The sequence below is a fragment of the Carcharhinus amblyrhynchos genome, unplaced genomic scaffold, assembly GCF_965287045.1.
Source record: "Carcharhinus amblyrhynchos unplaced genomic scaffold, sCarAmb.v2.hapA scaffold_37, whole genome shotgun sequence".
Taxonomy (NCBI): Eukaryota; Metazoa; Chordata; class Chondrichthyes; order Carcharhiniformes; family Carcharhinidae; genus Carcharhinus; species Carcharhinus amblyrhynchos.
In genome coordinates, this window is record NW_027649778.1 from 3,664,342 (window position 1) to 3,952,699 (window position 288,358).

At 45.6% G+C, this 288,358-nt stretch overlaps 6 protein-coding genes and 1 non-coding gene across 16 annotated transcripts; 4 read left to right on the top strand and 3 right to left on the bottom strand.

Annotated features, from left to right (window-relative positions):
• Positions 1-9,679: 9,679 nt before the first annotated feature.
• LOC145362257 (calpain-9-like) lies at positions 9,680-56,813 on the bottom strand. Of its 2 annotated transcripts, XM_080218336.1 has the most exons (20): positions 56,509-56,813; positions 54,652-54,721; positions 53,386-53,504; positions 50,815-50,948; positions 48,121-48,289; positions 46,617-46,688; positions 45,334-45,419; positions 43,451-43,522; positions 41,820-41,986; positions 38,106-38,278; positions 36,544-36,752; positions 33,382-33,421; positions 31,531-31,608; positions 30,815-30,875; positions 28,887-28,951; positions 25,987-26,055; positions 25,413-25,491; positions 22,873-22,989; positions 14,038-14,096; positions 9,680-13,150 (listed from the first exon to the last, which is right to left on the bottom strand). In XM_080218336.1, the coding sequence occupies exons 1-20, from the start codon at positions 56,731-56,733 to the stop codon at positions 13,124-13,126; spliced, it is 2,091 nt and encodes a 696-aa protein (XP_080074462.1). In that variant the 5' UTR covers positions 56,734-56,813; the 3' UTR covers positions 9,680-13,123. The 2 variants fall into 2 exon arrangements, with proteins under 2 accessions (XP_080074462.1, XP_080074463.1); XM_080218337.1 differs by lacking the exon at positions 14,038-14,096.
• A 3,147-nt stretch (positions 56,814-59,960) lies between these two features.
• Positions 59,961-81,027, bottom strand: eif3k (eukaryotic translation initiation factor 3, subunit K). The gene is made up of 8 exons (XM_080218236.1): positions 80,854-81,027; positions 74,876-74,974; positions 71,682-71,802; positions 69,081-69,155; positions 68,582-68,648; positions 66,452-66,529; positions 62,021-62,146; positions 59,961-60,082 (listed from the first exon to the last, which is right to left on the bottom strand). Exons 1-8 carry the CDS (start codon positions 80,910-80,912, stop codon positions 60,051-60,053), a joined length of 657 nt encoding a protein of 218 aa, XP_080074362.1. The 5' UTR covers positions 80,913-81,027; the 3' UTR covers positions 59,961-60,050.
• A 3,657-nt stretch (positions 81,028-84,684) lies between these two features.
• On the top strand, positions 84,685-84,811 carry LOC145362290 (U6atac minor spliceosomal RNA). Its single transcript, XR_013889970.1, has one exon. It is a non-coding gene; the product is annotated as a U6atac minor spliceosomal RNA (small nuclear RNA).
• Positions 84,812-89,848: 5,037 nt separating this feature from the next.
• Positions 89,849-147,434, top strand: clip3 (CAP-GLY domain containing linker protein 3). Of its 5 annotated transcripts, none has more exons than XM_080218338.1 (14): positions 89,849-89,974; positions 103,929-104,094; positions 105,451-105,590; positions 113,993-114,086; positions 115,280-115,441; positions 116,913-117,031; positions 119,151-119,387; positions 120,896-121,031; positions 122,259-122,387; positions 125,728-125,862; positions 128,152-128,275; positions 130,095-130,159; positions 133,427-133,499; positions 141,544-147,434. In XM_080218338.1, the coding sequence occupies exons 2-14, from the start codon at positions 103,941-103,943 to the stop codon at positions 141,596-141,598; spliced, it is 1,623 nt and encodes a 540-aa protein (XP_080074464.1). In that variant the 5' UTR covers positions 89,849-89,974; positions 103,929-103,940; the 3' UTR covers positions 141,599-147,434. The 5 variants fall into 5 exon arrangements, with proteins under 5 accessions (XP_080074464.1, XP_080074467.1, XP_080074465.1 ...); XM_080218341.1 differs by having other exon boundaries at positions 147,142-147,434; XM_080218339.1 differs by having other exon boundaries at positions 103,932-104,094.
• A 31,278-nt stretch (positions 147,435-178,712) lies between these two features.
• Positions 178,713-200,275, top strand: LOC145362255 (cytochrome P450 2C18-like). Its single transcript, XM_080218330.1, has 9 exons — positions 178,713-178,974; positions 182,015-182,177; positions 184,218-184,367; positions 185,784-185,944; positions 190,180-190,356; positions 191,631-191,772; positions 194,700-194,887; positions 196,597-196,738; positions 199,580-200,275. Exons 1-9 carry the CDS (start codon positions 178,792-178,794, stop codon positions 199,759-199,761), a joined length of 1,488 nt encoding a protein of 495 aa, XP_080074456.1. The 5' UTR covers positions 178,713-178,791; the 3' UTR covers positions 199,762-200,275.
• Positions 200,276-204,664: 4,389 nt separating this feature from the next.
• LOC145362254 (cytochrome P450 2C9-like) lies at positions 204,665-236,642 on the top strand. Of its 2 annotated transcripts, XM_080218329.1 has the most exons (9): positions 204,665-205,026; positions 208,638-208,800; positions 211,829-211,978; positions 219,993-220,153; positions 226,051-226,227; positions 227,470-227,611; positions 228,354-228,541; positions 229,538-229,679; positions 235,275-236,642. In XM_080218329.1, exons 1-9 carry the CDS (start codon positions 204,844-204,846, stop codon positions 235,454-235,456), a joined length of 1,488 nt encoding a protein of 495 aa, XP_080074455.1. In that variant the 5' UTR covers positions 204,665-204,843; the 3' UTR covers positions 235,457-236,642. The 2 variants fall into 2 exon arrangements, with proteins under 2 accessions (XP_080074455.1, XP_080074454.1); XM_080218328.1 differs by lacking the exon at positions 235,275-236,642 and having other exon boundaries at positions 229,538-231,436.
• Positions 236,643-237,804: 1,162 nt separating this feature from the next.
• Positions 237,805-254,490, bottom strand: alkbh6 (alkB homolog 6, nucleotide demethylase). 4 transcript variants are annotated; one of them, XM_080218334.1, is made up of 7 exons: positions 254,428-254,490; positions 247,712-247,837; positions 244,365-244,433; positions 242,742-242,802; positions 241,658-241,809; positions 241,344-241,454; positions 237,805-238,098 (listed from the first exon to the last, which is right to left on the bottom strand). In XM_080218334.1, exons 2-7 carry the CDS (start codon positions 247,763-247,765, stop codon positions 237,826-237,828), a joined length of 720 nt encoding a protein of 239 aa, XP_080074460.1. In that variant the 5' UTR covers positions 247,766-247,837; positions 254,428-254,490; the 3' UTR covers positions 237,805-237,825. The 4 variants fall into 4 exon arrangements, with proteins under 4 accessions (XP_080074460.1, XP_080074458.1, XP_080074459.1 ...); XM_080218332.1 differs by having other exon boundaries at positions 254,360-254,482; XM_080218333.1 differs by having other exon boundaries at positions 254,309-254,482.
• Between the last annotated feature and the right edge of the window lie 33,868 nt (positions 254,491-288,358).

The window sequence follows — 288,358 nt, forward strand, 5'->3', positions numbered from 1 at the left end:
CCGAACAGGTGCCGGAATGTGGCAACTAGGAGATCTTCACAATAACTTAGTTGCAGTGTTAATGTCAGTCTATTTGTGACTTGAACTTTAAAAACTTTAGTGTTCAAATTCTGCTTTTTCTCTTCCTCCCTCTAGTTCTGTTATATACAAAGCCATAGTTCCTCAGCTGCCTTCCGGAAGCTAAATTTCCATATGAATTCAGACAGATGAACAAGCTATTTTACCATGAGATGCATTGTGGCCAAGCCTATTCTATTCCACTTGATAACTTCATACATGCGCGATCATTAGAAAACGATTGCCCTTGTATTGGTCACATGGCCCCATTCTACCCAAAGGAATTGGGGGTTTTCTACTGACTTGTTTTCTATAAGTTATAAGCTCCTAAGTCACACAGTACTGGATCTCTCAGCAATTCTGCCAGCATCCTAGTAGGCAAAGGTAATGCTGAGCCAGACCAACCTGGTTGATTGTTAGTCTGTACTAAACGACCAGATCTCAAGCAGGGCAATAGTGGAGGCTTACGTTCAACTCCTGCTCCCAGACTCTAAGCAAGGGCACAATTAGCCTTGGCCATGATGTCCTCCATATCTGGCTCCTAAGTCACACAGTACTGGATCTCTCAGCAATTCTGCCAGCATCCTAGTAGGCAAAGGTAATGCTGAGCCGGACCAACCCGGTTGATTGTTAGTCTGTACTAAACGACCAGATCTCAAGCAGGGCAATAGTGGAGGCTTACGCTCAACTCCTGCTCCCAGACTCTAAGCAAGGGCACAATTAGCCTTGGCCATGATGTCCTCCATATTTTGTTGGGCCGGAAGTTCCTTCAGGTCCATGGTCAACAGCTTCAGGTTTCTAGCTGTCCAGTTCACCACAATCTGTCCTGGTTCCCCCCCCATGCCGACACTATAGTTAATGAAGCCCAGCAATGCTTTTACTTTCTCAGAAGACAAAGGAAATTTGACATGTCCGCTACAATTCTCATTAACCTTTACAGATGCACCATAGAAAGCATTCTTTCTGGTTGTATCACAGCTTGGTATGGGCTCCTGCTCTGTCCGAGACCACAAGAAATTACAAAGGGTTGTGAATGAAGCCCAGTCCACCATTCAAACCAGTCTCCCACCCATTGACTCTGTCTACACTTCTTGCTGTCTCAGCAAAGCAGCCAGCATAATCAAGGACCCCATGCGCCCTGGACATACATACTTTCTTCTACCTTCTTCTGTCAGGAAAAAGATACGAAAGTCTGAGGTCACTTACCAACTGACTCAAGAACAGCTTCTTCCCTACTGCCATCAGACTTTGAATGGACCTCGCATTAAGTTGATCTTTCTCTACACCCTAGCAATGACTGTAACACTACATTCTGCACTCTCCCGTTTCCTTCTGTATGAACGGTATGATTTGTCTATATAGTGTGCAAAAACAATACTTCTCACTGTATAGATGTCATAGATGTTTCCAGCAAGGAAACAGGCCCTTTGGCTCAACTTGCCCTAAACTAATCCTAATTGCCCGCATTTGGCCCATATCCCTCTACACCCATCTTACTCGTGTAACTGTATAAATGCTTTTTAAAAGACAAAATTGTACCCACCTCTACTACTGCCTCTGGCAGCTTGTTCCAGACACTCACCACCCTCTATGTGAAAAAATTGCCGCTCTGGAACCTTTTGTATCCCTCCCCTGTCATCTCAAACCTATGCCCTCTAGTTTTAGACTCCTCTACCTTTGGGAAAAGATGCTGATTATCTACCTTATCTATGCCCCTCATTATTTTATAGACCTCTATAAGATCACTCCTCAGACTTCTATGCTCCAGAGAAAAAAAATCCCAGTCTATCCAGCCTCTCCTTATAACTCAGACCTAATATAAAATACTATAATATATAATATTACTAATACATGTGACAATAATAAATCAAAATCAAATCAAGAGGAACAAAACTGACATTGGCGCCCTTTCCAGAAAGAATGAGAGCTATAGAATGCACACTAAGCACAGGAGGAGGCCATTTGGCCCATCATGTTTGTGCCAACTCTTTGTAAGCCAGTTCAATTTAGTCCCACATCCCAGCTTTTTCCTCATAATCCTGCAAAATAGTACTTCTTTTGAGTCCGACACCAATGCCCACTCTGAAGTCAGTTAATTCTGTCATTATCAGACCTGGTACAAATTTATTTCTTGGTTCCATTATGCACTTAATGCAAACCAACTCCATGGTTGAGACAATAAATAATGGGTTTCCTATTGTGCGGAGCTGTGGAAAAAGTAAGTACAATTTTTGGGAACAATCTAGTTTGTCGGAGTTGCATGCAAGCCGGATTCTCTCCTCGTTAGATGTCTACAAGTAGGTGTCATCAGATCCAGGATGGGCCTTCCATCAAGCTTTCTCTTCCCTACCACAGAGTGAATGTTTACCAGCCTAATTCCTGGGATGACAAGTCTGTTGTATGAGGCACTAAGGTCACAACCTGAGTCCAACTAACCTCAGCACCAATTGCAGATTAGATCTCTGCTTCATAACAGAAATTAGAGTTTTATGGCACTGTTCAAGTCAGTAGGACTTTCCAAAGTACTTTGCAACCAAAGGATTAATTAGCAAGGCTAGTCACTGCTGTTACAGGTATGGCCAGCAAATTATGCAGAGCAAGTTATCAAAACATCATATGAACTATAGAAACATAGAAGCAGGAGTAGGCCATTCGGCCCTTCGAGCCTGCTCCGCCATTCTTTATGATCATGACTGATCATCAAATTCAATATTCTGCCTTCCCCCATATCCCTTGATCCCTTTAGCCCCAAGAGCCATAACTAATTTCTCCTTGAAATCACACAACGTTTTGGCCTCAACTACTTTCTGTGGTAGTGAATTCCATACATTCACCACTCTCTTGGTAAAGAAATTTATCCTCACCTCAGTCCTAAAGGCTTACCCCTTGTCCTCAAATCATGACCCCTAGTTTTGGACCCCTTGCCATCGGGAACATTCTTTCTGAATCTACCCTGTCTAACCCTGTTAGAATTTTATATGTTTCTATGAGATCCTCTCTCACTCTTCTGAACTCCAATGAATATAATCTTAACCGACTTAATCTCTCCTCAAATGACAGACCTGCTGTCCCAGGAATTAGCCTGGTAAACCTTCACTGTACACCCTCTATAGCAAGGAGATCCTTCCTCAGATGAGAAGACAAACTGCACATAATAGTCCAGGTGTGGTCTCACCAAGGCCCTGTATCATTGCATCAAGACACCCCTTGATTTGATTTGGTTTATTATTGTGTTAATATACAATGAAAAGTATTGTTTCTTGGGTGCTATGCAGATAGAGCATACCGCTCATAGAGAAGAAAAGGAGAGAGTGCAGAATGTAGTGTTAGTTATAGCCAGGGTGTAGAGAAAGATCAACTTAATGCAATGTAGGTCCATTCAAAAGTCTGATGGCAGCAGGGAAGAAGCTGCTCTCGAGTCAGTTGGTACATGACCTCAGACTTTTGCATCTTTTTCCCAATGGAAGAAGGTGAAAGGGAGAACGTCCAGGGTGCGTGGGGTCCTTGATTATGTTGACTGCTTCTCCCGAGGCAGCAGGAAGTGTAGACAAAGTTAATGGATGGGAGGCTGGTTTGCGCGATGGACTGGGTTATGTTCACGACCCTTTGTAGTTTCTTGTGGTCTTGGGCAGAGCAGGAGCCATACCAAGCTGTGATACAATCTGAGCCATAACACAATGAATGACAGGTCATGTGTTTCTGATGGTTTAGGCTGAGTGAAGAATATTGACCACGACAACAGGAGAGATTTCGCCTGAATAACATTTATATACATCTGAGGAGAGCCCAGATTCAATGTTTTAGTCAAAATGGTCAGGTTAGATTGTATGCTTCTCATTGTAGTTTACTGTTAAGTTCAGTCACTGACTGGATAGCTTCATAACCTTATAGACAAGCTTTAAATTATAGTTATTATTGGTGACATTTCACAATCGAATTTCTACCAGAATGGAATTACTGACCTTTCTCCTGCTGGGTTAAGTGTGAAAGCTTAATGCAGCTATGCCAGTCAGCCAGAGAGAATTCCACACAAGGTTTGTTAGAGAGGTTGCTAAGGAAATTGCTACTTAAAGGAGCTTTCACCAAGAGGTCAAATAAAGAGGAAACTTGCATCCATAGTGTCTTCAGCAAATCTCAAAGCACTCCAGTTAATGAGTATTTATTGGAATGTAATCACATCCAATTTTCACAGGGTAAGCCTTCCTTCAACAGTAGTGAGTGGCCAGGTACACTGTTGTACTGATGACGGTGAGGAATAAATGTTAACCTGGGTACTGTGGGAATACCCCTGCATTTCTTCCATAAGTTTCATGGATTTTCTATTTGACTTAATTTGATTTATTATTGTCACATGTATTAGCATACAGTGAAAAGTATTGTTTCATACATGCGATACAGACAAAGCATACAGTTCATAGAGAAGGAAAGGAGAGAGTGCAGAATGTAGTGTTACAGTCATAGCTAAGATGTAGAAAAAGATCAATTTAATGCGAGGTAAGTCCATTCAAAAGTCTGATGGCAGCAGGGAAGAAGCTGTTCTTGAGTCAGTTGGTACTTGACCTCAGATTTTTGTATCTTTTTCCTGACGAAAGAAGATGAACGAGAGAATGTCCGGGGTGCGTGGGGTCCTTAATTATGCTGGCTGCTTTTCAGAGGCAGTGGGAAGTGTAGACAAAGTCAATGGATCGGAGGCTGGTTTGCGCAATGATTTGGGTTACATTCACAACCTTTTGTAGTTTCTTGCAGTCTTGGACAGAGCAGGAGCCATACAAGCTGTGATACAACTGGAAAGAATGCTTTCTGTGGTGCATCTGTTGGTGAAAGTCATAGCTTACGTGTCAACTTACCTTCGTCTTCTGAGAAAGTAGAGGCATTGGTGGGCTTTCTTACCTATAGCATCGGCATGGGGAGGCAGGGACCAGGACAGGTTTTGCTGATCTGAACGCCTGAAAACTTGAACATAAGAACATAAGAAATAGGAGCAGGAGTAGGCCATCTAGCCCCTCGAGCCTGCCCCGCCATTCAATAAGATCATGGCTGATCTGTCGTGGCTCAGTTCCACATTCCTGCCCTCTCCCCATATCCCTTAATCCCCTTGCCTATCAAAAACCCAACAACCTGCGTCTTAAATATATTTAGCGAGGTAGCCTCCACCACTTCAACGGGCAGAGAATTCCAGAGATTCACCACCACTTGAGTGAAGAAGTTCCTCCTCAACTCCGTTCCAAACCGCCCCCCCCCCCATCCTGAGGCTGTGCCCCCCAGTCCTGCTGTCCTTTGAGCGGGAAGAGCCTCTCCACCTCTATCCCATCCATCCCATTCAACATCCTATACGTCTCAACGAGATCTCCCCTCACTCTTCCAAACCCCAACGAGCACAAGCCCAGTCCACTCAGCCTCTCCCCACAGTTCAACCCCCCCAACTCCGCCATCAGCCCAGTAAACCTCCTCTGCACTCCCCCCAAGGCCAAAACATCCCTGCACAAGTGCGGCGACCAAAACTGCACATAGCACTCCAGCTGCAGCCCCACCAGTGCCCCATACAGCTGCAGCAAGACCTCCCTACCTTTATATTCAATCCCCCTCACCATGAAGGCTAGCATCCCATTCGCCTTCCTGACCACCTGCCGCACCTGCAGGCTGGGTTTTTGTGACTCATGCACAAGGACCCCGAGGTCCCCCCGCACCGTCGCATGCCGCAGTTTTTCGCCATGCAAGTAATAGTCCTTCCTACCATTATTCCGACCAAAGTGGACAACCCCACATCTGGCAACATTAAACTCCACCTGCCAGTCCCTGGCCCACTCGCCCAGCCTATCTAGATCCTTCTGCAGACTCCCCACACCCTCCGCACAATTTGCCGTTCCACCAATCCCGGTGTCATCAGCAAACTTCATCACCATACACCCGGTTCCCTCCTCCAGACCATCTATATAAATGGCAAATAGCTGAGGCCCCAGCACCGACCCCTGGGGCACCCCACCAGTCACCAACCGCCAATCCGAATAGCACCCATTGATCCCCACTCTCTGCCTCCCCATTTGACAGCCAATCCTCTATCCACGCTAACACCCCACCCCCAACTCCATGCCCCCTGACCTTCTGTAATAACCTCTTGTGAGGCACCTTGTCAAACGCCTTCTGAAAATCAAGAAACACCACATCCACCGGCTCTCCTCTATCCACCGCCCTAGACACATCCTCATAGGACTCCAATAAATTCGTCAAATACGACTTAATGAAACCGTGCTGCGTCGGCTCTATCAAACAAATTTTAAATGACCTCAAACTGGTGTCAGATTACAGTGTACACTTTTCAGCAATGACTGCTGTGAAAAAGTTAACAAGTTTACACCTCGTTAAGGTAGTTCTCGACCCTTTCCACTTTGCTCCCGTTGATGTAGACAGGGGCATGAACTCCTTTACACTTCCTGAAATTATGACAATCTCCTTCATTTTGTTGATATTGAGTCCACCTGTGAAGGTAGGTGGAACTTCAGTTTGATGTTGCATCTAACTGGTGCATCTGAGTGGTGCAGTACTCCCTCCGTCATCGGGATCTGGGATTGTCAACCTACTTTGTGATTCCAACTCACAACCTCCTGATTCAGACTGGGTGCGGGGGGTAGGGGATTCTCCAACCTCGCCAATCCCAGGGAATAGCGCGGGGCCTAAACATCAATATTGCATCCAGTGGTAATTTGCAATTCTCCTGCCCCTTTCTAATAGTGCAAACCAAATCATCCCCAGAGATGGCGTGAGGCTGATTAGCATATTTAAAGTAATATTTAAATATGCAAGGTCCATTTGACTTCTAGCATATGGAATTCTCCAGCCTTCTGGCATGGTGCTATAACAGCGCTTATCAGTACTGGTCTCCACCAGCAGAAACTGGGCACAGTGGTTACAGTGGAGGGGAAGGAGGTTTGCTGGGGGCCATTGAAGCCTCTGAGGAGGTTGGAGACATGGCCAAGCATTGTCCATCAGGCAGTGTCTATCTGGCACACTGGCTGTGCCCACCAGACACCCCAGCAAGTGCCAGTTGGAAACCACCAGTGAAACTAGGGCAGCGCCAAGGGAGAGGAGACTGAATATGGACAATGATGGGAGAGGAGCTATGCAGGGGGCTACGACTGTGGCAGGGAGGGGGTCATTGCAGGCATGGGTCATGATGGGGGGGGGGGGGGGGTCATGATAGACGGAGGTCATGTCGGGTTTCGGGCAAGGAGACACATTGGGAGGGCTCTGACACCCCAATGCCGATGAACCATGTCAGGGAAGGGGAACACACCACATATGATGGGGCAATCCTGACGTCTGTGTGGGGGGGGGGCAGTCTCCCAGTGCACTGTGAGATCAGGGCATCCTTGCAAAGCGGCATCCGAGTACTCTGAAGCCAGTCTCACCGAGGTGTTTACACCCCCCACCCCTTGCCTCATTCCCTAGTCTCCATACAGGTGATTGAGTGTGTGACAATTCCAGTGACAGGCACTCCCGAGAGACCAGCACGGATCACTCCGTTATTCTCGCCGTTATGACACTTTTGTGACGCACTGCAGCCTCACAGCACCAGGGACCCAGGTTCAGTTCCCAGCACGGATCACTATCTCTGTGTGGAGTCTGCACGTTCTCCCCATGTCTGCGTGGGTTTCTTCCGGGTGCTCCAGTTTCCTCCCACAGTCTGAAAGACGTGTTGGTCAGGCACATTGGCCATGCTAAATTCTCCCTCACTGTACCCAAACAGGCCCAGATTGTGGTGACTAGAGGATTTTCACAGTAACTTCATTGTAGTGTTAATGTAAGCTGACTTATGACTAATAAATAAACTTTACTTTTGGGAGAGGCTGTTGCACCCTAGATTTCCAACATTGATACTGTGTTGGGATTGCTGTCACTGAATTGGAGAAATATTTCAGGAGAGGCCATTCAGTACATTGTGTACGCACTGGGTATTTTATCAGGTGACTGTATTTGGAAGTCCACATCAAGACAACACCACCAGCCCCTCAGGGCGGCGACTGCTGTCAGTGCCACACACACTCAGTACCAGCGTTTCTCTGCTGCGCCTAACTGTTCTACAGGATCTCACCCTGTCACTGTGAAAAAGGAAACAGAGGTACATTTTGGCTGCAACTGGCCATCCCCTGGTCCTGTAGAGATGGGACAACCCCTCTGGATTTGCAGGGGAAAAAAGAATCAACTTCATCACAGGAGAATCAAAGTTACCCAACCAGGAGTTAGCAAGAGGACAGGGGGGAGATTTTTAAATTCATTCATGGGATGTAGGCATTGCTGACTGGCCAGCATTTATTGCCCACCTCTAGTTGTCCGAGCACAGTTGAGAGTCAACCACGTTGTTGTGGAGTCACGTGTAGGCCAGACCAGGGTAAGGACAGTAGATTTTGTTTCCTAAAGGACATTAGTGAACCAGATGGGTTTTTTGGACAATCGACAATGGTTTCATGGTCATCAGTAGACATTTAATTCCAGAGTTTTTTTTATTGAATTCAAATTTCACCAACTGCTGTGGTGGGATTCGAACCCGGGTACCCAGAGCAATACTAGGTCATAGAATTGTAGAATCCCTACAGTGCAGGAGGAGGTCATTCGGCCCGAGTCTGCACTGACCACAATATCACCCAGGCCCTATCCCTGTTACCTCACACATTTACCCTGCCAATCACTCGACACTAAAGAGCAATTTAACATGGCCAGTCCAACTAACCCGCACGTCTTTGGAGTGTGGGAGGGAACTGGAGCACCAGGAGGAAACACACGCAGACACGGGGAGAAAGTACTGACTGCACACAGACAGTGACCCAAGCTGGGAATTGGGTCCCTGACGCTGTGAGGCAGCAGTGCTAACCACTGTGCCGCCCTTCTCTAGATTGCTAGTCCAGCGACAATACCACTGTCTCCCCTGGTGGGAGGTCATGGGCCGGAGGGAACCCAGACGTGGCATTGATACATCTAGATATTTGATTCATAGATATTTTCGACAGGCTTTTGCCTGTAACTCCACTTCAGGACATTTCTCTTTCTCAAATTGAACTTGATGAGACCATGAAAATTCATATTTAACTATCAGAGAACAAATCAGTTCAGTCCCACTGACACGATGCTGAATGTATTATGTCCTACTATCTTGTACCATAATTATATCCAGTGCCTAGTGGTGGCACAGTGTTTAGCACTGCTGCCTCAGAGCACCAGGGACCTGGGTTTGATCCCTGGCTTGAGTCACGGTCTGTGTGGAATTTGCACATTCTCCCCATGTCTGCGTGGGTTTCCTCTGGGTGCTGCAGTTTCCTCCCATAGTCCTAAAGGTGTGCTGGTTAGGGTGCATTGGCCATGTTAAAATTGCCCTCCGTGTCCTGAGATGCGTAGGTTAGAGGGATTAGTGAGTAAATATGTAGGGATATGGGGGTAGAGCCTTGGTGGGATTGTTGTCAGTGCAGACTCGATAGGCTGAATGGCCTCTTTCTGTACTGTAGGGTTTCTATGATTCTTTTCTTTCTAATTGTAGTTGGATAATAAAATGCTAAGCTTGCCAGCAAGGTTCACCTTCAAAAATTAATATTTTTAAAGAGTCAAAAAAAGAGCTTTGCCAAAATAATACAACTTGATTTTGGTGATTTTTATTCAATTTTCTTTGGTATAGTTACAATCTGATATGCAAATAAAAACATCAGTGCAAACATCTGAACAATGCAAAATGAAGCATGGGTGTTATATTTGATCACTTACAGCCATGAGGTGAGAATTTGTTAATTTCCTGTGGTATTGCATAGACTTGCTGCAGTTTTTAACCCGCTGAGATTGTAAACACTTGCTGACTGTGTGGAAACTAACACACGCTGCAAAGTACAGAAGCAAAGTATTGTGGATGCTGGAAATCAGAAATCGGGCGGCATGGTGGCACAGTGGTTAGCACCGCTGCTTCACAGTGTCAGGGACCCAGGTTCGATTCTGGCCTTAGGTGACTGTGTGGTTTTTCTCTGGGTGCTCCGGATTCCCTTCTCAGTTAATATAAGCCTACTTGTGACGCTAATAAATAAACTTTAGGGTGGCACGGTGGTTAGCACTGCTGCCTCACAGCGTCAGGGATTGTGGTCAGTGCAGGCTCGATGGGCCAAATGGCCTCCTTCTGGCACTGTAGAGATTCTATGATTTATTCTCCAGTCCACGGATGTACAGGTTTGGTGGACTGGCCATGGTTAATTTGTGTGGCGATAGGGTGGGGGGGAGAAAGCCTGCGTAAGATACCTGTCAGAGAATCGGTGCAGACTCAATGGGCTGAATGGCCTCTTCTGCACTGTAGGGATTCTGATTCTATTATTCTATGATGTTGCCTGCTTGGGCTGCTAAGTATTTCCTGCACTTTCTGAAAAAAACACACTGGAATATTTTTATTTAAATGTGATGTGAATGTCACTGGCAAGGCCAGCATTTGCTGCCCATCCCTAATTATCGTGAACTGTCTTGCTCGGAAATTTTGGAAGGAAGTTAAGAGTCAACCACATTGCTGTCAGTCATGTGTGGGCCAGACTGAACAAGGAGGGAGGATTTCCTTCCCTAAAGCACATTAGTGAACCAGATGGGTTTTTACAACAATCAAAGATAGTTACCATTACTGAGCCTAACTTTCATGGAATCATGAAATCCCTACAGTGCAGGAGGTGGCTATTCAGTCCATCAAGTCTGCACCAACAACAATCCCACCCAGGTCCTATCCCCATAACCCATTTACCCTAGCTAGTCCCCCTGACACTAAGGGGCAATTTAGCATGGCCAATCCACTTAACCTGCACATCTTTGGACTGTGGGAGAAAACTGGAGCACCCAGAGGAAACCCACACAGACAGTGACTCAAGCCAGCAATTGAACCCGGGTCCCTGGTGCCGTGAGGCAGTAGTGCCTACCACTGTGCTACCGATTGATTAATTAAGTTTCACCAGCTGGCCTGGTGGGATTTGAAACAGTGGTCCCCACCCCCAAAAGCATTAGCCTGGGCATCTGGGTGACTAATCCAGTGATGCCATTTTTTTCCCATTGGTGCATTCTTTACCCAAGACGCTGTTATTATGTTACTGTTATTATGCAGGAAATGAATCAGCCAATTTACATACATGATTGTGGTAATGATCAGATAATCTGCTTTGAGTTAGTGATGTAGGTTGAGGGATGATTATTGAGAGGATATCAGGAAGCAATCTGGAATAATGGGATCTTTGATATTGTGATGTCAGTGTAAGAGTTTTTTTTAATTCACGCTCACAGCCTGAGATGATGTCATTGTCAGGAGGAGGGAAAAAATACTCCAGGCAGATCAGGTGACAGGGATTCATTTTTCAGTTTCAGGTTGGAACTGCAGGTTTTGAGTTTTTAGTTTTAGAAGGGACGGCAGCTAAAATGAAGTGTTTTCCCTCTCTCCCTCTCTTTTCCCCTTTGGAAATTCTCTTATTTCCCTGAAAGGTGTAAATCCATTGTTGTTGGGGCTGGACCAGGGTCTCTCTGGTGTTTTGTTAAGCTGCCCTGTCTTCAAACAGTTCGGAGTGAATCCAGAGAACTGCAGGATTTATCCAGAGGTCCCAAGTCCGGTACCATGTGAGCCTTAGTCTGTGCTGTTAAACTTGTGAAAAGGGTCTTTTGTCTACGGCTTTGGTTTGATTGGAACATATTAGATATATTTGTTAAGGGCTATCTCTGTGTTCATATAATTCTGGCTTCTTGAGTATCCCCAATTTTAATTGCTCCATCAGTGAGAGATGGTAGATTTAAAACTGAGATGGGGAAGAACTACTTCTTGCAGAGGGTGGTGAATTTTTGGAACTCACTGCCCCATAGCGCGGTGGAGTCTGAATCATTGAATGAGTTCAAGAAGGAGGTAGATATATTTCTAATATAAAATGAGTTAAGGGAATATGGGGAACAGGTAGAGAAGTGGATTTGAGACCAGGGAGAGATCAGCCATGATCTGATTGAATGGTGGAGCAGTCTCAAAGGGCCAAATGGTCTACTTTTGCTCCTAATTCCTATGTTCCTATGTACCGTTGGCAGCCATAGGCCCCAAAGTTCTGGACTTCCCTTCCCAAACATCTCCTCCTGTTGTCTCTCTCACCTCCTTTAAGTTGCTCCTTAAAATCTATCTCTTTGACCAAGCCTTTGGACACCTGTCCTTGGAGAGCTCAAAGTCAAATTGTCTTTGAAAATATTTTTGTGAAGTGACTTGGAATGTTTTGTTATGTTAAAGGTTTTATATTCCAGAGATGAAGTGTTTGTTGTATGAAGAGAGGTTTGGGCCTACGCTCTCTGGAATTTAGAAGAATGAGGGGAGATCAAATTGAGGTTTACAAGATAATAAAAGGTCTGGATAAAGTAGATGGGGAGCGGATGCTTCCTCTTGTGGGACATTCTAGGACGAGAGGTCATAGTCTGAGGATAAGGGGCAGCAAATTTAAAACAGAGTTGAGGAGAAACTACTTCTCCCAAAGGGTTGTGAATCTGTGCAACTTGCTACCCCAAAGTGCAGTGGATGCTGGGACAGTGAGTAAATTTAAGGAGGAGTTAGACAGATTTTTAATTGGTAACAGGTTGAAGGGTTATGGGGGGAAGACAGGAAAATGGGGATGAGGAACATATCAGCCATGATCAAATGGCGGGGCAGACTCGATGGGCTGAATGGTCAAATTCTGCTCCTATATCCTACAAACTTATGAAATGCATATGTTTGTTGAGTCATAGCCTCTTCCAATTTAGATCAACTGACACAAACCTTGAGTTATAAAAGCAGCAAGGCAATGTTTAAATGAATGTAGGAGAAAAGGTGAACAATGACTTGAAGAAGTACCTCGATTGCTGGAATATCCCTGTGGTCACAGTATCTCCAAGTGCGGTAACACCCCAGGCAATCACTAAGGATCTACTGTCTATTCAATGGGTATGCCAGGATGTGTCAGGTTAAATGGGTCATATAACCCCTGCTTGTCGTCAGGCTCCGGGGACCCAAAGCTTCTCTGAACCTATGAGAGCTCCTTTTCCAGTTGATTGAGTGGGTCATAAGATCCTAGCCGTACATCGTCACCTGGAGCCACTACAGAGAAAGGAAAAGAAAGATCATGTTTCAGGAAACCAGATTGGGAAATAGTAATTCCACATATGCAAACACAATGATACAAGGTAAAGCCACCGTCGTCCCAGATAATCATAGAATCCCTACAGTGCAGAAGACCCATCAAGCCTGCATCGACCACACACTCACCCAGGCCCTTTCCCCATAATCCCTATTTACCCTTGCTGGTCACCTTGACACTACGGGGCAATCAACCTAACTTGCACATCTTTGGAACGTGGGAGGAAACCGGAGCACCCGGAGAAAACCCATGCAGACACAGAGAGAATATGCAAACTCCACACAGACCTGAGGGCGGATCGAACGCAGATCCTCGGCGCTGAGAGGCAACAGTGCTAACCATTGTGCCACCGTGTTGCCCACGTAACCCAGACAACCGTAGGCTGCTTTCCCCTTTGAGGGGTGGGGGAGAGAAATGACTGGTGGTCACAACGCCGAGGATCCAGGTTCGATCCAGCCTCAGGTCTGTGTGGAGTTTGCACATTGTCTCTGTGTCTGCGTGGGTTTTCTCTGGGTGCTCCGGTTTCCTCCCACACCTCAGGCAAGTGGCAAGGTAGAGACGGCTACCCACTTCATGAATAACCTCAGCCAGTACGGGAATCAAACCCATGCTGCTGACATTGTTCTGCGTCATGACCCAGCCATCCATCCCATTGCACTAACCAAGTCAGACCATGGATATTTGGGCGAGCAGAGAATAGACCATCAGGACCTAGCCCACATGTTGTTTCTGATCGTGAGAAAACATATCTACATTTGTGTCAAGACTTCAATTGGGAAAATAAACCTTCTGGAAAGAATACTGATGCATGTTGAAGTTAGGAAAGTGAATGAGTCTCCTAACTTACCTCTTTATAGTTGATGTTAATCACTCCTGTTCCAAACTTGTCCATAATTTTGAATGTTCCTGGAACAGAATCAAATCCCGTTACCTTGGATCAATGTTGGTTAGATGTGTCATATTTGCAGTTACTAAAATAGTCTTGGATTCCATGAATAATGAGATGCTATCAATATAAAATAGTCACCAAGAAATCTTCTTTGACCAAAGGGTGGTGAGAATGTGGAAATCTTCGTCAGAGTGAAGTTGAAGTGAACTGTACTGACGCATTTAAAGAAGCAGTTAGAAAAGTATATGAAGGGTCTTAGAATTCATTGAATGCCTACCGTGCAGAGTCTGCACTGACTCTTTGACAGCATATCTTACCAGGCCCTTCTCCATAAACCCACACACTTACCATGGCCAATCCACCTAACCCACACATCTTTGGAGTGTGGGAGGAAACTGGAGCACCCAGAGGAAACTCACGCAGACACAGGGAGAACATGCAAACTCCACACAGAGGTGGTATCGAACCTGGGTTCCTGGAGCTGAGAGACAACACTGCTAACCATAGCACAGTAGATGAGTGTCTGTCCACCCCACCCCCTCCCACCCCAGGCCAGAACCCGAGGACTTGATGGCCACGGAAGGTGGGTTCATAATCAGCTCAAGCAAGTTGAGTGGTAAGTATGTCTTTGGGTTCAATTCCCATCTTGGGTCACTTGTCTATATGGAGTCTGCACATTTTCCTCATGTCTGCATGGGTTTCCTCCGGGTGCTCCGGTTTCCTCCCACAGTCCAAAGATGTGCAGATTAGGTGGATTGGCCATGCTAAATTAACCCTTTAGTGTCAGGGGGATTGTGGTCAGTGCAGACTCGATGAGCCGAATGGCCTTCTTCTGCACTGTAGGATTCTATGATTTAACCAAGCATCTGACTTAATATTTCCTTACGTAGCCCAGTGCTGTTTTCATAATGCTGTTGTGAAGACACTTAAGACGTTTTAAAGATGGCACACAACCATCAGTTGTTTTTTTCCACCTCCTCCCTAACAATTCTCTTCCCAAGACTGTGCAACTCTGTCATTTCAAAACCCATGCTGGCAATAACGTAATCAATATCTCTCCAATTATCTCAATTTTGCTTCCTAACCTTGGTGCTATCCTTCACTGAACATCATGACCCTTCACCTCCCTGCAAGGTAAACATGTTTTCTTGGCATTACAGCCAATATTGGTCAGGTGTAGAACTATGCGCAGCATCCAACCTAACCAGTCTTAGGCAACTCTGGGTGTGTACTTGCTATCTTTTGTCTGATTGATGGTCATTGCTATGCTTTTGTTGTTTATTCAGATTCAAAGGCGTTTAATTAATAAAGGGTGAAGGAATGTATGAAACAACATCTTTCAGGGACAAAGCGAGGAACAAAAATGAAAGAGATCGGCCCTCACAAAGGTAAAAACGGTAAGGTCGCCACTATTCCAGATGACCATAAGCTGCTCTCTCCTTTGAGCTGACTGGTGGTGATTTATCCCGAGGAACACCACACCTGACAAGGGCGGCATGGTGGCACAGTGGTTAGCACTGCTGCTTCACAGCATTAAGGACCCAGGTTCAATTCTAGCTTTGGGTGACTGTGTGGAGTTTGCACGTTCTCCCCATATCTGCGTGGATTTCCTCTGGGTACTGCGGTTATCTTCCACAGTGCCAAGACGTACAGGTTACATAAGAACATAAGAAATAGGAGCAGGAGTAGGCCATCTAGCCCTTCGAGCCTGCCCCGCCATTCAATAAGATCATGGCTGATCTGTCGCTGCTCAGTTCCACTTTCCCGCCCTCTCCCCATAACCCTTAATCCCCTTGCCTATCAAGCCGCGTCTTAACAATATTTAGCGAGGCAGCCTCCACCACTTCAACGGGCAGAGAATTCCAGAGATTCACCACCCTTTGAGTGAAGAAGTTCCTCCTCAACTCCGTTCTAAACCGCCCCCCTTTTACCTTGAGGCTGTGCCCCCTAGTCCTACTGTCTTTTTTGAGCGGGAAGAGTCTCTCCACCTCTATCCTATCCATCCCATTCATCATCTTATGAGTCTCAATGAGATCTCCCCTCATTCTTCTAAACTCTAACGAGTACAAGCCCAGGTTATTCAGCCTCTCCTCATATCTCAACCCCCTCAACTCCGGTATCAGCCTAGTAAACCTCCTCTGCACTCCCTCCAAGGCCAAAATATCTTTGCGCAGGTGCAGCGCCCAAAACTGCACACAGTACTCCAGCTGCGGCCTCACCAATGCCCTATACAGCTGCAGCAAGAACTCCCTACTTTTATATTCAATCCCCCTCGCTATGAAGGCCAGCATCCCATTCGCCTTCCTGACCACCTGCTGCACCTGCAAGCTGGGTTTTTGCGACTCATGCACAAGGACCCCGAGGTCCCTCTGCACCGTCGCCTGCTGCAGTTTTTCGCCACTTAAGTAATAGTCCTTCCTACCATTCTTCCTACCAAAGTGGACCACCTCGCACTTGCCAACATTAAATTCCATTTGCCAGTTCCTGGCCCATTCGCCCAGCCTATCTAGATCCTTCTGCAGACTCTCCACACCCTCCGCACAATTTGCCGTTCCACCAATCTTGGTGTCATCAGCAAATTTTGACACCCTACACTCGGTTCCCTCCTCCAGATCATCTATATAAATGGTAAATAGCTGAGGCCCCAGCACCGACCCCTGGGGCACTCCACTAGTCACCATCCGCCAATCTGAATAGCACCCGTTGACCCCCACTCTCTGCCTCCTATTTGACAACCAATCCTCTATCCACGCTAACACCCTACCCCCAACTCCATGTCCCTCGACCTTCTGCAATAACCTCTTGTGAGGTACTTTGTCAAACGCCTTCTGAAAATCTAGAAAGACCACATCCACCGGCTCTCCTATATCCACCGCCCTAGACACATCCTCATAGAACTCCAGTAAATTTGTCAGACACGACTTCCCTTTAATGAAGCCGTGCTGCGTCTGCTCTATCAAGCAATTCCCTTCAAGATGCCTCGCAATTTCCTCCTTAATGACAGATTCTAACATTTTACCTACCACAGACGTTAAACTAACCGGCCTATAATTCCCCGCCTTTTGCCTGGCACCCTTCTTAAACAACGGCGTAACATTAGCCGTTTTCCAATCATCCGGCATTTCCCCGGAATCCAACGACGTCTGGAAAATAACCACCAAGGCATCCACTATCACCTCCGCCATTTCTTTCAGAACCCTTGGATGCATTCCATCCGGCCCTGGGGACTTGTCCACAATCAGCCCCTCCAGTCTGTCGAGCACCACCTCTCTAGTAACAGTAATGTCATTAAGACCCTCCAGTCCTACCACCTTTCCATCGCTAACACCCGGCAAATTATTCACGTCCTCCTCCGTGAAGACAGAAACAAAAAAGTTATTCAATACCTTAGCCATATCCCCATCCCCTACCACTAGGTCCCCTTTCTCATCCTCTAAAGGACCAACATTCACCCTAGCCAGCCTCTTCCTTTTTATATATTTATAAAAACTCTTGCTATCCTTTTTTATATTAAGCGCTAGCCCAGCTTCATAGTTTCTCCTACCCTTCTTTATCAACTTCTTTGTCAATCTTTGTAGGTGGATTGGCGTGGTAAATTGCTCCTTAGAGTCCCAAAATGTGTAGGTTAGGTGGATTGGCCATGCTAAATTGCCTCTTAGTGTCCAAAGATATATGGGTTAGGGGGATTGGCCATGGTAATTTGCCCCTTAGTATCCCAAGATGTGGCAGGTTAGGTGGATTGGCCATGCTAAATTGCTCCTTAGTGTCCAAAGATATATAGGTTATGAGAATCACTGGGGAGAAATATGTGTTGTTACGGGGATAGAGCCTGGGTAAGATGCTGTTGGAGAGTCGGTGCAGGCTTGATGGACCAAATGGCCTCCTTCTGCACTGCTGGGATTCTATGATTCTAACGTTGGGAAGGCGGGGGGCCTTCATAAAGACCTCAACCATACGAGAATTGAATCCACTCTGTGGGCATCGCTTTGAATCATGAACCAGTTGTCCACCCATCTGAGCTAACTGGACCCCCAGCCTGAAGTGAGAACAACACTGTCAAGAGCTGCCATCATTCAGATGAAACATTAAACTGAGATTCGATCTGTTTTCTCAAGTGGACATAAACAATCCCACAGCACACCTTTGGAAGACGACGACATGGGAGCTTTCCCCAGTATTCTGGTCACTATTTATCCCTCAATCACAATGGCACAGTGATTGGCACTGCTACCTCACACAGCCAGGGATCTGGGTTTGGTACCCGGCTCGGGTAACTATCTGTGCGGAGTCTGCACGTTCTCCCCGTGTCTGCATGGGTTTCCTCTGGGTGCTCCAGTTTCCCCTGTCACAATCCAAAAGATGTGCTGGCTAGATGCATTGGCCATGCTAAATTCTCCCTCAGTGTACACAAACAGGCGCCAGAGTGTGGCAATTACAGGATTTTCACAGTAACTTCATTGCGGTGTTAATGTAAGCCTACTTGTGACTAATAAATGAATAAATTTAAAAATAAAAGTTATTATCTGGCCATTTATCTTGCTGTTTGTGGGATCTTGCTGTGCACAAACTGGTTCCCAGATTTCCTACATCATGACAGTGGTTCAAAAAGTACTTCATTGTAGAAAGCTTGGGACATCCCAAAAGCAGCTATAGAAATGCACCTGGATAGAATCATAGAATACATAGAGTACAGAAGGGGGCCATTTGACCCATCAAGTCTGTACCAACCACAATCTCACCCAGGTCCTATCCCCATAACGCCAAACATTAACCTGCTAATCCCCCTGACACTAAGGGACGATTTAGCACGGCCAATCCACCTAACCCACACGTCTTTGGAGTGTGGGAGGAAACCCAGAGCATCTGGAGGAAACCCACACAGACACACGGAGAACGTGCAAACTCCACACAGACGCTGGCTCGAGACCAGAATTGAACCGGGGTCCTTGACACTGTGAGGCAGCAGTGCTAATCACTGGGCCACTGTGCTGCTCTGCTAAACAGAAATCTCAAATTCTAAATGAAAGAGAGAGTGATCAATAGGGAAGGAAGGTCTTTGAACCTACAGAAACAGCGTTCCTGTGTCACTTCAGAAGCTCAGGTACCTGCCCTGGTCACGCACCTTGGAATGGAATTTAAACTTTTCTTTGAACACACCTTGTGAATTCGGAGGGCCAAAAACAAGTCGGAACATTGTCATTGGAGAGTTCTTCCCTGAGATAATACTGACATGAGTAATAAAAAGGAGGTGGATTGTCTCCCCATTGGCTGCTTCTAAAGAACGCCCTCCTGTGAACTGAGTCAAACAGGTCAGGAAGGTAACACAGGGCTAGGTCCAACACACTGAGGATAAGGCAGAGCAGCAGTCCCACGGTTATCAAACTGACTCAAAGGTCAGGATTTCAAATCCCACCAGGGCAAAGGGTTTGAAAATAAATTCTGTCAATCTGTGGCTAGAAAATCCATTTCAGAAAAGTGACCGTAGAATTGTTTAAAACGAAACCGGCTGGCTCACCCAATGGGGGAGGGGAGTCCAGAACCAGGGGACACAATCTCAGGATACAGGGTAGACTGCTTAGGATAGAGACGAGGAGAAATTTCTTCACCCAGAGAGCAGTGAGCCTGTGGAATTTGCTACCACAGAAAGTAGTTGAGGCCAAAACATTGAATGTTTTCAAGAGGCAATTAGATATAACATTTGGGGCGAAGGGGATTAAAGGATTTGGAGGGCTGGGGATCAGGCTATTGAGTTGGATGATCAGCCATGATCATAATGAATGGCGAAGCAGGCTCAAAGGGCCAAATAGCCACCTCCTGCTCTTATTTTCTATGTAATCTATAGCTGGCAACTTGTCTCTAATCCTGTCCTTTCTGAATCTTAATGCCTTCATCTCAGCTAAGGATCAACAATGAATTAAACCTTGCTACGCCCCTGGAGTAAATATATATAGAATCATAGAATCCTACAGTGCAGAAGGAGGCCATTCAGCCCATTGAGTCTGCACTGACTGCAATCCTACCCAAGCCCCATTACCCCAAGCATTTACCCTAGCTAGTCCCCCGACACTAAAGGTCAATTTAGCACAGCCAATCCACCTCACCCACACATCTTTGGACTGTGGGAGGAAACCAGAGCACCTGGAAGAAACCCATGCAGACAAAGGGAGAACGTGCAAACTCCACACAGGCAGTGACCCAAGCCAGGAATCGAACCCGGGTGTCTGGCGCTAAGAGGGAGCAGTGCTAACCATTGTGTCACCGTGCCAACCATATATATATATATATACACTTGATTTATTATTGTCCCATGTGTTGGAATACAATGAAAAGTATTGTTTCTTGCGCATTATACAGGCAAAGCATACCATTCATAGAGAAGGAAATGAGGGGCTGCAGAATGTAGTGTACAGTCATAGCTAGAGTGTAGAGAAAGATCAATTTAATGCGAGGTAGGTCCATTCAAAAGTCTGACAACAGCAGGGAAGAAGCTATTCTTGTGTCGATTGGTACATGACTTTAGACTTTTGTATCTTTTTCCCAATGGAAGAAGGTGGAAGAGAGAATGCGTGGGGTCCTTAATCATGCTGGCTGCTTTGCCGAGGCAGCGGGAAGCGTAGACAATAGATGGGAGGCTGGTTTGCGTGATGGATTGGGCAACATCTACAACCTTTTGCAGTTTCTTGTTGCCTTGGGCAGAGAAGGAGCCATACCAAGCTGTGATACAACCAGAAAGAATGCTTTCTATGGTGCGTCTGTAAATATTGATGAGAGTCATAGCTAACATGCCAAACTTCCTTTGCCTTCTGAGAAAGTAGAGGCTTTGGTGGGCTTTCTTAACTATGGTGTCAGTGTCGGGGGACCAGGACAGGTTATTGGTGATCTTGACACCTAAAACCTGAAGCTCTCAACCCTTTCTACTTCATTCCCATTGACGTAGATGGGGCATGTTCTCCTTTATGCTTCCTGAAGTTGATGACAATCTTCTTCATTTTGTTGACATTGAGGGAGAGATTATTGTCACTGCACCAGTTCACCAGATTCTCTATCTCATTCCTTACTCTGTCTTGTCATTGTTTGAGATCCGACCACTATGGTGATGTCGTTAGCAAACTTGAAAATTGAATTTGAGGGGAATTTGGCTGCACAGTCAGAGATTTATAACGAGTATAGGAAAGGGCTGAGAACACAGCTTTGTGGGGCACCGGTATTGAGGATGATGGTGGTGATGTTGCCTATCCTTACTGATTGTGGTCTGTGAGTTAGGAAGTTCAGGATCCATTTGCAGAGGGAGGTGCCAGGGTGCAGGCCACAGAGTTTGGAGATGAGTTTCATCAGAACAATGGTGTTGAAGGCTGAGCTGTAGTCAATAAATAGGAGACTGACGTTAGGTGTCTTTGCTATCTAGGCGTTCCAGGGTTGAGTGCAGGGCCAGGGAGATGGCGTCTGCTGTGGATCTGTTGCAGCAGTAGGCAAACTGTAGTGGATCCCACAGTCCAGGAGGCTGGAATTGATAACCTGTCAAAGCACTTCATAATGATGGATGTCAGAGCCACCGGACAATAGTCATTAGGGCACACTGCTTGGTTTTCCTTTGGTACCGGATGATGGTCGTCTTCTTGAAGTAGATAGGGACCTCAGACTGTTGTAAAGAGAGGTTGAAGATGTCTGTGAATACCCCCGCCAGCTGATCCACGCAGGACCTGAGTACCCCATCTGGACCAGTCACTTTCCGTGGGTTGACCTTCGAGGAAGCTCGAATGTCTTTCACTTTGTTTTATGTCAATAAAATGTGAAAGAAATCCAAATATTGTACATCTAGCTTTCCTCCTTTTATTAAATGGACTTTTTTGTTGAACCACAATATGGCTGCTACAGGTCACATGACCTACAAATTTGGCCATCTGCTCTGGAAGCCTCTGAACAGAGATCACAAATTCCACCCTCATGCTTGTGGAATCTCATACCTCATTGCAATTACCATTACAGAACGAGATTGACTAACAGACATTCCTCAAGTCAGGACAATAATAAATACATCAAAGCTCCTTCTACCTGAACAGATGTGAATGGCCAGAATTTCGCTCCTAAGGGAAAAAATGGATTTTGGCTAGAAGCACAGAACTGCTTATTGAGGCTGCAATTTCCCACCCCCCATACTGATGCTATAGTTAAGAAACCCCATCAACGTTTCTACTTCCTCAGAAGGCTAAGGAAATTTGGCATGTCAGCTATGACTCTCGCCAACTTCTACAGATGCACCATAGAAAACTTTCTTTCTGGTTGTATCACAGCTTGGTATGGCTCCTGCTCTGCCTAAGACTGCAAGAGACTAAAAAGATTGTGAATTAAGCCCATCCATCACTCAAACTAGCCTCCCATCCACTGACTCTGTCTACACTTGAAAAGCAGCCAGCCTAATCAAGGACTCCCCAGACACTCTCTCTTCCACCTTTTGCCGTCAGGAAAAAGATACAGAAAGGTCACGCACCAACTGACTCAAGAACAGCTTCTTCCATGCTGCCATCAGACTTTTGAATGGATCTACCTTTCACTAAGTTGATCTTTCTCTACACCCTAGCTATGACTGTACCACTACACTCTCTCCTTTCCTTCTCTATGAACGGTATGCTTTGTCCATACAGCGCACAAGGAACAATGCTTTTCACTGTATGTTAATTCACTTGACAATAATAAATCAAATCAAAAGCTGCCACTCCCTGTTTTGACCCATCCAGTGGCAGGATGGCCTTTGATACATACTTCCAGGGGCAGGAAAAAGTGAAAATAACTCACGGATCATGGTGTCCAACCTCGTCAGGCAGCAAATGAAGTTCACGTAGCTGAAGGTCAGATCGGGATCAGTGTACCGCAGCCCAATCAACTGCATCAAGAACTCATCCACTTGGAATCCTAGAAAAAAGCGGGAGAGAAAACATAGCATCAGCAGAGCTGAAGTTTAAAGATTTGACACAAGGAACAAGAACTCAATGCAGTTCACTCTGCAATGCCACCCTCAATGGGTGGCACAGTGGTTAGCACTACTGCCTCACAGTGCCAGGGACCCAGGTTTGATTACCAGTTCGGTCACTGTCTGTGTGGAGTTTGCACGTTCTCCCCGTGTCTGTGTGGGTTTCCTCCGGATACTCCGGTTTTCTCCCACACTCCAAAGATGTGCGGGTTAGGTGGATTGGCCATGCTAAATTGTCCCTTAGCATCAGGGAGGCATGGTGGCATAGTGGTTAGCACTGCTGCCTCATAGCACCAGGGGCCTGGGGTTTGATTCCTGATTTGGGTCACTGTCTGTGCGAAGTTTGCATGTTCTCCCCACGTCTGCATGGGATTCCTCTGGCTGCTCCAGTTTCTTCCCACAGTCCGAAAGATGTGCTGGTTAGGTGCACTGCCCATGCTAATTTCTCCCTCAGTGTACTGAACAGGTGCCTGAGTATGGCAGCTAGGGGATTTTCACAGGAACTTCATTGCAGTGTTAATGTAAGCCTACTTGTGACACTAATAAAAAAACTTCAAACCAAAATGAAGGAAATAGTCAGTCATCGACTTCAGGAAGCATAGTGGAGAACATGCACCTGTTTACATCAACGGTGTTGAAGTGGAAACGGTTGAGAGCTTCAGGTTTCTAGATGTCCAGATCACCAACAAGCTGTCCTGGTCCCTCCACACTGATGCTATAGTTAAGAAAGCCCACCAACACCTCTACTTTCTTATTAGGCGAAGGAAATTTGGCATGTCCGCTACGACTCTCACCAATTTTTACAGATGCACCACAGAGAGGATTCTTAGGGGGCATACTGGCAGAGTGGCTGCTGCCTCAGAGCACCAGAGACCCAGGTTCGATTTCCAGCTTGGATCACTGTCTGTGTATGGAGTTTGCACATTCTCCTCATGTCTGGGTGCTCTGCTCTCCTTCCACAGTTCAAAGAAATGCAGGTTAGGTGGATTGGCCAATTTAAATTGCCCCTTAGTGTCAAGGGAACTAGCTAGGGTAAATGCATGGGGATAGGACCTGGTTGAGATAGCGGTCGGTGCAGACTAGAAGGGCTGAATGGCCTCCTTCTGCATCGTCAAATTCTATGATTCTTTCTGGTTGTATCACAGCTTGGTATGGCTCCTGCTCTGCCCAAGACTGCAAGGATCTACAAAAAGTCGTGAATGAAGCCCAGTCCATCAGGCAAACCAGCCTCCCATCCACTGACTCTGTCTACATTTCTCGCTGTATCAGAAAAGCAGCCAGCATAATCAAAGATCCCACGCACCCCAGACATTCTCTCTTCCACCTTCTTCCATCAGGAAAAAGATACAAAAGTCTGAGGTCACGTACCAGCTGACTCAAGAACAGCTTCTTCCCTGCTGCCACCAGACTTCAGAATGGACCTACCTCGCGTTAAGTTGATCTTTCTCTACACCCTAGCTATGACTGTAACACTACATTCTGCACTCCTTTCCTTCTCTATGAACAATATGCTTTGTATAGCACGCAAGAAACAATAATTTTCACTGTATCCCAATACATGTGACAAAAATAAGTGAAATTAAAATCACACCAGTAAACTGGTTGATCCATTCTTGTTCGGTAACCCAAGTAAAGTACCTTGAAAGACTTCACTGGGAAAGAAATGGAAGTAAATTAGAAATTAAGCTGCAGGGCAGGTTCCCTGACACCAGTTATTATCAAAGGATGTCCCAAGGCATGGTACATTGGGGAGACCACGAAGACGCCATGACAACAGATGAATGAACATCGCTCGACAATCACCAGGCAGGAGTGTCTTCTTCCTGTTGGGGAACACTTCAGCAGTCACAAGCATTTAGCCTCTGATTTTCGGGTAAGTGTTCTCCAAGGCGGCCTTCGCGACACACAACGCAGAGTCGCTGAACAGAAACTGATAGCCAAGTTCCGCACACGTGAGGAAGGCCTCAACCGGGATCTTGGGTTCACGTCACACTATCTGTAACCGCCATGACTCGCCTGGGCTTGCAAAATCTCACTAACTGTCCTGGCTGGAAACAATACACATCTCTTTAACCTGTGCTTAACCCTCTCTCCACTCACATTGTCTGTATCTTTAAGACTTGATTACTTGAATAGACTCGCATTCCAACTATTATTTTGTAAATTGAGTTTGTGTCTTTATATGCCCTGTTTGTGAACAGAACTCCCCACTCACCTGATGAAGGAGCAGCACTCCAAAAGCTTGTGGCTTGTGCTACCAAATAAACCTGTTGGACTTTAAATTGGTGTTGTGAGACTTCTCACAATTATCTTCCACATTCCTACAGCATGCTCAACAAGACTGAAGTTAGCTCAATAGCCCCACCTGCTGCTTGCAAGGCGCTGAACATCTCTTGACTGTCCATGGTCCCTGATCCATTCCTGTCAAACTGACTGAACACTCGCTGGAGGAAATGAAAATAAAAACAAGAGGTTATTTAAACAAAGAACAATACAGCATAGGAACAGGCCTTTCGGCCCACCTAGCCTGCAGCGATACGTGGTTTCTGTTCGCCTCCCGCTCTTGTGTCTATCAAGATGCACCTTAAACGTTGCTATTGTGCCTGCTTCCACCATCTCCACTGTTTAAAGTTTATTTAATAGTGTCACAAGTAAGTCTTACATTAACACTGCAATGAAGTTACTGTGAAAATCCCAGCTACCAAACTTTCCACCATTAATTTGTATTAACTTTTCACCTTCACTAAGTCTCCCCTTACCCTGCTGTGTTCTGTCTAGAACAATACAGACTAGGAAAGTGCCAGATTCTGTTCCCTGCCCAGTGGCGCACATTAAGGGGGCTCCTGGAGACCATGTCCAGTGCCTCCAACCAGCTCCACTTGATCACTGACCCTTCCTGGTACAGCGACGTTCAACTTGTCTGTGCCCTTTATACTCACCGTCCACTGGCAGACTTTACTCCAGAGATGACTGAATTCCGTGAATCCCATCTTTCCAAATCCACGTCTCTGAGTTGTCCCATGTTAAAGAAGCTACCGAGAGTCAGATTTAAGATTTGACAACAGCAACCCTCCACAAACAGGGTAGCGGGTGTCCAAACTCGAGGTCATGGTTTAAAGATGAGAAGGGAAAGATTTAAAAGGGACTGAGGGGCAACTTTTTCACACAGAGGGTGATACATCTGTGGAATGAGCTGCCAGAGGAGGTTTTAAAGTTTTTAAAAAAGTTTTAAAATTTATTTATTAGTATCACCGGTAGGCTTTCATTAATGCTGCAACGAAGTTACTGAGGAATTCCCCTAGTCGCTACACTCCGGCACCTGTTCGGGTACACTGAGGGAGAATTTAGCACGGCCAGTGCACCCTAACCAGCACTTCTTTCAGACTGTGGGACGCAACTGGAGCACCTGGAGGAAACCCACACAGACATGGGGAGAATGTGCAGACTCCGCACAGACAATGACCCAAGACTGGGAATTGAACCCGGGTCCCTGGTGCTGTGAGGCAGCAGTGCTAACCACTGCGCCACCCCACAGGTGGTAGAGGTGGATAGAATTACAACATTTAAAAGACATTTGGACAGGTACATGGATAGGAAAGGTTTAGAGGGTTATGGGCCAAATACAGGCATATATGACTAGTTCAGTTTAAGAAACCTGGTCGGCATAGAGGAGCTGGGCGGAAGGGCCTGTTTCCATGCTGTATATCTCTACGACTCTAAACAATAACACTGCCTGTATTCAAATCGATTTCCAATAAAATGTGCTGATTTTTTTTGAAAATAAGTATTTGCTTTCTCCTGCCTCTCAGGTCACCCATTCCCCAGGGGCAGTCAGACTCCAGGCCTCCGGTCCTTGCAGCTCTACAGTTGGCCACTGGGAGGTGCACAAACTCAGTCTGCAGCAACTCTAATGTCTGATTTCACCCGTAAACTTACGTGGAATTCACCAATGGCAGCAGAGTACCACTGAGGCAAGGCAGGTAGTCAACCTTGGAAAGGTACTGAGCCGAAGGCCAGGCAAGCACTTTGGCACAATGGTTAACACTGCTGCTTCACAGCGTCAGGGACCCAGGTTCAATTCTGGCCTTGGGTGATTGTGTGGAGTCTGCATGTTCTCCCCATTTCTGTGTGGGTTTCCTCCGGGTGCTCCGGTTTCCTCCCACACTCCAAAGATGTGCAGGTTAGGTGGATTGGCCACGCTAAATTGCCCCTTAGTGCCCAAAGATGTGCAGGTTAGCTGGATCGGCCATGCTAAATTGCCCCTTAATGTCCAAAGGTGTGTAGGTTGGATGGCTTGGCCATGCTAAATTGACCCTTAGTGTCTAAAGATGTGTAGCTTAGGTGGATTGGCCTGCTAAATTGCTCCTTAGTGTCCAAAGATGTGTTGGTTGGGTAGACTGGTCATGCTAAGTTGCCCTTTAGTGTCCAAAGATGTTTGGGTCGGTGGATTGGCCATGCTAAATTACCCCTTCGTGTCCGGGGATTTGCAGGGTAATATATGGGATTACACGGATTGGGCCAGGCTGGGATTGTTGTCGGTGCTGGCTCGATGGGCCGAATGGCTTCCTTCTGCACTGTAGGGATTCTATGATTCTTTCCCCCATTTGAAATTTCCTGCTGGGATTGAAAAATTTTGAATGTCAAAAATGTCATTACAGATTATAGACAAAAAAATGTCAAAACGTCTCACACAGGATGCTGCAGCACAACAACAGGATCTTAAAATAAGCGGTCAGCCATGTCTGCTGTGGGCAAAGTGCCCATGTTTGTCTAAGTAAATAATCTGTCTCTAGTTACAGGCCCAGACAACACTTCAAATTCCAATCTGGTCACGTGGGAAGGGGAGCGTGGAGTGGGAAGCATCTCATCGCTTGTGAACTCCACATCATGAAACCATAAATGCCTCCTAATGCTGTAGAAATCCATCTGGGTTATCAGACATTTATCTTAGCCCCATCACTGTAACTCAGAGTTAGAACTCTGCATGGACACGTATCTCTCCTATTCATTCACTGAGCCTGAATGTGCTTGTCGTGCGCACCTGCTGGTTTCTTTCTTTGTACTGTTGAGTCTTAGATCAAAAAAAAATTCATTTTGAAAGGCTGTTAGTCACTACGGTTGGTTACAATGCCCCGAGGGCGAGGGAGATAAAAAACATTAAATCAGACAGCATTCCATCCCATTCCTAGCTGCTCATTAGCACCCCTTGCTGGAAGGGGTGTGTAAAGACAGGGCCAGTTTCATTTTTACTGCATTGTTAAAAGAGATCCATAGAAACCTTACAGTGCAGGAGGAGGCCATTCGGCCCATCGAGTCTGCACCAAACACAATCCCACCCCCCATATCCCTACGTATTTACCCACTAATCCTTCTAACCTACATATCTCAGGACAATTTTAGCATGGTCAATCAACCTAACCCGCACATCTTTGGGAGGAAACACACGCAGACACGAGGAGAATGTGCAAACTCCACACAGACAGCAACCCAAGCTGGGAATCGAACCCAGGTCCCTGGAGCTGTGAAGCTGTAGTGCTAACCCCACTGTGCTACCATGCCACCCCTAGTGGGATACTCCCAGTGGGATACTGGAAGTGCATGATCAACTGTGATCATGTTGAATGGTGGTACAGGCTCGAGGGGCCGAATGGCCTCCTTCTGCACCAATTTTCTATGTTTCTAATGTGCAGACTATTTAAATTTTTAGTCTCGCGTGTGGCCCCTTAACCTCCTCCTGAGGAATCAGACCCCAGCCTGAGGAAGGGAGTAAAAGGATCAGCGTGGACAGAAAAATGAACCATCAGCACAAGCAGTGCTGCTACACAGGACAGCAGGATACATCGGTCAGGGAAATGAGGCTCTTGCAAGCGTCCAGACCAAACTCATCCCACTTCTCATTAAGACCTAGAAGGAGAACACATCAACAACAATAACGCAGACTTACATAGCACCTTCAACATTTGGAAATAGCCCAAGTCACTTCCCAGCAACATCACAAAGCAACACAGGACACTGAGCCACATAAGGCGATATTAGGACAAGTAACCAAAAGCTTGGTCAAAGAGGTAGGGATCAAAGAAAGTCTTAAAGACCATATGCTATAGGAGCAGAATTAGGCCATTCAGCCCATCGAACGTGCTCCACCAATCATGGCTGCTAAGTTTCTCAAGCCTATTCTCTTGCCTTTTCCCAGTAACCTTTGATCCCCTTACCGCGGGGTGGCACAGTGTGCTGCCTCACATCACCAGGGAATCCATGTTCGATTCCCAGCTTGGATCACTGTCTGTGTGGAGTCTGTATGTTCTCCCTGTGTCTGTGTGGGTTTCCTCCGGGTACTCCAGTTTCCTCCCACAGTCCTGGTTAAAGACATGGTGGTTAAATGAATTGACCATGCTAAATTCTCCCTTAGTGCACCCGCACATGCACTGGAGTGTGGCAACTAGGGGATTTTCACAGTAACTTCATTGCAGTGTTAATGTAAGCCTACTTGTGACACTAATAAATAAACTTTAAAAACTTTTAAAACTTTAAACAATCAAGAACCTATCTATCTCTGTCTTAAATACACTCAGTGACGTGGCCTCCTCTGTGGCAATGAATTCCACAGATCTGCCACTCTCTGGCTGAAGAAATTCCTCCTCATCTTGTTTCTAAAGGGTTGTCCCTTTACTCTGAGGCTGTGCCCTCGGATCCCAGTCTCTCCGACTATTGGAAACATCTTCCCCACGTCCACAGTATTCTGTAAGTTTCAATGAGATCCCCCCTCAACCTTCTAAACTCCACTGAGTACAGCTTGACGGGGAGAGGGATGGGGGTGGTGGTGGTGGTGGGGGGAGGTGTTTCAGCAGGAGATTGCTAAACTGGGAGTTTCAAGTCTCGATTATTCTTTACATGCAGATGGACATCTCTCCCGAACTTCATGTTTAGGTACCCTTGCTCTGGACTCTGGTAGGAGAGAGAGTCGATAGATTTCTTCAATTATCCCAAATGTCCAAATTAGATCATCCCCTACTCTTCTATACTCTAGGGAATACCAGCCCACTCTATACACCCTGTCCTTGTAATGAAATCCTGTCAACGCTCAATCATTCTGGGGATTATAATCATCGAGTCCCCGCAATGCAGAAAGAGGTCATTCAGCCCATTGAACCTGCACTGACAACAATCCCACCCAGACACTATCTCCGTAACCCCACATATTTTCCCCACTAGTCCCTCTAACCTACATATCCCGGGACACTAAGGGGCAATTTAGCCAATGCACCTAACCCGCACATCTTTCAGACCGTGGGAGGAAACCAGAGCACCAGGAGGAAACCCATGCAGACACAGGGTAAACATGAACACTCCACACAGACAGTGACCCAAGCCGGGAATCGAACCCAGATCCCTGGTGTTGTAAGACAGCAGTGTTATCCAGCATGCCACCATGCTGCCTGAGGGTAACTGAGCGTCTCATTATTTTGACGTGTATTTTTTTAAAGTTTATTTATTAGTGTCAGAAATGGGCTTACATTAACACTGCAATGAAGTTACTGTCAAAATCCTTAGTCGCCACACTCCGGCACCTGTTTGGGTACACTGAGGGAGAATTTAGCACGGCCAATGCACCCTAACCAGCACGTTTTTCAGACACGGAGAGAACATGCAAACTCCACACAGATAGCGACCTGCACCGGAAATTGAACCCAGGTCCCTGGCACTGTGAGGCAGCTGTGCTAACCACTATGCCACCGTGCATCACTCCAGCAATGTCAGTTCATTTACCGGTTTTCTGCATGATTTCGGCCAGAAGTTTCTGTAGCTCCAGCGCTGAAATAGCTTCATCCTGAAAGAATGATCAGATCTCAATAAAGCGTAATGGTTATACGACCCCACCTCCCAGTCTCCTAAATATTTGGAGTTAGAAGAGGAATCATAGAATCCCCACAGTGAATGGCCATCAAGCTTGCACCAACCATAATCCCAGCCATACCTTATCCCCAGGTATTTACCCTAGCTAGTCTCCCTGACACTAAGGGGCAATTTAGCAATCAACCTAACCCGCACACCTTTGGACTGGCGGGGGAAACCAGAGCACCCAGAGGAAACCCACACAGACACAGGGAGAATGTGCGAACTCCACACAGACAGTGACCCAAGATGGGAATCGAACCCGGGTCCTTGGCACTGTGAGGCAGCAGTGCCAACCACCGTGCCATGGTGTCACCACCCCCACGTTGACACACAAGACGATGAACTTGTCTTTAATTGTATCACTCTTGCTGAATCTGGGTATACAGATTCCTGAAGGTTTCATATTGTGATTTCCCATTTTCACCTCCCCCAGTTGTCCCGGCTAGTCAAACAGCCTCGCTGAGAAATAAGCGTGGCTGATGCCCCACACGAGCGATTCACCTGCAAGTGTCGGTAGCCCAGCAAGACGTCCGCATCCTTGTAAGAGGGCAGAGGAAAGCTCTGAAGGTGAACAAGTGCAAACTCACCGGTCCGCAGAACTTGTCAAACAAATCCTTGGATTCTGCAGCAGACGGAAGTGGACAGGGTGCGAGAGCTGGGACAACCTGAAGGTAAAGTGTGCACACTCTCAATATTTACAGATCAGTTCTTAGAATATCATAGAATCCCCACAGTGCAGAAAGAGGCCATTCGGCCCACTGAGTCTGCACCAACTACAATCCCACCCAGGCCCTATTTCCATACCCATATCTCCATGCAGAGGGACCTCAGGGTCCTTGTGCATGAGTCGCAAAAACCCAGCCTGCAGGTGGTCAGGAAGGCAAATGGGATGCTGGCTTTCGTAGCGAGGGGGATTGAATATAAAAGTAGGGAGGTCTTGCTGCAACTGTACAGGGCACTGGTGAGGCCGCAGCTGGAGTACTGTGTGCAGTTTTGGTCACCGCACTTACACAAGGATATTTTGGTCTTGGAGGGAGTGCAGAGAAGGTTTACTAGGCTGATACCGGAGTTGAGGGGGTTGAACTATGAGGAAAGGCTGAATAAACTAGGCTTGTACTCATTAGAGTTTAGAAGAATGAGGGGAGATCTCATTGAGACATATAAGATGATGATTGGGATGGATAGGATAGAGGTGGAGAGACTCTTCCCGCTCAGAAAGGACAGTAGGACTAGAGGGCACAGCCTCAAGATAAGGGAGGGGGGGCAGTTTAGAACGGAGTTGAGGAGGAACTTCTTCACTCAAAGGGTGGTGAATCTCTGGAATTATCTGCCCGTTGAAGTGGTGGAGGCTGCCTCGCCAAATATTTTTAAGACGCGGGTAGATAGGTTTTTGATAGGCAAGGGGATTAAGGGTTATGGGGAGAGGGCGGGAAAGTGGAACTGAGCCACGACAGATCAGCCATGATCTTATTGAATGGTGGGGCGGGCTCGAAGGGCTAGATGGGCTACTCCTGCTCCTATTTCTTATGTTATGTTCTTATACCCCTCACATTTACCTGCTAATCCTCCTGACACTAAGGGGCAATTTATCATAGAATGATAGAAACCCCTATAGTGCAGAAGGAGGCTATTTGGCACATGGAGTCTGCACCGAGCACAATCTCACCCAGGTGCCATTCCCGTAACCCCACAAATTTACCCTGCTAATCCCCCGATACTAGAATTAATTTAGCCTGGCCAATCAACCTAATCCGCACATCTCTGGACTGTGGGAGGAAACCGGAGCACCCGGAGGAAACTTAACGCAGATATGGGAGAACATGCAGACTTCGCACAGATGGTGACCCAAGCCGGGAATCGAACCTGGATCCCTGGTGCTGTGAGGCAGCAGTGCTAACCACTGTGCCAGTTCACTGAGCCATTGTGGTGTTTCATCACCACCTTTAGGCAATACATTCTAGTGTTGTCAGCAATGCCCACATCCCAACAATGAATGCCTACACAATGCCATTGCCTCAGTAGAGGTGATAACCCAGTGGTATTATTGCTAGACTATTAATCCAGAAACTTAGCTAATGTTCTGGGGACCTGGGTTTGAATCAGTTCAATAAAAATATCTGGAATTAAGAATTCCAAGAAACCATTGTCAGAAAAGCCCATCTGGTTCACTAATGTCCTTTCAGGCAGGAAATCTACTAACCTTACCTGGTCTGGCCCACATATGACTCCAGAGCCACAGTAATAGTTGACTCTCAACTGTCCTCCAAGGGCAACTAGGAATGGGCAATAAATGCTGGCCAGCCAGCGATGCCCATGTCCCATAAGTGAATAAAAAAAATACACATGCACACAAACATGCATGTACAGATGTGTATACAATACACACACACACACACAAACAGACATGCACACAGACACACGCACGTGTCTATACTTGCCTGAGGAATCTCAGTAGATGATGTGTTCCTCTCTGCAGGCCTAGAAGAGAGAGACATTAATCAGTCGTGGTTCCCTGCCCATGAAAAACCTGGGCGTTTTCTGTGATTTATTTTACTTCATTGACCATAACACAGGCGTTTCGTAGTCAAGCTGTCCCCTGATAAATGGCAGGGAGTTTGGCAAAGGCTTTCCTATGTTTAGTGTCTGCTTTCAATTCATTTCCACCTCACGCTAGTGATCATAGAATCCTACAGTGCAGGAGGCAGCCATTCGGCCCATCGACTCTGCACTGACCACAACCCCACCCAGACCCTATCCCCATAACCCCATGCATTTACCCTAGCTAGTCCCCCTTATACCAAGGGACAATTTAGCATGGCCAATCCAACTAACCCGCACATCTTTAGACTGTGGGAGGAAACCAGAGGACCCGGAGGAAACCCACGCAGACATGGGGAAAATGTGCAAACTCTGCACAGACAGTGACCCAAGTTGGGAATCGAACCCGGGTCCCTGGCGCTGTGTGGCAGCAGTGCTAACCATTGTGTCGCTGTGCCACCCATAACTGCAACAGACAGGCCGTGACCTGCTCACGAGCATTAGCTCGAGTTGGCATCTGCTGGCCTCACCACCAATGGTTGAGGACTCCTGCGGCCTAGTTTAATAAGCAGAGAAGAGTCTGACTGACTTTCACACAGGCAAGTTCAGTTCTAGGTTGTGAGAAAGAACTTTTATTTGACCAATTGGATTCTAGCAAAGACTGCCCTCGCACCTACCCCTCCTCCAATCGTTGGGATTTCAATACAATCTTGAAAAAATGTGTTAACTCATACCACACTCCTTCCTGATTTAACTGCCTGTGAGAGGTGGATTTCCTCAACAAAAAAACATTTGAGGAACTAAGTCTCAGTTTCTTCAATGTCTCGGTGGTAAAACCACCACCTCTGACCCAAACAGGCCTCAACATCCAGGTTGAAGCCCACTGGAGTTGAAACATCTGGACAAACACATGGATGTCAGACCTTTGGATCAACACTCTATAGATGGGTTCCAACACCACAAAACTATCCAATAGTTCTCCCTCTTCCCATCTTTCGCTCTTCATAGAATCTTATAGCATAGTAGGAGACTGTTTGGCCCATCATGCTAGTGCTGGCTCTTTGAAAGAGCTAGTCATTTAGGCCACGACACTTTGAGTTCCAATGCCTTAATGATGCAGCAGATCGATGGCAGAGAAAGAAAAGGATCCCACCGCATTATGGGACATCCTGTGCCCAAAGCTCTATGGGTCGAGAATTAGCCTGTTCAGTCACATGACAATGCATGGCAAAACCCTGAGTAGACGTTATGCTCAAACTGAGAGACAGCCAACATGGTGACCACTTACTCCCACTCTCCTACTTGGCGACATGGTGGTTAACACTGCTGCCTCACAGCGCCATTCAATTTCAGCCTTGGGTCACTGTCTGTGTGGAGACTGCACGTTCTCCCTGTGTCTGCATGGGTTTTCTCTGGGTGCTGCGGTTTCCTCCCACATTCCAAAGATGTGTAGGTTAGGTTGTTTTTTTTTAATTCGTGGGACATGGACATCACCAGCTGGCCAGCATTTATTGCCCATCCAGTTGTCCTTGAACTGAGTGGCACTCAAGGCCACTTCAGAGGGCAGTTGAGAGTCAACCACATTGCTGTGGCTCTGGAGTCACATGTAGGCCAGGCCAGGCCAGGTAAGGATGCAGATTTCCTTCCCTGAAGAACATTAGTGAACTAGATGGGTTTTTCCAACAACTGACAATGGTTTCATGGTCATCAGTAGGTTCTTAAATCCAGATTTTTAAAATTGAATTCAAATTCCAATATCTGCCGTAGCAGGATTTGAACCCAAGTCCTCAGAACATTAGTGGAATTTCTGGACTAATAGTCTAGTGATAATACCATGAGGACATCACCTCCCTGACTGGCCATGGTAAATTGCCCCTTAGTGTCAGGGGATTAGCAGGGTAAATACATGGGGTTACAGAGATAGAAAGAAGTCTCACAACACCAGGTTAAATTCTAACAGGTTTATTTGGAACCATGAGCTTTCGGAGCGCTGTTCCTTCATCAGGTGAGTGGTTAGGCTAGATGAAGGAGCAGTGCTCTGAAAGTTCATGATTCCAAATAAACTTGTTGGACTTTAATCTGGTGTCGTGTGACTTCTTACTGTGCCCACCCTAGTTCAATGCTGGCATCTCCACATCATTACAGGGATAGGGATTGTTGTCAGTGCAGGCTCAATGGGTTGAATGGCCTCCTTTTGCACTGTAGGAATTTGACCATAAGAAGCAGGAGCAGAATTAGGCCACTTGGCCCATTGAGTCTGCTCCGCCATTCAATCATGGCTGATATTTTTCTCATCCCCATTCTCCTGCCTTTTCCTCATAACCCCTGATCCCCTTATTAATCAAGAACCTATCTATCTCTGTCTTAAAGCCACTCAATGACCTAGCCTCCACAGCCTTCTGTGGCAAAGAGTTCCACAGATTCGCCACTCTCTGGTGAAGAAATTCCTCCTCATCTCTGTTTTAAAGGATCGTCCCTTTAACCTGAGGTTGTGCCCTCTGGTTCTAGTTTTTCCTGCTAGCGGAGACATCCTCTCCATGTCCACTCTATCCAGGCCTCACAGTATCCTGTAAGTTTCAATAAGATTCCCCCTCATCCTTCTCGACTCCAATGAGTACAGACCCAGAGTCCTCAACCATTCCTCATACGACAAGCTCTTCATTCCAGGGATCATTCTTGTGAACCTCCTCTGGACCCTTTCCAAGACCAGCACATCCTTCCTTAGATATGGGGTCCAAAACTGCCCACAATACTCCAAATGGGGTCTGACCAGAGACTTATACAGCCTCAGAAGTAAATCCCTGCTCTTGTATTCTTGCCCTCTCGACATGAACATTAACATTGCATTTGCCTTCCTAACTGCCCACTGAACCTACACTTTAACCTTCATGGCCTTATGGTTCTTTCCCCCAGAGCACTGCCCATTTCTCCTTTTTATCCAACTCCCCTTTCGAAAGTTCTTGTTGAATCTGTTTCCAACCTCCTGTCCTTTCTCGACCAGAACTCTCTGCCTTGTTGCACCCAGGTTATTTACATTCTTGGAGAGAAAAACTCATGCTTACGCTGCAGAGTTCCCCTTCTCAGTGAAGACTCGCAGAAGGAATTCTCCCTCCTCATTGGGGTTGGCGGTTGACGGGATAATGACGTAGTGACCTGGCGGGAGACGGCCGCGCATCATGACCTCCGTGCTGTTTCTGTGCTCCTTCACCGACAGCACAGGCGATGATTTCTGCAAATCCTCGTACGTCAGGTAAGCTTTAGTCGGGTCTCCCTGTGAAAGAGGAGAGGCGCAGCAGGGGCTATAGTTATTGATCTAGAGACAGAGATTGATGGTGGAAGAGAGGCGAGACCACATGGTGAGTCGAGGATTGACCAGATAATGCACGATGAGTACTCGAATCTTTTAAGCTTTTCAAGAATCATAGAACCCCACAGTACCATTGGGCTCTTGAGTCTGCACTGACCACCATCCCAAGCCCTATCCCCATGGAATTACCTTAGCTAGTCCCCCTGACTCTAAGGGGCAATTAAGCATGGCCAATCCACCTAACCCGCCAATTTTCTGACTGCGGAGCACCTGGAGGAAACTCACACAGACACGGGGAGAACGTACAAACTCCACACAGACAGTGACCCAAGCTGGGAATGAGGCAACAGTGCTAACCAGTGTGCTATCATGCAGCCCCTGCCTAGCAAGGAGAACAAACACAGTGAATTTCACTGTGGTGTCCTAACCGAATTCCTGCAGTGTCAGCTATAGCACTTTTTATCCAATGAGTTAAAACACCAATAGCCTTACAGTTTGGGGTGTACTTTCAACCAATAGCATTTCTAATCCTTCATTTGCAGACATAGTCCACCAATCATAGCATAGATTTTTGTCCTTATCCAATAGAAAACCGTCTCCTTCATTAGCGTAATCATAGCATCCCTACAGTACAGAAGAAGCCTTTCGGGCCCATCGAGTCTGCACTGACCACAATCCTACCCAGGTCCCATCCCTGTAACCCCACACATTTACCCTGCTAATCCCCCTGAAACAAAGGGGCAATTTCTCATGGCCAAATCACCTAATCCACACATCTGGTAGCTGTGATAGTGGAGTCGGACACTTTAGAAACTTTCAAGCGGTTATTGGATAGGCACATGGAGCACACCAGACTGAGAGGGAGTGGGATAGCTTGATCTTGGGTTCGGACATAGCTCAGCATGACATCGAGGGCTGAAGGGCCTGTACTGTGCTGCACTGTTCTACGTTCTATCTTTGGAGCATGGGGGGAAACCGGAGCGCCTGGAGTAAACCCAGGCAGACACAGGGAGACTGTGCAAACTCCACACAAACAGTGACCCGAGGCCAGAATTGAACCCGGCTCCCTGGCGCTGTGAGGCAGCAGTGCTAACCACCGTGCTGCCCTAATATGTCAACATATCTTGTTTTTTGGTATTTATCGTGGTAATTTGTCTTTGTTTCATCCTGTGGCCAAGGCCATGATTGCAGTGTTTATGACACTGACACAAGGTTAGATTAGTCTCTTTCCTGAATGCACAACTACTGACCTCAAATGAAGCTTGGTGTGACTTGTTGAAGAGTTGCCTTGTTGTAAGTTAATTTCCCCAATCTCACCTTAAAGATGTCAAACCCCACGTACAGGAAGTTGACCCCCATAAGCCTCATCCTCCGCCTGTGCTTCTGCATCAACACCACGAGGAATGTGCAGGTCACCTCAGGGTCATCAGGGTCATCATCCTCTTCAAACAAGGCCAGTTTAAACTGCGGATTCATCCAGTAGTACTTATCTGAAAATATCGGATCAGAAAGGGTCACACAGATACTCTCTGCCCCACTTGGTCTGGGACATCAGAAAGAGCTCGACACACAAATATTCTCATCCTCTAGTCTCCAGGGCACAATACACAGCCACTAACGCCAGGGCAATCCATTGCACATTGGGATCGAGGGACGTTACAATGCTCCTTTACCCTCTCCACACTGCGACATGCTAACAATGCACATGCACTGTAAAATCAGCACTAATCAAATAAAATAAAAGATTGAGCCACATAAGGAGATAAACAGTTCATAGAATCATAGAATCCTACAGTGTCTGCAACAACTCTCTGACAGGGCATCCTACCTATGCCCTCTCCCCCACCATACACCTCATCAATTTCAAGAAGTGTACAACAGAACATGCCCCTGTCTACATCGATATTGATGAAGTGGAATGGTGATCTAGGTGTCCAGATCACCAAGAATCTGTCCTAATCCCTTCACACCAACAGTATAGTTAAGAAAGCCCACAAACACCTCTACTGTCTCAGAAAGCTGAGGAATGTCCCCTATGAAATCTCATCAACTTTTACAGATGGTCCATAGAAAGCATCCTTTCCGAATGGTTTGGTATGGTTCCTGCTCTGCCCAAAACCACACGAAACTACAAAGCACTGTGAACGAAGCCCAGTCCATCATGGAAACCAGCCTCCCATCCATTGACTCGGCAAAGCAGGACCTCATGCATTTCGGACATTCTTTCTTCCACCTTCTTCTATCAAGAAAAAGATACAAAAGTCTGAGATCATGTACCAACTGACTCAAGAACAGCTTCCTATCTGCTGCCATCAGACTTTTGAATGGACCTACTTTATAATAAAAAAACTTTCTCTACACCCTAGCTACGACTGTAACACTACATTCTGCACTCTCTCCTTTCCTTCTCGCTTGTGTATTCTATGAACGGTATCTTTTGTCTGTATAGCACGCAAGAAACAATACTTTTCATTGGACCCTAATACACATGACAATAAATCAACTTTTACCATAGATAATTCATTCAACGTGGACATCTTGGGACACTAAGGGGTGATTTAGCATGGCCAATTCATCTAACTTATGCATCTTTGGACACTAAGGTGCAATTTAGCATGGCCAATCCACCTGACTTGAACATCTTTGTATACTAAGGGACAATTTAGCATGGCCAATCCACCCAACCTGCACATCCTTGGACATTAAGGGGCAATTTAGCATGGCCAATTCACCTAACCTGCACATCTTTGGACTGTGGGAGCAAACAGAGCATCTGGAGGAAAAGCTGGTCAAAGAGGAAGGTTTTAATAAGGAGAGAAATGCAGAGAGATTTAGAAAGGGAATCCCAGTGCTTAGAACCTAGGCTGCTGGAGGCACGATCGTTAATATTGGGAGTGAGGAAAATGAGGTCAGAATCGGAAGCGCGCAGAGATCCCAAAGGACTGAGAGGCTGGAGGTGATTTCAGAGTAAAAGTGTGAACACAGCATGAGAGTTTTTAAACTGAGGTGCTGCCAGATGGGGAGCTAAGGCAGATCAGTGAGTGTCAGTGTGATGGGTGAACAGGACTTGATGCAAATTAGGATCAAGGCAACAAAGCTTTGGATGGGATCAAGTTTTCAGTACAAGGTGGGAGGTTATAAACCTCTATTAAGTCACCTCTCATCCTCCTCTGCTCTAAAGAAAAAAGCCCCAGCTCCCTCAATCTTTCCTCATAAGACGTACACTCCAAACCAGGCAGTATCCTGGTAAATCTCCTCTGCACTTTTACCAATGATTCCACATCCTTCTGATAGTGAGGTGACCAGAACTGAACATAATATTCCAAATGTGGTCTCACCAAGGTCCTGTATAGTTGCAGCATAATCCCACAGCTCTTAAACTCAAACCCCGTTAATAAACGCTAGCACACTATAAGTCTTCTTCACAGCTCTATCCACTTGAGTGGCAACCTTTAGAGATCTGTGGATATGAACCCCAAGATCTCTCTGCTTCTCCACATGCCTCAAAATCCTGCTGTTGACCCTGTAATCTGCATTCAAGTTTGTCCTACCAAAATGAATCATCTCGCACTTATCAGGGTTAAACTCCATCTGCCACTTTTTGGCCCAGCTCTGCATCCTATCAATGTCTCTTTGCAGCCTACAAGAGCCCTCCACCTTATCCACTATTCCACCAATCTTGGTGTCATCAGCAAATTTACTAATCCACCCTTCAGCCCCCTCTTCCAAGTCATTGATAAAAATCACAAATAGCAGAGGACCCTGTGGTACACCGCTGCTAACTGGCCTCCAGTCTGAAAATTTTCCCTCACCACCACCCTCTGTCTTCTATGAGACAGCCAGTTACTTATCCAATTGGCCAAATTTCCTTCTATCCCACACCTCCTTACTTTCTTCATGAGCTTACCATGGGGAACTTTATCAAATGCCTTACTAAAATCCACGTATACGACATCAACTGCTCTACCTTCATCTACTTAGTTACATCCTCAAAGAATTCAATCAAATTTGTGAGGCAGGACTTACGCCTCACGAAACCGTGCTGTCTATCCCAGATTAAACTGCATCTTTCCAAATGGTTATAAATCCTATCTCTCAGGACCCTTTCCATTAACTTATCGACCACCGAAGTAAGACTGGCCTATAATTACCAGGGTCATCCCTATTTCCTTTTTTGAAGAGGGGAACAATATTCGCCACTCTCCAGTGCTCTGACACAATCCCCATGGACAGTGAGGACCCAAAGATCAAAGCTAAAGGCTCTGCAATCTTATCCCTTGCCTCCCAAAGTATCCTAGGATGTATCCCATCTGGCCCAGGGGAACTTTTTGACCCTCAGGTTTTTCAAAATTGCTAATACATCTTCCCTCAGAACATCTACCTCCTCCAGTCTATCAGCCTGTATCACATGCTGTATCACAGTACTTTGGAAAAATACAGAGCGGGGCAGGTGAGGCTGCAGGGCACTAGTACCCATTTAATTGGAGCAAAGAGTGAGTTAGGGTACCCAAGGAGAAGCTGAAGATCGGCAGTGGAGTAGCACAGTGGTTAGCACCGCTGCTTCACAGCGCCAGGGACTCAGGTTCAATTCCCAGCTTGGGTGACTGTCTGTATGGAATTTGCATGTTCTCCCCATGTCTGCTTGGGTTTCCTCTGGGCACTCCGATTTTCTCCCACAATCCAAAGATGTATGCAGGATTGGCCATGCTAAATTGCCTCTTAGTGTCCAAAGATGTGCAGGTTAGGTAGACTGGCCATGCTAAATTGTCCCTTAGTGGCCAAAGATATGCAGGTTAGGGGGATTGGCCATGCTAAATTGCCCCTTAGCGTCTAAAGGTGTATAGATTAGGGGGATTGGCCATAGTAAATGTGCAGGATTATGGGCATAGGGAAGAGGAGAGGGCCTGGGTGGGATGCTCTTTCGCAGAGTTGCTGTAGACTCGATGGGCCAAATGGCCTCTTTTTGCATTGTCAGGATTCTATGGGGCGAATTGGAAAAGAAGCATTTAATACAGTTCGGTTGTGTTCTACCTTTATAACGCAAGTTGCCTCCAGCTGAGAAGCCCCGGATCCATCGCCCCTCATACATCATCTCCAGCCAGGGTTTCAGCTTCCCGTCTGGATTGGACAGCTGCTCCAGGCTCAGGTGACAAAGCTCCACACACTCAAAGTTTTCCCTGAAATCCTCAATGGACATCCTGATTAAAACAAACATGGAAAATAATCGGATTAATGAGCCACAACTCACACCCGTTCGCAACTATTATTGACACTCTCAGCTGTGGCTCAGGGACTGTCTTGCCTCTGTGTCAGGAGGTTCACTGGGTTCGGGTCCCATCCTAGTGACTTGAACCCATCGTCTGACATTGCCAGTGGAGCACTGGAGGGAAAGCTGCACTGCTCTCCTCCAATAACAGAAACTTGCATTTATATAGCACCTTTGATACAATAAAATGAGCCAAGAAGCTTCAGTGGGATGTTATGACACATTGGACTACATAAGGCAATATCAGGGCAGACTCCAAATGCTTGGTTTTAAGGAGATCTTCAAATGAGAAAGAGGGTGGAGAAGTTTAGAGAAGGAACTTAGGCCCACGCAGCTGAAGGCACAGTTGCTAATGGTGAAACATGGGATTTAATAAAGTGCCATGGTGCCATCTGCCCTATACCTAAACTTAGTGGAGGAGAAGATGGAAGGAAAGAAGGATGTGGAAGATAAAAATGATAATTATAAGTGATTTTTTAAAAACTTTCCATGGGATTGTGGGCGTTGCTAGCTCGGCCAGTATTTATTGTCCATCCCTAATTGCCCTTGAACTGAGTGTCTCACTTGGCCATTTCAGAGGGCAGTTAACTACATTGCTGTGGCTCTGGAGCCACATGTAGGCCAGACCGGGTAAGGACAGCAGATTTCCTCCCCTAAAGGACATTAGTGAACCAGATGGATTTTTCCGACAATCGACAATGGTTTCAATGTCATCAGTAGGTTCTTAATTCCAGATTTTTTTTCACTGAATTGAAATTCCATCCATCTGCCATGGTGGGATTTGAACCAGGGTCCCCAGAGCATTAACCTGGGTCTCTGGATTCCTAGCCCAGTGACAATACTACTATGCCACTGCCTCGTCCTATCCATGGAGTGTTTCAGCATGCCCACCTCATAATATCTCACAATGGGCGGCACAGTGATCAGCACTGCTGCCTCACAGCACCAGGGACCCGAGTTCAAATACCGGTCGGGTCACTGTCTGTGTGGAGTTTGCATGTTCTCCCTGTTTCTTCATGGGTTTCCTCTGGGTGCTTTGGTTTCCCCCCACATTCCAAAGATTTATGGGTTAGGTGGATTGGCCAAGCCAAATTGCCCCTTAATGTTTAAAGATGTGCGGGTTAGATCAATTGGTCATGCTAAATTGCCCCTTAGTGTCCAAAGATGTGCAGATTAGGTGGATTGGTCATGCTAAGTTGCCCTTAGTGTCCTGGGATGCGTAGGTTAGCAGGATTAGTAGGATAAATATGTGGGATTAAGGGGATATGGCTGAGACGGGATTGTTGTTGGTGCAGACTTGATGGGCTGAACGGCCTCCTTCTACACTGCAGGGATTCTATACCTATATCTCAAAGGAGGGAAGATGGGGGAGATTTATAATCTATCAGCCACCTACCAAAACTCTCCATCTTCCAGGTGCCCCATCTGAGGACAGTTTTTGTCAGTGACTTGCTTCCATTCTGAAGACCTGTACAAAAACAAAAACATTCAGCTGTAATCAAACATCTTACTGCTCAAGATACAACACCTAGAACAATGGCATTGAGGTAGGACTAACAGAACAGGGTATGTCATTAGTATGGAACAGTCCAGAATATCAGTAACAGTCCTGTCCAGTAACCTGGAATAGGGAAAGTAGCAGAGGCTGAAACAGTGAGACAAGTGTGTGTTCTGCACAATCCCCAAGACTAATAACTTCTTCCAATAAGAGGCATCAAAATCAAGCACAAAATGTCAGGCTTCTTGCTCTTTGTATTTTATATATATACCAGCAGCAAGTCATTTTAAATACAATAATATGTTATGAGGCACTTCACAGGAGAATAAGCAGGGGGCAGGATGGAGCAGATAGGGAGAAACAGTTCCCGTCTGTAAAAGGATCGAGAAGGAGGGGTACACGGATTTAAAGTGATTTGCAAAAGAAGCAAATGTGATGCGAGAATAGAGTTCTTCACCCAGTGAGTGGTTGGGGTCTGCAATGTTCAGCCTGAAAGTGTGGTGGAGGTTCCATCGAGGCATTAAAGGGGGCATTAGATGATTATTTGAGTAGAAACAATGTGCAGGAATGTAGGGGAAAGGCAGGGGAATGGTACTAAGTCACAATGCCTGTTTGGAGAGCCGGGAGGACGAGCAGGGTAAATACATGGGCTTTGTGGGATTGTTGGTGTAGGCTCGAAGGGCTGAATAGCCTCCATCTGCACTGTAACAATTCTGTGAAATAATTTGACATGTGGGAAAATTAGGACAGATGCCCAAAGGCTTGGTATTAGAGGCAGCATCTCAAAGGAAGAGAGAGATAAGGGTGGCAGTGTGGTTAGCACTGCTGCCTCACAGCTCCAAGGACCTGGGTTCGATTCCCGGCTTGGGTCACTGTCTGTGCGGAGTCTGCACATTCTCCCCATGTCTGCATGGGTTTTCTCCAGGTGCTCCGGTTTCCTTCCACATACCAAAAGATGTGCTGGATCGGTGGATTGGCCAAACTCCCTTGTCTAGGAGGTTTAGCAGGGCAAATACATGGGCCAACATCCCATTTGCTATTTTTATTGAGGGCTGCATCTGCATACCGACTTTGTGTGATTCATGAACACAGACACCCAGATACCTCTGCCCTGACGCATTTTGAATCTGCTTTCCGTTTATGTAATAATTTGCCTTTCTATTTTTTCTGCCAAAATTTCAACCTCACACTTACCCACAACAAACTCCATCTGTCAAATGGAGAAATGAAATCTCTCTCTCTCTCTGCCCTGTCCAGGCCTCTTTCTTAGAAACCACTGAAACCCTACAGTGCAGAAAGAGGCCACTCGGCCCATCGAGTCTGCACTGACCACAATCCCACCCAGGCCCTACCCCCATATTCCTACATATTTACCCACTAATCCCTCTAACCTACACATCTCAGGACATTAAGGGGCAATTTAAGCATGGCCAGTCAACCTAACCCTCACATTTTTGGACTGTGGGAGGAAACTGGAGCACCCGGAGAAAACCCATGCAGACACGAGGAGAATGTGCAGACTGCACACAGACAGTGACCCAAGCCAGGAATCGAATCCAGGTCCCTGGAACTGTGAAGCAGCAGTGCTCACCACTGTGCCACCGTGCCGCCCAAGGAGAACCTTTTCAAATCTATCCCGGGACCATTCTCGTGACTCATTCCTGCACTCTCTCTCCAATGCCCACACATCTTCCTAAAGTACGGCGCCCAGAACCGGACACAATACTCCAGCTGAGGACTGAACAGATGTTTAGACGGCTATCTCGCTGTCACTCCCTCACCTGTCACTCCAAGGCCCGTTCCACTCCAATTTCCCCCACGGATTGCGAACCCGTACCAACTCCACTCTGCCCGCCTTCAGCTGAACCTACACCGCAAGCAGAAGACAAGCAAAGTCACTGAGCCAGGAAATTTCAAATAAGCCCCTGCGTGCAGCACAACATAACACCGATAACTGGCAGTGACCTCAATCCGGGGAACTGACTGTCAAAGAACCAGCACTGAGTGCAATAATTAAAAACAAAATACATTTCCGCCCGAGGCCAGGTGTCAAAAGTATTGGACAGGGCGCGGGGGGAGATTTATCTGAATGCTATCGTTCAGGGCTTCAGTTATTGCAGAGAAGCTGAGATTGCTCTTAGAGCAGAGAAGGTGAATTATAGATTCTTTTCATAGAATCATAGAATCCCTACAGTGCAGAAAGGGCTATTCGGCCCATCAAGTCTGCACCGACTCCCTAACACTGTCTTACCCAGACCCTCTCCCCGTCCCTATCCCCATAACCCCACACATTTACTATGGCCAATCCACCTAACCTACACTAAGGGGCAATTTAGCATGGCCAATCCATCTGACCTGCACATCTTTGGACACTAAGGGGCAATTTAACATGGCCAATCCACCTAACCCACACAACTTTGGACACAAAGGGGCAATTCCCCTAAGCTGCACATCTTTAGACACTAAGGGGCAACTTAGCATGGCCAATTCCCCCTAACCTGCACATCTTTGGACTATGGGAGGAAACTGAAGCACCTGGAAGAAACACACGCAGACACGGGGAGAACATGCAGATTCCACACAGACAGTGACCCAAGTCGGGAATCAAACCTGTGTCCCTGCTGTCCAGATTAGTATTGAAGGATTGATATTGGCCAGAATGCTAAATAGGCCTCCCCTGCTCTTTAAAATACTGGCCGTGGAATCCTTCACATCCACATGAGTGGACAGACATGTCCTCGGATTAACATCTTATCCAAAGGATAATGGGACAGATGTATCTCTATCAGCAAGGAAACAATCCCTTGCAGGCATTGAGGGAAATCAGGAAGATGTGGAATTTAGTTCTTCACTGCGTCACATCTTGGGACACCCACCCAACCCACAAGTTCAAAGTTCACTGCTGCTGTGTTCCAGGTCACGAAAGACCTCCCCGAAATTAGTGACAAGCCAGAGGAGGGCGAAGCTCAGCCATCTCATTCCTTCAGCCAGCAAGGATTCACACACCTTAACAAAAACAAGTCAATTAGGGAAGGATTCAGTTCACATCACAGCAGCGGCTCACCTGGTCCACACCAGTCACTGAGTATGCATGTCCGGTTACAATGCCACGTTCATTCAAAACACCCACTGGACCCTGGACAGATAATGCGACAGGTCAGGTTACAGTACAATACAGTCATTAAACTATTGTCAGCACATTTATTGATTAAAGTCATTCACAATAATATTGACAATCGAAAGTCATTGATTTCTGCACATTTCTATGTTTTATAAAAGGCACATCTGTTGGAATTTCATTTGTTCTTTGCCCATGTGTGTTAGGTTTAACAAAAACACTTAAGGATTTACCCCATAGTAACACACACAGGTATATCCCACTCTCCCTCACTAACACATACAGGTATATCCCACTCTCCCTCAGTGTAAATCACACAGGTATATCCCACTCCCTCTCGCTAAACCACTTGGATATATCCCATTCCCCCTCACTAAGACACACGCTTATATCCCACTCTGTCTCACTATAACACACATGGGGTATATCCCACTCTCTCTCACTAACTCACACGAGGTATATCCAACTCTTTCTCACTAACATACACAGGTATATCCCACTCTCCCTCACTAACACACAGGTATATGCCACTCTAGCTCTCTGTTACATATATGGGTATATCCCACATTCTCTCACTAACTCACAGGTATATCCCACTCTCTTACTAACACATACATGGGTATATCCCACATTCTCTCACTAACACACACGAGTATGTCCCACTCTCTCTCTCACTCACACACAGATAGGTATATCCCACACTCTGTCATTGTTACACATACATAACACTTTTTTAAAGTATGAAACATCACAAGGCAATTGACAGAAATATACAAAACAAGGACGCCACCTAAAGGAAGAAATGTTAGGGAGGACAACCAGAGGGAGGTCTTAGAAAGGGTGGGGGTTAAAGTGGTTTCAGGGGCCTGAGGCCTGAGCACCAACTAGCACAGCCTCTAACATCAGGGTCACAAATTTGGGAAGAACAAAGAGGCCACAGTCAGAAGAATGGAACTTTCATACGAGGAAGTGGGAGAGTGATGAGATAGGAATGATAGAGATTTAAGCAAGAGTTATTGTGTCTTTATAATGTAAAAAAACAATCCCAAGGTGCTTCATAGAGTTGCAATTAAAAATTAGAAGTCTGGCTTGGATCCAAATTAGATCAGTGGGGTAATGGGTGAATGGTCCTCGCCTGAATTACACTTGGGCTGTGGCACAGTGGTTAGCACTGCTACCTTACAGCACCAGGGACCCGGGTTCAGTTCCTGGCTCAGATCACTGTCTGTCCGGAGTCTGCACATTCTCCCTGTGCCTACCTGGGTTTCCTCCAGGTGTTCTGGTTTCCTCCCACAGTCTGAAAGGTGTGCTGGTTAGGGTGCACTGGCCATGCTAAATTCTCCCTCAGTGTGTCCGAACAGGATTGTGGCGACTAGGGGATTTTCGCAGTAACATCATTGCAGTGTTAATGTAAGCCTACTTGTGGCTAATAAATAATCTTTAAACTTACGGGTTTAGCACAGCAAATTATCGAGCCTTTCTCGAGCAGCTTCCTGAGGAACTTCCAAAGATCCTTCGGCATCTCACTGATCTGAAAGGATTCAGGTGCTCCCCCTGTAAGATCGACCATCGCTTCTAATGGGTAACCGATGTAAAGAGACTCATAGCAGCCCTTCAGCCTGAGGGGACAAAGAAAGAAATAACTCATTAAACAAAGTCATCTTATTGATTCTTTAATGGCTTGTGGATGTCACTCCAAAAGCCAGCATTTGTTGCCCATATCTAGTTACCCTTGAGCTGATTGGCTTGCTAGGCCATTTCAGAGGGCACTTAAGAATCAACCACAATGCTATGGATCTGTCCCATGTCAGCCAGACCAGGTAAGGATGGCAGATTTCCTTCCCTGAACGGCGTTAGTGAATGAGATGGGATTTTTAAAAAATAACTGGTTTCATGGTAGACCAGCTTTTAATTTCAGAGTTTTAAAAAATAAACAAGCAGGCAGCAGGCAGTAATAAAAAAGGCAAATGGGATGTTGACCTTCATGTTGAGAGAATGAGTATAGGAGCAGGGATGCCTTGCTGCAATTATGATGTGGAGATGCCGGCATTGTACTGGGGTAAAAACAGTAAGAAGTCTCACAACGCCAAGTTAAAGTCCAACAGGTTTATTTGGTAGCAAACGCCACTAGCTTTCGGAGCAGTGCTCCTTCGTTAGGACTTTCTGTTGTGAGACTTCTTGCTGCAATTATACGGGGCCTTGGTGAGGCCACACCTGGAATATTTTGTGCAGTTTTGGCTGCCTTATCTGAGGAAGGATGCTCTTGCTCTAAACATATAAAACGTTGGTTAGGCCACATTTGGAATACTGTGTTCAATTCTAGTCGCCACACTACCAGAAGGATGCAGAGGCTTTGGAGAGAGTGCAGAAAAGGTTTATCAGGATGTCGCCTGGGTATGGAAGGTATGAGGAGAGACTGAATAAACTGGGATTGTTCTCCCTGGAAAGACGGAGGCTGAGGGTGACTTAATAGAAGTTTATAAAATTATGAGGGGTATGGATAGGGTGGACAGTTGGAAGCTTTTTCCCAGAGCAGAACTGACAATTACAAGGGAGCACAGGTTCAAGATGGTGGGGGGGGTGCTGGGAGGGGAAGATTCAGTGGAGATGTGTGGGAGAAATTTTTTTTGTTTACACAGAGGCTGGTGAGGCCTGGAATGCACTGTCAAGTGAGGTGGTTGAGGCAGATAGTTAGTGACTTATCTGAATAGACACACGAACAGACGGGGAATAGAGGGATATAAGCAGTTGGTTTAGATAGGTAAACGTGATCAGTCTAGACTCGGAGGGCCGAAGGGCCTGTTCCTGTGCTGTACCGTTCTTTGTTCTTTGAGTGCAGATAAGATTTACCAGGCTGATTCCGGAGATGCAGGACTGATGTATGAGGAGAGATTGAGTCAGTTTGGATTGTAGTCGCTGGAATTCAGAAAAATGAGGGAGGATCTCATCGAAATCTATAAAATTCTAACAGGACTAGACAGGGTAGATGCAGGGAGGATATTCTCGAAGGTGGTGGTGTCCAGAATCAGGAGTCACAGTCTGAGGATACAGGGTAGACAGCTTGGGACAGAGATCAGGAGACATTTCTTCACCTAGACAGCGATTAGTCTGTGGAATTCATTACCGCAGAAAGTAGTTGAGGCAAAAACATATAGCACTTGGGAGCGAAGGGTATCAAAGGATATGGGGTGGTGAGGGAGGGATCAGGCTATTGAGTTGGATAATCAGCCATGATAGTAATGAATGGCGGAGCAGGTTCAAAGGGCCAAATGGCCTCCTCCTGCTCCTATTTTCTGTGTTTCTATGAATTCCATCTACTGCCATGGTGGGATTTGAACCTGGATCCCCAGAATGTTAAAATACTGCAGATGCTGGAAATCTGAAATAAAAACAGAAAATGCTGGATAAACTCAGCAGGCCTGGCAGCGTCTGTGGAGAGAGGAACAGAGTTAACATTTTGAGTTCACATGACCCTTTTACAGTTCTGTGGAAAATTTCAAAACTTCACAAAGGGTTGAGTGAAGAAATTTCTCCTTATCTTCATTCTAAACAACTGACCCCTTATTCTAAGATTGTGACCCCCGTATTCTAGATTCCCCCGACCAGGGGGGAAACAGCCTGTCAGCATCTACCCTGTCAATGCTTCAATGAGTATGTCTTTCATTCTTCTCAATTCCAAGGGATGTCAGAGATGTACAGAATCCCTACAGCACAGAAGGAGGCCATTTGGTCCATTGAGCCTGTACTGACCACAAACTCATCCAGGCCCTATTCCCACAATTCCATGCATTTACCATGCTAATCCCCCTGACACTAGGATCAATTTAGTAAGCCAATGCACCTAACCCGCATATCTTTGGAGTGTGGGAGGAAACCAGAGCACCTGGAGGAAACCCACGCAGACACTGGAAGAATGCTCAAACTACACACAGACAGTGACTTGAGGTTGGAATTGAACCTGGGACCCTGGCGCTGTGAGGCAGCAGTGCTAACCACTGTGCCACCACGTGGCCCACATCTATTCAACTGCTCTTCAAAGGGCAATCCCCTCATCCCAGGCCTGGCTCCTCAGCACAGCTACCCTCGATTTGGTTGTAATAATTTCCCCAGCTTTGGCACTGCGCCATTCTCACGTCACACTTACTTGGCATAGGCTTTTTCCAGGAGTGGGCTCCAGAACTCGTTGTTGTCCTTGGAGTGAAGGAATGCCAATTTATTGTTAATGGTGGGGAGCCGATCGTCCACCACTACCTCAACCCATTGCCCGTACTGCCAGAACTTGGAAAGAGACAAAAAGGGACAGAATATTGTCAGCGACACTGACCCAAATCTTTCTCACAGGATACTATGCCTCTAAGAAAATGTATTTTAATCTGTTTCTCTGCAGGTTTTTCAAGCCAGTCCATGCATTTTATGGGTGCTGTGATGTCTACGACTGGTGTCTGTTAACTGTCACTGAAACAATATAATGGACATGACGCTGATTTTAATCTGGACTAACAGAGTGTTCTGGGATTTAATGGTCTTTGGGGATTGCTGAGTGGGGTTTGATTTAATAGAATCCCTGCAGTACAGGAGGAGGCCATTCGGCCCATCGAGACTGCACCGACCACAATCCCATCCTATCCCCGTAACTCTACATATTTATCCTGTTAATCCGCCCCGAAACTAGTGCTAATTTAGCATGGCCAATCAACCTAACACGCGCATCTTAGGACTGTGGGAGGAAATCGGAGCACTGGGAGGAAACCCATGCAGGCGCGGGGAGAACATGCAAGCTCCACACAGTGAGCCAAGCCAGGAATTGAACCCAGGTCCCTAGCACTGTGAAGCAGCAGTGCTAACCACTGTGCCGCCATGCCATCAGATTTTAATCTGGACTAACACAGTGTTCTGGAGTTTAATGGTCCTTTGGGGATTGCTGAACGGAGCTTGATATTGGGATGACTGGCAGATCTGGTGAATGCTTCAGAGAAAAGTCCAGTTTTAGTGTTCATTCTCTGTCTTTCTCTCTCTCCAGGGGTGTGCAGAAAGTTCTAGGACAGGGATGCCTCAGAGAATCGATCCAACATTCAAAAGGACCAACTCCTAGCAGGAGTTACAAAGCTGAAAACCCAGCATCACGTAAGCAAACTTGCCTTTTTGTGCCAAGTCTGAAGAAGGATGTGTGTCTGTCGGATGATGTTTAACTTGGAACAACAGAGAAAGCTAGCTGTTAACTTCATTCATTCATGGGACATGAGCATCGCTGGCTGACCAGCATTTATTGCCCATCCCTAGTTGCCCGAGGGCAGTTGAGAGTCAACCACATTGCTGTGGCTCTGTAGGCCAGACTTGGTAAGGAGGGCAGATTTCCTTCCGTCAAGGACATCAGTGAACCAGATGGGTTTCAATGATGGTTTCACGGTCATCAGTAGATTCTTAATTCCAAATATTTTTTATTGAATTCAAATTCCACCATCTGCTGTGGCAGGATTCGAACCTGGTTCCCCAGAACATTAGCAGACTTTCTGGATAAATACTCTAGCCATAATGCTACTAAGCCATCACCTCCCCAGTTAGCAGTTATACTGTGTCATATTTAGTTCTTGTAATTGGAGGGACTGAGTAGATTGGAGCTATGCTCATTGGAATTCAGAAGAAATATACAGAAATCTTATTCAGAAGAAATGTATAGAAATCTTATAGAAACATGTAAGATTATGAAGTGAATAGGTAAGATAGAAGCAAAGAAGTTGTTTCCACTGGTGCGTGAAACTAGAACTAGGGAGCATGGCCTCAAAATAATGGGGAAGCAGATTTAGGACTGAGTTGAGGAGGAACTTCTTCACCCAAAGGATTATGAATCTGTGGAATTTCCTGCCCAGTGAAGCAGTTGAGGCTACCTCATTGAATGTTTTTAAGGCAAGGATAGATAAATTTTTGAACAGTAAAGGAATTAAGGGTTATCTGAGTGGGCAGGTAAGTGGAGCTGAGTCCATGAAAAGATCAACCATGATCTTATTGAATGGCGGAGCAGGCTCAAGGGGCCAGATGGCCAACTCTTGCTCCTCGTTCTTATCTACAAGTTATGCTAATCCGTTTTGTTACATTTTAACGGAGTTCTTAAATAAACTTTGTTTGATTAGTGGGTCACTTGAATCATACCTGGAGTGGGCACAGCCTCAAGATAAAGGGGGGGGTGGTTTAGAACGGAGTTGAGGAGGAACTTCTTCACTCAAAGGGTGGTGAATCTCTGGAATTCTCTGCCCGTTGAGGTGGTGGAGGCTGCCTCGCTAAATATTTTTAAGACGCGGGTTGATGGGTTTTTGATAAGCGAGGGCATTAAGGGTTATGGGGAGAGGGCGGGAATGTGGAACTGAGCCACGACAGATCAGCCATGATCTTATTGAATGGCGGGGCAGGCTCGAAGGGCTAGATAGCCTACTCATGCTCCTATTTCTTATGTTCTTATGAAACATCTTATGCTCACCCCAATGCCAAAATCAAAAGTAAAACTTAGGGTCTAAGCCAACTTCATAAAACACCTTGGAGTTTCTGACCTGGGTGTTAACACAGGGTTGCATTCAAAGTGTTGGCCTAGATTTTGGACTTAGGATTTGAGCCTGCAACCTTCTAACTCAGCGGTAAGAGTAATGGCTGACACCTGGCATGGAACAGAAAATTAACATTGAACAATGGCACACAGGGGCCATCGGGCATAACTGAGGCTTACCTTAAAGAGGAATCGTCCTGTGTAACCTTTCCCGAAGCCCTGGCCAGGGGGTATGACCTTTTCCATCACATGCTTGTTGAGACTGAGGCAGGCAATGACAGACAGAAACCAGCAGTCACCTGATAACAAGAACAGACACCTGTTAAACGTCTAACCTGACCGCTAACCTGGGCACAGATGACAGCTTTGAGTTAGGCCCCCTCCCCAGTACTGCTGACAAAATTTGCAAGAGGTGCAGAGAGTCAAACGTTTCACTGCCGCTGCTCTCCTGTCCAAATGTCCATCCTGGGCCTTTCCCAATGTTCCAGTGAAGCCCAACGCAAACTGGGGGAACAGCACCTCAGCTTCCGAATGGGCACTTTACAGCCTTCTGGACTGAACATTGAGTTCAACAACTTCAGAGCAAGAACTCTCCCCTCCACTATTTATTTTATTTCATTCTGTTTCTTCTTTCCATCTCAATCCTCCATTTTTACCGTCCTTCTTTCTCACTTCCATTTTTCCATTAGGCCATCTTGCCCCCCCCCGACCCCACCCCACTTCAGGGCAACTGCCTTAATCCTCTGTCCCTCTGTTCTGCCATTCTCGCATTCTGATCACCTGAGGAAGGAACAGTGCTCCGAAAGCTCATGCTACCAAATAAACCTGTTGGACTGGTGTTGTGAGACTTCTTACTGTGCCCACCCCAGTCCAACGCCATCATCGTCACCTCATGATCAATTAATGGGCACTCTTAGCACCTTCCTCAGCCTCCCTCATTGAACAGAATAGAATAGAATCCCTACCATGTAGAAGGAGGCCATTCAGCCCATTGAGCCTGCACCAGTGACAATTCTACCCAGGCCCTAACCCCATATCCCCACGTATTTATCCTGCTAATCTCCCTGACACAAAAGGGTAATTTACAATTAACCTAACCCACACATCTCTGGATTAATAACAAATCATCTTCATTTACATTCCCTTTATCCAAATGCAGCCCCACTCTCATAGTTTAAATCTCTTCTGATTTTCTTAGCTCTGACATAGTGTCATCCAGACTTGAAACGTTGTCTCTATTCTCTCTCCACAGATGCTGCCAGACCTGCTGAGGTTTTCCAGCATTTTCTGTTTTTGTTACACTGTCATGCTTCCTTTTGCGAAGCCATTATCCAATCCACAGCATCCCAGGACTCGTTTTCCAAACAAAAACAGTCTCTCCCTCTCCCGAGTGTAACCCCATAAGCAGAAATATATTCAGTTTGAACTTAGAACATTGGTTCTCACCCAAAGCTCCCTGGCAGATGTCCGTTCTGGTGGTTCCATCAACAATGAACTCAGGGTTGGCACAAATCTCCTGTTGAAAGTGAAGCATGTTAGAAATAACTTGCGGCAATTTACAGTTGTGTTAATTTAGAATTGTAAAACACTCAGTGAGTGATCCTGTCATCAGATGCAGTACCAGAGGACCTGGTTGAAGCCACTCAGGCTAGAACATTTCAGCAGAGCATTTTGGCCATCTCGACTGGTGGAAAGGTTTATTCTTGGGATGGTAAACTGGTGCATTTTGCCTCTGAACATGTTTTAATTGTCAGAATTTACAGTCTCTTTATAAATAGCAGAATACATAAAAACTATTGGTCACATTTCATGTCCTGGAGGGGTAAGTAGATTTCAGTGGTTCTTTACTGAGGTGGCATGATGGCACAGTGGTTAGCACTGCTGCCTCACAGCACCAGGGACCCGGGTTCAATTTCAGCCTTGGAATGGGGTCAGTTAGAATAATAGAAACATTAAATTCCTACAGGAGGCCATTTGGTCCATCGAGCCTGCCCCAACAACAATCCCACCCAGACCCTATCCCCGTAATACCCGGGTATTTATCCTGCTAAGGGTCAATTTAGCATGGCCAATGCACCCTAAACACCATGTCTTTTGGACTGTGGGAGGAAACTGGAGCACCGAGGAAACCCACCAGGGAGAATGCACAAACTGACAGTGACCCGAGGCTGGAATCGAACCCGGGTCCCTGGCACTGTGAGGCAGCAGTGCCAACCAGTGTCCCACTGTGCCACCCTTAATGTTTGGGGCATGCCCCTTTAAGAGAACGGGTCAAATGGGCCAGGACTCACACTCCACCCTGAAACTTGTCTAGGCAGTCTTACGCTGACTGCGTTAGGATAAAGACATGCTAATAAACTGTTCCGGTTAGTTTACTACCACTGACCTCCAGTTTATTATTAGTCCCTATATCAGACCACAAACATCAAACCCAGTGTTATCCAATAACTCCTTCTGTGGATGTTAGATGATGGCAGGTTGGGTCTGACTGGACCCTGTTAAGGAAATTCAGCCAGTACACAGTGACTCCCCCTACAGGTGCTGTTGTGTAAAGACCAAACACAGTGCCAAATATCCCCTAAAACATCTTCTCAACTAATATCCCATCCACACGAAACAGAACTGCAACTATCACTACTCCAAATTATAGGGTTCAAAGTACTCTCTCCAGAAACAACTCATTTTGGAAATAATTAATTTTCATTTTAATAGTTTGAGTACAATAAACAAGGCACAGTGGTTAGCACTGCTGCCTCACAGCACCAGGGACCTGGGTTCGATTCTGGCCTTGGGTGACTGTCTGTGTGGAGTTTGCACATTCTTTCCATGTCTGCATGGGTTTCCTCCCACAGTCCAAAGATGTGCAGGTTAGGTGGATTGATCTTACAAAATTGCCCCTTAGTGTCCAAAATTGTGCAGGTTAGGTGGATTGGCTATGCTAAATTGCCCCTTAGTGTCCAAAGGTGTGCGGGTTAGGTGCATCGGCCATGCTAAATTGTCCTTTAGCGAACTGTAGGTTAGATGGTAAATGTGCAGCGTTACGAAAATAGGATGGGGAAAGGGCCTGGGTAAGATACTCTTTGAGGGTCAGTGCCGACTAGATGGGCAAAATGGTCTCCTGCACTGCAGGGTCTCTATGAAGAATTTGATCCACTCAAATCTATTAAAATCCCTTCTAATAACTCTGTAAATGGAGGAGCGAACCCAGTGCAAAGCCAGCCAGTGAATTTACAATGCAAAAGGGGTTGGAGTTTAGCTGCTTTAGTCCCTACACCCAACACACTCCTTGCAGGTTAGTCTTACCCGGGGCCTGAGCCACTGTGTGATGTTGAGCTGCGAGTTCCCGGCTGGGCCATGGACAGAGGAGCTGGCCGCGGGGAACTGCGGATCCTCAAACAGGGCTGTGCCGGGGAGCGGGGCCGTAGCGGTTCCGGGACTGGGGTAGAGGGCTGCGTTCCTCCGCAATACCGAGCTGCTGTCGTAGAAACCGGGAGGGTGCTTCCCCCCGCTCCAAGGCATAGGGTACATGGTGCAAAACTGGGACCCCCCCCAACAGGAGAGGGGCTGAACGGCCTGTAACTTTCCCAACTGTTCCTTGTTATACAGGAAACTCATCAAACTGGGGATAGACTAAACGTCACAGTGAAGGTGGAGTCCAAGGAAAAGATATAAGTTTATTGATTATTGTCACAAGTAAGCTTATATTAACACTGCAATGCAGTTACTATTGTGTTGAGATCCAATTACCTAAGGACCATCCCCAATATTGTAATATTATCAAATGGGCAAACCTCATATTGGACATGGTTTATTTATTAGGGTCACAATTAGGTCCCAACACCATAAAATCCCACCCAAAGTCAACAGACCTTTCCATGGTCTGCCCCTCACCTGCTCTGATTTCCAGGATGGTAACATTCCACCCATTGAATTTTAAAAAAGTCTCACAACACCAGTTTAATGTCCAACAGATTTGTTTGGAATCACAAACTTTTGGAGCGCTGCTCCTTCACTAGGGGGTTCTGAGACTTCTTACTGTGCCCATCCCAATCCAATGCCAGCATCGCCACATCATAAAAAGGGTCCAGCACAGGAAGCCTTTCAGCCCATTAAGCCTGTACTAGCCCTTTGAAAGCACTTACCAGTCTCGTTCTCCCCAATCACCTTATTATTAAAGCTTAAGATTTTTAGCTTATTTGTTACTGTCACAAGTCAGTTTACACTAACACTGCAATGTAGTTATTATGAAAACCCCCAGTCAACACTTTCCAGCACCTGTTGGATACACTGAGGGAGAATTTTGCATGGCCAATGTACCTAACCAGCACATCTTTTGGACTGTAGGAGGAAACCCACACAGACACTGGGAGAACGTGCAGAATCTATACACAGTGATCAAAGCCAAGAATCGAATCCTGGTCCATGGTGCTGTGAGACAGCAATGCTAACCACTGTGCCATCACTTGAGAAGGCAAGAGGGAGTTCTTGACTGCCCAAGTTCCCAGGTAATTCAAAAAAAGCTTGAACGTGTTCCTTTAGTTTGCAAAGAACAGGTTCCTGCTGGTGGCTTCTAGCAGGTGTGAATGAGCCATATTACAAGCTGGACTGATCATCAGTTAGTGTAACTATTAGCACACTCAGAATTGTTCAGCATACTCAGGATTGTTCCACAAGTGCTGCCCAATCAGTTTTGTTTTGGATTTTGCGAGGCAGTCTGTACTCTATTATGAACAACTGAAAAGAACAAGGATATTACTGCCCTCCCTTCAATGCCTTTGTCTTGGAAACATAAAAGGATTTAGCTCCTTGGGCCTATTCCACCATTCAATGACCTACAATCTAATTCCATATACACATTATTACCCTATATCCATTAACACTATAACAATCTATTATTACATATTTAAATTGATTTAATATTAATTGTGGTTTGTGAAAGAGTGTGTTTCTTAATTTCACTCCTGAAGTCTGTCCCTAAGTTTTAGACACTGCCCTTAGCCCCAGATACACCAAGCAACAGAAATAGACTCTGTGAAATAAAGTTTATTTGTTAGTCACAAGTAAGGCTTACATTAACACTACAATGAAGTTACTATGAAATTCCCCTAGTCAGCACACTTCGGCACCTGTTTAGGTCAATGCACCTAACCAACACAGCTTTCAGAATGTGGGAGGAAACCGGGGCACCCAGAGGAATCCAGCACAGTACCACAGTGGTTAGCACTGCTGCTTCACAGCCCCAGGGACCTGGGTTCAATTCCCAGCTTGGGTCACTGTCTGTGTGGAGTTTGCACATTCTGCTTGTGTCTGCGTGGATTTCCTCCAGGTGGTCCGGTTTCCTTCCACAGTCAAAAGATGTGTGGGTTAGGTTGATTGGTTATGAGAAAATTGCCCCTTAGTGTCCTGAGATGCATAGGTTAGATGGATTAGCAGGTAAATACGTAGGGATATGGGGATAGGGTCTGAGTGGAATTGTGGTCGATGCAGACTTGATGGGCCCAATGGTCTCTTTCTGCATTGTAGGGTTTCTATGAACCATGCAGACACAGGGAGAATGTGCAAACTCCACAGACTGACCCAGGCTGGCTATCAAACCCAGGTCCCTGGCACTGTGAAGCAGCCGTGCTAACCTCTGTGCCATCATGCCATCCTAAGTATAAATACAGCAGCTCAAAACAATCTGCTCAAAACTGGAGGAAGAATACTTTCCACTTGTTTTACATTTCGTTAAATTCCTCATCCACCAAAACATGAATCTGTCTTTTCTCTCAGAAATGCTGATTGCCTTTATTTCTTTTTCTTCCATTTCTGGAATGTTTCATGCTGTTAGCAGCTTTGATTCCCACCACCCCGGATGAATTGTAGTTCAGTGGTCGAAAGGTTTTTATTACGTTATGCCAGCACAACTTCATCACCATCTATCACATACTTAATGTGTTGCTGCAAGTCTGATTTACAGGACCCACCACAGTGCACCTTTCATAATAATTAATTATCCCATATTCGAATTGGTGGAGGTCACACAAGGAGATATTCAGATAAGTGATTAAAATCTTGCTCAAGGAGCCAAGTTTTAACAACCTTCAGTTTACTTAATGTCGCAAGTAGGCTTACATTAACACTGCAATGAAGTTACTGTGAAAATCCCCTAGTCGCCACACTCCAGCACCTGTCGGGTACACTGAGGGAGAACTTAGCATGGCCAATGCACCCTAGTAAGAAGTCTCACAACACCAGGTTAAAGTCCAACAGGTTTATTTGGTAGCAAAAACCACTTTTGCTACCAAATAAATCTGTTGGACTTTAACCTGGTGCTATGAGACTTCTTACTGTGTTTACCCCAGTCCAACTACAGCATATCCACATCAATGCACCCTAACCAGCAGTCTTTCAGACTGTGGGAGGAAAGTAGAGCACCCAAAGGAAATCCACACAGACATGGGAGAAAACGTGCAGACTCCACACAGACAATGACCCAGGCCAGGAATTGAACTCGGGTGCCTGGCGCTGTGAGGCAGCAGTGCTAACCACCATATCTTCATAAAGAAAGTAAGAGGATTTAAGGGAGAGAAGTGCAGAGCTTAGAACCCAGGCAGTTGATGATATGAGTGCCAATGGTGGAGTGACTGCAACAAGTGACGTACAGGCGGTGTTTCAAAGAATATTGTGGATATGGGAAAACAAAGCAGCCATTACAGGTGAGCAGAGAAAGAGAGGTGTCAGCTCCTGTTCATCAAATCAATCTGATCACACAATGCAAGTCATTACAATATTTTATTGTCAAGAGTTACGGAAATTTTGGTTTGGTCAGAAAGTAGTAGACTGGGAGTTGTGATCGCAGGAGTTCACTGTGATGATGCCATGATGCTAGCCACACCTAGAAACAAGAGAAAACACTCATCAGCTCCACATTCTCAATTAGAATTTGAAAAACGCTCGCATCGTAAGGATAACACCCGTCTTTATCCGCAGGGGAGCCAGTGACATAGTGGTATTGTCACTGAACTAGTAATCCAGACACACAGGGTCACAGTGGTTAGCATTGCTGTCTCACAGCACCAGGGACCCAGGTTTGATTCCTGGCTTGGATTACTGTCTGTGTGGAATTTGCACATTCTCCCTGTGTCTGCCTGGCTTTCCTCCAGGTGCTCCAGTTTCCCTCCCACAGTCCAAAGATGAGTGGGTTAGGTGGGTTGGCCATGCTAAATTGACCCTTAGTGTCAGGGGGGGACTAGCTAGGATAAATGCATGAGGTTATGGCAGAGAGGGTCTGGGTGGGATTGTGGTCGGTGCAGGTTCAATGCGCCAAGTGGCCTCCTTTTGCACTGTACAAATTCTATGTTTTGGTGACCCAAGTTCAAATCCCATAGCAGATGGTAAAATTTGAATTCCATAAAAATCTGGAATTGAAAGTCTAGTGATGGCCACAAAATCCATTATCGATTGTTATAAAAACAACTGTCCTTTAGCACTATTAACTGCCCTCTGAAATGACCAGCAAGCCACTCAATTCAAGGGTCACTGGGGATGGGCAATAAATGCTGGCCCTGCCAGCAACACCCACATCCCATGAACAAATTTTTTTTTAAAAAATCAGACTTGTGTATTTCTAGCCTGATATTTCGGACCAAAAGAAATATTCTGTAAATTTGTTTGACTGGGGAGGCGATGTCCTGGTGGTATTATCGCTAGACTATTAATCCAGAAGCTCAGCTAATGTTCTGAGGACCCGGGTTCGAATACCACCACAGCAGAGGGTGGAATTTGAATTCAATAAAAAAAACCTGGAATTAAGAATCTGTGAACATGAAACCATTATTGGGACCATCTGGTTCACTAATGTCCTTTAGGGAAGGAAATCTGCCATCCTTACCCGGTCTGGCCTACATGTGACTCCACAGCCTCAGCAATGTGGTTGACTCAACTGCCCTCCAAGGGCAACCAGGGATAGGCAATTAATGCTGGCCCAGCCAGCAACGCCCACATCCCATGAATAAATTTTTAAAATTAATCAGTGTGATAATTAGTTGGTTTCATCCAGAGCTGTAGTGGGGTCCTACAACAATGTTCATTTCTCTACTGCCTTTGATATAGAAAAATGTCCCAATGTGCATCAAGGTACCATTATCAAATAACAATCTGACAAGCAGCTACTTCATTGCAGGGCTAGGGAGGGAAATTTGGCTTATATCCTGCTCCCAATAATAATCCCATGACCACTATCCCTCCAACTCAGGGAACTTGGGTGCGTGACTATTGTCTGAGGGTATGATTGGTCTGAGCAGTCTTCCTCTCTCTCTGCCCCCCTGCCCAACACAAAGGGCTGCTAGTGTTCACATTTATACAATGGACAGACCATGTGTCATTAGAAACACAACCTCATCAAGTCACTGCCATGCAAAAGGGGATTAAATCCCTTGTTATCCCAAGAAACTGTGCCGTCCTTATGGCGAGGGATTGCTTCATAGAATCTACAGCGCGGAACGAGGCCATTGAGCCCATCTCAATGGACCCACTCTCTGAGAAAGCATTTCACCCAGGTCAACCAACCATCCTCTCCCTGTAACCCGATGTATTTACCCCACTAATCCCCTAACCTACACACCTTGGGGCTCTCAAGGGGGCGATTTAGCATGGTCAACCCACTTAAATGACACATCTTTGGACTGCAGAAAAACCGGAGCACCTGGAGGAATCCTGAGAGAACGTGTAGACTACATGGCCATCCAGGGCTAGAATCAAACCTGGGTCCCTGGCGCTGTGAGGCAACAGCAGTACTAGCCACATTGCCATGCATGGATTATATAACACTCACTGTCAAAATCGATCTTTTCCACAATGTTTTTCGGTTTGATACTTTCTTCTTGGTTGCAGATGAAGATTTTTTCTGGCTCAGCTTCTACCCAGCCGTACTTACTCATCCAAACTTGCAACTGTGCATCTGAAAGAAATCACACATCAGGGATCATTTCACTTTCAAAAGACAAATTAAAACCCAGATGGAGAGAGTGTAGCCATCCAATCTCAGGGACTCTGTGCAGCACCAGCAGTGAGGTCAGACTCTGAATCGGACCATTCCCCCACACAGAGGGGCTGCCTGAAGGTCAGGTGCTGTTACAGAGAAAAGGAGGATTCATCTCCGTGCATTCCCGCTGGCCCCTCAAGTGTTGGCTGACCAGTTTCAGAATGAGCATCTGCATGCAATCTGTTCTTTATTCATTCGTGGAACATGGCGTGTTGCTGGCTGGCCAGCCAGCATTTATTGCCCATCCCAAATTGCCCTTGTTCAGAGGGGCAGTTCAAAGTCAACCATATTGCTGTGGCTCTGGAGGCACATGTCGACCAGACCAGATAAGGCCAGCAGATTTCCTTCCCCAAAGGGACATTAGTGAACCAGATGGATTTTTCCAACAATTGACAATGGGTCATCAGTGGATTCTTAATCCCAGATTTTTTTTAAATTGAATTCAAATTCCACCAGCTGCCGTGGCGGGATTCAAACCCAGGTCCGCAGAACATTAGCTGAGTTTCTGAATTAATAGTCCAGCCATAATATCACTAGGCTATTGGTGCCAGACTGGCACCAGTAAAAAGATTGTGTTCGGCTGTATCAAGTTCCTAAACTCAACATGATAAGAATGGCTTCTTAAAAGCTGATTGAGATATTGCATTGCTGAGAAAACCAGCAATTATTTTAAAGTCCCCCCGCCACTTGTGAAATATATGATGACTGAGCCATTGAGGATGGGTTATTGGTGTGAGACTGAAGTCAGATATAAGACAGGCCATGCGAGGTTTCCTTCTGTAAAAGACATTAATCAGTTGATTTTTTTTAAAGACAATCCAACAGCTTCATGATTATTTACAGATATCATATTTCTAAATTTGAATTTAAATACTTAGACTGCCCTGCAGAGATTCAACCTCTGGATAAAGTAAAGTTAAAGTTTATTTATTAGTCACAAGTAAGGCTTACATTAATACTGCAATGAAGTTACTGTGAAATTTCCCTAGTCACCACAATCCAGCGCCTGTTCGTGTCAATGCATCTAACCAACACGTCTTTCAGACTGTAGGAGGAAACTGGAGCACCTGAAGAAACCCACACAGACACGGGAGAACATGCAAACTCCACACAGACTGTGACCCAAGCCGGGAATCGAACCCGAGTCCCTGGCACTGTGAGGCAGCAGTACTAACCACTGTGCCACCCATTATTCATAGAGGTTTACAGCATGGAAACAGGCCCTTCGGCCCAACTTGTCCATGCCACCCTTTTTTTTTTAGAAACCACTAATCTAATCCCAATTGCCTGCATTTGGCCCATATCCCTCCATACGCATTTTATCCATGTAACTGTTTAAGTGCTTTTAAACTGAAGTGGGAGGGTATTTCATAGAAATTTATAAAATTCTAATAGGGTAGATTCAGAAAGAATATTCTCGATGGTGGGGAGAGTCCAGAACTAGGGGTCATAGTTTGACGATAAGGGGAAATCTTTTAGAATTGAGGCGAGGAGAAATTTCTTCACCCAGAAGGTGGTGAATGTGTGGAATTCACTCCCACAGAAAGTAATTGAGGCCAAAACATTGTGTGATTTCAAAAAGAAATTAGATATAGCTCTTGGGGCCAAAGGGATATGGGGATGGGGGTGGTGGGGAGAAGCAGGATATTGAATTCAATGATCAGCCATGATCAAAATGAATGGTACAGCAGGCTCCTACTTATAGTTTCTATGTAATATTGTCAGTCCGGTAATTTAACCACTGGCTCAGTTTAATTCAGATGGCTACAGTGTGGTGTTCAGATTAACACCAACAGCGGTAGTTCAATCCCTGGGTGTGCTGAGGCAGTTCTTGGGGCCTGCCTTCCCATCCATGGTGAAATCATGGCAGCAGCAAGATTAGCAATGTTCGGACAACGAGGACACGAGAGAGACGGAGAGAGGGAATGAGAACATAAACATGAAATTACCATACCCTAGGAAACTACACTGACATTCAATCGACTCAGAGTGAAAAAGCAATCTATTACACAGAAGACTGGTACCATTAAACTGACTTATTTTGAGTACTACGTGTTTGATATCCTGCATTTTCATCTATAATTTTGTGGTGAAACACAAGAGGTGAGAAGCACTGTGTGTAAAACGTTTGTCAAGTCTGTTTGAATTCACTTTTTATTTTGAATGTGGAGCTGAGCAGGATACACTGTGGCAGAGAAGCAAAAAATGTCAACAGGAAAGAGTAAATTCAGGTTTAACTACCGCAAGTGGACGGTTTATTGGTGTGTTCAGAAATACCCAAATTATTGGATTGTTCTACATGTTGCAATGGGATATCCCCAATTGATCAATAGGAACTGCTGCCTCTCAGCGCCAGGGACCTGGGTTCGATTCCCGGCTTGGGTCACTGTCTGTGTGAAGTCTGCGCATTCTCCCCGTGTCTGCGTGGGTTTCCTCCGGGTGCTCCAGTTTCCTCGCAGTCTGAAAGACGTGCTAGTTAGGGTGCATTGGCCATGCTAAATTCTCCCTTAGTCTACCCAAATAGGAGTGTGGCAACTAGGGGATTTTCACAGTAACTTCATTTTAGTGTTAATGTAAGCCTTACTTATGACACTAAATAAATAAACTGTACAAGTTTTTTTAAACTGGAAACCAAAATGTAAATTTTAATTGATGGCAGGTTTCAGGTTTAGGTTCTAATCATGAAGATTTTAACTATCTGATGGTGCAGCTGGAATACTAACTGTCTCCTTCCCTCCCATTCGTCCTGAGGTAATCCCTGTGGTCACTCCTGCGTTCAAGTCCAGTTACCTCCAAGAGGCTCTCCCAGACAGCCAGTTTTCGTATGCAGGTTGGTCAAAAACAAATACTGGGGTTTATTTAGATTGCAGGGAAACCATTAGATTGCACTTCACAAAGAAGCAAGAGGATCAGTGGTCAAACCACAAGAGGGGTAAAGGTGGTCCAGCTTATTGTGGAGCACAGCAAGATCCAACTGAGGAAAAACTGAATCAAACTGGGGATATTCTTTTGTCTATGCCACCCCTAGCCATTACAGCCCCCCCTCATCTCTTACGGAATGTATCTTGTGCTATTTTCTTTGCCTTCAGCTCTGACAAAGGGTCATCCAGACTTGAAACGTCAGCTCCATTCTCTCTCCACAGATGCTGTCAGACCTGCTGAGATTTTCCAGCCTTTTCTGTTTTTGTTGGAGATATTCCAATGTTTATGCCTTAATTACACAATGCCTTTTGCTTTTGTTTAATTATTTATTAGTGTCACAAGTTGGCTTACATTTAACACTGCTACGTGAAAATTCCCTAATGGCCAACTCTGGCACCTCTTCGGGTACACGAAGGGAGAATTTAGCACGGCCTATGCACCCGAACCAGCACGTCTTTTGGATTGTAGTAGGAAACCAGAGCAACTGGAGGAAACCCATGTAGACATGGGGAGAATGTGCAAACTCCACAGACAGACCCAAGCCGAGAATTGAACCCAGGTCCCTGGTGCTGTGATGCAGCAGTGCTAACCACTGTGTTGCCACAGATCCAAGGGACAATCCATAATACTTTTACTGCATTAAAATAAGCAAGTGAAGGGCCAGAATTGAAAAGTATATAAATGAAGTAAAATAAAAAATTTAAGTTTATTTATTTGTCACAAGTAGGCTTACACTGCAGTTAAGTACCTGTGAAAATCCCCTAGTCGCCACACTCTGGCATCGTTTGAGCGTACTGAGGGAGAATTTGGCGTGACCAATGCACCTAACCAGCACATCTTTCAGACTGTGGGAGGAAACCAGAGCACCCAGAGGAAACCCATGCAGACACATGGAGAATGTGCAAACTCCACACAGGCAGTGACCCAAGTTGGGAATTGAACCCAGGTCCTTGGCACTGTGAGGCAGCAGTTAAATCACTGTGCCACCAGAAGAATGTGAGTGGCAATGCCATGCACAGTTTTAAAAACTTGTAGATCACAAGGAACAGAACATAGAGCAACAAGTCTCACAGCTTTGAGCTCCTCAGAAAGAACAAATCAACACAATGATTTAGATTCAAACATGAAGGTGCTGGTGAAAGTGAACTTGATTTCTGACTACACAATGTGTTACATTTATACTAAATTTACTTCTAACAAGATTAACTAGCTGTGCATTTTATGATTGCAACTCAGTGAAAACCAGCCCCATGTAACAGTCCAGGGCAGATCCATCTCACAGTTGGCATTAACCCTTACCTGTCAAATCTCCTAACATTTCAGCCAAGAGCCATTTCTCAATTGTTTGATAGGTGATTCCAACGACGTGACAGATAACTGCAGGAAGAATTGTAACACATTAGGACCATCCCAGAGAGAATACTTTGAGCATTCTCCACAAAATGCTGCTTTTACTTTAGACACCTGGTCCCCTGCACAAAGGAAACAACCTACAGGCCCTTCTAGTAATTGAGTCAAACAAGTTGCTTGGATGAGGCACTAGATCAACAACTTGTGAATTTTCATATGTCCTTTGTCATGGCTTTCAAGTTCAGAGAAGGAATAAGGCAACAAAGTGGGAAACAGTCACCACTAGAGTCATAGAGGTTTACATCATGGAAACAGGCCCTCCAGCCCTACTTGTCCATGCTGCCTTTTTTTTTTAGTCTCTAAGTTAGTCCCTCTATACCCATCTTATCCATGTAATTGTCTAAGTACTTTTTAAAAGATAAAATTGTACCCTCTCTACCACTCCCTCTGGCATCTCGTTCTAGATACTCACCACCCTTTGTATGAAAAAAAAGGGCTTCTGGATCCTTGTGTATCTCTTCCCTTCTAAAATGTGGACATGCTTTTAGAAGTGAGCCTATTCTCCTATCCTATTGGAGAATATGAAATATGGAGGTCTATAAAATGAGGGGCAGAGATCAGTTAGATATTCAACATCTTTTCCTAAAGATAGGAGAGTCCAAAACTAAAGGGCATTATCTAGTAAGAAAGTTAAGAAGTCCCACCAACACCTCTACTTTCTCAGGAGGCTAAGGAAATTCGGCAGGTCTACTATGATTCTCACCAACTTCTACAGGTGCACCATAGAAAGCATTCTTTCTGGTTGTATCACAGCTTGCTATGGCCCCTACTCTGCCCAAGACCACAAGAAACTACAAAGGGCTGTGAACGTAGCCCAATCCATCACGCAAACTAACCTCCCATCTATTGACTTTGACTACACTTCGCACTGCCTCAGCAAAGCGGCCAGCATAATCACGGACCCCATGCACCCTGTACATTCTCTCTTCCACCTTCTTCAGTCAGGAAAAAGATACAAAAGTCTGAGGACACATACTAACCGACTCAGGAACAGCTTCTTCCCTGCTGCCGTCAGACTTTTGAATGGACCTGCCTCGCACTAAGTTGATCTTTCTCTACACCCTAGCTATCTCTGTAACACAACATTCCACACACTTTCCTTTCCTTCTCTCCAATTTACTCTATGAATGGTATGTTTTGCCTGTATAGCATTCAGTGAAAAGTCTTGTTTCCTGCATGTTAATACATGTGACAATAATAAATCAAATCTATTTTATACAAAAACCCATCAAATGGCAGCATAATAACAATCAAGTCCAATTCTTCTGAAAAAGATGCCACTTTTTAAGGTCCTACAAATGACACTAACATGTTCCCTCACAGACCAAATTTTGACACTTATAGAATGGTAGAATAGTTACAGCACAGAATGTGGCATTGCAATCATAATGCAGGATCCTTTTATAAGCAGGTCCCTGTGACTACAGTTACAGATTATATTGAGAAGCATCTTGGATCATGTTACTGATAAAAGTACTGCAACTTGTCATTATGGCCGGCTGGTGGTGACACCACCCTGCCCCCCAACCCACGTGCCCCCCCCACCCCCCTCTTGTCTCACTGAGCAATTCCATCAGAGATCACAGAATCCCTACAGTGAAGACAGGCAATTTAGCCTACTGAGTTTGCGCCAACCACAATCTCACCAGGCCCTATCCCCATAACCTTACTTATTTACCCTGCTATTCCCCCAAAGGGGCAATTTAGCATGGCCAATCAACATAACCCACACATCTTTGGACTGTGCAAGGAAACTGGAGCACCCGGAGGAAACCCACACGGACATGGCGAGAACGTGCAGACTCCGCACTTCAGTGACCTGAGGCCGGGAATCAAACCTGGGTCCCTGGCACTGTGAGGCAGCAGTGCTAACCACTGTAATACTGCAGTTTTATTTGTCTATTGATTTAAAACCCACATTCTGTCAGTACATGCCAGGTATAATATGAATGCCAAGCTTGGTTCCGAATCTATTTACAGGAAAGTCAAAGCAATTTTCCAACGTTGACGGGTACTTACATTTTCGAACAGAATCTTCAAAGCTTGTTATGCCATCAATCAGCTCAGAATTTTCTTCCAGGTTGCGCTGGACAGAGAAGTACATTGGAATTAAATAATTGCTGTTCCCCAACCGAGGGTAGTGAGCTATCAGACCACTATCTTATACTAGCTGGATAATCTGCAGAAAACCCACTGTCCCAATCAGTCAGGCAGCAGCGAATGGTTGGGGTCTGGAGTACAATTCCTGGAAGTGTGGTGGAGGCAGGTTTAATTGAGGCATTCAAGAGGGCATTAGATTATTATTTGAGTAGGAACAATATGCAGGGATATTGGGATAAGGGAGGAGAATGGCACTCGGCCACAATGCTCATTTGGGGCCAAGCCAAACAGAATGCAGCGCTGAAACCATATTTTAACCTGCACAGCTCCAGATGGTTCTGCTGTCTTGCACCCAGGAATAAGGTAAATTTTACTTGGGAGCCCCTTGACACAAAATGACCCAGGACTCTTTACTCACCCAGAAATCCTGGAAGTGGCAGGTCTCCAGCAGATCACCAAGATTCAGGATCTGTTGGATCGGTCGCTCCTCCTGCTGTTTATGATTCGTTAAGGAAAGTGAATTTCAAATCGTTAAGCAACATTCTGAGCCATGATTAAGGAGCAAGGGTTACTTTTAAAACATGTCAATCCCACTACTAGCTGCCTCCTACATTGGACAGCCAGAACTAGCCATCCAGTCCCTCAAGGGTTTCAAAGATAAAGGTTCTGGTTTTATCAGACAATTCTTCACACCCTCTTAACCCCGCACAATATTTAACAGGGGGCCCCAGGAAGCTTTGAAGCTCCCCTGCCTCTCTTATGTAGTGCGGGCGGCATGGTGGCGCAGTGGTTAGCACTGCTGCCTCAGCATCAGGTTCAATTCTCAGCTTGGGTCACTGTCTGTGTGGAGTTTGCACGTTGTCCCCATGTCTGTGTGAATTTCTTCTGGATGTTCCGGTTTCCTCCCACAGTCCGAAAGACGTGCTGGTTAGCATGCAATAGCTGTGCTAAATTCTCCCTCGGTGTACCCGAAAAGGTGCCAGAATGTGGCAACTAGGGGATTTTCACAATAACTTTGTTACAGTGTGAACTGATATTTACTTGTGACTAATAATTAAAAAAGCTTTAAACTGTTAATTTTGATGAACAGGCATCTGGTAACAGAAGCTGCAGCAAGTCAGTTTTCAACACAGGGTTTTGACCCAGTGTAATGGAAGTGCAGATTCCACAGTTCCTCCCCCACATTGGTGGGGACTGAATGTTGTGCATGCCCTAACATTTGTCCAAGAGGTATTGCTCTGAATCACAAGTACAATATGCACTCAACTGTCATAACATTTGCAACATTAACACTGTAGCACTCTGTACAGTCAGTACAGGAAATAAGAGTGGGAGCTGTGACCCAGACCATTTGGTAATGTACTGAGCAGCAGAGCACAAGCATTGTAGTGAAGACTTTATCCTGCCCCCAATTCATCATACCAAATCAACAGTGTTAACACCAATACGCTCCTACTGTAAATGGCAGAGACTGAGGGGGGGAATCTTTCCAACCTGCTCGCCACGGGAACCAGAATGGGCGAGGACAGATCATGCAAAGGTTCATTGACCTCAGACAGGATTTTCCGCATTTGGGGTCAGCAGGGCCTGAAAATCCCATCTGTGTCTCAAAACACAACCATCGTTGGCAGTCAACCGTGGGATGGAATGAGAGCAGTGAGGGAGGGCAGTGTGTAATTGGCACGGTGAAGATTACAGTAGCTTGAAGCAGAAAGAGAAGTGGAATTATTGCAACTTCTCAGAAGCCAGAACTGGCAGAGAATTGCAAAGCCAGTCTCACAATAAGTGTGATGGAATGGTACCAACCAGAGCTGCCCTGATGGTAAACTGGATCAATACAATAACAGATACACAAAACTGTACAGAATCGTAGAATCCCCACATTGCAGGCCATTCGGCCCATCAAGCCTGCACTGACAACAAAGAAAATTACAGCACAGGAACAGCCCTCCGGCCCTTCAAGCCTGCACCGACCATGCTGCCCAACTGAACTGAAACCCCTTACCCTTCCAGGGACCGCATCCCACTATTTACATCCTATTTATTTATTTGTCCAGCTGCCCCTTAAAAGTCACAATCATATCCGCTTCTACTTCCTCCCCAGGCAGTGGGTTCCAGGCACCCACCACCCTCTGTGTAAAAAACTTGCTTTGCACAATGATGTCACCCAGGCCCTAGCCCTATAACCCCATACCCTGATAATCTCCCTGACACTTATGGTCAATTTAGCACAGCCAGTCCAACTAAGTCTCACATTTTTGGAGTGTGGGAGGAAACTGGAGCACCTGGAGGAAACCCACGCAGACACAGAAGAATGTGCAAACTCCACATAGACAGTGACCCCAGCTGGGAATCAAAACCGGGTCCGTGGCACTGTGAGACAGCAGTGCTAACCACTGTGCCAGAAACAAGGGTTATAGTGGGACTTGAACCTGCAACCTTCTGGTTTAAAGGTAAGATTACAACTCAGTAAGCCAAGGAGAGAATGTGACAAAAGAAATCCAAGAGCTATGAGTACAGGGGCACCAAACTTGGGTCTTAAAGCCAAAGGAAGGCCCAAGGAAGGTAAACCGTCCCATCTTTTTGAAGCGAGTGGGAGGTAATCCTGGAAAGAACTTCCCTTTCCACCAGACTTAGCTTTTTATCCACTTAGTGGTTAGCACTGCTGCCTCACAGCACCAGGGACCCGGGTTCAATTCCCAGCTTGGGTCATTGTCTATGTGGAGTCTTCACGTTCTCCCAGTGTTTGCGTGTGTTTCCTCCAGGTGCTCCGGTTTCCTCCCACAGTCCGAAAAACGTGCTGGTTAGGTGCACTGGCCGTGCTAAATTGTCCCTCAGTGTACCCAAACAGGGCCCAGTGTGTGGCGACTAGGGGATTTTCACAGCAAGTTCATTGCAGCGTTAATGTAAGCTTGCTTGTGACACTAACAAATAAACTTTAATTTTAGCTGGGAGATGGAAGTCTGACTGCAGCAGTAAACTCTCCCAGGCTGAAGCAGCTGCTTGTTTGCAAGGATACATGCGTCTGGTCGATCATACATTTGCAAAGTGTGAAATCTGTGTGTGGCAGGTTCGTCAGTGCTTTCAGCAAGATCTGTGCAGTGACAGTGGTCTGGAAGAAAGCAGGATTGAACTGATACCTGTGAAGGGAAAGAGAGAGGCAAAGGGATCACCATGAGAATCATTTTTTTGCACAGGGCATTTTAAACTCAAGGGAACTCCTTTTCTTATCATTTCCTTTTAGTCAGTTTCCCTGCATCACAGCACACCACTAATTGAGAGGTAGAACAGTCAAACTGAATGAAAAGCGTGATGTATGAGGAGCGTTTGAGGAGTCTGGGCCTGTACTCGATGGAATTTAGAAGGATGAGGGTGGAATCTTATTGAAACTTAAAGAATGCTGAAAGACCTGGATACAGTGGATGCGGAGAGGATGTTTCCATTAATCGGAGAGACTTGGATCCGAGGGCACAGCCTCAGAGTAAAGGGACGACTCTTTAGAACTGAGTTCAGGAGGAATTCCTTCAGCCAGAGAGTGGTGAATCCATGGAATTCATTGCCACAAGAGGAGGCCAGGTCACTGAGTCTCTTTAAGACAGAGATATAGGTTCTTGATCAATAAGGGGATAAATAGTTACGGGGAGAAGGTGGAGAATGGAGACAAGAATCATATCAGCCACAACTGAATGGCGGAATGGCGAAAATTACAGAAGGTCAGGGGGCATGGAGTTGGGGGTAGGGTGTTAGTGTGGATAGAGGATTGGCTGTCAAATAGGAGGCAGAGAGTGGGGGTCAATGGGTGCTATTCGGATTGGTGGTTGGTGACTAGTGGAGTGCCCCAGGGGTCAGTGCTGGGGCCTCAGCTATTTACCATTTATATAGATGATCTGGAGGAGGGAACCGAGCGTATGGTGTCGAAATTTGCTGATGACACCAAGATTGGTGGAACGGCAAATTGTGTGGAGGGTGTGGAGAGTCTGCAGAAGGATCTAGATAGGCTGGGCGAATGGGCCAGGAAATGGCAAATGGAATTTAATGTTGGCAAATGTGAGGTTGTCCACTTTGGTAGGAATAATGGTAGGAAGGACTATTACTTACATGGCGAAAAATTGCAGCATGCGACGGTGCAGAGGGACCTCGGGGTCCTTGTGCATGAGTCACAAAAACCCAGCCTACAGGTGCAGCAGGTGGTCAGGAAGGCAAATGGGATGCTGGCCTTCATAGCGAGGGGGATTGAATATAAAAGTAGGGAGGTCTTGCTGCAGCTGTATAGGACACTGGTGAGGCCACAGCTGGAGTACTGTGTGCAGTTTTGGTCACCGCACTTACGCAAGGATATTTTGGCCTTGGAGGGAGTGCAGAGGAGGTTTACTAGGCTGATACCGGAGTTGAGGGGGTTGAACTATGAGGAGAGGCTGAATGAACTAGGCTTGTACTCGTTAGAATTTAGAAGAATGAGGGGAGATCTCATTGAGACATATAAGATGATGAATGGGATGGATAGGATAGAGGTGGAGAGGCTCTTCCCACTCAGAAAGGACTAGAGGGCACAGCCTCAAGATAAAGGGGGGGCGGTTTAGAACAGAGTTGAGGAGGAACTTCTTCACTCAAAGGGTGGTGAATCTCTGGAATTCTCTGCCCGTTGAAGTGGTGGAGGCTGCCTCGCTAAATATTTTTAAGACGCGGGTTGATAGGTTTTTGATAGGCAAGGGGATTAAGGGTTATGGGGAGAGGACGGGAATGTGGAACTGAGCCACGACAGATCAGCCATGATCTTATTGAATGGCGGGGCAGGCTCGAGGGGCTAGATGGCCTACTCCTGCTCCTATTTCTTATGTTCTTATGGAACAGACTCGAAGGGCCAAATAGCCTAATTCTGCTCCTATATCTGATTATCTCAGCTTTTGGTCAACGCTGCGTCCAGCAGATCATCAATTCTTTTCGGAAAAAAATCAAACCTCAAAGCAGGTATGTGTGAAGAGTTTAAATAGAGTTAATAAGGAGGAAGTGTTTGCATAGACAGGCAGGTTGGAAACCAGAGGGTGTAAATTTAAGGTAATTGGTCAAAAACCAATGGTGACACCTGGAAAACTTTTCTTTCTGCAATGAACATAGAACCCTACAGTGCAGAAACAGGCCCTTCAGCCCATCGAGTCTGCACCAACCACAATCCCACCCAGGCCCTACCCCCATATTCCTACACATTTACCCACTAATCCCTCTAACCTATGCATCCCAGGACAGTAAGGGGCAATTTTAGCATGGCCAATCAACCTAACCCGCACATCTTTGGACTGTGGGAGGAAACCGGAGCACCCGGAGGAAACCCACGCAGACACGAGGAGAATGTGAAAACTCCACACAGACAGTGACCCAAGCCGGGAATCGAACCCAGGTCCCTGGAGCTGTGAAGCAGCAGTGCTAACCACTGTGCTAGGATCTGGAATGCACTGTCTTTAGTGTTTGTTATGGGCAGCTTCAACTGTGATGTTGTCTGGGAAAAAGCAATGGAGTGGCACCAGGTAAATCACTTCATCAAAGGGCCAGCATGGACACAATGGGCAAAATGGCCTCTGCTTCCACCTGCAGCAAACGGGATCAATGGTTAAGGGGAAAAAGTAGGGTAAGACTATTGAGTTGGATGATCTGCCATGATTGTAATGAATGGCAGAGAAGGCTTGAAGAGCCAAATGGCCTCCTCCTGTCTTCTATGTAATCATTCTATAATTGTCAAGTTAGCTGGTTTCAGGTAGAATTGCTACAACTGACTTCTGCAACTGGAGGTTAATGGGAGGGTAACCAAATGAGAAAATGCTGGAAAATCTCAGCAGGTCTGGCAGCATCTGTAAGGAGAGAAAAGAGCTGACATTTCAAGTCCAGATGGCTCTTTGTCAAAGCTGATGGGAGGGTAATCAGCCAGCATTGGGTTTGGTCTCCGCAAGATTACCTTGCAAGAATTCTATGTTCACAATGCCGAGATTCTATGAACAATGATGGTAGCAAGTCACCAAAACTGTGACCATAATCCAATAATGGGGCGGTGTGTGTCTTCAATAACAGAGAGATCAAAATATTCAGACTTTTAAGTTAATCCAAATCCAGTTAAAGGGGAAAAAAAACACAGAAAATGCTGGAAACACTCAGGAAGTCAGGCAGTCTCTGAGGAAAGAGAAACTGTTAACATTTTAGGTCAATCTAAAGAGATATACATACAGTTTAAGAACTGCCAGATTGGCTTCCAGATCATATGCATTCTCCCTGGCCTGCGTCTCCACGTAGCGTTCCAATGTTGAGAGATTCTCAGGATTATATCTGCAGGGTGGGAAGAGGACATAATGGGAGTTAGCATCATCTCACAGTAATTCAGAGACCTGCATTAATAAGCCAGAAAACAGCAGTTAAGTCCCACTGTGATAATCTGAGAATTTGAATTAAAGAACAAAGAACAACAGGCCCTACGTCCCAATGAGCCTGCGCCGCCATTTTAACATTGTGAGTGCCCTCTTCTACCTACAACCTTTGTCTACACCTATTTGACTCCACAATAAAGGAACCATAACCAGATTGAGGGATGACTAATTTAGGGACAATTTATTAACACCAATCAACCTAAGAGCACGTTTTTGGGGTGTGGGAGGAAACCGGAGCACCCGGAGAAAACCCACGCAAGCACAGGAGAATGTGCAAACTCCCACTGGCCCAAATCCATGTATCTGCACAGCAAACAGTGATAGTCACTGAGCTGTCACGTTGCCCATCAGCTGGTCCAGTTTAAGCGTACACTAACGACGTTCTGTTAAAATAACCTGAAAATAAAATCAGAGATTCCATACAGTTGTTGTATTGTTCTAAAAATCCAACTGGTTCTTCTTCAGGGCTGGAACCCTGTTATTCTTAACAGGCCTTAACCAGAGTAAGAAGTCACACAATACCAGGTTAAAATCCAACAGGTTTGTTTGGTATCACAAGCTTTTGGAGCACCGCTCCTTCATCAGGTGCTTGATGAAGGAGTAGCACTCTGAAAGCTCGAGATACCAAATAAATCTGGTGTTGTGAGATTTCTTACTGTGCCCACCCTAGTCCAGTGTCAGCATCTCCACATCAAGTCCTCAACCATGGTTTGGCACAGTAGTTAGCATTGCTGCCTCACATCACCAGGAACCCGGATTCAGTTCTGGCCTCAGTCACTGTCTGTGTAGAAATTGCAGATTCTCCCCACGTCTGTGATTTTCCTCCAGGTGCTATGGTTTCCTCCCACAGTCCATAGATGTGCAGGTTACATGGATGCTGAATTGCTCCTTAGTGTCCTGTATAGGTTAGGGGATTAGCGGGGTAAATACATGTGATTACAGAGTCTGGGCAGTGCAGACCTGATGGGTTGAAAGGCCTCCTTTTATGCTGTAGGGATTCTATGATTTATGGTTGACCCTTTACTATCCTCAGCTGTACAACGACCCAAAGCCACCTCATCTGCACAACAAGGGATTAGCAATATATACCCTGTCTACACTTCCCGCTGCCTGGGGAAAGTAGCCAGCATAATAAAGAACCTCACGCACCCTGGACATTCTCTCTTCCATCTTTCTTCTGCAGAGAAAAAGATACAAAAGTCTGAGGTCACGCACCAACTGACTCAAGAACAGCTTCTTCCCTGTTGCCGTCAGACTTTTGAATGGTCCTACCTTACATTAAGTTGGTCTTTCTCTATGCGCTAGCTACGACTGTAACACTATATTCTGCAATCTCTTGTTTCCTCCTCTATGAACGATATGCTTTGTCTGTTTAGCGCACAAGAAACAATACTTTTTGCTGTATGTTTATATATGTGACAATACAAAATCAATCTTGCCAGCGATGTTCAAAAACAGGAGAAACAAAAAAAAACAAATAACTTGTTCTCAGTGAGATTGACAAGGCATTAAAGATGACCAAGAAACCAAGGAGAACGTTAATATTTTCAATAGTGCCTTGGGATCTGTTACATTGAGCTGAACAGGCAGACTTGTCCTCGCTCCCGCATCAAGGTAGATAAATCCCCAGGACCTGATGAAGTGTATCCTTGGAAACTCTGGGAGGCTAGGGAGGAAATTGCAGGTCCCCTTGCAGAGAATCATTGATAGTCACAAGTGAGGTGCCTGAAGATTGGAGGGTGGCAAATGTTGTTTAAAAATGGCTGCAGGGAAAAGCCTAGGAACTACAGGCCAATGAGCCTCTCATCTGTAGTGGCTAAGTTGTTAAAAGGTATTCTGAGAGACAGGAGAGAGAGGCATTTAGAGGGGCAAGAATTGATTAGGGACAGTCAGCATAACTTTGTGAGTGGAAAATCATGTCTCACAAATTTGATTAAGTTCTTTGAAGGGGTAACCAAGAAGGTGTATGAGGGCAGTGCAGTTGATGTCGTCTATATGGACTTTAGCAAGTTTTTGACAAGGTACTGCATGGTAAGTTGTTACATAAGGTCAAATCTTACACGATCCAGGGTGAGGTAGCCAAATGAATATAAAATTGGCCTGATGACAGAGGGTGGTTATAGAGGGATGTTTTTCAAACTGGAAGTCTGTGACCAGCAATGTGACTCAGGGATTGTGCCTCATGGATCCACTGTTACCTGTCATTTATATTATTGATTTGGATGAAAATATAGGAGGCATGGTTAGTAAATTTGCAGATGATGCCAAGATTGGTGGCAAAGTGGACAGCGAAGAAGGTTATCTAGGATTGCAACGGGATCTTGATCAATTGGGCCAGTGGGCTGACAAATGGCAGATGGAGTTTAACTTAGATAAATGCGAAGTGATGCATTTTGGTAGATCAAACCAGGGTAGGACTTACTCAGTTAATGGTAGGGCAATGGAGAAAGTTATAGAACAACGAGATCTAGGAGTACATGTTCATAGTTCCTTGAAAGTGGAGTCACAGGTGGACAGAGTGGTGAAAGCAACATTCGGCATGCTTGCTTTCATTGGTCACAACATTGAGTACAGGAACTGGGACGTCTTGTTGAAGTTGTACAAGACATTGGTAAGGCCACACTTGGAATACTGTGTACAGTTCTGGTCAACCTATTATAGAAAGGATATTATTAAACTAGAAAGAGTGCAGAAAAGATTTACTAGGATGCTACCGGGACTTGATGGTTTGAGTTATAAGGAGAGGCTGGATAGACTGGGACTTTTTTTTTACCTGGAGCGTAGGAGACTTGAGGGTGATCTTTTCAAGGTCTATAAAATAATGAGGGGCATAAATCAGCTAGATAGTCAATATCTTTTCCCAAAGGTAGGGGAGTCCAAAACTAGAGGGCATAGGTTTAAGGTGAGAGGGGAGAGATATAAAAGGGTCCAGAAGGGCAATTTTTTCATCAGAGGGTGGTGAGTGCCTGGAACAAGCTGCCAGAGGTAGTAGTAGAGGGAGGTACAATTTTGTCTTTTAAGAAGCATTTAGACAGTTACATGAATAAGATGACTATCAAGGGATATGGGCCAAAGGACCTGTTTTCATGCTGTAAACTTCTATGACTCACTCCTCTTAAGTGTCAACTCATTATAAGTTTGAATCCTTGGTCATCGCTATGCCAGTCACGACGCCAGAGGGGGGAATCAGCTGTGAAATCAATGGGTAGCATTTTGAGTTTAGCGTAACAATGTTGCAGATTTAGCATGGCGTGCAACACTGAGGGAGTGCTGCCCTGTCAGAGACACTCTGTGTTTCAGCACCAACCACTCAAGAACAGCTTCTTCCCTGCTGCTGTTAGACTTTTGAGTGAACCTACTTTGCATTAAGTTGAACCTTCTCTACACCCTAGCTCTAACTGTAATGCTACATTCTGCAGTCTCTCCTTTCCTTCTTTATGAACAGTACGCTTTGTATAGCACGCAAGAAACAATACTTTTCACTGTAGGCTAATACATGTGACAATAATAAATGAAATTTTTTTAAAAAATCAAATATTAAACCAAAGCCTCAAGCTTTGAAAGAGAGCAGGGGTCCTAGCTAATCAACATCACAGAAACATTATCCGTGTCATTGCCAGATTGCTGTTTGTACCAGGGTGACCAGCCGTGCCAGATTTTACGGTAATAGGATCAGGTTCTCCGGCTCACTCGTGGCCGGGACTATCTTCCACACACACACCACCACCCCCCCCACCCCGTGACTATGATGCTGGAGCTTTGCGCAGTCCGTACCTGCGCTTTCCTCTTCCATATACTGTCTGCTCTGGGAGCCAAAGCACCCCTACTCCCCAACACCAGCAAACCCCACTCCCCAGCAGCCCCGCCCCCTGCCCCAGCCACACCCCCCTGCCCCCTGCCCCAGCCACACCCCCCCGCCCCCTACCACAGCCACCCCGCCCCCCGTCCCCTACCACAGCCACCCCGCCCCCCGCCCCCTACCACAGCCACCCCGCCCCCCGCCCCCTACCACAGCCACCCCGCCCCCCGCCCCCTACCACAGCCACCCCGCCCCCCGCCCCCCACCACAGCCACCCCGCCCCCCGCCCCCCACCACAGCCACCCCGTCCCCCGCCCCCCACCACAGCCACCCCGTCCCCCGCCCCCCACCACAGCCACCCCGTCCCCCGCCCCCCACCACAGCCACCCCGTCCCCCACCACAGCCACCCCGTCCCCCGCCCCCCACCACAGCCACCCCGTCCCCCGCCCCCCACCACAGCCACCCCGTCCCCCGTCCCCCACCACAGCCACCCCGTCCCCCGTCCCCCACCACAGCCACCCCGTCCCCCACCACAGCCACCCCGCCCCCCGTCCCCCACCACAGCCACCCCGTCCCCCGTCCCCCACCACAGCCACCCCGTCCCCCGTCCCCCACCACAGCCACCCCGTCCCCCGTCCCCCACCACAGCCACCCCGTCCCCCGTCCCCCACCACAGCCACCCCGTCCCCCGTCCCCCACCACAGCCACCCCGTCCCCCGTCCCCCACCACAGCCACCCCGTCCCCCGTCCCCCACCACAGCCACCCCGTCCCCCGTCCCCCACCACAGCCACCCCGTCCCCCGTCCCCCACCACAGCCACCCCGTCCCCCACCACAGCCACCCCGTCCCCCGCCCCCTACCACAGCCACCCCGTCCCCCGCCCCCTACCACAGCCACCCCGTCCCCCACCACAGCCACCCCGTCCCCCGTCCCCTACCACAGCCACCCCGTCCCCCGTCCCCTACCACAGCCACCCCGTCCCCTACCACAGCCACCCCGTCCCCCGTCCCCCACCACAGCCACCCCGTCCCCCGTCCCCTACCACAGCCACCCCGTCCCCCGTCCCCTACCACAGCCACCCCGTCCCCCGTCCCCTACCACCCCGTCCCCCACCACAGCCACCCCGTCCCCCGTCCCCTACCACAGCCACCCCGTCCCTTACCACAGCCACCCCGTCCCCTACCACAGCCACCCCGTCCCCTACCACAGCCACCCCGTCCCCTACCACAGCCACCCCGTCCCTTACCACAGCCACCCCGTCCCCTACCACAGCCACCCCGTCCCTTACCACAGCCACCCCGTCCCCCGTCCCCTACCACAGCCACCCCGTCCCCCGTCCCCTACCACAGCCACCCCGTCCCCTACCACAGCCACCCCGTCCCTTACCACAGCCACCCCGTCCCCTGTCCCCTACCACAGCCACCCCGTCCCCCGTCCCCTACCACAGCCACCCCGTCCCCCGTCCCCTACCACAGCCACCCCGTCCCCCGTCCCCTACCACAGCCACCCCGTCCCCCACCACAGCCACCCCGTCCCCCACCACAGCCACCCCGTCCCCCACCACAGCCACCCCGTCCCCCGTCCCCCACCACAGCCACCCCGTCCCCCGTCCCCTACCACAGCCACCCCGTCCCCTACCACAGCCACCCCCCACTTCCAGCAATACTCCAGCAACACCCCCCAAACCCCAGGACACCCCCAGCAGCCCCTCAACCCCCAGCAGTCCACCTTCCCCCTCAATGCCAAGTATCCCTCCAATGTTGCCCCTGGTTTGTGGGAACTTGCTGTACGCCACTAGCTGCTCTGTTTCCTACATTACAATAGTGATTACAGCTCAGGAAGGCCTGCACTTGCGGGCAGGCGGGGGCGGAGTCCTGCCGCTGTGCCAGGCGCTAAACAAATGTAGGTCGGTGTTGCTGCGGCTATTGTGTCCGCGGCTGCCGGGTTCCGGTCTCCCCCCACCCCCAGCAGCCTCTCTCACCGGTCGATGCCTTTAAGCAGCTTGCCCACGTTGGCCCTCATCTGCTCGATGGCGCTCATGGCTGTGCTGCCGGCCCCACTCTCACCGCTTTCAGGCCTGGAACAAACAGCGAGGCCTCAGCACACGCTGCACCGGAAAGGTCAAAGGGGAAAGTTCTGTGAGCGCACAAGTAAATCCCAGCCGGGTCACCGTCAATGCGCGTGCGCAGACTTCATAAATTGGCTACAAGTGTGGCGCATGCGCAATTGTTAAACCAACTGCTGGAAATGGGCTTGAGTCTCTGACAATCCACCTTTCTCCAAGATGTGGAGGAACTGACTTTTGTTTGTTGTACAGATTATCAACTGTACTTATTCCTGATAATCAGTCCCATTATTTTATAATGAGGAAGTAAGACTTTCTCTAAGAACACAAGAAGAGTAACCCCTTAAATCTCTTCTGCCATTCAGTGACACAATATCTGATCTACCACCTAACTCCATAAAGCCACTTTTGTCCCATACCCTTCACACCTCTGGATCTCTCGCTCCCTTCAATAATTGACAATCATTGGTCTCCATGTTAATCTTGCTCTGGAGTTGTGGGCCAACTTTATCATGGTGGTTAGCACTGCTGCTTCACAGCAGCAGGGTCCCGCGTTCAATTCCCAGCTTAGGTCATTGTCTGTGTGGAGTTTGCACATTCTTCCTGTGTGGGTCAGGTGGATTGGGCGTGCTAAATTGCCCCTTAGTGTTAGGGGACTAGTTAGGGTAAATGCATGGGGTTGTTGAGTTAGGGACTGGATGGGTTTGTGGTTGGTGCAGGCTCAATGGGCCAAATGGCCTCCTTCTACACTGTAGGATTCTATGATTAGTGGTACATCCATCCAGCCTGAAAGGCTCTTCAGAAAGATTGTCCTTTTCTCCACCTCAATCTCTTTTACCATCCACCTTTCCTCTCATATCAGACCTACTACATCACCATTACTTATCACATGCCCAAGAAATTCCAAGAGTTTCTTCCTAACGATGGGTCCTCCAGAATTTGAACGTTGGCTCTATTCTCTGTCCACAGATGCTGTCAGACCTGCTGAGATTCTCCAGCTTTTCCTGTTTTTGTATCTGCCTGATCTTAGGCAATGGTAGTATTTTCCTCTCAGATTATAACCAACACTTTCTCATAGTCAGTGTGGCATGTCCAAGAAATCTTCATTAGTCACCTCAGAAACACAAGTTTAAGTTGATTTATTTATGTCACAAGTAAGCTTACATTAACACCACAATGAATTTACTGTAAAAATCCACAACTCTACAGCCTCAGTTTTTGTCAGGTTTAAAGTTAACAATTGGTCTATAATTGTCATTTGTAGAATTAAGAGTTCCAAACTTTGCATTGTAGGGTGGCTGCCGCACAGCGCCAGGGACCCAGATTTGATTTCTTTCGGTCACTGCCTATGCGGAGTCTGCACGCCCTGCCTGTGTCTGCGTGGGTTTCCTTAGGTGCTCTGGTTTCCTCCCACAGTCCAAAAGACATATTGGTTATTTGCATTGGCAATGCTAAATTCTCCTTCAGTGTACCCAAACATGCTCCAGAGTGTGGCAACTAGAAGATTTTCACAGCGAATTCATTGCAGTGTTAATGTAAGCCTACTTGTGACTAATAAAAAAACATTAAGTTTAGAAATGTTTGCTAACTTTGCTCCTGAAAGGTTTAGGCTATGCCCCCAGTCTTGGACTCCCCAGCCAGCGAAAATAGTTTCACTTTCTCTATTCCCCTTCATATCTGGCAAACTTCAAACAAATGATCTCTTAGCGTTCTGCATAATCAAATCATCACTTAACCTTTGGGGGTGGCATGGTGGCACAGTGCTTAGCACTGCTGCCTCACAGGACCCAGGTTTAATTCCTGGTTCAGGTCACTGTCTGTGTGGAGTTTGCATGTTCTCCTGTATCTGTGTGGGTTTCCCCCGGGTACTCTGGTCCAAAGATGTGCAGGTTAGGTGGATTGGCTATGCTATATTGCCCTTTAGTGTCAGGGGGACTAGCTAGGGGAAAGGGCTGGGTGGGATTGTGGTTGGTGCAGACTTGGTGGGCCAAATGGCTTCCTTCTGCACTGTTGGATTCTATGTTCTAAGATTTCATAGAACACAGGGTAATTTCTGTAATCACACCTTGTAATTTAACTTTTAGAACTGGTCTCATTGGTAAATCCACGCTCCGCAATAACTGCACCTTCCACCACTGCCTCCAAGGCCAATATTATCCTTCCTGATGTGTGCCTAGACTGAAGCAAGCTTTGTAAAACTGAAGCATGATCTCTATCCCCTTGTATTCTGGCCCTCGAGAAATAAAGATCAACATTCCACAGGCATTTTTGATTATTTACTACAGGGCTAATTGCCTCTTCGTGTCGGGGGATTAACAGGGTAAATACTTGGGGATAGGGCCTGGGTGGGATTGTGGTCAGTGCAGACTCAGTGGGCCCAATGGCCTCCTTCTGCACCGTAGGGATTCTATGATTTCCAAAGAGCTGGCAGCATCCGTGATGGGCTGAAAGGCCTCCTTCTATGATGTGTATTTCCTGATAGTGGGAGTAGCATTTACAGCAATAATTTCAGTTTTCATGAAGCAGGTTTATCCAGTGCTGTCCTGTTTATTCATTCTGCTAGGATGGAACAGTGGGTTAGCACTGCTGCCTCAGAGCGCCAAGGACCTGGGTTCAGTTCCCAGCTTAAGTCACTGTCTGCACATACTCCCCATGACTGCTTGGGTTTCCTCCGGGTGCTCCTGTTTCCTCCCACAGTCTGAAAGATATGCTGGTTAGGTGCATTGGCCATGCTAAATTCTGCCTCAGTGTACTTGAACAGGAGTGTGACGACCAGGAGATTTTCACAGTAACTTCATTGCAGTGTTACTGTAAGCCTACTTGTGACACTAACAATGAATAAACTTTAAACCCATTCATTCGAATGGGACATAGAGCTGCTGAGGGGTGGGGTGAGTGTTGGAGGTCATATGACATGATGGTGTTGGACTGGGGTAAACACAGTAAGAAGTCTCACAACACCAGGTTAAAGTCCAACAGGTTTATTTGATAGCAAACGCCACTAGCTTTCGGAATTGGCTGTTCCTTTGTCAGGTTGAGCCTGCACCGACACCAACCCACTCTGGCCCTATCCCTCTATGCTGGGAGGGATTCCTAGAAGGAGGCCATTTGGCCCATCGAACCCGCACCGATAACTATCGCACCCTGACCCTATCCCTCTAACCCCATGTATTTACCCTGCCCATTCCCCCCTGACACTAAGGGTCAACTTATCATATAATCCCTATAGTACTAAGGAGGCCATTCGTCCCATCAAGACTACACAGACCACGATCCCACCCAGGCCCCACCTGGCGAAGGAACAGCCAGTTCCGAAAGCTAGTGTTGTGAGACTTCTTACTGTGGTCACATGACAGCCAACCACTGTCACAGAGGCTTTGCCCTTCCCCAGCCCCTTCTATCTAACTTTTAGTCACACTTTCCCTCTGGCATCGGGGTCTACAATCAGCAGACACATTTCCCTTTGGTCCCGTGGAAACTTTAAACGACACCCTGAAGCCAAGGCGTGAAGTGAAAGGCAATTGGCTGGGACGCTGCATAAATTAGCATAATTAAGTCTCCACTGCAAAAATGCAAAATAAATAGGTTAGAAAGACTGAGTTCATGTTAATGTCGATAGGAGTTTGTATTTCACACTCTGTAGGAACTGAATATGGTATATAGACATAATCATAAATTAATCACACTGATAGTATTAGGTATCCGCATTGCGGACTATAAATATTGCTAGCTATAAGCTAACTGAATGTGTTGTATGAAAGGAGAGAAGGTTAGCACTCCCCTTGATAAGGATGGAAGGGGCCCTAGTGGCCTTACAACACACAAATGGTTAAGGCATTGCCATCTACTTAGTGGCATCTAACCATGTTTTTCTCCAAGCACTCTTTCTTTTTCCCTGTGGTTTCTTTTCTGCTCCTGCACTTTACAGGTTGCTGTTAAATGTGCAGCCAGTCAATATTCTTTTGCATCACTAGGAAGTGCATGAAATCAGTCTGGCCCCCATCTCCCTAAATTCCCCCATCCCCCTTTCTGTTCCCCACGGTCCCTTTGCCTTATTTAGGATCATAGAATAGAATCTCTGCTGGGAGGGATTCCCAGAAGGAGGCCATTTGGCCCATTGAGCCTGCACAGACAACTATCCCACCCTGGCCCTATCCCTCTAACCCCATGTACTTACCCTGCCTGTCCCCACTGACACTAAGGGTCAATTTATCATAGAATCCCTACAGTACTAAGGAGGCCATTCGTCCCATCAAGTCTACACAGACCACGATCCCACCCAGGCCCCTATCCCCATACAGTTACCCTAGCTAGTCCTCTTGACACTAAAGGGCAATTTACCATTGCCAATCCCACCTAACCCGCACATCTTTGGACTAAGGGAGGAAACCGGAGCAAACCCATGCAGACACAGGGAGAATGTGCAGATTCCACACAGACAATGACCCAAGCCAGGAATCAAACCTGGGCCCTTGGCACTATGAGGCAGCAGCGCTAACCACTGTGCCACCATGCCTTCTACAATATAGTTCAGCATTCCAACTGTTAGTTCAAGTTTATTGATCAGTGTCACCGATAGGCTTACATTAACACTGCAGTGAAGTTACTGTGAGTGCCCTGGTTGCCCCCTGCGTGGTGGTGCTACTCTCTGCAATGTTCCTGATTATGTGCTAAGTAAGTTTTATAAATGTTTAATTTTTATTCCCCCCTGCTGCTCCTCTCCCCACCACCCCCTTCCCAAAAAACCCTTGTCAAATCCAGAACATTATGATTTTGGCAAATGAGTGGGGGTTATTTCTGCAAACAAAGTGTAGACCTAGCAAAACTGCAACCTCAGTGACAGAACATTATGTTTCCACACCCAGCACCAGGGTAACAAGGTCATTTGTGACCTCAGATCGTCATCGCTGCCCTTTGCGAATCATAGAAAATACAAGCAGGAGGAGGCCATTCGGCCCTTCGGCCCTTTGAGCTTGCTCTGCCATTCATTACGATCATGGCTGATCATCAAATTCAATGGGTCAGGTGAAGGGACCATTCCCAGGGTTATGAATCTTGGCTAACAATGGAATCAATAAATCATCATTTGTGATGGCTAGTACGTACAAGGACAATGGCTGCTACAATCAGCTCATTCTTTGTGAAGGGAACCTTTAAACCATAGAATCCCCATAGTTTGTGTTTATTTATCTATTGTCACGAGTGGACTTATATTCACACTGCAATGAAGTTACTGTGAAAATCCCCTGGTCACCACACTTTGCGCATGTTCGGGTACAATGAGGGAGAATTTATCAGGGTCAATGTACCCTAAACAGCACGTCTTTCAGAATGTGGGAGGAAACCGGAGCACCAGGAGGAAACCCATGCAGACACGGGGAGAACGTGCAAACTCCACACAGACAGTGACCCAAGCCAGGTATTGAACCTGGGTCCCTGGTGCTATGAGGCAGTAGTGCTAACCACTTTGGCACCCGTGCCACCCAGTGCAGAAGAAAGCCATTAGGCCCATTGAGCCTACACCAGTCACACCCTGTCCCCTGTAACCCTATGTATTTACACTGTCAGTCCCCCTGACACCAATGGGCAATTTTAGCCAGGCCAATCAACCTAACCCTGCACATGCCTGTAGGTTGGCATGGTGGCACAGTGATTAGCACTGCTGCCTCACAGCGTCACGTTTGATTCTGGCTTCTGGTGACTATCTGTGTAGAGTTTGCACGTTCTCCCCTCATCTGCATGGGTTTCCTCCGGATGCTCCAGTTTCTTTCCACCGTCCTTCATGGTAACTTGATTGCAGTGTAAATGTAAGCTTATTTGTGACACTAATAAATCTTTGGACTGTGGGAGGAGACCAGAGCACCTGGAGGTAACCAACACAGACACATGGAGAACGTGAAGACTGCACACAGACAGTCACCCAAGGTTGGAAATGAACCCAGGTCCCTGGTTTCTTCTACCTCTGCCCTATCACAGACCCTTTGTCCTTTCTACACATCCATTCCTTTTCCCCGACTCTGTATTTCCTCACAAGTAATAAAATTTCCATCTTCTCCCAGTTCTGATGAATGATCACCAGCCCCAGAATCTCAACTCTGCTTCTCTCTCCACGGACACTGTCTGACCTGCTGAATATTTTCATGTTTCAGTTTGGTGTTTTTACCTAAAGTTCAATCAATGATTTCAGCAATTGGGTTAACTCACTTTGGTTCAGTTGTCTGGCATAGTGGCATTTAGCATCAGCCAGGGTTCCTGCTTTTGGTCCCCAATGATGGTTGTTGGACAATGAGTGGAACTTGAATGAGGGGGAACAGAATTGGTGTCCACTGTGAATCCAAGAAGCACCCAAGTACCTTGACTCGCAAATTAAAAATGATACCTTGGGGCCAACTAGCAGGAGGCTGGCATTATATATCAAGCATTGCACATGTTAAGTCTCAGGTCAGAAACTCCAAGGTATGTTATGCAGTTAGCCTAGACCTCAACTTCTACATTTAATTTTGGCATTAGGGTGGCAAGGATTTCATCCCAGGTATGATTTAAGTGACTCACTAGGGAGCTTTAATCAAAACCAACTTTACTTAAGAATCTAACCAAAAGAATTAGCATAACTTTTACCAATCGTAATACTTAGACATGACAAAATACAGCCTTAAGATTTCAAGAAGAAATTAAATAAAGCTCTTGGGGCTAAAGGGATTAAGGATGTTGGGGAAGGATATTGAATTTGATGATCAGCCATGATTAAAATGAATGGCAGAGCAGGCTCAAAGGACCAAATGGCCTACTCCTGCTCTAGTTTGTATACTTCTATGTTAACAGCTAGCTATCTCAGTTGTTCCTTTCTAAAGCAATACCCCGTAGACATACATCCTTCTTTAAAATTAGTTAAAGCAAAAACAAGTATGCTCACATAAAGTTGGATGTTCAGCTTTTTAGAGACTTCTGGTCAGAGGTCCAGGCAGCAATTTTCAGAGAAGCATATATCCTCAAAACAGCCAAACCTCAACGAGGTAAACTTAGTCTCTGGCGGCTCCCAGTCTCCAGACTTCAGAGAGGGGAAAAGAGAGGCACTCCTCTCTATGATTCTATGAACTCCAAAAGCAGCACCTAAGCTTGAATATTTTGTACAAGCCCAGCATCCCCATCATAGACCATACTTGCCAATCATTCCAATCAAGCCCCACTCTGCAATGTCCCAGGGGAAAACAGCAGAACAGCATTAGTTCAGATTAAAACCAACATTCTAGCCATTAGAAGCAAATATATTCCTGCAACAAGTATACAGGATGCCAGTAGACAGAATGGCACCAATAAGATGGAAGATACTGCTAGGAACATCATGCACAGAAACATAACTAAAGTACATTTATTAAAGTTACAGTATCATCACATATACTAAGCCACTCACTGTGTGCAAAACAAAACGGCTGGGATTCTCCGACCTTGCCTACGGCTGGGATTTTTAAAACTCATTCATGGGACCATGGGTGAGCACCCGGAGGAAACCCATGCAGACACAGAGAGACACTGGCTGGGACATCCTATTTATAGCCCATTCCAGTTGCCCCTTGAACTGACTGTATCACCCAACCATTTCAGAGGGCGGTTGAGAGCCAAGAGCATTGCGGTGCCTCTGGAGTCACATGTAGGCCAGACCGGGTAAGGATGGCAGATTTCCTTCCCTAAAGGACATTGATATTAGGAATTTCCGACGACCGCTGGCAGTGGTGTTGGGGTGAATGAGAGCGAAGAATCCCAGCCATGGTCTCCACAGTGCCCTCAGTAACTGAAAGTAGGAGATGGGGCATTTTCTTTTACAGGACTGAGGGGCTGTAGGGTATACCTTCTAAGGATGTGGACCACATCCAGGAAAGAACCAGCACTGCTGGCACTTAGAAATAACAAGACAATAATAAGGTGGCAAATGATGGGCAACACAGTCATAGAAACCCTACAGTACAGAAAGAGGCCATTCAGCCCATCAAGTCTGCACCAACCACAATCCCACCCAGGTCCTACCCCGGTATCCCTACATATTTACCCATTAATCCCTCTAACCTACACATCTCAGGACACAAAGGGCAATATTTTTAGCATGGCCAATGCACCTAACCTGCACATCTTTGGACTGTGGGAGGAAACCGGAGCACCCGGAGGGAATCCACACAAACACGAGGAGAATGTACAAACTCCACACAGACAGTGACCCGAGCCGGGGAATCAAACCCAGATCCCTGGAGCTGTGAAGCGGCAGTGCTAACCACTGTGCTACCGTGCCACCCAATGGTTCGCACCTGGGTTCGAACCTGGGTGCCTTACAGCACCTGGGTTCGATTCCTGGCTGGGGTCACTGTCTGTATGGAGACTGCACGTTCTCTCCGTGTCTGTGTGGGTTTCCTCCGGGTGCTCCGGTTTTCCCCAACAATCCAAAGATGTGTGGGTTAGGTGCATTGGCCGTGCTAAAATTGCCCTTTAGTGTCAGGGAGCTTAGCGAGGGTGAATGCATGGTGTTATGGGGTAGGACTTGGGATGGTGCAGACTTGATGGGCTGAATGGCCTCCTTCTGCACTGTAGGGAATCTACGTCTAGTTCTATGTCTATTTGTGTGACACGAAGTAAAATGATTCTGGGGACATGCTTTTGAGCGGATTGTCAGTTAAAATTGCGCCAGGCAAACCTTTAATGGTGTAAACAATGCGAAAAACATGTTTATTTGCACAGATCTATCAGGGATCGGTTTCTGCACTGAATCGAGCCAGAGATCCTGCCTCAATCCGTGCATTTATCCATTGCACCAGCTGAATGGATGTGTTTTTCTAGAATTTGCAGCTCCAACTGATCGATTGAAGGAGTCTTGGGGGGGGGGGGGGGGTGTAGGAGGAGTGTGTGTGTGAGAGTGACGCAGACGGTGACGGTCTAGCCACAGTCTTGAGGTGCTGTTGAATGACTTTCCGAGGAAAGACATCAGAGCAGCAGCAGCAGGCAAGGCAAGGAGCAAGAGGAGCTGAGCCACCCCTCTCGGTGCCTGAGATCTGTGAGTGTTTCTCTCTCTCTCTCTCTCTCTGTGTCCGCACTGCAACAGGGATGTGACATTGCAACAAATGCAACATTGTTCCAGCCCCGGTGGCAATTTCTGGGGCTTGTGAATGGGGCGCTGGTTTTCCCGCTGATACTGACTTGTCACACTTCCAGATGGTTGTTTCTGACAGTAGGTTCCCCCCCCCCCACTCCCCCTTTTTCATTGCTCCGTTGAGGGGACGATCAGAAAAAAAGGTACATGATGTAGCAGAGGGAGGGTGGTTGCTGACTTGTCTTTTTCTCTCTGTCTCCCTCCCTTCTTCATCCCCTTGTACTATTTAGAGTGACGCAGCTTGCAATTCATGCAAGGCTGCTGCTATTTTGACTTCCCTATTGTTTAGTATCCTCGGCTAGAGCAGAGGGGGGAGCTGAATAGGGGGGAAAAAAAAAGAGAAAATGTCAAAAAAAAGGCAGAAAACATCAGCATCACACGTTTCCACCCCCCCCCCAACAACGTTCCCCTAAGATTGACTTGATAAAAATATGTTAGGTGTTATGTTGTTTACAATCCCTTTCAAAACCAGCTAGTGATAAAATAGAAATTATATTGAGATTTTGTTGAATAATGAAGGTGTGTGTATTTAAACACGGTGTTTTTCTCTGTAAGGCTCTGAATAGGGATTGATCGTGGTGTGTGTGTGTGTGTGTGTGTCCATGGGCAGATTATATAGACATCAGACAATATTTTTCACAGGTTAAATAAATGCTGACAAGTTTAATATTCCCCAGAAAATTGTCCTCTCTAATCAAATAACCAGGGTTACTTGTCAATTTATGTCTATATATTTATGTATATACACACACTGACTAAATATTAGTGAGATTTCTAATTAAATACAGTAAATATGATAGAACATAGAATTTAACCATTTTAAATAACACATTGAGCAGTTTTTTCTTGGTTGAATAATCACAATGAGTCTCGCCACATCACAAACTAAACGGCTGCTATTGCTTTTCTTTTAAATTGCAATCTATTGGAAGGCGAATGCAGCATCAAGGTGTGTTGTATTTGTCCGGTCCATTTTGAACAAGTCAGCAGAAGGCCATGGGCCTGAAAGGGTTATTCCTGTTCCCCTTCAAACTGTCCGTGTATTAACGTGTCCCTCCTAAAGGTTAAATATCAACTCCCTCTTTCTCAAGCTCCCAAAATTATTTCATGGCGCTGTCTCTCTTTCTAACACACACACACACATATTCATTCACACACTCACTTACTCCTCTCTCTCACACACACACACACACACACACACACACTCACTCACTCACTCACTCACTCCTCACACACACTCACTCACTCACTCCTCACACACACTCACGCCACATAACCTGTAAATAATCAGCTTTTTCATTTACACCCACCCCCCAAATTCCCATCTCTTCCACCTCACTTGTCCAAACGTATCTTACTCCCGCTCCCCGCTCCCCCTCCCCTCCCCCTCCCCTCCCCCTCCCTGCTCCGCTCCCCCCGCCCCACCTCCTGCTCCCCCCTCCCCCTCCCCCCACTCCCCCCACTCCCCCCTCCTGCTCTGCCCCCCCATCCCTCCCTCAGCCCCCTCCTGCTCCCCCCTCAGCCCCCTCCCACTCCCCCCTCATCCCCCCATCCCCCCTCACCCCTACCCTGTCACTCCTTTGCCCCTCGGCCCATCTCCGTGTCCCCGTGTCTGCCCCTCTCCCGTCCTCCAGCCCCTCTCCCCTTTCCAATTTTCTCCTACCTGCTTTTCCTGAACCCTTTCCCCTTTCCCAAGGCTATGGAATTGCTGCCATGTCTTTGGCCTGTGCTGGGAACAACAGTCTCAGCTCTGATGCTTCTCAGTATCTTTTCCAATGATTGCCATTCCACCCTAGTTTTCAATGTCAGTATCCCTCCCTCAATGCAGCACAGCTTGCCCCAGGCTGGATGAAGCTGGAGGCCTTTACAGAGCTGCTTTCCATCTGGAGTTTGCTGGCAGCCGTGGGGTGGGGTGGTGGGGGTGGGGGTGGGGTGGGGTGGGGTGGTGGGGGGGGAACGGGACACTGAACCTCTAGATTTCTCCCCCTCTCTCTATTCTCTTTAGGGAAAAGCTTTGCCCACCCTCGGCCCTGTCATCAGTGTACGTGCCGAGGAACATGACATATGGAGAATAACAGGTGTCAGCCTACCTTCTCCCTGTGAATCCCTGGCACAGAACCAGCTCAGAAACTGTATTAATATTATCTGTTGTCCCGTAGCTTTACTGACACTAAGTCAGTTGATGTCCTTTTCTGCAATAACAGCAATATAAAATCCTGTAACGTACAATGTATTGACTCGAAGGTGAGCCGTATTAAGATGCTGCTAAAATGCAGTCATAGATCGTTCAGGCACAAAAGAAGGCCATTTAGCCCATCAGATCCATACTGGCTCTCCATGGAGCAGTCAGTCCCAGTCACTACAGTGCAGAAGGAGGCCATTCAGCCCATCAGGCCTGCACCAACTCTCCAGAAGAGCATCTTACCCAGGCCCATCTTTCAGTCCTAACCCCGTGCATTTGGCATGGCCAATCCATCTAACCTGCACATCTTTGGATACCAAGGAGCAATTTAACATGGGCAATCGGCATATCTTTAGGCACTAAAAGCAATTTAGCATGGCCGATCCACCTAACCTGCACATCTTTGGACACTAAGGGGAAATTTAGCATGGCAGATCCACCTAACCCACACATCTTTGGACTGTGTGAGGAAACCCATGCAGACATGGGGAGAAGGTGCAAGCTCCACACACACAGTCACCCGAGGCTGGGATCGAACCCGGGTTCTTGGTGCTGTGAGGCAGCAGTGCTAACCAGGGTGCCGTTGTGCCGCCCACATTGGACTCACAATGATGAGTCTGTTTCTCTCTCCACAGATGCTGCCAGACCTGCTGCTGAGTTGTTCCAGCATTTTCTGCTTTGGTATAAGGCACAACATATCTTTTAAAAAAAATGCATCAATGGTTAAAATGTGAAGACTAATTTTAACATTTTTAAATTTTTTTTAATGAATGATTATTGAGAATGATAAATGCATATCACTGAATGGGGAGCTGAATGAAATATTCTGATTGCATTACCTGCAGTGGTTAGGAATATCGGTGCAGAAGATAAGATTCTGTTTCATGTATACAAGGAACAGAACCATGCAGATGAGGAGATGCCAGGATCCCTGCCCTTCCCCACATGAGTAGCTACCCAAGCAGCTAAGCCCTCAGAGGAGGCGTTGGCCTAGTGGTATTATCACCAGCCAATGAATCCAGCAATGTTCTGGGGGACCTGAGTTCGAATCCTGCCATGGTGGAATTTGAATCTGATATAAAAAAACTCTACAATTAAGAGTCTACTGATGACCGTGAAACCATTGTCGGAAAAATCCAGGGTTTCTGTGATCTAGAGAGCAGACATATTGACAGGAATTCTTGCTCTTAAGATTACTGCCTAGTACCCTCCAAAGATTGTGTGTTGAGGTTAATTGATGATGGTGTCAGGTTCTGTTGCGTTGGCTCGATTCTCTCTCCACAGACATGCTGAGATTTTCCAGCATTTTCTGTTTTTGTTTCAGATTCCAGCGTCCACAGTGTTGTATTTTTATCTCAAGGTTGCATTTTCATTTTGAGAACAGCTTTTATGAAAAGGATGGTTTAAAAAAAAATTGAATCCATTTTCTGTTGGGGTGGGAGGAAGTTGGACTATTTTCTGTACAATCTGTAATTAAGTTCCAGATCAGAAGCTAAATACCGCGGATGCCAGAAATCAGAAATGAACATGGACGATAAAATGTATTTATTAGTGTCACATAAGAACATAAGAAATAGGAGCAGGAGTAGGCCATCTAGCCCTTCGAGCCTGCCCCGCCATTCAATAAGATCATGGCTAATCTGAAGTGGATCAGTTCCACTTTCCCGCTTTCTCCCCATAACCCTTAATTCCCCTGTCTGTCAAAAACCTATCTACCCGTGACTTAAATATATTTAGCAAGGTAGCCTCCACCACTTCAACGGGCAGAGAATTCCAGAGATTCACCACCCTTTGCATGAAAAAGTTCCTCCTCAACTCCGTTCTAAACTGTCCCCCCCTTGAGGCTCTGCCCTCTAGTCCTGCTAACCTTTCTGAGTGGGAAGAATCTCTCTACCTCTACCCTATCCATCCCTTTCATTATCTTATACGTCTCTACAAGATCCCCCCTCATCCTCCTAGTTACAAGTAATTAACACTGCAATGAAGCTACTGTGAAAATCCCCTAGTCGCCACACTCCGGCACCTGTTCGGAAACACTGAGGGAGAATTTAGCGTAGCCAATGCACCCTAACCAGCACATTTTTGGACTGTGGGAGGAAATCAGAGCACCCAGAGGAAACCCACGCAGACACAGGGAGAACATGCAAACCCCACACAGGTAGTGACCCAAGTTGGGAATCGAGCCCAGGTCCCTGGCGCTGTAAGGCAGCAGTGCTAACCACTGTGCCACCATGCTGCACATGAGCGAAGTGCTGGAAGTACTCAACCGTCTGACAGCATCTGTGGAGAGAGGAACACTTCAGGTCATGACCTTTTATCAGAATTGGGAGAAATTAGGAACGCACTTCATTTTAACTATTTGAAAATATGATGCCTCGCAGCACCAGGGACCCAGGTTCGATTCCCAGCTTGGGTCACTGTCTGTATGAAGTCTGCACGTTCTCCCTGTTCTGCATGGGTTTCCTCCGGGTGCTCCGGTTTCCTCCCTGTCTCCAAAGATGTGCGGGTTAGGTGGATTGGCCATGCTAAATTGCCCCTTACTGTCAGGGGATTAACAAGGCAATTACATGCGGTTATGGGGATAGAGCCTGTGTGGGATTGTGGTAGGTGCATGCTAGATGTGGGAGAGAGACCTCCTTCTGCATGTAGGGATTCTATGATTCTATGAAAAGGGGCAGGATGGAATTAGAACAAAAGTGAAGCTATGCAACAGGGTAGAAGATGGGAGACATTAATTGACAAATGTTATTGAAGGGGCAGAGCCAAGGAAAGTAGTAATGTGACACGTAATGAAACAAAAGATTGGCCCAAAGGAGGTGTGAATGGAGGAACATTGAGAACTACTCTCTAAAATCAAAGATTAAGAGCAAAGCTAATATAAGCAAACAGAATGGAGGATCAGAGGTCACAGTCCGAAATTGTTGAATACAAGTGTTGAGTCCAGGAAGTTGTAAATGATAGATTAGGAACAGTAGTTCATCAGATATAGGAGCAGAATTAGGCCATTCATAAGAACATAAGAAATAGGAGCAGGAGTAGGCCATCTAGCCCTTCGAGCCTGCCCCGCCATTCAGTAAGATCATGGCTGATCTGTCGTGGCTCAGTTCCACATTGACTCCACCCCGCCATTCGATCATGGCTGGTATGCTCCTCATCCTCATTTTCCTGCCTTCTCCCCATAACCCTTCAACCCATTCCCAATTAAAAATCTGTCTAACTCCTCCTTAAATGTACTCACTGTCCCAGCACCCACCGCATTCTGGGATAGTGAATTCGACAGATTCACAACCCTTTGGGAGAAGTAGTTTCTCCTCAACTCTGTTTTAAATTTGCTGCCCCTTATCCTCAGACTGTGACCTCTTGTATTAGAATGTCCCACAAGAGGAAGCATCCGCTCCATGTCTACTTTATCCAGACCTTTTATCATCTTGTAAACCTCAATGTGATCTCCCCTCATTCTTCTCAATTCCAGAGAGTATCGACCCAAACTGTTCAATCTCTCTTCATACGACAAACCCCTCCTCTCTGGAATCAACAAATATCAATGAAAGTATCAGCAAGAGTTGTATGATCCCTGCATGGGAAAAGCACCAAATGATATGGGACCACTTCATGCATATGGACCTCTAGTCTTCTCACACCAGCATCATACTTTCCTTTTATTCATTCTTTGAGTTGATTTGTTTTGATTTATTATTGTCACATATATTAGTATACAGTGAAAAGTATTGTTTTTTGTGCTCTGTTCTGACAAAGCATACCATTCGTAGAGGAGGAAAGGAGAGGGTGCAGAATGTAGTGTTACCATAGCTAGGGTGTAGCGAAAGATCAACTTGATGCAAGGTAGGTCCATTCAAAAGTCTGACAGCAGCAGGGAAGAAGCTGTTCTTGAATATGGGACATAGGCATCGTTGGCTGGCCAGCATTTATTGCCCATCCCTAGTTGCCCTTGAACTGAGTGGCTCTCCCAATCCAGAGGGCAGTTGAGAGTCAACCGCATTGCTGTGGCTCTGGAGTCACATGTAGGCCACACTGGGTAAGGACGACAGATTTCCTTACCTGAAGGGACATTAGCGAACCAAGTGGGTTTTCTGATAATCGACAATGGTTTCATGGTCATCAGTAGATTCTTAATTCCAGATTTTTTTTTATATATTGTTGAATTCAAATTTCACCGTCTGCTGTGGCGGGATTCGAGCCCGGGTCCCCAGAACATTAGCTGAGTTTCTGGATTAATAGTCAAGTCATAATACCACTAGACCATTGCCTCCTCCATATGCAAACCCCATAGGGCCCAGTAACCTCTGCCCAGACCCTTCCTAAGGCCCCTCTCCTTCATGCTTCAATTTCTCAAACCATCACTGAGCACCCCTCACCCTGAGGTACAGAACAATACAACTTTATATTGCTTGTGACTCTCCTCGCGTTACAGGAACTAGTCTGACTCAAACCATAGTCATGAGACACAATCAAATAAAGAGTTGCTTTGCACCATGTACATGTGCCCAGTACTGGGCACTGAGGCTGCCAGGCTTTTTCATTTAGAACTCAACATTTGGCAGAAAAGAGCAGAAACACATACCCGCACACAAAGACACTTTCTGGTCAGGCTGGCCTCGGTCCCAGATCTCAGAGGAGAAAGGAAGACTTTTTGTCTGTGTTACTCAATCCTTCAGCACTGTCTTTTCCCAAATGTCCTTGCAATGATGTCAAGGATTGGAAATGAGATGGTTTTTGATTCTAGACTTTCAATACAATGCAGGTTAGAATCATAGAATCCCTGCAATACACAAGGAGGCCATTTGGCCCATTGAGTCTGCACTGACCACAATCCCACCCAGGCCCTATCCCTATAACCCCACACATTTGCCCTCTAATCCCCCACACTCTCGGGTCAGTTTAGCATGGCTAGTCAACCTAACCTGCACATCTTTGGACTGTGGGAGGAAACTGGAGCACCCGGAGGAAACCCCAGCAGACATGGGGAGGACCTGTAAACTCCACACAGACCGTGACCCAAGCCAGGAATCGAACCCAGGTCCCTGGCAGCAGAACTACCCATGATGCCACCGTGCCACACTGGAGAGAGGATAACTGCAGGATAGCACCTTGCAGGAAAGATTAGATCATCTGTGATTGTTTTCTTTGAAACACCGGAAGCTGAGGGGTGATTTGATTTATTATTGTCACATGCACTGGGATACAGTGAAAAGTATTGTTTCACTATACAGACAAAGTACACTGTTCATAAAGAAGGAAAGGAGAGAGTGCAGAATGTGATGTTACAGTCATAGCTAGGGTGTAGAGAAAGATCAACTTAGTGCGTGGTAGGTCCATTCAAGTGTCTGATGTCAGCAGAGAAGAAGCTGTTCTTGAATCAGTTCAGTCAGAAGTCTCACAACACCAGGTTAAAGTCCAACAGGTTTATTTGGTAGCAAAAGCCACTAGCTTTCAGAGCACTGCTCCTTCATCAGATGAGTGGGAGTTCTGTGCACTAACAGGGCATATAAAGACACAAACTCAATTTACAAGATAATGGTTGGAATGTGAGTCTTTACAGTAAAGGTACAGACAATGTGAGTGGAGAGAGGGTTAAGCACAGGTTAAAGAGATGTGAATTGTCTCCAGCCAGGACAGTTAGTGAGATTTTGCAAGCCCAGGCAAGTCGTGGGGGTTACAGATAGTCACACTATTTGTAACCCCCACTCTCTCTCTTCTCTCTCTGTCTCTCTCTCTATTTCCCTCTCTCTCTCTCTCTCTATTTCCCTCTCTCTCTCTCTCTTTCTCCCCCTCTCTCTCTTTCCCCCTCCCTCTCTCCCTCTCTCTTCCTCTGTGTTAACCTTCCTCAATGAAGAATGTGCCTTTGTTCCTCTAGTGATGCGGGAATGAAGAATCCTTGCATACTCTAATTAATTATTTGTTGGAATCTTTAAAGTTAGGGAATGCTTCTCTCCACTTCTTTGGAGTGTTTCCAATCAGGATTTTGTGAATTGCCTCCTCATTAATCCAGCCCACTCGGTGTCTGACCGTTAGATCTCAGCTGAATTCTCAGATGAAGGAGAAAACAGGATCTAAATCTTAAGAGGGAGCAGCGATTTTTGTCTTGGGCCTTTGCTTTCCATTTGTGATGATTGTGGATTTGGCAGCGACGGTGATGGATTACGGGATGGAGCCCAGCTCTTTAACTGCCTCCTGACTAATGGCATCTCTGCAGCAAAATGTCTCTCTTACATTTGCCTAATAACCTGTCCACATCGGCCTTGTGTCAGAAATCATCCCCTTTAATTGGCCCCGATCAATAATCTTAATCGATTTCTTTTAAATGATTAGTAATAATGGAGGGGGGGAGGAGGTCGAAGGGAACACAGTTTCCCTGGAAAGGAATCAGCAGATTTGCCTTTACTGCCCAGTGCTTGGAAACATTTTGTAATTTTGTCGTGTGGGCGAGTGCAGCTACTGCTCCTGCACAGTCAGATCCTGAGTGGGCAGGTGATGGCCAAACAGTATTATCGCTAGTCTAGAAACTCAGCTAATGTTCTGGGGACCTGTGTTCGAATCCTGCCACAGCAGCTGATGGAATTTGAATCCAATAAAAAATATCTATTTTGAATTCAATTAAAAAAATTTTTTAAATCACGGCTACCTCTCAGCGCCAGGGACCTGGGTTCGATTCCCGGCTTGGGTCACTGTCTGTGCGGAGTCTGCACATTCTCCCCATGTCTGCATGGGTTTCCTCCAGGTGCTCCAGTTTCCTCCCACAGTCTGAAAGATGTGCTGGTTAGGGTGCATTGACCCAAACAGGCACCAGAGTGTGGCGACGAGGGGAATTTCACAGTAACCTCATTGCAGTGTTAACGTAAGCCTTACTTGTGACAAATACTTCACTTTATATCTGGAGTTAAGAATCTACTGATGACCGTGAAACAAAAAAACTCCATCTGGGTCACTAATGTCCTTTAGGGAAGGAAATCTGCCATCCTTATCCAGTCTGGCCTACATGGGACTCCAGACTCAGAGCAATGTAGTTGACCCTCAACTGCCCTCCAGGATCAACCGAGGATGGGTAATAAATGCTGGCCCAGCCAGTGACGCCCATGGTCCATGAATGAATAACGAAAAACAAATGCTGAAATGAGCCTAATCTGTTTATGGTGGGACTGCTTGAGAGAGAACTGGTTCCCCCAGGGCGAATTTTACTGCCCTCCCTTCATGAGCTCTGTAGCTGCCTGCGAGCAGTTCAAGTCATTCTAATTTTTTAAATTCATTCTGGGGGCATCACTGACTGGCATTTATTGCCCATCCCTAGTTGCCCCTTGAGAAGGTGGCGGTGAGCTGCCGCCTTGAATCGCTGCACTCCGCGTGCTGTGGGTTGATTCACAATACCATTAGGGAGGGAATTCCAGGATTTTGACCCAGTGACAGTGCAGGGACGGCCGATATATTTCCGAGTCAGGATGGTGAGTGGCTTGGAGGGGAACTTGCAGGGGGTGGTGTTCCATGTATCTGCTGCCCTTGTCCTTCTAGTTGGAAGTGGTCAGGGATTTGGAAGGAGCTGCCTAAGGATCTTTGGTGAATTGCTGCAGTGCATCTTGTAGATGGTACACACGGCTGCTACTGGGCGTCGGTGGTGGAGGGAGTGGGTGTTTGTAGATGGGGTGCCAATCGAGTGGGGCTGCTTTGTCCTGTATGGTGTTGAGCTTCTTGAGTGTTGTTGGAGCTGCACCCATCCAGGCAAGTGGGGTATATTCCATCACACTCCAGACTTGTGCCTCGTAGATGGTGAACAGGCTTTGGGGAGTCAGGAGGTGAGTTACTCGCCGCTGTATTCCCAGCCTCTGACCTGCTCTCGTAGCCACTGTGTGTATGTGGTGAGTCCAATTGAGTTTCTGATCAATGGTAACCTCGAGGATGTTGACAGTGGGGGATTCAGTGATGGTGACACCATTGAATTTCAAGGGACTGTGGTTAGAGTGTCTCTTATTGATGATGGTCATTGCCTGGCACTTGTGTACAAAGAACAAAAACAGCCCGGGAAACAGGCCCTTTGGCCCAACGAGCCCGCACTGCCATCTTAACACCACCAGTCCCCCCCCTCCACCCATGACCTTTATCTAATGTTTTATGGCCATCCACATTGAGGGAAACTAATTTAGGGACAATTTATTACTGCCAATCAGCCTAGCAGCATGAATGTTACTTGCCACTTGTTAGCCCAGCCTGGATATTGTCCAGATCTTCCTGCATTTGATTTGCATTTCGGATTTTGGGACTGGAACTCATAACTTGACCACTCGGAAGGTAAAACGTGACCAACTTGTGGCCAGTGGTGGGTTATTTTAAAAGGGTAAACCATTGGACCAAAGGATGCTACGCACCCCGGACATACACTCTTCCACCTTCTCCCATCAGGAAAAAGATATGGAGATCACGTACCAACTAACTCCAGAACAACTTCTTCCCTGCTGTTATCAGAATTTTGAATGGACCTACCTCACACAAAGCTGATCTTTCCCTACGCCCTAACTATGACTCAAACACTACATTCTGCACCCTCTCCTGTCTTTTTCCCCTACGTACTCTGTGAATGGTATGGTTTGTATAAAATGCAAGAAACGATACTTTTCACTATATCAATACAAGTGACAATAAATCAAATCAAAGCATTGTGTTAAAATTTGGTAATTTTTTTGAAGTCACATTTATAATTTTTATCTGGTCACAGTTCTCTGTGTCTTGAAGCGTTGGCTCTATTCTTTCTCCACAGACACTGTCAGACCTGCAGAGATTTTCCAGCAATTCCTGTTTTTGTTTGTTTGATTTATTATTGAAACATGTATTGGAATACAGTGAAATACATTGTTTCTTGCGTGCTGTACAGCCAAAGAATACACAGGGGAGAAGGAAAGGAGAGAGCGCAGAATGTAGTGTTACAGTCATAGCTAGGGTGTAGAGAAAGATCAACTTAACGCGAGATAGGTCCATTCAAAAGTCTGACAGCAGCAGGGAAGAAGCTGTTCTTGAGTCGGTTGGTAAGTGACCTCAGACTTTTGTATTTTTCATCCCCCCGGAAGAAGATGGAAGGGAGAATGTTCGGGGTGCTTTTTTGAGGCAGCGGGAAGTGTAGACGGAGTCAATGGATGAGAGGCTGGTTGGCATGATGGATTGAGCTACATTCACAACCCTTTGTAGTTTCCTGTGGCAAATTCTAGCATCCACAGTAAGTTTCTTTCATCCTAGGTTCCTAGGGTGTGACTTAAGGTGGACTAGACCTTTCAGATAGCTAGCATCGGCTCGATGGGCCAACTGACATCCTTGTTCGGTATATGATCCTTTGAGGAGTTTACCATGTGCCCTACAAAGGACTTGTGTTGACTCTGTTCAAGGGGTGAGGGCCACCATCTTGTTCATTACATTTTCTGCCTAGCAACAACTTTTCTGACTCCTCCCCCATCAGGAATGGGCTTTTCAATCTGGTTTGAAGGCTGCGTTTCTCTACAGTCCAGGTCAGTATCACTCCTTACTTATCTGGTAGACTTAGTGCTCTCCTGTCAAGGTTGGCCCTGACTACTTCACTCTCTCTCAATTCCCCCCTTTGCGAATACTACAAATTAGCCCCACATTATGGAAACATTAGTCACTTGGACAGGCCACCAGGAACTAGGCTGAAAATTCTAGCCATCTTTAAGCCTTGAATTTTCTGCCCAGTTCTATTTCAGTGCTGCCCATGATCTGGGTTGCAGTTGAGAGAAGACGTCCTGTTTGTGTTTTAATCAGATGGGGCGGCACGGCGGCACAGTGGTTAGCACTGCTGTCTCACATCGCCAGGGACCCGGGGGTTCAATACTGGCCTTGGGTGGCTGTGCGGAGTTTGCATGTTCTCCCCGTGTCTGCATGGGCTTCCTCCCACACTCCAAAGATGTGCGGGTTAGGTGGATAGGCCATGCTATATTGCCCCTTGGTGTCAGGGAGACTAACGGGGACGAGGGGGGGTGGAATACTTGGGGTTATGGGGATAGGATACAGTGCAGACTCAGTGGGCCGAATGGCCTCCTTTTCCACTGTAGGGATTCTACGAAACCCAGGATTTGCTAATTACAACATTGAGACTTCATAAAATACGTCAGTGGCTGTAAACAAGAATAGCCTGACTTTGTCTGGTATCTGTACCATCAGCAAGCTCCATGAAGAATAATTTGAAACCCCGCCCTATACGGAGAGATGGTGAAAGCTTGGCCACTCGGGTAGGTTTTTAATGATGAGTTTAAAGGAGTGAGAGCGAGGTGGAGAGGTTTAGGGAAGGGAATTGTGGAGCTCCGGACCCAGGCAGCCGAAGGCATGGCCACCAATGGTGGAGTGACGGGAAGAGGCAGAATTGAAGGAGCAGGCTGAGGCTGTGAAAGATGTGTAATCACAAATCTTTCCTTCTGAGGTAAAAAGGCAGATTGACTGATCTATCCCCCTCCCCCCATGACGGAGAGTAATTCTAAACCCTCTTTCTGAAGCAGACAGTTTTCAGATTGGTGAGAAATGTGTTTGAGCTTCTGGCTTTTTAATTATCTTTATGGATTAACTCTTTGTGTGAGCCTGGTCTACATTGCAGTCATTAATCTGCCTGCAAAACATCAAATTGGATTGGAGACTATAAACCTGGCAGTGCGCTGGAGCGTGTAAGGTTGGTATTAAAGGTTCAGGCTGTTATGTCAATACCCACTCCCGTGCAGCGAATCGCAGTGAATGGCTTAACCCCCCCACAACCAACTTGACCTTGGAAAATCCCCACCTATGACTTTAGTTAAGATTTGATATTCGTAGAAGGAAGTCATTCGGCCCATCGAGTCTGCACCAGCCACAATTACTATTCCCTATTCTCATAACCCCATGTATTTAACCTGCTAATCCCCCTGACACTAAGGTCAATTTAGGACAGCCGCGGCACCTAACCTGCGCTGTGTGGGAGGAAACTGGAGCACCCGGAGGAAACCCACGCAGACACGGGGGAGAACGTGCAGACTCCACACAGACAGTGACTGGAATTGAACCTGGGTCCCTGTCGCTGTGAGGCAGCAAGGCTAACCACTGTGCCATCGGGATACCGTGTTAAAGCGTCTGGGAATTTATTGGTGCAGAAAAGGTCATGTTTAGTTGCTCCGGAGCTGTGTAACTTGCCACCACGTCTACAGGACTGTGACATGGCCAAAACGTAAAGGATATAGAGCTCCCTACCAAAGAACATTAGTACTTCAGTTGAATTTTTTTTCTAAACGCCAGCCACTGGTGATCTCTGCACGATGGTCTCAGTGAGGCTGACAAGCTTTCATGCCTTTTGCCCCATCTCTGTCCGACAGACCACACGGAGTCAATGGATGTGAGGCTGGTTTGTGTGATGGACTGGGCTACTGTTATTTATAGACTGATGTGACTTATTAAGCAGTTTTTATGGTATTTTGAAGAGGTAGTGTGCCCATCCTTGTGAATCCAGAGGGGAGGCATGTCATCAGAGACAGTGAGATTCCCTCACTGAAACTTGAGTTTTTAATTAAAAACCCCAGGAAGGTTTATCAAACGCCTTGTAACAAAGGCAGCTAAATATTAATGATTATTAATGATACTATTTGTTAATGATTTTGACTTTTTTTGGTCCCAGTGGCGATGAATTGTCACTTGAATGTCTTTCAGAAGCAAGTGAAAATGACAAAAGAAAATGTGGCAAATGTTGCCTCGGAGGAGGAACATCAAGAACCTCAGGACCACCAGCCGGCAGACTTTCAGAGCCCGGTGCTGGAGAGGCGCAAGAAGCCGATGGTTCACCCATCCGCCCCGGCACCACTGCCCAAGGATTATGGTAATTGTTTTAAGCTGTAATTGGCACTCTACCCAATGCCAAGCTTCCAGTGCCACGTCCTCCCTATCAGCAAGGCCTCTGCGATATTGACCATCTTAATGTACCCACCGATGACCCTCACATCAACATCTCGGTTCCTTTCTCTTTGTGACCTCTCATCCTCCCATCCTGGACACTGAGAAAGTTATCACAGCCCTGAGTCGGACCCTAAGTAAAAAAATATAGGAGTAGAATTAGGCCATTTGGCCCATCGAGTCCGCTCGCCATTCGATCATGGCTGATATGCTCCTTATCCCCATTTTCCTGCCTTCTCCCCATAACCCTTCAACCCCATTACCAATTAAAAATCTAACTCCTCCTTAAATTTACTCACTGTCCCTGCACCCACCGCACTTTGGGGCAGCAAATCCCAGATTCACAACCCTTTGGGAGAAGTAGCTTCTCCTCAACTCTGTTTTAAATTTGCTGCCCCTTATCCTAAGACCTCTCATCCTAGAATGTCCCACAAGAGGAAGCATCTGCTCCACGTCTACTTTATCCAGACCTTTTTATCATCAACTTGATCTCCCCTCATGCAGTCCAACGAAGGCTCCACACCAGTTCCTTTCTACCCTAACCTCATCAGTATGTCCTGTTCAGGTCTAGTCTTTGACATTGGCAGGCGACGATGGCACTGGTACAATGTTGAAATGAGTTTCTTTGGTTGAGCAGAAGTTAAAGAAAATTAAATCATTGCAGAAATGGAAAAGAAGGGAAAAGTTGGAGAGAGTCTGGCTTTTTCACTGCCAGCCCTCTGAGCCCAAACACACTGAACTCAAAAACAAAACAGAACTGCAAATGCAGCGCTGAAACTACAATATAATTGTTATCCTGTTATTGGAATTGTTTGCACATGCTGTCTCCAACTTGGAGAAACAGGCCTTGCCGACGTTGTTTGAGAAAAACTTGTTCGGCGTATGAAAAACTTGCATGGAATCCTTCAAAAAAGCAGTCAACTTCTAGCTAACCCAGCATGCTTTCTGAGTTTTAAAATGTAGTCAAGTGTGAGTTAGTTAACCCCTACAGTCTAGCATCAACTGTAATTGCTTAGGCAGTAATAGCTTAAAAATGAAATCTTTGGAGCAAATCTTATAGAGGATTCCTCAACAAACACTAATAAATAAACCTAAATCTATCAAGGGCACTGGAGAATTCTGTGGAAATATTGCCATGGGGTCCCTGTGCTCTGCCTCCAGAGGCTTTGGGTGTTATAACCGGGTTCTGGGTCCTAAAGGTGGCCCCCGTACCTCTGGCTGCTCAGCCGTGTGCGACGGGGAAGTGGAACGCAGTGATTGGTTGAAATTTTCTCCCCTGCAGCTTTCACGTTCTTCGACCCGAATGACCCCGCTTGCCAGGAAATCCTGTTTGACCCCCAGACGACCATCCCTGAACTCTTTGCTATCATCAGACAGTGGGTCCCTCAGGTGCAGCACAAGATTGACACCATCGGCAGTGAGGTGAGTCAACGTTCTGGGGTCTTTACGGAATCACACCAAGGATGGGCAAGAAAGAAAAGTTCATTTTGCTGCGGGAAGATTTCTAAGAATCGTAGAATCCTTACAGTGCAGAAGGAGGCCATTTGGCCCATCCAACCACAATCCCAACCAGGCCTCATCCCCATAACCCCATGCATAAGACCATAAGACATATGGGCAGAATTAGGCCATTCGGCCCATCGAGTCTGCTCTGCCTTTCAATCATGGCTAATATTTTTCTCATCCCCATTCTCCTGCCTTTTCCCCATAACCCCTGAACCCCTTATCAATCAAGAACCTATCTATTTCTGCCTTAAAGACACTCAAAGACCTGACCTCCACAGCCTTCTGCGTCAAAGAGTTTCACAGATTCACCACTCTCTGGCTAGCCATTTACCCAAGCTAGCCCCCCCGACACTATGGGGCAACATAGCATGGGCAGTCCGTCTAACCTGCACGTCTTGCGGACTGTGGGAGGAAACCAGAGTGCCCGGTTGAAACCCAGACAGACAGTGACAGGGAATTGAACCTGTGTCCCTGGCACTGAGAGGCAGCAGTGCTAACCACTGTGCCACCGTGCCACCCAAAGAGAGAGAGAGTACCTGTGAAAATTCCTGACCTTAAAAGCTAAGACTGCAACACAATTTCATTTAATACGGTGACCAAAATTATTGAACTGTTAACCAGACGGGAAGCTGATCGTCACTGGAAATTTGCATAATTTGTTCCTGAACTGCATTATTAATTCAATCCAATTTCACGTTAGCACTCTCATGGGGTCAGCTGCCTCGGGCTAGTTCATTTGTTCAAATTCGGGAAGACAAGCATTTGAATCTTTTAATACTTTCTTAATTCCACCTTACTTGGGAATGGAATAACTGAGGCTCTGAGTAATTAAGCTGCTCTTCTCGATGCAACTCCCTTTCAATTCCAGGCTGTTCTTTCAGATGGTCTTATCCTCACACTTAAGTATGCGATGTACTGGGCAGGGTGGCTGTCACACGTTGATGCGGCGGTAATTGGGTAGTATAGAAACTAGAAGCAGGAGGAGGCTATTCGGCCCTTCGAGCCGACTCCACCATTCATGTTGGTCATGGCTGATCACCAAATTCAATACCCTGATCCCACCCCCCTATCCATATCCCTCAATCCCTTTAGCCCCAAGAGCGATATCTAATTTCTTCTTGAAATCACACAGCGTTTTGGCCTCAACTACTTTCTGTGGGAGTGAATTCCACACATTCCCCGCCCTCTGGGTGAAGGAATTTCTCCTCACCTCAGTCCTAAAAGGTTTACCCCTCATCCTCAAAAGGACAGCATGGTGATACAGTGGGTCAGCCCTGCTGCCTCACCGCGCCAGGGACCCTGGATCGATTCTCAGCTTGGGCCACTGCCTGAGTAGAGTTTGCACACTCCCCCCGCGTCTGCATGGGTTTCCTCTGGGTGCTCTGGTTTCCTCCCACAGTCCCAAAGACATGTGAGTTTGGTGGATTGGTCATGTTAAATTGTCCATTAGTATTGAGGGGATTAGCAGGGTAAACATATGGGGTTATAGGGATAGGGACTGGGTGGGATTGTTGTCGGTGTAGGCTCGATGGGCTGAATGGCCTCCTAATTGCAAATTGATTTTAAAAATTCCACGTTGATGAAAATGTTTGATGAAGGCGTTGACTTTGTACCAATGGTTAACTTGGTGAGTGCTGATTTATAAAATAACGGGGCATTGAGTAGAACAATTGGCAGGTCATGCTGCAGCTGTACCGAACCTTAGTTAGGCCTCAAGTGGAATATTGTGTATAATTCTGGTTGCCACACTACCAGAAGGATGTGGAGGCTTTGGAGAGGGTACAGAGGAGGGTTACCAGGATGTTGCCTGGTCTGGAGGGCATTAGCTATGAGAAAAGGTTGGAGAAATTTGGTTTGTTCTCACTGGAAGAACGGAGGTTGATGGGTGACCTGATAGAGGTTTACAAGATTGAGTGGCATGGACAGAGTGGATAGTCAGATGCTCTTTCCTAGGGTGGAAAAGTCAAGTCACTAGGGGAGATAAGTTTAAGGTGCTTGGGGAAAAGTTTAGAGGAGATGTGTGAGGCAGGTTTTTTACACAGAGGGTGGTGAATGTCTGGAACGTGTTGCTTGGGGAGCTGGTGGGAGCAGATACTATAGCGATATTTAAGGGGAATCTAGATGTTTACATGAATAGGATGGGAATGGAAGGATACGGATTCTGGAAGTGCATATAGTTTTAGGTTAGGCAGGCATCATGATCGGAGCAGGCCTCTTCCTGTAATTTTTTTTTCTCTTCTTTGTGTCTGAGCCGTGAATTTGTTCGGCTGGTGTTTAAGCTTCAAGGTCTCTCTCCCACCCTACTTCACAGATAACATGATGTGAAACACACTGAGGATCCACATCCTGGCTCAGTTACCTATTAGGTACCCGACCTGATGGGTGCATCCTGAACTCAGGCTAGTGGAAGATTTCTCTTTGAGGCAACAATTCCGCTGAGATAGTCAACAAGTGTACAGGTGGCAGAGTGGTTAGCGCTGCTGCTTCACAGCACTAGGGACCCCGGGTTTAATTCTACCTTGGGTAACTGTGGAGTTTGCAAGTTCTCCCCATGTCTGTGTGGGACTCCTTTAGGTGCTCCGGTTTCCTCCCACAGTCCAATGATGTGTAGTTTAGGTGGACTGGCCATGCTAAATTGCCCCTTAGTGTCCAATGATGTGAAGGTTAGGTGGATTGGCCATGCTAAATTGCCCCGTAGTGTCCAATGCTGTGTAGCTTAGGTGGACTGGCCATATTAAATTGCCCCTTAGTGTCCCGAGATGTACAGATTACGTGGATTAGCCATGAGAAATGAATGGGGTTACAGGGATAGCGTGGAGCAGAGGGCCAGGGTAAGATACTCTGTCGATGCCGACTCGATGGACTGAATGGTCTCTTCTGTACTGTAGGAATTCTATGAACAGGGCTGAGGGTTGAGGGGATTGAGTTATTAGCAGAGAAACTGGCCTGAGGCGGGATAAATGTTGGGCCTCGAGGAGATTACAATGAGACACTTGATTTCGATTTGATTTGATTGATTATTGTCACGTGTATCAACATACAGTGAAAAGTATTGTTTCTTGCGCACTGTACAGTCAAAGCATACCGTTCATAGAGAAGGAAAGGCGAGAGTGCAGAATGTAGTGTTACACTCATAGCGAGAGTGTAGAGAAAGATCAACTTAATGTGAGGTAGGTCCATTCAAAAGTCTGATGGCAGCAGGGAAGAAGCTGCTCTTGAGTCGGTTGGTATGTGACCTCAGACTTTTGTATCTTTTTCCTGGTGGAAGAAGGTGGAAGAGAGAATTTCCGGGATGTGCGGAGTCCATAATTTTGCTGGCTGCTTTTCCGAGGCAGCAGGAAATGTAGACTGAGTCAGTGGTTTGGAGGCTGGTTTGAGTGATGGACTGGGCTTCATTTATGACCCTTTGTAGTTCCTTGCGGCTTTGGGCAGAGCAGGAGCCATACCAAGCTGTGATACAATCAGAAAGAATGCTTTCCATGGTACGACTGTAGAAGTTGTTGGGGTTTATAGCGGACATGCCAAATTTCCTTAGTCTTCTGAGAAAGTAAAGGCCTTGGTGATTCCAGGCTGGAATGCAGTGACCTGGGGGAGTGGGAGTCTGATCTCTTGAAGGACACTGTACACAGATCTCAAAGCTAGTCCACCGTCTAGATCAATGAGACACTGCTTTCTCTGAGGATTCATTGTCACTTGGTTAGAGTGCTGCTGTAATGTGAAGCCTTCAACCAATGGAACAGATCTGAAGTATTAGCCCAAGGACAGTGAGCCCACACACTGTGTTCAACTTCTTATTCTGATGCAGGATCATGTCCCAAACAGGAAAGTCTATCTCAATGAACAGAAACCTATTTCAAAGCCTCTCTTTTAGTAAGCTTTCAGTTATGATTCCTACAACCTTCTCACTAAAGTTCGACATCTATTCCCTGATCCACCTTGTTTATTTCCTGCCCCTTCAGGAAGCACCTCGGGGTAGATTAAAGTGCTCTATGAATGAAAATTCTTCAACAGCATGTTTGAGCCTTCCCTTTTACAACCTCAGTTGTGCCCCACCTAACCTACACATCTTTGGACACTAAGGGGCAATTTAGCATGGCCAATCCATCTAGTCACTCACCTTTGGAGTGTGGGAGGAAATCGGAGCGCCCGGAGGAAACCCACGCAGACACGGGGAGAACATGCAAACTCCACGCAGACAGTGACCCAGGGCCGGAATCGAGCCCAGGTCCCTTGCGCTGTGAGGCAGCAGTTCCTGAACTCGGTGGGGGTGTGGGGAGGGGGGTGGGTGTGGGTGGGGGTGGTGGGGGGGGGAGAGGAGAGAGAGAGCCAGGGGTTGGGGGGGGGGGGGGGGGCGGAATCGGTGGGGGGGAGTGGGGGGGGGCGGTGCACGCGCGGTGGGGGAGGGAACCTGCCAACCTCATTGACCTGTACATGATACCTGCGAATAGTGACTTCTGGGGGGGGGGCAACAAGGAAATGTGGTGATAAATTTAGCCATGGCAGTGTGAGCCACATCCTGGGGTAAATAATTCTGGCCCCCCCCCCCCCCCCCACCCTCACATTGAAAAGCACATAAAAAGAACCTGACCTCAATCACATTAACCAAATAAAACTGAAGAGATTGAAAGCCAAAGATTTTGATTTGATTTAAAGGCCTCAATCTCCACACTCGCTGTTTCTGTTGGACTCGATCCACACTCTCATTGTGTTGGTTGCCTGGCTGGGAATTACTGAGAATCCCATCTCCGTGTGACCCATTTATTACAGGACCCGTTTGTACACTGGCTGTTCCTTGGCCCAGACATCAATCCCAGAGTTTCTCCATCATTTAATTGTCAGATGGCTATTTACTATCTGAAGCCTCGGATATTACTCCCAAGTGCTTCAGTTCAGACTCAGAATTAGAGAATTGTTTGCAATAAAACTCTCAGGCTTGAAAGATAAATCAGTCCAGAAAGCAGAGTTCGGGGAGCTCTGTCTTCTCCGATTGGTCCCTCTGTTTCTTATTTTTCCCCAGATCCACTAGCTCCTACAGCAGACTGGGGAGGCCTTTCAGCCCATGATTCCTGTACTAGCTCTCTACTTGTGTAATCCAAAACTGTTTTCTCTCTCTCTCTGGATCCCTATTTCTTTCCCTTCTTCCAACATTGAGGCTTGGAAATCCTGATATCTGAGCACAGGGGAGACCACTCAGCCCATCATTCTCGCATCAGCTTCCTGAACGAGTTACTGAGTTGAGTCCCGTTCCCTACAGTGCAGAAGGTGGCCATTTGGCCCATCGAGTCTGCACCTACAACAAACCCACCCCGGCCCTGGCCCTATCCCCATAGCCCCATGTATTTACCCTGCTAATCCCCCCTGATATTCAGAGGGAATTTAGCATGGCCAATGCACCTAACATGCACATCTTTGGATTGTGAGAGGAAACAGGAATGCCTGGAGGAAACCCACGCAGACACGGGGAGAATGTGCAGACTCCACACAGACAGTGACCCCAGCGTGGAATCGAACCCAGGACCCTGGCGCTGAGAGGCAGCAGTGCTAACCACTGTGCTGCCAGTGCTCAGTGAATGTGGAGAAAGTAGAAAAGCTGGGATCGTTCTCCTCAGAGCGTAGAAGGCAGATTAAATATGACGATGAAGGGTGAAAATCATCAGGAGGAAATTGTTTCCAGTGCTGGGGGTGGGGGGTGTGGCAGCCAGACACACTAGCAAAACAAAAGCGGGGAGATGAGATGAATTATTTTTGAGAGTTGGATGCACAGCGGATTGTGAGGTTGGAGGGGGAGGGTGCTGGAAACAGATTCATCAGTAACTTTCAGAAGGGAACCGGATAAATACTGGAAAGGTATAAATCCGCAGGGAATCAGGAACAAGCAGGGGGGCTAGTCAACCCCTAAGATAGTCAACATGTGTACAGGTGATATAGTGGTTAGCATTGCTGCCCCAGGGACCTGTGTTTGATTCCCGGCTTGGGTCACTGCCTGTGCAGAGTCTGCACGTTCTCCCCGTGTCTGCGTGGGTTTCCTCCGGGTGCTCCAGTTTCCTCCCACAGCCCAAAGATGTGCGGACTAGGTGGACTGGCCGTGCTAAATTGCCCCTTAGTGTCCAAAGATGTGTAAGTTGGGTGGATTGGCCATGCTAAATTGCCCTTTAGTGTCAGGGGGATTAGCTGGTTAAATATGTGGGGTAACGGGGATAGGGCCTGGGTGGGATTGTGGTTGGTGCAGACTCGATGGGCTGAATGGCCTCCTTCTGCACTGTAGGGTTTCTGTAATTCTATAAATTGCCCCTTAGTGTCCAAAGATGAGTGGGTTAGATTGGGCGGCTAAATGGCCCCTTAGTATCGGGGGATCAGCAGGGCAAAGATGTGGGGTTACGAGGATAAGGCCTGGGTGGGGATTGTTGCCACTGCAGGCTCGATGGGCCAAATGGCCTCCGAATCCACTGTCGGGATTCGATGATTCGTTTTAAAGGATGTGATGGGATGGATGACAAATGTTTCTGCAGTGGAGTAGATCACTCGCCTGTGCCTTACTGTCCTTGTCCGGAAAATAAAACACAAAGAAAACAGCCCCGTTATACAGAGGAGAAAAGAGAGGCTATTTATGAAGCATAACCGGGGTGAGGCAATGGCTGAAACTGATGGATGTTTATTGGCTGAAAGCCCAGGGGCGTATTGATTCCACAGAGCAGTATATTTTCTTGATGAAGAGTCAGTGTTATCCAGTTCAACCCGCCTGTAACTGTACATTAGTGATTGATTTTACAACCAGATGCAGTGACTCCCTGAAACTGAAGCTGAGATCATTACTGTCCCTGTCTATAAGTCCGACCTTCAGAGCCACGGTGAGGTAAGGGATGCAGTAAAGAACAACCCAGCCATCGGCATTTGGAAAGATTCGTTCCTCGAGGTTTCTACTCACAGAGGAATCGAGGGACAGGAGGTGATTGAACCTGCTATACCACTCAGTGAGATCGTGGCTTATCTCGGTCTTTAGCATTGGTTCCATAAGCGTTATCGTATTCTTTCCTCAGGAAAATCTTATCAGCCGCAAGGTTTACATTTTCTCCTCCTCGCACCAGCTTAACAGCCCTTTGTGCGAGCAGCTTCCAGGTTTCATCGAATCCCGATAGCGCAAAAGGAGGCCATTTGGCCCATCGAGTCTGCACCCACAACAATCCCACCTGGGCCCTATCCCCATAACCCCATGCATTTACCTTCCTAATCCCCCTGTTACTTAGAGGCAATTTAGCATGGCCAATCCACCTAACCAGCACATCTTTGGACACGAAGGGGCAATTTAACACGGCCAATTTCCCCCTAACCTGCACATATTTAGATACCAAAGGGCAGTATAGCATGGCCAATCTCCCAACTGTCTCATATTTGGACTGTGGAAGGAAGCCAGAGCACCCAGAGGAAACCCACATGTATACAGGAGAACGTGAAGGCTCCACATAGACAGTGACCCAAGGCTGGAATCGAACATTAGTCCTTGGCACTGTGAGGCAGCAGTGCTAACCACTGTGTCACCGTGCCACCCAGGTTAACGTGACAGATTGGAAACCCAATCTAAGTGTGCCAATTCCTTGCTTATTAATTTTTCCTTCTCTAAGTCACTGTCGGAGAATTGTGTGCATTTCCGGTTACCTCACTTTAGGCAGGATGTCAAAGCCTTGGAGAGTGGTGGGGAGGAGATAGTCCCAAGAATGAGGGACTTCAGTGAATGGTTTATTTATTGGTGTCACAAGTAGGCTTACATTAACACTGCAATGAAGTTACTGTGAAATTCCCCCAGTTGCTACACTCCGGCGCCTGTTCGGGTACACTGAGGGAGAATTTAGCACCTAACCAGTATGTCTTTTGGAGTGTGGGAGGAAACCAGAGCACCTGGAGGAAACCCACGCAGACATGGGGAGAACATGCAGACTCCACATAGACAGTGACCCAAGCTGGGAATTGAACCTGGGTCCCTGGTGCTGTGAGGGAGCAGTGCTAACCACTGTCTTATGTGATGTTTTACATCTATCTGAGAGAGGGGGATAAGGCCTTGATTTAATATCTCGAAGGGAAGGCAGCACTTCTGACAGTGCAGCACTCCCTCAGGACCGCAGGGGTGTCAGTGTAGGCAAGCTGGAGGCCCAGACTATTGATAATTAAATACATTTACTCCGCACTAACCCGTTGATCAACTTTCAGCAACCAGCTTCCTTACACGTGTCAGGCCGATTTACAGAACGTGGGTTGGGTGATTAACGGGACCCTGGTCTGTTTTGCGACATTGAAGTCTCCTCTTGCTCTTTCTGTCGATCCAGATTCTCAAGCGAGGCTGCCACGTCAACGACCGGGATGGGCTGACAGATATGACCTTGCTGCACTACGCCTGCAAGGCGGGAGCACACGGTGTCGGTAAGCGTTGGGTTTACAGTGAGTGGCAGAGCAGGTTACTTTCTGACACCTGTGAATGGAAATGGGAGAACGCTTTTGTTCCCAACTCTTGACATCTGCAGCCCGGATGTGTTCAAAGCTCCCTCTTCCCAAAAACAGTGAGGGCGGATTGGGAATAAACTCCGGGGGTGGGGGAGGTGCGGGAGGATATTTCCATGAAATCGTGCTCCAAGTCAGGCATTGCATGCTTGCTGTGGTAATGCATCTTTAAGGGCTATCTGTGTGATATCACTAAGAAGGAAGTGTATCTCATGCTCCAGTTTTAATTTCACTTTTGCCTTGAGCAGAGCACTCACGCACAGCCCTTAGTGTCTCGAAGTGTTACACCAATGTAAGACTGTCCTCATGTGCCTAGTCTTAATAAATTAACCTACAACGCACTTACCCAATCCCTTAAGAGCGATTAGAGAGCCCACGACATGAGAAACGAGTTTGTTGCTGCGCTTGGGATGTTTCCAATGAATGTTGATGAAGTGTCATTTCAATTCATTGAGGGCAAATTAAAATGCAGCGGTTTTCGTTTTAATCTCTTTGTAAATTTGAAAACTCGCCCAAAACACTGCTGCCAAAATCCTAACTTGCAACAGGTACTGATCATTTAAACTGCTCCCTCTGTGCTCGCTGTGACCTCCATTGGCTCCCAGTCCACTGATACTTTAATTTTATTATTCTCATCTTTATGTTCAAGTTCCTCCAAGACCTGTGCGTTCCTCCAATTCTGGCCCCCTAGGCATTTCCAATTTTAATCGCTCCATCATTGGCAGCCGTGTCTTCAGTTGCCTGTGGTCCTGAGCTCTGGAATTCCCTGCATAAAACTCTCCAGCTCTCTCTTCTAAGACATTCCCAAAACCTACTGTGTTTGACCAAGCATTTGATCATCTGCCCAAATATCCTCTTGTGTGGCTCAATGTCAGATTTTGTCTGTTAGCTGTGGTATGACTATCTGGAGATGTTTTACTTGGGTAAGTTTTCCAGTCTCACCGGAATCGATACAGGTGGGAGGGAGGATTTGACAGACTGTGTTTGGATCCATTGACCTCAGACAGGAGTTTCTGATCTTGGGGTGGGCTCAACCGGAATATCCTGCACTGTGTTAAAAGCGCTATCTCAGTGCAAGTTGCTGGTGTTAAGTCATGTACTTGTGCTCGGTCTAGGGGATCCTGTGGCCGCTGTGCGTCTGTGCAACCAGCTGATCTCTCTGGGGGCTGACGTGGGGCTTCGCAGTCGATGGACCAACATGAACGCTCTTCACTACGCCGCTTACTTCGATGTACCCGAGATAACTCGCATCCTCCTGAAGGCTCACAAACCCAAAGGTAGGGGCTGGACCGTTGCCTCAGGCGCAGTCACGGGGCTTGGAATTCTCCGTTGTTCTCCCCGCGCCCCTGGCTACAAAAACCCCTAAGCGTGTTGAGAAACTCGACTTCCTGGCACTGTGACTGTTCTGTTACTGTTGGGAATCTGGGAGTGGCAGCAGTACAACAGTCCAAGGGTTTATCCCCTCTCTGAGAGCTAACACCTAACCACTCCCAGAGGAATACCTCACTTTATAATTTGTTAAAGTGAGTGTGAGAAATAGCACGATCTGCATATCAGCAACTTTCAGTGGCTCAATCAAAATAACTAAGATTCTCCCTGTAAAATCAACAAGTAACACTTTATTCATCAAACTAACAGTGAACCAGTTAACTAAACTATTAACAAACCCAATAAAACATTATTCTAATGGAATGCTGTTTAGATAATTACAATTCCCACTTATTAACAAAAAAAATTATTTAGCCACTCTCAAAATACAACCAGGTTTTTTTCTTCCAGAATCTTCTGTCTTCTTAGCTATTAGCCGTGTCAGAGAGAGAGCAGTTGCTATCTGCCTGTTTCGAGCTGAGAGCTGTCTCTTAAACCCCTGATCACATACCAACATCCCCATAATAGGATTTGTTCTCAGGTTACCAAAATTTCAAATTCAAATTTAATAGGCTGCTGTTATTTCAAGCGCCTAATTTAAATTGGGCAAAATTCAAAAATAGCCTACTGCCTTGGCAACACCACTGCCTGGCCTCTTGATATGATATTTCAGTCTGTGTGCTCTATATGCACCTGTATCTTCCTTTCTTTTAAAAACTCTTAAGTCCAGGGAAAAGAATTACCATTTTAAGGACAATTTTACCTATACCAATTTTACAACAAATGCAATGACTTGTTTTCACTGAATTATAGAAACTTGTAGCACGGAAAGAGGTTCTTTGGCCCATCCTGCCTGTGGTGACCCTTTGCAAGAACAGTCAGGCACATTACACATCTCTCATTCTGTCTCAGTCTCTTGCTCATGTGTCTATGAGTCTTTATATGGAGTGTAGTAATCATTATGAGGAGAGGCTATGGGGAGAATATCCTGCCTCCCACGGGAATTGTAAGGGGTGGGATGGGGGACAGGGGGTTGGGTGGACAATGCAAAGGTCCATTGACTCGGGCGGGATTTGGGGCTAACGGGATCAAGGGATATTGTGGGGGTGGTGGGGAGGTGGTGGTGGGAACAGGATATTGAATTTGGTGATCAGCCATGATAATGAATGGCGGAGCAGGCTCCAAGGGCCGAATGGTCTACTCCTGCTTCTCTATATTCCTATGATGATTCCTTCCATCCTTTCTATGGTTTGAGTCCAAAATGGTGCCCTGAAATTAGGAGATTTCAATCACCCTGCTGCCCGTGTTTGTGAGATGTCTGTTTTCTTGTCTTGGGGGCTATTAGCTGAGATGTTTGTTCTGCTGTGTGTTTTTTTGTAGTGCTGAACTCCACCTGCAGCGACTTCAACCATGGGACAGCCCTGCACATAGCAGCTTCCAACCTGTGCCTGGGGGCTGTCAAGTGTCTCCTTGAGCACGGAGCAAACCCAGCTGTCCGTGTAAGCTCTTCCTTCTCTGACCCTTACGTTCTCTCCTTCCCTCCTCCTCCTTCTGCAGATTACACATTGCTGAGGGCTTTTTGTAACAAATAGTTTATTTACTGGTCACAAGTAAGGCTTACATTAACACTACAATGAAGTTACTGTGAAACCCCCTCATCACACTCCGGCACCTGTTTGGGTCAATGCATTATAGTGATTGTTTTGTTTCTTGTTTGTAATTGATAAAAAAAGTTACTAATTTTCTTACTATACATGATAACTGTATTCTTAAATAGACTTTGTTTGGTAAAAGCTCCCTAGTGAGTCACTTGAATCATATCTGAAGCGGAACATCTCATGCTTACCTGAGCCAAATTCAAGAGGCAAAACTTATAATCCTCCCAGCACTTCTTTCGGTCTGTGGGAGGAAACCGGAGCGCCCGGAGGAAACCCACACAGACACGGGGAGAATGTGCAAACTCTGCACAGACACTGACCCAAGCTGGGAATCAAACCCAGGTCCCTGGCGCTGTGAGGCAGCAGTGCTAACCACTGTGCCACCATGCTGCCCATGTTGCCATCTTGCCGCACCTCACCAGTTGCCCACACTTCAGGTGAGCTGTGAGTCAGATCCTTTGACCTGGCCTCCATTCATCTACTTTTCCAATGCAACGTTGCTGGATTCAGACAGTGAGTGGGAATGCTGGATGATTTTTCTTCCCTGTGCTATTCAACCTGGAGAATTCCATTTCCTTTCTGTTATGGTTCAGGTTAAAAACTCCCAAGTGTTTTATGGAATCCTCCTGGATTATAAGTTTTTCACCTTGAATTTGGCTAGGATAAGCATGAGATGCTTCACATCAGGTGTGGTCCAAATCACCCACTAGGGAGCTTTTACCAAACAAATTTTATTTAAGAATATAGTTAATATTTATAATAAGAAAATTAGCAAGAACCTTTAATTATAAACAAGAAACAAAACAACCATTATAATGTATAACTTTTAATGAATATCACTGTTTCAATTAAAACCAAAGCCCGTAGACAACAAAAAAAAACCTTTTCACAGGTTTGGCATAGCACAGACTAATATTCACTTGATTCTGGAACCGATTCTTTTTTCTTATGAGACTAAAGTCAAATACTCCTGTGACTCGGAGTAGTTTGAAAACAAGATAGCTTTCCAAAGCACCAGAGAGACTCTGGTCCAGCCCCAAAAAACACACAGACTTGCACCCTTCAGGGAAGCAAGGTCTTGTTTTCAGCTAGATCTTGCTGGATTCAATTAGTTAATAAATCTAGAATAAACACTGATCGGATATTCCTGATTGCTGTTAAAAACACATCTGGTTCACTAATGTCCTTTAGGGAAGGAAATCTGCCGTCCTTACCTGGTCTGGCCTACATGTGACTGCAGAGCCACAGCAATGGGGTTGAATCTGAACTGCCCTCCAGGGGCAACTAGGGATGGGCAATAAAAGCTGGCCAATCAGTGATACCCATGTCCCATACCCCTCTGAAATGGCCTTTAGGGGAAAGGTATATACGGGTGGGGGGTGGGGGGGGGGGGGGGGGGCGGTGGTGGCTGTAATTCACTATCATCTTCTCAAGGGTAATTAGGGATGGGAGTTACATTCTGGCCCAGCCAGCGATGTACACACCCCAGGAGCGTACAAGAAAAATATGTTTGGCCTTTCTGGGATTATCTATTAATTCTAGATTTATTAACTAATTGAATTTAAGTCTTTGATTTGATTTGCTTTATTATTGTCACATGTATTAACATACAGTGAAAAGTATTGTTTCTTGCGCGCTACGCAGACAAAGCATACCGTTCAGAGGGAAGGAAAGGAGAGGGTGCAGAAGGTAGTGTTACAGTCATAGCTAGGGTGCAGAGAAAGATCAACTTAATGCGAGGTAGGTCCATTCAAAAGTCTGACAGCGGCAGCGAAGAAGCTGTTATTGAGTCGCTTCGTATGTGACCTCAGATTTTTGTATCTTTTTCCTGTTCCCCGCCCCCTCCCCGCTCAATACCCAGAATATCTCACTCATGACTAGACTCCCTTGTCTCTCTCCCTCTCTCTCCCTCTCTCCTGTTTTAAATGTTTTGATTTCCAAATCTTCTCCCATTCAACAGAACCGGAAGGGGCAGGTTCCGGCTGACGTTGTGCCAGACCCGATGGACATGACTCTGGATAAGGCTGAAGCTGCCATGGTTGCCAAGGAGCTGAAGCAGTTGCTGCTCGATGCAGTCCCTCTGAGCTGTAACCTTCCCAAGGTCACCTTACCAAATTACGACAACATCCCGGGAAACCTGATGCTGACCTCGTTGGGCCTTAAACTCGGAGATCGAGTGCTTGTGGATACGGATAAGGTGAGGAGATTTTGGAGAGGGAGCGAATGCTTATTGTAACAGTGGTTGTCTGGTACCTGCCGTCCCTATCCAGCCAGCACCGTACATTGCCAATCTTTGCTACTTACCTTAAGAGATCTAGGTAAGAAGCTAACAGTCCATAACAGGGGGAGCCAATGGCCACTCAGCCCTTCAATCGTGCTCTGCCATTCATTATGATCAAATTCAATATCCTGATCCCCCCCGACATATCCCTCAATCCCTTTAGCCCCAAGGGCTATATCTAATTTCTTCCTGAAATTACACAACATTTTGGCCTCAGCTACTTTCTGTGGGAGTGAATTCCACACATTCACCACCCTCTGGGTGAAGAAATTTCTCCTCACCTCAGTCCTAAAAGGTTAACCCCTTATCCTCAAACTATGACCCCTAGTTCTGGTCTCTCCCACCATCGGGAACACTCTTCCTGAATCTACCCTGTCCAACCCTGTTGAAGGTTTGAATTTGAATTTGAATTCAGTAAAAATCTAGAATTGAAAATCTAACCACAGAATCCCTACAGGCCATTCTGTCCATCAAGTATGCGCCAACAACAATCCCACTCAGGCCCTATGCTCTCAACCCCACATATTTACCCTGCTAACCCCCCTGACAAGGGATAATTTAGCGTGACTAATAACACCTAATCTGGACAGGGGAACTCAGAAGAAACCCACACAGACATGGGGAGAATGTGCAAACTCCCCAAGCCAGGAATCGAATCTGGGTCCCTGGCGCCATGAGGCAGCAGCGCTAACCACTGTGCCAGCATGCAGATCCCATGAATAAATGAATGTTTTTATTGGTAGAGGGATTGAGTTTAGGAGCCGTGAGGTCATGTTGCAGCTGTACAGAACTCTGGTGTGGCTGCACTTGGAGTATTGCATACAGTTCTGGTTGCTGCATTATAGGAAGGATGTGGAAGTATTGGAAAGGGTGCAGAGGAGATTTACCAGGATGGTGCCTGGTATGCTGGGAAGATCTTATGTGGAAGGACTGAGGGACTTGAGGTTGTTTTCATTAGGGAGAAGAAGGTTCAGAGGTGACTTAATAGAGGCATACAAGAGGATTAGATAGAGTAGACAGTGAGAGTCTTTTTCCTCGGATGGAGATGGCTAGCTCAAGGGGACGTAACTTTAAATTGAGGGGTGATAGATATAGGACAGATTTCAGAGGTAGGTTCTTTACTCAGAGAGTAGCAAGGGCGTGGAATGCCCTGCCTGCAACAGTCGTGGACTTGCCAACATTAAAGACAATTAAATGATCATTGGATAAACATATGAATGATGTTGGAATAGTGTAGGTTAGATGAGCTTTAGATTGGATTCACAGGTCAGTGCAACATCGAGGGCCAAATGTTCTACGTTCTATGAATAAAAAAACAGAACCGCAGAGACTCCCGTGTATGCACTCACTAACACTCTCGCTCCTTGCCCTCCATGTCTCCTGTAGATTGAAACCTGTGATTTTGTTTTTTCCATCTGTTCCAGGTCGGAACGCTGCGATTCTGCGGCACCACAGAGTTTGCCAGCGGGCAGTGGGTTGGCGTGGAGCTGGATGAGCCGGAAGGGAAGAATGATGGCAGCGTCGGAGGGATAAGCTATTTTATTTGCCCTCCAAAGCATGGTAAGGGGAACTCGCTCGGGGAGGTTGTCCTACATCTGGAACGTTGGTCCGATTCTCACAGGAAGAGAAGGCCATTCAGCCCCTCGATCTGGATCCACCAGACAATTAGATCACAACATCCTGGGTTTGAATTTCCCCACTGCAGGAAATATTTGTCATTTTGGATGATTTTAAATACCTCAATTAGATCACCTCTCAACCTCCATATGTTCATTTGATTAGTTATATATTGAGGAAAGTTTGCATGTTCTCTCCATGTCCGAAAGATGTGCTGGTTAGGGTGCATTGGCCATGCTAAATTCTCCCTTGGTGTACCCGAACAGGCACTGGAGTATGGCAACTAGGGATGAGTACCAAAACGCATATTTTTAAACTAGCTAAGAAGAGGTTAGATCTAATAGATGGCGCAGTTGTTAGCAGTGCTGCCTAACAGCGCCAGAGACCCGGATTCAACTCCAGGCTTGAGTCACAGTCTCTGTGGAGTTTGTACGTTCTCTCCGTGTCTGCGTGGGTTTCCCCCAGATGCTCCAGTTTCCTCCCACAGTCCAAAGATGTGCAGGTTAGGCAGATTGGCTGTGCTAAATTACCCCTTAGTGTCAGGGGGATTAGTGGGGCAAATATGAGAGGTTAAGGGAATAGGGCCTGGGTGGGATTGTTGTCGGGTACAGGCTCGATGGGCTGAATGGCCTCCTTCTGCACTGTAGGGATTCTATGATTCTGTGAAATTGTGTTGACGGGGTCTTTCATACTCCATTTACCCCCACTCCAGCCTTCCTGCCCTGCTGAACCCCCTCTGTGTATCTCATCCAAATTTATCATTTTTGCAGCGGGCTATTTGACTGTGGCAGGAAGAGAATTGAGCCGTCACCTCATGTTTACACAGAAAGGAGTTGCTGAACAGCGACCGAGAGAGGGGAAGGGAATAGAATTCTTTACCCTTGCCCCCCCCCCCCCCCCCCATTCCACCCAAGTTTGGGGCTCTCAGTTTAATTGCCCCACTCCTGCTGGGGTGAGGTATTGGCACGATTCCAAGATTGACTGAGAGAGTCTGTCTGTGATTTACGACTCCACTAAGTGGTTCGTTTAGGCTGGGAGCTGCTTGTGCGTCTCTTAGCAAAGGATGTTATGAATAGGGCAGTGTGAGGCAGTGGTGCTAACCACTGTGCCACTGAGCGATTGTTGTGCTCATTTCACACGTCCAATATGCATATGTATTTTTTTTAACAGGTTATTTTTCTCCGGTGTCTAAAATCAGCAAAGTTCTCGACCAGACTCCTTCATCTGTAACGTCCACACCCAGAACTCCCAGGATGGATTTCTCCCGAATGACTGGGAAGACAAAGAAAGATAAAAAAGGTTCTTTTTGTCTCGATTTGAATTTCTGATTTATTTGATGGTGGTTGAAGTACTTTCCGCCTTGATTAATATCTCCCAAAATCCGCTCAACACACTTCACAAGTGTAGTGGCTCCTGCCAGCACAGTGTGCTCAGTAAGATGCCACAAAGAGCAGCGAGCTGAAACATAGATACATAGAAACTAGCAGCATCTGTAAAAGTCGGTGAGAGTCGTAGCTGACATGCCAAATTTCCTTAGTCTTCTGAGAAAGTAGAGGTTTGGTGGGCTTTCTTAACTATAGCATGGGGGAAACCAGGACAGATTATTGGTGATCTGGACACCTAAAAGCTTGAAGCTCAGAGGGGATCTCATAGAAACTTGTAAAATTCTAACAGGCCATTCGGCCCTTTAACCCTGCTCTGCCGTTCATTTTGATCCTGGCTGATCCTCAAATTCAATATCCTGATCCCTCCTTCCCTACCCCCCCCAATATCCCTCAATCCCTTCAGTCCCAAGAGCTATGTCTAATTTCTTCTCCAAATCACAATGTTTTGGCCTCAACTACTTTCTGTGGGAGTGAATTCCATACATTCACCACCCTCTGGGTGAAGAAATTTCTCCTCATCTCAGTCCTAAAAGGTTTACCCCTTATCCTCAAAGTATGACCCCCACCATCAGGAACGTTCTTTCTGAATCTATCCTGTCTAACCCTGTTAGAATTTTACAAGTTTCTATGAGATCCCCTCTGAGCTTCAAGTTTTTATCCAGATCACCAGTAACCTGTCCTGGTTCCCCCCCATGCTGACATTCTTGTTAGGAAAGTCCACCAACGCCCCTACTTTCTCAGAGACTAAGGAAATTTGGCATGTCAGCTATGACTCTCACCAACTTTTACAGATGCACCATAGAAAGCTTGGTATGGCTCCTGCTCTGCCCAAGACTGCAAGGTTGTGAATGTAGCCCAATCCATCAGGCAAACCAGCCTCCCATCCATTGACTTTGTCTACACTTCCCGCTGCCTCAGCAAAGCAGCCAGCACAATTAAGGACCCCACGCACCCCGGACATTCTCTCTTCCGCCTTCTTCCATCAGGAAAAAGATTTTAAAAATTTGAGGTCATGTACCAACTGACCCAAGAACAGCTTCTTCCCTGCTGCCGTCAGACTTTTGAATGGACTTACTTTGCCTTAAGTTGACCTTTCTCTACACCCTAGCTATGACTGTAACACTACATTCTGCACTCTCTCCTTTCCTTCTCTCTGAACGGTATGCTTGGTCTGTATGCAGCACAAGAAACAATACTTTTCACTGTGTGTTAATACATGTGACAATGATAAATCAAATCAAAATCACTCTTCTGACCTCCAGTGAATATAATCCTAACCAACTTAGTCTCTCCTCGTATGACAGAGCTGCCATTCCAGGAACCAGCCTGGTGAACCTTCACTGCACTCGCTCTATAGCAAGAACATCCTTCCAGAATGAGCAGCTAGTCTTGTTTTGTGGGAATGGTTGAAGGTTGATCTTTAGGAAGAGTCGGTTCTTTCAGTGGAGGCCGTGTTCCTCGCTCCGTGGGGAGCCTCGCTCAAAGCGAACACAGGCTAGGGTGTCTACAATGCCACCACTCCATACTTAAGCACTTCTCCTCACTGGGAGTAATAGCCTTTACCTCGACCCAAGGAACAGGCCTTGGTTTTAAGGTCCCAACTGAGTGACGGCAAGCCTGACGGTGCAGCACTCCCTCAGTACCGCACTGGGAGCGTCAGCAGAGAATTTGTGCTCAAGTCATAAAATCCCTGCAGTGAAGAAGGAGGCCATTCAGCCCATCGAGTCTGCACTGACGACAATTCCACCTAAGGTGGAAGAGAGAATGTCCGGAGTGGATGGCGTCCGTAATTATACTGGCTGCTTTTATGAGTCAGCGAGAAGTGTAGACGGAATCAGTGGATGGGAGGCTGGTTTGCGTGATGATTTGGGCTACATTCACGACCCTTTGTAGTTCCTTGCAGTTTTGGGCAGAGCAGGAGCCCATACCAAGCTGTGATACAACCAGAAAGAATGCTTTCTATGGAGAATCTCTAAAAGTTGGTGAGAGTCGTAGCTGACGTACCAAATTTCCTTAGCCTTGATCTCAGTGCATGTGACAAAACACTTTTAATGTGCACCTAGGTTTAATTTAATCTGTAAATACAGGTCAAAACATATGGGTGAATATTCTTTGTGTGTAACATTTGCAGCTGTCATGAACTTAAGGGAATTTAAACTCTGCTGTTAATTAAATTGTTAAGTCCTAGTTCGAGGGGCAGTGGGGAGACAATGGCCTAGTATTATTATTGCGAGACAATAAACCCAGAATCTCAGCTAATGTTCTTGGGACCGGGGTTCGAATCCCGCCACGCAGATGGTGGAATTTGAATTCAATAGAAAAAATCTGGAATTATGAATTTACTGATGACCATGAAACCATTGTCGGAAAAACCCATCTGGCCCATTAATGCCCTTTAGAGAAGGAAATCTGCTGTCCTTACCCGGGCCTGGCCTACATGTGACTTCAGAGCCACAGCAATGTGGTTGACTCTCGACTGCCCTCCAAGGGCAACTTGGGATGGGCAATAAATGCTGGCCAGCCAGCGACGCCCATGTCCCACGAATAAATGAAAAAAAAACGTTAACAAGATGCGTGAGGTGGGCCCCTTGGAGTATGAGCTCCCGGATTGAGGTAGACTTTTAAGGGCCGCTGGACAAATACATGAATAGGATGGGAATAGAGGGATATGGTCCCTGGAAGGGTAGGGGGTCTTAGTTCAGTCGAGCAGCATGGTCGGTGCAGGCTTGGAGGGCTGAAGGGCCTGTTCCTGTGCTATAATTTTCTTTGTTCTTTGATTTCCTGCCCAATCAGGGAGTTTCGCCTCTGTATATAACAAGGAGGTTCAGGGATTCCAGCACTCCGGATTCTGACATTGTATCTGAAGAACGAAGGGGAGGAATAGAGTTTGTGAATAAAAGGGAATCTGGTGAAGGTTCACCAGTCTCTGAGGAGTTATGTCAGGCAATAAAAATCTCTCTTATCTCGCTGAACTATTATTAAAGCTCACTGACCAACTGTCAATTACTACAGCAGTTCCAAGAGACTAATTAGGGGCAGGGCCTTCCTGTGTAAGTCTCTCCTTGTTGGCTACACATCGTTTGGTGATCTGATTTAGTTGCACGCTGTGATTCACCTTGACAGTTGTGATCCCACTTGATCCAAAGGCTTGGTCCTCGTTGCCAAGAGTGAGCCATTCTGCCAGTTGACGCACCTCATGCAGTCCACATCTGCATTGACATGGCCTCCAGTTTCATCCCTGTGTTTCTCCTCAGCTTTGAGAAGGAAGTCGTTGTCAGTGGGTAGCCTCGATCGAGAGGGCGTGAAGATTGAGATTGGTGACCAAGTGCTGGTGGCTGGTCAGAAGCCGGGAATAATTCGGTATTACGGCAAAACAGACTTTGCCCCAGGTGAGTGATATTGTGAAGCGACGCGCGGAGCAGGGCATAGGTTCCAGCATCACGATCTCTGTAGCAGTTAACAAGTCCTTAACCACCGTCCTGCCTTGGAATGTTGCTGGATCTGAAGGAACCGCAAACACTCAGGGAGGCGGTGGGGTAGTGGTATTGTCACTGGCTGAGTAATCCAGGGACCCGGGTTCGAATCCCACCTCGGCAGGTGGGGAAATTTGATTTAAATATAAAATCTGGAACTAGAAATCTACTGGTGACCATGAAACTCGCCATGTTACACGCGATTCCAGATCCACAGTGATGTGGCTTACTCTCAAATGGGGTTCAAAGACCTACCAGTAACCATAGAATCCCAACAGCCTTTGGCCCATCGAGCCTGCACCGACAACAATCCCAACAGGGCGGCCCAGTGGTTAGCATTGCTGCCTCACAGTGCCAGGGACCCGGGTTCGATTCCTGGCTTGGGTCATTGTGTGGAGTTTGCACGTTCTCCCCATGTCTGCGTGGGTTTCCTCCGGGTGCTTCGGTTTCCTCCTGCAGTCTGAAAGACATGCTGGTTAGGGTGCATTGGTCATTGTAAATACTCCTTCAGTGTAACCAAACAGGTGCCGGAGTGTGGCGACTAGGGGATTTTCACAGTAACTTCATTGCAGTGTTAATGTAAGCTTACTCATGACACTAATAAATAAACTTCAAACAGTAACATAATCAGGAAGTTACCACACCCCAACACCAGCCGGGTTATCTATCGACACAGATGTTGGTCTCCTAGCTTCCGGAATACGTGTGGCACGGATACCAGTGGACAGATGGTGACACTCCTGAATTAACTCATGTTAAATCCATGAGGAATTACCCCTCAGTGAAGCCATTGCTTCAAGTCGGTCACTCAGCTTATATCCAGACCTGTTCCTGGATGTTGACTACCCTTTGCTATCGAGAAAGGAGGAGCTAGGTCTGAGTCCGCACAAGGCCATTTGTTCTGGAAACTTCTTCACCTGTAACATGGTTAATTGGTCATGTTAAATTTTTCCTTACTGTCAGGGGGATTAGCAGTATAAATGTGTGGGGTTATGCAGATAGGGGTCAATGCAGACTTGATGGGCTGAATGGCCTCCTTCAGAACTGCAGGGTTTCTACGATCTCTGTTCTATGATCTGATGAGACATTGTGAGGATCAGACACTCGAAAACCCTACCTTCCTCTCTCCTGACCTGTTAAAAGTTTATTTATTCGTGTCACACATAGGTTTACTTAACACTGTAATGAAGTTACTGTGAAAATCCCCTCGTCACCACACTCTGATGCCTGTTCAGGTTACACTGAGGGAGAATTTAGCACGGCCAATGCATCCTAACCAGCACGTCTTTTGGACTGTGGGAGGAATCCGGAGCACCCAGAGGAAACCCACGCAGACATGGGGAGAATGTGCAGACTCCGCACAGACAGTGACCCAAGCTGGGAATCAAACTCAGGTCCTTGGCACTGTGAGGCAGCAGTGCAACACTGTGCCACCGTGCCGCTCCCTGCTGACCTGCTGTGTGTCCCCAGCCTTTTCTAATTTTTATTAGTTGTCTATTAACTATTTAAACTGAAATTAAAACAGGAAAATGCTGGGAAAATTGCACAGGCCTGGCAGTATGTGTGGAGAGAGAAAGGGAGTTAATATCCAGAGTCTGTGTGACTGCGTCCCAGGGCTGAGAAAACCTCTGGAGGAGGGTCGTAGGGACTCGAAACATTAACTCTTGTTTATTTCTCCGCAGACGCTGCCAGATCTGTTGGGTTTTCCTGCATTTTTCTGTTTTTATTTCAGATTCCCAACATTGCAGTATTTTGCTTTGGTTTTAATCTGTGTTGTTGCTCAGGGGAAGTGGTGGTCTAGTGGTATTATTGCTAAAGTATGAATCCAGGAACTCAGCTAATGTTCTGGGGACCCGGGTTCAAATCCCACCACGGCAGATGGTGGAATTTAAGTTCAATAAAAAAAATCTAGAATTAAGAATCTACTGATGACCGTGAAACCACTGTCAGAAAAACCCATCTGGTTCACTAATGCCCCTTTAGGGAAGGAAATCTGCCGTCCTTACCCGGTCTGGCCTACATGTGACTCCAGAGCCACAGCAATGTGGTTGACTCTCAACTACCCTCGGCTAACTAGGGAATGGGCAATAAATGCTTGCCGGCCAGCGATACCCATGTCCCTCAAATGAATAAAAAAAAAGTTGGTTGTTCATATTGATTTCTCTGTTGTAAGTCAAAGCTGTTTGCTGTTTTTTTTTTCTCCAGGGTACTGGTACGGTATTGAGCTGGACAAGGCGACCGGGAAACACGATGGTTCAGTGTTTGGTGTGCGGTATTACACTTGTTCTCCAAAATATGGAGTGTTTGCCCCTCCCTCCAGAGTGCAGAGGTAACATTCAGTTGATATGTTGTGTTCTTGTGTCCAGAGGGCCCCTTGTGAAGCTGCCAAATTTAACATTAATTGGCTTGGAATGGCCCAAGTGTTGGAATAATTAAGTTTCTTTATTAAATCTTTTTTTAAAGAAAGAGTTTTACTAAAGAAGCTTCATTACTCCAACATGTGAGGCCTCACCCTGGGCCATTCTGAGCCAGTTAACATTTAAACCCAACCATCCCCACCGTTGCTCCCATGGTTTGATTTTTTTTCCTCCTTTAGCCGAGGAGATATTATTCATCATCCCTCCTCGTTCTGTAGACATTGGATGAGACTAATGGCCGTTTGGAGATTTCAGTGCTCGAAAGCTGTTCTGGTGAGGGTGACACCTGTGGCTCAGTGGGTAACTTTTCCCCTCTGAATCAGAGGCTTCAGGTTCCACTCTGAGCCTGACAGTAGACAGTTATATTGAAGAGGTGGTTAGCACTGCTGCTCTCACAACGCCAGGAACCCGGGACCCGGGTTCAGTCCTGGCCTCGGAAGATGAATCACAGAATCCCTACAGTGCAGCGAGAACAAAGTACAGTACAGGAACAGGCCCTTCAGCCCTCCAAGCCTGCGCCAATCATGATACCTGCCTAAACTAAAACCGTACGCACTTACGGAGTCCGTATTCCCATCCTATTCATGAATTCGTCTAGGTGTCCCTTATATGCCTCTATCGTACCTGCTCCCATCCCCTCCCCAGGCGCCCCAGACATTCACCACCCTCTGCATAAAAAAACTTGCCTCACACATCCCCACGCACCTTGAACCCGTGTCCCCTAGTACTTGACTTTTCTACCCTAGGACAGAGGGTACCCTAAACTTATCCACTCTGTCCATGCCATAAACCTCTATCAGGTCGCTCCCCCCCCCCACCCCCCTAGCCTTCCAGCGAGAACAAACCGAGTTTATCCAACCTCTCCTCATAGCTAATACCCTCCAGAAAGAGACCATTTTGGCCCATTGATCCTGCACCGACAGCAATCCTGGCAACGGAAGATGAATCACTTTGTGTGGAGTCTGCACATTCTCCCCGTGTCTGCGTGGGTTTCCTTTGGGTGCTCTGGTTTCCTCCCACACTCCAAAGATGTGCTGGTTAGATGCTTTGGCCATGATAAATTGTCCTTTAGAGTCGTGATATGTGTAGGGGAATTATAGTTGGGGTTACAGGGATAGGGCCTGGGTAAGATGCTCTGTCAAGAGAATCAGCGCAGACTCGATGGGCCGAATGGCCTCCTCCTGCACTGTAGGGATTCTACAAAACGTTGACAGTGCCCGTAACTTCCTGCCCCCCCCCCCCGTGTCGGATCTGGGTTGGGCTACGTTCCAGAGAATTCCTCTGGGAAGTTCCCAGGTTAGGGTTTACGCGGGAATTGTCCAGAAACACCAGATTCCCCCTGGACGATCGCGCTGTGCGATGATCCAGCCGACAAAGTCATTTAAATTGCCAGCTTCCACCCCAGCCGCATGAGACTCCCCCATACCCGACCCCACATCTCCTCCCGAACCTGATCCAACCACCCCCACCCCTCACCCCAATCGGGGCCCCTGCCCTCTGATGACCCCATTCTCTTAACTCCCACCCTCAGTGTCCAGGTATGACCCATCATTTCACAGTGGGCCGGGATCTGCTGTGAGAATTACCAACCAAAAAAATGGCCTCTCTCAAATCTCTCTTCCTGCGGACCCACGCTGGCAAACTGCATTATTCTGCAAAAAGAAATGAGATCTATGCCAATGTTGGGAGGGACATCAACATTAACACTGTCTTCTTCTTTTGCAACTGTAGGATTGCTGGCCCGAAGGGTCCCCTGAGTGACAGCACAGTTGGCAAAAAAATTCACCAAGTAACAAGTAAGTTTCTATTGCTTTAACAGGGCAAAGAGGCACTTTTTTTATTCATGGGCTGGGCCAGCATTTATTGCCCATCCCTAGTTGCCCCTTGAGAAGGTGGTGGTGAGCTGCCTTCTTGAATCGCAGCAGTCCACGTGCTGTGGGTTGACCCACAATGCCATTAGGGAGGGAATTCCAGGAATTTGACCCAGCGATTGCGAAGGAACGGCCGATACGTTTCCAAGTCAGGATGGTGAGCGGCTCAGAGGGAAACTTGCAGGTGGCGGTCGTCCCAAGTATCTGCTGCCCTTGTCCTTCTAGATGGAAGTGGTCGTGAGTTTGGAAGGTGAACTATTAGAGACTCATATAGCACAGAAGGAGGCTGTTTGGCCCATTGTGCTGTGCTGGCTCAATGAAAGAGTGATCCCATTAATGTTAAACCAGGTAATAGAAGCCTGTAAATTGTAGGACACAGAGTTCCACAATTGTAGGAAAGGGTACAAGATAGACCTAACCATGGAAAGATCTTCGGCCTAACCTTTCCATGCCACCCTTTTTTTTTAAACCCCTAAGCTAATCCCAATTCCCACGTTTGGCCCATATCCGTCTATACCCATCTTACCCATGCAACTGTCTAAACGCTTTTTAAAAGACAACATTATACCCGCCTCTGCTATTGCCTCTGGCAGCTCGTTCCAGACACTCACCACCCTCTGTGTGGAAAAAATTGTCCCCTCTGGACCCTTTTGTATCTCTCCCCTCTCACCTTAAACCGATGCCCTCTAGTTTTAGACTTCCCCTTGGGAAAAAGTATTGACTATTCTAGCTGATCCATGCCCCTCATTATTTTATAGACCTCTGTAAGATCACTCCTCAACTCTCTATGCTCCAGAGAAAAGAAGTCCCAGTCTATCCAGGCTCTCCTTATAACTCAAACCATCAAGTCCCGGTAGCATCCTAGTAAATATTTTCTGCATTCTTTCTAGTTTAATAATATCCTTTCTATAATAGGGTGACCAGAATTCTGTATGTGTGTGTGTCAGCATGTGTGACAGTGCCAGGACCCAGGGTCAATTCCAGTCTCGGGTCACTGTCTGTGTGGAGCCTGCATGTCCTCCCCATGTCTGTGTGGGTTTCCTCCGGGTGCTCCAGTTTCCTCCCACAGTCCAAAAGACTGCTGGTTAAGTGCATTGGCCGTGCTAAATTCTCCCACAGTGTACCTGAACAGGCGCCGGCATGTGGCGACTAGGGGATTTTTACAGTAACTTCATTGCAGTGTTAATGTAAGCCACTTGTGACAATAATAAATAAACTTTAAACTAACACCAGAGAAAGCTTTATAGATGTGCACTGACCCACTGTAAGGGGCTAGACTGCTTAACCAGGGTCACCCTGGGAGAAACTAGGCCCGTCTCCAGGTCACATGACTGGCACCCTTAAAGGGATGGTGTGAACCCCAAACCCCCAACATATAACAGAGTGGCAAACACAGAAAATGCTGGAAAATCTCAGCAGGTCTGACAGCATCTTGCAGAGAGAATAGAGGTCTGGCAAAGACTCAAAACGTTGTCAGCACGTTCTCCCCGTGAGTTTCCTCTGAGTGCTCTGGCTTCCTCCCACAGTCCAAAGATGTGTGAGTTAGGTGAATTGGCCATGCTAATTGGACCCTAGTATCGGGGATTAGCAGGGTCAATACATGAGGTTATAGGGATAGAACCTGGGCAGGATGTTGTTGGTGCTGACTTGATGGACTGAATGGCTTCTTTCTGCACGATAGGGTTTCTGTGATTCTAAGATTCTGTGATTCTAACGGCTAATGTTATGCCGTTGTTTAAGAAGGGTGCCAGGCAAAAGGCGGGGAATTACAGGCCGGTTCGTTTAACGTCTGTGGTAGGTAAAATGTTAGAATCTGTCATTAAGGAGGAAATTGCGAGGCATCTTGAAGGGAATTGCTTGATAGAGCAGACGCAGCACGGTTTCATTAAAGGGAAGTCGTGTCTGACAAATTTACTGGAGTTCTATGAGGATGTGTCGAGGGCGGTGGATAGAGGAGAGCCGGTGGATGTGGTCTTTCTGGATTTTCAGAAGGCGTTTGACAAGGTACCTCACAAGAGGTTATTGCAGAAGGTCGGGGGACATGGAGTTGGGGGTAGGGTGTTAGCGTGGATAGAGGATTGGTTGTCAAATAGGAGGCAGAGAGTGGGGGTCAATGGGTGCTATTCGGATTGGCGGATGGTGACTAGTGGAGTGCCCCAGGGGTCGGTGCTGGGGCCTCAGCTTTTTACCATTTACATAGATGATCTGGAGGAGGGAACCGAGTGTAGGGTGTCGAAATTTGCTGATGACACCAAGATTGGGGAACGGCAACTTGTGCGGAGGGTGTGGAGAGTCTGCAGAAGGATCTAGATAGGCTGGGCGAATGGGCCAGGAAATAGCAAATGGAATTTAATGTTGGCAAGTGTGAGGTGGTCCACTTTGGTAGGAAGAATGGTAGGAAGGATTATTACTTACGTGGCGAAAAACTGCAGCAGGCGACGGTGCAGAGGGACCTCGGGGTCCTTGTGCATGAGTCGCAAAAACCCAGCTTGCAGGTGCAGCAGGTGGTCAGGAAGGCGAATGGGATGCTGGCCTTCATAGCGAGGGGGATTGAATATAAAAGTAGGGAGGTCTTGCTGCAGCTGTATAGGGCATTGGTGAGGCCGCAGCTGGAGTACTGTGTGCAGTTTTGGGCGCCGCACCTGCGCAAAGATATTTTGGCTTTGGAGGGAGTGCAGAGGAGGTTTACTAGGCTGATACCGGAGTTGAGGGGGTTGAGCTATGAGGAGAGGCTGAATAAACTAGGCTTGTACTCGTTAGAGTTTAGAAGGATGAGGGGAGATCTCATTGAGACGTATAAGATGAAGAATGGGATGGATAGGATAGAGGTGGAGAGACTCTTCCGGCTCAAAGACAGTAGGACTAGGGGGCACAGCCTCAAGATAAAGGGGAGGCGGTTTAGAACGGAGTTGAGGAGGAACTTCTTCACTCAAAGGGTGGTGAATCTCTGGAATTCTCTGCCCGTTGAAGTGGTGGAGGCTGCCTCGCTAAATATTTTTAAGAAGCGGGTTGATGGGTTTTTGATAAGAGAGGGGATTAAGGGTTATGGGGAGAGGGCAGGAAAGTGGAACTGAGCCACAACAGATCAGCCATGATCTTATTGAATGGCGGGGCAGGCTCGAAGGGCTAGATGGCCTACTCCTGCTCCTATTTCTTATGTTCTTATGTAAGATTCATCTTCTGTCTCCACAGTGACTCAACCCAAGAGGAATTTAGCAGCTGTGAGGACTCCGAAAGACATTGCATCAGAGAGTTCTATATCCAGGTAAGGCATTACCCTGAATCAGGCAGTGTGCACTTTCAAAATAAGGGATAGTATAGTGAAAGTTTCCTTCTCCACCTCCTGCTGAAATGTTAATGACCAGTTCTCCCGACACTGCAGTCTAATATTTCCCAGCAACCTCTCTCGGTAATAATAACCCTCTCCAACTCTCACTCCTCTTCCACAAAACATGTGCCAGACAAGGTGTGACTGGCTGCATTGGGTTAGCACTGTTGTCTCACTGTGCCAGGGGCCCTGGTTCGATTCCCGGCTCGGGTCATTGTCTGTGTGGGGTCTGCACATTCTCCCCCATGTCTGTGTGGGTTTCCTCTGGGTGCTTCGGTTTCCTCCCACAGTCCGAACGACGTGCTAGTTAGGGTGCATTGGCTGTGCTAAATTCTCCCTCGGTGTACCCGAACAGGCACCGGAGTGTGGCAACTAGGGGATTTTCACAGGAACTTCATTGCAGTGTTAATGTAAGCCTACTTGTGACGCTAATAAATAAGCTTTAAACTTAAAATAAACAACAATTTGAGAAAATAAACCGAACCAGTCAAAACAAAACCTGAAGTGAAATGGAATGGGAATTCCTGACCATTTTCTGTTTTGTTTTAGATCAAACAGGCTTACATTAACACTGCAATGAAGTTACTGTGAAACTAGCCTAGTCCCCACACTCTGTTTGGGTACACTGAGGGAGAGTTTAGCACGGCCGATGCACCCTAACCAGCACATCTTTTGGACTGTGGAAGGAAACCAGAGCACCCAGAGGAAACCCACGCAGACATGGGGGGAATGCATAGACTCCGTACAGACAGTGATCCCAACCGGGAATCAAACCCAGGTCCCTGGTGCTGTGAGGCAGCAGTGCTAACCACTGTGTTGCCCTATCAAGCATCAATGCTTCGATCTTTGGCACTGTCAGTCACCTAAATATTTGTCACACGATTGCCACTTCTTTCACAATGTACGTGGCTGCGTGTGTTAGAGAACTTTCCCTCAATCTCTGTGATGCACTGATAGCAAAATGTCTATTAGTTCCGTCACTGTGACAAGTCCCCGGTGACCCAGGTCAGAGACTGGCAGAGCAGACTGCCTGGAGAATGGTACATGACACGTGCAGCAGGTGGAGAACGTAACGTGCCAGCTGAGGTGAAGAACGTTCACGTATTGTGTGAACTCGCTTTGGAAGGTGACTTCTATCAAAAGCAGTTCATGGACCACAATATTTGAACTGAGCGTGAAGTTCCTTTCAAACAATTTGATTCGAACCGATCTCTTGCCACTCTGAGATTTGACCCTCCCGTGTGTGCCGATTATGATCTCGCTGTTGACGGTAAACTTGTCCAAATTGGTTTTGAACCTGAAGAGACCGTGACGGGGGCCGCTGCCACTGGGATGGTTTGTCTTGAACTTGGCAATCTCTGGTGGCAACCCGGACATTTCTGACCGGGAATAAACTGCGTTCCTGGTCTCTATCCGACGTGGCAGCAGGTGGCCCCCCCGATCCTGAGCAGATGACTCAGCTGTATGAGGTGGGAGAAAGCTGCCACCATGTTGGATAGTCCATCAGTGTTGGCAACAGGCTTGGGCTATTGCTGCAATTGTTCATCTCCTTTCCTTCTCCCCTCGGCGTGTTGCCAGAGAGACGTTTCTTCAACCTCCTGGCTTGAAGATCAATGGTGTGACGTTCAGCGCTCCCTCACTAAGCTGCTGTTCCGTGTGTAAAGGGAAATCATGATGCGGACATTTATTTTGGTTTAAGTGATTCCCAACATGCTGGTTCAGGATGGCACAGTGGTTAGCACTGCTGTCTCAGTGCCAGGGACCCTGGGTTCGATTCCCAGCTTGGGTCACTCTGTGTGGAGTTTGCATGTTCTCCCCATGTCTGCGTGGGTTTCCTCCGGGTGTTCCGGTTTCCTCCCACAATCCGAAAGACGTGCTGGTTAGGGTGCATTGGCCATGCTAAATTGCCCTGGGATGCATAGTTAGAGAGATTAGTGGGGTCAATATGTGTGGTTACGGGGATAGGGCCTGGGTGGAATTGTTGTTGGTGCAGACTCAATGGGCCAAATGGCCTTCATCTGCACTGTAGGGATCTCATCCTCAATTTTCTCCCCTTTACCCCCTTCCACAATAGTTTATTTATTATTGTCACAACTAGGCTTACATTAACACCTCAATGAAGTTACTGTGAAATCCCCTAGTCACCACACTCCAGCACCTCCGGGAGAATATGCAGACTCCACACAGACAGTGACCCAAGCCGGGAATCGAACCTGGGTCCCTGGAGCAGCGCTAACCACTGTGCTACCCCAAAGTTCAGCACTCCTCCCTCTTCCACTCCATTGCTGTTTTGTTGAAGGCAATAAACTCGGGGCTCCTGTAAGGTGCTGGGAATATTGCAGGGCACTCGACGTAGGTTCTTCTGCCACAGTGTGTTTCTTGACGCAACCCTTGATCTCTCTTCGCCTTTCACAATTGTGTGAGGGAGCACTGTGTCATTGTAATTAAGAGATTATTGATATAAATTAACCCTTTGAAGGCTTTGGGGTTCACTGCACAGTGAGGTCCATTGGCCTTTCACTAATTCATGTGAGATCACAAGAGTTGTATCCCATGCAGCTGGTTTAACTCAGAAAGATCATTTTTCCTCCTACGCTGTAATACATGGAAGACCGCGGGAGAGTGTGAGCTTTACAAAGAACATGTGGAATTCAAAGGGTTAATTGGAAAGGGAACATCTCGTCACCAGTGCATCTTCTGAAGATCAAACTTTTACCCCAGACTTTGATGGAACTTTTTTTTTCCTCATTAATTGCTGGTTTGGACGTTGTCAAAGAGGGCGATTACTGAGCGATTTGAAAGGAGTTACTGAGTTTCAACAAGGGAGTTGGATCAGCCTCGTACACTGAGCTGTGCAAAAAATAAAATTAATCTTTCACCTATTAAAATTCCCATCCTCCTTGTGCACTTTCCCATTTGCAAAATGTTACTTCTTGTTGTCAAATGCTTGGCATATTTTCATCAGGGCTTTTTCCATCACAGTTGAAACAGTGCCAGGGACCTGGGTTCGATTCCCGGCTCGGGTCTCTGTCTGTGTGGAGTTTGCACATTCTCCCCGTGTCTGCTTGGGTTACCCCAGGTGAATCATAGAATCCCTACAGTGCAAAAGAAGGCCATTTGGCGCATTGAGTCTGCACCCAGGCCCTAATCCCGTAACCCCACATATTTACCCTGCTAATGCCCCTGACACTAAGGGGCAATTTATCATGGCCAATCCAGCTAACTCGCATGTCTTTGGACTGTGGGAGGAAAATGGAGCACCCGGAGGAAACCAACGCAGACATGGGAGGAACGTGCAAACTCCACACAGAGAGTGACCCAAGGCTGGGAATAGAACCCGGGTCCCTGACGCTGTGAAGCAGCGGTGCTAACCACTGTGCTGGGTGCTCCGGTTTCGTCCCACAGTCTGAAAGACGTGCTGGTAATGGTGCATTGGCCGTGCTAAATTCTCCCTCAGTGTACCCGAACAGGTACCGGAGTGTGGCGACTAGGGAATTTTCACAGTAACTTCATTGCAGCGTTAATGTTAGCTTACTTGTGACACTAATAAATAAACTTTTTAAACTTCAAAATAACAGTCTAAATGACCTTTTGAATTGACTAGTTTTTAAAATTGACATCTGAGCCACCTATGAACTAATTATTGTAGTTGTTCCCTGTGATTCTAATCCTGCGTGTTGTTAATAACATGCCAACAAGACATTGTGTGTATATGCGAGAGAGTGAGTGCGCGTGCGCGAGAGAGTGAGTGCGCGTGTGTGTGAGAGAGAGAGAGAGAGTGAGTGCGCGTGCGCGAGAGAGTGAGTGTGTTTATTTGTTGCAATTGCACAGCAAGAGGCCAGGCCAGGTTTGTCTGTTGGAGGTGATTCAGCTCCCCTGCATGTGTTCAAGCTCAGTATCCAACTCCCTCAGCGATGCGTCATCAGCATTTGACCTTTCAGGGCGTCATTGCCATGGCAACTTAATTTACAGCACTGTTCCTTCATTGGGTAATATCACTACCCCTTATCCACCCAGCTCAAAGCTTCTTTCCGATTCCGCCCCCGCCAAATGACAATGGGGAAATGTCCGCCGTGGCCTCACAGACTCCGGGCTGATGGAGCTGCGGTGACACTTGCTCCTGGAGTTATTGAGCCGCCGCGCTCTCCTTCACTCCTGTCCTGTGACTTTTTGGTATTGGGGCAGTGAGTGATGAGGATAAACACTGGCACAGCTTCCAGAGCATGGCATGTTCAAACCCACACAGGGGGCCCATTGTAACACTTAATTGGAAACCCCTTTTGAGGAAGGGAAACAGTTTGATGTCCAGAAGCAAGGTGTGAATAGCGAGATTCCCTTTCCTTGACAAAGGCTGATCCTGACTATTGGAAGTGCTGTTCTGAGTCGCTGCTATCTTACAGGCTGGTTAAAATACAGCACTTTTGGATTTTCTGAAGAAACCCACATCTAATAATGTGTACCCACTGGTATGTTGATGGGAAGATTTTTATTTTGCATTTTCTAACACCCTTTGGCATTGTTTCACGTGTAGGAGTGGACACTGAGAACGAGGCGGAGATGGACGGGCAGCTAAACTCTCGGGCATTGTATCTGAAAGGAAGCTTTCAAAGGGTTGGGTTGGAGGGATGGGAGGCAGCCTGTGGATTTGGTTTAGATGAGAGAATGTGACTCCCATCCCTCCTGCCTCTTTTTGTTGTGTTATTCCTGGCATGTAAAACAAACTCAGTTGGTAAACTCACTGCCCGGTGATGGAATGGAGCCACAGGAATATTGGTAGGTTCAACTTTGTGACTTCAAGACAATAAGACCATAGGACATAGGAGCAGAATTAGGCCACTCGGCCCATCAAGTCTGCTCCGCCATTCAATCATAGCTGATATTTTTCTCATCCCCGTTCTGCCTTTTCCCCATAACCCCTGATCCCCTTATTCATCAAGAACCTATCTATCTCTGTCTTAAAGACACTCAATGACCCGGCCCCCACAGCCTTCTGCAGCAAAGAGTTCCACAGATTCCCCACCCTCTGGCTGAAGAAATTCCTCCTCATCTCTGTTTTAAAGGATCATCCCTTTAACCTGAGGTTGTGTCCCTCTGGTTCTAGTTTTTCCTGCTAGTGGAAACATCCTTTCCACGTCCACTCTATCCAGGCCTCGCAGTATCCTGTAAGTTTCAATAAGATCCCCCCTCACCCTTCTAAACTCCAATGAGTACAAACCCAGAGTCCTCAACCTTTCTCATAGGACAAGCTCTTCATTCCAGGGAGCATTCTTGTGAACCTCCTCTGGACCCTCTCCAAGGCCAGCACATCCTTCCTTAGCTACAGGGCCCAAAACCGCTCACAATACTCCAAATGGGGTCTGACCAGAGCCTTATACAGCCTCAGAAGTACATCCCTGCTCTTGTATTCTTGAGGCTTTGGTATCATCTCCCACAGTTGGTACATTAACCTCTGAGTGTCCCTTACTGGAACGTGTGCATGTTTGGATGTCCCAGCAGGGACTGGATCAAGCATGGCTGTGAACCCCAACTTCCCCACCGCACCCACCTCCACTCCACTGTCAGTATTCCGTTGCCACTCACTGTCCCATTTTCATGGAGTATGGATAGAGACACAGAGCAGTACAGCGCAGAAATAGGCCCTTCAGCCCAACCAGTCCATGTCGACCATGGTGCTCTCCCAGTTAGTCCCAATTGTCCACGTTTGGCCCATATCCCTCCAACCATTTCCCGTACATATCCAAATGCTTTTTAATGTTGCTATTGTATCTGCCTCAACCACTTTCGCTGACGGCTCATTCCACACAGGCACCACCCTCTGTGTGAAGAAGTTGCCCCTCAGGCCCCATTTAAATCTTTCTCCTCTCACCTTAAACCTCTGCCTTCTAGTTCTCCCTGGGAAAAAGACTGTGTGTGCATCCTGTCGATGCTCCTCATGATTTTATACACCTCAATAAGATTACCCCCCCTGTTCTCCTACGACCCAAGTCCTAGTCTGGCCAACCTCTCCCTATAACTCAGGCCCACTTGTCCTGGCAACATGCTCGTACATCTCTTTCCAGGTTATCCTATAACGGGGCAACCAAAACTGTACACAATGCTCCAAGTGCGGCCTCATCAACACGTTATACAACTGTAACTGAGGGTGGGATTTTACAGCATCGCTCGGGCAAGACCGGAAATTCTCGCCTGAGGTCAACAGAGACTTCTGTTGTTGGACTCTCGCCCGCGTCAATTCTGTGGTGGGCAGGGTGGCAGAGTGCCAGCCATAATGTCCCAACTTCTGTACTCAACGCCCTGACTGGTGAAGACCACTCCAGCTTCTGTTTCTTGTGTGAGGTTGAGGAATACAGCACCTGACTAAGTTTATCTGAAAGTGGTTTTTAATCTGTCAAGGGCTGGTACCTGAGATAAAAGCAAATTACTGCGGATGCTGGAATCTGAAGCAAAAACAGAAAATGCTGGAAAATCTCGGCAGGTCTGACAGCATCTGTGGAGAGAGAATAGAGCCAATGTTTTGAGTCTGGATGATCCTTTGTCAGAACCTGTACCTGTTTGCTGTACCCAGTACCCTGTGCCAGTACCTGTACCCAGTACCCTGTGCCAGTACCTGTACCCAGTACCCTGTACTCAGTACCTGTACTCTGTTCCTTGTACCCAGTACCTGTTCCCTGTGCCAGTACCTGTACCCTGTACCCAGTACTGTTAGTCCCTGTACCAAATACACTGTTGCCAGTACCTGCCTCCCTGTACCTAGTACTCTGTGCCAGTACTTGTCCCTTGTATCCTGTACTCAGTATCCTGGATTAGCCCCTGAACCCAATACCTTGTTGCAAGTACCCTTTACTAGTACCTGTTCCCTGTACCCAGTATCCTGTGCCAGTAGGTGTTCCCTTTTACTGGTACCCTGTGCCAATGTGTTCCCTGTAGCCAGTACCTGTTCCTCTGTACCCAGTACCCAGGGCACTACCTGTTCCTTGTACCCAGTACCCTGAGCACTACCTGTTCCCTGTACCCAGTACTTTGTCCCAATACCTGTTCTGCTGTACCCAGTACCCTGGGTTAGTACTTGTTTCTTGAACCCCGTACCCTGTGCTGCAGAGTTGCCAGTGTTGGACTGGGGTAAACACAGTAAAAAGTCTCACAACACCAGGTTGTAATAAACCTTTTGGACTTTAACCTGGTGATGTGAGACTTCTTACTGCCACTACCTGTACCCAGTACCCTGTACCCAGTATCCTGGGTCAGTACCTGTCCCGCTGTACCCAGTATCCTGGGTCAGTACCCATTCCCCCTGTACCCAGTACGCTGTGTTAGTACCAGTTTCCCCCTATATCCAGTGTTAGTAACTGTACCCAGTACCCTGTGCCAGTACCTGTTCCCTGTACCCCCAGTACCCTGGGTTAGCACCTGTTCCCTGTACCCAGTACCCTGTGTCAGTACCTGTACCCAGTACCCAGTACCCTGTACCAGTACCTGTTCCCTGTACCCAGTACCCTGTGCCTGTACCTGTTCCCTGTACCCAGTATCCTGAGCCTGTACCCAGTATCCTGAGCCTGTACCTGTTCCCTGTACCCAGTACCCTGTGCCTGTACCTCTTCCCCAATGCGGAGGCCTTCGCAGACTCCAGCTTAGCCGATGCTAAGGACTTCTCCAGTTGGGGATATGTGCTGAAGGATGGAGTGTGGGACTGACAGGAGGGAGACTCGATGGTATTTAGCTGCAAGAATGTGGTCTCCCTGGGTTCCAGTACGGCGCTGACTCCTGCTGTGCCCCATTTCTTTGGAACACTGCTGGAATTTCCGACCATTATGTAGAAGTGAGTCAGCAAGGTGAGGGGCTGGGGTTGGATGGGGGATTGGGATTGATTCGAGCTCATCCTCTGTGGGGTCTGGAACAGCCTTCTCCAAATCTTCGCTCCTCTGTATTTCTGAAATATCCTCTGTCTCAACGCTCTCCCCTCTCTTGCCTCTTCTCGTTACAGATTACTCTTTTGTTGTTGGTTCCCGTGGATGTTGCGAACGGAAATGCAATCGTAAATATCAAAAAAAAATCCTCCTCACCTTCCTCCTCGGACTCTTCCTCCTCCACTCTGTTCTTTATTTGTGCTTTGGAGAAAGACTGCCAGTCACGACCTTAGATACTAGTTCAGCCAGATGCAGTCATAGTTGATTCTAGTGCCTTGTAACTTGACTAAGTATCCCTGCATTCCATAGTAGTTTAAATAGATGAAATGACCTTTCCTTTAATGCTGACTGATTGATGATATATACACATTTTATATATATATATATATATTTATATATATATATATATAAATGAGTGTGAAGTTGGTTTGTGATTCCTCTATTATTTGAATGGTAAAAGCCGAGGGAGCATTTACTGTCAGAGTTATGGCCTGTACCATAGAACTGAGAATATAGGTACCCTCCCTATGAGGGTCATGTTCCCCCTTGCGAATTGTCTTTGCTGTATATATGAGCGTGTTAAGGGATGTGTGTGGGATTTTTAAGGGATTACTAAGATTCAGCAAGGGAGGGTGAATTATCGAGGGGTTCAGTTTTACGGGAACAAATCAATAAAGTGCTGATTACTGGTCGAAGTTGGCAAACCAAAAATAAAGTTCAGGAAAGGTTTACATTTGCACCGCTGCCTGGAGTGATCACATCTGACCCAATTAGTTTTTTTTAAATCACGATTTGCCAATAACTTAATCTTTGTTTTCTCATTCTCCCCCACCCCACCCCCCAATCCCTCTACTCGAAGACATTGTGACTCCTTTCTGGCTGAGCCTCGGCATTGAGTGGGTCAGGCTATTTGGCTACTGGAAGCATCGCAGCTAAATTTTGCCCTCACTCTACAGCAACCCCCCCCCTCCCCCCACATGTGCCCGTCCAAGCCAGAGTGGTGGGGTATTGGTCAGTGACAGGAACCTTGGCATCATTCCCACCTCCTCCTATCCCCCCCCCACCGTATCCTGGAGGAGTGGATGGGTTCGTGTTCTCAAACTCAGCCCTGACTGAGGCTGGCTAAATTGGCAAGGCTTGGGATCTTCCTGTTTCACTTCTTTTATCCCGATGGATTGATATTATTGGGAGATATCACCTGGCCTTACTCACCTTCTGACTGAATTTGACCAGGATGTCCCTGTTAGTTTAATTACTGATACGAACCTCGTTTCAATTAATTTGCACTAATATTTTCAATCCCTAACCCCTACCTTTGTAATTTCCAGGATCTCATTTACAGAATGACTATTTTTCTACGTGTCTTTTATTTCAACGTGGATCCTTTAGTTCCAAAACATGGACTTTTCCGATCCGCGCACTCAGATTGGAGGCCAATGCAGTTTGTGGCATGGGCTTGTCAAACTAAGTTCAGTTCCCGGGGTTAAATCCCCAGGGCAAGTGTGGGTCCAAACTTTGCTGCTGAACTGTTACAGGGCAGCTCAGAGAGGCAGCAGTGGTTAGCATTGCTGCCTCACAGTGCCAGGGATCCGGGTTCAATTCCCGGCTTGGGTGACTGTGCGGAGTCTGCACGTTCTTCCCATGTCTGCTTCCTTCTAGTGCTCCAGTTTCCTCCCACAGTCTGAAAGACATGCTGGTTAGGGTGCATTGGCCGTGCTAAATTGCCCTTTGTGCCCCAAGATGTGTAGGTTGGTGGATTGGCCATAGTAAATTGCCCCTTTTGTGTCCAAAGATGTGTGAGTTAGGGGGATTGGCCATGCTAAATTGCCCCTTAGTGTCAGGGGGATTAGCAGGGTAAGTACATGGCATTACGGGGATAGGGTCTGAATGGGATTGTTGTCAGGCTCAATGGGCCAAATGGCCTTCTGTGCTGAAAGGGTTCTGTGAAGTCTGGAATTCTACACAATAATAAATAAAGCCCATTTGAAGTAAAGAATAAGAGTTCTGATTTATAGTTTAGCATGTCTTTGGTGGGACTTGAGGAATTTTAGTTACATTTTCACTGAATCAGAGTGGTTGCCAGTAAAAAAAATCCTCAAAATGCTCATAATAAAAGCAGATTTTGACTCATACGGTCACCGTTACTGGCCCTGATTGGCACAATGAAGATGAGGACGCCAGAAGCTGGTCTCCCTCCATCCTCTTCCCCCCTCCCCTCATCACCCCTTTCTCCTCTGTTCTGCCCTGTGTCTAGTTTTAGATTTGTGGAAAAAATAGTGACCTGACAGCTCCAAGAGCAGAGCTGTTACGAATGTGAAATAGAATCTGGAAACACAAGCCACCTTCTCCCAGGACTTACTACCTTGATGTACCTACTGATCAATGTAAAAAAAAATGTGTTGTATTTAACTTGTGTGTGTGAGTGTGTGTGTGCGTGCACGCATGTGTGTGTGTGAATCACGGTAAATTTGGCAGCTATAGGATTGGAAATTTTTTTGAAGGGAAAATAGTAATGTGGATAGACGGACAGAGAGACAAACCAATAGAAATGTAGTGAGAAGCATTGGAAATTCTTGATGTTTTTGGTTAAATGTGTTACTAATACATTGGGTTTTTGTAATTTGATTGTTGGAATTATTCCATTAACGACTGCAAATTGTGTTTTTTAAATCCCCTCGCCTTTGTTGTTACTTAACATAACTTGGTGAATTCCTCTTGTCCCTGAGAATAATGATGTTGGAAATGTGTTTGCATTTGTAGTGAAGCTATGGGACTGGCTCTCCCTCCCCTCATTGCCCCCTCTGCCCTCCTATCATTGTATGCCTCCCCACATTTGCCCCACCCTCTGCCCTGTTTCCTCTGCCCCCTCTTCCACAGTCACGGTTATCGCAAATTAAATCGCTTGAGAGGTTTTGTCAGAGAACGGTGGACGCTAACATCTGAAAGTTCCTCTCAGATTTTATTAAGCAGAAGCCAGCAGGATTCTCCAGTCCTGCTGGCAGTGAACTCTCCCCGCCCACGTGTTTCCCGCTGGACATCAATGGGAATTTCCACTGATAGCAGCGGGAGTGGAGAATCCCGTCACTAGCAAACAACACGCCACTTCCCAGCGGGAAATGCACAGCCAGGGAATCTCCCCTGGCATCGGTGTGAGTGTCCACCTAAAGGGTCAGTGCCATCTGTTAAATTAGTCCCATTGTGTACCTACCCCTTAATAGTACTTATGATTCTGCCCTGCCCAATATTTAACCCTTTGATATTACTAAAACATTTATTTGGTCATTTATCTTGTTGCCATTTGTAGGAATGTGTTGCGTGCTAATTGGCCGTCGTGTCACATTGTTACAGTGTCTACACCTCATTGGTTGTGAAGCACTGCAAAACATCCTGAGGTTGTGAAAGGTGCTATGGAAATGCAAATCTTTCATTCCACGTTGCGAAAAGGCCCCTTGCTTCCCCTGCCTCCAACCCCCCCTCCTCGGTTCTGGGTGCAACCCTCCCAACGCTGATAAGCCGGGCAATGAGTTGGAGGGCTATTTGGCCAAGGAAGGCAGCGCTGTGAAGCCAGATTCTTTGGGGGGGGGGGGGTGCGTGGGGGCTCTGGCTGCGCTTGCCCCAAAACCAGGAAATCCCACCCAAGATCAACAGACCTTTGGCCCGTCCGCATGCCCCCCACCTCCCTATCCTCCCTACATGCTCACGTGATCAGGTTAGTGCAGAGTAGAGGGCCGTTAAACTTTATTTTTAAATCTCAAAACACCAGGTTAAAGTCCAACAGCTTTATTTGGAACCACGAGATTTTGGAGCGCTGCTCTGAGTTGGTGGAATTGAACCTGGTTCTACTCACCTGATGAAGGGGCAGCGCTCCTAAAGCTCATGATTCCAGATAAACCTGTTGGACTCTAACTTGATGTTGTGAGATTTCTTACTGTGCCCAGCCCAGTCCAATGCCGGCATCTCCACCTCATTATTTCAAAATATATATTAATTTTCTTCTTAGCCACTGTTGCACAATTCCTCCGTGGTATTGATACAGATCTGAGTTATGTTGTATCTCATCCTTGCCCCCCCCCCCGACCCCCACGCCATGTCTTGCTATCGTTCCGTTCAGTTTGACCTGTCCCAATTTTCCAACCCTCAACCCACACAGCTCTTGTTTCTCAATCCCACATCCCACTCCTATCATAGTCCCATCCATTTCAGCTCCATTCCATCCCGATTTTCAGGAAAACTCTTACCCCCTCCCCCCACCTTTCACCTCAAAGGTTTGCCCTCTTTGATTTGACATCTGTTCCGATTATCCGGTCTACCGTTTTGAATCCCCCACTTTTTGGGTCAGCTCGTTAGGAACTAGCTGCACTGTTACTCTTCAAAAGGCAGTTCTCGATGTGACAGTGCTCCAGGCTTGATAGAAGAGTGAATCTTTGTGAAGCTACGATGAAAATGGTTGTGAACCCCTAAGCATGTCACAGAATTCAGCCCATCAAGTCTGCACTGACCCCAGTGCCATCCAGGCCCTATCCCCATAACCCCATGTATTTACCCTAGCTAGCCCCCCTGAAACTAAGGGACAATTTAGCATGGCCAATCCACCTAACCTGCACATCTTTGGAGTGTGGAAGGAAACCCATGCAGACACAGGGAAAATGTGCAAACTCCACACAGACAGTGACCCAAGCCGGGATTAGAACCCAGGCCCCTGGCACTGTGAGGCAGCAGTGCTAACCCACTGTGTTCAATGCCTGTTACTTCACTAAGGTTTTTAGTTTTGTGAAGGGGTGGGGAGAGAGCAAACTGGAGGAACCAGTTTCTCTTGGCAGAATGTTCAAAAAAACCAGGAACCGTAGATACAAGCTAAGCAGCAGAAGGGTTAGCATGAGGGAAGACTTTTTTTCACACAGAGGGTGGTGGATGTCTGAGTTTGTGGTGAAGACAGAGACCCTGTGTTTCAAAAGCATCTGGATCAGCATCTTAAGTGCTGTAAGCTAAGGGCTATGGGCCGGGTGCAGGAAGGTGGGATTTGGGTCGGCCTGGACAAGATGGGCCGAATGTCCCCTCCCTTCTATGCTGTATCATTTCCGTGGTCATTGTGTGTTCTAATATTTGCCTCCTAGAACTGACAGCATTCATTGCTTTTTTACTTGATAAGGATAGATTGTCGGGAAATTGTTCAAGGAAAGTGGGATTAATTTGGATGAGTCTTTCAAAGGACAAGCACAGAAATGAAGGGCTGAATGGTCATCTTGTGTGTGATAAGACCTGGGACCTGCCCTCATAAACCTTCCCCACAAAGACTGTTCTTTACCTGAGAGTTAAAATCAATGAGATACTGGAGTCTATTCAGACTGGGGAGCGGAGGAAAAATCCCAGGCAGTTTCCTGCAGACCCTCAGTCTAATGCTCACATCCGCACAATTCCAGCAGGATAACTGCTGACAGAACTGTTTTATCCTCTCTCTCTCTCTCTCTCTCTGTCTCTCGCGGCACGTGTGGGGTAACTGTAACGGGCTGCAAACTATTGTTGCGGCTGAGATTAGTTGACTGGACACGAGCCTGGGAATCCAACCTGAGAGATTACAGACTTCACGAGACTTGGTGATTCACCGCAAATGCCCACTGTCCCCGCTGTCTGGGGAATGAACTTTCTAACAATCTTTCTAAATGGTGTTCTTGCAGCTTTGGTGAAGAGTTAAGGCGCCTATGCCAACCAGAAGGTAAGTAGGGATGACTGTTCTTGCGGACTGGAGGGCAGAATTTTCCTGTTTTCTTTAAGCCTTGCTGGTTTTTATGGGTTGACAGTTTTCTTTGCTTCTATTGCTATTAACTTAAGTCTGCAGCCCTGTGAGTGATGGCATGCCTAATCAATGCACATTCTCTTTCTGTGGAGACCATGTATTTCTGAATGATCTGTTGCAACAGGCATGTATCTATGATCCTGCTTAAATAAACATATTTCTATGTGCATTTTACCCTCAATGGTTATGGTGTCTTTTTGTAATGAATGGTGCCATTTCTGTGCCATCTTCACAGCGAGCCTGTCCTTTAGATCCTTGGTTCCTTCCATCTTCTTACGGGCCAGTGGTTAACTTGCAGGTTAAGTCAGTAGTCAGGAAGGTGAGTGCAATGTTAGCATTCATGTTGAGAGGGCTAGAATACAAGAGCAGGGATGTGCTCCTGAGGCTGTAGAAGGCTCTGGTCAGACCATATTTGGAATATGGTGAGGAATTTTGGGCCCTGGATCTAAGGAAGGATGTACTAACACTGGACAGGATCCAGAGGAGGTTCATGAGAATGATCCCGGAAATGAAAGGCTTGATGTATGAGAAGCGTTTTGGTCAGAGGCTCCTGGAATATGTCCAACCAAAGTTGGCAATGCAAGGATGGACCAGTTGGGTCTTCCCCTGATATTTTATATCCCTTACCAAGAGGATGCGTACCAAGAGGAGGTGATGGCCAAATGTATTATCATTAGACTATTAATCTCAGTTAATGTTGTGGGGTCGAATCCCACCATGACAGATGGTGGAATTTGAATTCAATGAAAAAATATCTGGAATTAAGAATCTACTGATGACCATGAAACCATTGTCGATTGTCAGAAAAACCCAGTAGGGAAGTAAATCTACCATTTTGAATTCCCCACTTTTTGGATCAGCTCATTAGGAACTACTGCACTGTTACTCTTCAAGTCCTTACTGGTTTGGCCTGCATGTGACTCCAGAGCCACAGCAATGTGGTTGACTTTCAACTGACCCTGGGCAACTAGAGATGGGCAGTAAATGCTGGCCAGCCACCAACGCCCATGTCCCAGGAATGAATAAAAGAAGATGGTTATATCCCTGGTATGTAGAGTTTCCTGATCTCAGGGTAGTTTTAGGTTCTTGCCAGTCTACATGACTTGAGGGGAAAATCCATTTGGAATTCTACTTGTTATTAATTACATTTTGATTTGGATGTTTGAAGGGAAGCATGGTGGCACAGTGGTTAGCACTGCTGCCTCACAGCGTCAGGGACCTGGGTTCAATTCCAGCCTTGGGTGCCTGTCTGTGGGGAGCTTGCACATTCTCCCTGTATCTGCGTGGGTTTCCTCCGGGTGCTTTGATTTCCTCCCACACTCCGAAGATGTGTGGGTTAGGTGGGTTGGCCATGTTAAATTGTCCCTTAGTGTCAAGGGTTTAACAGAGTAAATACTTGGGGGTTAGGGCCTGGGTGAGATTGTTGTTAGTGCAGTCTGGATGGGCCGAATGGCCTCCTGCACTGTCGGGATTCTATGATTGCAGGAAGCTCATCCTCCACCCAATCAGATAAGCTGCTTACTTTCTAAACTCATGCTGGTACCAGAAAGAGGGGCAGTAAACTTGGCCACAGTGTGTTACACAGTGAACCATACCATTGACACAGGATATTCTTCCCACACTCCAAAGATGTATGGATTAGGTGCATTGTCACTTCTCACCATTTTTGTTCTGAAACTGTATCATCTATCCATCTGCTTAAGCTATTTTGTTAGTATCACTGTACATTACGTTAACACTGCAAAGAAGTTACTGTGAAAATCCCCTAATCGCCACGCTCCGGCACCTGTTCAGGTAGACTGAGGGAGAATTTAGCACAATGCATCTAACCAGTACGTCTTTCAGACTGTGGGAGGAAACCGGAGCACCCAGAGGAAACCCATGCAGACACGGGGGAGAACGTACAAACTCCACACAGATGGTGACCCAAGCTGGGATTTGAACCCGCGTCCCTGGCGCTGTGAGGACCAGTGCTAACCACTGTGCCACCCCATCTATCAGTCTGTATGGGCTTGATTTGATTGTACAAACAGCTGTGATGCGGAAAATTTAACAGAACTTTGTAACTCCCATGTCTTTTATTAAAATGTATAAATAGCAAATAGTTTGCTGTTTTTACACAGCTGCAGAGGAAGGTTTCTGACACAGTTTTTTTCACAATTCACTGCAGTCAGCTCTCTGGTTTCTACAAGTTGAAGCACCCAGTTCCTATCAGCGTTCCAGACAAGCAAACTATTAAACTGAGAAGACTGTTAGCATAAAATCTCTGAGGAACAGACACTACAATCATGGTAGCAGTGATACGAAGAGTATTGGACACCAATCAAAGACAATAAAATTAAATATATACATATAAGTATCGAATCATTGATACCAGGATCTGAATTCAAGACTCAAATCTGCTACAATGATGATGATGAGAAAGATCTTAGGATTTAAATTATAGAATTCCCACAGTGCAGAAGGAGGCCATTCAACCCATTGAACCAGCACCAACCACAATCCCACCCAAGCCCTATCCCCATACTTAACCTAGCTAGTCCTCCTGACACTAAGGGGCAATTTACTTGGTCAATCAACCTAACCTGCACACCTTTGGAGTGCGGGAGGAAACCGCAGCACCCGGAGGAACCCAAGTTCCTGTGAAAATCCCCCAGTCGCCCCACACACACTGGTACCTGTTCGGGTACACTGAGGGAGAATTTAGCACGGCCAAGGCACCCCAACCAGCACATCTTTCAGACTGTGGGAGAAAACCCATGAGGAGAATGTGCAGACTCCACACAGACAATGCCCCAAGCCGGGAATCGAACCTGGGTCCTGGCGCTATGAGGCAACAGCGCTAACCACTACGCCACCTTGCCACCCATTTTAATCTTACATTCCAGATTTGATCTCCATTATCCTCCAAACATAATCAATCGTAAACTTTTATTTTTACAACAGAATATTATTTACTACATGGTTTGACAGAATCTGACTTCAAGGGGATGTTTGAAAGGCTTTTGAACTTTGAATGAAGACAGGGCTTCATGGTGGGAACAGTAACTGATACAAGACAGTCAGACAAACGATGAACATTAGGACAAGAGAGCACGGGTACAAACTGGCACAAGGCCACCTCAGGACAATGTTGGAAGTTCTTCACAGCATCATGTTCACAGAACTCTGGGAGAGTAGCAGAGAAAGAGGTAGATGATTTCATCGGCTGGCCCTAAGGAGATGTCTCCCAATAATGGTTTGGCCGGAATGATGTCCCCCATCCATACCTTGTGAATGTCTTTTTTTTACATTTTACTTCTCTGAGGAAATCTGCATCAGGTTGGGAGCGCTACGTGGGCATTTCAGTAGGTGTCCATCGCTGGTACCCCAGTTGTCATGAATCACTGTCACTGTTCACAAACTGTTTCAGACATCTGCTCACTGTTTCTGAGCCACTGCACTTGCTTGAGCTGTCCAACTGCCCCAGGAGAAGCGGCTTCTGTTTCCTCACCTTTGCCCGTCGATTCTTGAACCACACCTGCGTAAGTGTGATGAGTGTTAGCAATAAGGTTATATGAACATCAATAACTTGTGTTAATAACAGAATAAAATGTCCCAATGGACTTCACAAGAATGTTATATCGTGAAATGAGATACTGAACCATCTTCGGTAATAGAGGGCAGGTAGCCAAAAGCTTGATCAGAGAGATTTAGCCGGACTTTTCCAGTAATAAAATCCCTACAATGCAGAAGGAGACCATTTGGCCCACCGAGTCTGCGCCAACCACAATGCCACCCAGACCCTATCCCCATAACCCCATGCATTTACCCTAGCTAATCCCCCTAAGGGACAACTTAGCCTGGCCAATCCACCTAACCTACACATCTTTGGATTGTGGGAGGAAACCGGAGCACCCAGAGGAAACCCACACAGACACGGGGAGAACATGTAATTTAGCATAGCCAATTCACCTAACCTACACATCTTTGGACACTAAGGGGCAACTTAGCATGGCCAATCCACCCTAACTTGTTCATCCTTGGAAACTGGAGCACCCAGAGGAAACCCATGCAGACATGGAGAAAATGCACAGACTTCACACAGACAGATCCAAACCAGGAATTGAATCCAGATCCCTAGCACTGTGAGGTCCAGTCCCCCCTGTGTCATCCGCCATGGAAATTATAGAGGGCTGGGAAGAGCGTTGACTTCGGGCGGGATTTTCCAGGTTTGGGGTGAGAGCAGCTGGAAAATCTTGCCCAGGGTGTGTGTCTTAAAAGGAGGAAAAATGAGCTAGTCAGGTTTAGGGAAAGAATTCCAGAGTTTGGGATCCAGGCGACTGCTAATGGTGGAGCGATTTAAATTGGAGATGGCAAAGAGGCCGGAATTGGAGGGGTGCAAATATTGGGGAGGAGGCTCCAGAGATAGGAAGGGACAAGGCCATGGAGGGATTTGAGGATCTTCCTTAGATTCCTGGAGCAGGAGCCATCGTAGGTCAATGGTCATAGATAGACACAGTAAGAAGTCTCACAACACCAGGTTAAAATCCAACAGGTTTATTTGGAATTACAAGCTTTCAGAGCGCTGTGCCTTCATCAGGTGAGTGAGTGATGAAGGAGCAGCGCTCTGAAAGCTCATGATTCCAAATAAACCTGTGGGACTTTCATCTGGTGTTGTGAGACTTCTTTCAATGATCCTAGGGGTGAGGATGAAGATGATTTGGTCCGAGGATGGACAGGGTTTTAGCTGAGCTTATGGAGGATAGAATGTGGCCAGTGTGTGGGTATGAATGGCTGACATTAGAAGTGTGCATGAGGAGAATCAGTTGGTACAATCGTTACACTGCCTTAATGGCAGTCGCCAATGACAAATGTGTGCTGTTGAAGGGTTGTCTAGACTCGAAACATTGCCTCTAATCCATCTCCATAAATGCTGTCAGACCTGCTGAGATTTTCCAGCATTTTCTGTTTTTGTTTCAGATTTCAGCATCTGCACTATTTTTCATTTATCCTTTCATTAGACATTTGGTACCTTGATTGTCTCCTGGGAGAGGTGGGTGCTTTGGGCCAGTTTCTCCCTGGTGCTGCTGTCTGGGTAACTTGTCTTGTTGAAGAGGTTCTCCAGATCTCTCAGCTGAAGCTCGGTGAAGACCGTCCTGTGTCTCCGTCGCCGCTTCTGTACCTGGGCCAAGGCGTGAAAGCCCATCTGGGTAGTTGGAATTGAGGAGCCTGGGTAAAGATATAAAGGACAATGACAAATTACATCTGCAAAAAAAACCCTGTAATCTGCTAAAACAAAATCTCCCAAGGTGCTTCACCGGGGCATTATCAGACAAAACTTGACACTGGGCCATGTAAGGAGATATTAGGATGGGTGTACAAAGTGATTCAGCCTCTCCAATTATCAATGAGAGGACTGGGGCCAATAGCCAGGGATGGGAGTTTGATGGATTTAAAAGTCCCCCATAGCAACATAAAGTTAGGACGGGTGTAGATAAGGTGAACTGTTGGAAGCTTTTTCCCAGGGCAAGAATGACAATCACAAGTTCAAGGTGAGGGGGGTGCGGGGTGGGGGGAAGGTACAGTGGAGATGTGTGGGGGAAGATTGGGGCTGGGGGCTTGGAATGCACTGCCAAGTGAGGTGGTTGAGTCAGACAGGTTAGCGACATTTAAGACTTATCTGGATAGACACATGAACAGATGGGGAATAGAGGGATACAGGCGGTTGGTCTAGACAGGACAACGTGATCAGCAAAGGACCTGTTCCTGCGCTGTTCTTTGTTCTAAGAGAGATTTCCCCAAGTCTTGGCCAATACTCTGCCACCCCCTTTAATAACAGCACGTAGAAGTAACAAAGGACAGAATTTTCCTGCCCCGCCTGCCATGGGAATCGCAGCAGAGGGGGAGGGAGGAGGGGACATACAAAGGTCCATTAACCAGATTTTCCGTTCTTGGGGCAAGTGTGGCCAGAAAATCCCGCCCCAGAATTTGGTCATTCTTTAATTTTGCAGTTGTGGGATCTTGCTGTGTATATTCAGGCTGCCATGCTTTCCTACACAATAACTAGTTATAGTCACCTCACTATAAGAAGGATGTGGAAGCATTGGAGAGAGTGCAGAGGAGATTTACCAGGATGCTGCCTGATTTGGAGAGTAGGTCTTATGAGGAAAGGTTGAGGGAGTTGGGGCTTTTCTCTTTACAGCGGAGGAGGATGAGAGGCGACTTAATAGAGGTTTATAAGATGATGAGGGGGGATGGATAGAATGGATGTTCAGAGACTATTTCCTCAGGTGGATGTAGCTGTTACTAGGGGTCATAACTATAAGGTTCATGGTGGGACATATAGGAGGGATGTCCAAAGTAGGTTCTGTGCTCAGAGAGTGGTCGGGGTGTGGAATGGACTGCCTGCTGTGATAGTGGAGTCGGAACTTTCGAGAAGTTATTGGATAAGTACATGGAGCACACCAGAATGATAGGGAGTGGGATAGCTTGATCTTGGGTTTGGACCAAGCTTGGCCCAACATTGAGGGCCGAAGGGCCTGTACTGTGCTGTACTGTTCTATGTTCTAAGTTGTATAACACTGGGCCGACTCAAAACTGTTGAAATGTTGTAGCACAGAAGGAGGCTGTTCAGCCCATCCAGCTAGCCTGGGGGAGCATCCCAGGTGTTCTTTCTAATCCTCACAACTCATTACCTGCAGGCGGATTGGATATCTGCTTTGGGTATCTTATGATAGGCTAGATTTAAAAATCTTATTCTATTTTGAATGTACGGAGTTGACAAACCCAAGAAACTACAAAAGGTCATGAATGTAGCCCAGTCCATCACGCAAACTAACCTCCCCTATTTAACTCCTTCTACATTTCCTGCTGCCTTGGAAAAGCAGCCAGCATAATCAAGGATCCCACACACCCCGGACATTCTCTCTTCCACCTTCTTTCGACGGGAATAAGATACAAAAGTCTGAAGTCATGCACCAACCAACTCAAGAGCAGCTTCTTCCCTGCTGTCATCAGACTTTTGAATGGACCTACCTTGCAGTAAGTTGATCTTTCTCTACACCCTAGCTATGACTGTAACACCACATTCTGCACTCTCTCCTTTCCTTCTCTATGAACAGTATGCTTTGTCTATACAGTGCACAAGAAATAATACTTCTCACTGTGTCCCAATATATGTGACAACAATAAATTAAATCAAAGCCCTCATGGAAGTTAAACGAACTGTAGTGTGGTGTGTACATGAGACCAGTTTCTTAGTTGCAGTCAGAGTCTAGACAGAGGTTTCTGATATCTGTACAGAATCAGGAAGCAAAGTTGGGAATTAAAAGTTTATTTATTAGTGTCACAAGTAGGCTTACATTAACACTGCAATGACGTTACTGTAAAAGGCCCCCAGTTGCCACACTGTGGCACCTGTTTGGGTACACTGAGGGTGAATTTAGCATGGCCAATGCGCCTAACCTGCACATCTTTTGGACTGTGGGAGGCAACTGGAGCCCCTGGAGGAAACCCACGCAAACACAGGGAGAAGGTGCGCAGTGACCCAAGCCAGGAATCGAACGCTGGTCCTTGGCACTGTGAGGCAGCAGTGCTAACCCACTGTGTCACTGTGTCACCCATGTGACAGCTTGAATGCAACATGCAAACTTGCTCTTTAAATTAACTCGACTCAGTGACCCCAGTGTGTGGAACAGACCAGCTGAGTCCCAGGTTCAAAAGCAGAAAATGCTTGAAAATCTCAGCAGGTCTGATAGTATCTGTGGAGAGAGAACAAGAGTGGATGGATGGAATTCCCCCCCTCACCCCCCCAGGGAGTCGTAGCGGGCAGGACATGAACCATGCAAAATTCCGTTGACCTCGGACAGGATTTTCTGGTATTAGGGTGAGTCTGGATGACCCTTCGTCAGAATACTCAGCCTCGATCACCAAACCAAGCTCTGTTAGCGCGTCTCAGCCACGTGAATTTACCCCCAGAAATCCTGAGCTGGAGGTTGGATAGCTCCCCTCCCAGCATGTTTCAACGTTGCAGGAGGGTTGTGATGCCCCCCACAGTTGGGAAGCAGGCTGACACCCAGTGCCTGGACTCACTGCAAGGGCAGTGTAACCTTGGCAAGAGTTGGCAGCTTCAGTGAAAAACAGGGAGCAGAACTGTAAACCAAGCACATGGACCAAAATGTGCTGCTGATTGGTGCGTGATAGAGAAATCTGCCCAGGAAAGGTTCTTAGAAAAATACACTCAGGAAACTAATTTGGGGTTTGTTTTAAACTGACTCACCCAGTGGGAAACTGATGAGATCTCATCTGATTTTGCAGAATCATCAAATCCCTACAGTGCAGGAGGAAGTATTCAGCCCAGCAAGTCTGCACTGAACACAATCCCACTCAGGTCCTATCCCCATAACCCCACATATTTATCCAGCTAATCCCCCTAACACTAGGGTCAATTTATCATGGCCAATCCACCTAACCTGCACATCTTTGGACACTAAGGGGCAATTTAGCATGGCCAATCCACCTAACCAGCACATCTTTCAGACTGTGGGGGGAAACTGGAGCACCTGGAGGAAACCCATGCAGGCAAGGGGAGAATGTGCAGACTCCTGTACAGACAGTGACCCAAGCCCGGAATCGAACCCGGGTTCCTGGCACTGTGAAGCAGCAGTGATAACCCAGTATGCCACTGTGCTGCCTGTTTGTTTCTCGCCAGGGGTTTCTAGTTAAAATGACCTTGATTAACTCTTATCTCCATTCATAACTTAATTTGTTTTGATTTGTTTTATTATTGTCACATGTATTCGCATACAGTGAAAAATATTATTTCTTGCACACTATACAGACGAAACATACCATTCATAGAGAAGGAAAGGAGAGGGTGCAGAATGTAGTGTTACAGTCATAGCTAGGGTGTAGAGAAAAATCCACATAATGTAAGGTAGGTCCATTCAAAAGTCTGATGGCAGCAGGGGAGAAGCTGTTCTTGACTTTGTTGGTACGTGACCTCAGACTATAAGATAGGTTAGCACACAGTCAAAAATCTAACTTTAACAGTTTTATCCTATTTCTAAGCAGTCAGAGAAACTATGTTACCTGTGTGTCCCGGACAGCAATGGGGAGACGGCTGGTGTATCCAATCTGAGCAGTAGGATTGGCTCCTTGCATGGCCATAATAAAAATCCTCATATCCCAAGGTGCCAGTTATTGGCACTAATCCCGGTGCCGTGTAGAGTCCAGAGTTACCAAAAGTGTGTCGGCTGGATGGCAAACCATTGGCAGGGTGCAAAAGGAGCGGGCAGCAGTGCCAGAGGAGATGGTCAGGGGGGCGTTTGGTGCCCTTGTTGGACAGAATGTTGTCGATACTGAAATCACTGGCAAACATTGGAACTGCGTATGCACTGATCTCCCAGATCTCCGGCTTCCAGCGATAGATGAAAGTGGTTTAAAGTTCCTGAGATCCTGGTTATAAAGTGTCTCTCTCTCTCTCTCTCTCTGAGCTTATATTTCCCTCAGCCAGGGCTTGGTTTTATCTGCGACTGGACTCTCCCAGACGCTGTCCCACACAACTTATCTGAGGGAATCTCCTGTGTATTCATATTGGGCAGTCAGATCAGACACTTCAAACTGTGACAGGCTATTGTTCGTACAATACATGTGTATTTAAGAAGAAGACACCAGTGTAGAAGCAATTAGGAACATCAAATGACTCTTGTCATTTCTGCACAACAAGGAATCGATTCCAAACCACAAGACCTTGATTTACATCAAAGTTAAACTGCTTTATCATTCAGAAATGTAATATCCTCCCACAGGTTAATGACATGCAAAGATAAGCTTTTGAGTTTGATAGGGTGCCTAATCCCTCTCGCTTGTAACTTCCAAACTCAGAATACTAAACTCTCTCACCATGATTTGAAGACTATCAAATCCCCACAGTGCAGCAAGAGGCCATTCGGCCCATTGTGTCTGCACCGACTCAATGAAAGAGCATCCCACCCAGGCCCATCCCCTTCGTCCTATCCCTGTGACACTGTGCGTTTGCAAGAAGTCTAAGCTTGATGCCTGTGTCGATATGCACGATCTTCTTGGAGATCCTCCCCACTTGGAGCCGGCAATTTGAAGTGTCGATGGTAATCATGATGCGGAGATGCCGGTGTTGCTCTGGGGTAAACACAGTAAGAAGTTTAAGCTTGGTGTCTGTGTCGATACTGTGTTTACCCCAGTCCAACGCCGGCATCTCCACAACATGACACTGTGGATTTAACATGGCTGATCCACTTCACCTACATATCTTTGGACTTTAAGGAGTAATTTAGCATGGCCAATCCATCTAACTTACACATCTTAGGACACTAAGGGGCAATTTAGCATAGCCAATCCACCTAACCTACACATCTTTGTACACTAAGGGGCAATTTATCATGGCCAATCCACACATTGTTGGATACTAAGGGGCAATATATCATGGCCAATCCACCTAACCCGCACATCTTTGGGCATTAAGGGACAATTTATCAGGGCTAATAAGTATTGGGGGATCACATCGAGTGATATTACTTGATTGGATGATTTAAACTTTGTGAGCAATCTAAAAATATACATTCTGATACCAAAAGAGAAAATGCTGGAAAATCTCAGCAGGTCTGGCAGCATCTGTAAGGAGAGAAAAGAGCTGATGTTTCGAGACCAGATGACCCTTTGTCAAAGCATCAAATCATGTGCATCCTGATGTTGGCTGACGAATGGTAAATGCGGGTTTGTGATATCCACATTGTAGATGCGCTGACATCTTTATAAACATCTCTAGCTGGCATTACTTCCCAGTCTTTAATTAATCTTAGTGATTCCTCTCTCAGTTACTCAGTGGTTAGTGTTTTTCAAACAAAGCTATCTTTATCCCGAAAAGTGTTAAGTTTCAGCTCATTTGAAAATGTGCCAAATCTTTCAATCTTTCAAAATTCATTGTTCTTATATTTTAATTAAAGATTTTTTTGCATTTTAATTCATTAGTCCAATAGTGTTTCATTTTTGGCTTTCTAATATAGTTCACGTCCAAATGCAGCAAGATCTGGACAATATCCAGACTTGGGCTGACAAGTGGCAAGTTACATTTGAAGCCCACAAGTGACCATCTCCAACAAGAGAGGATCTAACCCTCGCCCCTTGACATTCAATGGCGTTACCATTGCTGAATCCCCCACTATCAACATCCTGGGGGTTACCACTGAGCAGAAACTGAGCTGGACCCAGCCATATAAATACTGTGGTTACAAGAGCAAGTTAAAGGCTAGGAAGCCTGTGGCGAGTAACTCACCTCCTGACTCCCCAAAGCCTGTCCACCATCTACAAGGCATAAGTCAGGAGTGTGATGGAATACTCTCCATTTGCCTGGATGGGTGCAGCTCCAACAACACTCAAGAAGCTCGACACTATCCAGGACAAAGCAGCCCTGCTTGATTGCTACCCTATCGACAAACATTCAATCCCACCACCACCGATGCTCAAGGTGTCTTACCCATCTACAAGATGCACTGCAGGAACTCACAGAGGTCCTTTAATTTAAGCAGCACCTTCCAAACCCATAACCTCTTCCATCTAGAAGGACAAGGGCAGCAGATACAAGGGAGCACCACCACCTGTAGTTTCTCCTCCAAGTTACTCACCGTCCTGTCTTGGAAATATATCGCTGTTCCTTCATTGTCGCTAGGGGTCAAAATCCAGGAATTCCTTCCCTAACAGCACTGTGGGTCTACCTACAACTGAGGGACTGGAGTGGGTTTGAGAAGGCAGCTCACCCGCCACCTCCTAGAGGGCAACTAGGGATGGCCAATAAATGCTGCCCTAGCCAAGGATGGCTAATAAATGCTGCCCTAGCCGGCAATGTCCACATCCTGTAAATGAGTATACATTTACATACATATATGGTGGGAAGGGAGGATGGAGAAACGATGGGTGCTCCACGAATTTTCACAAAAATTATAGGATTCCTTAACTAAAGAAGGTTGAACACTCTGGGTTCCTGCCCAGCGCTACACTGAACAATAGACACCCAACAGCTCCCAGAGAGAGAGGGAGAGGGACAGACAGACAAATAAGTAAAAAGGTGACAAAGAGTGGGAGAAGGAGCGTGAGACTGAGAGGGAGCAGGAGAGTCAGAGGAAGGGGGTAGAGAGAGGGAGGGTGGGGAGAGGTGGAGAGACAGAAAGAGACAGAGAAACTTCGAGAGAGACAGAGGCACAGAGAGCAACAGGGAAAGAGTGACAGAGAGAGAGAGAGACGCAGAAACACAGAAAGAGGAGGAGAGACATATTTAATGACTTTACCAATAACCATCAGGTGGAGTTATTGGAATATGATCTCCCTGTGGGCTATTTTTCATATTACTATTTCCTGGTATTTACAATTGTTCATCCAGATTCCTTAGCTCCCGAGAGGCCTTGCTATCCTACTTTAAGGTTTGCTAGTCTGATGCCAGGCTATGGGAATAGGATTTAACAGAAATGTTAGAAGCTAGCCTGTGCATTCAGGAGACCCCCGTGATCTGACTTAAAAAGAGGACCACGATTAAATTACTGTACTGTCTTGGTCGACATCACCTTGTGGCTGGTGGCTTTTTTCCTGGTCAGGACCCCAGTGTTGCCCTGGATGAGAACAAGGCAGCACAGTATTTAACACTGCTGCTTCACAGCAGACAGGGACCCAGGTTCGACTCCGGCCTTAGGTGACTACGGAGTTTGTATGTTCTGCCAGTGTCTGTATGGGTTTCCTCTGGGTGCTCTGTTTTCCTCCCACACTCCGAAGATGTGCAGGTTAGATGGATTTGCGATGCTAAATATGTGGGATTATAGAATGGGGGTTTTAAGTTAAAGTTTATTTATTTAAGTGTCACAAATGGGCTTTTATTAACTCTGCAACAAAGTTACTGGCAAAATCCCCTAGTTGCCACACTCTGGTGACTGTTTGGGTACACTGAATCATAGAATCCTACAGTGCAGAAGGAGGTCATTTTGCCCATCGAGTCTGCACTGACCAAATCCCACCCAGGCCCTATCCCCATAACGCCATGCACTTACCCTAATTAGTCCCCCTGACACTAAGGGGCAATTTAGCACGGCAAATCCACCTAACAGGGTGGCACAGTGGTCAGCACTGCTGCCTCACAGCGCCAGGGACCCGAGTTCGATTCCCGGCTTGGGTCACTGTCTGCGTGGAGTTTGCATGTTCTCCCCATGTCTGCGTGGGTTTCCTCTAGATACTCTGATTTCCTCCCACAGTCTGAAAGACGTGCTGGTTAGGTGCATTGGTCGTGCTAAATTCTCCCTCAGTGAACCCGAACAGATGCTGGAGTGTGGCGACTAGGGGATTTTCACAGTAACTTCATTGCAATGTTAATGGAAGCCTACTTGTGGCACTAATAAAATGAACTTTAAAAAAACTTAAACTTAACCCACACATCTTTGGACTGTGGGAGGAAACTGGAGCACCTGGAGTAAACCCACGCAGACATGGGGAGAATGTGCAAACTCCACACAGACAGTGACCTAATCCGGGAATCGAACCCGGGTCCCTGGCACTGTGAGGCAGCAGTGCTAATCACCGTGCAGCCTATGGGGAGAATTTAGGATGGCCAATGCACCTAATCAGTACATCTTTCGGACTGGGGTGAGGGGGGGAAATCAGATGCTCTTTTGGAGAGCCAGTGCAGACTTGATGGGCCGAATGGCCTCTTTCTGCACTGTAGGGGGTTCTATGAACACTCAATCCACCCACAGGCATTCACGATGTAAGGCTTTAGGAGGCTGATTTGGACAATGTTGAATTTAGAGGATTACAGAACTTGTGTTTTGAAGAAGGAAGAAAAGACACCAGTTTGCCCCTTGGGCAGTGCCAGGGGACCAGGCTGGACTGGCCAGGGGCATCACCCATTCCGCCCACCATCCTATTTGAGAAACACATCGAGAGACATCAGTGGAGGCCATTTCGCGGGCTTTCTGCTGGACGCATTGGCCTCCGCGCATCTCCACGGCCAAGATTTGTAGCGTCATCAGCTCTGTGCTACAGCTGATTTGAATATTATAATCCTCATTTGAATATCATTAGAGGGCCTCGGACTGAAATCTCTTGGCCCCTTAGCGTCTCTCACCTCCCCCCCCTCGCCAGGAGTGGTTCACTCCAGCGGGATTTACAACTGCTCCCCACTAATGAGGAATAGGCGGCCCGACCTCGCTGGAGGAAAGAGAGGCCATTGAGACCCTGTTGGGAGGTCGGGGGTAAGGGTGGGTGATGTGCCTGGCAGTGCCAGCCTGGTCCACTGGCACTGCCCAAGGGGCAAATTCGTCATGCCCAAGGGGCACCTTGGCATGGCCCACCGGGCATCAGGTAGTGCCAAAGGTTTGTGGCAAGAGGGAGGGGGGGGTGTTTGGGGGCATAGCCTCAGGGGAAGATCAGTGTGCCGGGGTGGGGCTCCCGCTATCACTCTGCACTGGCAGAGGAAGGAAGGATGGTGATGGGGACTAGCCATTGGGGTGGGGGCTGGGTCGGGTCTGCCAGGGCAATTGGGACTGCCTGGGTGGGGGGGGGTGTGGGTTCAGGAGTGCCAGATGGGGAGGGTTTGGGAGACTAGGGCTGGCTTAGAGAGGTGCGGGACGCCAGCCATGGAGGGGCAGCGGGGCAGCAGCGCAGGGCCACTGGGCATGCGCCATTCGTGGCTCTGATAGACTGGTGCACCCGCAGACCCCGCTCAGCACTCTGCTGCCACCTCTCCAGCGGGAATAGGCCCCGGTCTCAGATTTCCAGAGGGAATCTCTCTGAGGAACTCTGCAGTGCTCAAAGTGTGGGAGATTCATTCTGAAAATCCAGTTTAAAAAAAACAGCAGGATTTTCCTCCCGTTTTCACATGAATTGGGGCCTTGGAATATAGAAATCATAGAAACCCCACAGCACAGAAAGAGGCCATTCAGCCCATCGAGTCTGCACCGACCACAATCCCACTGAGGCCCCACCCCCATATCCCCACACATGTGCGCACTAACCCCTCTAACCTACACATCTCAAGACACTAAGGGGCAATTCTAGCATGGCCAATCAACCTAACCCACACATCTTTGGACCGTGGAAGGAAACTGGAGCACCCGGAGGAAACCCAAGCAGACACGAGGAGAATGTGCAAACTCCACACAGACAGTGACCTGAGTTAGGAATCAAACCCAGGTCCCTGGAGCTGTAAGGCAGCAGTGCTAACCACTGTGCCACCATGTCGCCTCTGGGAGAATCTCAGACAAGACTTGAGGAAGAGTGAAGTGAGGAAGATTGTGGAACATTGTGGAAAATTTTAATGGCGAAGATTGCTGGGCAATGATTTTAACTCCATGCAGTGACTGCGTTTGGTTTATACTGTAGCCCTGTCTGTGTAATAAGGCTTTTCTAGCGAGTGTTAAAAATCCGTCTCACACAAGGCCACTACAGGATGTGAAACTTCTGGAAGTTTACAAAAGAGATTCACCAAGGAGTCTGTCGATAGAAAGGACAAATAAAAGGTGTCAGATTGAGCCGTTAGCACCTGGCCCAGTTTGCCATGTGCCTTTACAGCTGCGAGCTTGCAGTGAGTCAGGCAAGAAGTCCTCCAACTCAGGCCATTCCCAACATTTCACTGCTTACAATAGCAGCTTTAGTTTGGGGAGTTTAGTATTAATAAAATTGTCTGTTCGTTGCCTCAATGCGTCCACAGACACAAAATTGCAATGGGTATATGCAGCAATGGGAAGTTTTAAAATTTTTATTAATTTAGAAAAAGACAGCTTTCATAATCCAACATGTCCCAAAGCACATTGCTGTTTGTGTGGAGTCTGCATGTTCTCCCTGTGTCTGTGTGGGTTTCCTCCAGGTGCTCTGGTTTTCCCTCACATTTCGAAAGATGTGCTAGTTAGGGTGGATTGGCAGTGCTAAATTTTCCCTCAGTGTACCTGAACAGGTGCCGGAGTGTGGCGACTAGGGGATTTTCACTGTAACTCCATTGCAGTGTTAATGTAAGCCTATTAGTGACACAAATTAATAGACTAAAACTAATTTCCAAAGGAGGCAACTTGTTTTAGTCAAGGCATTAAAGGAAAAGGGGAGTACTCACTCACTCACTCACACTCACTCACACGCTCACTCAATCACACACTCACTCACTTAATCACTCACTCACTCTCACTCACACACACTCATTCTCACTCAATCACACTCATTCACTCACTCACTCTCACTCACTCACTCGCTCACACACTCACTCACTCACTCTCACTCACACAGTCACTCATTCACTCACTCTCACTCACTCACACACTCACTCACACACTCACTCACTCACTCATACACTCACTCACACACACTCACTCACACACTCACTCGCTTGCACTCACTCTTACTGACTCACTCACTCACACAATCACTCACTCACACACACTCACACTCACTCACTCACATACACTCACTCACTCACAGACTCAATCACACATACATTCACTCACACACTCACTCGCTTGCACTCACTCTTACTGACTCACTCACTCACACAATCACTCACTCACACACACTCACACTCACTCACTCACATACACTGACTCACTCACAGACTCAATCACACATACATTCACTCACACACTCTCACTCACACTCACTCACTCATTCACACACTCACTCACTCACTCACTGACACTCACTCACTCATTCACACACACACACTCACTCTCACTCACTCACTCATTCACACTCACTCATTCACACACTCACTCACTCACTCACTGACACTCACTCACTCATTCACACACACACACTCACTCTCACTCACTCACTCATTCACACTCACTCACTCACACACTCGCTCACACTCACTCATTCTCACTCACTCACTCACTCATACAAACTCCTGAAACTCCTGAATAATATCCTGGGATCTTTTATTTCCAGCTGAGAGGGCGGGCGGCTGGAGCCTAAGTTTAGTTTCTCGACCTGAGAGACAGCAGCTCGGCAAGTGCAGCAGGCTGTCAGTAATGTCAGCCTGGATTCTCTTCTTAAATCACCAGCCTGGGACTTGAGGGAGAAACCAGTAATTTAATCTGACAACTTTAAAAAATATCTTTATGAGATGAGAAGGATTTTCTTGTGATTTCGGTGTCACTGGCAAGACAATTATTGCTCGTTCCTGAGAGGTGGTAATTAGCCTTCTTCTAGAAAGACCCCGGTTGGAATTTTACCGCTACGTCCATCCCAGAATCGGGATTCTCCCATCCCGCTGGAATCAGGGAGGGCCAGGCTCACAGAATGGAATTCTCTGTTGGCCTCAGGCGGGATTTTATCAGCCTTACCCAAGTGAGGATGTAAAACCTCGCCCATCGTCTGGTAAAACTCAAAAAGAAAATGCTGGAAAATCTCAGCAGGTCTGACAGCATCTGTGGAGAGAGAACAGAGCCAATGTTTTGGGTCTAGTTGACCCTTCATTAGAGTTGGTAAAACTGATGGTTTGGAGAGGCGGCACGGTATCGCAGTGGTTAGCACGAGTGCCTCACAGCACCAGGGACCCGAGTTAGATTCCTGGCTTTGGTCACTGTCTGTGTGGAATCTGCACATTCTCCCCATGTCTGCGTGGGTTTCCTCCAGGTGCTCCGGTTTCCTCCCACACTCCAACGATTTGCAGATTAGGTCAATTTGCCACACTAAATTGCCCCTTTGTGTCTTCCACTGAAATTCCTTAACTCACCAGTTTTGTGTGAGGTTCATGAATGCAGAAAATGCTGGAAAATTTCAGTGGGTCTGGCAGCATCTGTGGAGAGAGAATAGAGGCAACATTTCAAGTCTGGATGATCCTTTGTCATCCTAGCTTTGATGAAGGGTCACCCAGTCTGGAAACATTGTCTCTATTCTCTCTTTCCCCAGATGCTGTCAGACTTGCTATGATTTTCCAGCACTTCCTGTTTCTGTTTTAGATTCCAGCTTTTATCTTAGCAGTTATGTTGAATTTGTATATCAGACCTTAGTTGGGCCTCAGTTGCATTCAGCACTGAGGAACACACTTCAGGAAGGAGAAACTGCAAAAAGGATTCACAACAATTATTCTAGGGGTGAAGGACTTCAGCTATGAAGATAGATTGGAGAAGTTAAGTTGGGACTGTTCTACTTGAGGAAGAGAAGAATCATGGAATTCTTACAGTGCAGAATGAGGCCATTCAGCCCATTGAGTCTGCGCTAACAACAATCCATTCCGGGCTCTATCTCCATAACACCACATATTTACCCCACTAATCCTAACTGATGCATCCCGGGACACCAAGGGGCAATTTAGCATGGCCAATGCTTCTAACCCGTGCATCTTTAGACACTAAGGAGCAATGTAGCATGGTCAATCCACCTAACCAGCACATCCTTAGACTGTGGGATGAAACCGGAGCACCTGGAGGAAACCCATGCAGACATGGAGAGAATGTGTAAACTCCACACAGACAGTGACCCAAGCTGGGAATTGAACTCGGGTCCCTGGAGCTGTGAGGCAGCAATGCTAACCCACTGTGCCCGTGTTAACAATGTTCAAAGTCCTGAGGGGTCAGGATAGAGTGGATGGAGAGATACTGCTCCCATTCGATAACAGACTGAGAATGAGATTCAGTGTAATTGGGAACATAAGCAAAAGTAATGTGAGGAAAAACTTTATTTCATGCAGAGAGTGGTTAAGTTCTGGAGTATGTGGTGGAGGCAGATTCAGTTGAAGCACTCAAACAGGAATTAAAATGTTATATTGAAACGAAGAATGTGCAGGATTATGGAGAGAAGGCAGAAGAGGGTGATACGGTGGCACAATGGTTAGCACTGCTGCTTCACAGCGCCAGGGACCCTGGTTCAATTCCCAGCCTCAGGTCACTGTGTGGAGTCTGCACATTCTCCCCGTGTCTGCATGGGTTTCTCCGGGTGCCCCGATTTCCTCCCACACCCCAAAGATGTGCAGATTAGGTGGACTGGCTATGCTAAATTGTCTCTTAGTGTTGCAGGGATTAGCAGGGTAAAAGACGTGATGTTATGGGGCTAGGGCCTGGGTGGTTTATTGTTGGTGCAGGCTCGATGGGCTGAATAGTCTCTTTCTGCACTGGAGAGATTCTATGAGAGTGGCACTAAATTAATTACTCATTTGAAGAGCTGGTGCAGACAGGACAGGCCAAATACCCTCCCTCAGTGCTGTAACAATTCTGTGATTTTATACTTTGAGGATCATACATATATCAAACATTTGACAAGCCCATGGCAGCTGCGAGGATCTCCTCCAAGCACCAAAAAAGATTTGATAAACTGGCAGTTCTGTGGATGTTGATGCCAATCATCGAATCCCTACAGTGCAGAAGGAGGCCATTCAGCCCATCTGCACTGACAACAATCCCATCCAGTCCGTATTCCTGTAACCCCACATATTTACTAATCCCCCTGACACTAAGGGTCAATTTAGCACAGCCAATCAACCTAACCTGCGCATCATTGGACTGTAGGAGGAAACCCACGCAGAAATGGGGAAAATGTGCAAACTCCACACAGACAGTGACCCGAGGCCGGCACTTTGAGGCAGCAATGCTAACCACCATGCTGCCCTTATATCAGTCGCTTCAGACAATTAAACTATTTATAGCTCAGTCATGCTCAACAAATGAGGAGTACACAATTGTGAATTCACTCCTGACTGAAGTAGACGGCACAGTGGTTAGCACTGCTGCCTCACAGCACCAGGGACCCGGGTTCGATTCCCAGCTTGGGTCACTGTTTATGCTGAGTTTTCACATTCTCCCTGTGTCTGCCTGGGTTTCCTCTGGGTGCTCCGGTTTCCTCCCACAGTCCGAAAGATGTGTTGGTTAGGTGCGTTGGCCGTGCTAAATTCTCCCTCAGTGTACCCGAACAGGTACTGGAGTGTGGCAACTAGGGGATTTTCACAGTAATTTCATTGCAGTGTTAATATAAGCCTTACTTGTGTCACTAATAAATAAACTTATACTTTTATTTAGCAACAGAAAAGTTTCTGTAATATAGATGAATGAAAGGTGCTTTTTGAAACAACCAATCCACTCCTGCAAATTTGAAATGATCTTGTTCTAATCCAATCACTTGATTGAATCTGAATAAAGGCAGTTGGAATGCAGTACGAAGATGAATTATTGGACTATATAAATTGTGACTTCAATATAAAATACAAGATGAAAAGTGCATATTTCAGTGGTTGAGAGCAGAGGGAATAATGAGTTTATAAACCCATCTGATGAAATGATTGAAGTTATTCTAAGTGGGTTCAATTCTCATTCAAAAGAATAAACCAAGGAAGTAGGACTGGAACACCACAGGCAGTGGGATGGAAGTTAATGGTATGAATAAGGACAGATCAGCAGGAGTTAAGTGTCTGAATCACCATTAACAATGTGAAGCATCAAGGGATAACTTCAGTAAAAGGATTTGTCTCGAACTTAAGCAGGTCATCAGCTCGCCCATTTCAAAATGCGAGTATTAGTTTTTGCATCTGCATAATCTGTGGTTCAGAATACACGTAAGAGGATAATGCCACCTCTAAACTAATTATCCAATCAACTAATCCTGTTAAGGAAGTTTTGGTACATTGAGGTGTGATTGTCACAATCCACTCGCCACTGTCTGGGCCTGAACACAAACAATTACAGCTCTGGGGTTGTATTTGACCAATGGGCAGCACAGTGGAGCAGTGGTTAGCAGGGACCCAGGTTCGACTCGCGGCTCGGTTCACTGTCTGTGCGGAGTCTGCATGTTCTCCCCATGTCTGCGTGGGTTTCCTCCGGGTGCTCCGGATTCCTCCCACGGTCCAAAGATGTGCAGGTTAGATGGATTGGCCATGCTAAATTGCCCCTAAATGTCCAAAGATGTGTAGGTTAGATAGATTGGCCATGCTAAATTGCCCCTTAGTGTCCAAAGATGTGCAGGTTAGGTGGATTGGCCATGCTAAATTTGTGGGGTTACAGGTGGATAAGATAGTCTTCGGAGAGTTGGTGCAGACTCAATGATGGACAGCTGGTTAATGATGCAGAGCCATACCAACAGTGCGGGTTCAATTCCCACACCAGCTGAGGTTATTCACTGACACTTTGCCCCTTGGCTGAGGTGTGGTGACCCTCTGGTTAAATCACCACAGTCACAGCCTATGGTCATCTGGGACTGTGGCGACTTTGTCCTTTACCCTTTATCTTGAATACATGGCCCCCAGACTCAGCTGTGAGAGTCTATGACGTCATACAAATCCCTGATTCACTGAAAAACATTCAGCTTTGATTTTGGATGTGGAACATCAGATTCATACTGGCTTTCCCAATAGATCCAAACACAGATCTCAGTGAGGCAGCTACTCAGTGAAAGCAGCGCTTTAACTAAATGTTAGATTTTGATTTGATTTATTATTGTCACATGTATTAACATACAGTGAAAAGTACTGTTTCTTGTGCACTATACATACAAAGCATAGGGGAGAAGGAAAGGAGAGAGTGCACAGGGAAGAAGGAGCGAATGCAGAATGTAGTGTTACAGTCATAGCTAGGGTGTAGAGAAAGATCAACTTAATGCGAGGTAGGTCCATTCAAAAGTCTGACAGCAGCAGGGAAGAAGCTGTTCTTGAGTCAGTTGGTACGTGACCTCAGACTTTTGTATCTTTTTCCCGAAGGAAGAAGGTGTAAGAGAGAATGTCCGGGGTGTGTGGGGTCCTTAATTATGCTGGCTGCTTTTCCGAGGCAGTGGGAAGTGTAGACAGAGTCAATGGATGGGAGGCTGGTTTGCGTGATGGATTGGGCTACATTCACGACCTTTTGTTGTTCCTTGTGGTCTTGGGCAGAGCAGGAGCTCTGATACAAGTGGAAAGAAAGCTTTCTGGGTGCATCTGCTGGTGAGAGTCATAGCTGACATACCAAATTTCCTTAGTCTTCTGAGAAAATAGAGGCATTGGTGGGGGGGGGGACCAGGACAGGTTGTTGGTGATCTGGACACCTAAAAACATGAAGCTCTCGACCCTTTCTACTTCGTCCCCCTTGATGCAGGCAGGGGCATGTTCTCCTTTATGCCTCCTGAAGTCGGTGACAATCACCTTTGTTTTGTTGACATTGAGGGAGAGATTATTGTCACCGCACCAGTTTACCAGATTCTCTATCTCATTTTGCGCACGGTATGAGTTTCTGGGTCTCTGGAGTTGTGATTCACTTGATGCTGAGAAATTCAGAGAAAGTAATTTCGAGATTTGGCACCAAAAGGCGGGACTTGTCAACAGAAACACCTTCTGCGTGCAAATAGCCAATGAGAATAATTCATTCTCTGTGAGTAGATGTAAGTGTTTCAGCAAAGAAACCCAATCAGAGACGTCAAGGGATGGGGGGAAAGGCGAGATCAGATAGTCAAGGGATATGGGAGGAAGGCGGGATCAGATATGTCAAGGGATATGTGGGGAAAGGCAGGATCAGGATATTGAATTCAATGATTGACCATGATTAAAGTGAATGGCGAAACAAGCTCAAAGGGCCGAATGGATATGGGCAGCATGGTGGCACAGTAGTTAGCACTGCTGCCTCACAGTGCCAGGGACCCAGGTTCGATTTCTGGCTTGGGTCACTGCACTGATCCAACACCCTCCTTCCATCCCCCAATATCCCTTGATCCCTTTAACCCCAAGAGCTGTATCTAATTTCTTCTTCAAATCACTCCCTAAGTTTTCCCTTTTCTCTCCTGCAAGCACTGATTGATATTTCAGGGTGATTGCACAAGAGCTGGCAGCCATTTGATTCACTGCAAAACATCCTTTGTGTGTGTGTGTGTGTGTGTGTGTGTGTGTGTGTGTGTGTGTGTGTGTGTGTGTGTGTGTGTGTGTGTGTGTGTGTGTGTGTGTGTGTGTGTGGCAACACAGTGAGTGTGGCCAGGACACTGCAGCCAGGAACAGTGCTGGGCCTCATTTGTGTTCCCTGAACCCTGAGCAGGGAGTAGGAGCCCTTCCCCACACCCACCACCCCGCCCCCCCCAACACCCCCACCATCCCTCTGCAGTACCAGCTCAAATAACTCAGACTAAATGATTGAAACAAAAGCAAATTACTGCAGATGCTGGAAATCTGAAACTGAGAAAGCTGGATAAACTCAGCAGGTTTGACAGCGTGCATGGAGAGAAACAGGGTTAACATTTCATAGTAATGTAGAAACTAGAAGCAGGAGGAGGCCATTCAGCCCTTCAAGCCTGCTCCCCCATTCATCTTGATCATGGCTGATCATCAAAATCAATACCTTGATCCTCCCTTCCTCCATATCCCGCGATCCCTTTAGCCCCAAGAGCTATATTTAATTTCTCCCTGAAATCACACAACATTTTGGCCTCAACTACTTTCTGTGGGAGTGAATTCCAGACATTCGCCACCCTCTGGGTGAAGAAATTTCTCCTCACCTCAGTTCTAAAAGATTTACTTCTTATCCTCAAATTACGATTCCCCCGAGTTCTGGACTCCCCCACCATGGGGAACATTCTTTCTGAGTCTACCCTGTCTAACCCTGTTAGAATTTTATAAGTTTCTATGAGATCCCCTCTCAATCTTCTAAACTCCGGTGAATATAATCCTAACTGACTTAGTCTCTCCTCACAAGGATCAGCCTGGTAAACCTTCTCTGTGCTTCCTCTATAGCAAGGACATCCTTCCTCAGATAAGGACACCAAAACTGCACACAATACTCCAGATGTAGTCTCACCAAGCCCTATACAATTGCAGTAAAATTACAGTTTTGATTCCAATATGACTCAGCTTTGTAGAAGAAAAAGAACAGTACCACACAGGAACGGACTCTTCGGCCCAGCTAGCCTACGGCAAGCCTGTGAGTCATCCAGATTCGAAACAAAAGCCCTGTCCTGTACTAAAGTCTAAAGTTGAAGTTTACTTACTAATATCACAAGTGGCCTTACATTAACACTGTAATGAAGCTACTGTAAAAATCCCAATCTCCACAGGTGCCATCAGACCTGCAGATGGAGGCCATTCAGCCCATCAAGCCTGCACCAACCACAATACCCAGGCCCTATCCCCATAACCCTACTCATTTACCCTGCTAGTTCCTCCGACATCTGAGGAGTAATTTGGCATGGCCAACCCACCTAATCTGCACATCTTTGGACTGTGGGAAGAAACTGGAGCACCCGGAGGGAACCCATGCAGACACGGGGAGAATGTGCAGACTCTGCACAGATAGTGATCCAAGCTGAGAATTGAACCCGGGTCCCTGGCGCTGTGAAGCAGCAATGCTAACCACAGTGTCACCATGCCGCCCAGCGCAGCGTGTTACGTGACAAAGAATTATGCAATGATTATGATGTAATGCATAGGGGGCTACATGGGATTCTCAAACTGTAACACTACAGTCTGCACTCCTTTCCTTCTCTATGTACAGTATGCTTTGTCTGTATAGCATGCAAAAAACAATACTTTTCAATGTATGTTAATACATGTGACAATAATAAATCAAATCAAATCAAATCAAAACACGTAGTTGTTCATCCAGCTCTTAACTGACAGCCAGATTAACAGGCCATCAATGGAAATCATTGTGAGTTGTATAATGGGTGGTTGATTTACATTCAAGCATTCTACACTGTTGCACAAAGTGACTGCTTCCCCCTCCATATTTTAACCAAATTACTGATGTGATAACTGTGATAACCCCCATGAGTCCCATGGAGAAATTCTGATTAATCTCCCTGTTTTTTGTTATTCATTCATGTGGGTAACACTGGCTGGGCCAGCATTTATTGTCCACCCCTGAGGGCATTGAATCATAGAGTCATAAAGTCCCCACAGTGCAGAAGGAGGCCATTCAGCCCATTGAGTCTGCACTGACCACAATCCTACCCAGGCCCTATTCGGAATCCATAACCCCACATAGTTACCCTGTTGGTCCCCTGATACTAGGCTCAATTCAGCATGGCCAATCAACTAACCTGCATATCTTTGGATTGTGGGAGGAAACCCATGCAGACACGGGGAGAACGTGCAAACTCCACACAGACAGCGACTCAAACCGGTAATCGAACCCAGGTCCCTGGTGCTCTGATGCAGCAGTGCTAACCGCTGTGCTACTGTGGCTCTGGAGTCGCATGTAGGCCAGACCGGGTAAGGATGGCAGATTTCCTTCCCTAAAGGATACTAGTGAACTGGATGGGTTTTTCCGCAGTGGATTCTCAATTCCAGATTTTTTACTGAATTCAAATTCCACCATCTGCTGTGGTGGGATTTGAACCCGGGTCCTCAGAACATCAGCTGCGTTTCTGGATGAATAGTCTAGTGATGCCATTGCCTCCCCAGTCACCTCCACCTGTATCCCCTTGGGCTTCATGTATTTCTCAAAAGTAAATAATGTGTTTGGGGGGCAACTTGAGGAAGATTAGACTTTGATGCAAATTCTTTCTTTAATAATGGGCAGAAATTGACTGGAAGTAATTGGATTTCCACAGACTGTAGCCTTTGCTCCAGTTCCACATTTAAACACGTTAACCATTAACCGTGCTGCTCAAACCACCCAGGATTGTATAGATTCCTGGACTGTGATAAACAGTCATGATGAACAGAGCAAGTTTGTCCATCTAGCTGTTCAAATGCTGTGGCCTCTCTAAACTGAATTCCACATACTCTCTTAGAGGTCAAAAAACACCACAAGATACATTTCCTACTATAAAGCCACTGAAAATAGATTAAATTAGATTTTGGGCCAGATTTTCCAACTGCATTCACCCCCAAGACGCGAAATTCCCACCAAGGTCAATGGACCTTTGCATGGTCCGCTGAAATTTCTGTCTCCTGTGGTGAGCGGGAAGGGAACATTCTGCCTGGGAATTCAGTAGGATTGCCAGTTCTAGTTAATTGTAATCATAGAGACACAATAGCAAAGGAAGAGGCCATTCAGCCCAAATTCCTGGAGGATTCATCACATGACCTCTTGTCTCGAAATGATCTTGATTTCACTATTGATTCACTATTGGGTCACACTGTCTTCCCACATCAACTGGAAGGTAGCCGAACCTTTGTTAGCCATTTGGATTCATCTGGGCTAGCATTGGAAACCTGGTTAGAACTTTACATGCCTGCCCGGGAACAGTCAGGCTCTGATGAAGGCTCACCCAGACCCGAAACGTTGGCTCTATTCTCTCTCCACAGATGCTGTCAGACCTGCTGAGATTTTCCAGTGTTTTCTGTTTTTCAGTACTTTATCTAGGAGTCTGTCCTCTGTGTTAAAAATTCAATTACTAGTTTGAACCTGCGTTCCCAAATGTAAGTGATGGCCTAGTGGTATTATTGCTAGATTATTAATCCAGAAGCTTAGCTTATGTTCTGAGGAGCTGCGTTCGAATCCTGCCAGAGTTGAATTTGAATTCAATTAAAAATAACTGGAATTAAGAATCCACTGGTGATTAAGAATTGATTGTTGGAAAAACCCATCTGGTTCATTGATGTCCTTTGGGGAAGGAAATCTGCCATCCTTACCTGGTCTGGCCTATATGTGACTCCAGAACCATAGCAATTTGGTTGACTCTCAACTGTCCTCCAAGAGCAACTAGGGATGGGCAATAAATGCTGGCCCAGCCAGTGACGCCCATGTCCCATGAATTAATAAAATCCTACTCCCACAATTGCATCGAATTTACCTTTTCCATTTGTTTAAACATTTTTATTTGCCCAGATGTTGCCTGTTCTTGCTACAATATAGCTTTCCCTAGGACATCATTTTTCAGCTGAGGAATTGGATAGTGAGTGCCTAAAGATCATTTAAAGTTAGAGCATAAAGTTTATTTTATTAGTGTCACAAGTGGGCTTACATTAACACTGCAATGAAGTTACTGTGAAAATCCCCTAGTTGCCACACTCTGGCGACTGTTTGCCTACACTGAGGGAGAATTAGCACCTAACCAATGCGTCTTTCAAACTGTGGGAGGAAACCAGAGCACCCAGAGGAAACCCATGCAGACACGGGGAGAACATGCAGACTGCTCACAGACAGTGACACAAGCTGAGAATCAAACCTGGGTCCCTGGCACTGTGAGGTAGCAGTGCTAACCACGGTGCCACTGTGCCTCCCTAGTGCACTAAAGAGGGATACTGTACTGTTGTGGAGGAAAGCCATGCAGACGCAGAGAGAATGTGGAGTGTCTACGCAGACAGTGATCCAAGCCAGGAATTGAACCTGGGTTCCTGGCACTATGAGGTAGCAGTGCTAACCACGGTGCCACTGTGCCTCCCTAGTGCACTAAAGAGGGATACTGTACTGTTGCGGAGGAAAGCCATGCAGACACAGAGAGAATGTGGAGAGTCTGCGCAGACAGTGATCCAAGCCAGGAATTGAACCTGGGTTCCTGGCACTGTAAGGCAGCAGTGTGCCACCGTCTGCCCATTTTTGAACATATATGCCATCATAGTTATAACCAAACCTTCCCAGTCTATGTATTTTAAACTGAAGTCACCGTAGGAGCCTCTCCTTGTGGTCATGTGTATGCGTATATAGTCAAACCAGAATGAACTAGTTTGCACGGGGACTTTGAATTCCATGTGCTCACACCGTCTCTTTTCTGTCCTGAAAAGATATCCCAGCCATTGTATGACTAGCTGGTTTTATTCCTTCCTCACTAATGTTCCCGCATTGTAACTTGATGAAAGATAGATTTTTGTACTGGGCCTCAAATTCCTTATTTTCCATACTCTGGCACCTGTTCGGGTACACTGAGGGAGAATTTAGCACAGCCAATGCACCCTAACCAGCACGTCTTTTGGACTGTGGAAGGAAACCGGAAGCACCCGGAGGAAATCCATGCAGACACAAAGTGTGCCAGAGGGTTTCTGCTCCATGCTGCCCACAACATCTACACTGGGACACCGCGGAACAGAAACTCACCATTGGCAGGTTGTAACTTACAACAATGCAACTGCCACATGAAAGATTAACAACTGTCAGGATAGTTGTTAAAAATTTCCAGTTTATTCAACAAGTGAGCTCTGAATGACCTTGGATCAGACAGTAATGCAACTCACTGAAGTTTCTTCATCAGATAGGCGTCTGTAGAATAGAAAGTTCCCCTGCCAATTCAGTGCGCAAGGTCACTGGGGGAAATGTCCTGAACTTTTGCATGGCTAGCTTAACATCTGCGATCAACAGTAGGGATTGTGTACTGGCACGTACTGTGTGGGGAGGCAGTGGCACAGTGAGATTATCACTGCCCTATCAATCCAGAGACCCAGGGTATTGCTCTAGGGACCCAGGTTCGAATCTCACCACAGTGGAATTCCGATTCAATAAAAATTTGGAATCATAAGTCGAATGATAAGGATGACACAGTGGTTAGCAAAGCTACCTCACAGCACCAAGGACCTAGGTTCAGTTCTGGCCTTGGGTTACTGCCTGTGTGGAGTTTCCATGCTCTCCCCGTGTCTGGAGATGGTGGTATTTGAATTCAATAAAAATGACAACCATGAAACCATTGTCTGAAAAACCCAACTCATTCGCTAATGTCCTTTAGGGAAGGAAATCTGTCGCTCTTACCTGGTCTGGCCTACATGTGACTCCAGAACCACAGCAATGTGGTTGACTCTTAGATGCTCTCTGGAATGGCAGGCAGTTAGGGATGGGCAATAAATGCTGAACCCAGCCAGCGATGCCAATATCACGTAAAAATGAATTTTAAAAATGAATTGGCTTTTATGTGAAGTGTTTTATATGATTGGTTTGCCATTACCTTTTGAATGAACATGGAGCAGTGTTTTCTATGTCTTCTCCTGAGGCTATTGGTTCACCTGGCAACAATGAATACAGGAAAATGGGCTGGGAGGGACACATTAATGATTGGAATCTGATTTTTCGATCGGTTTTAATGGGCAAAGATCCGACACACTCCCTACAGGTGTATACACTTACCATATGAATTTCCTTCATCTACTACACCCAGGTCACTCAGTAGATCCAGGTACAAGGACAACAACATACATTTTACAACAAAGAACAAAGAAAAGTACAGCACAGGAACAGGCCCTTTGGCCCACCAATCCCATGCCAATCATGGCGCCCTAACTAAATTATAAAAATAACTTTTGTCCTTACTCCGCCCTTATCCCTCTATTCCTTCCCTATTCATGTACTCAATTAGATGCCCCTTAAACCATTGAAACCCTACAATGCAGAAGGAGACCAATTGGCCCATCGAGTCTGCATTGACAACAATCCCCACCCCGGTCCTATCCCCGTAACCCCATGTATTTATCTCGCTAACCTACACATTCCAGGACACTAGGAGGCAATTTAGCTTGGGCAGTGCACCTAACCCGCACAACTTTGGACTGTGGAGGAAACCGGAGCACCCAGAGGAAACCCACGCGGACATGGGGAAAATGTATAAATTCCACACAGACAGTGACTCAAGCCGGGAATCGAACCCAGGTCCCTGGAGCTGTGGTGCAGTAGTGCTAACCACTGTGCATGTGCCTGTTTCCACCACCTTCTCTGGCAGCCTGTTCCAGGCACCCGCCACTTCCTGTGTGACAAACTTCCCCCACGCATCTCCCTTAAACTGTTCCCCCCTCACCTGGAACCTGTGTAATTGACACTTCAGCCCTGGAGAAAAACCCCTCTGGCTATCCACCCTGTCTTAAAACTTAATCATATGGTGTGGGGGTAATAGGCTAGGCCAGTATTCATTGCCTATCTATAATTGCCCCTTGAAGGTGGTGGTGAGTTGCCTTCTTGAGCTGCTGCAGTCCATGTGGTGAAGGTACACCCAGAGTGCTGTACAGGAGGGAGTTCAGAATCTTGATTGACCCAGTGATAGCGAAGGAACGGCTGATATATTTCCAAGTCAGGATGGTGAGTGGTTTGCAGGGGAAATTCAAAGTGGTAGTGTTCCCATTTAGATAGCATTTTAAACGGAAAAAAAGTCCCAAGATATTTTACAGGGTCCCTTAGGAAACAAATCATACAAAGTGCAAAAGGAGTTAGTTGGCCAGATAACCAAAGGGATGGGTTGTAGGGAGTGTGCAGAAGGAGAAAAGAGAGGAAGAAGAGCAAAGATAGACCGGGAGGGTCTTGGTAGCAGAAGGCACAGCCTCATTGGTGGAGTGATTAAAGTTGGGAAATGCTTCAGAGGCCAGAATCGGAGTAGAGAAATCCTGGGTGATTGTAGGTCTGAAAGAGATACAGAAAAGGGTGGAGGCACTGATTACTTATTGGAGAGGGAAGGTGACTATGGAATGATACGAAGGTTTGGATGAGAACTTTAAAATTGAGATGTTGCTTGACTGGGACTGAATATCATAGAATCATAGAATACAAACATAGAATTGCCGAGGGTGGCCAATTAGCCCATCAATCTGTACTGACTCTTCAAAGAGCATCTTACCCAATCCCTCTTCCAGCGTGCTAGCCCTGTAACCCCTCACATTTAGCATGGCCAATCCACCTAACCTGCACATCTACGTCGGGTGAAAGATACAGAAGTCTGAGGTCATGTACCAACTGACTCAAGTACAGCTTCTTCCTGATGCTATCAGACTTTTGAATGGACCTACCTCACACTAAACTGATCTTTCTCTACACCCTAGCTATGACTGTAATGCTACATTCAACACTCTTTCCTTTCCTTCTCTATGAATGGTATGCTTTGTCTATATAGCGCGCAAGAAACAACACTTTTCACTGTATGCCAGTACATGTGACAATAATAAATCAATTCAAATCATCATTTTTAAAATTCTTTTGTTTCCCATTCCAGAATCGGAAAGTTGGGATTACTCACAGTTGCGGTATAAAGCCACTGGCTCATAATCAGGGACCCCCCACCCCAACCATTGTTGTCAGAGTTTTGGGGCCTGTGTAAACTTTTGCTGATTTTCTTGGTGGAGGGGTGTGTGTGTGTGTGTGTGTGTGTGTGTGTGTGTGTGTGTGTGTGTGTGTGTGTGTGTGTGTGTGTGTGTGTGTGTGTGTGTGTGTGTGTGTGTGTAATCGCTTGCAATGAGACCAAACAAAGCAGGGGAACCAGTCCTACAGGATGACTCAGCTCCTGGCTGTGAGCTGCTCTGGAATATTTCAGATTTATTTCAGATTATCAGTTGTTCTAAAGAACAGTGACCCTTAGCAACCTGCAGCACCAAACACAGAAAAGAGAGGCTGAACCAATTACTCAATTGCTTATCAAGGAGGCCATGCATGAAGGGTTCCATTACAACTTCAAAACACAACATGTTATGGGCTGTAAGACAATCTGGGGCAGCCCGAGGTAGGAAAGGGGGCTTTATAAATGCAAGTCCTTCTCTAACCTTCAATTGCCCTCAGACTAAGCCAAGTCTGATCTGCCTGGTCTCTCTTTACTCTTGTAACTGGTTTCGTTGTTTATGAAGTTCATTCAACTCTTCAAATCAGGTGATGAAAGTTGTTTTCTTTTTATTCTTCCACAGCGGCCAAGTTTTCTGGATTCCCGAACCGGATCCCAGCCTTCGCTGTTCCTGTGGGAATAGCTCAGCATTCATTCTGCTGTCAGCATGAATTTAGGTGACCCAGGAACAACTTTGCTTTTTGCTTTCCTGAGTATTCTGCTGGCTGTATGGTTTTGGAAAAGCAAAGAGCGGCAGAAAGGCAGGCTCCCCCCGGGGCCTCCTGCTCTCCCAATTCTGGGCAACCTGTTCCAGGTGAACATAAAGGCACCTCATAAATCTCTCATCAAGGTAAGTAACTCAGTTCCGTAATTCAAATGCCTTTTTGTTTCTTTCCAGGTTTTTCTTAAGCTTCCCCTTTAACTCATCCAAGAGGCCATTCCGTGTTGATGACCTGGGGCAGCACAGTGGCACAGTGGTTAACACTGCTGCCTCACAGCCCCAGGGACCTGGGTTCGATTCCTGGCTCGGGTCACTGTCTGTGTGGAGTCTGCAAGTTCTCCCCGTGTCTGCATGGGTTTCTTCCGGGTGCTCCGGTTTCTTCTCACAGTCCGAAAGACGTGCTGGTTAGGGTGCATTGGCCGTGCTAAATTCTCCCTCAGTGTACCCGCACAGGTGCTGGAGTGTGGCAACTTGGGGGCTTTTCACAGTAACTTCATTGCGGCATGGTGGCGCAATGATTAGCACTGCTGCCTCACAGCGCCAGAGACCCGGGTTCGATTCCCGGCTTGGGCCATTGAGGAGTCTGCACATTCTCCTTGTGTCTGCATGGGTTTCCAGGTGGTCCAATTTCCTCCCACAGTCTGAAATACATGCTGGTTAGGTGCATTGGCCATGCTAAGTTCTCCCTTAGTGAACCCGCAGAGGCGTCGGAGTGGGGCGACTAGGGGATTTTCACAGTAACTTCATTGCAGTGTTAATTTATGCCAACTGTGACTAATAAATAACAAAGGGAGAAACTATTGTTATTAATCAATGTCTAACATCAAACCATTGTGGAAACATACTGGGCTGGATTTCCATGGGGTTGTGGAGACCCTGCAGAATTTGAAAGATGGTGGGCAGGATCTAGATCTGGCAGTCCAGCTCCTATTTCCAACTGGTAGGGGAAAGGGCACGGGTGTGAGCGCACAGGCATGAATTACAAATCAGCCGGGCCATTTACGCTCCCGGGATGGCCTCAACTACAGGGTGTGTTCCAAGACTTCATGGCGGAGAAGTCAATACTCTCAAGGACTGATAAGGTGTTTAGATCTGTCAAGTTATTTAAATCCTTGGCTTTTAGTGAAGGAACGGTGAAATACTTTCAAGTCAGGATGCTAGGTGACACAGGTGAGGTCCACACCCCAAAGATGTGCTGTTAGGCTGATTGGTGTAACAAATTGTCCCTAAATTAGTCTTCCCTCAATGTGGAATGCCATAAGCATAGACAAGGGTCATGGGTGGAGAGGGGACTCATAATGTTAAAATGGCGGCACGGGCTCGTTGGGCCGAAGGGCCTGTTTCCCGTGCTGTTTTGTTCTTTGTTCTTTGTGACTTGGAGGGGAACTTCCAAGCGGTGGTGTTCCCTTCATCTGCTGCCGTTGGCCTTCTAGATGGAAGTGATCGTGGGCTTGGAAAGTGCTGTCTAACGAGCCTTGGTGAGTTGCTGCAGTACATCTTGTAGATAGTACCACATCCACAAACACTCACTCCCTCCACTGCCAGTGCACAGTTGCAAGATTCACCAAGGCTTCTTAGAAAGCAACTGGAAGTTCCCTCCAAGTCACTCACCACCCTGACTTGGAAACATATCGGCTGTTCCTTTGCAGTCGATGGGTCAAAATTCTGCAACTCCCTGTTTAAAAGCACTGTGGGTGTACCTACATCACAGGGACTGCAGCAGGTTCAAGTCAGCAACTCACCACCATCTTCTCAAGGGGCAATTAAGGATGGGCAATAAATGCTGGCCCACTGAGCGACGCCCACATTTCTCAAATGAATAGAAAAAAATTGAACTTAATTTTATTTTATCTTAGTTTAGCCCCTACAAGCTGCCTATTTTAGATACTAGGTGAGTTGGCACTGAGGATATAGGGGCAAAAGGTGGTGGTGGAGGACATGGGTTGACAGGAGTTGGTACTAATAAGGCATAGAAACTATAAAGGGGCCATGAGGATGTGTGGGTGACATGTGTTGGCATTAAGTGCAGATAGTGGGGAGCTTGGGTTAGCACATAGACTGTAAGGAGTCATCGGGCATGGATGGGGGCATGGGTGGGCATTGAGGGTACGAAGGGCCATGAGGTGAGTAGATGGGGGCATGAGTTTACATGGGCAGGGTGTGGGAGTAAGTGAGGAATGAGGGCTGCAGGGGCCAATATTTAACAAAGCAACTGGGACAGAGGGCTAGAGAACTGAGGCAGACCGTTTAGCCAGCATAGTTGGCCACTCAACATCTCTTGTGGCCACAGGTGACCAGCGTTCTGAGATGGTGCGCCCAACTCAACTCTGAACCTGCCCAATGTGGAGTGAAAATCTCGCAGTTATGGGCACTTCTTTCCTGAGGCAGATACAGTGCACTTTTCCAACTCAAGCGAGTTGCTGTAATTCCCATTACGGGGATCTGTCCATTCTTGTTTTTGGAGGCTCTTGCTGAATAGACAGTGTAGTTTTGGGCCCTGTATCCAAGGAAGGATGTACTGGCCTTGGAAAGGCTCCAGAGAAGGTTCACAAGAATGATCTCTGGAATGAGGAGCTTGTCACATGAGGAACGGTCGAGGACTCTGGGTCTGTACTCATTGGAGTTTAGAAGGATGAGGGCGGGGAGGGGGGATCTTATTGAAACTTACAGGATACTGCGAGGCCTGGATAAAGTGAATGTGGAGGGGATGTTTCCACTAGTAAGAGAAACTAGAACCAGAGGGCACAACCTCAGACTAAAGGGGTGATCCTTTAAAACAGAGATGAGGAGGAATTTCTTCAGCCAGACAGTGGTGAATCTGTGGAACTCTTTGCCACAGAAGGCTGTGGAGGCCAGGTCATTGAGTGTCTTTAAGACAGAGATAGATAGGTTCTTGATTAATAAGGGGGTCAGGGGTTATGGGAAAAAGGCAGGAGAATGGGGATGAGAAAAATATCAGCCATGATTGAATGGTGGAGCAGACTCAACGGCCCGAATTTGGCTTCTGTCTTATGGTCTGATGGTAGGCTGTTTGCGGTGGTGCGGACTGTTTGCTGAGGAAATAAGCTTTGGCTGTGAGTCCTGCTTCATACAGTGGTGTGTCGTTTGATGTTACACGGGGTGCAGTATTTTGTTTAATGGTTGGTTCTTATCTCTTGTGTCTCCACAGCTGAGTGAGCAGTATGGCCCGGTATTCACTGTCTGGCTTGGTACCTGTCCTGCAGTGGTGCTGTGTGGCTTTGAGACCATAAAGGAAGCGTTGATTGAGCACGGGCACGATTTTGACAGCAGATTTCTCCTCCCAGTCCTCCAAAAAATGTCAGGAGGCTATGGTGAGCAATCCTTTCATTCCAACTACAGCTTTTATCCTTTTAAGACTTGAGCATTTTGAATCATAGGAAGAAGCATGGGCGGCACGGTGGCCCAGTGGGTTAGCACAGCTGCCTCACAGGGACCCAGGTTCAATTCTGGCCTTGAGTCACTGTCTGTGTGGAGTTTGCACATTCTCCCTGTGTTAGGGTGGGTTGCCTCCAGATGCTCTGGTTTCCTCACATACTCCAAAGATGTGCAGGTTAGGTAATTGCCCCTTAGTGTCAGGGGGATTAGCAGGATAAATAGGGTCTGGGTAGGATTGTGTTCGGTGCAGTACCACTGGCTGAATAGCCTCCTTCATGCTGGGGGAAGCCCTGTTGACAACAGCGGGACCATAAGATCCTGGCATCCAACCCCTGGCATCTGCGCCTTCAGCTGGACTGTAAGATCCCACAACAATGTAGACAACAGCAAGATTTGAAAAGTGAGTTGAAGCCCGAGATCTGCCATGGTTGTATTGAATGGCGGAACAAGCTCGATGGGCTGAATGGTTTATTCCTGCTCCTTTTTCTTATGCTTCTCACTTGTATCATAATTTCGTAGAATCCCTACAGCGCAGAAGGAGGCCATTTGGCCCACTGAGTCTCAGACCGATCACAATCCCACCCAGGCTCTATCCCCAAGTATTTACCCTCTAATCCCCTTCATGCTAATGGCCAATCCACCTAACCTGCACATCTTTGGACTATGGGAGGAAACCAGAGCACGCAGAGGAAACCCACGCAGACACGTGACCCGAGGCCGGAATTGAACCCGGGTCCCTGGTGCTGTGAGGGAGCAGTGCTTACCCACCGTACCACCTGTGCCGCCCCTTGTGGGATGTGGGAGGACGGAAGAAAATTGGAACGCAATTCCAAAGCCTGAATGATAAACAGAAAATGTTGGAAAAACTCATGCAGGTCCAACAGTCTGTGTGTTCACAGAGAGAGAGATGGAGAGACAGACAGAAAGAGGGAGAGCCAGAGACAGAGAGATTGACAGAAAGAGAGAGACAGAGTCACCCAAGGCCGGAATTGAACCCAAGTCCCTAGTGCTGTGAGGCAGCAGAGCTAACTACTGTGCCACCGTGCCACCCTTTACTTTGCATTTGGACAGCAACTATTCAGGATGCTGCTATTCCGGCCTCCTCCACACACACATCTTTTACTTGTTCTGTTATCACTCAGTTTGGCCTTTCACCTTTATAATCTCTCCTTTCCGCCAGCCCATTACAAATCTTCCCTTCTGTTCTTTTGCCTTTTCATTTGCACAAAACCTCTTACATTTCCAGCTTTCCCCACTTTTTGGTTTCTCCCCCCACACAGATGCTCCCAGATCTGCTGGGTCTTCCTGTTTTCTGTCTTTAATTTCATACTCTCAGGATTTATCGTGTTGTCCTGTTGAGAATGAAACAGCGCTGTGAGTGTTCCTACAGCGGTGGACGGCAGCAGTGGCAGTTCACCACCACCTTCTCAAGGGGCAATTAGGGATGGGCAATAAATCCTGGCCTAGCCAGCGACGCCCACACGCCATGAACAAACAAAACTGAACGATCATTTTTGACAGCAATGAAAAAGGCCAGAAAAATAAATCAAAAATGTTCAATACATCTTGCCCATGGGGAGGTGATGGCCTAGTGGTATTATCACTAGACTATTAAGTCAGAAACTCAGCTAATGCTCTGGGGATGCAGTTCGAATCCCGCCACAGCAGATGGTGGAATTTGAATTTAATTGAAAAAATCTGGAATTAAGAATCTACAGATGACCATGAAACCATTGTCAGAAAAACCCATCTGGTTCACTAATGCCCTTTAGGAAGGAAATGTGCCATCCTTACCCGGTCTGGCCTGCATGTGACTCCAGAGCCACAGCAATGTGGTTGACTCTCAACTGCCCTTGGGCAATTAGGGATGGGCAATGATTAGAGACAGCCAGCGATGCGTCTGTCCTGCAAGTCGAAAAAAAATTGGAAAATTCAATCACAGCTAGTTTCCATTCATGTTACTGCTTCTCTTTCAGGAATTCTGGCCAGCAATGGGGAGAGATGGAAGCAGCTGAGGAGATTCTCTCTCAGCACCTTGAGGAATTTTGGAATGGGGAAGAAAGGGATTGAAGAGCGAATCCAGGGTGAAGCCCAGTTCCTGGTTGCAGCTTTCAGAAATAAAAAAGGTTTCTGACAGTAGTATTATTCTTTTCAATGACTTAGAGGTAGAATTTCCATGTACCAAACCAGGGATAGGCAGGAATCATTTCTAGGGAAAATTGGGAAGGACTAGCAGTGTGGAATGGATCATAAAATCATTGAATCCCTATAGGGCATATAGGGAGGCCATTTGTCCCATCGAGTCTGCACCGACCACAATCCCACCCAGGCTCTATCCCCATAACCCCATGCATTTACCCTTGCTAGTCCCCCTGATACTAAGGGGCAACTTACCATGGCCAATCCGCATATCTTTGGACTGTGGGAGGAAACCAGAGCACCCGGAGGAACGTGCAAACACCACACAGACAGTGACCCGAGCCGGGAATCAAACCCGGGTCCCTGGCTCTGTGAGACAGCAATGCTAACCACTGTGTCGCCATGCCACCCTTGGGATGCAAAGTAAATTTTGACATGATGGCTTTGGCTTTAAAATTAATTTTGCCTTGATAGAGAATTTATCTATCTGAAATTCAGAAGCTCAGTAATATAACACCTACACAGTCTATGACACAGAAACAGACTCATCAATTTGTGCAAAGTTGGGTTATAATTCCAGTCACCTTGGAGTGCTTGCATCATCAGCATGCAAGATGCATGGGCCATCAGATGGTTTAAATAATGGGCACTAGTGATGTGGAAACTAGTTTCTGTTTGTCCTCATGGCCATTTCTTGTCACAAAGGTTCCATTTTTAAAAAATGTTTATTTATTTGTATCACTAGTAGGCTCACATTAACACTGCAATGAAGCTTCTGTGAAAATCTCCTAGTTGCCACGCTCCGGCACCTGTTCGGGTACAATTCTGGCCTTGGATCTCTGACTGTGGAGTTTGCACTTCCGCCCTCTGTCAGCGTGGATTTCCTCCCACAGTCTAAAGATGTGCAGGTTAGGTTGATTGGCCATGCTAAATGATCCTAGTGTCAGGGGAATTAGCAGTGTGAATGCATGGGGTTATGGGAATAGAGCCTGGGTAGGATTGTGGTCAGTATACCCTCGATGGGCCAAATGGCCTCCTTCTGTACCGTAGGGATTCTATGATAGCTCAGCTAGTCAATAGCAGCGAGTAGCTGAGCCAAAGACCAGGAATGCTCCATGTTCAATCCTCTGAATTGTTTGGGTGGTATGGTGTTGGGGCTAATGCATTAAGCCTCAGCCCTTGAATTAGGAGGGAAATGGAAGTTCTTGTTCCCAGTGACTCCTCTCCCACATCTTCCATTGAGAGGGTACATATATGGATGTCGGATGGGGGGAAGAATTAGACCACAGGTAGCTAATTGGCAATTTTACCGGAAATTCCTATTCTGTAATGTCCATAAAACTTTTGGTATTGCCTGTGTAGCATTCTGTACCTTTCTAACTGGCCTCTTCCAATGGTATCAGGGAACCCGTTTAACCCAGACTTTCTACTGAGATGTGCCGCTTCAAATATCATCTGTTCCATTGTCTTCGGAGATCGTTTTGAATATGAAGATAGAGAGTTTCTCTCGTTGTTGGAGCTGATTGCAGAAAATGGTCGAATCCTAAGCAGCCCCTGGTTGCAGGTGCTTCTTTCTATTTTAGATCATAATGTGACTGAAACTGTGTATATAAATCACTAAAATGTGAAGGACAGATTCAAAACAAAAATGAAAGGGTAATGGGATGCCGGTCTTTATATCTAAACAACTAGAATATAGGGACATAGTAGTGATATTGTAGTTATACAAAACTCTGGTTAGACCACACCAACTGGAAGGAGTTCTGGCCCCCATACTTTAGAATCATAGAATTCCTACAGTTCAGAAAGAGGCCATTTGCCATTTTCTCTGAATAAGCATCTTACCCTGGCCGAACCACCAACCTATTCCAGTAACACCACATATTTACCCTGGTAATAACCTCTAACCTACACATCATTGTTCACTAATGTGTAATTTAGCATGACCAATCCATCTAACTTACACATCTTTGGACACTAAGGTGCAATTTAGCATGGCCAATCCATCTAACCTACACATCTTTGGATACTAAGGTGCAATTTAGCATGACCAATCCATCTAACCTGCACATCTTTGAACATTAAGGTGCAATTTAGCATGGCCAATCCATCTAACCTGCACATCTTCGGACAGTAAGGTGCAATTTAGCATAGCCAATCCACATAACCTACACATCTTTGGATAGTAAAGTGCAATTTAGCATGGCCAATCCACCTAACCTGAACATCTTCGGACAGTAAGGTGCAATTTAGCATAGCCAATCCACATAACCTACACATCTTTGGATAGTAAAGTGCAATTTAGCATGGCCAATCCACCTAACCTGAACATCTTTGGACACTAAAGTGCAATTTAGCATAGCCAATCCACCCAACTGCTCATCTTTGGAGTGTGTGTGGGAACTGGAGCACTTGGAGGAAACCCACACAGACACGGAAGAACGTGCCTTGTTACCCGAGGGCAGAATTGAACCTGGTTCCTGGCACTGTGAGGCAGCAGCGCTATCCACTGTGCCGCCCTTAGGGACATGGTAGTGATACTGTAGTTATACAAAGCTCTGGTTAGACTGTGAGCAGTTCTGGCCCCCACCATACCTTAGAAACGATGTATTAGCCTTGGATGGAGTGTAATGTAGACTTAGCAGAATAGTAAGTGGAGTTGAAATGTTCAATGATGCGAAGGGGTTATTCAAGCTAAGGTTGGATTCGCTGAATATTGAAAGCTAAGGGACGATTTAACTGAAGTTTTTAAGATATTTCCAGGTTTGAGTGTAGTTGGAAAGAAACTATTTCTGTCAACTGCAGAACCTAGAATTACGAGACAGCCTAAAAATTAGAATCAGAGCTTTCAACAGTGAATTTAAGAAAGACTTCTACACTCAGGCTGTGTGGTGGAAATGTGGAATTCTTTTCTCCAAACAGAAGTTAATGCTGAATAAATTGTTAATTTTAAATCTGTGATTGATAGATTTCTGCTAAACAAAGCTATTGAAGAGAACTGGGTAAAGGCAGGTTGCATGGAGTTAGGCCATAGATCAACAGGTTCACAGCACCTCGAAAGTGGACTCAAAGATGACAGAGTGGTGAAGAAGGCATTTGTCATGCCTGGTTTCATTGGTCAGAGCATTGGGTACAGGAGTTGGGGCATCTTGTTGAAGTTGTACAAGGCATTAGTAAGGCCACATTTGGAATACTGTGTGCAGTTCTGGTCACCCCATTGTAGAAAGGATATTATTAAACTAGAAAGAGTGCAGAAAAGATTTACTAGGATGCTACGGGGACTTGATGGTTTGAGTTATAAGCAGAGGCTGGATAGACTGGGACTTTTTATCTCTGGAGTGTAGGAGGCTGAGGGGTGATCTTATAGAGGTCTATAAAATAATGAGGGGCATAAATCAGCTAGATAGTCAACATCTTTTCCTCAAGGTAGGGGAGTCTAAAACTAGAGGGCATAGCTTTAAGGTGAGAAAGGAGAGTACAAAAGGTCCAGAGGGGCAATTTTTTCCCACCATGTTCTGTTGAGAAAAAGATCCAAAAATCTGAGATCACACACAAACCGACTCAAGAACAGTTTCTTCGCTGCTGTCATTAGACTTTTGAATGGACCAACTCGCATTAAGTTGATCTTTCTCTCCACTCTAGCTATGACTGTAACACTACATTCTGCACTCTCTCCTTTCCTTCTCTATGAACGGTCTGCCTTGTCTGTATAGTGTGCAAGAAACGACACTTTTCACTGAAATCAAATACATGTGACAATAATAAATCAAAACAGGGTCCAAGCATGGTACAGATTGAGGAGGGAGGAAAGGGATTGAACTGAAGAGCAATGGGGGAGTGTCAGGAGGAAAAGTTGGAGACTTAAAGCTCTGCATTCTATAGAAAGGCTGGTTAAGATTGCACCTTATCAGGATCTACAAACTATTAGTTAACATCTCAGGAATCACAGAATGTTACTTGAACTGAAGGTAGATGAAAAGTGGCAGAGGACAATTAGTTAAAACTAATTTTAAAATGGATATCAGCAATGCCTCTTAAATATCACAAGTCACTGTCTGTGTGGAGTTTACACATTCTCCCCATGTCTGTGTGGGTTTCCTCCAGGTGCTCCGGTTTCTTCCCACAGTCCAAAGATGCGGGTTAGATTGATTGATTGGCCATGCTAAATTGCCCCTTAGTGTCAGGGGGATTAGGTAAAAGGTAAATATGTGGGATTATGAGACTAAGGTGGGATTGTGGTTGGTACAGACTCGATGGGCCAAATGCCCTCCTTCTGCACTGTAGGGGTCTATGATTCTATAAGATCAGAACTGTTTGGGATGGTCTAACCAGTGGGGTATTGGGAGCCATAACATTGAGGTTAAAGTACACAGAATGCTGTAACAGGGGAGTTAACACAGAGATGACCTTTGTGCTCAGGTTAAACTGCAAAGCACTGGCTGCTTTCCAGCTTCTGAAATCACAGTGGGTCATGGGAATCATAATAAGACCACTCAATCCTGAGTCCAAGATGATATTCCAACAAGAAATTCTCTTTCATATCAGTCGTTGCTCCCCCATCCTGATCTCCCTAGAATATAATCAAACTCAAAACCTCAAAATTCAGCCTCTCAGCAGGGGTCAGTGCAACTCCTTTTAAACCTAGAATCAGCTATCTTCAATGGGAGCCTGTCTCACATGTCTACTATTCTGCATGGGTGGGTGCAGGGCAGATTCTTTCATTATCTTTCTAATACAGCTTGAATCAGACAATCCCTACAGTGTGCAGAAAGAGGCCATTCAGCCCATCGAGCTTCCACTAATTCTCTGACATCTTACCCAGGCCGTCTCCCACATATTTACCATGTTTGCAGCAAGATTTCGCCAGGGATTATATTGACAGCTTTCTCATTAAGATTGAAGAGGTACTGAGAGTCGCTTCCTTATATAACCGCACATTCAAAATCTTGCATCTCCTCCCCTAAAAATGAACAATTTTCCAGGAACCAATCTGGTGAATTAAACAGTACCATTTGGCTCATCGAGTCGTAACGACTCTCTAACAGAGCATTTTACCCTGGCCTACTTCCTTCTCTATCCGCGTAATCCCACACATTTACCTCCCTAATCCCGCTACCCATCTCTGGCCACTAAGGGGTAATTCACCATGGCCAATCCCCCTAACTCACATATTCCTGATACTAGGTTACACATCTTTGGACACTAAGGGGCAATTTAACATGGCCAATCCACCTAATCTGCACATTTTGGGACACTCAGGGGCAAATTAGCATGGCTAATCCACCTAATTTACACATCTTGGGTCACTAAGGGGCAATTTAGCATGGCTAATCCATCTAACCTACACATCTTTGGACACTAAGGGGCAATTTAACATGGCCAATGCACCTAACCTACACATCTTGGGACACCAAGGGGCAATTTAGCATGATCAATCCACCTAACCCGCATATCTTTGGATTGTGGAAGGAAAGCAGAGCACCAGGAGGAAATCCATGCAGACTTGGGGAGAACATGCAGACTCCACACAGACAGTGATCCAAGGCCAGAATCGAACCCGGGTCCCTGGCACTGTGAGACAACATTGTGCCACTCCTTTCGACTCATGTGAATTTTGTATAGGTGTCTTATATTGGCATATCAGTGTAATCTCCCCTGGATGGTGGCCCAGCACTGGATAAGGAGATGGAACTGATGTAGTGTTCCACTGATGATATCTGATTCACACTGACCAGTTGACAGCTGGCCTATTGGCTGGAAAGACTAATTGGGTTAATGAAAATATTGTTTGCTTTGCAGATGTACAATAACTTCCCAAAGATCATGGACCTTCTGCCTGGGCCTCACAAGAAGATCTTGCAGAATGTAGCAGATTTGAGTAACTTTCTGAATAAAAGCATTAAAAGTCACAAAGAAAGTTTGCAACAAGATTTCGCCAGGGATTATATTGACAGCTTTCTCATTAAGATTGAAGAGGTACTGAGAGTCGCTTCCTTATGTAACCGCACATTCAAAATCTTGCATCTCCTCCCCTAAAAATGAACAATTTTCCAGGAACCAATCTGGTGAATTAAACAGTACCATTTGGCTCATCGAGTCTGTACCGACTCTCTAACAGAGCATCTTATCCAGGCCTACTCCCTTCTCTACCTCCGTAATCCCACACATTTACTTCACTAATCCCCCTATCCATCCCTGGACACTAAGGGGTAATTTACCATGGCCAATCCCCCTAACTCACGTACCCCTGCCACTAAGGGGTAATTTAGCATGGCCAATTCCCCTAACCTACATATCACTGGACACTAAGGGGTAATTTACCATGGCCAATTCCCCTAACCTACACATCCCTGGACACTGAGAGGTAATTTACCATGGCCAATCCCTCTAACCTACACATTTAAACATAGACCAAATGGAATTGTAGGATCTCTACAATGCAGAAAGGGGCCATTTGGCCAATCGAGCCTGTACTGACAACAATCCCACCCAGGCCCTATCTACATAACCCACCATACTTACCCTGTTAGTCCTCCTGTCACTAAGGACAATTTTAGCATGGCCAATCCCCTAACCTGCACATCTTTTGGAGTGTGGGAGGAAACCAGAGCACCCGGAGGAAACCCACACAGACACGGGGAGAATGTGCAGATTCCAAACAGGCAGTGACCCGAGGCTAGAATTGAACCCCGGTCCCTGGCGCTGTGAGGCAGCAGCCTCCCATCCATTGACTCTGTCTACACTTCCCACTGCCTCGGAAAAGCAGTCAGCATAATTAAGGACCCCACGATCCTGGACATTCTCTCTTCCATCTTCTTCCATCGGGAAAAAGATACAAAAGTCCAAGATCAAACATGGACCGACTCAAGAACAGCTTCTTCCCTGCTGCCATCAGACTTTTGAATGGACCTACCTTGCATTAAGTTGATCTTTCTCTACACCCTAGCTATGACTGTAACACGACATTCTGCACTTTCTCTCTTTTCCTCCTCTATGAACGGTATGCTTTGTCTCTATAGCGCGCAAGAAACAATACTTTTCACTGGATACCAACACATGACAATAATAAATCAAATCAAATCAAATAGGTGCTAACCAGCGTGTCACCCATTAACCACTGTGCCACAGTGCTTGTGTTGAAGTTTTCTCCAAATGAAAGAAGTCATTTGGGACCTGGTTTGTAAACAAATGATTACATACAATGTAAGAACATTAATGTTTTAAAGGTAGATTCATTTGTTTTCCTTCAGGAGAAACACAAGCCTGATTCAGAATTCACTGACAATAACTTGTTGATGTCAGCATTGAGTTTATTTCTGGCTGGGACGGAAACCACCAGCACAACGCTGCAATGGACTCTCCAAATTCTGGCAAAGTATCCGCAGATTCAGGGTAAGCACCGTTCCTCAGAGTAACTGGAGGATGTGTCTCAACAGAACCACTCATATCCAACAAGGGGCATACACGCGATGGGTCGTATGAGGGCTGCTCTTGGATGTTTTGAGAGTAGCCTAGTCGTTAGTGTGTGCTTAAACTGGACCAGATGCTGGGCAACACGACAGCTCAGTGACTATCACTGTTTGCTGTGCAGATACATGGGTTTGGGCCAGCGTCTGCAGGAGTTTGTGCATTCTCCCCGTGCTTGCGTGGGTTTTGTCCCAGTGCTCCGGTTTCCTCCCACACCCCAAAGATGTGCTGTTAGGCTGATTGGTGTAACAAATTGTCCCTAAATTAGTCTTCCCTCAATGTGGAATGCCATAAGCATAGACAAGGGTCATGGGTGGAGGGGGGACTCATAATGTTAAAATGGTGGTGCGGGCTCGTCGGGCCGAAGGGCCTGTTTCCCATGCTGTGTTGTTCTTTGTTCTTTGAATGTCCGTGATGGAGAAAGGAAATATTCCCATTTCAGAGACCCCAGTAGAACCGAGTTACTGGGTAAAGCTCCATAAGCTCTGCTTCTATAGTGGGTCAGCCACAGAAACCATCTCATAGAGTCATAGAATCCCCACAGTCCAAGAGGAGGTCATTCGGCCCATCAGGTCTGCACTGATTCTCTAAGAGTATCTGACCCAGGCCCACTCCCTTCCCTATCTCTGTAATCCCACACATTTACCTCACTAATCCCCCTAATCTACACATTCTTGGACACTAAGGGATAATTTAGCATGGCCAACCCACCTAAACTACACATCTTTGGACATTAAGGGGCAATTTAGCATGGCCAATCCACCTAACCTACACATCTTTGGACATTAAGGGGCAATTTAGCATGGCCAATCCACCTAACCTACACATCTTTGGACATTAAGGGGCAATTTAGCATGGCCCATCCATCTAATCCACACATCTTGGGACACTAAGGGGCAATTTAGCATTGCCAATCAACCTAACCTACATTTCTTTGAAACTGTGGAGGAAACTGGAGCACCCAGAGGAAAGCCCCTGCAGATTTGAGCCAGTGTCTGTGGGAGTTTGCGCATTCTCCCCGTGCTTGCGTGGGTTTTCTCCGGGTGCTCCGGTTTCCTCCCACGCCCCAAAGATGTGCTGTTAGGCTGATTGGCAGGAATAAATTGTCCCTAAATCAGTTTCCCTCAATCTGGATGGCCATAAAACATTAGACAGGGGTCGTGGGTAGAGAGGTGGACTGGTGGTGTTGAGATGGCGGCGCAGGCTTGTTGGGCCGAAGGGCCTGTTTCCCAGGCTGATTTTGTTCTTTGTTCAGACACAGGGACAATGTGCAACTCCGCACGGACAGTGACCCAAGCTGGGAATCGAACCCGGGTCCTTGGTGCTGTGAGGCAGCAGCGCTAACTGCTGTGCCATCATGCTGTTTCTCATCCCATTCTGACTGTAATTGCAGCTAAAGCTAGATCAGGTTTATTGTTGTACCCTTGGCCTTACTATCTCCTATGATCTCAGAACCTGAAGGTGCCACCAAGAAACTCTGCCTTGAGGTTTGCTGCCTATAAGCCCTTTACTTCAAAACTTGCAACTTTTAAAAAGTCCAACTAGAATCTTGCTCCTAAATCTGTGGAGAATCTGATAGCTGCCCTTTCACAAACCCAGACTGTATCAGTTCATTCAATCTCAGTGGTAGAAAAGCTTTTAAAAATAGTAAATCAGAACAAAAATTAATTAAAGAAAACCATTGTGTTTTTTATTAATGGTAAATCACTTTTAACTAGATTGAGTTTTTTTATGAGGTAATGGAGATGGTTGATGAGGGTGATCTAGTTGGTTACCCCCTCTTACCTCTCTTTCAAATCAACCTCACTCTACCACAATTGTTATCAATGCTGCGATGATCAGTGCCGTTTTGTACCTTCCTTTCTCATTTCCTCTAACTTGCATCCATTGGATACTCACCAAGGCTTCTCGGGAAGCCCCTTCCAAACCTACATCCTCTGTCACCTTGAAGAAGGGCAGCAAGTGCATGGGAACGCCGCCGCCTCTAAGACCCCCATGTACCATTCTGAATTGGACATAAATCACTGTTCCTGCATTGTCACTGCGTCCAAATTCTGGAATTCCCTACATAACATGGCTATGGGAACACCTTCATCACAGGGTTTACAATTACGCGGCACAAAGGCTGGCATCTACTACCTCACAGCACCAAGGACACAGGTTCGATTTCCAGCTTGGGTCATTGTCCGTGTGGAGTTTGCACATTCTCTCCGTGACGGCATGGATTTCCTCCAGGTGCTCTGGTTTCCTCCCACAATCTGAAAGACTTGTTGCGTAGGTGCTAAGTTCTCCCTCAGTGTACCCGAACAGGATTGTGGCGACTAGGGAATTTTCACAGTAACTTTATTGCAGTGTTAATGTAAGCCTACGTTTGACACTAATAAATAAACTTTAAAACTTTAAACATTTCAAGGGCAACTGGGCATGAGCAAAAAGTGTTGGTCCCTCCATTGACCCTGAAATAAATGAAAGCTTCCATTCTGAATACCCAAGTCTTCTCTGCACACAAGACTCATTTCAGTACTTCCTACTCTCATTCTTTGCCAGCACCTCAAATCAGTCTAAGATACTTACCCTCGTTAATCTTTCCTTCCCCCCATGGATGTTCCAAATGCAAATCTGACGTACTGAATCTTGGATTAAGGATAATGATGCCTCTCAGTGATTCTACAGAGTAAAACACACAAAAACCATTTAATTTCGCAATGGTCTTGCGATTGGATAAGAATGTCTTATGAACTGATAGTCAAATGATAAAACATTGAGAATTGTGCGGAATGTGTTCGGAGTTGAGTGGTGCTTGAAAACAAAGTACAATTTAAAATAATTGTGAAATTGCCTTCCGCCCTCAGAGAGAATTCATCAAGAGATTGAGGAGGTGATTGGCTCCTCTCGATGTCCGACTATTGAAGATCGAGCAAAAATGCCGTACACTGACGCTGTCATACATGAGGTCCAACGATACATCGACCTAGTCCCCATGGATCTCCCACACATGACATCAAACGATGTAGAATTCAGAGGATATCTGATCCCTAAGGTTAGAATGTTATATTTATCTAAATTTGTATAGTATCTCAGGATATCAAAATATCAGATAAGAAACTATCATCGATTGTTGTAAAAATGCATCTGGTTCACTAATGTTCCTTAGGGAAGGTCCATTGAACCTGCACTGATAACAATCCCACCAAGGCCCTATCCTTGTAGCCCCATGTATTTACCCTGGTAAGGGTCAATTTAGCATGGCCAATCCATCTAACCCACACATCTTTGGAATGTGGGAGGAAACCGGAGCACCCGGGAGGAAACCCACGCAGACACGGCGGGGGGAGTGTGCAGATTCTGGACAGTGGCCAAGGCCAGAATCAAACCCAGGTCTCTGGCGCTGTGAGGCAGCAGTGCTAAGCACTGTGCCACACTTGCCCATAATTCTAATGTAACTTTCTTATCTGCCAGTGGAGGGGCAATGGTCTTGTGGCATTATTGCTAGACTATTAATCCAGAAACTCAGCTAATGTTCTGGGGACCCGGGTTCAAATCCTGCCACGGCAGACGGTGGAATTTGAACTTAATAAAAAGTATCTGGACTTAAGAATCTACTGGTGACCATGAAACTATTGTCGGAAAAATCACTAATGTCGTTACCCGGTCTGGTCTACACGTGACTCCAGAGCCATAGCAATGTGACTGAATCTCAGCTGCCCTCTGAAATGGCCTAGCAAGACATTCAGTTGTCAAGAAGGCAGGTCACCACTATCTTCTCAAGGGCAATTAGGGATGGGTAATAAATTTTGGCCCTGCCCATGTCTCACGAATGAATTAAAAAAAGAACTGACAGCGTTGTTTTGTACTTCACGTGAGTGAACACTCTTCATTTGTGAATGATGCAAGCTATTCCACTGCGAATGTCATCACAGCCAAGCTGATTTGGCCGCTGCAAACTATCCGCACGCAAGCTCACTCTTAACAGTAGATTTTACTGGATAATGTTCTGGAGTGGGAAATTTGATATGCCCCTACCTTCCCTATCCAACCCTTCATTAGACAGCGATGGTGAGGCTCAATGTAACATCTCCATTATTACTCCAGCTAACATAAATAACTCAGTTAAACTCAGGGATCAAATCTGTGACCTCCTGGTCGTCAAAAGGAAATCAGACATTATGCTAAATGAGAGATCCTATGTATGCTTCAGTCTGTGGAAAGACTTAATTTTAAGGTGTTTCCGCCTATGCAACTAACTTGGCTAACGTGACTACATGTAGAATCAGAAGGCTAAGAAATGATTACAATCCTGAAGGGTACACAATGCAGGCAAACAGTAGCATAATCACAGCTGCAATGATTGTTTTTCTAAGTCAGAGACAGGCGGCAAAAAACATTTCCGATAACGAGACAAGGGTTGAAATATAGTTTGGATTTTAGTGTGTGCTTTTTCAGTTTGTTTTCGAGATCGGTTCAGTTCACTGAAGCTCAGTACAGGGACTGGCAGTAGAACTCTCCCAAGTTCGCTTTTTTCCTTTACTGCTTCTGTCATATTAAATGTTTTAAATTCTGTTCAGTCAAAGAAAACCATTTTAAAACTCATGTCAGTGCCTGCCCCCTCATGTAATCAAATGAATGAATGGATCCAGCACTAAACCACCATGGAGGTTTCAGGGTTGACGTGCTGTAATAGACTGCAGGCAGTTTTGGATGTAAATGCTGCTTGCTTCCTTGTCTGACTTGCAATCATTTTATCTTTAGGGAATGCTTGTGTTACCTGTACTGTCATCAGTTCTGAAAGGCACCAGCCAATGGGAGGTTCCAGAATCCTTTCACCCCAACCACTTTCTTGATGAAAATGGATGCTTCAAGAATAGTGAAAGCTTCATGCCGTTCTCTGCAGGTACAAGCTTTTCCCTAATATATGATCTAAATTCTGCTTATCTTCTGGCCAAGAGTTAGCTTTGTGATGTTAGTGTATCTTTAAAAGATTTAGTTTAAAAAAAAATCATATTCTCTGTAGCTCCCAGCCTCAGCTGATGTCACTGTTACCGAGCTGTCTGGAGGAGTTCCTTTTATTGCTCCTTAAGTAGGCGGCATGAAGGTACACTGGTTAGCACTGCTGCCTCACATCTCCAGGGACCCGGGTTCAATTCCAGCCTCGGGTCACTGTCTGTGTGGACGTTCTCCCTATGTCTGTGTGGGTTTTCTCTGGGTACTCCGGTTTCCTCCCACAGTCCAAAGATGTGTGGGTTAGGTTGATTGGCTGTGCTAAATCGTACCTAGTGTTAGGAGGATCAGTAGGGTAAATATGTGGGGTTACAGGAATAGGGTTTGGGTAGGATTGTGCTCAATGGGCTGAATGGTCTCATTCTGCACTTAGGGATTCTATGATTAGCCATAATCTAAACGGCTTAAATGGGGGTTTTTATGTTTACTCTGGCATTAGTTTTATGGTCCTGCATCTTTAGGAGAAAAGGTCATGGGTTCCAGATGGGTTCCAGATTTTTTCCCCTTCCTAGAGAGCGTAAAGTTTTTTTTTTCCTGTTTGGCTGCAGGAAGAGTTTAGTTTTAGAAGGAACATCAACCTTTGGAAAAAAAGTCTTTCTCTCCCTGGTTTTGGAAATTTTGTTGGGTTATCTGAAAGCAAGTTGTTTTGTTTTTGTTTGAAATTGATAAAAGTTCTTGCTAATTTTCTTACTAAAGATGTTAACTATATTCTTAAAAAACTTTGTTTGGTAAAAGCTCCCTAGTGGGTCGCTTGAACCATACCTGAAGTGAAACCTATCATGCTTATCCCAGCCAAATTCAAGGTGCAAAACTTATGATCCAGGCGGGCTCCATAAAACATTTTGGAGTTTCTGACCTAACCATAATAGTATGCATTTGAAAGACTGCTGAAGAAGCAAAATGAAGGAACAGTCCCTAATTTTTTTACTGGGAGGTTAGTAGCTAACACAACCTGTCTATTATATGTTGGTAAAATGACAGTTATTATAAAGAGCACATTTGCTCTATATAATGATTAACGGACTGAAATGTTGGTGTCCAAAGTAAACATACCTTAATAAATGTGAATAGCTGGTCAAAAACCTAAACTTTGACATCTGTGGCAATAACTACCACATGGAAATGGTGGCAATTGAAAGGTAAGCATTCAGGTGCAGCAGGTAGTAAAGAAGGCAAATGGTATGTTGGCCTTCATTGCGAGAAGTTTTGAGTACAGGAGCAGGGATGTGTTATTGCAATTATACAGGGCCTTGGTGAGGCCACACCTAGAGTATTGTGTGCAGTTTTGGTCTCCTTTTCTGAGGAAGGATGTTCTTGCTCTCAAGGGAGTGCAGCGAAGGTTTGCCAGGCTGATTCCGGGGATGGTGGGACTGAATTATGAGGAGAGATTGACTAGGTTAGGATTGTTTTCGCTTGAGTTCAGACAAATGAGGGAGGGGGGGTGCTAACATAAAAACTTATAAACTTCTAACAGGACTAGACAGGGTAGATGCAGGGAAGATGTCCCGATGTTGGAGGTGTTCAGAACCAGGGGTCACAGTGTAATGATTTAGGGTAGACATTTGAGATGGAGGTGAGGAGACATTTCTTCACCCAAAGAGTGGTGAGCCTGTGGGATTCATTAGCACAGGAAGGAGTTGATGCCAAAACATTGAATGTATTAAAGAGGCGACTGGATATAGCACTTGGGGAAAACGGGATCAGTGGTTATGGGGAGAAAGCAGGATGAGGCTGGTAAGTTGGACAATCAGCCACGATTGTAATGAATGGTGGAGCAGGCTTGAAGGGCCGAATGGCCTCCTCCTATCTTCTATGTTTCTATGTCAGCAGGTTATAAATTTGCTCAATTTTGACACTCACCTTACTCGAGGTATACTGAAATACTTATTTGTGGTAAAACTTGAAAAATTTTCAAATCAAGCAGTAGACGATGGTACACTGGTCAGTACCATTACCTCACTGCGCCAGGGACCCGGGTTCGATTCCTGGCTTGGGTCACTGTCTGCGTGGAGCTTGCATGTTCTCCCCGTGTCTGTGTGGATTTCCTCTGGATGCTCCGGTTTCCTCCCACAGACTGAAAAACGTGCTGGTTAGGCTGCATTGGTCGTGCTAAATTCTCCCTCTTAGCTAAAAAAAACTAGGGGAATTTTGCAGTAACTTCATTGCAGTGTTAATCCTTACTTGTGACACTAATAAATAAACTTTAACTTTACTCTAGAGGGTGCAGATTCTGAAAGTGTTTTTTGCTTTAATTGCACTCTTTCAGTTTCTTGATTGTAGATGTTTGCTCAGAAGATGTGCACAGTTAAGCATATATACCCCAACTGCATGAATACGGGTCAAGCATTTGTTATTAAAATGAGTGATTTGGGCAGAGGAAGGGTTGTGCTCAGTGCTCTGTAAATCATTGTGGTATATGGGAATGCTTCATGCCAATCTCACTAGCACAGACACAATGGGCTGAAAGGCCTCTTTCTGTGCTGTGAAACTCTATAGGCGAAATTTTACCATCCCACCCATAGCAGGAATTGTAGCAGGTGGGACGTGGACCATGGAAAGGTCTGTTGACCTTGGTGGGACTTTCTTACCTTGGTGCAAGCGCGACCCTATGACTCTAAGGTACAGAAACTGAACCAGCACCCTGTTCATTAACAGAACATCATTCAAAACAAAATTGTCAGTTGAATGCTTTTAGAGGCGTGTGTTAAATTATACCTTGTGTTTTTTTTAACAGGGAAGAGGAAGTGTCTGGGAGAGTCCTTGGCTCGGATGGAACTCTTCCTCTTCTTGACCACTATGCTCCAGAACTTTGTCTTCAACACTGATATTGACCGCAAGGATATCAACATCTCATCATTGTCCAGTGGACTCCTCCATATACCCCATGTGTACAAGTTCTGTGCTATTTCTCGTTAAGCCAATTATGAATTTTACCTTTTGGTGTTGGAACTTCTACTGTTCTTTTATCTAAGAATTCAAAACCTGTACATGTTCTGTGATTTTTATATATTATTTAATCTAAATGCAGCCTTACCTTCAGAACTTTATTTCTCCACTGGTGTTGTTCGTGGAATTACTGACTTGCCCCAGGTGTGACTCACAGCAACAGTTTTTTTTTTAGCTATGTGTAATAAATCCTCGGAGGCGGAAGTCCCTTCCCCAAAATTCCTTTATTTACAAGATCCAACAACACTACAGCGAGTGCTCTCAGTCTGCAGTCTCTACCAGAGTGCCAGAGGAACTGACACTCCTGTTTCAGTACAGAGCATGGGGGCTCCCCGACTGGACCATTAATCTGACCCTTAATCAGAGATACCTTTTTGTGGTCAGTACGGAGATTGAACACGCGACCTTGGCGTTATTAGCACTACGCTTTAGCCATCTGAGCTAACCAGCCCACGGCTCGGGCCACTTCACCCTTACAGGCCGACCCTCAATTGCCGGATTAAAATTGTTACACTGTCTGCCCTCTTTCTAGTAGGGAACTCCTTACTTACTTTCATACAGTACAGGTCAATGATGTTCCGAGTGTAACGTTAACTCTCTCTACACACGCTACCAGACCTGCGTCTCCTCTCTTTATTTCAGATTTCCAGCATCCGCAGTATTTTGCATTTTTAAACATCGTTACTGGCCACCGGGCGGGATTCTCCTGCCACACTGGCTTCAAAACCGGAGAATCCCGTTCGAGGTCAGTGGACCTTTGCATGGTCCACCCACCTTGCCTGCTACAATTCCTGGGGTTGGCGGGACAGGAGAATTTTGGCCACTATTATTAAAGCATCAAACCACTTGATATTTCCTAATAAAATTACATGTATCGGAAAAGTTGACGGGAACTGTGCCAACATAACTGTTTAAATATATGTAAAAATCTATCTTATTTCTGGTGGCATTGTATATGAAAACCAGTGTAATCCACTGTATTAAATGATGAACTTATTAAATGACTGAATCTATTACAAATATAAATATAAAGAAACCATTGCTTGCTTTGAAATTGTACAATAACGCTGCGTGCTATGTTTGTTTATTCTTTATGTTATAAGAACATAAGAACATAAGAAATAGGAGCAGGAGTAGGCCATCTAGCCCTTCGAGCCTGCCCCGCCATTCAATAAGATCATGGCTGATCTGTCGCTGCTCAGTTCCACTTTCCCACTTTCTCCCCATAACCCTTAATCCCCTCTCTTATCAAAAACCCATCAACCCACGTCTTAAAAATATTTAGCGAGGCAGCCTCCACCACTTCAACGGGCAGAGAATTCCAGAGATTCACCACCCTTTGAGTGAAGAAGTTCCTCCTCAACTCCGTTCTAAACCGCCCCCCTTTTATCTTGAGGCTGTGCCCCCTAGTCCTACTGTCTTTTTTGAGCGGGAAGAGTCTCTCCACCTCTATCCTATTCATCCCATTCATCACCTTATACATCTCAATGAGATCTCCCCTCATTCTTCTAAACTCTAACGAGTACAAGCCCAGTTTATTCAGCCTCTCCTCATAGCTCAACCCCCTCAACTCCGTTATCAGCCTAGTAAACCTCCTCTGCACTCCCTCCAAGGCCAAAATATCTTTGCGCAGGTGCGGCGCCCAAAACTGCACACAGTACTCCAGCTGCGGCCTCACCAATGCCCTATACAGCTGCAGCAAGACCTCCCTACTTTTATATTCAATCCCCCTCGCTATGAAGGCCAGCATCCCATTAGCCTTCCTGACCACCTGCTGCATCTGCAAGCTGGGTTTTTGCGACTCATGCACAAGGACCCCGAGGTCCCTCTGCACCGTCGCCTGCTGCAGTTTTTCGCCCCGTAAGTAATAGTCCTTCCTACCATTCTTCCTACCAAAGTGGACCACCTCACACTTGCCAACATTAAATTCCATTTGCCATTTCCTGGCCCATTCGCCCAGCCTATCTAGATCCTTCTGCAGACTCTCCACACCCTCCGCACAATTTGCCGTTCCCCCAATCTTGGTGTCATCAGCAAATTTCGACACCCTACACTCGGTTCCCTCCTCCAGATCATCTATATAAATGGTAAAAAGCTGAGGCCCCAGCACCGACCCCTGGGGCACTCCACTAGTCACCATCCGCCAATCCGAATAGCACCTGTTGACCCCCACTCTCTGCCTCCTATTTGACAGCCAATCCTCTATCCACGCTAACACCCTACCCCCAACTCCATGTCCCTCGACCTTCTGCAATAACCTCTTGTGAGGTACTTTGTCAAACGCCTTCTGAAAATCTAGAAAGACCACATCCACCGGCTCTCCTCTATGCACTGCCCTAGACACATCCTCATAGAACTCCAGTAAATTTGTCAGATACGACTTCCCTTTAATGAAACCGTGCTGCGTCTGCTCTATCAAGCAATTCCCTTCAAGATGCCTCGCAATTTCCTCCTTAATGACAGATTCTAACATTTTACCTACCACAGACGTTAAACTAACCGGCCTATAATTTCCCGCCTTTTGCCTGGCACCCTTCTTAAACAACGGCGTAACATTAGCCGTTTTCCAATCATCCGGCACTTCTCCGGAATCCAGCGACGTCTGGAAAATAACCACCAAGGCATCCACTATCACCTCCGCCATTTCTTTCAGAACCCTCGGATGCATTCCATCCGGTTCCTTAAGAATTGTTGGTGAATATTGTTTTTAAACAGCCTGTGTAAAAAGGGTATGTGAGGAATTCATCCATCTACTCATCTGGACTGGTTTTGTTGCTTGCATTAGCATTTGATTACATTTCCCTTGCATTCCTGACCTCGGGTCACTGTCTGTGTGGAGTCTGCACATTCTTCCCATCTCTGCGTGGGTTTCCTCCAGGTGCTCCGGTTTCCTGCTACACTCCAAAGATGTGCGAGTTAGGTGGATTGGCCGTGCTAAATTGCCCCTGAGTGTCAGGAAGATTAGGAGGGTAAATATGTGGGATTATGGGGATAGGGCCTGGGTGGGATTGTGGTCGGTGCAGATATGATGGGCCGAATGGCCTCTTTCTGCACTATAGGGATTCTATGATTCACCAAAGTTTGTTCCACAGATAATTTATGGCCAGAAAATTTACATTCGGGGGGTCAGCTATGCAATTGACTTGGCTTGAAGGTAAAATTCGGACAGGTGATGGTGCGCATGCTTCCCAATGTCACTGAGCACGTGCGCCGTTCCGAGGTTGGTGACCATGGATGTGTGGTCACCAACAACCAAGAAGCCAATCTGAATTGATTAAACGTCAATTGACCTGAGGTTTTATGTTGCTCATTTACCTTAATGTTTGGCGGGCAGGTCAGTTGGCATGGCAACCTTTACATTTACACTTTAACCTTGATCCAGGCTGGAATGAAATGTCAGACCTCGAATAAAATTAACAAATGTGTCTGGGGAGTGAGGTTTTTTTTTATTTATTCATTTACATTGCTAGCTGGCCAGCATTTATTGCCCATCCCATCAGAATCAACCACAGTGATGCGGCTCTGGAACCAGATGTAGGCCAGACCAGGTAAGGACAGCAGATTTCCTTCCCTAAAGTGACACTAGGGTGGCACAGTGGTTAGCACTTCTTCCTCACAGTTCCAGGGATCTGGGTTCAATTCCGGCGTTGGGCCATTGTCTGTGTGGAGTTTGCACATTCTCCCTGTGTCTGTGTGGGTTTCCTCTGGTTTCTTCCCACAGTCCAAAGATGTGCGTGTTAGAATTAGCAGGGTAAATATGAGGGGTTATAGGAATAGGGCCTGGGTGGAATTCTAGTTGGCGCAGACTCATTGGGCTGAATGGCCTCCTTCTGCATAGTGATTCTATTCTCTTACATTACAGCACAACACTGGAGCATAAATAATCGCAAAGTGAACTGGCCCTGATTAAGGACAGATGAGAGAACACATTCTGACCTGTTTGTGTGAGGTTCTATCTACGAGAGCAGTGAGTTCCTTATAGTAAAGTTGATGTCTTGCTGACACATTTCCTCTGAACTCTTCCCCGCAGTGCAGGTGGAATGAGTCTTGTCTCTTGTTGGGAAGCTCAGTCACTGTTCAGCTGTCAAGTCCAATGTCAATCATGTTGCCTCATCCACATTATCAATCAGCTGCAGATTGTCTCTCAGTCCTTTGCACATGTGATGTTCCAGCTTGGAAATCTTTCTTTTATTTGGTTTGCATGGTGCAATGAATTCCATCTGTTTGTTGAAAACATTCTATGAGCTCCCAGTGCCCAATGAAGCAAATAGACTATAGCCATTTTAACATTACCAGTCCCCCCTCCACCCATGACCCTTATCTATGCTTATGGCATTCCACATTGAGGAAAAACTAATTTAGGGACAATTTGTTACACCAATCAGCCTAATAGCACATCTTTGGGGTGTGGGAGGAAACCGGAGCACCCGGAGAAAACCCATGCAAGCACAGGGAGAATGCGCAAACTCCCACAGACACTGGCCCAAGTCCATGAGTCTGCACAGCAAACAGTGATAGTCACTGAGCTGTCGTGTTGCCCAGCATCTGATCCAGTTTAAGCGTACTTGAAGCTGTGAAGCAGCAGTGCTAACCACTGTGCTGTGGTGAAGTGTTATAATCAGTGTTCTTCTTCGATTGTCAGCTTTTTTTTGGAGTCTGTGCCTAGTTTTCTAGAATGCCACATTCTGACGTGCGGGACAGGCGTGGAAAGGTCACAGTGAGTTTCACTGTTGGCTCAGACTTTGACAGATTACAGTCTGAAAGCTTGAAGAGCAACTCTCCTTTTGACTTATTTCAGGGAACTAACTGCTGTGTTTCTTAATCAAGTGTTTAACCCTCCTTAATTGACTAGACTGAAGGAAGATTTACTATTCTCTGTTCCTGAAACTCCTGGCTTTGCTGTTTTTAATGCAGACTGAACTTTGTTTCAATCAGGGGAAAGTTACTCCCTTTTTATTCTGCTCCTGCAGACAGTGATTGGAGTGTCGGAATTCTAAATCACAGCATTTATTGCTCTCTGTGAGACCTCTCTGTATTCCTAACCCTTTCAGCATGGATTTAAGCCCGCCAGAAACTACGTTGCTCTTAGCTCTGCTGAGTTTCTTGCTCCTTGCCTATTTCATTAAGAGTAAACGGCCTCAGAGAGACAGGCTTCCCCCAGGTCCTCCTGCCCTTCCGATTCTTGGAAACGTGCTCCAAGTGAATATAAAAGCACCTCACAAATCTCTCATCCAGGTAAGGAGAACTTCTGTTTGTGTTAAAATCAACAAATAATTCATACACACCTTCCCCCCTGACTCCCCTCAAGCAGAAATCTTCAGGGATTAGCCACCATAGTAAAACTGCCAGGACAGGTGGTGACCTTTAAAGGGGGGCGGGGTGGGGGGAGGCACGGATTGGGGGGAGTGTTACAGAGAAATCCAATATTGGGCCCCTTCCACGGAGTTGGGGAGACTCCACCGTGGGTGGCCTCAGTGGCAGTGGTTAGCACTGCTACCTCACAGTGCCAGGGACCTGGGTTTGATTCCCGGCTTGGGTCACTGTCTGTATGGACTTTGCACGTTCTCCCCGTGTCTGCGTGGGTTTCCTCTGGGTGCTCTGATTTCCTCCCCTAGTCCAAAGATGTGTGGGTTAGGTGGATTGGCCATGCTAAATTGCCCCTTAGTGTCAGGGGCATTAGCTAGAGCAAACGCATGGTGTTATGGGGGTAGGGCCTGGTAGGGGGTGTGTGGTTGGTGCAGATGGGCTGAATGGCCTCCTTCTGCATTATAAGGATTCTATGATTCTATGAAGTGTATAAATGGAGGTTGGATCCGTGATTCACAACTACATTCTTGACACTCTCAATTTTCATCAGTACTGTTTAAGAATGGAGCTTGTTGGGGTCGTAACCCCACACCTGATACTCCTGCCCTGTCCACTCCATTGCGGGTATAGGGATGTCCTTATCCACCGTCATACATGGGGTCGGGCCAATTTTTGAAGTATTCCTGGTTCGCGGGCTCTTTTGAGTTATTGTGAACTGCAGCCTGGATAAGAATCATAGGATTCCTACAGTGCAGAAGGAGGTAGTTCAGCCCATTGAGCCTGTACTGACAACAATCCCACACAGGCCTTATCTCCGTAACCCCACAGATATTTATGCAGCTAACCCCTCCCCCACAACACAAAGGGACAATTTAGCATGGCTAATCCACCTACTGGGGTTTGAACAAAGAACAAAGAACAAAGAAAACAGCCCGGGAAACAGGCCCTTCGGCCCAACGAGCCTGCGCCGCCATTTCAACATTACGAGTTCTCCCTCCACCCATGACCCTTATCTATGCTTATGGCATTCCACATTGAGGGAAAACTAATTTAGGGACAATTTGTTACACCAATCAGCCTAATAGCACATCTTTGGGGTGTGGGAGGAAACCGGAGCACCCGGAGAAAACCCACGCAAGCACGGGGAGAATGCGCAAACTCCCACAGACACTGGCCCAAATCCATGTGTCTGCACAGCAAACAGTGATAGTCACTGAGCTGTCGTGTTGCCCAGCATCTGGTCCAGTTTAAGTGTACACTAACGACATGAAGTACTAGGCTACTCTCGAAACAACCAAGAGCAGCCCTCGTACAACCCATCGTGTGTATGCCCCTCGTTGGACAACAAGGTGGACCGAGAGGAAACTGGAGCACCCGGAGGAAACACACGCAGATTGCCTGTACAGACCCTGCACAGACAGTCACCTGAGGCTGGAATTGAATCCGGGTCCCTGGCACAATGAGGCTTGAGAAACAGAGGTGGGCTTCCCAGCTTTGCCCCTTGGTTTTGGCCATTCTGCTTCCATTCCGTCTCATTGAGGCTACGAAAATCCAACCCCTGGCTTCTGACCCAAGAAGCATTGCTGTCCTTAAGGGAGGTGAGAGGAGAATGAAACTAGCCAGAATAAAACATGGCTCTCCTACTAACCATTTAACAAAGAAAAACTCTGACCATAATATTCATTTTGGTAAATTCTGAGACCTGGAATGTGAACTGACATTTTCCTTGCAAGATTGCTCGTGGCTTTGCAAAATATAGCTTCTATTACAGTACAGTTTCCATTGTTTAAATTACTGTTGATAAATCTTAGGTTAATAACTATCTCATAACTGTGAGGAGGCACTATTTGTAGCCATTGTTCAGTCATACGAAGCTCATGTCTTTGTAATCATCACAAGGGAAAGGTAGGTCTCCCTATTCATCCTCCCCATGCCAAACTATGCCCCTCCACCCATCCCCCAAGGCTCTTCATGCTCTCCGTGCCAATCTACGGCACTTATATGCTCATTCATCAACCACATGCCCAGTGCAGATACAACTATTCCTATGCTGTCATTAGGGGATCTTATTGAAACTTACAGGATACTGCGAGGCCTGGATAGAGTGGACGTGGAGAGGATGTTTCCACTAGTAGGAAAAACCAGAACCAGAGGGACACAAACTCAGGCTAAAGGGATGATCCTTTAAAACAGAGATGAGGAGGAATTTCTTCAGCCAGAGAGTGGTGAATCTGTGGAATTCTTTGTCACAGAAGGTTGTGGAGGCCAGGTCATTGAGTGTCTTTAAGACAGAGATAGGTATGTTCTTGATTAATAAGGGGATCAGGGGTTATGGGGAAAAGGCAGGAGAATGGGGATGAGAAAAATATCAGCCATGATTGAATGGCGGAGCAGACTCAATGGGCCGAGTGGCCTAATTCTGCTCCTATGTCTTATGATCTAATAGAATGTGTTTAAAAAAAGGTTTAAAAAAGTCAATCATTTATTCAGTCCAAAGATGTGCAGGTTAGGCTGATTGGCCATGCTAAATTGCCACTTAATTCCCAGGATGTGTAGGTTAGCAGGATTAACGGGGTGAATTTGTGGGGATAGGGCCTGGGGTGGGATTGTTGTCAGTGCAGACTTGATGGCAGCCGCACCCATCCAGGCAAGAGAAGAGTATTCCATCACACTCCTGACTTGTGCCTTGTAGATGTTGGACAGGTTTTGGGGAGTCAGGAGGTGAGTTACTTGCCACAGTATTCCTAGCCTCTGACCTGCTTTTGTAGCCACTGTGTTAATGTGGTGAGTCCAGTTGAGTTTCTGGTCAATGGTAACCCCAAAGATGTTGACAGTGAGGGGATTCAGTGATGATAACACCATCGAATGTCAAGGGGTGGTGGTTAGGTTGGCTCTTATTGGTGATGTTCATTGCCTGGCATTTGTGTGGCGTGAATGTAGTTTAAACAATACCTCACCAGCAGTGCCTGAATTTAAAACTGGACACACAATATTAAATATTCCATTCCCTAACACTCATATCAATGTGGAGCTGAGCCAAGACAGATCAGCCATGATCTTATTGAATGGCGGGACAGGCTCGAAGGGCTAGTTGGCCTACTCCTGCTCCTATTTCTTATGTTCTTATGTTCTAACATAAAACTCACACCAAAGAAATGTGAGATGATCACTCCCCCAAGTGTCTGGATTTCTAGATAAATTGTCCACAGCAGAGCTGGGTGTCTCAGGGAGGTCCCAGGTGTGATTTGAAGTGAACAGGTTTCAGGGGAACTCTACACTTGGTCTCAGTGAAATAGGTTAGGAACGGAAACACAGATGGATTATTACTTAGTGGCTCAGGTTGGATGCTGGGTGACACCAGGATGAAGTTTAAATACGAGGCCTCCCCACAGTCAAGAAATTGCTTGTTAATTGAACAAACTTTGCTGTGAATCTTGCCCAGCCCCCAGTACTTTGGCTGATGTTAGCAGGCATGTTGATGTTGTCCTGGATGCAGAGCCTTCTTTAACAGTTGTCACTAATGGATTGTGTCTCCACAGCTGAGTGAGCAATACGGCCCTGTATTCACCGTCTGGCTTGGAGGCTTCCCTGCAGTGGTGCTGTGTGGCTTTGAAGCTATAACGGAAGGGCTGATCGAGCGAGGGCCTGAATTCAGTGGCAGGTTTCTCTTCCCAATCTTAAAAAAAATTTCAGGTGGCCACGGTAAGGAATCGCTCTGTTCAACCTACTTCTCCTCATCTGTCTAAGCATTTACAATTATAGAAAGTACAGCACAGGAGGAGGCCAACTGGTTGAATAGAGTGGATGTGGAGAGTGCTAGTAGGATAAACTAGAACCAGAGGGCACAATGTCAGGCTAAAGGGATGATCCTTTAACGCACAGATGAGGAGGGATTTCTTCAGCCAGAGAGTGGTGAATCTGTGCAACTCTTTGCCACAGAAGGCTGTGGAGGCCAGTCATTGAGTGTCTTTAAGACAGAAATAGATAGGTTTTGATCAATTAGGGGATCAGGAGTTATGGGGAAAAGGCAGGAAAATGGGGATGAGAAAAACGTGAGCCATGTTTGAATGGCAGAGCAGACTCGATGGGCCAAATGGCCCAATTCTGCTCCTATCTCTTATAGTCTTATGGTCAATTGAACTTGTGTTAGATCTGCAGCTGGAGTTACCCAGCTTCATTTTTATTCATGGGACATGAGCGTCGCTGGCTGGCCAGCATTTATTGCCTATCCCTATTGCGCCAGGGTAGTTGAGAGTCAACCACATTGCTGTGGCTCTGGAATCACATGTAAGCCAGACCAGTTAAGGATGGCATTATTTCCTTCCTTAAAAGACATTTATGAACCAGATGAGTTTTTCTAACAATCGACAATGCTTTCACAGTCATCAGTAGATTCTTAAGTCCAGATTTTTAAAAATTGAATTCAAATTCCACTACCTGCCGTGGCGGGATTCGAACCCAGGTCCCCAGAACGTTAGCTGAGTTTCTAGATTGATAGTTTAGCGATAATTAAGATGAGAAGGGAGAGATACAATAGGGTCCAGAGGGTCAATTTTTTCACAGAGAACGGGGTGAGTATCTGGAACGAGCTGCCAGAGGTAGTACAAGAGGCGGGTACAATGTTGTCTTTTAAAAAAGCGTTTAGATAGTTACATGGGTATGATGGGTATAGAGGGATCTGGGCCTAATGCGGGCAATTGGGACTAGCTTAGGGGTTTTTAAAAAAAAGGACTGCATGGACAAGTTGGGTCGAAGGGTCTGTTTCCATGCTGTAAACTGCTATGACTCTAATATCATGAGGTCATCATCTTCCCAGAGAGGAATCTGTTCTGGAAATCCCTTCAAAATACATTAATTTTAACTTCTCCCTCATTCTCTTTAAATCTATGCTCTCTTCTTTCTCATTTTAAAGAGTGAAGGCCAAAATTCAGCTGTCTAAAGATTATAACACCTGGAACTCTCATTTACAAAGATATTTTCCATTCTCATGCCATAGCAAATATTTTCACAACTAGTGAAGCTCTTTGGAACGATAGTCACTAACTATGCTAGCAGCAAAGGACCAGATAAGAACAGGTTTTGGTGATTGTTAGATAAATATTGAGAAGGCCACTAGAAAAATTAGTTCTCTGAAGAACCCAAATGGGCTTTTCTCAGGTAGTTTTAACCCCTTATCTAAAGGACAATAATCCTCTTTAGTGCACTAGGGAGGCACAGTGGCAAGCATTGCTGCCTCACAGTGCTGGGAACTGGGGTTCTAGTCCCAGCTTGGATCACTGTCTGTGTGAAGTTTGCACGTTCTCCCCGTGTCTAAGTGGATTTCCTCCGGGTGCTCCGGTTTCCTCCAACAGTCTGAAAGATGTGCTGGTTAGGTACATTGGCCACGCTAAATTCTCCCTCAGCGTACCTGAACAGGTGCCAAAGCGTGGCGACTAGTAGATTTTCACAGTAACTTCATTGCAATGTTAATATAAGCCTACTTGTGACACCAATAGAGAAACTTGAAAGTGACAGAACAGACTATGTGCTCAAATCCTGCAATGGGAACTGAACTGAACTCCTTACTCTTATTCTAAAACAATTTATCAGATAGAATCTTGATTTGATAGTTCAGGACAGCACGGTGGCACAGCATTCAATGATCAGTGAAACTTACAATTTCACAACGTTCCAAAGTAGGATTTGACTTGACAACAGTTGAGTTGTTGGTCTAGTGTCACTGACAGCTAAGCTACTGGATTATATTAATCAATATAATCAATAGCGATGGCCTTGTGGTATTATTGCTAGACTATTAATCCAGAAACTCAGCTAATGTTCTGGTGACCCGGGTTCGAATCCCACCATGACAGATGGTAGAATTTGATATTTAAAAAATCTGGAATTAAGAATCTACTGATGACCATGAAATCATTGTCAATTGTTGGAAAAATCCATCTCGTTCACTAATGTCCATGCTGCCTGTTTCTTAACCACCAAGTTAGTTCCAATTGCCCACGTTGGCCCATATTCCTCTATATCCATCTTACCCATGTAACCATCTAAAGGCTTTTTTAAAAGACTACATTGTACCTGTGTCTACTACTACCTCTGGCAGCTTGTTCCAGACACTCACCATCCTCTGTATGAAAAAATTGCCCCTCTGCATCCCGTCTTACCTTAAACCAACGCCCTCTAGTTTTATGCTCCCCTATCTTTGGGGAAAGATGTTGACTATCTAGCTGATCTATGGTCCTTATTATTTTATAGACTTCTTTACAATAACTCCTAGGCCTCCTACGCTCCAGGGAAAAAGTCCCAGTCTACCCAGCCCTTCCTTATAACTCAAATCATCAAATAACAATAGCATCCTAGTAAATCTTTTCTGCACTCTTTCTAGTTTAATAATATCCTTTCTATAATAGGGTGACCAGTGTTGACCAGCTATTCTACAGTGTAACAACACAGTCAAACAGCTGTCTTTAGCAGCCATCCACTTGTAAATACCTTCCCTGAAAGTCCCTGGATCATGAGCAGAGCAGGAACTGAGGCTAATTAATCGCCTTCCTAACTCAGGAATTCTGAGGTCAAGTGTAGGAGTAATTCCCACCTGGAAAAACAACCATTGATTGAGAATCTCCTGGCAGGCGTAAAAGAGGAACTAGAAATTGAGAAAACCAATTCATTTTGTTCGGTCAATTGCAGATTACATTGCGAATAATTTCCACACATATTAATGTTTCTCCTGCAGGAGTTGCCTTCAGCAGTGGGGAGAGATGGAAACAGCTTCGGAGATTTTCTCTCAGCACCTTGAAGAACTTTGGAATGGGGAAAAGAAGCATTGAAGAGCGGATCCAAGAGGAAGCACAGATACTGGTTGCAGCTATCAGGGATAAGAAAGGTTTCTGACTCAAGTATTAGAATGATTAAGAGTAGAGTTGCCTTCTTTGTCAAGCTGCAAACTGGGATTGGAGCTAGGGATCACTGTTGGGGATAAGTGGAAGGGATTGCAGTATGGGGTGGTTGCAAGGAGCGGGTTGACATCACAGCTTCAGTTCTGAACTTATTGTTTGCCCTTGAAGAAGAATTGACCAAAATTCAGAAGCTCAGGTAATATCAATCAAAAATTGCAGCAGGATCTTGATCAGCCGGGGAAGTGGGCTGAGAAATAACAAATGGAGTTCGATACAGATAAATGTGAGGTGTTGCATTTTGGAAAGTCAGATCAAGACAGGACTTTCACACTGAATGGTAGGAACCTTAGCAAATATTGTAGAACAGAGGGACCTTGGAGTTCAGGTGCTCGGTTCTCTAAAGATGGAGTCACAGGTAGATAAGGCATTGAAGAAGGCTTTTGGCATGCTGGCCTTCATCAGTCAGGACATTGAATATGGAACTTGGGAAGCCATGATCTTATTGAATGGCGGGGCAGGCTCGAAGGGCTAGATGGCCTACTCCTGCTCCTATTTCTTATGTTCTTATGTTCTTATATTGCAATTGTATGGGACTTTGGTGAGGCCGCATCGGGAATATTGTGTTCAGTTTTGGTCGCCTTGCTATAGGAAAGATGTTATTAAGCTGGAGAGAGTGCAGAAGAGATTTACAAGGATGTTGCCAGGACTCAAGGGACTGAGTTATAGGGAGAGAATGGACAGGCTAGGACTTACATCTTTGGAGCGTAGGAGACTGAGGGGTGATCTTATAGAGGTGTATAAGATCATGGGGAGGCATGGATAGGTGAATGCACTCAGTCTTTTTCCCAGGGGTGGAGAATTGAGAACTAGAGGGCAGAGGTTTAAGTTAAGAGGGGAAAGAATTAATGAGAACCTGAGAAGCAACTTTTTTTGCACAGAGGGTGGTACATGTGTGGAATGAGCTGCCGGAGGGAGTGGTTGAGTCAGGGACATTGACAACATTTAAAAGACATTTGGACAGATACATGGGTAGGAAATGTTTAGCGGGATGTGGGCCAAATGCAGGCAAATGGGGTGAGCTTAGATGGGCTTTTTGGTCAGCACAGACCAGTTTGGGCTGAAGGGCCTGTCTCCGTGCTGTGGATTCAATGATTCTATGATGACAGGTTTTCACTTCTTGAGACACGTATATTTAACATAAGAACATAAGAAATAGGAGCAGGAGTAGGCCATCTAGCCCTTCGAGCCTGCCCCGCCATTCAATAAGATCATGGCTGATCTGTCGTGGCTCAGTTCCACATTCCCGCCCTCTCCCCATAACCCGTAATCCCCTCTCTTATCAAAAACCCATCAACCCGCGTCTTAAAAATATTTAGCGAGGCAGCCTCCACCACTTCAACGGGCAGAGAATTCCAGAGATTCACCACCCTTTGAGTGAAGAAGTTCCTCCTCAACTCCGTTCTAAACCGCACCCCCTTTACCTTGAGGCTGTGCCCCCTAGTCCTACTATCCTTTCTGAGCGGGAAGAGTCTCTCCACCTCTATCCTATCCATCCCATTCATCATCTTATACGTCTCAATGAGATCTCCCCTCATTCTTCTAAACTCTAACGAGTACAAGCCTTGTTTATTCAGCCTCTCCTCATAGCTCAACCCCCTCAACTCCGGCATCAGCCTAGTAAACCTCCTCTGCACTCCCTCCAAGGCCAAAATATCCTTGTGTAAGTACGGCGCCCAAAACTGCACACAGTACTCCAGCTGCGGCCTCATCAATGCCCTATACAGCCGCAGCAAGACCTCCCTACTTTTATATTTAATCCCCCTCGCTATGAAGGCCAGCATCCCATTCGCCTTCCTGACCACCCGCTGCACCTGCAAGCTGGGTTTTTGCGACTCATGCACAAGGACCCCAAGGTCCCTCTGCACTGTCGCCTGCTGCAGTTTTTCGCCCCGTAAGTAATAATCCTTCCTACCATTATTCCTACCAAAGTGGACCACCTCGCACTTGCCAACATTAAATTCCATAAGCATTAAATTCCATAAACATAAGCAGAATTGTTGTGCAATTCCAGGAACATTAGGCCACTGCGATCACCAGCATGCACAGTGTAGAGAGCAGCCGGTATTTTGAGTGGTAGGTATGATTGGGTGATGTGGAACGTGGCTTGTGTTTTCTTGAAATCATTTGTTGTAAAAGCCCTATAGATAAGATGGGAGGCACATTTTCTTTTTCCAATTCAAGTGTTGACTAGTGTCTATATGCAGCTTGACCAGTTGAATACTGGTTGACAGTTTGTAAGATCAGAAATGATGTGGTGATTTACAGAATGTCCACTGTTCAATCTTCACAACTCATAGAATTATAGAATTCCTACAGCGCAGAAGGAGACCATTTGGCCCATCAAATCTGCACCAACCACAATTCCACCCAGGCCTCATCCTCACAACTCCATGCATTCACCGTAGCTAGTCCCCCTGGCACTAAGGGGCAATTTAGCATGGCCAATCCACCTAACCAGCACGTCTCTTGGACTGTGGGAGGAAATCGGAGCACCCGGAGGAAACCCACACAGACACGGGGAGAATGTGCAAACTCCACACAGACAGTGACCCAAAATGGGAATCGAACCCGGGTCCCTGGTGCTGTGAGGCAGCAGTGCTAACCCGTTGTGCCACCGTGCCGTCCCACTCAGGAGCCGGTATGGAAAAGTCAAAGTAATCAGGGAGGTTGCTCGTAGTGAGAGTTGGGCGATTGAATAAACCAGGTTGAATTGCCAACATAAATTCTTCATAAAGTCTGCTCACTACTTTTGCTCCATACAACTGATGTCTGACAGAGAATGTTCCCAATCCAATATCTAGTTTGGTCTTCCATCTGATGGCCTTCTGAGATCACGACTGGAGAAGTGAGGACATCTTGCTGGGGAGGTTGATGTGACGTGTTTTATGTGCTGGGACTCTTGGCCAAAATCACACTTCAGGTTTTCTCCTTGCTGCATTGGTGCAAGTTGCCACATCTTCCATTCTCCATGCTTGTTTGGTTGAATGCTGCTCACTCTCTTTGAGGCAGGCTAAAGCCAGAGGCCTCTGACGTTGGATTGGTGGTGAGAGTATATCATATATACCAGCCTCTGACTTGTTCATTCTTCATGCTTCAATTGCCCAATAATTCCATCGATCTGGTGGATTGATGCCAGCAGTCTGAATATTATCATCAAATCCCTACAGTGCAGTTAGGCCCATTGAGTATGCACCGACCACAATCCCACCCAGGTCCTAATCCCTTAACTCCACTTATCCACGTTGCTAGATCCCTCTCACTAAGGGGCAATTTAGCATGGCCAATCAGCCTAACCCGCACATCTTTGGAGTGTGGGAGGAAACGGAGCACCCAGAGGAAACCCACGCAGACACGAGGGGAGAACGCGCGAATTCCACTGGTGTGACTTGGACGGTTAGTAGCAGGTTGACAATGAGTAGACTGGGGTTGAGAAAGGTTGCAAGTCATTTCTTAAAAATTCTGATTAAACGGCAAATGACTTTGAAAAATGAAAGTATGTTTCCTTTGTCTACCAGCACCAATCATAGATCATAAATCATACAATCCCTACAGAGTAGAAGGAGGCCATTCGGCCCATCAAGTCTGCACCGACAACAATTCCACCCCAGGCCCTATCCCCACAAATTTACCCCACCAATCCCTCTAACCTGTACATTCCCTGACACTAACAGGCAACTTAGCCAATTAACCAAACCCACTCATCTTTGGATAGTGGGAGGAAACCGGAGCACCCGGAGGAAACCCACGCAAACACAGGGAGAACGTGCAAACTTCACACAGACAGTGACACAAGCCGGGAATCGAACCTGGAGCTGTGAGGCAGCAGCGCTAACCACTGTGCCACCGTGCTGCCCGTAATCTTTTTAATCTGCTCATAAACAAGCCCCACTCAGCCTGTTTGACAGGGTTTAACCATTTCATAGAATCATAGAATCCCTATCGTGCAGAGGGAGGCCATTTGGCCCATCGGGGCTGTATCACCCACAATCCCACCCAGGCCCTATCTCTGTAACCCCTGCATTTACCCTAGCTAGTCCCTCTGACACTAAGGGGCAATTTACTATGGCCAATCCACCTAATCTGCACATCTTTGGAGTGTGGGAGGAAACCAGAGCACCCAGAGGAAACCCATGCAGACACAGGGGGAATGTGCAAACTCCACACGGACAGTGACCCAAGGCCAGGAACCAAACCCAGGTCTCTGGTGCTGTGAGGCATCAGTACTAACCACTGTGCCACCCTGACATAAACAATAGACTTTGGCTGTACTATCTTTGACACTGACATCTTGCAGAAAGTGGAAAATGGAGGCCAAAATCTCTGTGGCATTTGGTTGAAGAAGTCATTCTGGATAACGCTCCACCATAAATATAAATCATTAGCGAATATGGTCTCTAGGTTGTAAAGGCACAATCAGCAGCACAGATAGTTTACTGAAATCTACTCACGAATGGATCACATGAACCAAGGTACATCATACAAATTGCAGTAGGTACTGTTACACTGGTAGACACAAACAGCACTTCTGCATGCAGCAAGATCTCACAAAATAAATGAGCTAAGTGAGTGATGATGGCCAAAGTACCACAGATATCTGTTTAAACCACATTGGAAAATAGAGATTTGTGCAGGTATAGGCATGCTGGCACAGTGGATTAGCACTGCAAGATCATCTCACAAAATAAGTGAGCTAAGTGAGTGATGATGGCCAAAGTACCACAGATATCTGTTTAAACCACATCGGAAAATAGAGATTTGTGCAGGTATAGGCATGCTGGCACAGTGGGTTAGCACTGCAGGATAACAGCACCAGAAACCCGGGTTCAATTCTGGCCTTAGATCACTTTCTGTGTGGCGTTTGCACATTCTCCCCTTGTCTATGTGGTTTCCTCCGGGTGCTCTGGTTTCCTCCCACAGATGTGCAGGTTAGATTGATTGGCCATAGAAAATTGCCCCTTAATGTCAGAGGGTCTAGCAGGGTGGGGTTACAGGGATAGGGTCTGGCCGGGATTGTGCTTGATGCAGGCTCGATGGGCCAAATAGCTTACTTCTGCACTGTAGGGATTCTTGCAGTGCCGGAGACCCGGGTTCAGTTCTGATCTTGGGTGGCGTTTGCACATTGTCTACGTGGGTTTCCTCTGGGTTCCTCACACAGTCCAAAGATGTGAAGGTTAGGTGAATTGGCCATGCTAAATTGAGCCTGCGTCACCTGCTCTGCCGAAGGGTCATCCAGACTCGAAACATTGGCTCTATTCTTTCTCTGCAGGTGCTGCCAGACCTGCTGAGATTTTTCCAGCGTTTTCATGCTGTTTTTGTGTAGGCTGGTTGATTAGCCATGGTAAATGCGAGGGGATATAGGCATAGGGCAGAGGGAGATCCTGGATGAAATGCTCTTTCAGAGAGTTGGTGTGGACTCAGTGGGCCAGATGGCCTCTTTCTGCACTGTAGGGATACTATGGTTCTGTTAGCAAAGAGATGGCAGATCTCAGGGGATGTTCCAAAGGTTAAAATTAAACTTTGCACCGTGCCAGTTGCAGTAATGTTGTCACTGTCTGGGGGCTGTCAGAATGACAACAGATTGTATTAGTTGGAACTCCTCCTAGAAGAATGAGGGGAGATCAAACTGAGGTATACAAGATGATAAAAGGTCTGGATAAAGTAGACATGGAGCGGATGGTTCCTCTTGTGGGACATTCTAGGACAAGAGGTCACAGTCTGAGGATAAGGGGTTGCAAATTTAAAACAGTGTTGAGGAGAAACTACTTCTCCCAAAGGGCTATGAATCTGTGGAATTCGTTATCCCAAAGTGCGATGGGGGCTGGGACAGTGAGTAAATTTAAGGAGGAGTTAGACAGATTTTTAATTGGGAATGGGTTGAAGGGTTACGGGGAGAAGGCAGGAAAATGGGGATGAGGGGCATATCAGCCATGATCGAATGGCGGAGCGGACTCGATGAGCCGAATGGCCTAAATCTGCTCCTATGTCTCAGGAAAGCCTGACTGAGACGGTAGAGGGATATATGGAGGAGGAAAGCATGCTTGAGAGACTGGTTAGAATGAGTATTTTTGAATTAACTACACACTAAAGCTGCTTCACACAGTGAGTCACAATTTCCAGGCTGCTCATCTTATTAGTAATCATGAATAACTGAGTCATAAAGAGCAGGAAAGTCCCAGGTTCAGGTTTCTGAACTAGCTGGCTCCAGCTAGTATGTCATGGGGCCACTATCATCTGCTTCAGTCCCTGGATAGGAAAGGAGAAGAAATCATTCTTGTTCACACTGTGACTCAGTGACTCCTTCCTCCACTGGAAATGCATGGAAATGGATGAGGACAGAACGGGACCGAGGTGTGTTGTAGAATCAAACAGTTAACTGACTCCCATTTTTAAAACAGGAACTTCTTATTTTTAACATCCATAAATTGTTAATGCTTGCCTCTGGATTGTTTGAACATTACATAAGAACATAAAAACTAGAACCAGGAGTTGGCCATCTGGCCCCTCGAGCCTGCTCTGCCATTCAATAAGATCATGGCTGATCTTTTTGTGGGCTCAGCTCCACTTTCCCGCCCACTCACCATAACCCTTAATTCCTTTACTGTTCAAAAATGTATCTATCCGTAACTTAAAAACGTTCAATGAGGTAGCCTCAACTGCTTCACTGGGCAGGGAATTCCACAGATTCACAACCCTTTGGGTAAAGAAGTTCCTCCTTAACTCAGTCCTAAATCTGTTCCCCCTTATTCTGAAGCTATGCCACCTAGTTCTAATTTCACCTGCCACTGTAAATAACCTCCCTGCTTCTATCTTATCTATTCCCTTCAAAATCTTATATTTCCTATAAGATCCCTCCGATTCTTCTGAATTCCAATGAGTATAATCCCAGTCTACTCAGTCTCTCCTCATAAGCCAACCCTTTCAACTCTGAACTCAACCTAATGAATCCCTCTGCACCCTCTCCAGTGTCAGTATATCATTGAGTCCTAGAGGTTTAAAGCATGGAAGCAGGCCCTTCTGCCCAACTTGTCCATGCTGCCCTTTGTTTTTAAACTGCTAAGCTAGTTCCAATTGCCTGCATTTGGCCCATATCCCTGTATACCCATCTCACCCATGTAACTGTCTAAATGCTTTTTAAAAGACAAAATTGTACCTGCCTCTACTACTGCCTCTGGCAGCTTGTTCCAGACATTCACCATCCTCTGTGTGAAAAAATTGCCCCTCTGGACATTTTTGTATCTCTCCCCTCACCTTAAACCTATGCCCTCTAGTTTAGACTCCTGAACGTTCGAAAAGATATTGATTATCAAACTGATCTATGCCCCTCATTATTTTATAGACCTCAATAAGATCACCCCTCAGCCTTCTATGGTCCAGAGAACAAAATCCCAGTCTATCCAGCCTCTCCTTATAACCCAATCCATCAAGTTCCAGTAACATCCTAGTAAATCTCTTCTGCACTCTTTCTAGTTTAGTAATATCCTTTCTATAATAGTGTGACCAGAACTGTACACAGTATTCCAAGTGTGATCTTACCAATGTCTTGTACAACTTCAACAAGACCTCCCAACTCATGTATTCAATGTTCTGAAACCAAGCATGCTGAATGCCTTCTTCACCACTCTGTCCACCTGTGACTCCACTTTCAAGGAGCTATGAACCTGAACCTCTAGATCTCTTCGTTTTGTAACTCTCCTCAACAGCTTACCGTTAACTGAGTAATTCCTGCCCTGGTTCGATCTACCAAAAGATCCTCGCATTTATCTAAATTAAACTCCATTTGCAATTTGTCAGTCCACTGGCCCAATTGATCAGGATCCCATTGCAATCCGAGATAACTTTCTTCACTGTCCACCAATCTTGGTGTTATCTGCAAACTTACTAACCCTGCCTCCTATATCCTTTTGCAACACTCTAACTAGCCTTCTCTTTCAATGATAACAGGAATCCCGTTCAGCATTGTCTTTCCAGTGAGCTGTGCTGTGTCAAATATCATCTGCTCCATTGTCCTTGGAGAACGGTTTGAATATGAAGATGAAGAGTTTATCAAGTTGATGGAGACAAATGTGGCAATTGGCCACGCCTTTGGCAGTCCCCCAGTGCAGGTATTTGCTTAATTTTAACACTCATAACTTTGAAACCAATTCGAAGCCAGCCAGTTTCGAAACAATTCTCAAATATTGAGAGTAATAGAGAAATAGTCCGAGATTTGAGAAAGGAGGAGGATTGGAAAATTAAATTTAATAATGACAGTGATTATTTTCTGGACCTGTAATCCTGACCTGGCCTAATAATCCGGAGACATGAGTTTAAGTGGGGAGTGATAGTAGCACATGGTTAGCGCTGCTATCTCACAGTAGCCACTGATAGGCATCATTCTGTGAGTAGGACTCTGGCATTGGACTGCGGTAAGCACAGTAACTAGTCTCCCAACACCAGGTTGAAGTCCAACAGGTTTATTTGATAGCAGGAGCTTTCGGAGCACCAACAACAAACCCTCCCAGTCCCTATCCCCATAACCCCATGTCTTTACCCTGACATTAAGGGGCAATTTAGCATGCCCACATCTTTGGACTCTGGGAGGAAACCAGAGCACCTGGAGGAAACCCATGCAGATATGGGGAGAACGTGCAGACTCCACACAGCCACACTAGGCCGGAATCAAACTCGGTCAAGGTAAATACATGGGGTTATGGGGATAGGGACTGGGAGGGTTTGTTGTTGGTGCAGACTCAATAGGCTATATGGCCTCTTTCTGCACTGTAGGGATGCTATGATTCACTCCTTCCACCACTGACGAACAGCAGCAGTGTGTACCATCTACAGGATGCACTGCAGGAATTCATCAAGGCTCCTTAGGCAGCACCTTCCAAATCTACGACCACTTCCATCTAGAAGAACAAAGGCAGCAGTTACATGGGTGTACCATCACCTGGGGGTTCCCCTCCAAGTCATTCACCATCCTGACTTGAAAACGTATCACTATCCCTTCACTGTTGTTGGTTCAAAATCCTGGAACTTCCTCCTTAACAGCACTGTGGGTGCACCTTCACCTCAGGATCTACAGCGTTTCAAGAAGACAGCTCACCACAGCCTTCTCAAAGGGCAATAAATGCTGGGCCTAGCCAGCAATACCTACGTCCTGTAGATGAATAAAAATTGGTTGGGACACCAAGTCTTCAGCACTAATGCCCATTAAACTCTGCAAATTTCTCCTCGCAAATAGCTGTAGACCTCTGCCAAAAGTGGGACAGTGTCCCATAGACTGGACAAGCAAGAGCCTCACACAATCATACTCACAGCAAGAAGTTTCGCGACACCATACTAAAATCCAACAGGTTTATTTGGTAGCAAGAGCTTTTGGTGCGCTGCTCCTTCATTAGGTAAGTGACTCAGGTTGCGGCACAGTGGTACACAGTTTGGGCAGTGTGGCCCGGTGAGTCGTCAGCACTGACACTGACAGATCTGTACTCGTTGGAATTTAGAAGGATGAGGGATGATCTTATTGAAACTTACAGCATACTGTGAGGCCTGGATAGAGTGGAGAGAATGTTTCCACTAGTAGGAAAAATTGGAACCAGAGAGCACAACCTCAGGCTAATGGGACAATCCTTTAAAACAGGGATGAGGAAGAGAGTGGTGAATCTGTGGAACTCTTTGCCACAGAAGACTGTGGAGGTCAGGTCATTGAGTGTCTTTAAGACAGAGATAGATAGCTTCTTGATGATTAAGGGGATCAGGCGTTATGGGGAAAAGGCAGGAGAATGGGGATGAGAAAAATATCAGCCATGATTGAATGGCGGAGCAGACTCAATGGGCTGAGTGGCCTAATTCTGCTCCTATGTTTTATGGTCTTATGGACACTGGACCCCATTAAGTATCATTGCATCATGGACAAGGAATCCTTCTGTTGATTACCATGTACCACCCTTCCTTGCTGAATCGGTACTCATCCATGTTCTACTCCACAGTTTGTCACCTCATGGCCTGATTTATTCCTCACTGCACCTTTAACATCAAGCAAGGGGATCATTCCTGGTTCAAAGAGGAATGTAAAAGAGACAGCACCAAAAATGAGGGACCAACGTGATGTAGCCACAGCACAGGATTAAATGCGCGGTAAACAGCTGAAGAAGCATTCGATGGATAGCTAAGTGACAACCAACGGACCAGATCAAAGGTCTGCAGTCCAGCCATATCCAGTTGTGAATAGCGATGGGCATTCAGATAGCTAATGTGGGGAGGTGGCCCCATCATCAATGATGGCGGAACCCATTTGACCCACCGCGTCTGCAGGAGGTGAGATCCCGTGAGCAGAGTACCAAGTAGACTGCCCATTCCTGGGCAAAGCACTCAGGAAGTGGCTGGCTATCAAAGCGGCCTGGAAAAGTGCCCCGTCCAGCAGCGGAGTGAAGAAACCTCATCGCTGCAGGCCTTGCACTGTGGCTCTCCAAGAAACCCGCCAGTACTGGAAGTCCACATAGTTGTTGCACTTCCAGCGTTTGGCGAGGGAAATTGCCCTGGGCTCCAAAACTGACCTGAGGTTCCAGAGAGCTGCAATTGGGGCTTTGCAGAAGCCAGTGAGGCCTACTTGGTTGGTCTGTTTGATGACACCAATCTATGTGCCAACAATGCCAAACGAATGGCCATTATGTCCAAAGACATCCAGTTGGCACGACAGATCCGGGGGCAAGGTGGAGGAGCGTGCTTTCAAGCCTTTACTTCATTGCATTTTCTCCAGACTATTTTGAGGTGACATTTAAACAATTTCTGAAACATTATTGGATTGTAAACTCAGGTTCTTAGAACATAGAACATAGAACATAGAACATTACAGCGCAGAACAGGCCCTTCGGCCCACGATGTTGCGCTGACCAGTTACAAAACAATGACCCACTAACCTAAACCAATCCCTTCTCGTCCATAAACCTATCCACGGATCTCTTAAACGCCCCCAAACTAGGCACATTTACAACTGCAGCAGGCAGGGCATTCCAATCCCTCACCACCCTCTGGGTAAAGAACCTACCCCTGACATCCGTCCTATAACTACCACCCCTTAATTTAAAGCCATGCCCCCTCGTGCTAGATTTCTCCATCAGAGGAAAAAGGCTATTACTATCCACCCTATCTAAACCTCTAATCATCTTATATGTTTCAATAAGATCCCCTCTTAGCCGCCTTCTTTCCAGCGAAAACAACCCCAAATCCCTCAGCCTCTCCTCATAGGACCTCCCCTCCATACCAGGCAACATCCTGGTAAACCTCCTCTGCACCCTCTCCAAAGCCTCCACATCCTTCCTGTAATGTGGGGACCAGAACTGCACACAGTACTCCAAGTGCAGCCGCACCAGAGTTGTGTACAGTTGCAACATGACACTGCGACCCCTAAATTCAATCCCCCGACCAATAAACGCCAAGACACTGTATGCCTTCTTAACAACCTTATCTACTTGACTCCCAACTTTCAGGGATCTATGTACACATACACCTAGATCCCTCTGCTCATCCACACTATTCAAAGTCCTCCCGTTAGCCCTATACTCGACACATCTGTTATTCCTACCAAAGTGAATTACCTCACACTTCTCCGCATTAAACTCCATCCGCCACCTCTCGGCCCAGCTCTGCAACCTGTCTAAGTCTTCCTGCAAACTATGACACCCTTCATCACTATCTACCACACCTCCGACTTTGGTGTCATCAGCAAACTTACTAATCCACCCAACTATACCCTCATCCAGATCATTAATAAAAATTACAAACAGCAGTGGCCCCAAAACAGATCCCTGAGGCACACCACTTGAAACCGAACTCCATGATGAATATTTACCATCAACCACCACCCTCTGTCTCCTGTTCTTGTGGAAGATGGACCTCTATTTGTATTTCTGTTAGTATTAAGTTAGTGTGGAGGTAGCAAAACATTTTGTTAACTTTCCTTCAAACTCTTGGCTCAGGCTGCAAAAAAAAATTTGTATCTTTTAAAAGTTTGAAAGTTCCTAACCATCTTTAGCCAGAAGTGCCGAGTGTCATACTGGCATTCTCTCATTGTGCAAATTAGGGGGATTGATTTGGTTTGATTTATTATTGTCACATGCATTAACATACAGTGAAAAGTATTGTTTCTTGCGTGCTATACAGACAAAACATACCGTTTATAGAGAAGGAAAGGAGAGGGTGTAGAAGGTAGCATTCCAGTCATAGCTAGGGTGTAGGGAAAGATCAACTTAATGCGAGGTAGGTCCATTCAAAAGTCTGACAGCAGCAGGGAAGAAGCTGTTCTTGAGTCGGTTGGTACGTGACCTCAGACTTTTGTATCTTCTTCCTGATGGAAGAAGGTGGGAGAGAGAATGTCCAGGGTGCGTGAGGTCCTTGATTATGCTGGCTGCTTTGCCGTGGCAGCAGGAAGTGTAGACGGAGTCAGTGGTTGGGAGGCTGCTTTGTGTGATGAACTGGGCTGCGATCACAATCCTTTGTAGTTTCCTGATTGTTTGACCCTATACCATATGTTCCGGTACGATTACTCTTTTAACCATAGAATCCCTACAGTGCAGAAAGTGGCCATTCAGCCCATCGAGTCTGCACCGACAACAATTACACCCAGGTCCTATTCTCATAACCTCATTTACATAAGAACATAAGAACATAAGAAATAGGAGCAGGAGTAGGCCATCTAGCCCTTCGAGCCTGCCCCGCCATTCAATAAGATCATGGCTGATCTGTTGTGGCTCAGTTCCACTTTCCCGCCCTCTCCCCATAACCCTTAATCCCCTCTCTTATCAAAAACCCATCAACCCGCTTCTTAAAAATATTTAGCGAGGCAGCCTCCACCACTTCAACGGGCAGAGAATTCCAGAGATTCACCACCCTTTGAGTGAAGAAGTTCCTCCTCAACTCCGTTCTAAACCGCCTCCCCTTTATCTTGAGGCTGTGCCCCCTAGTCCTACTGTCTTTTTTGAGCGGGAAGAGTCTCTCCACCTCTATCCTATCCATCCCATTCATCATCTTATACGTCTCAATGAGATCTCCCCTCATTCTTCTAAACTCTAGCGAGTACAAGCCTAGTTTATTCAGCCTCTCCTCATAGCTCAACCCCCTCAACTCCGGCATCAGCCTAGTAAACCTCCTCTGCACTCCCTCCAGGGCCAAAACATCCCTGCGCAGGTGCGGCGCCCAAAACTGCACACAGTACTCCAGCTGCGGCCTCACCAATGCCCTATACATTTATTTACCCTGTTAATACCGTTGATGCTAAGGGGCAATTTAGCACAGCCAATCAACCTAACCCGCATATCTTTGGATTGTAGGATGAAACTGGAGCACCCAGACATTCACCGCGCAGACACAGTGAGAACATGCAAACTCTACACAGACAGTGACCCCAAGCCAGAATAGAATCAGGTCCCTGGCGCTGTGAGGCAGCAGTGCTAACCCAATGTGCCTCCACAGTGGGAAGAAAGTTGTCCAGTTAAGCCTTTCTTTCTGACTATCCCCATTTTGCAATCCCAGGCTCTTGGGGCATATTTTTCTGTCCCATTTAGAATCTAGAATCTGGTATCATAGAATCCCTACAGGAAGAAGGAGGACATTTTGCCCATCAAGTCTGCACTGACCACAATCCCACTGATCCCTATCCCCGTAGTCCCATGCATTTACCCTATTAGTCCTCCTGACATGAAAGGGGCAATTTAGCATGGCCAATCCACTTAACCTGTACATCTTTGGACACTAAGGGGCAATTTAGCAGGGCCAATCCACTTAACCTGCGCATCTTTGGATTGTGGGAGGAAACCAGAGCATCCGGAGGAAACCCGTACAGATACAGGGAGAATGTGCAAACTCCACACAGACAATGACCCGAGCCAGGAATTGAACCCGGGTCCTGGACATTGTGAGGCAGCAGCGCTAACTCACTGTGCCACCTTGCAGCCCATCTGTTCCACACTAACCTGCCAGCCAGAAGCACGATTTGCTAATGAAAATATTGTTCGCTTTGCAGTTGTACAATAACTTCCCGAAGATCATGGATTTCCTGCCTGGGCCTCACAAAAGACTGTTAAAAGATATCGCAGATCTGAAAGATTATCTACATAGAAATATTCAAAGTCATAAAGAAAGCTTCCAGAAAGATTCCCCCCGGGATTACATTGACAGTTTCCTCATCAAGATGGAGGAGGTACGGGGAGTACTTTCTTTTCCACATTCACATCTTTCCAATTTTCTCTCCTGAAGGTAAGAAAAGGTTATCACGGACACTGATCCAAAAGAGTTAAGCTGATGTTATCGCCAGCTAAACAAGACCCGCATTTTGGAACCTGTTATCATGAACAGATCTCTACTTTATATACTGGGGGGTGGTGGTGTAGTGGTACTGTCACTGTACCAGTAGTCTCGAGAATCAGGGCAGGACCTGGGAGTCCAGGTTCAAATCCCACCACGGTAGATTTGAATTCAATAAAAAAAGACAGGAATTAACTCTCAAATGCCCTCAGAAATGGGGAGGCTCGGTGGCAGTGCCGCTGCCTCACAGCGCCAGGGGCCCGGGTTTGATTCTTGGCTTGGGTCACTGTCTGTGTGGAGTCTGTATGTTCTCCCACCATGTCTGTGTGAGTTTCCTCAAGTGCCCCAGTTTCCTCCTACAGTCCTAAGATGTGCTGATTAGGTTGATTGGCTGTGCTAAATTGGCCCTTTGTGTCAGGGGGACAAGTTAGAATAAATAGGGTAATGGGGGGTAGGGCCTGGGTGGGATTGTGGTAGGTGCAGACACAATGCACTGTAGGGATTCTATAACTCTTCATTATGCATTAATATGTGCAGGTTAGATGGATTGGCTATGCTAAAATTGACCCTAGTGTCAGGGGGATTAGCAGGAAAAGTAAGTGGGGTGATGGGAATAGGGCCTGGGTAGGGTTGTGGTCAGTACAGACTCAAAGGGCTGAATAGCTTCTTCTGCACTGTAGGGATTCTATGATGTAATATGGGTGCTCCAGTTTCCGCCCACAGTCTGAAAGATGTGCTAGTTAGGTGCATTGGTCGTGCTAAATTCTCACTCAGTAATCCGTTGACTGGAAATTCTGAACTCTGGCAATGGAATTTGATGGTTTACAAAGCAGACTGTTTCATTAGCATTCCCCCACCATAGATGCAGGTTGCTATGTGGAACAGAAGCCTGAGGCCTACTGTGGAATAATGCCCGAACAAGCACCAGAGTGTGGCGACTGGGGGACTTTCACAGTAACTTCACTGCAGTGTTAATGTAAACCTACTTGTGAAACTAATAAATAAATAAAATAAATAATATATAAGTGGCTAAAAAGAATGCATGTTGGCTAATAGCATAAGTTGAGTTTGAGAAAACTATAACAGAGACAAAATGGCCTTTCAGGTTTGAAAGTGGATTTAATTTGTTCTTCTTCAGGAGAAACACACACCTGACTCAGAATTCACTGATGAGAACTTGTTGATGTCAACAATGAATTTGTTTCTGGCTGGGACAGAAACCACTGGCACGACGCTGCAGTGGGCTATTCAACTCCTAGTGAAGTATCCACACATTCAGGGTAAGCAATATTAGTTTGTGGATTTGATTTGATTTGATTTATTATTGTCACTGCATTAACATACAGTGAAAAGTATTGTTTCTTGTGTGCTATACAGACAAAGCATACCATTCATAGAGTACATAGATTTGATTTATTATTGTCGCATGTATTGGGATACAGTGAAAAATATTGTTTCTTGTACGCAATATAGACAAAGCATACCATTCATAGAGTACATAGATTTGATTTATTATTGTCACGCGTATTGGGATACAGTGAAAAGTATTGTTTCTTACATGCTACACAGACAAAGCATTTTTTGCATTTTCTTGTGTGCTATACAGACAAAGCATACAGTTCATAGAGTACATAGATTTGATTTATTATTGTCACATGTATTGGAATACAGTGAAAAATATTGTTTCTTATGCACTATACAGACAAAGCATACCATTCATAGAGTACATAGATTTGATTTATTATTGTCACGCGTATTGGGATACAGTGAAAAGTATTGTTTCTTACGTGCTACACAGATAAAGCATACTGTTCATACAGAAGGAAAGGAGAGAGTGCAGATACAGTTACAGTCATAGCTAGGGTGTAGAGAAAGATCAAGTTAATGCAAGATGGGTCCATTCAAAAGTCTGATGGCAGCAAGGAAGAAGCTGTTCTTGAGTCAGTTGGTATGTGATCTCAGATGCTTGTAGGTTAAATATATTTGTTAAAAGATTGTTGAACTGCAATTCCTCCCTTCTAGAGAAAGTTTATCAAGAGATTGAAGAGGTGATTGGCTCCTATCGAAGACCTGCAATTGAAGATCGAGCGAAAATGCCGTACACAGATGCTGTCATACACGAGATTCAAAGATACATCGACATTGTTCCCATGAGCATGCCACATATGACGATGAGCGAGATAGAATTCAGAGGGTATCTGATTCCTAAGGTCAGAATCAAACCCAGTATGATGATGGCCATATTTATATTGCATCTTGGGATATCAAACCATCACATGAGAAATTACCTCAGAAATGAAGCTATCTGTATTGAGGGAAATGTGACCTTCGCTCTGCATCACCTGATAAAAATACACAAAGAGGCGAATGTCCACCCCCTTTGTTTTAGGTGAATGAAAATCCTTGCAGTGCAAAGGAGGCCATTCAGCCCATTGAGTCTGCACTGACTCTGCAAAAGGGCATTTTACCCAGATCCACCCTCCACCCATCACTGTACCCCCACACATTTACCCCACTAATTCCTCAATTTACTTTTTTTGAGACACTAAGGGGCAATTCATCATGGCCAATCCACCGAATCTATACATTCCTGGACACTTAAGGGCAAACTTATCATAGCTAATCCACCTAACCTTCACATCTTTGGATACTAAGGGGCAATTTAGCATGGCCAATTTACCTAATGTGCACACCTTGGGACACTAAGCGACAATATACCATGGCCAATCCACTTAACCTGCACATCTTTGGACTATGGGAGGAAACCAGAGCACCCGGAGGAAACCCACGCAGACATGGGGAGAATGTGCAAACTCCGCACTGTGCTGCACTTTGCTTGGAGTTGCAGGAGAGACATTGAGCAAGATGCCAGGGGAAGGCTGTCCCAATGGTTAACAGCATCACAGGGTCTTTAATATTAAGTTAATTGGAGGAAGAGATATTAGGTGGAATTTTATGGCCTCACTCACCCCAAAACTGTAAAATCCCACCCGAGGTCAACGGACCTTTCCACGGTCAACCCCTCCTCTGCTCTGATTCCCGTGGTGGGCGGGATGGTAAAATTCCAGATTGACTTTGGTTTAAATTCTCAGGGTAATGAGCACATTAGCACATTTTTCTTGATGAGGCTCAAACTGAGTCAGTCTTACTGATATACATTCTGCTTGTTTCCTTGTCTGAACTTGTGATAATAATTCTATTTTTAGGGCACTTTTGTGATTCCCCTGCTTTCCTCTGTTTTGAAATCCGCCAGCCAATGGGAAACTCCAGAATTGTTTAACCCAAACCACTTCCTGGATGAAACAGGAAACTTCAGAAAGAGTGAAAGCTTCATGGCGTTCTCTGCAGGTATCTCCTTCTCTCTTCATGGCATTCTCTGCAGGTCGCTCCTCCTCCTTTCATGGAGTTCTCTGCAGGTATCTCCTTCTCCCTTCATGGCATTCTCTGCAGGTAGCTCCTCCACCCTTCATGGAGTTCTCTGCAGGTATCTCCTTCTCCCTTCATGGCATTCTCCGCAGGTATCCCCTCCTCCCTTCATGGTGTTCTCTGCAGGTATCTCCTCCCTTCTGCTGAATAATGTTCCCTCCACAATAACACATCCAACCTCAGTACATTAACCTAATTACAGACGTGCGATATTCCCATTTCTAATATGGACAAAGTGGGGATCTCAGTTAAAATCCTGTGTTGAAAACACCAGATCTGTTGTTATGATGATGTGTGTTGGATAGCAGGACATCCAATGAAGCTCTGAACGTTAAGTCAGAGAGCATGTCCTATTGACAGAAAACCAGAGGTTTGCTCAAATGTTGAGATTGGTAATTCTGGAGAGATTGGGTTCTGCAAGGGGTCTCTTGGGAGCCCTTTACTTTTCACTTAGCCTTCAGTCTGCTGTTAGGATCACTAGCGTCTCCCAGGTGTTACTGACAGGTGAGGGGGGGGAACATGAATACTGGTAGTAGTAGAAGTGGGTACAATTTTGTCTTTTAAAAAGCATTTAGACAGTTATATGGGTGAGATGGGTATTGAGGGATATGGGCTAAATGCGGGCAATTTGGACTAGCTTAGTGGTAAAAACAGGGCAGCATGGACAAGTTGGGCCGAAGGGCCTGTTTTCATGCTGTAAGCCTCTATGGGTGGAATTTTATTGGCACATCCACCTGAGGTTCGTACAATCCCATCCGAGGTCAATGTAGAATGCTGTTCCCCGAGCCGTGCCCAGTCCTGGAATCAGGGCGGGCGTGCCAGTAAAATTCCAGCTGATGACTTGAATTGCCTTACAATCCAACAGTCCATTGACATCATTCGCCCACAAGAGAAAAATTGCAACTGAAGAAGTCTCTATTACAGAAAAGGCTTTGACTCTCCTCACCACCCATACCCAAGTGCAGACGCCCTGTCATCAACTAAATTTTGTGACACAATTCAAGTCACCTGTTTCCATTATTGCAAACATGTACAAGCCTCCATCTGGGAACATCAAGAACATAGATAAGAAGGGAGCCAATAGGGATGGTTGCGCAAACAGCTTTGCAAATGGCGTCACAAAATGCTTCTGTGATTCTTCTATGGGTATATTATGAGTGACACAGTTACAAGAGGACCATCGGAGTTGAAGAGGAACTTCTTCACTCAAAGGGTGGTGAATCTCTGGAATTCTCTGCCCGTTGAAGTGGTGGCGGCTACCTCGCTAAATATATTTAAGTCACGGGTAGATAGGTTTTTGACAGACAAGGAAATTAAGGGTTATGGGGAGAAAGTGGGAAAGTGGAACTGATCCACTTCAGGTCAGCCATGATCTTATTGAATGACGGGGCAGGCTCGAAGGGCTAGATGGCCTACTCCTGCTCCTATTTCTTATGTTCTTAGGACCAGGGTCTCTCTGTATTTTGGCCAATCTGTTTTACATAAGTTCCATGGGGAAGACCACTCTAGAAACTGTCCACCATTACTCTCTATCATTCAGTAAGCCCAGTCAGTGTGGTGGCTGTTGAAGCCTCCCGTGTGTTTTTTTATTAGTGTCACAACTAGGCTTACATTAACACTGCAATGAAGTTACTGTGAAAATCCCCTAGTCGCCACTCTCCTGTTTGGGTAGACTGAGGGAGAATTTAGCACGGCCAATGCATCTAACCAGCATGTTTTTCAGACTGTGGGAAGAAACCAAAGCACCCAGAGGAAACCCACACAGACATGGGGAGAACGTGCAGACTCCACACAAAGAGTGACCCAAGCTGGGAATTGAAACTGGGTCCCTGGTGCTGTGAGGCAGCAGTGCTAACCACTGTGCCACCATGCTGCCCTGAGGGTGTCTGGCTGAGCTAATATTGGCTGCACTTGCTGTTCCCAGAGAGCACACAAGGGGGCTTGTATATGTTTGGAAAACTGTTAGAAGAATTGCTGACTGGATGACAAACAGCTTTACATTAATACAAATGTATTTATTGGAATTTCAAAACTCTAGTCTGTTACAGTTTCTCAGTAGCTAAATACCTGAAACATAGTGACCCAGTGGTTAGCACTGCTGTCTGACAGTGCCAGGGTCTTGGGTTCAATTCGCAGCTCAGGTCACTGTGTGTGTGGAGTTTGCACATTCTCCCTGTGTCTGCGTGGGTTTCCCCCAGGTGCTCCGGTTTCTCCCATGCTCCAAAGATGTACAGGTTAGGTGGATTGGCCATTCCAAATTGCCCCTAGTGTCAGGGGGAATAGCTACGGCAAATGCATGGGGCTGTGGGGATAGAGCCTGGGTGGGATTGTGGTTGGTGCAGACTCAATGGGCTGAATGGCCTCCTTCTGCACTGTAGGATTCTGTGATATAGGTGTCATAGTGGTTAGCACTGCTGCCTCACAGTGCCACGGACCTGAGTTCGATTCCCGGCTTGGGTCACTGTCTGTGTGGAATCTGCATGTTCTCCCCGTGTCTGCATGGGTTTCCTCTGGGTGCTCCCTGGTTTCCTCTGACAGTCTGAAAGATGTGCTGGTTAGGTGCATTGGCTGTGCTAGGTTCACCCTCAGTGTACCCGAACAGGCGTCAGAGTGTGGCAACTAGGGAATTTTCACAGTAACTTCACTGCAGCGTTAATCTAAGCCTACTAATCAAAGAATCACAGAATACTACAGTGCAGAAGAGGCCCTTTGGCCAATGTGTGAAAGGCCCTGACCTGCCACCTAATTCAAAGTCCATAGCCTTGAATGTTAAGGTGTGCCAAGTACTCATCCAGGTACTTTTTAAAGGATGTGAAACATCCCACCTCCACTACCCTCCCAGGCACCACATTCCAGATCCTCGCCACCCTCTGGCTAATAAAGATTTTCCCCTAAAACTCCCACCCCTCACTTTTAACTTGTGCCCCCTTGTAACTGACCCTTCAACTAAGGGGAACAGCTGCTCCCTACCTACTCTGTCCATGCCCCTCATAATCTTGTACACCTCGATCAGGTCACCCCTCAGTCTTCTCTGCTCCAGAGAAAACAACCCAAGCCTATCCAACCTCTCTTTATAACTTAAATGTTCCACCTCAGGCTGCATCCTGGTGAATCTCCTCTGCACCCCCTCCAGTGCTTTCACATTGTTCCTATAATTGTGACTAATAAGTAAATAAACTTCACAATGCAAATGATGAAAATGATACTTGGCAGTAGCTGAGAACTGATGAGGAAATGACTACAGGATCTAATTATTATCAGTAGGTCTAATTTCCAAACAATTTGCCTGTTGCTTAGTACAATTCTGTTATTTGATCTTTTTTTGAACAAGTTATTGTTGTCCCATTTTGATTTGATAGAGTCTTGCATGAAATTGCAATTATTAATCATCTGTTCAAAACTAGTGCTGTGCCATTTATCTTATCTATTCTCACATTGAAATATTAAAGGCTGTAAGGTGAAATTGCAGCAATGTTTCGTTTGAAAATAATTGCTTTTTACAAACATCAGTAAATTCCTCAGAACATCCAATTTACACATTTATGTGAATCTATAAGTCTATGAGGGAGCGGTATGGCGGCACAGCGGTTAGCACTGCTGCCTCACAGCGCCAGGGACCTGGGTTCGATTCCCGGCTTGGGTCCGTCTATGTGGAGTTTGCACATTCTCCCCATGTCTGCATGGGTTTCCTCCCAGTGCTCTGGTTTCCTCCGACACTCCAAAGATGTGCAGGTTAGGTGAACTGGTCATGCTAAATTGCCCCTTTAATGTCCCAAGATGTGTAGGTTAGGTAGATTGGCCATGCTAAATTGCCCTTTGTATCCCAAGATGTGTACATTAGGTGAACTGGCCATGCTAAATTGCCCCTTAGTGTCCCAAGATGTGTAGGTTAGGTGGATTGGCTGTGCTAAATTGCCCTTTAGTGTCCCAAGATGTGTACGTTAGGTGGATTGGCCATGCTAAATTGCCCTTTTGTGTCCCAAGATGTGTAGGTTAAGTGGATTGGCCATGCTAAATTGCCTATTAGTGTCAGAGGGGCCATCAGAGTAAATACATGGGGATTGGGCCTTGGTGGGATTGTTGTTGTTGCAGGCTCAATGGGCCAAATGGCCTCCTCCTGCACTGTAGGATTCTGTGAAAACATTTTATATTTCTGAAAAAAAGCCTGCTTAATTGCAATATAAGATTCTGCACCAGGTTCAGAGTATTTTCAGTAATCATTTCAATTGTACTGTTACAAACATGGGTCTTCTTCAAGTCATTGGAAAAGAGCTTAAAATTGTTAAAGATAAACATGTTAACAAATGCTTAAAGTGTTCAAATGTATTTAAAATCATTATACAATTCATCTCTGCTCTTTGAACTGGAGAATGGCCTCAAAGCGAGTCTTCAGCTTGTGATGCTTTGATGACAATCTGCTACACTGTCCAGCCTTTCTGATCTTTTTCACATTGGACCATGCTGCAGCACGAAGTAGAAGTTTTTGCCAAGCCAATGAACCAGCTTATTTGGATTTCTCTGTGCAATCAACGGGTGAACACTGCTGCTTCAGTCTCAAACTAAGGAATTTGCCATTTATGATCGTGATACAGAGAAATTCCTTCAAAGGCTCATGAATCTTTGGAATTCTCTTCCCCAGAGAGTTGTGGATGTGGAAATTAAGGGATATGAAGATAGTGCAGGGAGGTAGAATTAGAATCGGAGATCAGCTATAATCTTGTTGGATAGCAGAGCATGTTTGATGGGCCAAACAGCCTACTCCATTTCCTACTTCTGATGTTCTCAGAAATATTGTGCTGCAACTTATCATAGCTCACAGGAATTTTACTTGCTAACACTGATTTGATTTGATTTATTATTGCCACGATTAGTATACAGTGAAAAATATTGTTTCTTGCTTGCTTTGCAGACACACATATCGTTCATAGAGAAGGAAAGGAGAGAATGCATAATGTAGTGTTACAATCATAACTAGGGTGTAGAAAAAGATCAACTTAGTACAAGGTAGGTAGATTCAAAAGTCTGATGACAGCAGAGATTATAAGCTGTTCTTGAGTCAATTGGTATGTGATCTCAGACTTTTGTATCTTTTTCCCAAAGGAAGAAGGTGGAACAGAGAATGTCCAGGGTGCGTGGGGTCCTTGATTATGCTGGCTGCCTTTCTGATGCAGTGGGAAGTGTAGACAGTGTTAATGGATGGGAGGCTGGTTTGCATGATGGATTGGCTTTGTTCACGACCCTTCGTAGTTTCTTGCAGTCTTGGGCAGAGCAGGAGCCATACCAAGCTGTGATACAAGCAGAAAGGATGCTTTCTATGGTGCATCTGTAAAAGTCCGTTAAGTTGTAGCAGGCATGCCAAACTTCCTGTTTATCTCAATTTGCTGAGTACAAGATTTCCAATGCAGAAGTCAAAAATATAGCACAACATTCATTAATGAAATGTATTCTTAACCAATCTATACTTGAATGTTGCGGACAGCATCAGAGCTTTTGCTTAATATCATCTCTGTTTTACAGGAAAGAGAATGTGTCTGGGAGAGTCTTTGGCTCGGATGGAACTCTTCCTTTTTCTGACCACTATCCTCCAGAACTTTGTCTTCAACTCTGTTATTGACCACAAGGATATTGACATCACACCAGCTACCAGTGGCATTCTGGTTATACCCCGTGCATACGAATACCGTGCTATTTCTCGCTAAATCCATCTCAGCTGTGAATTTTAGTAGGTGATGTTAGAACACTCTTATCTAAGATTTTCAAACCTATCTTTAAAATCACAGGATCTACGTATTTCAAATTTATATGAATTGGGAGCATGAGTCAGCTACTTGAGTCTACTCCGCCATTCAATAAGATCCCTATTTGATTTGATTGTAACCTCCCGCCTACCTTCACTAACACTTCGCCCCCTTGTTTATCAAGAAACTATCTACTTCTGCCTTAAAGACACGGTGGCACAGTGGTTAGCATTGCTGCCTCGCAGCTCCAGGGACCCGAGTTCAATCCCAGGTTGGGTCACTATCTGTGTGGAGTCTCTATATTCTTCCCCCTGTGTTTGCATGGGTTTTCTCCAGGTGTTTCAGTTTCCTCCCACAGTCTGAAATACATGCTGGTTAGGAGCTTTGGCTATGCTAAATTCCCCCTCAGTGTACCTGAACAGGCACCGGAGTGTGACGACAAGGGGATTTTTGCAGTAACTTCATTGCAGTGTTAAGCCTACTTGCAGCACCAATAAATCATCTCTATAACCCATGCTTAATGCTATCTCCACTCACATTGTCTGCACCTTTAAGACTTGTTAGCTGATTACTTGTAAAGACTCACATTCTAATCAGTATTCTGTAAACTGTGTGCCTTTATATGCCCTGTTTGTGATCAGAACTCCCCACTCAACTGACGAAGGAACAGCGTTCCAAAAGCTAGTGGCGTTTACTACCAAATAAACCTGTTGGACTTTAAGCTGGTGTTGTGGGACAGCTAGTGACACACAGTGATCAAATAAAAACACATTTAACAATTAAATAATAAGTGAATTATAAGAACTAATCAGATCGGGAGCTGTTTAGTCAAGGAGATCGTACCCATAAGAGCATAAGACAGAGGAGCAGAAGTAGACCATTTGGCCCATCGAATGCTGCATCATTCAATGAGATCATGACTGAGTTGTTATGACAATCCCCAATAATAACAACAAAAACAGAAAACGCTGGAAAATCTCAGCAGGTCTGACAGCATCTGTGGAGAGAGAATAGAGCCAACGTTTTGAGTCTGGATGACCCTTCGTCAGAGCTAGGCACTTTTATGATTCTAGGATGAAATCCTTCAGGACCCAGCTGGGCTTAGAATATTCTTTATTTACTGCTTTCAAATTAATGCGGCATTCAAAATGACAGTCTTTCAGTTTTCATTACACAGCAAAATACCAGGAGCTCTTAAGGCAGCCGTGGCATGGGAGACTCCTTGGCCTTAGCTGAAAGTGTAATACTGCCTGAAACTAAAGAGAATTAAGAAAAACAAGAGATGGTGTCTCTTTAAAAAAAAACTTCAATAGTGACATGCATTCAATCATTTTTAAAATAAATTAAGTTTATTCACTTTGTAACCACAGCTCAAACGAGCATTATTTGTTCAGGAGAATTTGTTCAACTGATTGCTGGTTAGAACCATAGAATCCATAGCATGCAGAGACCATTTGGCCCATTGAGTCTGCACCAACTCTCCAAAAGAACATCCCACCCAAGCCCTCCCCTCTGTCCTTTTCCCACAAGTTTAGTATGGCCAATCCACCTAACCTCCACATCTTAAAACACTATGGGGCAATTTAGCATAAGCAATCCACCTAACTGCACATCTTTGGAGTGTGGGAGGAAACTGGATCACCTGGAGGAAACCCACGCGGACACAGGGAGAATGTGCAAACAGTTATCCAAGGCAAGAATTGAACCTGTATTACAGAATGCAATAACTGAATAGGTCATAACGTACAATTCAAGAAAGGGGTATAATAGTAACTGGGGCAGTGTGTTATAACGGTTCACTAAAATCATTCTAAAACTCAGGAGACTGGGACAGTTATGTAACTTTTCCATTTCAGCAATTCCAAACAGTGCATGAATCACCTGAAACACAGGCTTGTGTGCTGTGGAAATTGGCAACATATTCCAGAAAGGCTTCAGGTTTAATCCCAACCTGTGCTTAGCAAGCTAATTTTAGCAGTATTGGCACTGTTCTTGGTTTCACCACCCAAGAAAGGGGCAATGGAGATCGGAGGAAGTGGGGAAGAAGCTCTTGCTCTTGGTTCAGTGAGCCATGTGCAAGGATTCTACATCTGGACACTGAGTATGGAGCACAATCACACTACCTTTGATTCCTTTCACAATTAATTAATCTGACAGCACTCATTTTCATCGTGTCTTTGAGGAATTCCATTCAATTTAGGAACATCACAGAGGCACATCTATGGAACTATTTGCCAAGAAATAGTTCCACATTTTTAGGTGGAAAGATGGGAGGGAGCCAAATAAGGAATCCAGTAGCATACAGCACAACATATTCAAAACAGAGAATTTTATTTCTTCCTCCCCAGCAGTATGGTAGTTTTTAAAACCTTTGGCACATAACGAATTGTCAAGGATATTCTTGTAGTTCTTCTTAAAACAGTCCCGGGTTTTGTGTTGCACAATTTCAGATTAGCGACCTTCTCTGTGACAATGTCCTCCATCACTGGCCTTATGCCATGCAGATACTTCACATACATGTCATCCTGCAGCACCAAGAGGCTACGTGGCTCAAGGAGAAGAGACAGAAAGTAACGGTTCTCCTCAGTCTGAGGAAAATAAACCTGGAAAATGGTAGGGAAGGAGTTATGCAAGGTCTCATTTGGAGAAAACTTAATTTATTTTCCCAAATGTTTCTCTCCGATCTTCTTCCATTTCTAAAACATTGACTTTCTCTTTGATATATTTCTGGCACCACTGACAGTCATCCCGTTTTTCATCCAAGCAGTCAATATTCATGTATGAGACAGGATGTTGACTTAACAGGTTAAATCATTTCAACAGGGATTGCAAATAGAAATCAGAGGCAACAACTTCAGCTGAATGAGGAATGCAATTGGAGGTCTACCTGATCTGCAGGCTCAGTTGTTCGCTGAATAAATTAACATGAACCACTGGCTGAGCTAAGAAGGGAAAGCTAACAGGTGAGGAAAGCTGGCAGGTGATCTTCAAAGAATCGCCCCATTCGATAAAGAAAATTCGACTTGCACGAATTTTGGTGGTTTTAAAAGATTGCAACCTTGGAAGACAATGCATACTAACTATTCTAATATGGTAAACAACCCAGCCAAATCCAATCCTAATCTCATCTAAATTGGCACACGTACCCATTAGGAACCACTGCAGTGATCAGAGTAAATTGATGCTAATTGAAATATCTCTTAGAATCAAGTAGTTCAGTATGAAGCCACTAAGTTCTTAATTTTTAATTAAAACAAATAAATATATATGATCTGATAAATATTGCTCACTTAATATGACAGTGCAATTGTTAATCAACAACCTATGTAGCTCTGAACATCTTCCCATTACAATTGGCCTCAGTAACTCTAGGCACACAACAGAACATAATTTGGATTCTTGTACTTGATTGTCACCCAAATCTAATTGCCTTTGAGAAAGGGATAAGTGTTGTTAGGTCAGTAGTTTCAGGATTTCTAAGGAATGATGAAGCAATGACAATATATTCCCAAACAGGGTGATACTTGACTTGGAAGTGAATTTGTTCCCATGAACCTGATACTCTTGTTCTTCTAAGTGGTAGAGGTTCCAAATGACATGCTATTGGACTCTAACCATGTGAGCTATCTCTCCTCATTCTTCTTGGCCTTTCTACAGCCTTTGACTTGGTTCACCACATCGTTTTCCTCCAACACTTCTCCTCCATTATCCAACTGGATATTTATCTATCGTTCTAGCTAGAGAATTTCAACAATGGTTTATCCTCCTACTGGGCTATTAGCACTGAAGTGCCCTGAAGATCGATCCTTGATCCCTGCTATTTGTCATTTATGAGCTGCTCCTCAGCAACACTATTCAAAAGTGATGACAGGCCCTTTTGCACACGGACACCCAATTTAGCTTAGCACCACCCCGCTCAATCCTTTCATGGTCTCTAATTTGTCAAGCTGCTCGTCTGATAGCAGGTATTGGATGGAAATTTCCTCTAATTATATATTGGAAAGACTGAAGCCAGTGTCTTCACTCCCCACCACAAACTTAATTTTTTAGCCACTGACTCCATCCCTTTCTCTGGGCACTGTTAGGCTGAACTACTGTTTATAACCTTGGTATCCTTGCCCTGATGAGCTTTTGTCATCAAGACTGTTTACTTGCACTTCAATTCATTGGCCAGCTCAGTCCTTGCTGAAATCTTCATCAAGTGGCTCTCAAGCAAGGCACTGGATAGCATGACAGCCCTAAGTTAATGCAAAGTATTGGCAACAGCTTACTCTTGAAACAATGCAACTTGGAGGAGGATTCAGGAAGGCAGCTGTTGAACATCATACCCAGAAAGAAAAGGAAACAGCGTTGTGGTAATGCCACTGGGCTAGTGATCCAGAGACCTCAGCTAATCCTTTTGGGACACCAGTTCAAATGTTTATATTGCAGTTGGTGGAATTTAAATTCTATTAATTAAAAAATCTGCAAATGTAAACTAGTCCATGGTGACATGAAACTATCATTAATTGTTGTAAAAACCATCTGGTTCACTAATGTCCTTTGGGAAAGAAATCTGCCATCATCACCTGGTCTGGCCTACATGTGACTCCAGAGCTACAGCAATGTATTGACTCTCTCTGGAAAGGCCTATCTAGCCACTCAGTTCAAGGGCAATTAGGGAAGGGAAAACAGCATATTTCTGTTATTGTTCAACAACAAGATTTCTTCCTGTTTTACAAAATCAATTGAAGGAGAGTTTGAAGAACATTTTTCATGTTGAGAGTTATTAGAATTTGGAATGCTTTACCACTATTGGCTACCAAGTTAGAGATTACAACATAATTTAAAATGTAACTGAATAAATACCCGAAAGAATGCAGCAAAATGCCAGAGAAATAGATTGCTCCATTTGTAGGGCTGGAACCAATATTGACAAGATGGGCTGAGTGAGTTTTCTGTATTGCCAATTTTATAATTAAAGAAATGCTGTAAATGGTACTTTCATTGTTAATTTTAGGGTCGGCACAATGGTTAGCACTGCATTCCCACAGCACCAAGGACCCAGGTTCAATTCCGGCCTTGGGTGACTGTGTGGAATTTGCACCTTCTCCCCGTGTCTGCATGGGTTTCCTCCAGGTGTTCCGGTTTCCTCCCACAGTCCAAAGATGTGCAGGTTAGGTGAACTGGCCGTGCTAATTGCCCCTTAGTAACCCAGGATGTATAGGTTGGGACGATTAGCAGTATAGATAACTTGGTAGAGTTACCAAGACACAATGGGAGAGTCGCTGCAGACTCAATGGGCCGAACGGGTTCTTTCTGCACTCTATGATTTTCCTTTTAGACAATTCTAAGAACTGAGTGATTCGATCCTTGCCATACCTCTGTGGCACGTATGCGATCTGGCTGATATCTTGTCATTATATATGCGTTAATTACTCTGCTGTCACATATGAACCGTGAGAGCTGAATGGTAGGTTGACTTTACTCATAAAGTTTCCATACATGTATTGTTTTCATTTTCCAGGCAGGGCTTTCCCTGTCCTAGACAGCATTAAGCTGAGGCCAGCAATGATTGCTACTCTGTCAAGATGGCTGAAAATTCACCCATCTAGTAACAAGATGATGACTACATTGCAAGGGCCACGTATCAGTAATTATACCATCAGAGGTATCTAGGAGAACTCTTCCTCTACAGGAACTTTAGTAACTCCTATGCCATTTGCTGGATCATGTTGCACAACTGCCTCCAACATCATTCCTGTCATAAGATCAAATTAATGGGAAATGGCATAAGAAAGAACAAAACTGTCTTTGTAGTTTTTTAAAAACATGTCCACAATGTATAAGTGAGGACTAGATTACTAACCTCTTTCTCTTCATCCTCTTTCTCAATGGGGCGGTAGAAATCTAATAGAGTTTGAGATCCAAGATTGATTGTGGTTACTGTTGGAAAGTATAAAGGCCCGTCCTCATGAGGCTATAAAGACAAGAGACTGATTTCACTCAAAAGCTTGGTAACTTTAACTAGAATTGTTACATTCACCTGTTTTTTCCTTCATTTAGGGTACATCTTAAATTTTTAGCAAAAGTTACAATGGTATGAAGAGCAGGGTGAAGGAAAGGAGGGTGAGAGTGAGAAACAAAGAGAAACAAATAATTATTATTGAATTACACCAATACCATTATTCCTTCACCAGGGTTGTACTCATTCACCAACACATGATTAGCAACTTTTCCTTCAAAAAGTCCCAAGGATGAGATTTTCTTGGCATACTTGTCCAGCCAGTCAGGCAGTCTCTCAGTAAGCATTCCCTTTGAGTGAGGTAAACCACCTGCAGGATATCAGGAAAACTGAGTAAATATAAACACAACTGTGCCAATTTCAATTCCAATTTTCTTTTCTTCCCCTCATTCTCTCAAGACACTGACTCCCCCACAGGTTGACTCTTAGAACACTGCTACATTGTCACTGATCTTAGATCACAAATTGAAAGAGGGAAATTTGTAAGACAGGGATTTTGAATCTCAGAGGAGCTCAAAGGACAGTGAATGTTGAAAAAACTCCATATCACCTCTCACAGAGGAACAAAGCAATTAGGAGCAACAGTAGGCAATTCAGCCCTTTGAGCCAGCTCTGCCATTCTCTATGATCATGGCTGATCTGCATCTCATCCTAACCCCACTTCCCTGACTTTTCCCCATCGCCCTTTATCCCGCTTTTGGTCAAATATTTATTCATCTATTTCCTGATCCACTGATTCATTCTGCATCCACTGCACTCTGAGACAATGAGTTCTATAGATTCACAACCCTCTGTGAGAAGCAGCTTCTCCTTATCTCTGTCTTGAACCTCTCCCCTCTTACTCTACAACTATGACCTGTTGTCCTACAGTGTTCTAGAATGGGGAACGTTTCGTTAACATTTACTTTATCAATCCTGTTGAGTATTTTATATACCTCACTATCAAAGCTCACACATAGAGAAACTTGGGGAAGGTATCAGAGGCTGCTGGCCCAGATATCCCAGTATCAGCTTCCAGGATAGAACATTTAAAGTACAATTTTATTTTGAAATCCACACATTTGCAATCAATGTATATCCCTATGTTACTTGTACAATGTTGTTTCAAAAGCTTCAATGCAAAGACAGTAGTACATCTTGTTAGCTTTAATAGGGGATATTGCATCACCCTCCCCCCACCTTGTATATAAAATCGGGATGGGGTTTCTGCATAATGGCTTCATCACTCAGATCTGCACTCACCCCAGTTCTGCAGTCTCCTTCCTGACAACTGAGTCCATTTGGGTTTGGGTGAGTTGTAAACCTGTAAAATCACACATGAGGAACAATCAAAAACCACAACTTTCTCAACTAGTCAAGACATCCAAATAATTTGAGACCAACTGTATCACAACACCAAAAAATCGAGATGATGCACCTATTTGTAGTAACAAGGTTATGGATCAAGTGCTGGCAAGTGGGATTAGGTGGGTAAGTCAGGGCATTTCCTGCATCGGTGCAGACTCAATGGGCTGAAGGGCCTCTTCTGCATTGTAGTACTCTATGATTCTATTTTTCTTTAGATCCACTAAAACCTGTCTCAAAAATTCCATGCCACCCTTCCACCTAGGGAGACAGGTTTCTTCACAGTTCTCAGGCTACTTCAGGTAAGGTGGAGCTGAACTTTTACCTGGGCACAACCTCAAAACAGGAATGAGGTTTGTGGGTCATTTATTAGCCTGAACATGTAATTGATGCAATTTTGTTACATTGTTTATTATGGGTTAAAAAATAGCAAATTACTGCAGAATGACTTAAAAAATAAATTTTACCTCCAGTCTCGCTAGAGACCATGCAAGATCAGTACCAAGGACGATATTTATCAACAAATTGTGTTTCTTTCTGGATCAATTCATTTGGTTTCTATGAGGTATCGAAGTTGTGAACATAATTTTTTGGCTAGTGCAAATTTGGCTGATCTCAGCACTCTGACAATGGGGGAACTGCAATAGCCTGAGAACCTTTAATTTCCCAGAACATCTGCTAGGAAAGGCATGTACAATACCAAGTGAAAACAGCCCTCAAAGGTTAAAGGCCTGCAACACTGGTCTTACACATGACGAATAACCACTAATGTCAAGTGCTAGTGGGAATCCTCAGCCTTTGCATCTAATCATAGAATCCTACAGTGCAGGAGGAGGCTACTCAGCCCATCGAGTCTGCACTGACCACAATTCCACCCAAGCCCTATCCCCGTAACCCTAGCCAGTCCCCCTGACACTAAGGGGCAATTTAGCATGGCCAATACACCTTACCTGCACATCTTTGCACGTGGGAGGAAACCCATGTAGACACAGGGGGAATGTGCAAACTCCACACAGAGTAACTCAAGCCAGGAATCGAACCCAGGTCCCTGGTGCTGTGAGATGGCAGTGCTAACCACTGTGCCACCATGCTGCCCCGTGCAGTCAAATAAAACTGTTGTTATCAAGAGGTCTCTCTGCATTTACTCTCCAAATCAATTATTGTGATGAAGCATGGTAAAGCACTGCTGCTTCACAGCTCCAAGGACCTGCGTCGATTCCTGGCTTGGGTCACTGTCTGTGTGGAGTTTGCATGTTCTCCCTGTGTCTGCGTGGGTTTCCTCCGGGTGCTCCAGTTTCCTCCCACAGTCCAAAGATGTGCAGTCAGGCTGATTGGCTACGCTAAAAATTGTCCTTTAGTGTCCTGAGATGTGTAGCTTAGAGGGATAAGCAGTTAAATATGTAGGGATATGGGGGTAGGGCCTGGGTGGGATTGTGGTCAGTGCAGATTCAATGGGCCAAATGGCCTCTTCCTGCACTGTAGGGTTTCTATGATTCTTCGAATTAAAGTGCAGTCACATACCTGCTGTAGAAGGTAATTTTCTTCTGAAGCAGTGATAAAGTTGGGGATGTAATACACAGTAGCTGGAGCCTAAAGAAGGATCCAAAACAATACCTCAATTTAATTAGCACGAGACACAGGTTACCAGAACATTAGCTTGACTGCATTAAGTAATACACAAACTCCCCACACATATTTAGATATTTATTTTCTACACTAATAAATGAAGCATACAGTCAAAATGATTTAACAGAGAATGATGGAAACAATAACAAGCTTGAATTGAACTAGTCTCCCTATACGCCTCAATGGGTTAGTACTTCAGTTTGGCTAATGTTGACATAACTAATACTGGCTAGTGGTTAAATCATAGGGTATGTCAATAAAAGAAATCATAGGATCTGGGTAGCATTACAGGGTTGGGGTGGCACAGTGACTAGCACTACTGCCTCACAGTGCCAGGAACTCGAGTTCAATTCCCAGCCTGGGTCACTGCCTGTATGGAGTCTGCACATTCTCCCCATGTCTGCATGGGTTTCCTCCCACTGTCTGAAAGACATGCTGGTTAGGTGCATTGGCTGTGCTAAGTTCTCCCCCAGTGTACCTGAACAAGCGCAGGAGTGTGGCGATGAGGAGAATTTCACAGTAATTGCAATGCAGTGTTAGTGTAAGCTTTATTTGTGACACTAATAAACTCTAAAGTTGCTCGTTTTTGGTTACTCTGAGAAGATAGCGGTCAGCACTGTGTTTGAATGACTACAATCTGTACATTAATCAAGCTCCCATGACAGTGATTTTGTTGTCATTCAAATCAGTACACTTTTCCTCTCAAATAAGAACAAAGAACAAAAACAGCCCGGGAAACAGGCCCTTCAGCCCAACGAGCCCGCGCCGCCACTTTAACATTACCAGTCCACCCTCCACCCATGACCCTTATCTCTTGTTTATGGCATTCCACATTGAGGGAAACTAATTTAGGGACAATTTATTACCTCCAATCAGCCTAATAGCACATCTTTGGAGTGCGGGAGGAAACCGGAGCACCCGGAGAAAACCTACACAAGCACGGGGAGAATGCACAAACTCCCACAGACACTGGCCCAAATCCATGTGTCTGCACAGCAAACAGTGGTAGTCACTGAGCTGTCGTGTTGCCCAGCACCTGGTCCAGTTTAAACACACACTAACGACATGAAGCATTAGGCTACTCTTGAACATTCAAGAGCAGCCTAAGTACGACCCATCGTGTGTATGCCCCTCGTTGGACAAGGCAGACCGACTTAAAAACTGTGAATGAAAAGAGAAAAACATTATCATACCACATCCTTTTACATTACCAGGGACGTCCCAATGCTAATGAACCTTATTTAAAACAAGCTCCTTTATCCTCCCATCTCCAACCCACTCATGTGCCTGTCTAAGTTACTCTTAAACTCCAGCGTGCCTGCCTCCACCACCTTACTTGGCAGAGCATTCCATACCCCCACTACCCTCTGTGTGAAAAACCTCCCTCTAATATCTGTGTTATACCTCTCCCCCTCACCTTAAGTCCATGGCCCCTTGTCCTATATGTCTCTATCATAGGAAATAGCTTACCTCTGTTTACTCTATCTATACCCTTCATAATCTTATATACCTCTATTAGATCCCCCCTCAGTCGCCGTCTTTCAAGGGAAAAGAGCTCCAATTTCTTCAATCTTTCCTCATAACCCAGTCCTTCCATACCAGGAAACATCCTGGTAAACCTCCTCTGCACTCTCTCCAGAGTCTCCACGTCCTTCCGGTAGTAAGGCGATCAGAACTGGACGCAGTACTCTCAATGCGGCCTAACCAACGTTCTATACAACTGCAACATTAGACTCCAGCTTATACTCTATACCCCTTCCTATAAAGGCTAACATACCATAGGCTTTCTTCACAACCTTCTCCACTTGTACTGCCACCTTCAAAGACTTGTGCACTTGCACCCCCAGGTCTCGCTGCGTTTCTATACTCTTTATAGGCTTACCCTTTATCATATAACTCCCCCCTACATTATTCTGGCCAAAATGCATCACCTCACATTTATCCGGATTAAACTCCATTTGCCATATATCTGCCCATTATACCAGCCTATCAATATCCCGTTGTACTGCCAGACACTGCTCCTCACTGCCCACCAATCCAGCCGTCTTAGTGTCATCTGCAAATTTGCTGATCACACCACTTACTCCCTCTTCCAAGTCATTTATATATACTACAAAGAGATGAAGTCCCAGTACTGAGCCCTGCGGCACACCACTCGTCATGATGTGGATATGCCGGTGTTGGACTGGGGTAAACACAGTAAAAAGTCTGACAACACCAGGTTTAAGTCCAACCTATTTATTTGATTGTTGCTCGACAATCACCAGGCAAGACTGTTCCCTTCCTGTTGGCGAACACTTCAGTGGTCATGGGCATTCAGCCTCTGACCTTTGGGTAAGCATTCTCCAAGGCGGCCTTCATGACACACGTCAGCGCAGAGTCGCTGAGCAGAGACTGATAGCCAAGTTCCGCACACATGAGGACAGTCTCAACAGGGATCTTGGGTTCATGTCGCACTATCTATAACCCCTGTGACTTGCCTGGGTTTGCAAAACCTCACTTACTGTACTGTCTGGAGACAATACACATCTCGTTAACCTGTGATCAGTGCTCCTTCCACTCACATTGTCGGCCATTTTAGGACTTGAACAGCAGGTTAGGTGTAAAGATTTGCATTCTGATCAGTAATCTGTAAACTGTCTGTGCTTTATATGCTCTGTCTGAGGCCAGAACGCTCCATTCACCTGAAGAAGAGGGAAACCTCGAAAGCTAGTGAGTTTACTATCAAATAAATCGGTTGGACTTAAACCTAGTGTTGTCAGACTTTTTACTGTGCACACCACTAGTGACAGACCTCCAGCTAGAAAAGGACCCCTCCACTACTACTCTCTGTCTCCTCTTAGCAAGCCAGTTCTCAACTCATCTAGATACCTGGCCTTGTATCCCATGAGCCTTAATCTTTTCTACCAACCTACCATGAGGGACTTTGTCAAACGCCTTACTGAAATATATTCCTTTTTAAGGTACTCATTGCTAAGTGGAGGTCAGACACTCCCCTGCAAAAGGGAAGAAAAGAGAGAATCACACAACCCTTTCAGTTGTAAAACAGAAGGAGGTATGATCTTGCCTCTACCAGTTTCCCTTATATTAGTTTGACGGGGCACAGAACAATACTGAACTGCATCCCGTACATTCAGCTGGACCATGGACTTGAGGCTAAATGCAAATGATATGGTAAACTTATTGAGACCAACATATGTAGAGGCTGTGAATGCCCCTTACTCTCTCACCCATACACTAACCTGATCCACGTAGTGAGGCTTCAACTCACGAGGCTTACAGTTCTGAGCGTCCATGCCAAGTTCAAACCAATGACGTGGATGTCCCTTCTTCTACATTGCTCAAGGTCATGAACAGCTACACTGTGGCTTTATAAAAATAAAAGAAACATTAGAAGATGAGATTAGGAACCAATTAAACATATTTAGATAATCTCCTAATTTCAAAACAGGTCAAAAAGTCTCGCAAATCCCTTTTAGGATATTTGTTGCTTCATTGGGTGGAATTTTACCGGCATGTCTGCCCAACGTTTACACGATCCTGCCCGAGGCCAATGAAGAATGCTGTTCTCCAAGACGAGCCTGTCCCTGGAATTGGGGCGGGCGTGCCAGTAAAATTCCAGCCATTATGTTTACTCCTAAAGGCAATTACATGTACTCAATGCAAGAGGAGTTCCACAAATCTCATTGTGGAGCCCATTAATACGACTGTGTTTAGCTAATAGGGGGAAGTACAATGAAATGCAAACCATAGTTAAAGACTTTGGTCTTATTTTGCAGGAAGCACTCACCCATATAGTTAGCTCTCCCACACACAATTGTCACACTGCTTCAAACAGCTAGGAGCTCTCCAAAAAGTGCATTTTCCTTTATATATGAAAGTGCACCAACACACCCCTTTCCAGAGGCCTGTCAAATATCAACTTAAAGCTCTTTTCCCTGGACCTGTTAAGGTAGCTGATTCCAGCTCAAGTTGGGGTTAATTACAAGGACAGACTGAAGAGACCATAAGACATTGGAGCAGAGTTAAGTCCCATCGAGTCTGCTCCACCATTCAATCATGGCTGACATTTTTCTCATCCCCATTCTCCTGCCTTTTCCCCATAACTCCTGATTATTCATTAGTTTTATTAATTAGGTTTTATTTTAGGGTTATTAATCCTGAATTTAGGGTTCTTTTGATTACACACTACAGCAAAGAAGATCATAAGAGATAAACATATTTAAAATTATCTGGGGTTTTTAAGGTTGCTCAGTTAAGGGTATAACATTAAGTAAAAACAAATGAAGTATTTTGAGCAAACTGTTAGGATATGGAATGTCTCATCAAAAGTGGCAGAAGCAGAATTCATAACAGACACTAAGTAGATAAATAATTGAAAACAAACATTTAAAAGGCCAGTGTTAATGGGATCAGATGAATTGGCACAGGTACAATAGGCAGAATGACTATTTCTATTCAGAAAAATCAATGAATTAAGTTTTAGCAATCTGAGCTAATGAGAAAAATACACTGCTGACCATCATCTAGTGATCTCTGATGGAAAGCCCCTTAAATATATTGATCAGAGAATCCAGTTCCTGTGTAACGTTCCCACTGAATGTCAACTTGGATTTATACTACTGACGAAAATAATTACAATTTGGGGACTCACATTATGTCATTCTGGTGATGTAAAATGGTACGGTCCACCCCAATTAGATAGTCAAAGACCATTATAAAATCAAACATTTAAGCAAAATATTCAAGAAAGAAGTTATATCATCCAGAGTTTTTCAGATGAGATGTTAGACTGAGGCCCTGCCTGCTGGCCGTAAAATACATTACTTGGAAAATATAGCAACATTATCCTGCTGCCCAACCAATACTGCAGATGCTTGAATTTGAAACAAAAACAGAAGATGCTGGAAAATCTCAGCAGGTCTGACAGTATTGACTGAGTGAGAATAGAGCTAATGTTTCTAGTCAGGACGACCGTTCATCAGGGCTCAATATCTCATTTACTGTTTGTATATTCACTTATGCACAAATTGGCTGCCACATTTGCATATAGCAGCAAATTCAGTTTAAATAATTCATTGGCAGGCTCGGAGTTTAACACCGTGGTCTTGAGTTAAAATTAGTCTTTGGGTAGAGCGTTAGTTATGGATTAGTATTTAGCATGTCTCACCAACTTTTACAGATGCACCATAGAAAGCATTCTTTCTGGTTGTATCACTGCTTGGTATGGCTCCTACTCTGCACAAAACCGCAAGAAACTACAAAAGGTCATGAATGTAGTCTAACCCATCATACAAACCAGCCTCCCATCCATTAACTCTGTCTGCACTTCCCACTGCCTCAGCAAGGCAGCCAGTATAATTAAGGACCCAGACATTCTCTCTTCCACCTTCTTCCTTCAGGAAAAAGACACAAAAGTTTGAGGCCACGTACCAATTGATTCAAGAACAGCTTCTTCCCTGCTGCTGTCAGACTATTGAACAGACCTACCTTGCATTAAGTTGATTTTTCTCTATATCCTAGCTATGACTGTAACACTACATTCTGCACTCTCTCCTTTCCTTCTCTATGAACGGTATGCTTTGTCTATATAGTGCACAAGAAACAGTGCTTTTCACTGTATGTCAATACATGTGACAATAATAAATCAAATCAGATCAGATGCTAAGTCTTCCTTTCATTTTTTTTCTAAAAAAAAATACTTCCCAGAATTGTCATAAAGGAAGTTCATGAATTGGTCATTTAAGGAACATGAGCCCAGAGCTTTCAAATAGCAGCAATGATGGCTGACTCCAAAATTCCAACACATGCTTCTTTGCAGTCTTCCGAACCCAGCTTTCACAGTGATGACCTGTTCTCATCCCTCCCCCTCTCCCAACCTTTTTTAAAATTTCTCTACTCCATGGTTTACCATTTTATTTGATTTATTACTGTCACACGTATCAGGATACAGTGAAAAGTCTTGTTTCTTGTACACTACACAGACAAAGCATGCCGTTCATAGAGCACATGGAAAGGAGAGGGTGCAGGATAGTGTTGCAGTTACAGATAAGGTGAAGAGAAAGATCAGCTTAATATATGATAGGTCCATTCAAAAGTCTGATAGCAGCAGGGAAGAAGCTGTTCTTGAGTCACTGGTATGTATTTTCAGACTTGTGTATCTTTTTCCCAACTGGAAATGGAAGAATGTCCGGGGTACATGGGGTTCTTAATTATGCTGGTTGCTTTGCTAAGGCAGCGGGAAGTATAGACAGAGTCAATGGATGGAAGGCTGGTTTGCATGATGGGCTGGGCTACGTTCATAACCCTTTGTAGTTTCTTGTGGTCTTAAACAGAGCAGGATCAATAAACAGGCTGTGATGAATCTGCTGCATCTATAAAAACTGGTGACAATCATAGTGGACATGCCAAATTTTCTTAGCTTTTTGAGAAAGTAGAGGTGTTGGTGGGCTTTCTTAACTATAGCGTCAGCATGGAGGGACCAGGGCAGGTTGCTCATGGTCTGGACACTTAGAAACTTGGAGCTCTTGATTATGGGCTGAAGAGACTAATCCAAGACAGACAGATTCTAGCAGATAGAAACACAGAAATTCTACAGTGCAGAAGTAGACCATTTGGTCCATTGAGTCTGTACCGACCACAATCTCACCCAGCCCCTATCCCCACAGCCCCACTTATTTATCCTGCTAATCCCCCTTGCACTAATAGGCAATTTAGCATGGCCAAACACCCTAACCTGCACATCTTTGGACTGTGGGAGGAAACCAGAGCACTGGGAGGAAACCCACACAGACACAGGGAGAATGTGCAAACTCCACACAAACAGTCATCTAAGCCAGGAATCGAACCTGGGCCCCTGGCGTTGTGAGGCAGCAGTGCTAACCACTGTGCCGCCCCATAATAAAGATGTTTGGGTGGATAGTTAGCTTTGACATTTACTTAACCAATATTTTCATATTTTTCTCAAGACTTTCTTTTAGTCAAAGGGTGCAGAGGAGATTTATCAGGATGTTGCCTGTATGATGGGAAGGTCTTATAAGGAAAGCTGAGGGGCTTGGAGGTTGTTTTCGTTAGAGAGAAGGTTAAGAGGTGACTTAATAAAGGCATATGATCAGAGGATTAGATATGGTTATAGTGAGAGCCTTTTTCCTCGGATGGTGATGGCTAGCACAAGGGTACATAGCTTTAAATTGAGGGGTGATAGATATAGGACAGATGTCAGACGTAGGTTCTTTACTCAGAGTAGTAAGAGCGTGGAATGCCCTGGCTGCAACAGTAGTGGATTTGCCAACATTAAGGCCATTTAAATAGTCATTGGATAAACATATGGATGATATTGGAATAGTGTAGGTTAGATGCGCTTTAGATTGGTTTTCACAGGTCAGCGCAACATTGAGGGTGAAGGGCCTGTACTGCGTTGTAATGTTCTATGTGACAATAATAAATCAGATCAGACTGAGGGAAACAGGGACATGTTGCATCATGTTTTTCTTGGGTCTAAACGTGTCAGCGCCCCTGGTACAATGACGGTTAGTGCTAAATGTATACAATCCTCAGATAACAACAATGTACAGAAAAAAATTACAAAACCTTCCTTCGGAATGCTAATAAACAAACCCAAATATTGCTACACTTACTATACCAGGCACCTTGTCTCCACCAATACACTGCCCCAGTGTTATATAGTGACAGATCCGTCCCCACCAGTACTGTACCCCAGTGTAAAACAGTGACAGACCCATTCCCACCAGTACTCTGCCCCAGTGTTATATAGTGACAAACCCGTCCCCACCAGTACTGTACGCCAGTGTTATACAGTGACAAACCCATCCCCACCAGTAGTGTACTCCAGTGTTATACAGTGACAGACCAGTCCCCACCAGTACTGTACCCCGGTGTTATACAGTGACAGACCAGTCCCCACCAGTACTGTACTCCAGTGCTATACAGTGAGACTAGTCCCCACCAGTACTGTACCCCAGTGTTATACAGTGACAGACCCATTCCCACCAGTACTCTGCCCCAGTGTTATACTGTGACAGACCCGTCCCCACCAGTACTGTACGCCAGTGTTGTACAGTGACAGACTGGTCCCCACCAGTACTGTACTCTAGTGTTATACAGTGACAGACCCATTCCCACCAGTACTCTGCCCCAGTGTTACACAGTGACAGACCCATCCCCACCATTTCTGTACACCAATGTTATACAGTGACAAACCCGTCCCCACCAGTACTGTACTCTAGTGTTATACAGTGACAGACTGGTCCCCACCAGTACTGTACCCCAGTGTTACAGTGACAGACCCGTCCCCACCAGCACTGTACACCAATGTTATAGAGTGACAAACCTGTCCCCACCAGTACTGTACTTTAGTGTTATACAATTAAAGACTGGTCCCCACCAGTACTGTACCCCAGTGTTATACAGTGACACACTGGTCCCCACCAGTACTGTACACCAGTGTTATACAGTGACAAACCCGTCCACCAGTACTGTACTCTAGTGTTATACAGTGACAGACTGGTCCTCACCAGTACTGTACCTATACAGTGACAGACTGGTCCCCACCAGTACTGTACCTATACAGTGACAGACTGAACCCCACCAGTACTGTACACCAGTGTTATACAGTGACAGACTGGTCCCCATCAGTATTGTACCCATAGTGACAGACTGGTCCCCACCAGTACTGTACCCCAGTGTTATACAGCGACAGACCCATCCCCACCAGCACTGTACACCAGTGTTATACAGTGACAAACCCGTACCCACCAGTACTGTACTCTAGTGTTATACAGTGACAGACTGGCCCCAACCAGTACTGTACCCCAGTGTTACAGTGACAAACCCGTCTCCACCAGTACTGTACACCAGTGTTATACAGTGACAAACCCGTCCCCACCAGTACTGTACTCTAGTGTTATACAGTGACAGACTGGTCCCCACCAGTACTGTACCTATACAGTGACAGACTGATCCCCACCAGTACTGTACACCAGTGTTATACAGTGACAGACTGGTCCCCATCAGTATTGTACCCATAGTGACAGACTGGTCCCCACCAGTACTGTACCCCAGTGTTATACAGCGACAGACCCATCCCCACCAGCACTGTACACCAGTGTTATACAGTGACAAACCCGTCCCCACCAGTACTGTACTCTAGTGTTATACAGTGACAGACTGGTCCCCACCAGTATTGTACCCAAACAGTGACAGACTGGCCCCAACCAGTACTGTATCCCATTGTTACAGTGACAAACTCGTCCCCACCAGTACTGTACTCTAGTGTTTACAGTGACAGACAGGTCCCCACCAGTTTTGTACCCCAGTGTTACAGTGATAAACCCGTCCCCACCAGTACTGTATCCCAGTCTTACAGTGACAAACCCGTCCCCACCAGTATTGTACTCTAGTGTTTACAGTGACAGACTGGTCCCCACCAGTACTGTACCCCAGTGTTATACAGCGACAGGCCCGCCCCCCACCTGCTGATGGGCGGGCCGGCGCTGATCATTCAAAATCCAACGGCCGCAACACCGGGGCTAAGAAAGCGCGGGAAAAAGGCCAGCCCTGATTGGAAGGAACAGCTGGCACATGCGACGGTATTCAAACCCCAACGGCCGGAGCGCGATTAGGAGGGGGAAAGAGGGGGCGCTCTGAGGAGCTGCCAACATATGCAGGAGGCGTGTCCAGGAATGCAGAAGCCAGGCGAAGACCGAAGGGCACCACTTCGGCAAGTTTAAAACCTACTCCCAAATTCAGTCCTCAAAAGACGCGGTTAAAAATATTCCAATATTGCCAATCCCCCACCTGTGTAAAAATCCCTAACGTACACGGGTAATTTATATTTGAAACGGTTCCCAACACCGACCGGAGACACTCACAAGCCTCCCCTTGGCAACTCTGAGAAACAAGCGCAGATTTAAAAGACAGAAATGAAAAAAAGACCGACTTCAGAACAGGTCGGTTGCCGCATTGAGGCGGCAAAGCTGCGGGGTGGTGGGCAGGCGGCGTCAATGCTCTTGATTGACATAAGATCTGGCCAATTAATGGCAGGACAGCGTCTCCTGGCAACGGGTTAGCCAATGAGAGACGGTCCGGTGGGCGGGACCTAAACATTTGCCCCTCCTCGACTGTCCTGAAAGGGAAAAGGCATCAAGAGCAAACCGAGCTGGCAGTTGAATCCCACTGCTGCCCCATAGCTAGGCTGAAAAGTAGATTGCAATTACACCTACCAGTTCAATAGAGGTTCCCACTTGCAGAACTGCAAGCTAATTTTAGAACTTAGAAAAAGTACCGCACGAACAGGCCTTTCGGCCCACTAGTTGCGCCAAACATCTCTACCTACTAGGCTTACCTATAACTCTGTATCTTACTAGAGTTTTATCACTTTTGGATTTTAAGCAGGCGTTTGATAAAATGTACAAATGATTCATAGAATCCCGACGGCGGCCATTCAGCCCATTAACCCTGCACCAATAATAATCCCATACAGGCCTTATTGCCATAACCTCACCTGCTAATCCCCCGACGCTAAAGGCCAATTTACCATGGCCAATCAGTCAAACTCGTACATTTTGAATAGATTTACCTTGCATTAAGTTGATCTTTCTCTGCACCCCAGCTAATACTGTTCACTCTCTCTCTTTTCCTTCTCTATGTATAAGAACATAAGAAATAGGAGCAGGAGTAGGCCATCTAGCCCTTCGAGACTGCCCCGCCATTCAATAAGATCATGGCTGATCTGTCGTGGCTCAGTTCCACATTCCCGCCCTCTCCCCAGAACCCTTAATCCCCTCTTTTATCAAAAACCCATCAACCCGTGTCTTAAAAATATTTAGTGAGGCAGCCTCCACCACTTCAACGGGCAGATATGGTATGCTTTGTCTATATAGTGCGCAAAAACAATACTTTCCACTGTATACTAATGTGACAAATCAAATCAGAGGATCAGAATTTAGAAAATATAAGGAAATATCAAGGGTAGAGGAGATTTCAGACAAAGATGGGGAGGAGAGATGCTATACCATCACTGAGAATTAAAAAAACAGTAAATTGTTGTCTGCCTTCAACAGTTACAGTATCCTGCTCCTTTGAATTAATTTGGTCATCTCTAACTTCTATCACCTTTTTTAGTGTATTTGTTTTGTAAGAGGCTGACTCAAGTCTAGCGTGCAGTAGGGGGCACTGCCTTACTAGAAATAACACTAAAACCAAAGTAAAATGCACCCATTTATGCAGAAGCACTTGAACTTACGGAGAATTTGCAACTATATAAAATAAGCTTCAGTTCATACCAAGCAGCATATCATTATATGTGTCCCAGAGAGAGTGAGATAGGGCAAGGTTTGGGGCCTGTGGTGCCCTGCACTTTTCAATGCCAGGCAAAACAACCCCACTCCCCCTTCATAGGAGGAGCATATAAAAAAACAAGTTTGTCACCTCAGAGCTACATTTTGCCATTATTGTTCTCTATGATACTGGCATTGTTTGATCTTCATTCTGTGGAGCTGTCTTGATGAGTTACGGAACCAGGACACTTAAATAGAGTTGAGGTACAGTTCAGTCTTGATCTAATTGTATAATGGAATAGCATCGAGGGGTTAAATGAGCTAGTTCTGTGTTACAATGGGAGATTTCCAGTAAATCGAATCATTGAAATGGTTGTTTAGCAAATCTCTGTAAATTAAAACTCAAGCTGATTGCCACCTCCCACTAGCCAGTCTTTGTAAGTGGATAGTGTAGTGTGGCCCCAAAAGCTGAGTTGGCTGATCACAGTCAGATGCCACTAAGAATCGTCAGAGTTGACTTTATCATACCTAAACTACACTAGATGTGGAGGGAATGAAAATCAGTCAAAGCTCTTGCTCCTGATCCAGATAACTCAAAAAAAAGTACATGTATGGATTAAATGAGAGCAGGATTGATGTTCTTGTGGTGGAACAGCCCACAGGCAGTCACTTGAAGAATAACCACCAGTCCATTCCCCACTCAACATCACTGCCTTCAAGGGTGGTTAGAGAAGAAACTGGTATCAAACTATAAAATTGAGTTAAATATAATTGTAGTTCAGGGATTGGGGAACAATTTTAGCCTAAACTATAAGTTAGGAAATTGTCAGGATTGCATATAATGTTTGTTTCTTACTAGACTCAGTGTTCCACTCAATTCTCTGGGTTTCCCCACCCTGAGAGTTAAGTTAAAATTGCCTCCATGGATCGCTATCCCATCAATGATCACAGATAAAGGAGGTCATTTGGTTAGAATAGCATATCCTTCATTAAAAAAAACACAATCCCTCTCCACTACAGCATTCCATTTGATCCAATATGTTAGTCTTTCTAAATTGATACATGTCACTGTATTAGATATTTTAGTTCCCAGAAAGTCTTATTATGGGTATCTTTTACAACAGTATCTCAGGTTGGATGTCATAAGCAGATCCTGGGTTCACACCTCTAAATCTGCTAGCCAGAGACTTTCTCTTTACCCCTTATCCTAGAACTGCAGAATCCCTGCAGTGCAGAATGTGGCCATTGGACTCTCTGAAAGAATATCTTACCCAGGTTTGCCTCCCTGCCCTATTCCCACAACCTTACACATTTAACATGGCTAATCCACCTAATCTACACATCTTTGAACTATGAGAGGAAATGGGAGCACCTGGAGAAACGCACACAGACACAGAGAGACCATTGAAACTCCACACAGTCAGTCACCCAAGGCAGGAATTGAACTCGGGTCCCTGGTACTGTGAGGCACCAGTGCTATCTGCTGTAGCACTGTGTCTAACCTCTTGCTAGCCCTGTCCTCCTGCATTTATTCTAGCCACAACCAGTGTAAACATGGATTTCTAAAGGGAAAATTATGTTTAACTAAATTCCTTGAATTTTTTGAGGAGGTAACAGAAAGGGTCAATGAGATTAATGCTGTTGATGTGGTGTATGTGGACTTTCAAAAGGCATTTGATACAGTGCGACACAAAAGCCTTGTGAGAAAAGGTACAATTCATGGAATAATAGGGACAGTAGCATCATGGATACAAAGTTGGCTGAATAATAGGAAGCAGAGAGTAATGGTGAATGGATATTTTCCAGGCTGGATGCATGTTTGTAGTGGCATTTCCTGAGGTCCGGAATTGGGAACCTCGTTTTTCTGAATATATATTAATGATCTAGATCTTGGTGTGCAGGGTTAGCAGATGATACAAAAACTTGGAAATATTGTAAATTCTGGAGAGGACAATGAAGAACTTCAGAAGGACGTAGACAAGTTGGAGGAGTGGGCAAATAGATGGCAGATGATATTCAATGCAGAGAGGTATTGAGCTGATGCATTTTGTAGGAAGATCATAGACAATCTAAAATAAGGGGTAAAATGATTATCATAGATTTTGTACAGTGTAGAATGAGGCCATTTGACCCATTGAGTATGCACTGATAACAATCCCACCAGGCTCTATCCCTATGACCCCATGCATTTACCCTGCTAATCCATCTGACACTAAGGGACAATTTAGCATGGCCAATCAACCTAACCCGCACACCTTTGGACTGGGAGGAAACCAGAGCACTTGGAGGAAACCCATGCAGACACAGGAAGAACATGCAGACTCTACACACAGTCACCCGAGGCTGGAATTGAACCACTATGCCACCCAAATATCCTGCACCATCACCAATTTTGTCATTTGACCCTTGCCTTCCGCATCATCTTTGAATTTCTCTTTTCTTCTCACCCATCTGCCATCCCCTCACCTCACCAGGTTCCTGCACTTGCCTAAAACTTGTTAATTTCAAACTATTTCCAGTTCTGACAAAAGGCTGTGAATTTTCCTCCCCTATGCCATGTGTCTTGTGATGATGGGAGGCAGTCTCATGGTCCTACCATTGTCAACACAGTTTCCCATTGAACCCTGCCACCAGGAAACTCACAGCAGGGGTGTGCCATCAGCAGGACACTAAGATTTTGGCAGTTAATGTTCCCCCCAGAATAAAATAAGGGGTAAAATTCTTAAGGGGTTTAGGAACAGAGGGACCAGTATGTAAATGTATATAGATCATTGAAGGTGGAGAGATCAGTTAATAAAACATATAGTGTCTGGGCTTCATTAACAGGGACAGAGCAAAGAGCAAGGTGGTTAAGCTAAATGTAGACACTAGTTAGACTCAGCTGGAATATTGTGTCCAGTTCTGGGCTCCACACTGTAGCAGGGATGTGAACTCTTTGGACAGAGTGCAGAAGAGGTTTACAAGAATCATTCCAGGGATGAGAAACTTCAGTTATGAGGATAGATTAAATAAGTTGGGACTATTGTTGTAGAGAAGACGGCGAAGGGGAGTTTGTTGAATATGTCCAAAATCATGAGGGGATCAGACAGAGTGGATTGGGAGAAGCTGTTCGCGCTCAGAACAGGGTTGGGTTAAAATGCTCCAATGTGAAACAATCTCTCAACACTTGGGAACTATCAGTGTGTCTCTGAAACTTTAATAATTCCATTTATTTGCGTGTGTCAGTCTAACTTTTGTGCTTTTAAGGTGTTTGCAGTTTTGACCTTGGCAGTTGGTAGTAATAAGCAAGGAAAGAAAAAGAAGAATGCAGTGTTAGATACTGTAATTCCAGTCTCAGATATTATAACGTTTATTTCAGGGATTTCTTATTCTGCATTGCTGTAATTTTGAATGGGCAAACTAATAGGAATAGAAAAATCCAACAATTATACATAATAGAGAGATTAAATTCTACATATCTGATAGCTTGGGTGTGAGGGTAGATCTATAAATCGATTGTATTTTGTAGATAATATTAAATCCATCTCAACCTCTTCTATGCTCTGCCCCTTCTCCTTCTATTTCTTTTCTCACTCTTTGTGCCAGCATTTCTTTCCATCTCATTTCTTGAATTTTTTTACTCTTCTACCCTTTCATTCCTTCACTCCCCTTTCGATTACTGTCTTCTATTTCTTTCTGTTGTCTTCCTGCTTTCTTGCCTAACTCATTTTCCTTCTCCTCCCTTGTTCATGTTTTATAGTTCCAAAATAAATTAGATATCTGAAAATCACTTACATTTAATTCACACCTCATCACACAGTTAGGAAAGAGGCGTGCGGTCTGGCTAATACATATTAAATCAGCAGTGAAAAGATTCATTATTTTTAGTTTGTGGTGGAGCTGTGATGAAGTCAGATGTATAGGTTCTGTGTTTTTATATTTATTGTCTGAAGGTGAATGCAAGTTTAACATGTAATCCCCTGGTAATTTGTGGAGGTGTTACTGATGGGAGTTGAATGTCAGCAAAATACTTCAGGAATGTATCCGTCGAGCTTTATTCTTTAAACACTGTCTCTGATCCTGCTCTTCGTGATTGCAGACAAAATATCAGACTAAGTGTTGATGTTGGCTGTAACACACAAAGGCATCATTAATTCAAGTCTGAGTGGGCTGTCCAGATATTTCTAAAATTATATACCAGACATAAAAGGCTGAGTTTCTTTTGTATTTTTCCCCACTTCCTTCTGTATCTCTCGAATTGGAGACTTCATTAAATGTTTTCAGCAAATTTTCATCAAAAGTCAGATGGATGCCAGGACTCTAGGCAGGATCTCCGATTTTCAACTAATCTGAAAGAAATCTTGCATTTGTATAGTGCCTTTCATGGCCTAAGGGTGTTCCAAAGTTCTTTACAGTCAATCAAGTGTAGCTTTTGAAGTGTAGTCACTGCTATAACGTATTAAACATTATTAGCCAAGTTGTGCACTGAAAGCACCCACAAAGCCATATACTGCAGTGCTATAGGATCTGAAGAGACAAATGATGGTTAATATCTCATCCAAATGAATGTTGCCTCTGACAGTGCAACATTCCCTTAGCGCTGCATTGAGAGTGTCAGCCCAAATTTTGTCTTCAGCCCCCCCACCCATCTACTTGGAGAAGTGTGCTACCCACTGAGTCACAGCTGATACATAATTTGTGCCCCACCTGAGAGTGCCACCTTTTACTATCAGGTTCGTCAGCAATTCTGACTTCATCCAGTAAGCAGTTGAACCCTACAAACCAGAACGATTTGTCATTTAACTCTCAGTCTGTATTGAGTTGATTGAGCTCCACCTAGGAAGTAGTTGGTGAGCCTCTTGGCGTTAGTGGCATGGGTTGGGGAGGAAGGGGGAGTGAGGAAAATCAGTCAGGGTTCCCACTGCAAACCCTTCTCCTTTGGCTGGAAGAATGCACATTTCAAATGGAGCCAGACTTGACTGTGGTATGTCTCTATGTTGAATGGGCTATTCTTTCCTCATTGGTGAGACACGCATATGTTGGCTGCGATTCTCCTGAATGTGCCACTAGCAGGAAAATTGGTGTGTTTCCTGCTGGCGCTGGCAGCACTACTGAGGTGGGATTACTTTAACACTGAAAAAAATGCCCTCACGTGAATCACACAGGCCAAGTGCATGAGGCTCTCGAATTGGCAATCAGCTGTTCTGCTGACATTCAAGAACAGTTCCTGCTTTTCCTTCTTTCAGAATAACTGAAGGAAGAATAACCCAGTCTCACATTAATGCAGGAAGCATTTCATGTTAGATCTTTTATGAGACCAATCGTTTTGAGTAATAACTGTGGATTCAGCTCTGACAATCTCTCCTGTAGGAAGAACCCAGAAAAAAATCATTGAAGCCTATAACTGAACTTCTACCCAAAAATTTACTTCATCGCAAGACTCATTGATGTTCAGTGCAATGTCCATTTAAAATATGTAACATAACTGATTCAAACCTGTAGTTTTCTCCATGATAACTGCATCTCAGTGGTTCTTTTGCTTACATATACCCATGATAATAAAATGAGGTGTAGTTCTGAAATTGTACCTTGTGCAGGAGCATCAGAGTAGCACAATACACTAGGGTTTTGAGATTGTATACAATAAAGCAGAGAGAGATATAGATTAACACATATAATTTCTAATCTATAATCATTGGAAGGCAAACACTCTCCACACAGGAAGGGAGAGTAACCCCAATACCAGCCCATGCATACCTCACTCGTAAGTGCTGAAAATGATCCAAAAAAAATTATAAAAAGTCATGCATTTTTGCATATCACCTTATCATGTCAATGGGCACAATGGATGGCACAGTGGGTTAGCACTGCTGCCTCACAGTGTCAGGGACCCGGGTTCAATTCCTAGTTTGGGTCACTGTTTCTGCAGAGTTTGCATGTTCTCCCCGTATCTGTGTGGTTTCCTCCGGGTGCTCCGATTTTCTCCCACACTGCAAAGATGTGCAGGTTAGGTAGTTTGGCCATGCTAAATTGACCCGAGTGTATGGCGGATTAATAGGTAAATGTGTGGGGTTATGGGAATAGCGCATGGGTGGGATGTGGTCGGTGCAAATTTGATGGGCCAAATGGCTTCCTTCTGTACTATGGGGACTCTATGCCCTCATAATTCCATTCCATTTGTAGACACGCAGGGTAGAATAGGTGTAGGGTGATGCGGCGGCGCGGGCTCATTGGGCTGAAGGGCCTGTTCCCGTGCTGGGTTGTTCTTTGTTCTTTGTTATAATGTCCCAGAGTGTCAGTGAATCACATCAAAATATTACGAACAGTTCTTAAGAAGGTGAACATTGATGAGGAGAAAGAAAAATTGTGTTGAAAGAGTCCGGTGTTTTAATTAATAGTCTTCATGTCAGTCTTCAAGTGATTCAGTTTTTAGCCCCATAGATCAGACTTCCAATGGATAACCATGTGCTATATGTTTGAGAAGCTTTCTGCCTCTACTGCAACTTCTCCTCCCCCCCCCCCCCCCCCCCAAACTTTCTGGTTAATATAATTTCCCCTCGACTCCCCTTTAATCCTTCAGCCTATTGCTTTTAATCTGTGTGACTATGGTATGTCTCTCTATGTTGAATAGACTACCTTTCCTCATTGGTGAGACACGTATATATTGGCTGCGATTCTTCTGAATGAAATCTAAGTGCCACTAGCAGGAAAATTGGTGTGTTTCTTGCTGGCGCTGGCAGTGCTACTGACGTGATTCCACTGTTTTTAGAAATTGGTCCTTCAACTGACGCGCTGCCAAGGCCCCCTTGTTATCTTATGTATTCCACTTAAGTCTTGCTTCAGCATCTTCTATCTCAAAGATTTTAAAAAACCCAGTCTATTTAGTCTTGAGGCTTGGCAGAATTTTAAAAGAAGCAGTAAGAGAACAAAGTGGTAATATGAAGCTTATGGGTTCATTTTGCAGGCATGAAGAAAAGCCAATAGAAAGAAAATGATATTAGAAAGCGTATCTGCTTTCTGGGAAGGGTCAGAGACTTGGAAAAAGATACAGTATTAAAAAAATGGTGCCAGACGGAACAGGTGTGGTGAAAAGAGGAAGCAATTCAGACTTAATGGAGCGTCAACTGATTGTATCAACAATGAACTACTTGATCTGCCTTGGAGTTGTCAGTCAGGGAAGCTTTTAGCAGCTAATGGACCATCAGTTCCTTGTAAACAAACTCTACTGCTCTCTTTGATTTGCTCCAGAGCTATCAATCAAACCAGTTCTAAGAGGTTTCAGAGCTGCAGCTACTGGTTCAAGCTAGAAAGGGGGACCTCCCTAATTAATTTGAATGCTTCTGTCAATCAAAGCAGTTATAAAAGGTTTCAGAGTAGCTGAGGCTTATGAGAGAAAGCAAGGGGATCTCCATAGTGAAACTGACAACTCCTGTCACTCAAACTATTTCAGAGGTCTGGTAACACCAAGGGCTTCTGAAGTCAACCAAGGGCAATTCCTACTGTAGAATAGAGTGCTGCTGTGATTATTGAAGGCTTCTGGGTGTTCAGGGGTCATTGGACTTTAATGAAACCAAGCCAATTCAAAGGTTTTGCAGAACATTGACAATAATAAAGATTTTAACCAGAAAATGCATGAAATCAGCATCCTGAGAGTGATTTCCAAGTTCCAGGACAGGAAAGAGATGTCTTCCCATGAAAGCCCTATCCTGTGGCAGAGCCCCAAGGTCCCCTTCCCACGCCCCACCCCTCCCATCCCCACCCATCTCTACAACCTAGCGGCAGCAGAGGAGCCCATAGGCACAGTTGGAGGCAGTATTTACCTCCTTGCCCTCCCACTCAGAATTCACAGCGCCAGATCCCCAATTGCCATGAAAAAGACTAATTGGTGCCCACAGGACTTCCCACTGGGGTTGGGAAGTATCCCAGGAGGCTGTTGAACCTGGCTTCCAACCCACTAATTGTATTCAGATGTATTTAAATTAGTTGAGATCAGGCTCTCTCCCACTCTGGACGAGAACCTGATCTGGCCAGGCGCTGTGGGCACTGGCAGACTTGCAGCGAGTTTGACACCTGGTGAGAACACCGATTTGGCCCTCATGCTCGATTCAACAGGCCATCGGGAATCCTGGCTGGAGTCAGCAGCCCCTGAGTATCACGCCCATTATTAACATATACAAGCTAACTGGAAACTTGTTCATGATTCAGTACTTTGAGATCCTGAAACCTGTCATCTTCCTGTGCACAAAGTTCCTGTTCCTGGGTGAATCACTGGAGAGCTGTTAACAAAAAGTGCACATGGTGTTGTAATTAGCTTTGAATCAGAGGTCAAAAATGAAGAGAAAGGAAAACTTGGGAGGGGAAAAAAGGAGTAAATGGGAGTGGATGTTATTTGTTTAAACTGTGGACCACATTATTTGGCAATAGAGAGTGAATTCAGTAGGAATTTGCCTTTGTACTGTACTTTGAACAGAGAAGATGACCCAATGTATTGTATATAAAAACACCATGATTCCCAAAATGTATAAAGCAGGATCCCTGTTTTTATAGTCACAGTTCTCTGCAGCAGTATTCCTTGCTTGAATTCATACAAGTACAAAGGGACAGCCGATTCGACAGGTAAATACAGGTTAGATTGAAAGTAAAATTCAAATTCACCTGCAGATGCCTTGAATCCAGGCAGCTGGAGCTTTGCTGAACCCAGGAACCTCAGCCTTTGAAGGGTATTCATTGTGTATGGGAAGAGATCTGCAGGATGTTTGGCCATAGAAGGCGTCACAACCCTGAGACCAATCCTCCCTTCACTCAACTTCCCTCCTTATGCATTTTCCAACAAAGATCAAAGTGAAAAAGCTAATTGTAGCACCCAACTGAGATCATATAACCCAGTACAGAGCAAGAATCAAAATTTGGCCCTGCTCGATAAGGTTTAGGACCACACTGAGAGATGTCTTCAACTCTCCAGGCCACCAGCAGAGCTGAAGGATTGATTTAATTAGGGCAAGTACAAATTAGTCATATTCAAACCAGCAACATTAAATTCCTCATTACAGGATCCTGATACATTTCTTGGCAGAGGTCCGCTGTATCAAGATTCAGTTGGATTATGCTTTGCATCAGCTGTAAATGTTTTTTCTTAGGCTTAGTTGCAAGAACCTACTGGAACTTTAATTATCTTGGGGTGGGTGGGATACTGCGATTATTGCCATGGCATGTTGTCCTGGACAACTTCTGCTTATATACAGAGGAAGAGGATGCAAAGCTGTAGCCTGCAGCCTTAACTAACCAGGCCTGTGCTGCAAATTCAGTTTTAACATTTCCTTTGGCCTTATTCCATCCCAAAGCCTAGTTTCACAAATATTTGGGGCATGTATTGTGCACAGAATTGTATGAAATACTAATTTCTTTCTATTCTGAGCTATAAATATATTGGATTATACACCACCCCCGTCATCAATGTGAAAGACTCCCAACTGTTCGTACCTGTACCATAGTGATAGTCCGTGCTCTTACGAGGAATCCTCCTTAAACTGCTGTGAAAGTGCCATTATTAAATGGCTCCCAGTCAGATTATGAAGAATGGATCTCGACACACATCCTTTTCTTCACATTTGGTTTGTTTACAGAATATAGCATTACATATCTCTGCCTCCTTCCTGGCTGCCAACCAACCCAATGCAGCAGTCCCTTTTTCTACGCTTTCGAATTGAACAAATGATCAATAAATTAAACAAAAATGACTGGGGGTGACAGCCCCTGATGGGGCACTGTAACAAAAATCAAAATGTTAGCGGAAACTTAACTAGTCAAACTAAAATATAATTTCTGAGGGTGTCTTGTCAAGAGGAAAAAGGAAGCATATGTAAGGATGAGAAAATAAGGTTCAGTCGGGTCGCTTGAGGGTTACAAGGTAGCAAGGAATGAGCTAAAAAAAGGGCTTAGGAGAGCTAAGAGGGGGCATGAGAAGTCCTTGGCGGGTTGGATAAAGGAAAACCCCAAGGCTTTTTACTCTTATATGAGAAATAAAAGAATACCAGGTGAGGTTAGGGCTGGTCAAGGATAGTAGTGGGAACTTATGCATGGAGTCAGAAGAGATAGGAGAGGCTTTTCTTCAGTGTTTACCAAGGAGAGGGGCAATGTTTTTGAGGATGAGAGTGTGATACAGGCTGATTGGCTGGAGGAGGTAGATGTTCTGAGGGAAGATGTATTAGCAATTTTGAAAAACTTGAGGGTCGATAAGTACCCTGGGCCACTTGGGATATATCCTGGGATTCTTTGGGAGGCAAGACATGAGATTGCAGAGCTTTTGCTTTGATCTTTGGGTCCTCACTGTCCACAGGGATAGTGCCAGAGGACTGGAGAGTGGTGAATGTTGTTCCTCAGTTCAAGAAAGGAAATAGGAATGACCCTGGTCATTATAGGCCGATTAGTCTTACATCAGTGGTCAGTAAGTTAATGGAAAAGGTCCTGAGGGATAGGATTTATGACCATTTGGAAAGATACAGTTTAATCCAGGATAGACAGCATGGATTCGTGAGGGGTAAGTCTTGCCTCACAAATTTGATTGAATCCTTTGAGGATGTTACAAAGTGTGTAGATGTAGGTAGAATAGTTGATGTCATATACATGGATTTTAGTAAGGCGTTTGATAAGGTTCCCCATGGTAGGCTCATGAAAAAAGTAAAGAGGTGTGGGATAGAGGGAAATTTAGCCAATTGGATAAGTAACTGGCTATCTCATAGAAGACAGAGGGTGGTGGTGGATGGAACATTTTCAGACTGGAGACCAATTACCAGCAGTGTGTACCATAGGGATCAATGCTGGGTTCTCTGCTATTTGTCATTTTTATCAATGACTTGGAGGAGGGGGCTGACGGGTCAGTAAATTTGCTGATGACACCAAGATTAGTGGAGTAGTGGATGAAGTGGAGGGCTGTTGTAGGCTGCAAAGAGATATTGATAGGATGCAGAGCTGGGTCAAAAAGTGGCAGAGGGAGTTTAACCCTGATAAATGCAAGGTGATTCATTTTGGTAGGACAAATTTGAATGCGGATTACAGGGTCAATGGCAGGGTTTTGAGGAATGTGGAGGCACAGAGAGATCTTGGGGTTCATATCCACAGATCTCTGAAGGTTGCCACTCAAGTGGATAGAGCCGTGAAGAAGGCTTATAGCGTGTTAGCGTTCATCAACAGGGAGTTTGAGTTTAAGAGCTGTAGGGTTATGCTGCAACTATACCAGACATTGGTGAGACCACATTTGGAATATTGTGTTCAGTTCTGGTCACCTCATTATAAGAAGGATGTGGAAGCATTGGAGAGAGTGCAGAGAGATTTACCAGCATGCTGCCTGGTTTGGAGGGTAGGTCTTATAAGGAAAAGTTGAGGGAGCTGGGGTTTTTCTCTTTGGAGCAGAGGAGGATGAGAGGCGACTTAATAGAGGTTTATAAGATGATGAGGGGGATTGATAGAGTGGATGTGCAGAGATTATTTCCTCGGGTGGATGTAGCTGTTACTAGGGGGCATAACTATAACGTTCATGGTGGGAGATATAGGAGGGATATCTGAGGTAGATTCTTCAGTCAGAGAGTGGTTGAATACAGAGTCATAGAGGTTTACAGCATGGAAACAGGCCCTTCAGCCCAACTTGTCCATGCCAACCCCCCTTTTTTTTTGAAACCCTAAGCTAGTCCCAATTGTCCACATTGGCCCATATCCCTCTATATCCATTTTACTTCTGTAACTTTCTAAATGCTTTTTAAAAGACAAACCACCTCTAGGTTGACGTGGTTATGAATTCAATCATTTCCAGGTAAGACGAGCATTGCAGGTCATGTCCTTCTTTTCATAGAATCTCTACAGTGCAGAAGGCGGCCAGTTAGCCCATAATGTCTGTACTGACCATAATCCCACCTAAACCCTATTCCTGTAGCCTCACATTTACCTTGTTAACCCCCTTGACACCAAGGGGCAATTTAGCACGGCCAATCAACCCAACCTGCACATCCCTGGACTGCGGGAGGAAACCGAAGCACCCGGAGGAAACCCAGGCAGACATGGGGAAAATGTGAAAACTCCACAAAGATAGTGACCTGAGCCAGGAACTGAACCTGGGACCCTGGCACTGTGAGGCAGCAGTGCTAACTACTGCGCCACTGAAGCTAAAGTTGTTGACTTGTAATTTGGCTGTAAATTGCGAGTTTTGAAGACATCACCATTCTGACTTTGAGATACATCACTGCTTTTTCACCGTTGTTGGGGTGTGGAATGCACTGCCTGCTGTCATAGTGGAGTCGGACACTTTAAGAACTTTCAAGCGGTTATTGGATAGGCACATGGAGCACACCAGAATGATAGGGAGCGGGATAGCTTGAAGTTGGTTCCGGACAAAGCTTGGCACAACATCGAGGGCTGAAAGGCCTGTACTGTGCTGTACTGTTCCACCTTCTATGGTGAAGGTGCACTCCAGCCCTGCAGCATCCACTGATTGTGGAACAGTCCCTTTTCCTGTGTGCTCAAGATACTTAATCAATATCCTCCACTTATCATTAACTGTAACAATACAATTAGCATAATTAACAGCCATGTTTCACATGTGAGAATAGGCAACGAATGTTCAAGAGCTATTTGATTATAGAGGACATCACATCAATCCCCACACTGATCCAATGCCCATATGCCTACACTCTCCTGCATGGATCACTGGATAGCAATCCAGAAAGGAACCATGACTTACCCTTTCTCCCCAGTGAGTGAGGGTTGTCAAATCTGGCTGACAGGCATATGACATTGCAGTGTTGTTGAGGTGAGAACATCCTCATCCAATATTAGTTTATATTGCATCTTTCCTTCAGTGCATTTTAAGCATTCATGAGACAGCTAGTTTTACCATCAACTTGTGTTTTTAAGCAAAGTGCACTGGTTACCCATGCAACAACTCTGTCTCCTGTTGCTCTGGCCAACCTATCAATAAATATCATCAGATTAGCTAGTTATTAATCTCTTTGAAAGCAAATTACTGCAGATGCTGGAATCTAAAACAATAACAGAAAATGCTGGAAAACCTCAGCAGGTCTGCCAGCAGACCTTGAGAGAGAATAGAGACAATGTTTCTAGAATGAATGATTCTTTGTCAGCGTATATGTATTGTGTTTGTCTCCATAACAACAATGACTATGCAGCATTTTAAAGATCTGAGTGTAATTTTGTATGAATTGTTGGCATTCTCATCTGTGAGTTTGTGGGTTTCATCTTTTACTTATCGTTTATGGGATGTGGGCATTGCTAGATAGTCTGACATATATTGCCCATTCTTAATTGCCCTTGAGAAGATAGTGGTGAGCTGCCTTTTTGAACTTCTGTGGTGGGAACACTCAAAGTGGTGTAAGCAAGAGAGTTCCAAAATTTTGTTCCAGCAACAATGAAAGAACAGCAATATAGTTACAATTGAATAGTTTGTGGCTTGGAGGAGAACTTGAAGATAGTGGTGTTCCTATGTCTTTGCTATCCTTTTCCTTCTAGATGGTAGAGATCGTGAGCTTGGAAAGCATAAGGAGCCTTGTTGAGTTGTTGCAGCGTATCTTGTAGATGGTAGACACTACTACAACTGTGAGTTGGTGGTGGAAGGACTGCATGTTGAAGGTGATGGATGGGGAGTCAATCAAATTGGCTGCTTTGTCCTAAATGGTGTAGAGTTTCTTGAGTGTTGTTGGAGCTGCACTTGTCTAGGCAAGTGGAGAATATTCTATACCACTCCTAATTGTGCCTTGTCATTGGTGGACAAGCTTTGGGAAGTCAGAAGATAAGTTACCTACTACTGACTTCCTAGCCTTTGACCTGCTGTGGTAGCCACAATATGTATATGACTGGTCCAGTTTAGTTTCTACTCAATGGTAATCTACAGGATGTTGATAGTCGGGGATCCAGGGTTAAGGCATTGAATGTCATGGGGAGATGGTTAGATTCTCTCTTGTTGGAGATGGTCATTGCCTAGCATTTGTGGTGCAAATGTTCCTTTTCAGCCAGGCCTGAATTTTGTTGAGATCTTGTAACACATGCACACTGATTGCTTCAGTATCTGAGGAGTCGCGAATGGTGCTGAACATAGTACAAATATCAGTGAACGTCCCCACTTATGGAGGGTAGGTCATTGGTGAAGCAGCTGAAGATGGTTGGACCTGGGACAGTATGCTAAGAAAGTCCTGCACTGGTCACCTGAGGCTCAGATGGTTGACTTCCAACAACTTTCACCATCTTTCTTAGTTCTAGTTATGACTAGCCAGTGGAGAGCTTTCCCCATGATGCTTATCGACTTCAGTTTTTCTTGGGCTCCTTGATGCCACATTGGTTTAAATGCAGCCTTGATGTTTAGTCAGGAATCTGGAATTCAGTTTTTTGCCGATATTTGGATCAAGTCTGTAACGAGGTAAATTGAGTGACACTGATGGAACCCTAGCTGAGTGTCAGTGAGTAGGTTATGGCTGTGTAAGTGCCACTTGATGACATTGTTTACAACACCTTCCATCACTTGCTGATAGATTGGAATATATAATCTGGGTTGGCATTTCAGTGCAGAACTGAGTGAGTGCTACACTGTCAAAAGTGTTTTCTTTCTTGTAAAAGTTACACAACTCCCCATCTGTCTTTTCAGGTAAATGTAAAAGATTCAATACCATTATTTAAAAAAGGGCAGGGAAATTCAAACACTGGTCCCTTATTCATCAACACCGGAAACAGATTCAAATGCTCTTTCATCCCTTTTGGTTATGGAATATTCCCTGTAAGCTATGTGGATGCACATCAACCCCATCACCCCCAATCAGGCCACACACAAGATGAGTTTTAAAATTACTTTGAGTGCCTGGTTACCCCCAAAACATGAAAGAGTCACCTACTTTTGTTTTCACATTCCAAAATAAGTTGTACATTGACTGCATGAGCACGTTTCATAGGCTGGAAAGCACTTTAAAGTGTGATTGTTGCTATATAACGATCCCTTTTTTTTGCTGTATTTTTCTTTAATGTAAATCTTTCATTTCTCAATACATCAGGTGAATATAGCAATTTGAAAGCATTTTTAGAGCAATAGTGCCAATATATGTTGGGCGGCAGGGTGGCACAATGGTTAGAATTGCTGCCAGAGATCTGGGTTCGATTCCCAGCTTGGGTCACTGTCTATGTGGAGTTTGCATGTCCTCCATGTGTTTGTGGGTTTCCTCCAGGTGCTCTGGTTTCTTCCCACAGTTCAAAGATGTGCTGGTTATGTGAATTGGCCATCTAAAAATTCTCCCTCTGTGTACCCGAACAGGCACCAGACTGTAGCGACTAGGGGCTTTTCACTGTATCTTCATCGCAGTGTTAATGGTAGCCTACTTGTTATTAATAAATAAATAAACTTTATTTACGAAGTTCAGAGTGAAACTTAGGCAATGTTAGTGTGTTTTGGAAAATAATATTTTAATATACTAATAATATTATTATTTATAATTAATTATATTTAATAATACTCTTAGCAGTGTAGATACTCTTAGCAGTGTACAGGATCAGAAGGACCTTGGAGTCCGGGTCCATAGGACTTTTAAATCGGCCTCGCAAATGGAGGATGTGGTCAAGAAGGCGTATGGTGTACTAGCCTTCATTAATCGAGGGATTGAGTTTAGGAGTCAGGAGATAATGCTGCAGCTTTATAAGACCCTAGTCAGACCCCACTTGGAGTACTGTGCGCAGTTCTGGTTGCCTCATTACAAGAAAGATATGGAAGCTATTGGAAGGGTGCAGAGGAGATTTACAAGGGTGTTGCCGGGAGTGGGTGGCATGCCTTATGAGGATAGGTTGAGGAAGCTCGGTCTTTTTTCCCTGGAGAGACAAAGGTTGAGAGGTGACCTGATAGAGGTTTATAAGATGTTGAGAGGTATAGATCGGGTGGATTCTCAGAGGCTATTTCCCAGGGCTGAAATGGTCGCTATGAGAGGTCACAGGTTTAAGGTGCTGGGGAGTAGGTACAGAGGAGATGTCAGGGGTAAGTTTTTCACTCAGAGGGTGGTGGGTGAGTAGAATCGGCTGCCGTCAGTGGTGGTGGAGGCAAACTTGTTGTGGCCTTTTAAGAGACTTCTGGATGAGTACATGGGATTTGATGCGGTTGAGGGTTATAGACAGGCCTAGTAGGTAGGGATATGATCAGCTCAACTTGTGGGCCGAAGGGCCTGTTTATGCTGTAGTTTTCTATGTTCTGTGAGTATAGGTATGCAAATAATTTTGAGACATGAAATCTATTAAGTGTAGCATGCTTGAGAGGGTAAAGGTGATTTTGAACCTCTGGCTGGGGTTCTCCGGGTCCATTCGCCCCAACTGAGAATCCTGATGGTTGAATTGGGTGAGAGGGCCAAATTAGAATTTCCACTCGGCTTTGATCCTGTCCCGGGGATCTCTCTAGTGAAATTGACAGTCCTTTCATTAAGCATTCATTTAACACATGGAGCTTATGACATTAACCAGAGCCAATCCCTACTGTGGAATGGAGTGCTGTGGTGATTTTGAAGCTACCAGGTGTCCATGGGGCATGGCTATCAAAGCGACCAGGGCACTTCACTGGTTTGAAAGGACAGAGACAATAATGAATATCTTTACCAGACTGGTGTCTGAAATCATCATCATGAGAGTGAAGACCACTCTGATTTTCCTGCTGGCAGGAGCACATAGAGATTTACAGTATGGAAACACGCCCTTTGGCTCAACTTGTCGATGCTGTCTTTTTTTTTAAACCCCAAAGCTAGTTCCAATTGTCTGCATTTGGCCCATATCCCTCTATACTCATCTTACTGTCTAAATGTTTTTTAAAAGACAAAATTGTACCTGCCTCTACTACTACCTATGGCAGTTCGTTCCAGACACTCACCAGCCTCTGGGGGAAAAAATTGTCCCTCTGGACACTTTTGTATCTCTCCCCTCTCACCTTAAACGAATGCCTTCTAGTTTTAAACTCTCCTACCTTTGGGAAAAGATGTTGACTATCTAGCTGATCTATGTCCCTCATTATTTTATAGACCTATATAAGATCACCCCTAAGCCTCCTGTGCTCCAGGGAAAAAGCGCCAGTCTATCCAGCCTCTCTTTATAACTCAAACCATCAAGTCCCGGTAGTATCCTAGTAAATTTCTTCTGCACTCTTTCTAGTTTAATATCCTTTCTATAACAGAGTGACCAGAACTGTACACAGTTAGGGCACAATTCGCCCAACTGCACTTAGTGTCCACGGCTGGAATTTTCCTAGCCTCATGTCTGGGTTTGTTGCCAATATATTTGTAGAGCTTGATTATCATGATGAATCAATGTCATTATCGCTGTATCACTTGACCACAAAGGCAGATTAGATAGACAGTAAATATCTCCCATTTTCTATGCCTTTTAGCTTTGACAAAGGATCATCTGAACTCAACGTCAGCTCTTTCCTCTCCTGACAGACCTGTTGAGATTTTCCAGCATTTTCTCTTTTGGTTTCAGATTCTAGCATCCACAGTAATTTGCTTTTATTTAGATAGTCAGTAGTCTTTTTTCACCCAACAATTGCTATATTGCAAAAAAATCCGGAGCAAAAAAAGTCATCCAAGAATCTCTATTGTGCAGCTAGGAGCCATTTCAGAAACGTGATGCTAGAGACTTGGAAGCAGGACAATTGGCGAGAATACAACAGCAGGAAATGTAATCACGTAATTCATACCAAGCAGCAGGCTGCACAAATTAACATCAGATCTATAAAATTACACTTCAATCCTGTTAATCCTGCCAGGAAACGGTACATTTGGATTAGGATCTGTGAAGAGAAAAAAGGGGAAATTTGGAATGTTTCTACCTTGGCTCATGATTAGACTTCATTTCAGCATACATTCTGTTACTGGCACTTAGAATCTAACTTTTTTTTTCTATTTATGTACAAAATGAATAAATCAATACAAGTAATCTAGAACAGGAGAAGCAAAGCCTTACTCTTGAGTTTCTAAAAGTTAATTTTTAAAGAGTGAACTGTGTCTTTTTTATATAAATGTTAGTCATGAAGGCAAAAAAAGGGGAATTAGTTATTAATTTAATTTGTGGCTTATTGCATCTGTTAGAGATGAAGCCCAAAACACTTCAATGAAATATGTTTTGAGTGACTTAAAACCCCAACCAGAGGTTCAAAATCACCTTTACCCTCTCAAGCATGTTACACTTAATACATTTCATGTCTCAAAATTATTTGCATACCTATCGCAAAATATTATTTTCCAAAACACACTGACATTGCCTGAATTTCACTCTGAACCTTGTAAATAAAGTTTATTATTTAGGTAATTACAACAACCATTTTGCTCACAGCTTTCTCCACAGAAATGAAATCAATGATAGAAACATGGAAACTAGAAGCAGGAAGAGGCCATTTGGTCCTTCAAGCCTGCTGCGCCATTCATCTTCATCATGGCTGATCATCAAATTCAATATTTTGATCCCCCTTTTCTCCTATATCCCTTGATCCCTTTAGCCTCAAGAGCTATATCTAATTTCTTCTTGAAATCAGATAACATTTTGCCTTAACTACATTCTGTGGTAGTGAATTCCACGCATTCACCACCCGGTGGGTAAAAAATAGCTTAGAGATTAGCGCACATAGCTTAATCTGTTTTTGTTTGTGGCATTCTTGAGACAAAAATATTGCTGTTGGATGAATTCCCTGCTCTTCTTTAATGTTCAGGACTGGAGAGTGGTGAATGTTGTTCCTCTCTTCAAGAAAGAAAATAGGAATGACCCTGGTAGTTATAGGCCACTTAGTCTTACTTCCGTGGTCGGTAAGTTAATGGAAAGGGTCCTGAGAGATAGGATTTATGACCATTTGGAAAGATGCAGTTTAATCCTGGATAGTTTCATGAGGGGTAAGTCCTGCTTCACAAATTTGATTGAATTCTTTGGGGAGGTAACTAAGTGTGTAGATGAAGGTAGAGCAGTTGATATCATATACATGGATTTTAGTAAGGCGTTTGATAAGGTTCCCCATGGTAGGCTCGTGAAGAAAGTAAGGAGGTGTAGGATAGAAGGAAATTTGGCCGATTGGATAAGTAACTGGCTTTCTCATAGAAGACAGAGGGTGGTGGTGGAGGGAAAATTTTCAGACTGGAGGCCAGTTACCAGTGGTATACCACAGGGATCAGTGCTGGATCCTCTGCTATTTGTGATTTTTATCAATGGCTTGGAAGAGGGGGCTGAAGGGTCAGTTAGTAAATTTGCTGATGACACCAAGATTGGTGCAGTGGTGGAGGGCTGTTGTAGGCCGCAAAGAGACGTTGATAGGATGCAGAGCTGGGCCGAAAAGGGGCAGATGGAGTTTAACCCTAATAATGAATCACCTCGCACTTTTGGTAGGACAAACTTGAATGCAGATTACAGGGTCAACTGCAGGGTTCTGAGGAATGTGGAGGAACCGAGATCTTGGAGTTCATATCCACAGATCTCTGAAGGCTGCCACTCAAGTGGATAGAGCCGTGAAGAAGGCTTATAGTATGTTAGCGTTTATTATCAGGAGGTTTGAGTTTAAGAGCCGTGGGGTTATGCTGCAACTATACCAGACGTTGGTGAGACCACATTTGGAATATTGTGTGAGTTCTGGACACCTCACTATAAGAAGGATGTGGAAGCATTGGAGAAAGTGCAGAGGAGATTTATCAGGATGCTGCCTGGTTTGGAGGGTAGGTCAATAAGGAAAGGTTGAGGGAGCTAAGGCTTTTCTCTTTAGAGCGGAGGAGGATGAGAGGCGACTTACTAGAAGTTTATAAGATGATGAGGAGGGGTGGATAGGTTGGACGTGCAGATACTATTTCCTGGGGTGGATGTAGCTGTTACTAGGGGGCATAACTATAAGGTTCACAGGGGGAGATATAGGAGGGATGTCCAAGGTGGATTCTTTACTCAGAGAGTGGTTGGGGTGTGGAATGCACTGCCTGCTGTGATAGTGGAGTTGGACACTTCAGGAACTTTCAAGCGGTTATTGGATAGGCACATGGAGCACACCAGAATGATAGGGAGTGGGATAGCTTGACCTTGGGTTTGGACATAGCTTGGCAGAACATTGAGGGCCGAAGGGCTTGTACTGTGCTGTACTGTTCTATGTTTCTTTAATTTTAAGTTTTTTGTATGCTTTTTTACTCTTCCTGTCAAAGTGAACAAATCCACATAATTCTTCCATTTGCCAGATTCTTGCCCACTCACTTGTAACCTCCTTATGTCCACTTCACAATTTACTTTCCTATCTATCTTTGTTACCAACAAATTTAGCGACCATCCCTTCATCCAAATCATTTATATAAATCATAAGAAGTTGAGGTCCCAGCACTGATCCCTGTGGCACATCTCTCATTACATCCTGCCTTCAAAAATCCTTAAGTTAGTCCTGAATCATACCAGCATCCAGGAGTTGCCATGTGCTGCAGCCTTGGACATATCAAAAGCGCTGCCTTATTATCCTTATTATCACGAGACTATTAATCCAGAAACTCAGCTAATGTTCTGGGTCCCCAGGTTTAAATCCCCCCATGGCAGATGGTGGAATTTGAATTCAATTAAAAAATATCTGGAATTAAGAATCTATTGATGAGCATGTCGGAAAAATATATGTGGTTTACTGATGTCCAGTAGGGAAGGAAATCTGCTGTCCTTATCCGGCCTGGCTTACATGTGACTCCAGAGCCAAAGCAAAGTGGTTGACTCTCAGCTGCCCTTGAACAACTAGGGATAGGCAATAAATGCTGGCCAGCCAACGAAGTCAATGTCCCACAAATGAATAAATAAAATTAAGTGGACTACTTTACCGGTTACTTACCAATCAGCTTACTCTCTTGTACTGAAGTAAGAACCAGCTATTGGAAGTTGAAATAGGTAGATAAAGAAAGGAGCACATCATACCCCTCTTCACTGAACTCCCTCAACTCCCATTTCATACTGTATGCACCCAATGAAGTGCAGAATAGAATTACACTCAGGCAGGCCTCGTTATGTTCCCTGAAAATCAACTAACTCAATCTTCTGAAAAACTAGTTTAATCGAGCTACCTGACTATGCATCTGCTGCTGCCCACATACTAAAATGTCATCTCTAGTTTACAATCATACAGTGCAGAAGAGGCCCTTCGGCCCATTGAGTCCACACCGACACATTAGAACTCCCACCTAATCTTATCTGCCAGCACTTGCCCATAGTCCTGATTTATGTAGTGATTTTGATAAATTAAAGAAAAGAAACAAGACTTTAGCTAGAAATTTAGCTTTTAAACTCTCTCCTCTAGCACTGACTAAGTAAAATATTTTTAACAATAAATATTTACTCCTACCTCCACACTCTTTGTTCCAACCTATCACAACCTGGATTTGGAAAGTCCTTATTGTGAGTTTCTTGCTTGCCTGTCCAGCATGTGCATTGACCATTAAAACACACAAGCTATTTGAAATTGTAGTGCACTGCTTTTTAATTAGATTAATTGCCCCTTTAGTTTGTGGACTACAGACACTTGGCTATGCCTATCCACCAAAATATCGAGACACAGCATGTTGAGATTGGGAACATCTCCAGATGTCATCACACTGCATTTGAGGGCATGTGAGGAGTACCATGTGTTGGCCATTCGGCTAAGATCAAGTGTTGGATCAAGCCCAAAATGGGGTGCAATGCCTCATCTTGTCAGCTTGGATATTATCTGTCTGTCTTGTTGGGACCATGAATTGTATTCAATTTGAATTTGGTTTAGGAGATAAATTTGGGTCGACCTGGTCCATTCTGAGCATTGGCTTTGTAACTTGAAAGAAAGGAGGGTCATGTACCTGCACCTGAGCTGTTAAATTCTGTCCTCTTATGTTAGGAGACTTCGGCTACATCACACATCTTGTAACTTCATATATTTTGCCTTGTTTGCAAGATCACAAGTCACCAAGGAAAGAGAGAACTAGAATTAAAAGTAAAGAAGTCCATAATAAAATAGGGCAGATTTTTGTATATCATTGTAGGTGCTGCCAACCACCACCATATCAAAACCACCCCCCTCCTCAGGGAAGGAAGTCCTTCCTCTGAAGGCATCCTCCGCAGCCTTCTAAAAGAGGTACCTACCTCCCATCCTGCCATGGAGTGAGATCTGATAGACATCAAACAATCTCCCTCCTCCAGCCACTACAGGAAAAGATACAACAGGGCAGAAAGATGCCCTAATGTGGCCATTGATTGCCCAGCATCCCCCCAGCCGAGTGTAAAATTGCGGTGCACGTGGGCAAATTGGGCAGTAGAAAGGGTGTCCATGACATTACACCCAATGTAATGCTACCCCTCCCCCCTCTGTTGCATGTTAACCTGCCCCCAGAGAACGTTTCTGCTATTTTTTTAATTTCATTATTTCCCATGAAAATTCCTTTTGAGAGTTTCTGTGGTTTCCATGGATTTAACATGATTTTGTGCAGAAGAAAGACAGGCAGTAGCTGATGTTAAATTTCTGAACCCACTGATTAAATTCCAATCTGTTGCTCATTCCTGATATCCGTCATTTTGTATATAAACCATCTGAGCCCATAATTTGTTCCAGCCATTTACAGGGTGTGATTCACTTTTTGTGCACTGCTAGACGTGTCAAAGAACTTAAAGTAAAACCATAATTTCTACAGCCTTTTGATGGAACATTAAAAACCTTGGCCTCAATTAGCCTCTCAGGTGGATATAAAATATTCTCTGCCGCTATTTGAAGAGGAGAATTTTCCCCAATGCCTTGGTAAATGTTTATCCCACAAGCAACATTTAAAACTGATTATCTGTTCAATGATTTCATTTTATCTTTGTGGATTCCAGCAGTGCATTGAATGACTACTTAAGTTCTGTATATTACAGCAGTAATTGGACTTCAGGTGTTTCATTTGCTGTAAAATGCTTTGGGACATCCCTACAGTCCCAAAGGTGCTAGAGAAAGACAAGCTCCTCCTTTCTTTCTTTTGCTAGTTTTTCTAATTTATTGGTTAGGAATTACATCTGGGAAGACAACAATCCTGTACTAAATAACTCTTCCTGACCACTCCAGGTTCTCATTGCATGGGCCCTGGGAGCAAAGCATCATTTTGGTTGCATTAAAGTGTTGGGGAAAATAAACTCTATTTGTTCTAAAGTTGCAGTCCATGAGACTTGTAATACAAGAGGTGACCTAAAATTTACATGGCCTTTTTAGTATAATTTCTGTGTACAATTATGTCTAGTAATTTTTTTTGGGTAGCAGAATGTGGCACAGTTTATAAAAGCAAACTGCTGTAGATGCTGGAATCTAAAATTAAAATTGAAAATGCTGGAAAATCTCAGCAGTTTAACAGCATCAGTGGAGAGAGAATCGAGCCGATGTTTCAAGTCTAGGTGACTCTTCAATGAGCTCTGACGATGAGCCATCCTGACTTGAAACGTTAGCCCTTTCACTCTATACAGATGCTATCAGATCTGCTGAGATTTTCCGACATTTTCAGTATTTTTGGCAAAATTTATGTTGGTTTTCTGCCCCAACGCTCTCATTTCTTTGTGCTTTATGTCACTAATTCACACAAGTCACCTGCTGAATCCTTAGAGCATTTAATGAGGCCCTATGGCTCTGAATTTCCTGCTTTTACATTTGCAGTAATGTACTGTGGGTACCTTTAAGCAGAGACATGTACGGTTCAGATGCTTCCCAGTACAGGATTTCCATCAAACCTCCACAAGAATTGTAACTGACAGAGCAGGAGGAGGTCACAGAAATTCCTGATAAAGATTTCTTAGACTGGGGCCTACTGTACAAATGCCATAACAAGGACACTATCTGACAATAAATGAAACCTATAATCAGTTGAGCTGTTTAAGAGAGATAGACGCTTTGTTGGGAAATAAGAAATTGCAGCAAGATGGAAAAAGGGCAGCACAGAGCAGCCATAGTTTAAAAATAATACAAAAGCCTCAATGGGCCAAAGGCTTACTTCTGTCACCATGACATCGCAAATTGTACTTGTTGTACTTTCTTTCTCTGTTTGATCACAAAGATGTTGCTATTTAGTCTCAGACAAATTGCCATGAGACAAGGGAGCATGAAAAAACCCTGCAGCTATGCTTTGGAGGCCAAAGGTTGACATATTTCCAGCATGAGTTATTACTTCAGAAAGATTTATTTAGATGCAATTTGATTTTGGCCAGAGGTAGTGTGCTGTCCCAGTGCTCAACCTGTCAAAGCTCTCAAGGGGCAGGAGCAGGCAGTTTAACTCTGATCATTTGCACCTGGCTTGTGTATATCTTCTGTGGAATTCCATCAAATATAAAATAAATATTACAAGCCATATTTTCTGTTCTTGTCACTGAATTTATTGAGGCAATTTTTGCAGCTATTAATTAAAATCTGCTGACTTTCTTTCTAAATTGACCACCAACTCCCACTTCCCACCCCTAAGCTCTCTGCAGTACCGAACCATTATATGTTTCTACAACTGTCAGCTTCTCTCAAAAGAAATTCCACATGGGTAAATCTAAGAGTGAGTGTTCGTAGGTTGATGAATCTGAGATTCGAGCGGAATTCGTTCATGGCCCCACCAGTGGGTTTGAATGGCATGAGAGGAGGGAAAATTTGGTAGGAGTGCAAAAATTGGTTTCATGCTAGTGGAATGCGCTGCAGTATCTTCCACAGGTGCCTGCTATGGTGAATCAGGGAAACAACTGGAGACCGCGGTGTAACATCCGCTAATGGAACGCAGATGAAGGCCCGAACAGATTCTTCCATCCATTTCCAATTCTTCAGGCCAACAGGAAAAGACTCCTGTACAAAACAAACCTGGAACAGCACGGCAGGATATACCTGAACAATACCTCTGGAATGAGGCCACTCGTAACCCTAGACCCTGGAATTTTACAGCAGTGGCTGGGAGGAGCATCTACTGATGGATCTTTCACACTAAGTGTGGCTATCTCAGGGGACCCTTCTTCTTTCTTCAATAGTAGATCAATGGTGTTGGGCATCTTTTCAATATGGTGCCTGGATATGATGGCAGACTACATGCCATTAGGCCAGCCCTACCACGGAATATGCCGCAAAACACCCAGTTTCATAATTAATGAGGTTGGGGCTGGAAAATGTTGCAATTTCCTACCAGCCTCCACAGAGTCTGCACCAACTCTCGGAAAGAACATCTCACCAGTCCCAAGACCCTGCCCTATCCCTGTAACACTGCATTTGTTGATCGTTCAACCATCCCATGTATACATCATACTGTGATTAATTTGACTCATCCAATCTATATGCAGACTAAAGGCATCCATAATCACAGATGTTCCTTTATCACGTATATTTCTGATTTCCTGTCTAATTCCCAACATTACCACTACAAATATTTTTTGCCCCTCGTGTTTCTTAATCTGTACGGACTCCACATCTAATGTGCTAATATTGTATCAATATCTTCTTTAATCAACGATGTAACTCCTTTTTGTCTGTTCTTCCTAAATACTGAATAGCTCTCAGTGTTTAGTTCCCATCCTTGGTCACCTTGGAGCCATGTCTCCATAATCCCAACTATATCATACCCCTTTCATCTATCTGTGCAACTAATTTTAATCCATTTTATTTCAAATGCTCGGAACGTTCAGGTACAAAACCTTAAGGCCAATCCGTTTAACGTTCCTTGTCCCGTTTCTACTATTTTTTACTTGCAGATTCAGGGTTGCTGAAGGATGCTACCATGATTGCGCAGTCTTACATTGGATCAACTGGTTCAGTATGTGTGACAGGTTAAGCTTACAGCATTTAACTGGGTTATTATTCATGGCAACACCAAAACTATACATGATTCTGTCGACTCATGGGCATTGACCCTACCGATATGGAAGCCTACCAAACAATCTGAAAGGGTGGAAAATGCCATGCCCGCAGCCATTTTGAGATGCTTGTGTTGTGCAAAAACTGGACTTTTCAAGCATTTCTGCAAATCCAGCAGTTTTAATCGAAGTGGTGGACCAGCAGATATTCATGAAACTTCCAAGAAATGGAATGTCCAGGAAATTGCAATGCTACGGATTTCCTTGGGGAAGTAGATGGTCTTAATTCAGACAACTGGTCAGTTACAATCCAAGTTCAAGGCTTTGATACTTCTTTTAATATTATACTAAATCATGGAGCAATTGTTACTGTTTTAGCAGATTATCTTGACTGACCTTTTATCTATCAGAAATCAAGTTACAAAGTCCAGGCAGCACTGATCTTGCCATAAAAGGCAGGATTATTGTTCCTCTTGGCTACAAGGGGAGCAGATCATCACCCTATGTTTGCCATAATCAGCATTAATTTTTAAGTGGTGGTGTTGGCATATTTCTTGGAATCTAAGGAAAACCAGATGATGCTCATCATTTGAACTGTGCTTCGTGCAACGAATTTCAACCTTTTGCTTAGAAGCAGTGGAAATTCATCTTTCAGAAGCTGATTATGTTTATACGTTCAGCTGTAAATTCCTTTCTTTCACAGAGACACTATCCACCAGCTCCAAGCCAGACAAGGAATTTATGAATCTCTCAGCTCCATACAAAACAAGACCAGAGGTGGAAGATCCAAGAAGGCCCTGTAGCAGATGGTGAACATCCCCATAAAAATCTGCTGGAACTGAATTGACTCTTCCAAGAGAGTGATGACAAAGAATCCTTTGTAGTTCTGAGTCACTGCTTGAATGTTGAGGTCCTGGAGAATTGTTCATCTTTTCTGTTGTTCAATGTACTGTATGATGTCTCTATCTTTTTAGAAGAATTAGCAGTGCTTATAGTAGCTTTGGTGTCTTTAAGGATCTAGTCTGTGATCCACACCTTGATCTCTGGGTGGTCTCCACCCATGTCATTTAGTCAGCCAGCATTTCTGGTCTCATTTGTTGAGGACCTGTTAGGTCCGTGGTACGCCAGGAATGTGGGATCTCCTGGACCTGGGAATCTATCACCGCACCCCTTAACCACACTAAAGATCTGCTTTAAGGTGGATGAAGTCTCTGCCCCTTACATGGCCCCACAGAATCCCTGGAATGTGCCACAGGACAAAGCAATATTACAATAATAACAATATATTTCACACGACCACTAGGGACAGGGTAGAGGCTATCCAAACCAGTTAGTTAGCTCTGGCAAAAAGAGAAGAATTGGGATAAGATTCTGGAATGTCTGTGTGTTTCCTTTGGAAAGAACTGTGCTGATTAAATCCTGACTAGTTAAGAAGCTGGAGGCTATCCGCTATGCTTATACTGCAGAAATGATTTATTAGGATGCTACCAGGACTTGATGGTTTGTGTTAAAAGGAGAGGCTGGATAGACTGAGACTTTTTTCCCTGGAGCATAGGAGGCTGAGGGATGATCTTATAGAGGTCTATAAAATAATGAGGAGCACAGATCATCTAGATAGTCAATATCTTTTCCCAAAGGTAGGGGAGTCTAAAACCGGAGGGCATAGGTTTAAGGTGAGAGGGGAGAGATACAAAAATGTCCAGAGGGGCAATTTTTTCACAGAGGTGCTAAATGTCTACAATAAACTCCCAGAGGTAGTAGTAGAGGTGGGTACAATTTTGTCTTTTAAAAAGCATTTAGACAGTTACATGGGTAAGATGGGTATAGAGGGATATGGGCCAAATGTGGGCAATTGGGACTGGCTTAGAGGTTTAAAAGAAAAAGGGCGGCATGGATAAGTTGGGCCGAAGAGTCTGTGTCTGTAAACGTCTACGACTCTATGACTTAAGTATAATACCGAGGAAGAACTGTATTGTTCGAAGTGCCATCCTTCAGATGAGTTGTTAAGCGTGGTTGCCATCATTTTGTTTCCAGTAGGTTTGGTTGAACATTTAAAATTCGCAAGTGCAATTTCAGGAACAATGGGATAAAGAGTGTTCTGGTCAACATTATTCTCTCAACCATAGATTAGCTGGTCATTTGTATCATTGCTGCTTGTGGACTCCTGCTATAGATAAAAGAGCTACCATTTTACCTATAACAACAGAAGTCAGTACATTTCAAAGGAGCTCTGCCTTCAAACCTATCTCTTCCATCAAGCTTTATTTCATCCCTCCCACTTTGGCTCTGGGTCTATTTAAAAAAAAAGGTTCCAGTAAAAGGCTTTGAGGCAGTTTTCTATATCAAAGACAATATAAACGCGTGTTGATGTCAGGGTCAAATGGGGGTCATGGTCCTGCACTATGTGGGGGAATAGCCACCCAGCAGTGATTTTCTTTTCTCTGAACTGGCCAGAACTTAGTGACCAGAAGACAGACCCATCTCCAACAACTGGCAGGCTCTCAAGTTCAGAAGGACCAGTATAAGTTCCTCCAGTTCTGAAAGGGCAGCAGTCTGCAGTTCGGGTGAAAGAGGGTGCCTCTATCTTGAGACACCAGCTCTCCAACTTTCTAAAATATAAACTTAAAAAATGCCCTCCAGTTGAGCCACTAATGTGGACCAGTTCCCTACAGCTGTAGCCAGGAAGGCAGAGAGAGACCAAGTCTACTTGGAGCACTTACCCCTGGTCAACCACCAGGGGACCATTTTCAGACAGTGGGCATAGTCCCTGATACCCCAGGAGACCTTAAAGACATCATGGGAAATTCTAGTCAGCTTCTGACAGTGGCGGCATGGTGGCACAGTGGTTAGCACTGCTGCCTCACAGCATCACGGATCCAGGTTCAATTCACTTCTTGGGTCATTGCCTGTGTGGAGTTTGCACGTTTTCCCTGTGTATGCGTGGGTTTCGTCCGGTTTCCTCCCACAGTCTGAAAGACGTGCTGGTTAGGTGCATTGACCCGAACAGGCACTGGAGTGTGGTAACTAGGGGAATTTCACAGTAACTACATTGCAGCGTTAATGTAAGCCTTACTTCTGACTAATAAATAAACTTTAAACTCTAAACAATCACTCCGAATAATTTACCCAGCTCAGTTCACTACATATTAGTTGCAAGTGGATCCCAGAAAAAAACAGTAAAATGTGTAAATAAGAATACTTGTCTGAACTGGTTTTTCCTTCTTGGGTAGCCGTGCCAACCCCCATAAACAGCCTTCCGGGGTGGGATAGAGCTGGCAAACTGCCAAGTGAATTTTTGCACTGCCTTCCTCCAAATTTTCATCCTGGGATGAAAATCCTGCTCAAGATCTGTTTTGACTCAGTGGTTCAGCAGTCTCACCTCTTTGTCAGAAGGTTGTAAGTTCAAGAGATTTAAACACAAGATCGAGGCTGACACTTCCTTTCACCTCTATACCATCCAATTTCCTCAATTAACTTATTCAAGTAATATTACTCCTGTTGCTGACAGGCAGACCACCTACATTTTTCAATTAAATGTTAATTGCGCTTAGCATGGTAAGAGTAGATTAAAATGGTAATAGATACATGCAACAATACTTAACTCTATGCCAAGTTTAATTATGTTAAAGTTTGCATTTTTTTTGATTTATGGATATGAATTAATGGCAAATTTAATGGCATCAAGCAATCTGGGTAGCCTACATATCAATTTAGTATTTTGGGCTTTAATCTTACAGGCTAATTTTACAAGAGGATCAATTAATGTGCAAGTTTCCCTGTTGACTCAATAGGTAATTAAAAGCAGAAAGTGCTGGAAAAATTCAGCAGATCCGGCAGCATCCACAGAGAGAGAAACAGAGTTAACATGCTAATGGTATTCTCTGGTCCCACTACAATGAATGGAGATTTGGCTGAGTGCTGAATGCCAGAAAAGTTCAGCCAATGTTTTGCTTCTATATGACTCTTCTTCAGAGCTGGCAGAGACAGGATCTTTTCAGTGAGAAACTGTAGTGAACGAGTTGTACTTTTATAATCCAGAAACTTTCATGGTCATCTCTTTCTGGGGGCAAGTAAAATTTATGAGGTGGTGGTGGCGTAGTGGTATTGTCACTGGACTAGTAATCCAGAAAGCCCGGGTAATGCTCTGAGGACCTGGGTTCAAATCCCATCGCGGCAGATGTGAAATTTGATCCAGTAAAATCTGGAATTAAAGGACTAATGATGACCATGAAACCATTTTCGATTGTCGTAAACCCATCTTGTTCAGGGAAGGGAATCTGCCATTCCTAGCCTACATGTGACTCTAGACCCATAGCAATGTGGTTGACTCTTGGCAAGCCACTCAGTTCAGGCGGAATTAAGGATGAACAATAACTGCAGGCCCAGCCCATAAAAATGAATTAAACAAAAGTAGGTGCCAGACAATGACCATCCCCAACAAGAGAATCTAAACATCTCTCCCCAGCATTCAATATCAACCTCTGTTAATCAGAAACTTAACATAAAACAGGTCAGACATTGGGAATTCTGATGCCAGTAATTCACCTCCTGGCTCTCCAAAGCCTGTCCACCATCTATAAGGCACAAGTCAGGAATGTGATGGAATACTCGCCACTTGCCTGGATGATTGCAGCTCCAACAACACTCAAAGCTCAAAAAGCCACTCTCTTGATCAACACCCCATCCAACATGTTAAACATTCACTCATTTCACTACCACTGCATTGTGGCAGCAGTGTAATCCGTTTAAAAGATGTACTGCAGCAACTTGCCAAGCTTTCTCTGACAGCACTTGATAAACCTGTGACTTCTACTACTTAAAAGGACAAGGCAGCAGATGAATGGGAACACCACCACCTGCAAGTTCTTCTTCAAGCCACACACATCATCCCATCTCTCCCCTCACATCCTTCAGGCATCCAGAATTGGGAACCATAGTCACATTAGGGTCGAAGTCAAATTTCTTATAGGTTTAACAAAACTTCTTGGTTTTTGGACTCTGGCTGTAATTATAAAGCCCATTAAAAACTCAAGTTTAAGTATTATATACTTTACAATCAGAGTTTTGTCATACAATTACAGATAACTTGTAAGGAAACAGGGAAAGCTCAGGGATACCTTGTTTTAAAGAAAAAGAAGCAAGAACCAAGGGTTTTTGATGCTGTGGCACCATATTATGAGAACATAAGAACATAAGAAATAGGAGCAGGAGTAGGCCAACTAGCCCTTCGAGCCTGCCCCGCCATTCAATAAGATCATGGCTGATCTGTCGTGGCTCAGTTCCACATACCCGCCCTCTCCCCATAACCCTTAATCCCCTCGCTTATCAAAAACCCATCAACCCGCGTCTTAAAAATATTTAGCGAGGTAGCCTCCACCACTTCAACGGGCAGAGAATTCCAGAGATTCACCACCCTTTGAGTAAGAAGTTCCTCCTCAACTCTGTTCTAAACCGCCCCCCCTTTATCTTGAGGCTGTGCCCCCTAGTCCTGCTATCCTTTCTGAGCGGGAAGAGTCTCTCCACCTCTATCCTATCCATGCCATTCATCATCTTATACGTCTCAATGAGATCTCCCCTCAGTCTTCTAAACTCTAACGTGTACAAGCCTAATTTATTCAGCCTCTCCTCATAGCTCAACCCCCTCAACTCCGGCATCAGCCTAGTAAACCTCCTCTGCACTCCCCAGAACACAGAGTGGTGGAATTCATATACTGAAAGATTTGAATGCCTTGTCCAAGTGAACAAAATTGTGGTCAATAAAGTGGTCCCAATTTTTCTGAGCATCATGGTGGGCTCAAACATTCAACTTCTGCAAAGTCTGGTGGAGTCAGAAAACCAGGCCTGCAAACCGGTGGTGAGATTGTGGAGATATTGCAGGGCCACTTCTCGCCTAAATCTTTGTCATCATCGAGAGTTCAGGTTCCATAAATGTAACTAAAAAGGAGGTGAATCCATTACACAATTAGTAACTATTTTTAGCTGGATGCTGTGAACTTGGAGATGTCTTGAATGACATAATTAGAGACAGCTTAGTGTGCAGGTTAAGCAAAGGCTGTTAACAGAAAGCAATCTAAACCTAAAGAATGCTTTAGGTGTCATGATCTCTATGGAATTAGCAGCTAAGGAAGCCCAACAATTAATCTTGAGCACTAAAGTCCATAAGATATTGGCTGAGACCCAAACACAGATATGGGTTTGAAATTGCCACCGATGTGCAAAAACTGGGCACACAGCAACCATCTGTGGGTGCAAAGATGCAAAGTGTAGAAATTATAGTTAAAAAGGGGTGCATCAAATGTACATGTTAGAGAAAGAAACAACAAGTTCCATACAAGAATTATAAAAAGCAAGAACCTAGTGTATCAAATGGAAAGTCAATGACAGTATAAGAAGGCTTACAGGTGGTGAGGATTAGTGGGAAGCCTTTAAAAGTGAGCAGAGGACAACTAAAAAAGCAGTAAGGGGGGAGAAGATGAAATATGAGTGAAACTAGCTAGTAATATAAAAGAAGATAGGAAAAGCTTTTTTCAATATAGAAAAAGTAAGAGAGGCAAAAATAGACTTTGGGCCACTGGGAAATGAGGCTGGAGAAGTAATAATAGGAAACAAAGAAATGGCTGAAGGACTGAATAGTTACTTTGCATCTGTCTTCACGGTGGATGCCAGAACTCCAGAAGAATCAGTGGGCAGGTGAGTGTAGTGGCCATCACTAAGGAGAAGGTTCTGGGGAAATGGAAAGGTCTGAAGGTGGATAAATGGACCGGATGGACTACACCTCAAGGTTCTAAAAGAGATAGCTGAGGAAATTGTGGA

Coding starts and splice junctions, on each gene's coding strand:
- LOC145362257 (XM_080218336.1), bottom strand. CDS start 56,733: ATGTACCCTATGCCTTGGAGCGGGGGGAAGCACCCTCCCGGTTTCTAC. Junction 45,420..46,616: donor CAGTGACTGGTGTGGACCAG/GTGAGCCGCTGC, acceptor CTTGCGGTGTAG/GTTCAGCTGAAGGCGGGCAG. Junction 13,151..14,037: donor TTAACATCAACTATAAAGAG/GTAAGTTAGGAG, acceptor CTTTCTCTGTAG/TGGCTCCAGGTGACGATGTA.
- eif3k (XM_080218236.1), bottom strand. CDS start 80,912: ATGAGCGCCATCGAGCAGATGAGGGCCAACGTGGGCAAGCTGCTTAAA. Junction 74,975..80,853: donor CTGCTTAAAGGCATCGACCG/GTGAGAGAGGCT, acceptor CCCACCCTGCAG/ATATAATCCTGAGAATCTCT. Junction 66,530..68,581: donor TGAAGATTCTGTTCGAAAAT/GTAAGTACCCGT, acceptor TTCTTCCTGCAG/TTATCTGTCACGTCGTTGGA.
- clip3 (XM_080218338.1), top strand. CDS start 103,941: ATGACAAAAGAAAATGTGGCAAATGTTGCCTCGGAGGAGGAACATCAA. Junction 104,095..105,450: donor ACCACTGCCCAAGGATTATG/GTAATTGTTTTA, acceptor TCTCCCCTGCAG/CTTTCACGTTCTTCGACCCG. Junction 119,388..120,895: donor TGCTTGTGGATACGGATAAG/GTGAGGAGATTT, acceptor CATCTGTTCCAG/GTCGGAACGCTGCGATTCTG.
- LOC145362255 (XM_080218330.1), top strand. CDS start 178,792: ATGAATTTAGGTGACCCAGGAACAACTTTGCTTTTTGCTTTCCTGAGT. Junction 178,975..182,014: donor CTCATAAATCTCTCATCAAG/GTAAGTAACTCA, acceptor GTGTCTCCACAG/CTGAGTGAGCAGTATGGCCC. Junction 185,945..190,179: donor TAAGCAGCCCCTGGTTGCAG/GTGCTTCTTTCT, acceptor TTTGCTTTGCAG/ATGTACAATAACTTCCCAAA.
- LOC145362254 (XM_080218328.1), top strand. CDS start 204,844: ATGGATTTAAGCCCGCCAGAAACTACGTTGCTCTTAGCTCTGCTGAGT. Junction 211,979..219,992: donor AGCTATCAGGGATAAGAAAG/GTTTCTGACTCA, acceptor CAATGATAACAG/GAATCCCGTTCAGCATTGTC. Junction 228,542..229,537: donor GAGGGTATCTGATTCCTAAG/GTCAGAATCAAA, acceptor TTCTATTTTTAG/GGCACTTTTGTGATTCCCCT.
- alkbh6 (XM_080218334.1), bottom strand. CDS start 247,765: ATGGACGCTCAGAACTGTAAGCCTCGTGAGTTGAAGCCTCACTACGTG. Junction 242,803..244,364: donor AAAATTACCTTCTACAGCAG/GTATGTGACTGC, acceptor GTGATTTTACAG/GTTTACAACTCACCCAAACC. Junction 238,099..241,343: donor AAGAGGATGAAGAGAAAGAG/GTTAGTAATCTA, acceptor ACCATTTTCCAG/GTTTATTTTCCTCAGACTGA.